Genomic DNA, 282225 nt, shown 5'->3' on the forward strand with positions numbered 1-282225 from the left:
GAAGTTGTTACTCCGCCTACCCCTTTTTGTGACGTCAATCGAGGAAGACTTTGCCTCAATCGAACATCGAACACACGTACGTGTAGGTACATTCAAGTCCTAGTCGTGAGTTTTACGTTTCGAAAAAGTTTTTTTCTTGCATTTTTCTGTCAAATATCGACCAGGTATACTGCTGCTGATGCAGCAAGACAACTAAAGATGGGGTCAGTTTGCAAAGTGGTCCAGTCCGACGTCTTTTCCAGCGCTGTGCAGCAAACATCCGGAATACACTACACATTTTGACATGAAGAGAAAAGTTCTTTTCTAAAACATGACGCCATCCCAACATTTTTCCCAGCTAGTGGGGAAGTCGAAAAAGGTACCTGAAAGACGTAACGAACCTAATAGTCTAGGAGGATTTCTGAGAAAAAAAGAGCTCTAATTAAGGTAATTGAGGCATTTTGGGGTAAAAGCAGGGAACCAGACCTGTTAATACATTTCAGGCGTGCTGATTCCCCCAAAAATGGTTCCCAAGCGAAATTTTTAGTTTTTGACCATATAATTTGCATAATCATATTTTTGACCTTTTTGAACCATTTTAAGCAAATCTCTGTAACATGACAATCCAAAATGACAAGTGATGCGTCAGTACCTAGATGTTGAAGGTCACAGAGTAGGATTAAAACATTTCTGAAGTAACTAGTACTAACTAATACTATGAATATGAAAATTAGTGGCCGCCATTACAAAAACATGATTTCTCTTCAATATCTCTGTAGCTAAGCAAGCAAACATGATAAACGAAGTGTTTTTCTATGTTCTGAGGCTGAACCAACGTGATCAATGATTGATAAGCAAGATGCTTTTTATGCAAACGAGCTAGTAAAATAGCTTAACATGCGTATTTATGCAAATCAGCTAGTATGACTATCTAATGAATTTCATAACAGTTCATGAATGAATGCTTAATGTTAAGGCCCCAAAACTTTACACCGAAATACTACTTGATGTTAATACAGGCCGAAAGAGCAATTGGTGTCACTCACCAATCCCTCATATTAAGTTGGTTATAGAATGAACAGTTGTTGCCTAGGAACATGTAGCCATACAGCGAGTTTCATCACCAAACTGTTGCTGAAATGCACACATTGCTGTGCATTGAAACCCATGCTTCTGGCATGAACACAAAGCATCTTCCAGCAAGTAACTTTTAGGGATTTGACTCATTGACATCAGTATGGGATGTGGTTCTGAGTTACCATGTTCCCATCCATTGTACATGGGCTGAGTGGGCTCAGGAAGCTCAGGTTTGGAGCAGTGAACATTTCACCAAAAGTCGATTGAAAGGAAGTACGCATCAACTTGAAACCGGGAGCATCCATCTTTCCTAGTTCACACCTTGAATCAAATCAAAGAGGTACAGACTCAACTGAAGCCACAAAAAATATATATTATATTGGTGTTATTGGTCAGACCAGATCTCTTACACACACACACACACTCGCCAATGCCATATTGAAGGGCCTTCCATTCCGAAAAGTTCCTCACTTTTATGTCGCTCAATCCATCCTGTGAGGGCACCAAGGTACTTGAACTTCTCAATGACGGAAGCGCCATTTAGTCCTTACCGTCTTTCAAGATGAATGCCATCGCCTTGGTCTTCCTTAAGTTTAACTGAAGTCATATTTAACATCTTAACTTCTCTTATATGAAGTACTCTGCTAAATTGGAGCTGCAAGTAATTCTCGTGCCAAGTCCGCCATGTAGAAGAGAATGCAATCAGTGCAGTCGAGGTCAGTGATACCCATTGCTGGCACTCTCCGACTTCAGCAATTTGTTTTGCTCACTGACATTTTCCAGGAGGACATTTTGGTAGCTTCAGTTTGTCTAAAGCCCAACATGCTTTAGGACAACCAGCAAGTGAACTGGACGACCTGTATCATCATGTCGCGGGCAGGTGGGATCTCCGGCGGCGTCTCTCAGTCTCCCTGACCATTTATGCAGGCAGCCAACTCAGTTGTGGTCTCTGCCTCAGCATCTCTCATCAGGACACCGACAAAGCTCAACCTCTTATGTGCTCAGGGGTGCATGGTCTTGGAGAATGTATGTGATCACCTGTCTTTCTAGCAATGAGTGGAAGTTCTTGTGCCTGGGCTGTGGTGTTAAAGAAGAGACTGATGTCATCAGCAAAGTCAAGGTCGGGCATGGCTACTACGGGATAGAGGCTCGATCTCCTTGGCATCAATGTGAATCCAAGACCAACCTTGTGTCTGCCGATAGCTCGTCTGAGGGCGAAGTCAATGATGAAAATGAGTTGAGGGGAGGGTATCCCCTTCATGACTCCTGCCAAGATCACTGCACAATGGTCCATCTCTCTGACCCTCGCATCCTTCCTTACTGTGTTTGTTGAAGGTAGCCATAATGAGCAGCCTCCTGCATCGCAGATCGCATTGGACTTTGGGCTGTCGTCAGATGACCTCCTCCGGGAAGGGGGGGGGGGCAATGCCATTCTGTAAGGCCAAAACCTGGCCAGCACACCTGTCCGCAGTATCGATCCTGTCCACCCTCGGGACTTTGCCATGCTTTGCCATAAGATTTACCATTAGCTTCCTTTAAAGGCTATACTAAGACTAGGGGGCACCACTCCCCTCAGGACTACCCTGGTTGCTGCCATTGTCCGCACTAGGATGTGAACGTACGTTAGTTCAGAGAGGTCCTTCTCCTAGGTATATATACTACCAATCTAGGCTTAGAAGTTCTACCTACCTGGAATGGTGATCAGAGAAGTCCTTCTCCTAGGTATACTACCAATCAACGCTTAGTTTTACCTACCCTGGATGGTGATCAGAGAGGTCCTTCTCCTAGGTATACTACCAATCAACGCTTAGGAGTTTTACCTACCCTGGATGGTGATCAGAGAGGTCCTTCTCCTAGGCAGACTACCAATCTAGACTGAGGAGTTCTACCTACCCGGGATGGTAATCAGAGAGGTCCTTCTCCTAGGTAGACTACCAATCTAGGCTTACGAGTTCTACCTACCCAGGATGGTGATCAGAGAGGTCATTCTCCTAGGTATACTACCAATCTAGGCTTACGTGTTCTACCTACCCTGGATGGTGATCAGAGAGGTCCTTCTCCTAGGTAGATTACCGATCTAGGCTTATAGGAATTCTACCTACCCGGAATGGTGGTCAGAGAGGTCCTTCTCCTAGGTATACTACCAATCTAGGCTGAGGAGTTCTACCTACCCGGAATGGTGATCAGAGTTTTTCTTCTCCTAGGTAGCCTGTCTACTTAGCTGACGAGCCTAACCTGCTCGAAATGATCTGGTTTTTCGGCAATTTAAAATTGCCTTTTACACTTCTGCCAATCAGTTTAAAACAGGGTTTGGCGCATCAAACCAAGCAGTAGGGGTCTGTTTAGAAAAGGATAGTTCTCCTGGGTTTGTCTTTACTGTCGTTGCTAAAACTGCATAAAAGATGCAAATGTTTTGCAAAAACTCTATTGTAGGGATGCATCGATTGAGCAAAAAATGATGAAGGATGAAATTTATTGGTGCTCAGACTAGCTGATTTGCATAAATAAACACGTGTAGCTATACCAACTCATTTGCGTGTAAGCAACATGCATTGCTTGACCCTCAGAACATAGGTAAAAGCATTTCTTTATTATGGTTATTTGCCTAGTTGCAGAGATATTGGAGAAAACTCATTTCTGCTATGGCTGCCACTAATTTGCGTATATTTTCTTTCTTTTTTAATTGCTTACCACCAATAATAAATTCATAAAATTTTGAATCGTTTTATGACACCTTCAAAACATGGGTATAGCACTTCAATTGTCGTCTTTGCTTTCCTAGTTACCGAGATATTGTAGAAAAATGATTTTCCTGTAATGGCGGCACTAATTTGCATATTTATGATTATTAATTACCACTTATTACTTTGGAAATGTTTTAATCCTATTCTGTGACCTTTAACATCTAGGTACAGACTCATCGCTCGTCATTTTTGCTTGCCTGGTTACAGGGGTTTGTTTAAAATGGTTCAAAAAGGTCAAAAATATGATTATGCAAAGTAGATGGTCAAAAACTCAAAAATTCGCTTGGGAACCATTTTTTTCGGATTCAGCACACCAAAAATGTGTTAGAAAGTCTGGTTCCGCACTTTTACCCCTAAATACCTCAATCAGTCACTTTTTCCAGAAATGCGCCTAGACATAAAGGAGCGTTTGCCTAACGTGAAAAGAAAGTCGGGTATTGTTTCAACTTTGAGGGCATGTTTTTAGCTTGCGCCAAGCGTCACTATCTTGTGTTGGCACTGCATGCGATTTATCGCGCCTCAATTGAAAACATGAAAACTAATTTTTGTAAACCTTAGTTAATTGTTTATTCATATTCCACTCATCAAAACACATACTAAGTGACAAAAGCTTTATTTGACAAAATACCACTTGCAGGTGACTTTAAAGACACTAATGACACAAATGGTTGGTACTCTACATAATTGTTAGTATAAAAACTTACTTGGTAACGATCGATGGAGAGCTGGGGATAGTATGAACTATGTAAGAAACGGCTTCTTCTGAAGTAACGTAGTATTTCAGAAAGAGATTATGTCTCACTAAATATTAAAATACTTCAGTCTGGAAGCAAACAATGTGTGTAACAAGGGTGTTTTTCTTGTATCATTCTCTTGCAACTTCGACCAGCAACTGGATCAAATTTTCAAAGATGTTTTTACTTGATGCATATGTTGGGAAACACCAACTGAAAATACTGTTTTGTATAATTAAAAAAGTGCCTTAAGCCTACACTTTCACAGGTTTGTTATGAGTTGCGATAAACATTGTCAGGGCATGCTTATTACAAAAGTATACGTTGCAATTTAATCCGATTTTTATTATTTGCCCTCAAATTGATATTGATAAAAGCCTAAACCAAACTCATAGTTAGGTCAGCACTTGAGCTCAATAAAAAAAATCCACTTTTTGTTTTCAAAAAATCCTTTTATTTTAAAATAAGAACTGACTGATCTTGATACTCTAAAATTAGTACTAGAAAAGAAAATCTAACCCAAACAACTTGTTAAAAATTCCTATTATACGAAAAATATTTAAACATAATTTACTAACAAATTGCAAAAATGGTTTATTTATAATCAATAGACTCTTGGCGCACGCCATCTTCACTGAATATAACAATGAAGGTAATGCACGCATTTAGACTGGTCCCCTGTCTTTAGCCACAAGGATACAGACACGTATCTGCTTTTCAGAACCAGTGATTTCATTGGATACATCTCAATCATCTCACTGGATAAACGTGCAGTGACGTAACCTAATTATCTAATATCTGCGTTTTGATTGGTCAAAGGTGACGTTTGGTAGCTGGTTGATTTGCGGTGAATCTAGGTGAAAGGTGAAAATGGACACAAACTAAAAGCCACCCCATGGCGTTATATCCAAGAACCTCGAGGTGTGATGCCAGATGTTCAGGCTGTACGCATTATTCAAACCTCTACTTGTCCAGTCCTCTCTTTAGCCCCAGTGAGGAAAACTGCTGGTTCATATATGAGAAAGAAGTTTTCGGGCCCCTTATAACATGGCTATAAAGGTAAAAAATAAATCACTTTCAAATTTTGCTTGGAATACGTGAAACTATTAGTTGTTGGGACGTCAACATTTGTACACATTCGCATTCACATGAAGTATGAACCGGGCTTTACTTTACACCACTCTCTGCTGTAATGTTCATTTAATTGACAGCTTGGATGTGCTGATATGGCTCCTTGTACTGGCTCCCCGTGGCTATCCCATTATGGCCTTCCTCCTCGTCGATGTACAAGTCTCCTGCCTCAACAATCTCTATAGATGAACCTGCAATCTTGCCGTCGTACTCACTGCAAAGATTAGACGAGTAGTACATTGGGCACTCGTCAGTGTTATGTGTTGCATTATGAAAGGTTATACCTGACGGCTCATGGCGAAAGTCAAAGCTTTCCGGGTGGCGGAAACTATGGTCTCTTCCAGTGGAAATATCTTGGATAGCATGGTCTTTCGTAAATGCACCGGTCGAGTCATTTGGCAGTTGGGGAACCAGTTGAAACTGCCCGTATCTAGTTTCTACTGGCTCAAACTGGTTGTTATAATTTCCCTGTGTGGCACGTGCATGAAGCATGGTTTCACGACCTGGGTATGTTGAGTGAGTGTCGTTGGTTAGGAGACCGTGATTCTGGAAGCCAGTGAAGGGGAATGAAGATCTTGCATAGTTAGGCTGTTGATGAAGCAAGGAGCGGGTCGAATGGGGCCGATCAAATGATGCATAGCTGTTGAAGCTAGTGACGGGTGTGAAGGCACTGTTCCTAAACACATGGAAATAAAACTATTATCAATCATATCTTGTGTAAAGGGAATACATTTAAAACTTCATTTAAAAGAAAGAAAAAAAAATTGTCACAGTGTGTACACTTTTAAAATGAAGAGGCAAAGCGCAATGGTTGTTCTTTGAAAAGGGCCAATATAAGAGCAGAACTCTTAGACTAATTTCGGTACAATGAGTTACCTTTTACCTTGCATTCATTCCACACGTACATGTATGCTACACATAGGCCGGCTACACATACATGTAGGCTACACGTACATGTAGGCTACACATACAAGTAGGCTACACGTACATTGTAGGCTACACCCAAGATCGAAAGTGTTTGATTTTTTTCAAAACCGGATAGTCTGGAAAACCCTCGTGGCACAGAAGAGAACCAACGCACAACTCAACTCACATATGGCCCCGACTGGGAATCGAACCAGGGTCACATTGGTGAGAGGCGAGCGCTTTACGCACAAGCCAACCGTACCGTGCCACCGTACATGTAGGCTACACGTACATGTAGGCTACACGTACATGAAGGCTACACGATATGTAGGCTACACGAACATGTAGGCTACACGTACATGTAGGCTACACGTACATGTAGGCTACACGTACATGTAGGCTACACGTACATAGGCTACACGTACATGTAGGCTACACGTACATAGGCTACACGTACATGTAGGCTACACGTACATGTAGGCTACACGTACATGTAGGCTACACGTACATGTAGGCTACACGTACATGTAGGCTACACGTACATAGGCTACACGTACATGTAGGCTACACGTACATAGGCTACACGTACATGTAGGCTACACGTACATGTAGGCTACACGTACATGTAGGCTACACGTACATGTAGGCTACACGTACATGTAGGCTACACGTACATGAAGGCTACACGTACATGTAGGCTACACGTACATAGGCTACACGTACATGTAGGCTAAACGTACATGTAGGCTACACGTACATAGGCTACACGTACATGTAGGCTACACGAACATGTAGGCTACACGTACATAGGCTACACGTACATGTAGGCTACACGTACATGTAGGCTACACGTACATAGGCTACACGTACATGTAGGCTACACGTACATGTAGGCTACACGTACATGTAGGCTACACGTACATGTAGGCTACACGTACATGTAGGCTACACGTACATGTAGGCTACACGTACATAGGCTACACGTACATGTAGGCTACACGTACATAGGCTACACGTACATGTAGGCTACACGTACATGTAGGCTACACGTACATGTAGGCTACACGTACATGTAGGCTACACGTACATGTAGGCTACACGTACATGAAGGCTACACGTACATGTAGGCTACACGTACATAGGCTACACGTACATGTAGGCTAAACGTACATGTAGGCTACACGTACATAGGCTACACGTACATGTAGGCTACACGAACATGTAGGCTACACGTACATAGGCTACACGTACATGTAGGCTAAACGTACATGTAGGCTACACGTACATAGGCTACACGTACATGTAGGCTAAACGTACATGTAGGCTACACGTACATAGGCTACACGTACATGTAGGCTAAACGTACATGTAGGCTACACGTACATAGGCTACACGTACATGTAGGCTACACGAACATGTAGGCTACACGTACATAGGCTACACGTACATGTAGGCTACACGAACATGTAGGCTACACGTACATAGGCTACACGTACATGTAGGCTACACGTACATGTACATGCTTGAACATGCACAGATTATAACTCTTTTTCATCTTCTTCTTTTCCTCAATGGTTATTGTTATTTTTGTTTTGTTTGATGCGGCATTCACGCACGACAATATTACAATACAGAGCAAAACAATAATCAAAATGACACAGGAACATAAAATAAAGCCATAACAAAATTTAAACTTTGGCCAATGGCCTTTAATTGTTTTCTATGCTACTGGCTTAAAGGCAGTGGATACTATTGGTAATTACTCAAAATAATTATCAGCATAAAACCTCACTTGGTAACGAGTAATGGGGAGAGGTTGATAATATAAAACATTGTGAGGAACGGCTCCCTCTGAAGTGACGTATTTTTTCGAGAAAGAAGTAATTTTCCACGAATTTGATTTCGAGACCTCAAGTTTAGAACCTGAGGTCTCGAAATCAAGCATATGAAAGCACACAACTTCGTGTGACAAGGGTGTTTTTTCTTTCATAGTTATCTCGCAACTCCGACGACCAGTCGAGCTCAAATTTTACAGGTTTGTTATTTTATGCATATGTTGAGATACGCCAAGTGAGAAGACTGGATTTCGACAATTACCAATAGTGTCCACTGTCTTTAAAGGAACACGTTGCCTTGGATGAGTTGGTCTTTGAAAAGCGTTTTGTGACCGTTTATTATAAAATGCATATGGTTAGAAAGATGATGCAAAAGTAGAACATAATGATCCACACAAGTATCTCTCAAAATTGCACGGTTTTCATTTTACGTCGCGAACTATCACGGTCGGCCATTTGTGTGAGACAAAACGCTTTTTCAAAGTCCAACTCGACCGATCCAAAGCAACGTGTTCCTTTAATAGTATTAAGATGGTGGGCTTTTCTGAATATTGAGGATCTTTGGTCCTTGTAATATATGCGTTAATGTGAGCCTACCCTGAGCTGTGAATTGATGGTGGTGACGAGCATTCTCCAAAGCCCACACAGGATGCTGGCTGACAAAACGATGACACTCCTCTCATGGCTGAAGACAGGTGGACAGGGTCGTGCGACTCCAAACAGGCCATGTAGCTTGGCGTTATCTTAGATTGGCCGGATGGTAATATCGGTTGAAGGTCAAAAGTCAAGGAGGTTGGACTTGTTGAATCTGAGGATTGATTCAATTCAATTCCTATGTATTGCCATACTGTCAAAAACATCGCACAGCAGGGGTGGATTTCACAAAGAGTTAGGACTAGTCCCTATCGGAGATGTGAAAAAAAAATTATGGGTAGTCCTAAATTAGGACGAGTAACTCGTCCTAAAGATTAGGCTAGTCTAAACTTTTTGAAATCGACCCCTGCAGAGTAGTTATTTACAGTAAAAGAAAATTAAAAGTAAAGATGGAGGCCAATTTGATAAGCCGAGGCTTGTAGTAATCAGCCTATGTACAGCCAATATGACGAACAGGATCAAAACAACTTACAGACAACAACAATGCTTTTCTAAAATGAAAATATGACCTAGACATGGAAAACTATAATTGGCCCTTCGGTAAAAACTGTATCTTTAGGTGGACTGTGAACTTTATTTTTAAAGACAAATTAAGTATTCATTAGCCTTTTCGAAGCGTTTCAAAGTTTTCTAAGTTAAAAAAACTTAGAAATAACGAGACGACTCTCCAGTCATTGTGAAATCAGCGGTTAGCTGGGGGATTCAAACCCACAACCCTGTGGTTACTGGTCCTGCAGTCTAACATCTTGACCATGATGATGGTGACAACCAGCTTCAGATTGGAGAAAAGGTGCGTCTTGATACCTTTTTAAAGGTGAGTCTTAGTGTTTTTAATGGGGACAGGAAGACCCTTCCATAGGCGGGAGGCTGCAGTGGATAATCTTGTTAATGTTTCTGTTGTTGCTGCTGCTGCTGCTGCTGCCGACGCCGCCGCCGTCGTCGTCGTTGTCGTTGTCGTTGTCTCTGTCGTCGTTGTCGTTGTCGTTGTCGTTGTCGTTGTCATTATCGTTGTCGTTGTCGTTGTCGTTGTCGTTTTCGTTTTCGTTGTCGTTGTCGTTGGAATGATTTGTACCATTGTAAATTGTATTATACCATGACTTTGAGAAGGGGAGTTGTCACTGAACTGATGCTGGAACCGCTGATGCGTTGCTGCAGTGTGGATTGAACGTCTCTCAGTACCTGATGGTAACACCTCAGTAGCTTCGTAACCTGGGGCAAAATGACAAAACATTGCACTGCATTCATCTCTCTCTCTCTTCAACAAATTGTATAAATTTAAAATGATATACCTTTGATAGTTGTATTTTTGGTTTGAGGTAACACCGTGTGTGTGTATCTACTTGCCAGGTAGAGTTTGTTCTTAGAGAACTGTCTTGCTTTATTCTACTGCCGCGGAGTAGATAATCAGAGGTTCGGGAGACTTCTCAGTTCTGAAAAGAACTGTCCCGCTTTTTAACTATTACCAGGGCGGATGGTATAGAAAATAGATTGGACTACTACTCTACCTTAAAGGATCGTAATTAACTGTACTGCCGCGGAGTCAGTTCAAAATTGGTGTCCTTTGATAGTTGTTTGACATTTTTTTCCAATTGAAAAGACACTGATTTACCATTGGATAGTTTGTTACAAAAAAACTGAATCATCATTAAGTACAACTTATAAACCATTCAGATCCACCATAACAACGTTGGCATATCTGGGACTACTTAGCATTACCATTCAAAACCCACTGTGAATTATCATTCAATGTTTACACCCCCACCTTCAACCATTATTGACATACCATCACTTTATCATTGTCACTGGTAAAACAATTATACCCCGAACTGAGCACAAACTCCTTCTGAGAAACCATTAACATTCATTACCAGTTGGTACCATTGAATCCCTTGGGATGTTATTCTCGAAAAGGTAACAGGATGGTTAGTAATTACTCTGACAACTTAATGGAAATAAAAACGTACGTGGCTCGAAGCAGAGCAGCCTTGGATAGCTTTTTGAGAAACATTTATATTCGAAGTACCAAGGTCACGGAAAAAGGACTATAGCCAATAGTGCCCAACTTATAAAGCTCCTACAGCACAAACTTTTGATTCGACGTGTTCCTAATATGGAAATGGGTTGTGGTGGCTGTAACATACTTGTTAAACATAGGATTCAAACTCTAGCTACCGGGCAGTCTCAGTGGTCTAGAATTGCAAAGGTCGTGGGTTCGAATCCCACCCGAGTAATAATATGCCCGTGATTTTGTTTTCACTGAACTCGGGTAAGTACTGAGTATGCAGTGCTAACACACTTTGGTGTATATCGGTAAAAACCAAAATTAATAGACCATGTGAACCTTGTTTACAATAGAGTGACCTTGTACAGTCTTTCAGTATTCTGGCGGGCAAAATACTACACTGGTCCTATGGGAAAGCTGACATTCTGTGTCACAATTTCCACATAAAACCAAGAGTTATGGAAGTTAAAGTTGGACAAGTTTTGAGATGTGCCACCTTTCATCATATCAAAAGTTGATAAGTATTAGACAGTGCAATCTCGATAAAATATAAGATTTTATGTTTTATTCCATTGAGCTGTGTACAAATCGTGCCTGTAGGAAGTCCAGGCTCTGTGGCTCTTTTGTAAACATGTGATGTCACAGGTCACATCGTCTATACTAGTTAAGTATTTGCGTCACTTAGCTTTCAAACAACATAATCAGTTATAAATAAAATACTTTTAGAACATTGAACCACTCTTATTATTTTTGTAGTTCTACTGATTGATTCCCAATCCACCTGCCTAGGAAAGTTGAAACTTACTTGTATCTGCTTCTCCTTTGAGTCTACAGAGCAAACAGTCGGCCCTGTCTTGAGTTAGAATGGTCTGCACTCTATAATGGATGTACTCATCTAGTGTCATGTACAGGAGATGGAACGATCCTATAGGGTTAAGCATTGATATTATGGGATTTAATATTGTTAACATTGTATTCATCTTGTGTCTGTGAAACACATTTAAATGGTGCACACATTTAAATGGCACTCTCGTTAAAAGGCAAAACTGTCACTGAGGTACTTGAGATTATAGTCATCATGTACGTTTCCTGAAGTTAAGAACAATGCTTGTTATTTCTATTAATTTATTTGTTTATTCATTATTTTGTATTAAGATTTCTGGTAACGAAACTAAACGACACTCAAAAGTGTGTTTGTTTCCTTGCTGATCAGTCTTACAAATTTAAAAAGCGAACAGTATTTCACAGCATTTTGGCCATGGCACTAATCTCTACTCAATGTGGACGAACATGTAGTGTCGCGTAAAACATCTAACATGCTTTAATAAGTTTCGCCTCCTGATAGAACATTATTTTCGTGACATTGTTTTTACACATACAGAAACTTACAGCACATCAGCAAATAATATTTTAAGGGAAGCTTTCTACCATCATTTTATCTAAATCTATGTACTTGGTGTTTTTTGTCGTACAAAAAATACCAAACCCTAAGGGAAGCCTTGTTCGGCACCCTTTCACTAAAGGAACATTACAGAATTGGTTTTTGCAAACAAAACAGTTGCTGGCAGTGTAAGCACTTTATGTTATCCACCATATACATCAACTGACAAATCTGTAGAAGTTGGGATTGATCGGCTGTCTGGGTCACGATAGAATAGTGAAAAACCGGTTACATGTTTTGCATGACGATGTTTAAAAAAAAAAAAAAAAAAAAAAAGATCACTGAGAAAACGGGAGATTATTTGTATTTATTTTACATCAAGTATGACATTTCTGCCTCAGTAAGAAATATTTTAATGGATCTTCATCATTAGACCGTGTAAGTTTTATGTGAATCTGTGATCTTAGGCAAGCAAGTTTTTTTCCTAAGTCTAAAACAGAATATTTTTCCAACTCTCACCAAAACTTGGAGAGCTGTGTAGTGTCATGTCACGTATGACTTTGGTGCTGAAGCAAGACCAGGTGAGCATGAACTGTCTTGACCTTTGACACACACTCTTTGAACTCTGACCCGATAGCGGCTGCTGGTGGATTCAAATATATTTTTAACAAGTCAAATAAGAATAGTAAGTTTCTGAAATCATTGATAACAGTCATAATTTTATTTAAAAGGGTTTGTATTCGTTTGGTAATTTGAGGCCAATGTTTTTTACCAATCCTATGAAAGTTGTAAATATATATCTTGTAACTAACCAATGCAAATTTAATTTCACAAATTTCGAGAAGTTGTATCCAAGCAAGAACAAATTGCAATACACTATCTGATAAGCGTTCTCGCGGTAATGCTTCTAAGGTTTTATTTGTTTTATTATTATTATTTATTATTATTATTGTTATTGTTATTGTTATTGTTATTGTTATTGTTATTGTTATTGTTATTGTTATTGTTATTGTTATTGTTATTGTTATTGTTATTGTTATTGTGATTGTGATTGTGATTGTGATTGTGATTGTGATTGTGATTGTGATTGTGATTGTGATTGTGATTGTGATTGTGATTGTGATTGTGATTGTGATTGTGATTGTGATTGTGATTGTGATTGTGATTGTGATTGTGATTGTGATTGTGATTGTGATTGTGATTGTGATTGTGATTGTGATTGTGATTGTGATTGTGATTGTGATTGTGATTGTGATTGTGATTGTGATTGTGATTGTGATTGTGATTGTGATTGTGATTGTGATTGTGATTGTGATTGTGATTGTGATTGTGATTGTGATTGTGATTGTGATTGTGATTGTGATTGTGATTGTGATTGTGATTGTGATTGTGATTGTGATTGTGATTGTGATTGTGATTGTGATTGTGATTGTGATTGTGATTGTGATTGTGATTGTGATTGTGATTGTGATTGTGATTGTGATTGTGATTGTGATTGTGATTGTGATTGTGATTGTGATTGTGATTGTGATTGTGATTGTGATTGTGATTGTGATTGTGATTGTGATTGTGATTGTGATTGTGATTGTGATTGTTATTGTTATTGTTATTGTTATTGTTATTGTTATTGTTATTGTTATTGTTATTGTTATTGTTATTGTTATTGTTATTGTTATTGTTATTGTTATTGTTATTGTTATTGTTACTGTTACTGTTATTGTTATTGTTATTGTTATTGTTATTGTTATTGTTATTGTTATTAAAAACTGCTCATTGCAGCCTACTGGCTGATTTACAAAACAGTGTACATTATATATAAAAGAAGTGCAACAGAAATATTTGTAAACTGAATTTAAACAAAAACAGAGAGGAATCAGATTCAATTTTGTTGGGATAAAACGTGATATCTTTTTTTCACAACTGCAAGATTCGAAGGAACGATTCTCAAAATCCATACTACATCCACAGCTTCTGTAGTTAGTTGTTATTGCAAAATGTTTTTAGATTCCTTACTAAAGGTATGCAACTATTTTAAAGGCACTGGACACCTTTGGTAATTGTCAAAGACAAGTCTTCTCACTTGGTGAATCTTAACATGCACAAAATAACAAACCTGTGAAAATGTGAACTCAATTGTTTGGTTTTTTTTAACCAAAAAGGCATTTATACCTTGCAGACATCGCCTTTTTGTTTTGATTTATAATTAGGGAATAAAAGAGTAGTGACTCGTTCTTAAACTGCCGTTTAAAACCTTGCATGTTCGTTTCCGCGCACGGAAACGACCCTGTCAGTTTTAAACGACCGTTCAAGAACTCGTCGCTATACCCTTTTATTTCCTTATTACAAATCAAAACAAAAAGGCGATGTCTGTAAGGCTTCATTTTCAAATGTTCTTTTCCACAGTGCAAAAGAGCATGGGACATTACATACACAAAGTTTGTATAAAAACCTGGGATATTGAACCTTTTGAACACTTAACTCTTGTTGACAACGGCTCCGTTTGTTTTGTACATACTTTTAAACTTGAAACCTTCATCCAATTTGTCCCGACTTTCATCTTGTTTGTGTACATCTTACCTTTTGAACGCAGCTCAGCAAGTGTTTATCCAGCCAGTTCGTGTAAGATTCCAGTGAAGATTGATTGTCCAGCAGCTCCTGAAACTGTTCACAAACTGCCCAACCAGAAAAACAATAATAATACAAAAATAAACCCAAGATAAATGAAGGTATACGTTTATTTCATCTTTTGTTTAACCCCCAGAACCATCACAAATCTTTGTTTGTCAAACAAAACTATTAGTAGTACTGCCAGCTTCACGATTAGTTTTTATCAAAATTAATGGTCATACGGTAAAACTACACTACATTTGAAATGGAGACGGTGCCCTATGATTGGGCGTTATGGGCTATACGAATCGTTTGTGTAAGGTATAATTATGGTTGGAAAATGTTTTTTAAATAATAGTACGATCCACACAAGTTTCACTCGGAATTCTGTGGTTTCTTTTTACTTCGTTCGAAATTTTGTGAATTATTATGTGAATCATTAAACTCTACGTTTAAAGGGAAGGTATAAGTTTGGTAATTACTCAAAACAAATATTAACTTAAAAACTGACTTGGTAATGAGCATTGGAGAGCTGTTGATAGTATAAAACATTGTGAGAAATGACTCCCTCTGAAGTAACGTAGTTTTTTTTTTTAGAAAGAGGTAACTTCTCACTAAATTAATAAAAGACTTCTAGCTAGAAGTCTTTTATTCTTGTCTGAAAGCACACAAATTCGTCCAACAAGGGTGTATTTTCTTTCAACATTTTCTCGCAACTTCGATGACCGATTGGGCCCAAATGTTCACAGGCTTGTTATTTTTTGCTTATAATGGAATGCACCAAGTGAGAACACTGGTCTTTGACAATTAGCAAACATCTTTCGATCTATGTTCATGACAAACGCTGTCGTAAAACAGTTGACAACAATGGCTTGGAAGCAATAGGAACATTTGTAAAACCTATAAGTAGAACTTGGTACCACTTTTTTGTGTGAGCTAGACTGATGTATAGCCGCACACACGGGGTTCTCCCAAAGAGCTCAAAATTGTCAAAGACCAGTCTCCTCACTTGGTGTATCCCATTATAACATAAAATAACAAGCCTGTGAACATTTGGGCTTAATTGGTCATCGCAATTGCGAGGAAATGATGAAAGAAAAAACACCCTTGTTTGGCGAATTTTGTGTGCTTTCAGATAAGAATAAAAGACTTCTAGCTAGAAGTCTTTTATTGTTTTAGTGAGAAATTACCTCTTTCTCAAAAACTACGTTACTTCAGAGGGAGCCGTTTCTCACAATGTTTTATACTATCAACAGCTCTCCAATGCTCGTTACCAAGTCAGTTTTTAGGTTAATATTTGTTTTGAGTAAGGGATGTTGGAAGCACTTTGAGACGTCATTCGGGTGTGAAAAGCGCTATAAAAACTGGTTTATATTAGTAAAAGCTCCCGATACAGACATTTATCTCAGTGCAGCCATCTTGAATTTCTGCCATTGGTATCAATAAATTACCAAACCGAGGCTTGAACAACAAAATAGTCTGTTCTTATTTTCAAAATGATCATTAGCATTCATTATTGTTATTTGATACGAGGAACTTGGCCAAGATGGAGGCAGCGTGATAAAGGTCAATTATGTGATATCTGAAATTTGCCATGAGTTATTTTACAATGAACTTGCATTTTGAGAGGCGTGGTGCTGGACCCATGTCTTGCACTGCATACAGGGTTTGGCTGACTATCGTCCTAACGTCTACCATTGACCAATCCTCGGCCATCTGAGACGTGACCTCACCGTTCTGAGTGATACCCTTTGCGGCTTGGCAGAGATGGTTCAGAGAGGTTTGTCTCTCTAGAAGCTGGCTGAAATATCTTGCCACTGTAGGGGCAAACAAATCCAAATGTGTTGCTTACTTGACCTTTGATCGGGTACCCTTTCCGTTTGTGGTAACCCTCAACATAAATATGATAAGAGTTTTAGTTGTTTTAAAAATTCAAAAAGATGGTGATTGAAATAAGCATTATTCGTGACAAAATCCCCTTGATCATTGGACTTATGGTTACCACCATTTGTGGAACCTGACTTTCTTTCAAAGACTAGCCTTTTGTACAAGAAGATATAGGCCCTTTTCGAAACCACGACTCCGGATTCGGCTCAGGCTAGCTTGGCCCCTTCAAATGCTTTGCATACGTGCTCAGGGCTTCAGACGAGAGAAGGAGCCTGAAGCTGAATCCTATAGTAAAGCCGAAGCCGCGGTTTCGAAAAGGGTCCTAAGTTGAAAATTATTTATGTTATACTTCTGAACTTGACGTTGCAGAGTAACTCCGGGAGATGCTCCATTGCAGTCTGAAGCCATTCTTCCAATCGCTGGGAGAAGGTACCAATAACCAGCGCCAAACTCTCTGGTAGTGTTTGTGTGACAGACGGCATTAGTACACCAGCAATTGCCTGTAACATATAAACCAAATTAAGCAGCTGTTTTTTTAGACTAGCAAATACTGGTTGTTTGGTCGTCATCACGAAACAACCTTGTTTTTATTGTGTGTTTTTTTTTGTGTTGCTAATTGTCTCTTGGTCAAATTTTTCTATGAAACTGTTAAAGGAACACAATGCCTTGGATCGGACGAGTTGGTGCTTGTAACCGTTTGATATAAAATGTACATGGTCAGAAAGATGTTTTAAAAGTAGAATACAATGATCTACACAAGTATGCCTCAAAATTGCACGGTTTTCCTTTTACCTCATCGACTAACACGGTCGACCATTTATGGGAGTCAAATTTTTGACTCCCATAAATGGCCGACCGTGTTAGTTCGCAAAGTAAAAGGAAAACCACGCAATTTCGAGGCAAATTTGTGTAGATCATTATATTCTACTTTTGAATTATCTATCTAACCATATGCATTTCATAACAAACGGTTTCACACGCTTTTCAAAGACCAACTCGTCTGATCCAAGGCACGTGTTCCTTTAAGGCTCATGTATTTCACTGGTAGTTTTTACTGATTTGCCTCCTGTGACTAGTACTTCATCTGTTTGGCGTTTTAAAGGCAGTGGACACTATTGGTAATAACTTAAAATAATTGTTAGCATAAAATCTTACTTGGTAACAAGCAAAGGAGAGCTGTTTATAGTATAAAACATTGTGAGAAACGGCTCCTTCTGCAGTTACATGGTTTTCGTGAAAGAAGTAATTTTCCACTAACTTAGTTTCGAGACCTCACAACTAGTCCCGAAATCAAGCATCGGGTAGCACACAACTTCGTGTGACAAGGGTGTTTTTGTCTTTTATTATCGTTATTATCTTGCAACTTCGACCACCAATTGAGCTCGAATTTTCACAGGTTTATTATTTTATGCACATGTTGAGTTACACCAAGTGGGAAGACTGTTCTTTGACAATTACCAATAGTGTCCAGTATATTTAAGGCCCTCCTATAATAATCTCTAGTAATTGTATTGTTGGTATCGTTATATAACCAAACTAAGGACATCTTACAAGGAGGCAATGTCGAAAATTCATTCACATTTCAGTTTCCTTTTAATTTTGCTTGGTATGGTGAGTTACAACTCACAAAGTATATGATGGGCATTGTAGTCATTGGTTGCCATGTGTGACATGACCGTTGGGTTTGGCAAACGTACATTAGTTGAAGCTGTCTGGACGATGTCATTGTTTGGAGAAGTCTGAGGACTACATACTTATTTATAATATTGTGGCTTCTTATTAAAGGCAGTGGACACTATTGGTAATTACTCAAAATAATTATCAGCATAAAACCTCAATTGGTAACGAGTAATGGGGAGAGGCTGATAGTATAAAACATTGTGAGAAACGGCTCTCTCTGAAGTGACGTAGTTTTTGAGAAGGAAGTAATTTTCCACGAATTTGAATTCGAGACCTCAAGTTTAGAATTTGAAGTCTCGAAATCAAGCATCTGAAAGCACACAACTTCGTGTGACAAGCGTGTTTTCTTCTATCATAGTTATCTCGCAACTTCGACGACCAATCGAGCTCAAATTCTCACATGCTTGTTGTTTTATGCATATGTTGAGATACACCAAGTGGGAAGACCGGTCTTTGCCAATTACCAATAGTGTCCACTGTCTTTAAATACATACACAACGACCGAAATAAGCGTCCCCAAATTGCCCCAAATTCCCCATATCTGTAACTCAGCGACGCTCAACTCGTTTTAACATGCAGTATTTCTTGCAAGGTATGTGAGACTACGTTTGAATTATGAGACCTACTGATACAGCACCAAATAAAGGTGCCGTGGCGCAATATGCTGTCAATCAAACCAGGAACGCCGGGACGAACCCCTTCTCTGTACGCTAGGTTTATTCACGTGCTTTGCACAACACATGGGACCACCGGCTTTACGTCCCATCCGAATGACGAAGCATCACAGTGTCTTCATTAGGGGACACAGGTGTCACGACTTGGACTCGCACCCACAATTTGTTGATCAAAAGTACCAGAGTACCAGAGTTTGAACTTGATATTCTAAACAGCTAGGCCATGACACGCCACGATTTTTAATTACGGGGGTTGGAGGTTTGTTTTACTTAGCAAGATTTGTACACAAGCAAGAAGGCACCAACAAAGCTTCAAAACGCATGGCATTGTACGCTGTGGCCCCATTCACGCCTCGTTCCTGTTTTGGGGGAACAAGTACAAACGCTTGAACAAAATAAATCGCTCGTTTTTACGTCGTTCCCACTTTCGCAAACACGTGACTGATTGAAAGCTGTTCTCAAAATGACCATGTCAAAATGATTGGGCTGTTTTACCTTGTAAAGAACCGAATCACAAAGACCGACTATATCGGCGATTATTTGTGAGTCCAGTATACAGAGCATGTGGGTTGGCATACCCTGCCAGAAATGAAGAAGGTAGCTCTCGACCTCGTCGAAGTTGGCTCTGATCACCGTGTCTAGGATACGCTGGCAATGGGTGCGATACATCATCAGAAAAGTTGATACCTTCAAGGGAAAACAACAAAGTTATTTACACTTAAAAAATCTACTGGTGCACGTGAGAGTGCACATGGCACTGTCTAGATCGAATTGGACGCCGTTATGCATACAGGGAAGTAACTGTGAGTAGTTAATCGTGTTGGTCAAACAACGAACAATTTTCAGTGGAGCCTATTTTCAACAGAGGGCGCTCTGTTTGCTTAACAAACTGGTGACTTCACATTTTGATAAAATAATTCCCAGTTCGTTGTTCGTACAATCACAGCCATACTTAAGCGTGCACAGCCTGTGTTGAACGCGCAGTGAGTATAGCTGAAAGATATATCTGAAAGTGATATGTACGTTGTAACTGCATTATAATTTACCTGAGAGGCTAATCATCCTTACTTGCAGCTAGAGCTGACTTGCGAAGGACGCGGCTACAACGTGTTCGAGAAGCAGGCATGCAAGGGCGCCTTTGGCAGCCAGCCACATCAACCCATTATGACCACGGAGCATAGCAAGAGGTTGAAAGGGTTTGATTTTACCCAAGGGAAGAAAGCCGGATGGTCTGCAGAAACCCTCGTGGCACAGCAGAAAACCAACGATGACTCAACTTTCAACTGGCCCTGGCCAGGTATCGAACCAGGGTGACCCTGGTGAGAGGCGAGCGCACGCTTTACGCACTAGCCATGCTCCAAATACATGTCCGTGTTGTTTTGTTGCACCGCAAAAGAAAACTTCTTCATGTGACTATTGTTACGTTACAAGGACTTTTGAAGAGTGAGAGTGGTCATTTAGATGTTGTTTTTTGGATGTGACCTATCCGAAGGGAACATTAATAGTATGATCCTCTCCCGGTGTAAGTGTCCAGGCTTTGGTCACACCCCACCCCACATCTAACTAAACATCGTCTCTATTAACTCTATCCCTGAGCAGGGTTTATTATCTCCTGTGAATATTTCCCGGGAGTTGTTTTCTGTAGTGTGAACAGATCGACCAAAAGCTATCGGTAGTTTCCAAGGAAATAAATGTACTATAGTTTGAAAAGGGCTTAAAGGCAGTGGACACTATTGGTCATTACTCAAAACAGTTATCAGCATAAAACCTCACTTGGTAACGAGTAATGGGGAGAGGTTGATAGTATAAAATATTGTGAGAAACGGCTCCATTTGAAGTGACGTAGTTTTCGAGAAACAAGTAATTTTCCACGAATTTGACTTTGAGATCTCAGATTTAGAATTTGAGGTCTCGAAATCACGCATCTGAAAGCACACAACTTCGTGTGACAAGGTTTTTTTGTCTTTTATAGTTATCTCGCAACTCCGACGACCAATTGAGCTCGGCGTTTTTTATGTATTTTTTATGTATGTTTATATGTTGAGATACACCAAGTAATAAGACTGGTCTTTGACAATATTACCAATAGTGTCAAGTGTCTTTGAGAGAGGTTTGCGGTAACACCATGTGAATATCTCTTTTGAGCAGTGTTGGTTCTCAAAATAGCTTGTGGTCAACGACTGAACGTTTCAATCAGTGTGCTCCGACTGTCTTCAGGAGGTGGGTGGGAGAAGACAATCAGAATACTGATCAGAAACGTTGAGTTGTTCATCACCGGTTTATTTCAAAACCAACACTACTCCAAAGAGATTTAATCAATAGACTTAAGAACAAATAATAAGGACTAACTGTCTTGCATCGTAGAGGGAACCGAAGTGCATATTTAATGTATTGTAACACTAAATTGTCATACTTACGATATGTACTATTATAACATGTACGATAGTATTTACCTTGTAGGAAACAAACTTGTGATAATTACGATATAGCATAATATTTTACGATATTAACGATACAGTATAATAAGATTTACGAAATAGCATAATGATTAAGCATACGATATTTACGATATAGTATATTATACTATTTCTGTGGCGTCAGAATGTTTGTGACATTGTTTAACTCATTTCTAAAAAAAAATACAGCACCGCAGTTAGTAATATCTTTAACCATTTTGCTGAAAAATTACGACAAAATGACACTTCTAGAATTATACAACAAGCATCTGTATTCACAGTGAGTATGGATTCACGTCATGACCCAAACTTGATAAGCAATTAAAATCCTTTGCGAATTTGTATTAATCCGCAGGAAGTTACCGGTACGCTGTCTCTCCATTAGTTTTGATAATGGTAAAATAAATATCATCTCGACCTTGATTTCGAGACCTCAAGTTCAGAATTTGAGGATTCAAAATCAAGCATCACAAAGCACACAACTTCGTGTGACAAGGGTGTTTTTACTTTCATTATTATCTTGCAACTTCGATGACCGATGGAGCTCAAATTTACACAGGTTTGTTATTTTATACATCTGTTGAGATACACCAAGTGAGAAGACTGGTATTTGACAATTAAATATAGTGTCCAGTGTCTTTAAATAGATACACAACGACCGAGATAAGCGTCCCCAAATTGCCCCTCACAAGTTTGCACTGCCTGTTTTTAAAACCACTTAACCAAATACTACACCACTAACAACATCAGCTCTTGTCAACACTTTTTCAAAGTACTTGACCTTATTTGCTACTCTTACAATAAGATCTGCAGCCGATTTCACGAAACGCTAGAATTATTCCTATCTCGAGTTAGAACGAGTAACCCGTCTTAACGCAGAATAGGTCTAATGAGTCCCAACGTCTTCGGATACGGAACTGAACTCGTCCTAAGTCCTGAGAGTTATGAAGAGTTTGGTGAAATCGACGGCTGTTCCTCCCAACCCAGTGGGCACACAACGTTATTTCAACGTTGGATATTGGTTGATTTGGCGTCGCAACGTTGAAGTACCATAAATCAACGTTGTTTCAACGTCACATTTGCGACGTTGATTTAAGGTTGTTCTTTGACGTTGTAACGTTATAACGATTTGCAAATCCAACTATTATTCAACGTTGTTTTAACGTCTAAACTTGACGTTGAAACAACGTGGTGATTTTAACGTTGTTTTTACGTCGGCATTCAACGTTAAAACGATTTGCAAATCCAACTATTATTCAACGTTACTTCAACGTCGGGCATGACCTTGTTTCAACGTTATTTCAACGTATTTTGCCCACTGGGAAACGTCTTCGTAGTTTTAATGACACTTCCATTCCTAGTTACATGTAACTACTCTGTAAAGTACTCTGCATGGGAGATCGCGCTTTCGAGTGTGTTGCTCCTAAACTTTGGAATACTCTCCCACATGCAATCAGGATCACCAACAAACATTGCTCAAAACCCATTTATTCCGCCAGGCTTTTTATTAGATTTTAATTTGGCCTTTTACCGACGACTGTCGTTTAAAAATCAAACAACAGAAATTAAACGACAGTCGGTAAAAGGCCACATTAAAATCTATTAAATTGTTCTCGTAATTTTCAGTACAATTTCCATTTTTTATTTTTTGTAATTATTGTTAATATCTGTACATTGTTGTAATGCGCATGTGTACATATTTTTTATAAAACTTTCGCATAAAACTTAATAAATCATAATAATTATTATTATGCATTCAACTACAATAACTACGTTCCTTTTTAAAAAGGATCCCACCCCTTTGTCACTTACATCGCAACCAAATGGACAATATGGAGCTGTCGATTAGGGGCGGGAGGAGGAAGTGGATGGTAAAGGGAGCGCTAAAATCGATCGGCGCATGCGCAAAACTGACAAGTTTCCGTCCTGCAGAGTTTGAGGACGGTCTTGGGTTGAAATCAAGTTCGGTCTGTATAGCACGACGGAGTGGTTTCATTTTGTTCGCGTTGTTACGGTTGTTATACATTGTACTGAACCGTGACCACGTGGCCGTGTCGGGAGCGTGGACACCCGGACAGCCGCGTTCGATCCGTCCTGTACGCCCTACCGTCCCAAATCGAAAGCTCCCAAAGTATTTCTGTTTCATCCAATTTGCTCCCCTTTCATTCAATCAACTACCAATGATTACCTTCAATTTTTCTCCCGAACATTTTCCTCAGTCGTAGTGTGCCTTGATTAAAGACACTGGACACTATTGGTAATTGTCAAACACTAGTCTTCTCATTTAGTGTATCTCAAAATATGCATGAAATAACAATTCTGTGAAAATTTGAACTGAATGTTGGTCGTCGAAGTGGCGAGACAACTATGAAAAAACATCCTTGTCAAATTTTGGGGTCTCGAAGTCAAATTCTCGGACAGTAACTTCTTTCTCAAAAACCACTTCACTTCAGAGGGAGCCGTTTCTAACAATGTTTTATACTTATCAACCTCTCCACATTACTCGCTACAATTGAGGTTTTATGCTAATGATTATTTTGAGCAATTACCAGCGTCCATTGCCTTTAATTCCAACACACTTATTGTTATGCTCACTGTTTCAATTGATTCTTATTCTCCTACTTTTACATGTGTACTCCAACATCCAATTTTCAAACCGGTCTCAGTGGTATCTTAGTTTACATTAAACTTTTAAACGGTTTGGAGATAATTCTGGTACAAAGCTTCCTTCAAAATACTACTTGCTGGTGTTGGTACTGGTGCTGTAGTTTTTGAGACCTGAGCAAGTCATATTCACGGGTATTATTTAGGCATGTACAACGGGTATACGCGTCTCCCCTAAAGGGTTTGGAGACTTTTTGTAACACAAAACACACTGTCTGCAGATTTACATTCAGACACACAGTTTGACGATAATGATAGCAGAAAGCCTCCCTTAAAACATCACAGACTGAGGTGCTGTCATTTTATTTGAGAAATGAGGAAAACAATGTCACAAAAATATTTTCGTCTCAATCTTAGGAAGTTGTATTGCCTTTGACTGGTTAATACGTTTCGCTTTGCTCCATCAGTCATCATTAAAACCGTCCAAATGGCCAATTTAAACATCCAAAGGTAATTAAATTAACTATCTTGTCACTCCACCCGAAATCCCCTTTACAATTTACAGCTCAAACTGCATGGTTGTAATATATAACCAGTCGAAGTAATATTATTATAGTTTGTGAATTCAGGCAAATACATTTCCTACAAATAATTAATGCATGGACCGCTTATGCATTAGTTTTATGTTATTCACGCATTTCCAACCAATACTAAAGCTAAAAAGGGTCACTTCGCTTAAAGTGCGTACTGCACTGTAATACGATCATGGGGGACAAAAAGTCACCCAAATAACGCAAACGAGTTTGTTGTGACGATGACGTCATTTGCGTCAGGTCGTGTTGGTACAGCGTTGATAAAATCCCTAAAACCTCTTATATTAACATCAACCACTACAAAGACGACATACAACATAGTGTATTGTGAATCAATTCGATATGCCTGATAGCGTATACTTCATTTACTAAGTCAGGTGAACTTATATTATTGTTTTCCTTTTGTTTCTGTGTGTTTTTTTTTTGTTTTTCAAGGTATCAAGCTATTAAAAAAGAAAATATAAAAACAAAACAAAACACATAATGTTAATTATATTTAAAAGAAAATACACAAGCTGTAAAACCAATTTAATAATATTTAAAAAGAAAATGGTGCTCAGAAGTAAAGTAATCAACAATTCTAAATTATCCAGTAAAAACTGGTAAAAACAATGTGTTGGTAAACGAAAGACTTGACGATTTCCATCGTCCAAAAGCTCACATGAAACACTGGGTTTTAGATCAGGTGAAAATGTGGCCATTACAACGTGATAAGCCTACTATCGCTACAAATTATTTAATTTCAAATTTCTAAGCGCTACAGTATTCACATAGTAAGCTATGTAGAGCTACGTTCTGATCTACGAGACCTACTCATTTAAATAACAAAGTGTAATAGTTTACAAGGTACCGTGGCGTAATATGCTGCCAATCAAATATGGGGATGGATTTGACCCTATCTCGAGTTACGATGAGTTAGGACTAGCCTTTAGTTCTGTATATATATACAGAACTAAAGTCCTAACTCGTCGTAAAATCGACACAAAAGGATAAAAAGAATGTAAAAAGTACATAACTGTCACGACTGGGATTCGAACCCGCACTACGGTGATCAGTAACGCTGGCTCTTGAGTAAGATGTCGTTTCCACTTGGTTTCGACACGTCAAATAACGCTCTTATGGTGCGTTCGTTAAGCTACCCTGGGTCTACCTCGCGGTGCTCACTCGGGTGAGCCCATGACAAGGGCTAAACTAACGACCACTCACCGCTCGCGTAGTGACGTCGTTTACCTGAGGCCAGCCCCCAAGTGACCCACTCCATAAGCAGGGCACTGGGGGCTGACCTGGGTGAGCCCCTGGAATGACGTCAAAAGCTATTTGAACACACCGGGGCAGACCGGGGATGACCCAGGGAAGCTAAACGAACGCACCCATTGATTCCCGAAATTAGGTGGTTGAGAAAAGCAACTATAAAGTGAAATGTTAAGTTTCAAACAAACGAAATTAAATGTTTACTTGGCAATGTCTGTTGTTGTCTATGACAATCTCATTAATTTGACAGTTTAGGTCACAAACAGGACATTTCACTGCTTTTGTTGTACCAGTCACCATTCTTTACAGTTTAGTTTCACCTATGTCGATAGAACAGACGCTCTGTGCAGTAGATTGACTAACTGCTTGAAGTGAGTTGGCTGAGTGCCGTCCACGCCGTCTAACGCATTCAAACGCCTCGGTAAACGCAGCTCTGTATTGTGCGTTAAACGCGCAGTAAATGATTGGATTAACAACAGTGTTAATCCGTAGGGGGATCTGAACAATCCAATCTGCGTACTTCCCAAGAAGAACACTGATAGGATTATCAGCACCCTCAAAGAATGAGCAGATCCAACCAGTAAGAATTAACAAAGTGAAAGGAGCTTGACATAAGAAGAACACCACACCGTTAACTACCAACATCTTCGCGACTTGGTTACGGATGTGCCGCGCCTTTGAATTAGATTTTGCATTCTTGCGATCTGCGTAAAAGCTTTTGCGTTTGTTCAGTATGTGGATGATGCGAGCATACATGTAGACGTTACCGATCATTGCAATACACCAAGGGATGACAAGAAGAGGCTCGCTGACGTACTGCATCCACTCAGCTCCCGGTATGGGACCGCAACGTGAAATCTTTGAGGGGAATCCTTTGTACATGTCTTCTTCGGGCCACCGTAGGCATATGACCCGATGTTTAGCGAATAGTGGAGTTATGATTAGTGAAAAACCTACTCCAATGCCCCAGCAGATTGCAACCTTTTTGTAGGTTCGTCTCCGACTGCGCATCTCAAGATACTTGATTGGATGACACAATGCGAGGTATCTTTCAAACGTCACCATGGTAACCAGTGCAATTGATGTCTCCAATGCCGTGTTTAATGCAAAGTTAAATGTGACGCAGCCAAGAGTACTGCCGAATGGCTCATGCTTTGAAACTTGCGAGAAGGCAACCCTCCCCAAATCTTTCCCAGAAAACAAGATCAAAAAGAGCACATCGGACAGTGCCAAGTTTGATAAGTACAAATCAGTTTCCGATCTTAGTCGGGGACTGCGGAAAAAGACGAACAAAAGTAACAAGTTGGTGAGAAGACCTAGGCCTAAGATTATAGGCACACCTACGGTAATGATGAAGAAATCCACGGAATCGAAGATCCACTCTGACAAATACTCTTCCGTGATGTTTCTGTGGTAGTCACATGATTCTGTTGAACCCATTGTAAAACAACACTTGAACTCTTGTAAACACCGATGCCTATTCACGAAAAAATGGTGTGACAACTTGTAGGTGTAACTGGCCCCTTAGAGTGTAATAAGTCGGTAATACCAAGATGTAAACTCACTGAACAATGGAGTGTTTGTATTGCCTTACGTCCAAGAACATTAACAAAAGGGTCAATAGGTCCTCACTAGTCGGTTCTTTGTTTTCAGGTGTCCTCACAAGTCCTTTGTGTACAAAACCAATGGTGATCGCTTCAATACAGGAACAACAGAAAGTACAATACCGGTAGGTGTCCTCTAACGTATAGGTGTGCTGTAGGGGTGATTGTGTAGATGTGTGTGGCTCCAACGAGTGTAAGTCGGCAATACCCAGTTGTCGAGTAGCAATATCAGACGAACGATATACGATGTATTAAATGGCACTCAAAAAGCGAAGCACTAAACTTGCGGATTGGTTGTCTGCGTCTGCGCAGAATGTAGTCTACATGTAGTTTGAGTCCGCACTGCTGGTAGCAAGCATCGAGTATCTAGTAACAAATTACAAAGTCCGTCTATTGTCTGTTTATCTATAAAGGGCTAGACTTGATTCAAGTCCACTTCTCGTGTGAGAGGTCCCTAGCTATTACCTCAACTTACTATGAAACAACCCCGTAGCATACAGTACAGTGCGCGCTAGCCGTCAAAATGTGGTCCCGAGAATGGGACTTGACGAAGTCGTTTCTTACTCTGCACGTTGTTATTGGAAAATCTCCCCGAATGGGGAGATGTACAAAACCAATGGGATCGTGGAAGCGCTGCCCTGCCGGTAAAATATTCATTATACTCTGTGACATCACAGTAGAAGACGTTGTAAGGCACGCGTCTATACGCGGCACGCACGTGGGGCGGGTAAACTCATTAGCAGACAAGGGGGTGTCGGTGTCATAAGTCGTTTTATTGCACTTCCAAAAATTCAAATTTTGCAAACAAAACCGACCCCAATGTATGTTACAACGTATTACTTAAATTAAAATGAACATTTAGTGCTTTTCTTTTTATAATTAATTGGTTATTCAAAAATGCATTTCAATCATCAACTAAGTACTTAACCCACAAGTGACAAATGAACTAGTCTTCTTTTTGGGTGCGTTTGATTGGTCAAAACGTATCACGTAACAATGTTACATATTCATAAGTGAATACATTTACATACCAGGCGACTGCGTCAAGTCCCTGTCCCGCATGCGGAACAGGTTTTGGAATGCAGAGCATCACAAAACAGTAGTTTTCTGGGGATGGCACGGGATTGGGACTTGAGTCAAGTCTAATATAGGGCCGGTCTTTCAACCAACCGAAGTATTATGAGCTTTCCAAGGGAGTCTAGACTTTAGTTAAAAAGATGAAGTAATTTTCGAAGAAAAGCCACGGTATGATGAAGCTTGAAGGTCAATGTCATATTAAATCAATAATTTGTTAAATTACTAACTCTTTTTGCAATCGGTCAACTTTAGTGATCGGTGGTGGCTTTTTGCAATCGGTCAACTTTAGGGATCGGTGATGGCTTTTTGCAATCGGTCAACTTGAGGGATCGGTGATGGCTTTTTGCAATCGGTCAACTTTAGTGATCGGTGGTGGCTTTTTGCAATCGGTCAACTTTAGTGTCGGTGGTGGCTTTTTGCAATCGGTCAACTTTAGTGTCGGTGATGGCTTTTTGCAATCGGTCAACTTTAGGGACCGGTGGTGGGTTTTGCAACCGGTCAACTTAAGGGATCGGTGATGGCTTTTTGCAATCGAGCAACTTTAGTGATCGGTGGTGGCTTTTTGCAATCGATCAACTTTAGTGATCGGTGGTGGCTTTTTGCAATCGGTCAACTTTAGGGACCGGTGGTGGCTTTTTGCAACCGGTCAACTTTAGGGATCGGTGGTGGCTTTTTGCATTCGGTCAACTTTAGTGATCGGTGATGGCTTTTTGCAATCGGTCAACTTTAGTGATCGGTGGTGGCTTTTTGCAATCGGTCAACTTTAGTGATCGGTGGTGGCTTTTTACAATCGGTCAACTTTAGGGACCGGTGGTGGCTTTTTGCAACCGGTCAACTTTAGGGATCGGTGGTGGCTTTTTGCATTCGGTCAACTTTAGTGATCGGTGATGGCTTTTTGCAATCGGTCAACTTTAGTGATCGGATTGGCTTTTTGCAATCGGTCAACTTTAGTGTTTGGTGATGGCTTTTTGCAATTGGTCAACTTTAGTGATCGGGATGGCTTTTTGCAATCGGTCAACTTTAGTGATCGGTGGTGGCTTTTTGCAACCGGTCAACTTTAGGGACCGGTGGTGGCTTTTTGCAATCGGTCAACTTTAGTGATCGGTGGTGGCTTTTTGCAATCGGTCAACTTTAGTGATCGGTGCTGGCTTTTTGCAATTGGTCAACTTTATTGATCGGTGGTGGCTTTTTGCTATCGGTCAACTTTTGCAACCGTTGATGGCTTTTTGCAATCGGTCAACTTTAGGGATCGGTGGTGGCTTTTTGCAATCGGTCAACTTTAGTGATCGGTGGTGGCTTTTTGCAATCGGTCAACTTTAGTGATCGGTGGTGGCTTTTTGCAACCGGTCAACTTTAGGGACCGGTGGTGGCTTTTTGCAATCGGTCAACTTTAGTGATCGGTGGTGGCTTTTTGCAATCGGTCAACTTTAGTGATCGGTGCTGGCTTTTTGCAATTGGTCAACTTTATTGATCGGTGGTGGCTTTTTGCTATCGGTCAACTTTTGCAACCGTTGATGGCTTTTTGCAATCGGTCAACTTTAGGGATCGGTGGTGGCTTTTTGCAATCGGTCAACTTTAGTGATCGGTGGTGGCTTTTTGCAATCGGTCAACTTTAGTGATCGGTGGTGGCTTTTTGCAACCGGTCAACTTTAGGGACCGGTGGTGGCTTTTTGCAATCGGTCAACTTTAGTGATCGGTGGTGGCTTTTTGCAATCGGTCAACTTTAGTGATCGGTGCTGGCTTTTTGCAATTGGTCAACTTTATTGATCGGTGGTGGCTTTTTGCTATCGGTCAACTTTTGCAACCGTTGATGGCTTTTTGCAATCGGTCAACTTTAGTGATCGGTGGTGGCTTTTTAAGGTTTTATGCTAATAATTATTTTGAGTAATTACCAATAGTGTCCACTGCCTTTAAATAATTATTTGTTTAGTTAATAGTAATAATAATAGTGTGCATGTATAATGCGCGGGTATCCATCTAAATGGGCTCATGGCGCAGTGACACAAGAAACGGGAAAAAGTTATAAAGTCCTCATTAGATGAGGCTTGAGGGAAGTTTTTAACAAAGCTATTGATGAAGAAAGTTTAACATGATCCGGCAAGTCGTTCCATAATGAAGGAGCAGCAGAAGTAATTGATCTTTCACCCCATGATGTTTTGGCCAGGGGTTTCCTTAAAAGATGTTTGTTATTAGATCGCATATAGACTGGCGGTTGGAAGTATGGGGTTGGAGTCCTTCTGAGAGATATGGTGATAAAGTGCCTTTTGAAATGAGCGATAGACATACACAAGGATCTTGAAGATGATTCTATCCTTAATGGGTAGCCAATGTAGATCTTGTAGGATAGGTGTGATGTGACTCTAGTGTTGGACCGGGTTACAATTCTGACGGCAATATTTTTAAGGCGACACAAGCGGTAAATTTATTATGCAGTCCATAGAGGACAGAGTTTCCCATGTCAAGTCGGGAGGTTAGGTGCGAACGAGTTGCTCTGTAGTATTTACTTCGTTTACTTTATTTACTTCGTTTATTTACTTCGTTTATTTATTTATTTTATATTTTTAGTTAAGGGGTAACCAACTACATTTTGTACTCTCATTGTATGTTTGCGTCGTGTGAAAGCTTGCGAAATCTCTGAATGTCATCCCATTTGTGATGAACCACTTTGGTAGTTCTGAGGACTTTTTCAACATTTGCCGAGGTGTCGGCCTTTCTCTTCAGCGTTACAACATCTGAAGATTTGTTATTAAGCACCTACCAATTCAATGCAACAAGGTCAACTAACTTCACTATCTCAGCAGTTGAGAAACTTCGCCTTCCAATGATTCCCCTTTGCCTCCTCCTCGCGTTGCGGGACAACGGTCTTCCTCCTTGCTTTAGTCTGGCTCTCCATGTCTTCTATAGTCCAGTCCAGTCACTGTATGTTCTGGACAATGAGATCACGCTCCAGTGAATTACATAACAAATCCATGACTGTTCAGCTCAAGCGTGTTCCCGCTTAAGAAGGCGTTACGAGAGGTTTAGTAAGTAACGCGGTAGTAAAGCGATACGAATGCTTCGTGAATAACACGTAAGGGCTTACTAAAGTCTTACTAACGTCTTACTTAGAGCCACGTAAGTGACCGATTTACGAGGGCTTCATGAATAAGGCCCCTGTTTACACAGAGCTACTTGTATGATTTCAGATTTCCCCTGACACACAAAACTATCGGTAGAAACTCGTGTTCAAAAACATTTCCCTTCACTGAATATAAATATTTGTATTTCCCCGGCATACACCATTTCCGGAAGACGACAACCAATTGTGGGACATAGATACCCTTCCACACCCTCTCCTACCCATTTGTTATTATTATTATTATCTTTTTAGAAAGAGCTGATTAATTTGATGTTTGTTGCGTTCCCCCTTACATAGTTATAAAATGGTATTCTTCGAAAAATGTTTCGCAAGTCAGTCAACCCGCTGCGTGTAATTTATCCTCCATGGTGGTGTGAACTAGAAAATAACAACAATTAATATCCACAATCTACACAATCATAGGTTTTGAAGTAGGCCTGCACCGACCGGACGCAAAATTCGGATATCCCAACATTCCATCACCGGTTGCAAAAGTTGACCGATTGCAAAAAGCCACCACCGATCCCTAAAGTTGACTGATTGCAAAAAGCCACATCCGATCCCTTAAGTTGACCGATTGCAAAAAGCCACCACCGATCCCTCAAGTTGACCGATTGCAAAAAGCCACCACCGATCACTAAAGTTGACCGATTGCAAAAAGGCACCACCGATCCCTAAAGTTGACCGATTGCAAAAAGCCACCACCGATCACTAAAGTTGACCACCGATTGCATAGGACCACCACCGATGACAAATTTGATCACCGGTTGCAAAAGACCACCACCGATGATTAAATGCCTCTTTGGCGTTCCAGAGTTTTCTACCATTTTGCCAATATGGTGTGCCGCCAACAAACCAGTAGACAGATGACAGAAAGTAAAACTTTCATTATCAGACGAAAATTCAACCAGCATTTTAACTCGTAAATTTTTATTAATAAAATAAAAATGCAAAAAGTATATCAAATATATTAAATTTAAATGAAATTACTTTGCAATAAAAAAGTTCATTACAATAAAGTGTAATTGTCCATGATAAACAAAAAACATGAAAAATGAAAAAACAGCAGCAATGAATAAATCAAAATAAAAATGCTATGTAAAAACCAATAAAATAATAAAGGAGGTATACATTTTAGAATTATGTTTTATTAATAGTATTCGGTTTCTCATAATGGGGTCGATTTCACAGAGAGTTAGGCCTAGTCCTAACTTAGGACATAGTCCTTGGAGATATAAGAAACGTATGGCTAGTCCTAAGTTAGGACGATTAACTCTTCCTAACTCGAGATAAGACTACTCTTTGTGAAATCCACCCAGCTTCAATAACTTGCATGGGCTAATTCCTTTTTAAATATCAAGTCGGTTTAGTAATTAGAACATATTTCTTTACCGTTTTGCTAAAGCCAGTATTGGCATGATTGGCCCCGAAAAGGTTTTCTATATGATACCATTTTTACAAAAAATGGTGTGCAGCTACAAAACCAGTATTGGCTCAATGAGAGGTTTTCTACCTGTTTTCCCAAATAGTGTGCTGCAAAACCAGTATTGGCTCAATGAGAGGTTTTCTGCCTGTTTTCCCAAATGGTGTGCCGCAAAACCAGTATTGGACCACTACAGGTTTTCTACCACTTTCCCAAAATGGTGCACCGCTACAAAACCAGCATTGGCCCATTAAAGGTTCATCATTTTGCCGAAACGGTGTGCCGCACAAAACCAATATTGGCCAAGACAGGCAAACCTCCGTCCTAACTAAATAGTTTGCCTCTATAAAACCGACATTGGCCCAGTGTAGGTACTTTACTAGCAAGGACATGACGCTTGACCGGAAGAAGGCCAGCACTGACCCAATTCTGGCTCAATATCATCATCATAATTAACGGCACCGTATCGAAACTCGACGCCGGTACATGTCACCATTGGCCCGATACTGTATTGTTTGTTAGGCTATAACTGAAAAAAGGTTTGAACATCGGTTGTGAAGTTCTTGGGATATTGTCCCACTTCCGGTTGACCTGGAAGTAGAGCTAGGTCAATATGGGGGCCAAATTTTGTTAAGAGTCTCTAAGTGAAAAAGGGTTTGAAAATTAGTGGTGTAGTTCTTGAGGTATGGTCCCACTTCCGATTGACCCTGAAGTAGAGATCAACAAGGGGACACATTTTTTAAAGTTAATATTTAACACAAAGGAATGTGCAACTGAAAACAAAGTTTGAAAATCGGTTGTATAGTTCTTGAGATATGGTCCCAATTCAGGTTAACCCGGAAGTAGAGGTAAACATGGGGTCGTGGAAACTGGAACAAGTTTGAAATAGGTTGTATAGGTCTTGAGAGCTGGTCCCAATTCAGGTTGACCCGGAAGTAGAGGTCAACATGGGGTCACGGTTTTCCAAAGTAAAAATTTAAAAGGAGTCTATAACTGAGACAAAAAATGAAGATTGATTGTGTAGTATAACTGAAACAAAAAATGGGCCAACTTCCGGTTGACCCGGAAGTATACTTATTGAGATATGGCGCTCTACTAAGATTTACTAATTAAATATGCAAATGAAGATCTCAAGGTTAATTAATTAATAATTTAAAACAAAATTACGTTTAGAGTAAAGCTTATTTTCAAGCTTCAATTTTATATAAGATTTAACTCTTTTATCTTTATACTTTAGGATAATATTAGGCTTAAAGACACTGGACACAATTGCTAATTGTCAAAGACCAGTTTCTCACTTGGCGTATCTCAACATATGCATAAAATAACAAACCCGTGAAAACGTGTTAGCTCAATCGGTTGTCCAAGTTGCGAGATAATAATGAAAAAAAAAACCTTGTCACACGAGGTTTTCAGATGCTCGATTTCGAGACCTCAAATTCTCAATCTGAGGTCTCGAAATCAAATTAGTGGAAAATTGCTTCTTTCTCTAAAACTACATTACTTCAGAGAGAGCCGTTTCTCACAATGTTTTATACTACGTGAGCAGTCATCTTGATTTTGGCAATCTACTATAGCTCGTATTTGTCTAAGTTATGTTCATAAAAGTCTCTCTTGTTTTGCGATATGACGTCTCTATAGGTTTCATACCAGTGATTGCTTCTCTTTTTCCAGTCAAACCCATTTAAGTTTTTTCTTTATATATATATACATTTTTTTACTTATTCATTCATTCATTTATTTGTTTACCTTTCTTTTTACGGGCCTATTTGTTTATTTATTAATATTTTGTTGACATCTATTTATTTGTCATATATTTTTCTATTTGTATGTAACTCTTTTTAAACGGAGGGTGAAGGTCTGTTGCGTGGTATCGGATCATTCAAGTTGACAGGTTTATGGGTAAAATGGAAGCGAAAAACAATGGTAATGATGTAGTGGGAAATGGGTGTAGGTAGGTATACGGGTGTTAAGTTGTAGAGTAGGGAGGGAAGTGGGGAATAAAAAGGAGAAATGAAAAGAACAGAAATAGAGTGGAAGATGTAGGTAGAAAAAACAATGGTGTGCACACGAGGGATACAAACACTTGGTCGACCTTTCCCATGTGCAGCAGTATAGCAATTTTTCCCTCGTAAATGTAAGGAATAATTTCCCACCACTGTCTCTATATACCTCAACAGGCGGCCTATATGCAGATCCTATAGCCCTTTTCACACGAGAGCCGAAGACCAACGTCCCTTGTTGTGGGCGCCAGTTGTCTGCCACAAAGGTTGTTTGCGATTTTATGACCAACATTCACACGACCACGCACATTGCGTTCCCGACGTCCCTTGTTTATGCGAGATCGCACTGTGGGTTATATATCAGTTCGCTGGTGCTCTGTCAGTGTCCCGTGCAATGTCATGTGTTTGCTTTAGGTTACCATCGATCATTTTTTGGCGCACCAATGTGTTTTCCAGGCATAAGAATCTTCCAGATTTTTTACCTTAAAATAATGTGTTCTCCGAGTTCATTCAGTGTAAATTTAAATTAAAAAACGAGAGATAAGCGAGAGGGTTTGCGTCCACACCACTATTTTTTGCGTGCATTAAAAGACGCTCAGAGTGTTTCTCGATCGGATTCAACCCTTGCTAGATGTTGACGTCGGCAGAGTATGCATGTGTGGAGAATTTGCGGCGAAATACATGTACTTCAATTGTACAGCGATTGATCACAACCAAATTCTTACTACCTCCTGTAATAGAGTAAGGAAAAGTCCTACTTGTGTTTTGTATGTGCAGTGCGCGCGATGTGTATGCTTTCGTTGAACATCAAAAGGACTGACTGTCAAGTCTATCTGCACACGTGTGTTTACAGATTTTCTTTCCCGTTTTTGATGCAATCAAAATGACACTGGGTAGTCGTTACATTTTGCAACGTCAAGCCGTTTGGATATCAAAGAAATTGACAAAATGATAACAAATAAACGATTTCTGAGCGTCCCGACTCCAAACATGAATGTATTCGAAAGCATTTTATTTGAAATTGCAAGCGGAAAAGGCCAGATTCAAGGCTTTCTTGATCGGAAGCTTCTTGGTCATAGAAACCATAGAAACAAACTTTGACTTTGAGGAAAGCATAAAATAAACTAATTTTCAATTTGTGCTGCCGACACCATTTTGTTGGATGTGGAATATACGAACTTTCTCCATCAGGTAATGACGTGTACTGCTTAAAAGTTTGTGCGTAAAGAAACCCCATGGTTTGTGCATGCATGGTCGTTGTGCGATCACCGAGGACCTTTGTAATCTACTGTGTTTCGTTTCACACGAGTGATCCGGCGATTCTTAGCCTTGATCAAGGCGCTACAGCCAGCCGCGATCTGCAAAATCCCAGTCCCCATCACTGAATTCCGCCATCGCTCCCCCATACATAACACAGTGCATATAATACGTGTACAGCGTACACTGTATGTACACATACGTAGGTACACTTACGGTACATGGGTACTTCCCAAGTAGCGCCTTGATGGTTTTGTATCTGCCAAAATTTAGGGCGGAGCTCATTATGCTAATGTTTACTAACAACCCGTTCTCATTGGTTGTTGGTTGACCTATAAACTCTCGCTGCGATGTCAATCACAACGTTGTTCTGCAAGCGCTCACACACATGTGCTTGTCGACGTATTGTAAACAAGCAGTGGCTGTAGTAGAGTTGCAATAATGGCGGCGGGCGAGGGAGAAATCCCTACTAGTAAAACAAAACTGTAAGTCGCTGGAAATCAGTGGTGTATAATTTGCAATACAACTACAGAAACTTTCAACAAAATATAACAGCCGCGTTTAATGCATCAATCATGGGTTTAGAAATAGAAGGAAGAAAATTAGACCATGTGAAATGTGTTTGAGAAAGGTTAAAAAAGTATCCAGGTGTCGTGGGTTTCCGGCAAGATGGCTACTTGGTAAGAATTCTTCGGTGTTGGGCATATGACAGTACAACACATTCCATCCCCTTGAAGCACAAACACAGACCAGATGAGATAAAAAAAACAGCTTTTTATTTTGTATTAATGTAGACATATATTATTCATTACGTTTCTCGCGGTAAATCAAAGTTGGGGATCGAAAATATGTGTTGTCGACAGACGGTAGAAGATGGCGTGTGGCTGAACATTAACTACAAATAAAGTTCAATTTCATAAACTAACTCTTGACATACTAGTACTACACTACAACGTTACACTTATAGTACAGCAGCTTCCAATTCTGGGACAAATCTACCAGCTACGTTGTAATTATGATGCTAGTCCTCGTGTTATAATGAAACGCAAGACAACGCAAGTTGTTCGAAGTTGTTCAACACCATTACCGACCGGGCGAGTCATGTCCGGCTCACCCGTCCAGCAGCGTATTCAGACCCCTTACAATCTTAGCTAATAAACACCACGCTCCCGACACTGCTATAAAAAGCACGTAGTACAGTACATATGTACATATAGCTAGCGTACAGCGTACACACACACACATACACACATGGACGTGGCATGATTGCTAGAAGTAATACGTCATTCTCAATCGCGCCTGTGATTGGCCAATGTTTAGAATGACACGCCCACATCATGAATACCCTTTTATCGGAATTCCGATAAAGCTTTACAAACCCATCAAGGCTGTTGTTTGAGCCACGTGTATGAGGTTGAAAATACAAAGACACGACCGTTCTCACGACTACGCTATACTGTTCTCGCTGTACAACGTATGGTAATGTCATTTGTGTATGCACTGCATGCGTGTACCGCGAACCGGGCCGGGGAACAGTACGGCAACAGCCTTGATCAAGGCTAGGTGATTCTAAACAGGGTTGCGATTTTTTGGAGGAGGTCTTGATCCCGGTTGTTTATTACGCGGGTCCCTGGCGATTTCATCACTCGGATTCATTTCACACGACGCAAATTTGTGATTATATAACGGGAATGCGATTTCGTTCCCAACGACCATGGTTTAGAAAGCTCGTGTGAAACGGGCTTATGTCGTTCCATTTATTGTAAAACCATGGAGCAATGGAGGAGAGCCTGGGCGCTAATTGGATTAAGATAAGAGAGGTCTTGTTCTAACTACTTCTAATGATCCTATTGGTAAAACACACACATTCCTAGATAACACAGGCCCAACATGTAGCTCCATACACTGACCATGCTCCCGTGATGTTGACCATCACACATGATTACATCATCCAACACAGGTCCAATTGATGTCACAATCATAATGTTATTTCTGTGTGCCATCATTTCTAGATCAAGATTTCACCCACCAACAAAACCATAAGCCCCACATAACACTTCCCCAACAAGTTCACCAGGTATTTCAGCGCCGACAAACTATGTCCACTATGGTGTTCCATAGAGGACAGCCTCCGTCGTTGTTGTGAGTTGAGCCGTCGGAGTTGTGAGTTGGGCCGTCGGAGTTGTGAGTTGTCCGTCGGAGTTGTGAGTTGGGCCGTCGGAGTTGTGGGTTGTCCGTCGGAGTTGTGGGTTGTCCGTCGGAGTTGTGAGTTGTCCGTCGGAGTTGTGGGTTGTCCGTCGGAGTTGTGGGTTGTCCGTCGTAGTTGTGAGTTGGCCGTCGGAGTTGTTGTCCGTCGGAGTTGTGAGTTGTGCATTCTGGTTGTGTTGTTAGTTGGGCACCGTGGTTGTGAATTGGGTATTTTGTGATTGTGAATTGGGCGTCGTGTTATTGAGTTTGGCGTCGTGTAATTGTGAATTGGGCGTCGTGTTTGTGAATTGGGCGTCGCTGGTTGTGGATTCAATGTCGTGGTTGTGAGTTGGGCGTTGTGAGTTGGGTGTAGTGCCATGAAGTTGGGCGTCTTGCTTCTGAGTTGGGCTTCGTGATTCTGAGATGGGCATCGTGCTGGTTAATTGGGCGTCGTGTTGTTAATGTCCGTCGGAGTTGTGAGTTGGCCGTCGTAGTTGTGAGTTGGCCGTCGGGGTTGTGAGTTGAGCCGTCGGAGTTGTGAGTTGGCCGTCGGAGTTGTGAGTTGGGCCGTCGTAGTTGTGAGTTGGCCGTCGGAGTTGTGAGTTGGCCGTCGGAGTTGTGGGTTCGCCGTCGGAGTTGTGAGTTAAGCCGTCGTAGTTGTGAGTTGTCCGTCGGAGTTGTGAGTTGGGCCGTCGTAGTTGTGAGTTGGCCGTCGGAGTTGTGAGTTGGCCGTCGGAGTTGTGGGTTCGCCGTCGGAGTTGTGAGTTAAGCCGTCGTAGTTGTGAGTTGTCCGTCGTAGTTGTGAGTTAAGCCGTCGTAGTTGTGAGTTGTCCGTCGTAGTTGTGAGTTGAGCCGTCGTAGTTGTGAGTTGTCCGTCGTAGTTGTGAGTTGATCCGTCGTAGTTGTGAGTTGTCCGTCGGAGTTGTGGGTTGAGCCGTCGTAGTTGTGAGTTGTCCGTCGTAGTTGTGAGTTGATCCGTCGTAGTTGTGAGTTGGCCGTCGGAGTTGTGGGTTGTCCGTCGGAGTTGTGAGTTAAGCCGTCGTAGTTGTGAGTTGGGCCGTCGGAGTTGTGGGTTGGGCCGTCGGAGTTGTGAGTTATCCGTCTGAGTTGTGGGTTGTCCGTCGTAGTTGTGAGTTGGCCGTCGGAGTTGTGGGTTGTCCGTCGGAGTTGTGAGTTAAGCCGTCGTAGTTGTGAGTTGGCCGTCGGAGTTGTGGGTTGTCCGTCGGAGTTGTGAGTTGGCCGTCGGAGTTGTGTGTTGGCCGTCGTAGTTGTGAGTTGTCCGTCGTAGTTGTGAGTTGGCCGTCGGAGTTGTGATTTGGCCGTCGTAGTTGTGAGTTGGCCGTCTGAGTTGTGATTTGTCCGTCGGAGTTGTGGTATAGGTTAAGTGTAAGGGGTCCCGAAAAACCTATGCACACGTGTGCCTTCGTCTCGATTGTCATGACAACACACATAGCCTGGATGATGGTTTTCCCGTATTCCTCAACAAAATGAATATTTTTACATATTTTTAACACCAGGAACTTTAGGTATAGAACGATTTTTATTCAGACCCCTTAATTCTGATTGGTTGAACTGCGGTCAATCAGGAGAATGTGTAACTTAATGAATATTCATGACTGTTCGTTTCGTGCACACACTACGAAACAAAGTGTCAGCTATAATGTGTCACTTTGTGTACAGAAGTACATAATATTCAAGCACCAGACTGCCGGACATGCAAATTATTGAAACATTGACGTCATAATACATGCAAATGAAAAGGCTGATACAGCCATTCACTATATTTTTTAAATTTTTAATCGTTGAAATAATTTTTTATAAAGGAAAAGCCAGCAACTCTCTATATCCTGGGATGATGCAATTTAACATATTTTGGCCTTCAGATCGTATTAAAATCTGGCGAAGCATCTGTAAATTGCTATTAGATTCCCGGGGGATTCACAAGGAGTAGTTTTTGTTTTTGTTTGTACAATAAACAAACCCACCAAGGATTATGTCAACAAAACAAACTGAATGTATCGTCAGATTGATGACTATATTTGTTAGTTGGAAGCACAGCTTGCATACGCACAGGTCACAGCTCGGGTATCAGGAAAACTTGCACAGTTCCGTTTGCTTATTTTATTCATGCGTTCGTATTTCCGTTTACCACAAACATAATATAGGTTTTCTCGGTAAATTTCGGAAAATGAGCAGCCAATTTAATTTCCATGCGTTCGAATTAAAGCTATTTTGCCTCTCCGGTTTTTACTGCGTTTCAAATTCAGAATTCGGTCATTCAATTTCGTTTGGAGGCATTCATGTTCTTTTTTCACTCATTCTTTTTCATGACACACAATCATCATTCAATTTAGCAAAGCTGGTTCGACTAGAGATTTTGCTGATTTAATCATTTTCAATTTTGTAAAGAGGCAAACAATTTCGCTAAACGAGGATAAGTACGACTTACGAAAAACGAATAAACAGATAAACTGTACAAGGCAACTGTTTCGTATTCTTTTTCACTTTTAAATCAACGAACCCTATTTTCTTTATTTTATGTTTCTTAGTAGACTTTACCTGGGACCCCACAAGGTTTTTTCTTATTTATTTTGTTCGGGAGACCTTTAAAGTCACCTGGAAGTGGTATTTTGTCAAAATAAAGCTTTTGTCACTAATATATGTGTTTTGATGAGTGGAATGTGAATAAACAGTTAACTAAGGTTTTAAAAAACCAGTTCTTATGTTATTTACAAATTAAAGAGTAGACCCCGACCCGAGAGGGCGCTGTTCGTGACGTCAATCGAGGTAGACTTTGCCTTTAAAGGAACACGTTGCCTTCGGATCGGTCGAGTTGGTCTTTGAAAAGCGTTTGAAACCGTTTGTTATAAAATGCATATGGTTAGAAAGATGTTGTAAAAGTAGAATACAATGATCTACACAAATATGCCTCGAAATTGCGTGGTTTTCTTGTTACCTCGTCCAATAACACGGTCGGCCATTTATGGGAGTCAAAATTTTGACTCCCATATAAATGGCCGACCGTGATAGTTCGCGACGTAAAAAGAAAACCGTGCAATTTTGAGTGATACTTGTGTGAATCATTATATTCTACTTTTAAATCATCTTTCTAACCATATACATTTCATAACAAACGGTTTCAAACGCTTTTTATAGACCAACTCGACCGATCCAAGGCAACGTGTTCCTTTAATGCGTAGAGTAAACACAAATGCAAAGTACATGTATGGACCAAGTCGTGAGTTTGTACGTTTCCAAAAATTTGTTTTTTTCCGGCAATGCCGACAGGTGTATTGCTGCTGAATGCAGAAAAACACTTTTTGAAATGTACCAATTCATGACTTGGACGTACATGTACTTTGCACGTGTGTTTACTATACGCATTGCAGGCAAAGTCTGCCTTGAATGACGTCACAAAAGGGGTAGGCGGAGTCAGCCCCCACAACAACTTTATATATTTTTTAAACATATAAATCGTGACAAACAATTACTAAACAAATTGTTTTATTGTTCGTAAGCTTATACTCTTATGTTTGAAAGAAGAAAAAATATATTTCCAGGTGACTTTAATGGTTAACTGACCAAGACCTGATATTTGATTGTGTTTGAATGTTGTTGTTTTTTGTTATTTTGTTATGTTTTTCTCTTTTTTCCGCCAACCATCAATCTGTTTGCGTGCCAGCCATCTTGGCATATTATTATGTTCAAGAGTGCCAGACAAATGAACCGCATGCCTTTAATGTTCGTAAGGAGACAAAAAGTAAACAAAGCGTTTTTAAGATTGCACAAATTCCATAATTGACTGCTCCAAAATGAAATTGAATGGATAAACACACGCATCAAACAAACTCCTGCGAATTTGAATGCAGCTTCGAGGAATTATTAAATTTAATTATTATTTTGTTAAATCGAATGAAGTAAAAGTACATTTGACTAGCTTTAAAAAGAAACCGAATGACCCTTTTTAGTAGCATTCGATTTCGTGCGAAATAGAATAGGCTGATGGTTAAATTGGCGGCTCATTTTCCGAAATTATTTCAAGTTTATTAATTAAAAAATACTATTCATCCATACCGGGTCAATCCAACTTTAATAACACTTTCAAATAGTAAAGGATGATTTGACCATCTTTGGACTAATTTAATGATAGGCCTACACTTTTAATTTTATTTAATTTTTATTTAATGTTAAATTACTATCGGGGTGTAAAAACATATAACTCTTTCATGGTATGATGCCTTGAACGAAAAAGAAGTCAGTGAAGGATTAATGCTAGTTCGTTAAAATAATAATAATAATAATAATAATATTAATAATAATAATAATAATAATAATAACAATAACAATAACAATAACAATAACAATAACAATAACAATAACAATAACAATAACAATAACAATAACAATAACAATAACAATAACAATAACAATAACAATAACAATAACAATAACAATAACAATAACAATAACAATAACAATAACAATAACAATAACAATAACAATAACAATAACAATAACAATAACAATAACAATAACAATAACAATAACAATAACAATAACAATAACAATAACAATAACAATAACAATAACAATAACAATAACAATAACAATAACAATAACAATAACAATAACAATAACAATAACAATAACAATAACAATAACAATAACAATAACAATAACAATAACAATAACAATAACAATAACAATAACAATAACAATAACAATAACAATAACAATAACAATAACAATAACAATAACAATAACAATAACAATAACAATAACAATAACAATAACAATAACAATAACAATAACAATAACAATAATAAAAATAATAATAATAATAATAATAATAATAATAATAATAATAATAATAATAATAATAATAATAATAATAATAATAATAATAATAATAATAATAATAATAATAATAATAATAATAATAATAATAATAATAATAATAATAATAATAATAATAATAATAATAATAATAATAATAATAATAATAATAATAATAATAATAATAATAATAATAATAATAATAATAATAATAATAATAATAATAATAATAATAATAATAATAATAATAATAATAATAATAATAATAATAATTAAAGGTTGTGCCTACCCTTATACAAAGGTACAACAGAGACAGTAACTGAGCAGGTGAAGGATATTTTTGATATCCTTCCATTTTCTTCAGCTATGTCATTATTGAGCACATCACAACTTCTGGAAGGTGGTAGCAGCAATCATAATTATTTCCTCATTGTTCGAGAGGTCTTCACACACGCGTGACGATGGCGTGCTGTCTGGCCCTGTACATGTATATACGTTCAAATTCTACACTTTTATGCTGTTCGTGATTAGTTTTAATATTCTAATAAGGCCCGCATCCTACCTGCAGTTATTAAAGAATATTGTTACAATTCATGAACAACATTTAGAATAGGGGCGTAGATAAATATAAAATATCAGATCTGCCATCTGACAACATAGTGCGAACAAAACATAGGCCTAATTTCCCAATAAAAGCATCAAACACATGGGTCCATCCATTTTATGTAGGCCTAAGGCAAGCAAAAACGACATATCACTGCCTTCTCGGTGAGGAATCGAGTCAGCAAGGTACAATTCATCACAATCGGAACTCAATTACCATGTGTATTATTGCCAAACAAGAACCCGGAAGTAGGCCTACGCCACCTATTGGCCATTGCAGTTTAGTAAAAAAAAAAAAAAAAAGTCCGACGGCAAACCCACAACTCCGACGGCCAACCCACAACTCCGACGGCCAACCCACAACTCCGACGGACAACCCACAACTCCGACGGACAACCCACAACTCCGACGGCCCAACTCACAACTCCGACGGCCCAACTCACAACTCCGACGGCCAACTCACAACTCCGACGGCCAACTCACAACTCCGACGGCTCAACTCACAACAACCACGGAGGCTGTCCTCTATGGAACACCATAGTCCACAGATCAAACACTCAAATCTCAAACGTGCACTGTTCAAACATTGGCACCTTATAATGACAGTGATTTCCTTCACAGCCCTTTTCCTGCACCTCCTCTGTTAGCCTACAAAAGACAAAATGTCATAAAGGACCAACTAATTCGAGCTAGATTGCAAGTTTCAACCGAAAAAAAACACAATCGAAAAAATGGACGCACAGAACTTGCAAATCCTGTTTGACCTACAACAGAAACTAGAGTTGGGTACACAAAACTGAAACTAAACCAGTGCTTTGATCTAGACGATACTACGTATACCAATAACAAACGAAAAATACCCGTCTTGCTGGATCCTCTTGTCTAAATAAACCAGATCTGATCTCTCCTTGTTGCAAAACATTCTTAAAAAGGATAACAGCAAAAAGTGGTGACTGATGAAGAGCTTATATAAAGCACTGAAAATATGTTCTTGAGCAATCCATTAAAGGTATATAATGGCTCGACATTAATATCACCGGATAAACAATCTTTTTAGTGAGATTTTTTTCACCCAGCCTCCCATTCTCCCCCACTCTTTTTTTCAGTGTATATGCATTTAAATTCAAGGTCTGTTCTAATTTTCTAACCATTGCTTTGCCCCTTACTCTATGCTTTGCCTATTTGGAAAACCACAAATCAACATACAGTAGACCACACCGATACCATGTGTTTTCCTTTTCCAAACCCCTCTACCCCCTGACACCGGATTTGGTGTAGAATTTCTCGCTCCTGTATTACTTCCGCTTTAGTACTTGCGCCCTATCACGGTTCGTGGGTGATAGCGGTTGGTAGAGTGATAGCGCCCTCTATGGGCGGCGGAAATTTGTGGAAATACAAAACAGGGACGTCTTGCACCAAGACTACCCTAAACTCCGACAACTCACTACATATTCCAGCTTCAAAACCCATTTGAAAACTTATTTTTGTGCTCAACTATATTCTTTGCATTCTGGCTTCGGCATCTCTCCTGCGCCAGGATGTATTTTAGACAGACATGGCGCATTATAAATTGCCACTATTATAAGCTGTTCCGATCCAGTCGGAACAGCTATTGTTTTCGTCGAGATTTTTATTATTAGCTGTTCCGAACTTTAGTCGGAACAGCTATTGTAATCGTCGAGATTTTTATTTTTTTTAATTATTATTATTATTATTATTATTCTTTCTTTCCTCAAAATCGTATTGACTTAACACTTGACTTTTCAAATTGTTATATGTCAAATTATAATTATCAGAAAGTGACAAATCATATATCATATGAAAGTTTATGGCCTAACTTAATTTTTAAATTTAATTAGACTAACATTCTTAATTAATTATTCAAGTTACAGCCGTGTGAATATTTAATTAGGCAATATTGTTCCCATCATATCTCAAGAATTAAACATCCAATCCAATTTATTTTTTCGGTTATGGACTTGTCTTGAAGTGTAGATAAGACTTCCAGCCTAACGCTTTCAGTCACGTCATCATGACGTCATACGATTGCACGTTTTATTTTCTGTGTACAAACATATGGAGCTAAAAGTGGAAACGTTTTACAAGTCAAAAACACAATAATTGACAATAACTTCAAAATAATTTATCTGTTCGTTTTCAAAATTTTATATTCTGTGTAGAAAAATTTACTGATTCTTATAAGAGATGTTTCAGTTTATTAAAATCAGTCAAAGTACGTCAATAATTAATGATTAATTAAAAATCTTGGCATCATGGGTACGACGTGATATGGATTGATCATTGCATTCATACATCTTGTCCATGGTGGTGCAATACATAACTGGGTTTTTGTAAAAGTCATTGGATTGGGGTAAGTTACATACCATCTTGTACCTTATGAAATTTATTAGTACGAAAAACACAATTTAAAGACTGTGACGTCATCACGTGTTAATTTATGCTAATTAGAAGCTTTAATGAGTGTTTCTTTGCAGCACTATATCTCAAGAAGTGTACAGCCGATTTCAAAGTTTTTTTCAGTATTAGACTCCTTAGGCATAGGAGATTTGCCTCGGGTAACCGTGACCCCGATTTGACCTCTACTTCCGGGTCAACCGGAAGTGGGACCATATCTTAGGAGTTACAAAACCGATTTAATTATTTTCTTTAGTTATATACTCCTTAGGCATTAAATTTTCTTGGGGAAAATCCGTGACCCCATTTTGACCTGTTCTTCCGGGTCAACCGGAAGTGGGACCATTTCTCAACAACTACACAACCGATTTTCAAACTTTTTTTCAGTTATGGACTCCTTTGGCATTGGACAATTGCATCGGGTAGGTGTGACCCTATGTTGACCTTTATTTCCGGGTCAACCGGAAGTGGAACCTTAATTCAAGAACTACTCAACAGATTTTCAATTTTTTCTCAGTTATGAACTCTTTGTGCATTGGAAATCAAGCATGGCTTTCCGTGACCCAGTATTGACCTTTACTTCCGGGTTAACCGGAAGTGGGATCCTATCTCAAGAACTACATAATCGATTTTTGAACTTGGGTTAAATTTATTCAACATAATGACCATGGCGCCATGTTGACCTTTTTTTGTGTTAAAGCTTCTTTTGATTTAGTATCAGATACAATACCAGGTAATCACATGTCAAAGAGTTGTAATGTGTGTGTTTTATTGTAGCAAAGAAAACTATTATTTAAAAATTCAGGAACAGCTGTGTGATTGTTTACAATCACTATCTCTAGTTTTTATTATTATTATTATTATTCTTTGTTTCTCCCCTTAATCCCATAGCGTTTGTACACGTTTTTGCGGCAGCCTAATCTCCTAAACCATAATACGAAAGAGTGAGTTTATTAAACCAAATTGAAGCTTAGAACATAAGCTTTATTCTTATCGTAAATGATATTAAAATTGTTAAATATTTAGGGAATAACAGCGCCAGCCACCAACCAAGGTCATTACCACGCAGTGAAGACCGGGTACGAACACTGTTATTCCCATTAATAAATACCTTTTTTAGCGAATTAAACGACTAAAATTGTCCAAATTTTGTGACTTTTCTCTCGGCGGTACTTCCAGACATGTTCAGGGGCCATATTTGAGCTTTTGATGGTTCCCATCTCTTTCGTACGTTATTCACATAACTGATCTTTGAGACCAGTGACTCTTTGAAATAATGATCTGTTCAGCGCCTTCACTGGGGTCAAAGGAGGCAAATGATTGGACGATAGCTGTTCCTTGTACATTAAAACACGTTCATACGCGCGCACATGTAACACGCGCGCACTTAAAATTGATTAATTTTCAGCGCGCGTACGCGTAAGTGTGCGAAGTTGCAATGAAACTAACAGGGATATAAATAAGCGTGCGATACAGTGCAACGCGCAAGGTTTACACAATGTATGCTGATTTAGTGGCCACTTACTCGCTATTTTCCAAAACCGGTCTTTATACCACCGTTAACACTCCCACACGTGACTGGGTTTTGACCAATCAGAGACTTGAAACCGTCCAAGGGATTTATTAATAAGCCTTAATTAAGCTTATGAATATTTAATAAGCAAACCGAGTTAACACCATATCTCAAAAAGTAGACCGCCAATCCTGAAACTTTTTTCAGCTATACACTAGTCAGGTCCTGTTAATGTGATTTCCGACATAAAATTCTGGACGACGTCACCATGACGTCATGTATTGCACGTTTTGTGTCTGTGCTCAAACACAATATCTCTTGAAGTGTAAACAAACCCAGCTTTCGGAAACATAATTTATTCGATTAAAATTAAATTACATGTTGTACACTTCCCAAAACTGCTTTAGATTAAGATATATTTTATTGATGGTAATTTTAAAAGCATCAGAACTTATAGAAACAGTGTAATTATTTTTAAAAACCTGTATTTCCGGGGAAGTTTTTTCAAAGATCATGGGTACGGCGTAAAACTTGATTTGATTAGTCAACATTTTTAAATTGTTAACTTGACCAAGTCCTTATCCCATTTTCGACCGGTGTTATTGCGTTTTTTTGTTCAATATACATAGATTTCTTACGGTCACCGACTAGCACAAGTCTAAACTTGTTCCCAAAATTTGACAAGCCTGAGCATGGTGCGTCGTGGACCGGGTTCAGTTCAGGCGACGAGCGTGGACGACGAAAATAGACCGCCCGGGATTTGGAATTATTTACGGGTAAAGTCACCTTGTTCGCGCCGGGGACCATTTTCCTAAACTATTTCCAGTATTTCGCGTTACGCTCGGAAATTAGACCATGACAAACAAAAACTCTTTGACAGGAATACAAAAGCAGAGATTTTATTTTGCTGACGTTTCTCTGGTGGTAAAGTGGCTCAGTTTTATAGAGCTGCTTATAATAAACAGGCAAAACATTTTGCTTTACAAAATTGCAGAAATTGAGCAGAACACCTGGATTCACAACTTGAACATGAGGCATGGTTAAGCTGCTTTTAGTGTTTAAAAATCTATTATGTGGTTTGGTCCTGGGCCAATGGCTTTTAAAGGAAAGAATCGCAGCGCTTACGTAATCAGGGAACTGTGCTTACGCTAAGCGTATTTTACAGCTTAGCAGGGAATGTGTTCTTCACGTCACAATTTGCATCAACAAATTTGCTACAGTTGACTAATTGTGCTCAACTCCTGCGAAACTTTCACTGCGAAAACAGTGACTTAAAAATTTGATTTGCATTCGCAGGAAAAAACGTGCTTTACTTGTGACAAAAGTAGGAAGGGGCGACTAGTGTCCTTTAGTGTTAAAGTCGCGACTACAAATTATTACTTGAGTCGCGACTACTGTTTTTCTCTACTCCGTTATAATCGTGTCCACACATCGACTACAAAATTTGTCCCGACTACCTGTTTGGTGAACCAGTTGTGTTGCTTACTACTATTCGCAACATAATTTTTATTGCCCTTGCGGCATAGCGGCACAAATCTTGAGAATACGTACTCTATCTCGACAAGTGTCGTAGTTAGGTTTGAAGTGCGACTAGTCGAGCAGTAAATTTCACTAGTCACACCCATTCGCAACATAATTAATATTGCCCTTGCGGTACATAGCGGTACAAATCTTGAGAATCCGTATTTTATCTCGACAAGTGTCGTAGTCAGGTTGTAGGTGCGACTAGTCGAGTAGTAAAATTCATTAGTCACCCATTCGCAACATAATTAATATTGCCTTTGCGGCACATAGCGGCACAAATCTTGAGAATCTGTATTTTATCTCGACAAGTGTCGTAGTAAGGTTTGAGGTGCGACTAAGTCGAGTCATGATGGGAACTTGCTTTTAATGAAAAAGATTCAGTGCTCTGCAGAAGCAGTGAATTCTGCGCTTACGTCAAGCGAAATAGACTGCTTATAGCAGGGATTTCTTTTGTTTGTGTGCTTCCAAGCTCCCAAATTATTTTCCAAGCTTGCACTGTAAGCGGAAAATGGTGATCGTAAGAGTAGACTTTGGTGGTAATGAGTACCACGTAATTTTGCCCTGTAAGTAGGTTTGTTAAGGCCTACACTTCAAACATGTAAAGTCAAAAAAGATTGTTAGTACATGAGGGGAAATCTTGTGAAATTGGTCCAATTTGACTCTGCTTCACTGCGTAAACAAAGAATTGCCAGATCAGAAGCGCAGATATTATCGCTTACATAAAGCATATTTCACAGCAAAGCAGGGATATTTTTGCTTGTGGGCAGGGAAACTCACATATGTAATCTTTGCTTTGAACTAGCACAGATATTTCAGCGCTTGCACAGTAAGCAGAGAATGGTTGTCGGTACAATATATGGGCAGAGTTTGGTTGAAGCAGACAGAGCCATAAAACTGGGCCGTGTTCTATAGGGGAAGTTATAGCTTGACATTTTATGACAGTTTTGGTCTCTGCGACGTACACATACAAATACAGAGTCAGATACAGACATTACGGTGCAGAAATCGTGCAATTGAAATGTCTCATAAGAGCGCCCCCTATCGGCAGGAGTAGGAAAATAAAGGAGTATCCTACAGATTAATTATGTGTTTTTAAACACGTAAAATAATATCAAATTGAAGCTTTAGGATGTTTAGCTTAATTCCTATCATAAAACATATTAAAATTATTTATTAATTAACCACCAGTGACCCTCATTTGCATATTAATTAGGAAATCTATGCAGCATCATATCTCAAGAACTTCACGGCCGACTTTTCAACTGTTTGTTCTTAAAGACTCCTTGGGGGTTGGAGATTAATTTGAAAAAAACTGTGACCTCAAGTTGACCTCTACTTCCGCGTCAACCGGAAGTGGGACCATATCTCAAGAACTATACAGCAGATTTTCAATTTTTTTCAGTTATAAGCTCCTTAGGCATTCAAGGAAGTAAAGGAAGTAAAGGTCAACCGGAAGTGAGCCCATATCTAGAAAATTACAAAGCTAATGTTCAAACTTCAGTTGTAGACTTAGGCAATAAATATTAGCTTTGGACCTGTGACCCTAAGTTGACAACTACTTTTGGGTCAGCCGGAAGTGGGACTATATATCAAGATCTACACAACCAATTTTTTATAGACTCCTTGGCATTGCAGATTAATCTTTGGTAGCTGTGGGCCCATGTTGACCTTTACTTACGGGTCAATCGGGAAGTAAAACCTTATAACAAGAGCTACACAACTTTTTTGAAACCTTTTTTTCAGTTATATATTCCTTGGGCAATGAAGCACATAATCCAAGCAAAACAACACGGAACAGCTTCGTGTTTGTTCACAAACACTTAATGTCTAGTTATGGGAACAGGTATTGTTTTCGTCGAGATTTTTATTATTAGCTGTTCCGACCTACCTTCCGACCTTATTATTATTATTATTATTATTATTATTATTATTATTATTATTATTATTATTATTATTATTATTATTATTATTATTATTATTATTATTATTATTATTATTATTATTATTATTATTATTATTATTATTATTATTATTATTATTATTATTATTATTATTATTATTATTATTATTATTATTATTATTATTATTATTATTATTATTATTATTATTATTATTATTATTATTATTGTTATTATTATTATTATTATTACCAGGGTCTCGAGGTAAACCTGTGGCAAGGAAATATGAAGGCAATATGTTGAGTCAATTTCTGTCTTTCTGTTAAAACAAGGCATTTATTAGTAAAAGTACATCAATACAAACGCTTAACTATTAGAGAAAACTAGCATTATTTACATAAGTTGAACATTCTGCTTTCCTTAACCTATGGAGCTATCGCATCTATCCACAGTCAAATATCATTTTGATAATCATATTTATGAATGAAACTACGTATAAAGTTTAGGAATACTTCAAATTACTATGCAGACAGTAATATTTCACTAGTGTTCAACCTTGACTAAACATTAACAATCAAACTCGGAAAATATGTATTTAACTACTAACAGCACATGAGAAACATAACTTTAAACTTGTGTGGCCTTTCTACTACAGTATGAAATACACAAATCTTTCTTTATAAATTGTTTACTGCATGAACAACAAGGGTTTTAATTGAGTGTCTTGAACATCCAAATCTCTAACTGCAACCATCTAAAATGCATTCTAACTTTTCTATTTCTAGCACTTGACAGAAGTTTGAATCAGGTATTGTTTTCACGTACTTCTCTATTTTCACGTTACATGTCTGATCAACTCTCTTTGATATTCAAGGATCCAATCTATGAAATTAAACCTTCCATTGTTTTAAAGGAATACAATTGTAATTACTCCTGAACTATGACTTTATAAGACTCATGCACTTGTCTGCAAATCTCATGTTATACTAAAACAACCAATTATTATTATTATTATTATTATTATTATTATTATTATTATTATTATTATTATTATTATTATTATTATTGTTATTGTTATTGTTATTGTTATTGTTATTGTTATTGTTATTGTTATTGTTATTGTTATTGTTATTGTTATTGTTATTGTTATTGTTATTGTTATTGTTATTGTTATTGTTATTGTTATTGTTATTGTTATTGTTATTGTTATTGTTATTGTTATTGTTATTGTTATTGTTATTGTTATTGTTATTGTTATTGTTATTGTTATTGTTATTGTTATTGTTATTGTTATTGTTATTGTTATTGTTATTGTTATTGTTATTGTTATTGTTATTGTTATTGTTATTGTTATTGTTATTGTTATTGTTATTGTTATTGTTATTGTTATTGTTATTGTTATTGTTATTGTTATTGTTATTGTTATTGTTATTGTTATTGTTATTGTTATTGTTATTGTTATTGTTATTGTTATTGTTATTGTTATTGTTATTGTTATTGTTATTGTTATTGTTATTGTTATTGTTATTGTTATTGTTATTGTTATTGTTATTGTTATTGTTATTGTTATTGTTATTGTTATTGTTATTGTTATTGTTATTGTTATTGTTATTGTTATTGTTATTGTTATTGTTATTGTTATTGTTATTGTTATTGTTATTGTTATTGTTATTGTTATTGTTATTGTTATTGTTATTGTTATTGTTATTGTTATTGTTATTGTTATTGTTATTGTTATTGTTATTGTTATTGTTATTGTTATTGTTATTGTTATTGTTATTGTTATTGTTATTGTTATTGTTATTGTTATTGTTATTGTTATTGTTATTGTTATTGTTATTGTTATTGTTATTGTTATTGTTATTGTTATTGTTATTGTTATTGTTATTGTTATTGTTATTGTTATTGTTATTGTTATTGTTATTGTTATTGTTATTGTTATTGTTATTGTTATTGTTATTGTTATTGTTATTGTTATTGTTATTGTTATTGTTATTGTTATTGTTATTGTTATTGTTATTGTTATTGTTATTGTTATTGTTATTGTTATTGTTATTGTTATTGTTATTGTTATTGTTATTGTTATTGTTATTGTTATTGTTATTGTTATTGTTATTGTTATTGTTATTGTTATTGTTATTGTTATTGTTATTGTTATTGTTATTGTTATTGTTATTGTTATTGTTATTGTTATTGTTATTGTTATTGTTATTGTTATTGTTATTGTTATTGTTATTGTTATTGTTATTGTTATTGTTATTGTTATTGTTATTGTTATTGTTATTGTTATTGTTATTGTTATTGTTATTGTTATTGTTATTGTTATTGTTATTGTTATTGTTATTGTTATTGTTATTGTTATTGTTATTGTTATTGTTATTGTTATTGTTATTGTTATTGTTATTGTTATTGTTATTGTTATTGTTATTGTTATTGTTATTGTTATTGTTATTGTTATTGTTATTGTTATTGTTATTATTATTATTATTGTTATTGTTATTATTATTATTATTGTTATTATTATTCTTTGTTTCTCGCCAAATCCCCATTGCATTTGTACACGTGTTTTCTTTAAACCTAATCTCCTAAACCATAATACGAAAGAGTGAGTTTATTATACCAAATTGTAGCTTAGAACATAAGCTTTACTCAAAATGTTAAAAAAAATATTTTTTTTAATTAATTAACCACGTAATCTTCATTTGAATATAACTGGATGCAGTCGCCCCATGTTATTGTTAAATATTCTCTTTGGTAAATGCCATACAGTATGTACCTATCATGAGTTGTGACTTCTTGAGAGGAGTCTACGCATTTGAATATAACTGGATGCAGTCGCTTCCATGTTATTGTTAAACATTCTCTATGGTAAATGCTATTCAGTATGTACCTATCATGAGTTGTGACTTCTTGAGAGGAGTCTACTTAAGTCTCCTTTTCTTGTTTTTCTACTTACGTTCTGGACCACAGCAAAGTCTCTTTTTATTCTTTTCCTAACCGAGTTCTGGACCAATATACTTCGCACACGAATGTGTAGGGTTTTCGTTTGACGAACGTGCGTATATAAATAGGGGTTTTTGACGACGACGACATACCATGGTGTCCACAGAATTACACTAAACTTAAACAGTTTGAAGATAATGACAGTTGAAAGCTTCTCTTAAAATATTACTTGCTGTGGTGTTGTAGTTTTTGAGAAATGAGTGAAAAAATGTCACATTTTTGGACTCTGAGGTGGCGTCGTCCGAGACAAACGTGCGTAATTTAGATATGGGTTTTTGACGACGACAACGTCGTCGTCAAAAACCCATAAAGGCATCTAATACTACATTTCAACCCTACTTAATAGTTATAGGCGTTAGCAGTTCATATTTACTGACAATGTTCGCAAAATCATGAAACGAGAATTATTTCGCCGGATCATAATCCCCTGTGTTGATATATACACACATGTAAACCCTCTTTTATGCATTGGCCCTTGTAGCCTAGTGGTCATCAATCGCGAATATACAACTGAAACCTGCGAGTTCGAATCTCCGTACAACATCAATATTTTTCTTATCCCCAAAACTAAAAAAGTTAGATTATTATCTTTATACCGATAGTGCTGTCTTTTCTTTTTCTCAATTGTTAGCCCAACATAACCTGTGCGGGTGCATGACACGATGATGTTCGAAAAACACAGGAAGCAGAAAATGGTGATCATAAGCGAAGAGTTTGGTGGTTAAAAGTTCTGTGAAATCAAATCATAATCGATCAAACATCAAACCACCGACCCCAAAATCTTTCAAAAATCGTAATTATTTAACCACGTGACCCATATTTGCATATTTAATTGGGAAATCTTTGTAGCACCATATCTCAAGAAGTACACGGCCGTTTAACAGACTGTTTGTAGTTATTGACTCCTTGGGGATTGGAGATTAGATTAATTTTGAAAAACCGTGACCTCGAGGTGACCTCTACTTCCGGGTCAACCGGAAATGGGACCATATCTCAAGTACTGTACAACCGATTTTCAATCTTTTTTCAGTTTTACACCCCTAAGGCGTGAAAAAATATACTTTGAAAAACCGTGACCTCAAGTTGACCACTAATTCGGGGACAACCGGAAGTGGGACCATATCTCAAGAAATACACGGCCGATTTTTAGACTGATGGTAGTTATAGACTCCTTGGGATTGAAGATAAATTGCAAAAACCCGTGACCTCAACTTGACCTCTACTTCTGGGTCAACCCAAAATGGGACAATATCGATTTTCAAACTTTTTTCAGTTAGAGACTCCTTAAGCATTGGAGATTAGCCTTAGGTTATTGTTACCCCATGTCGACCTCTACATCCGGGTCAACCGGAAGTGGCACCATAACTCAAGACACTATTCAACATGTTCAAACTTGTTTCAGTTATAGACTCCTTGGTCATTTTAGCACATAATCCAAGCAAAAGAACACGGAACAGCTTTGTGTTTGTTCACAAACACCTAATGTCTAGTTATTATTAAAACGGTTTTTGTGTGGTCATAATGTTCTCACCTCCGGGTCTGTTTACACAGGGCTACTTGTATGATTTCAGATTTCCCCTTACACACAAAACTATCGGTAGAGACTCTTGCTCAAAAACATTTCCCTTCACTGAATATAAATATTTGTATTTCCCCGGCATACACCATTTCCGGAAGACGACAACCAATTGTGGGACATAGATACCCTTCCACACCCTCTCCTACCCATTTGTTATTATTAGCTGTTCCCAACTTCAGTCGGAACAGCTATTGTAATCGTCGAGATTTTAATTTTTTTTAGCTGTTCCGACCTACCGTCGGAACAGGTATTGCTTTCGTCGAGATTTTTTAAACGTTTTAGAAACGTTTTTTTTTCCAAAACGCCATAGGTTTAACGCACGATTTTTTTATGGCAAGATAATCTTAGAAACGGTAAAAATGACAGACTTTAGTCTATATTAAATCGAGGCTTAGTACGTAACTTAGCTTTTCTACGTATCTAAAAATCATCCAAGGTGAAATGACAGTAATTGTACAACCAAAAAAGTCATTGTTTTGCAAACAAAAGAATAACCGACTTTAAAGTGTTTGTTTTAAGTTATTACATGCTAGTGTAAAATCCCTTGATCAATAGTGAAATGAAAGAAACTCTGAAAAAAAAATATTGTGTTCGTAAACAAAAGACTTGCCGATTTCCATCGTCCAAAAGCTCACAGATCAAACAGTAGGTTTTGGATCAGGTGAAAATGTGGCCATTGCAAGGTGTAAGCATCAAATAATATAATCTTTGGTAAGCATACTATATAGCTATGCAGAGTGAGAACAACGTTCTGATGTATGAGACCTACTACACTCATTTAAATAACAACGTGTAACGGTTTACACGGTACCATGGCGCAATATGCTGCCAATCAAATATGGGGATGAATTTGAACCTATCTAGAGTTACGACGAGATAGGACTAGCCTTTAGCTCCGTATATCTCCTAAGACTAGTCTTAAATTAGGACTAGTCCCAACTCTTTGTAAAATCGACCCCAGGAAAAATTGCACTGGGTTATTATTCGTGCATTACACAGAAGGACATAAAAAGAATGTTTAAGTACATAACTGTCACGACTGGGATTAGAACCCGCACTACGGTGATCAGTAACGCCGGCTCTTGAGTAAGATGTCGTTTCCACTTGGTTACGACACGTCAAAATAACGCTCAAAGACTCCCGAAACTAGGTGGTTGTGAAAAGCAACTAGAAATGTTAAGTTTCAAACGAGCTGAAATTAAATGTTGTTAGTGTTGATTGCTGTCTATTACAGCAATCTCATTGTTACAACGAAGATAATTTTGACAGTTTAGGTCACAAACAGGACATTTCACTGTTTTTGTTGTACAGGTCAACATTATTTACAGTTTAGATTCACCTGTGTCGGTAGAACAGACGCTCCGTGCAGTTGATTGATTATTACTCCTTGGTTTACTAACTGCATTAAGTGAGTTGGCTGAGTGCCGTCCACGCCGTCTAACGCATTCAAAAGCCTCGGTAAACGCAGCTCTGTATTGTGCGTTAAACGCGCAGTAAATGATTGGATTAACAACAGTGTTAATCCGTAAGGGACTTTGAACAATCCAATCTGCGTACTTCCCAAGAAGAACACTGATAGGATTATCAACACCCTCAAAGAATGAGCAGATCCAACCAGTAAGAATTAAGTAGGATTTGAAACTTTGCAGCACATCACCACTTCTTTACATCGGAATGGATACAACGCCAAGCAAGTCAAGACTAGCAAGCCCGTCCCCCCCGACCAAAGGGTCTCCTATACCCAAGGTCAAACACACACACCCACAGTTAGTTTACCATACCTAGGTCCCCCCTCTCATCGCCTCCAACGCATCTTCAAGGAAGCAGGTATCAAGGTGTATCACTCCGCCCCGAAGAAACTCCATGGCTCTCTCCAATCGCACAAGGACAAGAAGGACCCCTCCGCCCGTGCCGGAGTCTATCGCATTCCATGCGAATGTGGTAAGGTTTATGTCGGGGAAACCGGGCGTAACCTTCCCACTAGACTTAAGGAACACCGAGCACACGGAAGGAGGGGGGACTTCGATAAATCCGCCATCGTCAAGCATTCCCACATCGCTGACCACCGAGTGAACTGGGATGCTGCTGAGATCATCGCTCCCATCCAGGCGTGGCACCCCAGACGCATTAGAGAGGCCATCGAGATCCACAAGCATGACACCGTACCCCAAGACATCGGCTTCCACATCAGTGACATCTGGCTCCCCCTTCTCCCGACCAATGGATCTTCTATATCCACGGTCACCCCCTAGGCCCCAACTATTAGACTGCTTTGGGTCATCTATACCCTCAGTCACCTAGGCCCCACACCCTCACTGTCCCCTGTGCGTGTTCCTACTGACACGGTTCAGTGAGCAAACACCCCCCACACAACCCCAAAGGCTCCACAACAGGTTTCACCACGCATCATCGAGTTCACTTCCCGCCTACATTTCCCGCCTTCGTGCATCACCGCTGATCCACCGCCTAGTACTTAAGCAGCATGCAGCATCAGAGTCCAGCATTCTCCAGAAGACGATCAGAGCATACTGATCGAAACGTCGAGTTAACCCAACGGTTCTTTTCAGAACCACCCCAACTCATTTAGAGATTCTTATTACATGGTGTTACCGCAAACTCTTCTATATACAGTAAGAATTAACAAAGTGAAAGGAGCTTGACATAAGAAGAACACCACACCGTTAACTACCAACATCTTTGCGACTTGGTTACGGACGTGCCGCGCCTTTGAATTAGTTTTTGCATTCTTGCAATCTGCGTTAAAATCCTTTCGTTTGTTCAACACGTGGATGATGCGAGCATACATGTAGACGTTTCCGATCATTGCAATACACCAAGGGATGACAAGAAGAGGTTCGCTGATGTACTGCATCCACTCAGCTCCCGGTATGGAACCGCAACGTGAAATCTTTGAGGGGAATTTTTGTACATGTCTTCTTCGGGCCACCGTAGGCATATGACTCGGTGATTAGCGAAATATGGAGTTATGATTAGTGAAAAACTTACTCCAATGCCCCAGCAGATTGCAACCATGTTATAGGTTCGTCTCCGACTGCGCATCTTAAGATGTTGGATTGGATGACACAGTGCGAGGTATCTTTCAAATGTCACCATGGTAACCAGTGCAATGGATGTCTCCAATGTCGTGTTTAATGTAAAGTTAAATGTGACGCAGCCAAGAGTACTGCCGAATGGCTGGTGCTTTGACACTTGTGAGAAGGCAAACCTCCAAATATCGTACCCAGAAAACAACATCAAAAAGAGCACATCGGACAGTGCCAAGTTTGCTAAGTACACATCAGTTTCTGATCTAAGTCGGGGACTGCGGAGAAAGACAAACAAAAGTAACAAGTTGGTGAGAAGACCGAAACCTAAGATTATCGGCACACCTACGGTAATGATGAAGGAATCCACGGGATCGAAGATCCACTCTGAAATATACTCTTCCGTGATGTTTCTTACTTCGTGTTCGTCGCATGACGTTGTGAACCCATTTTGCTGGAACCGTTTGAACTCCCTTTCAAACACGGAAACCTACTCACTGACCAATGGTGTGTGAGTTTTATTTATAAACTGGCTGCAAAGACTGTAGATCGCTACGATGTAAAGTGCAACATTAGACTAATGAATGATATTCCATGTATTGACGAAAAACACTAAACTCGCGGGTTGGTAGTTGGGTGAACGAGTTAACAGAGTGGTTTGAGTCCGCACATTACAACAATCGAATAATTTATGAGTGCCTTCCGAGAACCATTTACGAAGTCAGTCTATTGTCTATAATCTCTAAAGGACTGGTCTTTTGATCATGCAGAAGCTTTTATGTTTTTAAACCACAAAGGTCACTCGTGTTTACACACAAATACTGACGTTAATTTAGTGTTAATTGACGTTAATGTCATAACTTGCACTCAACCATTGCTTGATGATGTTGAACCAGTTTTGAAGTGCAACCGCTTGAATTCCTTTTTGATGGAGACCTACCCACTGAGAAATAGCATGCTCGTTTTAGTTGTAGACTGGCTGCAAAGAGTTTTACCCACCAGTCGAACTCGACCCTCAAATCACTTGCTTGTCAAACTTGAAGAGAATTACGGTTACAACTTGACTCGAAAAAGACCAAACCGGGTCAAACTGGGATCTGTACCATGTGTGTCATTCGAGGTAGTGGTCAATTAGAAGGTCATCTACATAATGTCTGTATCCTCGTTGAAATTACTGGACAGTGTTATCACTGTGTTTGGGTATTTTTGTCCGATGTAAAATACATAACTCTCATTTATCTATAACATATAAAATGTAAAGATAAAAAGAGTACATACAGTACCACAGTCCACCTATACACAAATATATTACGAAGACGTTTCCACCCCTAAAGTACTTCACGATGAAAACCCACCGTTGTTTCCGCACGTTTCGCCGTATCATGACATGTGTTTTAAATAAATCCGTTGTCGAAAATTGATTATTGTTTTATATTTTCTCTCAAAAAGTAAAGCATTTCATGGATTTACATTTCAGGGAAGTCTTTAACCATTACCTCCTGTAAACCCTGTAAGTTATTTGTAAATTTGTGAACTATTAATTTTTGTTCTTTTCAGAAAGTGTCCAGTGGCTAACCTTATTACTGCCACCATGTTGCCAATACAATTCTTTCATATCTGATTAATTTTGGGTTCAGTCTACCTCTGAACCACCTGTTATATGATCCCTAGCCATAAACCCGGTTCATACTTCCTGCGAATGCGAATGCGAACCGAACTTGGTGTGAATTTGACGTCACAACCCTCCTTTCGCAGCGATATTCGCAAGTGAGTTGAGCAAAGTTGAACTGCTGCGAAGTTTTCGTTGAGAATTTGTGACGTCAACATTCGTATCGCATTCGCAGGAAGTATGAACCGGGCTATAGTCTGCAAGGTAGTGTATTAAGTACATCAACAACGACCAAAATAAGCGTCCCCAAATTGCCCCTCACAAGTTTGCACTGCCTGTTTGTAAAACCAATTAACGAAATACTACACCACTAACAACATCAGCTCTTGTCAACATGCTTCAAATTACATGATCTTATTTGCTACTTTTACAATAAGATCTGCAGCCGATTTCACGAAACGCTAGAATTAGTCCTATCTCACTGAGTCCCAACGTCTTCGGATACGAACTGAACTCGTCCTTAGTCATGCGAGTAATCTTAAGTTAGGAAGAGTTTGGTGAAGTCGATGACTGTTCCCCAATGCTTTCAACTACAATAACTGCGTCTTTTTAAAAAAAAAGCTGTTAAAGAATCACGTGCCATATGCAACCACCCCTTTGTAACTTAAATATACTTAAATATCTACACATTACACCGCCACCAAATTGACAATATGGAGCTTTCGATTCGGGGCGGAAGGAGGAAGGGGACGGTAACGGGAAATTGATCAGCGCATGCGCGAAAATGAACATGTCTCGAGATTGGGAACGGATTGGGGTTGAAATAACGTCCCGTCTAAGCACTACCGAATGGTTCCGTTAATTTGTACACGTTGTTATGGTTGTTATACTTTTCGTCTTGAACGCCCTACCGTCTCAAATCAAAAGCTCTCTAAAAAAAAAAATCTTATTCAATTTGCTCCCCTTTCATTAAATCAACATACCAATGATTACAGAGATAAGATAAGATAAGATAAGATAAGATATGATAAGATAAGATAAGATAAGATAAGATAAGATAAGATAAGATAAGAACTTTATTATCCCACACTGGGGAAATTAAAATTGGCCATGATTCAAACAGTACAGACAAAAACGCTTAAAATTATTTAACAACAAACAGATAGATAAAAATATTAATGAGTTAAGAATATCAGGTAGAAAAATATGTATCTAGCATGGATTAAAAATTATGCTCAGCAATATTTATATACAAGGTAAAATGTACACCAGAGAAGTCCTTAAAACCGACAACACATAAAACACAGGAGACTTAAGGGCCATTGTAAAAACGGATTGCAGTAGGGACAAAGGAGTTGTTGTAGCGTTCTGTCCTAATTCTACGTTGTAAAAGGCGATTCTCCCGCCGGCGACTTGATAAAAACTTAGGGTACATGGGATTGGATGGGTCAGACAGGATCATGTTAACTTTAGTGCATACTTGGTCATGGTAGAGTGCCTCTGGGCTTTGTAGTTCGACTCTGGTTATTTTTCTAGCTTGCTTAACTACTCTTAAAAAAGATTTTTTGTCCCGAAATAGCATGTTTCCATAAACACAAATAAGGCTGAAAGTTAAAAAACTTTGTAAAATAGTGCGGTAAAACAGTTCTAAAATGGTGTTATCTACGCCAAAGGAGTTAAGCTTTCTGAGAAAATACAAATGTTGACGTAGTTGTACAACTTGTGTTTTTATCAAACTTCAATTACCGTCTATAACAGTTCCAATGTACTTATACTACGATACTCTTTCAATTGGCCGTCCATTTATGGTAAGCGCTGGTATGGGCGTGCCCCTCTTTCTGAAGTAAATTACCAATTCCTTAGTTTTATTTACATTAATTTCAAGGTAATTTTCTGTACACCAGTTAACAAAATGATTAATTTCGCTGTTGTAGCGTTGCAATGAGTCCTCCGTGGAAGAGGACTTCAATATTTCTCCCGAAACATTGTTTGCCTTGAATAAAGACACTGGACACTTATGGTAATTGTCAAACACCAGTCTTTTCATTTAGTGTATCTCAAAATATTCATGAAATAACAATTCTGTGAAAATTTGAACTTAATTGGTCGTCGAAGTTGCGAGATAACTATGAAAAAACACCCTTGCCACACGAAGTTGTGTGCTTTCAGATGCTTCATTTCGAGACCTCAAATTATAATTTTGGGGTCTCGAAGTCAAATTCTCGGACAGTTACTTCTTTCTTGAATACTACTTCACTTCAGAGGGAGCCGTTTCTAACGATGTTTTATAGTATCGACTCCCCACATGACTCGTTATCAAGTGAGGTTTTATGCTAATAATTAGTTTGAGCAATTACCAGTGTTCATTGCCTTTAATTCCAACACACTAATTGTTATGCTCACTGTTTCATTTGAATCTTACTCTCCTACTTTTACATGTGTACTCCAACATCCAGTTTTCGAACCGGACTCAGTGGTATGTTAGTTTACATTTAACTTTTAAACGGTTTGAAGATATAAGCTTCCTTTTAAAAACTATTTGCTGGTGTTGGTACTGGTGCTGTAGTTTTTTAGACCTGAGCAAGTCATATTCACGGGAATAATTTAGGCATGTACAACGGATATACGCGTCTCCCCTTAAAGGGTTTGGAGACTTTTTGTAACACAAAACACACTGTCTGCAAATTAACATTCAGACACACAGTTTGACGCTAATGATAGCAGAAAGCCCCCCCCCCCCTTAAAATATCACAGACAGAGGTGCTGTCATTTTTTTTTTGAGAAATGAGTAAAACAATGTCACAAAAATATTTTCGTCTCAATTTTAGAAAGTTGTATTGCCATTTACTGGTTAATACGTTTTTTACAATCAACCTCTCCCCATTACTCGTCACCAAGAAATGTGTTATGCTAATAATTATTTTGAGTAATTACCAAAAGTGCCTTGAAGTAGTATTGGTTTTGCAAATTAATAGTTTGTGGTCAACGATTGAACGTTTCAATCAGTGTGCTCTGACCGTCTTCAGGAGGCGGGTGGGAGAAGACAATCAGAATACTGATCAGAAACGTTGAGTTGTTCATCACCGGTTTATTTCAAACCAACACTACTCAAAAGAGATTTAATCAATAGACTTAAGAACAAATAATAAGGACTAACTGTCTTGCATCGTAGAGGGAACCGAAGTGCATATTTAATGTTTTTAACAATAAATTGTCATACATATTTACGATATTTACAATTATAACATATGTATACGATAGTATTTACCTTGTAGCAAACTAACTTGTGACTGTAACGATAGAAAATATTACTTTACGAAATTAAAGGGAAGGTACACGTTTAGTGAAAAATATTAGGTTAAAAACTGACTTGGTAACGACTATTGGAAAGCTGCTGATAGTATAACATAATATGGTGAGAAACGACTCCCTCTGAAGTAACATAGTTTTTAAGAAAGAGGTAATTTCTCACTAAACTAATAAAAGACTTCTAGATAGAAGTCTTTTATTTCTATCTGAAAGCAAACAAATTCGTCCAACAAGGGTGTTGTTTCTCTCATAATTTTCTCGCAACTTCGAAGACTAATTGAGCCCAAATTTTAACACGCTTGTTGTTTTATGCATAAATTGAGATACACCAAGTGAGAAGACTGGTCTTTGACAATTACCGAACGTGTACCTTCCCTTTAACGATACAGTATATAATAAGATTTACGATATAGCCTTATGATTTAGCATACGATATTTACGGTATATGAGACTTTTTCTGTGGCGTCAGAGTTATTATATAATTTTCGTGACATTGTTCTACTAAAAATGACACTTCTAGAATTATACAACAAGCATCTGTATTCACAGTGAGTATGGATTCACGTCATGACGCAAACTTGATAAGCAATTAAAATCCTTTGCCAATTTGTATTAATCCGCAGGAAGTTACCGGTACGCTGTCTCTCCATTAGTTTTGATAATGGTAAAATAAATATCATCTCGCTCTTGCGTGCCAGTCACCATTAAAACCGACCAAATTGCCAATTTAAACGTCCAGAGGTAATTAACCATCTTGTCACTCCACCCGAACCCCCTTTTGTGATGACCGATTTACAGCTCAAACTGCATGGTTGTAATACACAACAAGTCGAAGTATTATAGTATCTGGTGAATCCAGGCAAACCGACTGCTCAAAATAGGGATAACTTCCTATGAATAATTAATGCGTGGAGCGCTTATGCATTGGTTTTATGTTATTCACGCATTTCCCACAAATACTAAAGCTAAAAAGGATCACTTCGCTTAAAGTGCGTACTTGACTGTAATACGATCATGGGGGACAATGTGCCACCCAAATCACAAACGAGATTGTTGTGACGATGACGTCATTTGCGTCAGGTCGTGTCTTGGTCCAGTGAGGATCAAATTCCTAAAATCTCTTCGATACCGTTCAGTACAACATTTTCTTCAAGTTCCTCAATCAATATAAATACAATGTTTACAAAGTGATACACAAAAAGGCAGGAAATTGGGGGCCACAACCAATTGGTAAGCACAGCTTGTGGGTTACAGAGATGGCCTTGTGGGTTACATATGGGTCATATTAAAATCTCTGGTGCAGTATCCAATGGGCGTTTATCACATGGGCCATACCATTTGGGACTCATTTTACTTTTGATGGCTCTTGTTGAAATCGCTTCATGACCCATGTGGGAACCATTTCATGGCCCATGTGGGAATCATTTAATGGCCCATGTGGGAACCACGTCATGGCCGAATTGGGAACCAATTCATAGCCCAGGTGGGAATCATTTCATATCAATAATGCGACCTAACCAACTTGGATTTGAAACACGGACTGTGGTTACAATAAAATAAAATAAAACGTTTTCCAGAAAAAACAAACTCTTGTTTTGCCAGCTTGTTATTTAAACCGTTACGCACGTACAGTGTGTGATATCAACCACTACGAACACGGCATACAACAAAGTGTATTAGAACAATTTAATTTTGCCGGATAACGTCTACTGCCTTTAAAATAAATAGGTAATTTTTGCCCTTTTTTTCTTCTTGACGGAATATTATTACAAACCTTTGTTTTATCGAAGGTGCCCAGTAAATAATAAATAATAATAACTATTATTTTAATAATAATTACAATTTAAATAATCACCCGTGTTTAAACTTTCAAAAATCATCCAAAGTGAAATGACTGTAATTGAACAACCAAAAAGTCGTTGTTTTGCAAACAAAAGAATAACCGACTTTAAAGTGTTTGTTTTAAGTAGTTACATACTAGTGTAAAATCCCTTGATCAATAGTGAAATGAAAGAAACTCTGAAAAAATATTGTGTTCGTAAAAACAAGACTTGCCGATTTCCATCGTCCAAAAGCTCACAGATCAAACAGTAGGTTTCCCAGGTGAAAATGTGGCCATTGTAACGTGTAAGCATCAAATGATATAATCTTTGGTAAGCATACTATATAGCTATGCAGAGTGAGAACAACGTTCTGATGTAAGAGTCCTACTCCTTTAAATAATAACGTGTAACGGTTTACAAGGTAACAAGGCGCAATATGCTGCCAATCAAATATGGGGATGGATTTGAATCTCGAGTTACGACGAGTTAAGACTAGCCTTTAGTCTTGTATACCTCCTAAGACTAGTCTTAAATTAGGACTAGTCCAAACTCTCTGTAAAAATCGACACCCGGAAAAATTGCACTGGGTTATTATTCGTGCATTACACAGAAGGACATAAAAAAGAATGTTTAAGTACACAACTGTCACGACTGGGATTCGAACCCGCACTACGGTGATCAGTAACGCCGGCTCTTGAGTAAGGTTGTCTTATCCACTTGGTTACGACACGTCAAAATAACGCTCAAAGATTCCCGAAACTAGGTGGTTGTGAAAAGCAACTAGAAATGTTAAGTTTCAAACGAACTGAAATTAAATGTTGTCAGTGTTGATTGCTGTCTATTGTTACAATGAAGATAATTTTGACAGTTTAGGTCACAAACAGGACATTTCACTGTTTTTGTTGTACCGGTCACCATTATTTACAGTCTAGATTCACCTGTGTCGATAGAACAGACGCTCTGTGCAGTAGATTGATTATTACTCCTTGGTTTACTAACTGCATTAAGTGAGTTGGCTGAGTGCCGTCCACGCCGTCTAACGCATTCAAACGCCTCGCTAAACGCAGATCTGTATTGTGCGTTAAACGCGCAGTAAATGATTGGATTAACAACAGTGTTAATCCGTAAGGGACTTTGAACAATCCAATCTGCGTACTTCCCAAGAAGAACACTGATAGGATTATCAACACCCTCAAAGAATGAGCAGATCCAACCAGTAAGAATTAACAAAGTGAAAGGAGCTTGACATAAGAAGAACACCACACCATTGACTACCAACATCTTCGCGACTTGGTTACGGACGTGCCGCGCCTTTGAATTAGTTTTTGCATTCTTGTAATCTGCGTTAAAGTCTTTGCGTTTGTTCAACATGTGGATAATGCGAGCATACATGTACACGTTACCGATCATTGCAATACACCAAGGGATGACAAGAAGAGGTTCGCTGATGTACTCCATCCACTCAGCTCCCGGTATGGGACCGCAACGTGAAATCTTTGAGGGGAATCCTTTGTACATGTCTTCTTCGGGCCACCGTAGGCATATGACTCGGTGATTAGCGAAATATGGAGTTATGATTGTTGAAAAACCTACTCCAATGCCCCAGCAGATTGCAACCATTTTATAGGTTCGTCTCCGACTGCGCATCTTAAGATGCTGGATTGGATGACACAATGCGAGGTATCTTTCAAACGTCACCATGGTAACCAGTGCAATTGATGTCTCCAATGCCGTGTTTAATGCAAAGTTAAATGTGACGCAGCCAAGAGTACTGCCGAATGGCTGGTGCTTTGACACTTGTGAGAAGGCAACCCTCCCCAAATCTTTCCCAGAAAACAAGATCAAAAAGAGCACATCGGACAGTGCCAAGCTTGCTAAGTACAAATCAGTTTCCGATCTTAGTCGGGGACTGCGGAAAAAGACGAACAAAAGTAACAAGTTGGTGAGAAGACCTAGGCCTAAGATTATCGGCACACCTACGGTAATGATGAAGAAATCCACGGAATCGAAGGTCAACTCTGACAAATACTCTTCCGTGATGTTTCTGTGGTCGTCACATGATTCTGTTGAACCCATTGTGAAACAACACTTGAACTCTTGTAAACACCGATGCCTATTCACGAAACAATGGTGTGTGAACTTGTAGGTGTAACTGGCTCTTAAGAGTGTAAGTCGGTAATACCCAGATGTAAACTCACTGAACAATGGTGTGTTTGTATTGCCTTACGTCCAAGAACATTAACAAAAGAGACAATATGTCCTCACTAGTCGGTTCTTTGTTTTCAGGTGTCCTAACAAGTCCTTTGTGTACAAAACCAATGGTGATTGCTTCAATACAGGAACAACAGAAAGTACAATAGGTGTCCTCTAACGTATAGGTGTGCTGTAGGGGTGATTGTGTAGGTGTGTGTGGCTCCAACGAGTGTAAGTCGGCAATACCAGCTTAAGTAGCAAGACGAACGATATACGATGTATTAAATGGCTCTCAAAAAGCGAAGCACTAAACTTGCGGATTGGTTGTCTGCGTCTGCGCAGAATGTAGTCTACATGTAGTTTGAGTCCGCACTGCTGGTAGCAAGCATCGAGTATCTAATAACAAATTACAAGGTCAGTCTATTGTCTGTTTATCTATAAAGGACTGGTCTTTCAATCAACCGAAGTATTGTGAGCTTTCCAAGGGAATCCAGACTTTAGTTGAATAGATGACATAATTTTCAAAGAAAAGCCACGGCATGATGAAGCTTGAAGGTCAATGTCATATAATCAACTTGTTAAATTACTTACGCTAATACCGCTGGTGCTCACTAATGACTTTTGGGTTTATTGGAAATTGATTGATTACTGTAAGCTGGAAGACCGTAAAATTCCTGTTTGGCCATAAGAGTCAAGATTCTAAAGAGCAATTGCATTCCAATGCGAAATAAGTAAATTAAATCTTTTGAAACTCGACCATTGATTTCAATGTCACGGCTTTCTTTATGGTTTGTTTCCTCTTAGGTTTGAATCCCAAGGTGCACACACCCTCCATTAGGGGAAGACTGCACAAATAAAACCATTCATAGGGGAAGACATTTGTTTATTAACGACCACAGACCGGTGGAACAAACAAACAATGGACTGACCCAGCGACTGGTAAGTAAAGACTTGTATAGGCGATGTGACCTGTGACATCACTTGTTTACAAAAGAGCCGCAGAGCCTGGACTTCCTGCAGGCACGATTTGTACACAGCATAATGAACAAAAAACAATAAGTTGTATTTTTTATGGAGATCTGCACCGTTTAATTCCTAACAACTTTTGATATGATCAAAGGGGGCACATTTTAAAACTTGTCCAGCTTTTACTTTCACCATAACCCTTGGATTTGTGTGGAAATTATGACACAAAATGTCAACTTTCCCATAAGACGGACCTTACTAGTGCTTTGCCGGCCAGAGTACTCGAAGAGTGTACAAGGCCTTATCTGATTGTAAACAAAGTTCACGTGGTCTACGTGGAATACCAGAAAATACACAGGGGCGGTAGAGGTAGCGCTACTTGTACGCCACCGACTTTGAAAATATTCACATTCGACCCTCGTGCCCGGCTACTGCACTGGTCATAAACTGGGCTCCTGTCTTACTTGATATATAGGTATAATTTGACCCATATCACCCCTGGTAATACCCGATATCTAGGTCTAACTTGACCCATATCACCCCTGGTAGTACCCGATATCTAGGTCAAACTTGATCCATATCACCCCTGGTAGTTCTTGATATCTAGGTCTAACTTGACCCATATCACTACTGGTAGTACCCGATATCTAGGTCAAACTTGATCCATATCACCCCTGGTAGTTCTTGATATCTAGGTCTAACTTGACCCATATCACCCCTGGTAGTACTTGATATCAAAGTCTAACATGACCCATAGCACCCCTGGTAGTACTTGATATATAGGTCTTACTTGACCCATATCACTCCCTGGTAGTACTTGATATCTAGTTCTAACTTGACCCATTTCACCCCTGGCAGTTCATGGTAGGACTTGATATCTGGGGCAATAACCCTCTGGAAGTACTTGATACCTAGGTCTAACTTGACCCATATCACCCCTGGTCGTACTTGATATCTAGGTCAAACTTGACCCATATCACCTCTGATAGTACTTAATGTCTGAGTCTAACTTGACTCATATCACCCCCTGGTGGTATTTTTTACCAAAGGTCAAACTTGACCAAATCACCCATGGTCGTACTTAATTTATGGGTCAAATTTGACCCATATTACCTCTGATAGAACTTGATGTCCGAATCCAACTTGACCCATATCACCCCCTGGTAGTATTTGATATCAAGGTCTAACAAGGTCTTACTTGACCCATATCACCCCTGGTCGTACTTGATTTCTGTGTCAAACTTGACAAATATCACCTCAGATAGAACTTGATGTCTAAGTCTAACTTGACCCATATCACCCCCTGGTAGTGTCCGTTGTCTATGTCAAACTTGATCCATACCACCCCGGGTAGTTCTTGATATATGGGTCAATCGACCCGTGGTAGTACTTTATATTTGGGTCAAACTTGACCCATATCACCTCTGATAGTACTTGAGGTCTTAGTCTAACGTGACCCATATCACCCCTGGTAGTGTTTGATATGTAGGTCTAACTTGACCCATATCACCCCTGGTCATACTTGATACCTGGTCTAACCTGACCCAGCTTGTGATTACAGGTGTAGGTTTATGGGTACTATGTTATAAGTGAAAGTTACACGAAAATCCATATCACCCCTGGTAGTACTTTGATATCTAAGTAAAACTTGATCCATATCAACCCTGGTAGTACTTGATATGTGCGTCAATCACCCCCTGGTAGTTGATATCTAGGTCAAACTTGATCCATATCACCCCTGGTAGTACTTTGATATCTAAGTAAAACTTGATCCATATCAACCCTGGTAGTACTTGATATCTGCGTCAATCACCCCCTGGTAGTTGATATCTAGATCAAACTTGACCCATATTACCCTCCTGTATTACTTGGTATGTGGGTCTGACTTGACATATATATTAAACCCGGTAGAACTTGATATCTGGGTCAATCACCCCCTGGTGGTACTTGGTATGTACGTCTAACTTGACAAATATCACCCCATGGTAGATGTTGATATCTGGGTCAAACTTGACCATAACACCCCTTGGTAGTACTTGATATCTAGGTCAAACTTGACCCATATCCCACTGTCTGGGTCAATCCCCTGGTAGTTCTTGTTATATGAGTATTACTTGACCCATATCACCCCTAGTGCAAGTACTCGATATATGTGTCAAACTTTACCCATATTACTCCCTGGTAGTACTCGATATCTTGGTCAAACTTGACCATCACCCCTGGTAGTACTTGATATAGCTGGGTCTTTCTTGACCCATATCACCAACTGGTAATTTGATTTCTGGGTCAAACATGCGTTTGTTCAACATGTGGATAATGCGAGCATACATGTACACGTTACCGATCATTGCAATACACCAAGGGATGACAAGAAGAGGTTCGCTGATGTACTCCATCCACTCAGCTCCCGGTATGGGACCGCAACGTGAAATCTTTGAGGGGAATCCTTTGTACATGTCTTCTTCGGGCCACCGTAGGCATATGACTCGGTGATTAGCGAAATATGGAGTTATGATTGTTGAAAAACCTACTCCAATGCCCCAGCAGATTGCAACCATTTTATAGGTTCGTCTCCGACTGCGCATCTTAAGATGCTGGATTGGATGACACAATGCGAGGTATCTTTCAAACGTCACCATGGTAACCAGTGCAATTGATGTCTCCAATGCCGTGTTTAATGCAAAGTTAAATGTGACGCAGCCAAGAGTACTGCCGAATGGCTGGTGCTTTGACACTTGTGAGAAGGCAACCCTCCCCAAATCTTTCCCAGAAAACAAGATCAAAAAGAGCACATCGGACAGTGCCAAGCTTGCTAAGTACAAATCAGTTTCCGATCTTAGTCGGGGACTGCGGAAAAAGACGAACAAAAGTAACAAGTTGGTGAGAAGACCTAGGCCTAAGATTATCGGCACACCTACGGTAATGATGAAGAAATCCACGGAATCGAAGGTCAACTCTGACAAATACTCTTCCGTGATGTTTCTGTGGTCGTCACATGATTCTGTTGAACCCATTGTGAAACAACACTTGAACTCTTGTAAACACCGATGCCTATTCACGAAACAATGGTGTGTGAACTTGTAGGTGTAACTGGCTCTTAAGAGTGTAAGTCGGTAATACCCAGATGTAAACTCACTGAACAATGGTGTGTTTGTATTGCCTTACGTCCAAGAACATTAACAAAAGAGACAATATGTCCTCACTAGTCGGTTCTTTGTTTTCAGGTGTCCTAACAAGTCCTTTGTGTACAAAACCAATGGTGATTGCTTCAATACAGGAACAACAGAAAGTACAATAGGTGTCCTCTAACGTATAGGTGTGCTGTAGGGGTGATTGTGTAGGTGTGTGTGGCTCCAACGAGTGTAAGTCGGCAATACCAGCTTAAGTAGCAAGACGAACGATATACGATGTATTAAATGGCTCTCAAAAAGCGAAGCACTAAACTTGCGGATTGGTTGTCTGCGTCTGCGCAGAATGTAGTCTACATGTAGTTTGAGTCCGCACTGCTGGTAGCAAGCATCGAGTATCTAATAACAAATTACAAGGTCAGTCTATTGTCTGTTTATCTATAAAGGACTGGTCTTTCAATCAACCGAAGTATTGTGAGCTTTCCAAGGGAATCCAGACTTTAGTTGAATAGATGACATAATTTTCAAAGAAAAGCCACGGCATGATGAAGCTTGAAGGTCAATGTCATATAATCAACTTGTTAAATTACTTACGCTAATACCGCTGGTGCTCACTAATGACTTTTGGGTTTATTGGAAATTGATTGATTACTGTAAGCTGGAAGACCGTAAAATTCCTGTTTGGCCATAAGAGTCAAGATTCTAAAGAGCAATTGCATTCCAATGCGAAATAAGTAAATTAAATCTTTTGAAACTCGACCATTGATTTCAATGTCACGGCTTTCTTTATGGTTTGTTTCCTCTTAGGTTTGAATCCCAAGGTGCACACACCCTCCATTAGGGGAAGACTGCACAAATAAAACCATTCATAGGGGAAGACATTTGTTTATTAACGACCACAGACCGGTGGAACAAACAAACAATGGACTGACCCAGCGACTGGTAAGTAAAGACTTGTATAGGCGATGTGACCTGTGACATCACTTGTTTACAAAAGAGCCGCAGAGCCTGGACTTCCTGCAGGCACGATTTGTACACAGCATAATGAACAAAAAACAATAAGTTGTATTTTTTATGGAGATCTGCACCGTTTAATTCCTAACAACTTTTGATATGATCAAAGGGGGCACATTTTAAAACTTGTCCAGCTTTTACTTTCACCATAACCCTTGGATTTGTGTGGAAATTATGACACAAAATGTCAACTTTCCCATAAGACGGACCTTACTAGTGCTTTGCCGGCCAGAGTACTCGAAGAGTGTACAAGGCCTTATCTGATTGTAAACAAAGTTCACGTGGTCTACGTGGAATACCAGAAAATACACAGGGGCGGTAGAGGTAGCGCTACTTGTACGCCACCGACTTTGAAAATATTCACATTCGACCCTCGTGCCCGGCTACTGCACTGGTCATAAACTGGGCTCCTGTCTTACTTGATATATAGGTATAATTTGACCCATATCACCCCTGGTAATACCCGATATCTAGGTCTAACTTGACCCATATCACCCCTGGTAGTACCCGATATCTAGGTCAAACTTGATCCATATCACCCCTGGTAGTTCTTGATATCTAGGTCTAACTTGACCCATATCACTACTGGTAGTACCCGATATCTAGGTCAAACTTGATCCATATCACCCCTGGTAGTTCTTGATATCTAGGTCTAACTTGACCCATATCACCCCTGGTAGTACTTGATATCAAAGTCTAACATGACCCATAGCACCCCTGGTAGTACTTGATATATAGGTCTTACTTGACCCATATCACTCCCTGGTAGTACTTGATATCTAGTTCTAACTTGACCCATTTCACCCCTGGCAGTTCATGGTAGGACTTGATATCTGGGGCAATAACCCTCTGGAAGTACTTGATACCTAGGTCTAACTTGACCCATATCACCCCTGGTCGTACTTGATATCTAGGTCAAACTTGACCCATATCACCTCTGATAGTACTTAATGTCTGAGTCTAACTTGACTCATATCACCCCCTGGTGGTATTTTTTACCAAAGGTCAAACTTGACCAAATCACCCATGGTCGTACTTAATTTATGGGTCAAATTTGACCCATATTACCTCTGATAGAACTTGATGTCCGAATCCAACTTGACCCATATCACCCCCTGGTAGTATTTGATATCAAGGTCTAACAAGGTCTTACTTGACCCATATCACCCCTGGTCGTACTTGATTTCTGTGTCAAACTTGACAAATATCACCTCAGATAGAACTTGATGTCTAAGTCTAACTTGACCCATATCACCCCCTGGTAGTGTCCGTTGTCTATGTCAAACTTGATCCATACCACCCCGGGTAGTTCTTGATATATGGGTCAATCGACCCGTGGTAGTACTTTATATTTGGGTCAAACTTGACCCATATCACCTCTGATAGTACTTGAGGTCTTAGTCTAACGTGACCCATATCACCCCTGGTAGTGTTTGATATGTAGGTCTAACTTGACCCATATCACCCCTGGTCATACTTGATACCTGGTCTAACCTGACCCAGCTTGTGATTACAGGTGTAGGTTTATGGGTACTATGTTATAAGTGAAAGTTACACGAAAATCCATATCACCCCTGGTAGTACTTTGATATCTAAGTAAAACTTGATCCATATCAACCCTGGTAGTACTTGATATGTGCGTCAATCACCCCCTGGTAGTTGATATCTAGGTCAAACTTGATCCATATCACCCCTGGTAGTACTTTGATATCTAAGTAAAACTTGATCCATATCAACCCTGGTAGTACTTGATATCTGCGTCAATCACCCCCTGGTAGTTGATATCTAGATCAAACTTGACCCATATTACCCTCCTGTATTACTTGGTATGTGGGTCTGACTTGACATATATATTAAACCCGGTAGAACTTGATATCTGGGTCAATCACCCCCTGGTGGTACTTGGTATGTACGTCTAACTTGACAAATATCACCCCATGGTAGATGTTGATATCTGGGTCAAACTTGACCATAACACCCCTTGGTAGTACTTGATATCTAGGTCAAACTTGACCCATATCCCACTGTCTGGGTCAATCCCCTGGTAGTTCTTGTTATATGAGTATTACTTGACCCATATCACCCCTAGTGCAAGTACTCGATATATGTGTCAAACTTTACCCATATTACTCCCTGGTAGTACTCGATATCTTGGTCAAACTTGACCATCACCCCTGGTAGTACTTGATATAGCTGGGTCTTTCTTGACCCATATCACCAACTGGTAATTTGATTTCTGGGTCAAACATGACCGATATCAACCCCTGGTATTACTTGATTTCTTGGTCAAAGTTGACCAATATCACCCCCTGGAAATACTCAATATCTGGATCAAATTTGACCAATATCACCTGGTAGTACTTGATATCTGGGTTAAACTTTACCCATATCACCCCTGGTAGTACTTGATATATTCACCCCCTGGTAGACCTTGATATCTGTGTCTAACTTGACCCCTAGACCCCAGGGTAATACTTGATATCTAGGTCAAACTTCATTCATATCACCCCATGGTTGTACTTGATATCTAGGTCAAACTTTACCAATATTACCCCTAGTAGGAAGTGATAATTTGGTCAATCCCCCCTGGTAGTACTTGTTATCTGAGTCTTACTTGACCCTTACCACTCATTGGTGCAAGTACTCGATATCTTGGTCAAACTTTACCCAAATCACCACTGATAGTGCTTGATATAGCTGGGTCTAACTTGACCCATATCAATTCCTGGTAGTAGGTGATATTCGGGCAAAACTTGAGCCATATCACTACCTGGTAACTTGATATCTGGGTCAAACATGACCGCCGCAACCCATGGCATTACTTGATTTCTGGGTCAAACTTGAGCCATATTACCCCTAGTAGTTCTTGATATTTTGGTCAAACTTGACCCATTTCACCCCCTGGTAGTACTGGGTTTTTAAAGTAATGTGACGGGAACTCGCATTCTGGGTCAGTTTGACCTATCTATGTTTCATTTTGAAATGTATTACGGGTCAAAATTACCCAGAACTTGACTAGGCCACATTTGGGGGCTCGGACTTCTTCAGAGTCTACACCATTGACGATCAGGTTACTGTGTGAGAACTTTGTGAAAGTTACTCAAAAATCAATAAACGAGCAAGCCCGCTGATGTGCTATTTGTTCTCCTTTTCTAGTAGAAGCAATCAATCATGTTAATGCAATAAGTTAATGGGATACAGTGGTAACGGTATTCTACTCTGTTTAATGTACCCTTGACAATTATCTGCAAGCAAACAACCTCCCATGCATGTATTTTAAATTAATTTTCCAATTTGGGTTCCTTTACAGCAAGATCCGTAATGGAAAGCACTTAGATTATGTTTTGTTAAAGCCGGTACTACCATAAACAGACAATGGACTTGCCCTGTAATTGGTTCATAAAGGAGCATTTCAATGCAAGAGGGTACGTCAGCAGCCACGATCAGTGAAATTGTCATTCCTTAATGTTCAACGATTCGTTGATTGGATCGGCCTAGTTTGGGAAAATTCTTAAATAGAAAACGCAATGTGTACCACCAGCAGTGCGGAGACAGTGCAAGTACGATACCAGCAAACGTATGGGCGGCCAAAAGGGCCAAAAGCTAAATAAAATAAAAACTAACTATATTTTCTTAAACTAACATAAAAAACGAAAATTAAAGAACAATTACAATTAATTAAAGATAAACAATAGTACCAATAATACCAATAATAAACAAACGAAATTTATGTGTTGATCGTAAATACAGAGCACCAAAAGTTTAAAATGAATAAAATAAAAATAAAATAAAAAACAGCATTATATTGTTAACTTAGATTAAAGGGAACAGATGAGCAATTAGTCAAAACTTGAAATAAAATAAAAAAATATTAATCCACTAGTAAAAATTATAACACTAAATATAAAAAAAGGTTATAATAAAAACATGTTTGTCCCTTAAAAAATAAATACACGAAACGTTTTTAAATTAACAATAAAAGAAAACAATCAAAAAAATAATCCATTAGAAAAAATGACACTAAATTAAAAAAATCATTAATAAAAAGAAATGTTTGTCCCTTAAAAATAATTACACGAAATGATTTTACAAGGAAAAAAAAAACATCCACAAAAATAATCCATAAGAAAAAAAATTCACTCAATTAAAAAGAAAGTTAATTATAAAAATTGTTTGCCCTGAAAAATAATTACACGAAATGTTTTAAATAAAAAATACAAAAATTATCCTTAAAAAAAATTACACTTTATATATTTTTTTAATTCTTACCTAAAAACCACCAACGTAAAAAAAACGAAACAAACATTGAGGGCGTCAAACTAAAGACAAACTGTGTAAAGGACAAATTTTGTAAAGGACAAATTTTGTAAAGGACAAATTTTGTAAAGGACAAATTTTGTAAAGGACAAATTTCAGAATCAACGAACACAAATTTTTACGAACTGACCATAAATGAACATAGAGGGCGCACATAATGGCAAGTCGCGAATTTCTTTTCCCAATGGTTTTTAAGGCCAAGACTTTGTCCAAGATTTTCCCATTGGCTGCAAGACAGCATCATTCATCGTACTCGCCGGGCCAGTGTTCCCCTATTATTAAAGCTTTTATCATGTTATTAGAATAGCTCTATGGGTTGAAACATGTGATTTCATGGAGCCATAATTTAAATAAAATAAAAACTTTTAATTTACATGGGTAGGTGTACATGTTCATATACAGTCCATGTATGGTGGTGCAATAAAAACCAAAGATCGTACGATCATTGATAAAAACCTGTGCTTTCATGGCGGATCATGTGTGTGCTTCCTGCAAGAAAGAAAAGCTCTTGTAAATTCGGGAATTCCCCAGGAATGTTTTTTTTTTTTAAAGTACACACAGCCCAGCCTGCACTGGAGCCCCCAATTTCATGGCTCTGTTTACTGTGCGTATCGACGCTTGTGGAAGCAGGGAATGGACCCTTCCCATGAAATATGCTAATTACATTCACGCATGCGTACAGACCCTGTTGGTTGGCAAACGCTGTAGAGTTGTGCACTATAAGCAGACGCGCAATCGCGTCTCCGTCACGCACCCATTAGCCGTGTACAAAACAGCAAGATGTTCCCCTCATTTTGCCAATCAAAACGTTAGTGCGCACGCGCTACGTGCAATGTATATATTTCATGGGAAGGGTCTGTTCTGTGCTTATGTCATTCAAGCATAGACCTTTTCGCAAATACTGGGGCGCGCGCGTAAAGCTTGGAATTATGTGCATTGTGGTCCAGCTGGTATCCAAATTTGATCCATATCTATCCCACAATGCACCTCATTCAACAGTCTGCGCTTGCGCATTGGTATTTGCGATAAGGTCTATGTTAACAAGATAGTGGGGAAATTCGGCACGTGCGCATTCGTACTCTACGCGTTAGCAGCTGCTCACCGTAAGCAAAGAATCAACCCTTTGGAAAATACAAAATTATTTGCTTTTGTCAAGCATTTTCATAGGTTAGCGGGGCTTTTGGTTTGTGCCCATGTGCACTTCACGTTAAGCATTTAGGGTCTATGGAAGGTTCAATTAAGTAAAACTCGTGCTGAAAGGATTGAAAGATTGTGTCACTTATGTCTTATGTTTTGTAGTCTTGTAATCATGAGCGACAGAAGTGGTTATAACCATGAGTTAACCAAGGGGAATTTGATCGCGACTACTTTCATAGTACGTAGCTTTAGTCGCACTATAAACCAAGTGGGTTGAAAAGCAGAAGGCGCGACTCGACTAACCAATCAAAATCCGCAATTTCCCATGAGTTGTTCCAAAAGATATGGTTACGACTACGTTCCTATGGTGTTGTGATAATACTTACGAAGGACCTGTACAAGTCTACACTCATGCTTTTAATATTATGCTTGAGTAAGCCCATTGTATGTCACACAACCAGGACCCAATTTCATGGCTCTGCTTTCTGTAAGCACAGAATCGGCGCTTGCGGAAGCAGGGAATTCTGTGCTTACGGCAAGCCTATTTCACGGGTTACCGGCGATTTTTGGCTTCAACGCATGCGTACTCCACGTTACTAGGCATTCTATGCTTACAAGGCTAGCGCAGAAATTCGGAGCTTGCAAGTAAGCGGGGAATCGAGATCGTAAGTGCAGAATTCGGCGGTAAGAAGAGCCATGAAATTGGGCCCAGATCTACAGTTGCTCATGTGTTTCAACTTAACAAAAAGTCTCCAACCTTATAACAATGGTTGTTCCAAGCTACGCAGCTACTCAGATACGCTTAGGTTTCAAGATACACTTACTTTCCTTCAAGTTACGCTATAATATCAAAACGGTGTACATAGCCCGAGTCAAGCTACGCTTACGTTCCATATGCAGCTACGTTTACTTTCCAAGACAGCTACGCTTACGTTCCAAGATATGCTTACGTTCCAAAAGATATGGTTACGTTCCAAGCACGCAGCTACGCTTTACATTCCAAGACACATTTAGGTTCCAAGTTACGCTACAATATCAAAAGGTACGCTTTCAATCCGAGTCGATAGGCTCACGTTTCAAGATTTGCAGCATCACTTATGTTTCAAAAAACGATCTTAAAAAGGTCTATGGACACTTTCGAATCCCTCAAGATTCCCTTCCCCCAAGATTAGGCTAGAATAGGCTCACGTTTCAAGATTTGCAGCATCACTTATGTTTCAAAAAACGATCTCAAAAAGGTCTATGGACACTTTCGAATCCCTCAAGATTCCCCTCCCCCGAGATTAGGCTAGAATAGGCTCACGTTTCAAGATTTGCAGCATCACTTATGTTTCAAAAAACGATCTCAAAAAGGTCTATGGACACTTTCGAATCCCTCTCAGATTCCCTTCCCCCAAGATTAGGCTAGAATAGGCTCACGTTTCAAGATTTGCAGCATCACTTATGTTTCAAAAAAACGATCTCAAAAAGGTCTATGGACACTTTCGAATCCCTCAAGATTCCCCTCCCGGTCCCAAGATTAAAAAATCTTTTACTGTGAATAGGGCCCACCTTCATTTGTTAGCAAAATACTGCTAACAAAATTTCTTCACTATCAACAAATTTAGTCGGGCACCAGCCACAAGTCATAAGTCCACAATTTCTCTTCATTTGGTTTTCAGAGCAAATTGTATCACCGACTTTATTTTATTTTCATGTTATCCCTGATCGTAAGCCACCAGTCGGAGTAGGCCAGCTTTCAGCTGCTTATGGCAATGCTCAATATGGTCTTATACACGTACACCAATAGTTTTTAACTTTTTAGTTTTAAGTCATCTTGCAATTGCATGGCCAGCATCTGAGACCATAGAGCAAATAATAGCTTTAATAATAGGGGAACACTCGCCCGACGAGAAGTGATGTACGATGAAAAATTCGCTTTTTGCAGCCAATGGGAAAATCTTGGCCATTAAAAAAAAACCACTAAGAGGGAAAAAATCGCGACTCGCCATCATCCGCGCCCTCTATGTTCATTTATGGGTCAGTTCGTAAAAACTTTTGTTCGTTGATTCTGAAATTTGTCCTTTACAAAATTTGTCCTTTACAAAATTTGTCCTTTACACAATTTGTCTTTAGTTTGACGCCCTCAATGTTTGTTTCGGTTTTTGTTAACGTAGCTTGTGCAATTTTAGTTTACGTTGGTGGTTTTTAGGTAAGAATTAAAAATATATATGAAGTGTAATTTTTTTTAAGAATATTTTTTTAATTTTTTATTTAAAAACATTTCGTGTAATTATTTTTCAGGGCAAACAATTTTTATAATTAACTTTTTATTTTATTTAGTGAATTTTTTTTCTTATGGATTATTTTTTTTGATAGTTTTTTTTCTTGTTAATTTAAAAACATTTCGTGTAATTATTTTTAAGGGACAAACATTTCTTTTATTATTAATGATTTTTTTTAATTTAGTGTCATTTTTTTCTAATGGATTATTTTTTTTGATAGTTTTCTTTTACTGTTAATTTAAAAACATTTCGTGTATTTATTTTTAAAGGGACAAACATGTTTTTATTATAACCTTTTTTATATTTAGTGTAATATTTTTTTCTAGTGGATTAATATTTTTTCATATTATTTCAAGTTTTGACTAATTGTTCATCTTTTCCCTTTATATTCTAAATTAACAACATGCTGTTTTTTATTTTATTACTATTTTGTTCATTTTAAACTTTTGGTGCTCTGTATTTACGATTTACACATAAATTTCGTTTGTTTATTATTGAAATTATTGTTTATCTTTAATTAATTGTAATTGTTCTTTAATTTTCGTTTTTTATGTTAGTTTTCAAAGATATAGTTAGTTTTTATTTTATTTCGCTTTTGGCCCTTTTGGCCCTTTTGGCCGCCCATACAAACGAGCAGTCACATCGTATCTATCCGGTATATCATTCGTTTGATAGCTGAACCTTATACCATTGTTAGGGTCGTTGCCGTGTGATAAAGGCCCGAGCCGATGATGTAGCTTGAAGATCATCACTGATATCAATTTGACGTGTTTAAGGAATTTATACAATCCTTGCTAATGCCCTGCTAATGGAAAACACCTGTAAGAGTTTATCACAATCACGTACGATGGGATCCGATATAACTGTAGACGATTGCAAGGTACAAGGAGCTATAAATATCACTGAGGGGACAGTTGAGCAGATCTTAAGTCAAGTTGATACCTTCATAATAACAATTGTGGTACCAATAATCTTAGGTCTAGGTCTTCTGATCAACTTGTTACTTTTGTTCGTCTTTCTCCGCGTTCCCAGACTTAGATCAGAAACTGATGTGTACTTAGCACACTTGGCATTGTCTGATGTGATCTATTTGATTGTAAGTTCTGCTCGCGATATATGGAGGTTTGTTGCTTCACCGCTGTTATGGGATGAGCCATTCAGCAGTTCTGCTGGATGTGTTCTTTATAACTATGCATTCCAAACACCATTTGCCGCATCCATGGCGTTTGTCACTGTGGTATCATTTGAAAGATACCTCGCCCTGTGCCATCCAATCCAACATCTTAAGATACGCAGTCGGAGACGAACCTATAAAATGGTTGCAATCTGCTGGGGCATTGGAGTTGTGTTTGCCGTTCTAATAACTCTGAATAACGCCAAATACGGAGTACAGTGTCTACGGTGGCCTGAAGAGGACATGTATATAGGACTCCCGTCTCATCGTGCATACTGTACTTATCTATTTGGTTGGACGGAGTACATAAGCGAGCCTCTGATAAACATTCCGTGGTGTATTGCAATGATCGGAAACGTCTACATGTATGCTCGCATCATCCACATGCTGAACAAACGCAAGGGTGTAAAAGCAGAAGGAAAAACTGTGAAAGCCAACTCAAAAGCGCGGGAGATCCGTAACCAAGTCGCAAAAATGTTGGTAGTAAACGGTATAGTATTCTTCTTATGCCAGGCTCCTTTCGCTACGTTTAACCTTTCTGGGTGGATCTGCCAAATATTGGGTATTGATGATAACCCTTTAGATGAGGCATTCGGCGTACATGTTGACTGGGTGGTGGATATCCCTTTACGGATCAACACTATTGTTAATCCACTCATATACTGCGCGTGTAATTCACAACACAGAGCGGCGTTTATCCAAGCGTTTGGATGCAACAGACGCCGTCAGGGGCAGCACACGACCAATCATCCTACTCATGTTAACAGGTATGCAGCACGAATCGTCTGTTCTACGGGAACCGATAACACTAGACTTTGAAAGAGTGGGGAGTGGTTGTTGCGTTGAAGCGTCTGTTCTACGGAAACCGATAACACTAGACTTTGAAAGAGTGGGGAGTGGTTGTTGCGTTGAAGCGTCTGTTCTACGGAAACCGATAACACTAGACTTTAACAAGAGTGGGGAGTGGTTGTTACGTTGAAGCGTCTGTTCTACGGAAACCGATAACACTACTTTGAAAGAGTGGGGAGTGGTTGTTGGGTTGAAAATCTTCTTCTTCTAACTCGAGTTATGCCGCTCTAATTATTCAGGATATCATCTAAGAGTGCAATAAACGCGCCTTATTCTGCAGGGATACACGCATGCCAGTGCGAGCGGCCCGGATTATTCCGACGTACAATATGTCTATATGGCTATATTTAAACTACGGGATCATTAAAGGTACGTTAAGAGAAAACTATCTCATGACAACGGCTTTATAAGCAACAGTCATGACATTTTTTTTTTCAATGACTTCATACTCTTAAGTATGAATTTATTTGCATATTATGTCAAACTTATGACTTCTAATGATCATCATAATATACAAACTCATAAATATGAATCCCAAATTTTACAAATAATATAACCTTTTTGGCACAAGTTATAACATAAACTGATTCACAACTATGTGGAATTGTGTTCTTTGCTTGGCTTAATTGCAGTTAAAATTGTACGCATTATACATAAAAAATACTGTGTAAGTGTTTTTAAACCTAATTATAGTTACACGATGATATATAAATTAAACACGGATTAACTATTCGCCCTGGCGCTTTGCTATTTCGCTTGGGCGCTTTGCTATTTTGCTTGGGCGCTCTACTATTTCAGGAGATTCAGTTTTGTAGTAGCATTGGTAACTAAACTAGTAGGAGAAAACAGCTGTAATACAACTAAACAGCCCCGTCAAACTATACTTAATTGCCCAAGCAAAATAGCAAGAGGCCCCGAGAGTAATAAGGGTTTCTTACTTTATTACGCCATTTAACAAAAAAGGCATATAATTGTGAATGGGAATAAAAGAGTAGTGGCTCGTTCTTAAACGGTCAATTAAAACCTTAAGCGCTCGGGCCTTTATTAAACGGCAACGACCCTGCCGGTTTTAAACAGCCGTTTAAGAACTTGCCGCTACCCTTTTATTCCCTTAATTATGCTCATGGGTGTTATTGTTATTGGGTATATACCCACTCCCTCATACTGCTTTAAATCATACTACTGACGTCATTGTATCTGTTAAGTATAAAAGACACGATGCATAAAACATGGCCTTTTTAAGCTTTAAAACTCGCATTGTCACACAAGTTTTTGAACTGACACTGTCACACAAGCTTTTAAACTCACATTGTCACAAAGGCTTTTAAACTCGCAAAGGCACTGCCATAGCAAGCCTTTTACAACTTGCATTACTGTTGTACCACCAGTAACTAAATAAAAAATAACTACATCAAAATGACGGAGCTCAAACTGGGCCCAAGCCCAGCCCAGGTTTAGAAAGGGCACTTATAGATAATGTTGCGTTGTATTTACGGTCATAGCCTTTTTTTTAGTTTTCCATTTCAATTTAATGTAGTCAAACTGAAGCTGGTTTCCTTTTTACCTTTACAATAAAATATTACAGGATTTTTAAATAGGAATCAAAGAATTGACGAAAAGTCATGTAACAAAGAATTTCACCTGTAGATTTGACCCTTATTCTGGGGTAAAAACCATTTGAAAAACCGATTAAAAGGTAGCCACACATTGTCAACAGTTCATCTGAACGTGTGATTAGGCCACGCCATTGTCATCATGTCGCGTAACGAGGCAATTTGGTATATGGAAACCCTCATTCGTCAAACTCTGGCAGAAACCCGCCGATGGTTTGAAAATTCACACGATTGTTGAGCAAACCTATTAGCGTAAACTACCTGCAGCACTATAAGTGAAACATCAGGTTTAAGACTTTAAGTATTCGTGTAAAGCGCCTCTCTTGACAAGTAGCAATTTAAGGATGTCGAGACGGTGGTGAAAACACGTTTTTTTCAACTTCTCTCTTAGATTGATACATCATACACAGTTTCGCAAGATAAATCATAAACTTTGTTGTTTTAAAGTAGCAAAAGGTGAATGTAACACTCAGACAAAGCATCATTTTAAAGCGAATAAAAAGGGTCTTGAATCACCATAAAATAAAAACTGTGACATTATAATGTTTATTACTTCTGCTGAACGATGGATACTCTTTTTTCGGACCCATAGTAGTCTAGTCACACATAGACGGCGACAGAGGGGGCTGTTCAAAATGGCAACGTAACAAACTTGTAAACATGTCATTCGACAGAAACAAGTAGAACTTGAGACTTTGCATGACTGAGAAAGTTGAGTTAAACCTAAATTTCTGCCTCGATTACCATTTGGTGCTGCCGCAAAACTTACGTTAGGTTTTAGATTTTTGATAAAAATGGAACTTACCCTGGTCTCGGAGAGGTGTTCAGGCAGACGGATGTCTTTCATTTCGGGGAAGGCTGGGAGCAGTGTCCCTAGCTTGGAGCGGGGTGAATAAGCAACAGACTGTCTCGGCTGCTCCTTACGGGTCATCTCAGTTGGTGTGCTGTGGGTTTTAAAAATGAGAAGCAATCTAGAAGAGTGATGACCACGATCTCTATTTATAATGAATGGATAGCGGGCTGGCCTATGTGTGTGCACATGCCAATGAAGTCACTGTGTGCCATTTTGAAACACCCCAAAACCTGTTGAATGCACATAACGGGTATACAAAATACCCCAATGTTTTTTCTATGCACACTTTGCAGGTATATTAAAAACAACAAGTTTTCGGCAGAAAATCCCCTAAAATAAACAATCGCGAACAATAAAATATCGATTTTTTCCAACAAACATGGTAGTATCTGTTTTTGCAGTTTATTGCTGCATAAGAAAGCATTTTTCAAAATAATGTTGACCAAAAAAAAACAACAACACAAGAATGTTTGCACATAATGTGCAGTTTTGGGTGTTTCAAAATGGCGACAGTGGTGACTTCAATGAACGTACTCAACCCGCTATCCAGTCAGTATAATAGAGATCAGTGGTGATCACCCAGTCAGCCGGTATTAGCATAATATCAATGTGAGACTGTTTTGGGGCACTAGGTGGCAGCAGATTTACAGAGTAGCACCCTGTGTTGCAGCCTGAACATCTGACGTCACATTGCGAGTGTGATCGTTCGATTAGCTCTTGCCAGAGGCTCACCCGAGTTAGCACTGCGGGGTCGACCCAGGGAAGCTAAACGAACGCACCCAAAGATACGCAGTCAAATTCTATTGCGGATGTGACAGCAGTGTGCATTGTACCCAATGGAATCACTGGAATAAGGACCTGTCTTCATCCTCGTGGATAAAGACAGGGGCCCAGTCTCATACAGGGTGTGTTCATTTAGCTTTCTTGAATCGACCCCGCGGTGCTCATTCGGGTGAGCCTCTGACAAGAGCTAATCGAACAATCACTCACCCTCTCGTTGTGACGTCAAGCACCTGGCGGCAGCCCCAAGTGACCTACTCCACAATCAATGCACTTGGGGCTGACCCGGGTGAGCACCTGGAATTATGTCAAGCTATTTGGACGTACAGGGGGCAGACGGGGTCGACCCAGGGAAGCTAATCGAACACACCCACAGTAAGATCGTTCGGCCCCAGCGCCTTGCCTTAACCAAAACACGCTCATTATTTAATGCCCAGTCCCATCATGCATCACACTCAAACTGCACGCATGACGTACTTCCTGAACAAGAATCTGCACTAGCAGATAAGCCCATCCCAGCGGTCCTGGATAAATAAATGGCGCTTTAATTTAGCTTTAATTATGCGGAAAAATACAACAGTCCGAGTATTTTATAGAAATCTTTTATGTTCGTTGTTATCGTAAACTTGTTATATGATCAGTTGTATGTTAATAAAATTATATATGTAGATTAATAAACGATGAAAAAACAAGTGATTAAGTTTTAGGGGAGTTCGTTGTTTTCTTAAGAAGATATGTTATTATTTGACTTTATTAAATATTTGTATATTTAAAGTTCAAAGATGTTGCCCGTCATGCAGTAAAGTGCATAAAAACTCCTCCTGATGTACAACAATATTATTATTGTGATGGGTAAAAATAGTTTCGTGTCCGTTATGCTGAAGATAGCACTTTATTTTTGCTGTTAACACTAACACCCCCAAAAGTCAGGAACAGAGTGAAACAACAGTTGTTATAACCTCCCGGCTATACTTATACAGACTGAACAATACTCCTCTCCCGGTCCCCATTCTGCCTCAGCCCCTCCCACCCACCATCAACCCATCCTGACCAACCCACGGTCCAACCTACTGATGGGAATGCTTTTCACAATACATAATCAATAAGTAAACTACACACACGGCATAACAAGTCGCGGGGTAGTTTGCACTAAATCCACAAACCATGGCAACCCGTTTCCAAGTCCAAAGAATGCCCGATGAAAAGAGCAATATGTCAACATACTCCAGAAGGAGAGTGACTTCTGTCCTTAGGGTGAGGGTATGCCACAGTCAAACATTCCTAACTAGAGGTGAAATCTAACCGTAGCAACCATTCAGCGACGAATCGTAATTAAAGACATTAGACACTACTGGTAATAGACCCTTCCCGTGAAATAATAAAAATGTAAATTGCACATAGCGCATTGGCACTAACGTTTTGGTTGGCAAAATGAGGGAACATCGCGCTGTTTTGTACACGGCTAATGGGTGCATGACGCAGACGCGATTGCGCGTCTGCTTAGTGCACAACTCTATGGCGTTTGCCAACCAACAGGGTCTGTACGCATGCGTGAATGTAATTAGCATATTTCATGGGAAGGGTCCATTGTCAACGACTGGTCTTCACATTTGGTGAATCTCAACATATTCATAAAATAACAAACCTGTGAACATTTGAGCTCAATCGGTCGTCGAAGTTGCGAGATATTAAAAAAAGGAAAAACATTCTTGTCACACCATGGTCACACGAAGTTGGGTGCTTTCAGATGCTTGATTTCGAGACCTCAAATTCTAAATCTGAGGTATCGAAATCAAATTCGTGGAAAATTACCCCTTTCTCGAACACTAGTCACTTCAGAGGGAGCTGTTTCTCACAATGTTTTATATTGTCAACCGTTCCCCATTACTTGTAATGGAGTAAGATTTTTATGATAATAACTAATTTTAGTAATTACCAATGGTGTCCACTGCCTTGAACGCCAAGTTACCAGGACTTGGCATCCGCTGTGTACGGAGTCACGGGAATACCATCTCATATCCAACGAGTGTTCATGTTCCGAGAACTAAATTACTTTGGTTCATAACTACTAATAGTTTGCAGTCTTCGGTTGGTTAACCACGTCAGTCACAACGCTACGTCGTAAACTGGCTTACATTTTAATTTTCCCGACAGACAAGCCCCAAAAAACAAAAACAAAAACAAACAATGGCACTATTCATGCAGGTGTTTAAAGGCAGTTGACACTATTGGTAATTACTCAAAATAATTATCATCGTAAAACCTTACTTGATTACGAGTAACGGGGAGAGGTTGGTGGTATAAAACATTGTGAGAAACAGCTCCCTTTGAAGTGATGTAGTTTTCGAGAAAGAAGTAATTTTCCACGATTTTGATTTCGAGACCTCAAGTTTAGAATTTGATAATTATTTCATTCCACTGCATAATAAGCCTACCATAGTACAATGACTGTTCCCCGCAAGACTCGGGAAGCCTGCTCGAAAAACAAATCGGGTCAGATTTGAACAAGAATCCGTGTCACAAGGGTCCTGACTCATTTCAGGCCAGGCTGACTTGGAAAGTGATTCAAATCAGGGTTTAAAGCTGCATTATGCTGCTTGACCCGTTTCACAGAAGTGGGTCAGACAATTCGGGACATGGATTCAGGTCAATTCTGACCAAGCTGTATTTACAGTTAACCGAGTATGTATAGTGTTTGTCACGCATTAGGTGCAATGTAAAACTAAATGGGGGTATGCTTTTAACTGATAACTATTCTTCAAAACCTTTGTCCATGTGTATATTTATTCGATTTTAGTTCAAAGTATTAAAACTCCATGGGGAATTTTTGAAAGTTGTGACAATTCTATTTCATTTATCGTTTTTTTTTTTCAGTTTTTGATAAAAACAACATTTACATGTAAGTATTTCGTTATATTAAGAAGTCACCGTCATCATTGTTGATTTGTCATTCATAAATACCTCAGACAGTTTTGCAATTCCTATAATCTTTAATCGACCGTTTCAAATCTTGCAGGGTCGTGGCCGTGCGATAAAAGCCCCCCGCCTTCGGCTCGGGACTTTATAGCACGGCACGGTCCTGTCGGTTTTAAACGTCCGTTAGACCTCGTTACTACCCTTATATTTCTTCCTTTTATAATAAACAATCTTATTTCGATCGCAAGAGTGGGCTGGCGGATCGGTATATGATAAGTGGTCTTTCAGATATAATTACTTAAAGCCTACTAGCCCTGTATGTTACCCTTAATTTTATTTTGACCATAAACTTGAAATATAAAAAAAAATTACTTTTATTTTAAGATTATGAGGAATTGATAGTTTAACATTTTGGCATTGTCTGCCAGAATGTACAGTTAGAGCTCAAACCTCCAGCTGTCAAACACATTGCCCGATCAACTTGAGTGACACATTTGAATTTTAACACCTGTTTGTTAAACAAAAGAAAACCCACTACACCAATGTATTACATTATAAACAATGGTCTACATAAGCCATCTGGAAATCACATCATGAAAACCATTAATTTGGAGTCTAAATAGTTGTAGTGTAATAGTTTCTCAGTTCGACAGCTGTCGGTCTAGGATGTCACCTTTTATCAAAGCAAAGCCTAGTAGCTTGTTCACACACCATCCCAGACGAGTGCACTAAAGCAATGTCAACGTGGCTAAGTGGCGTAGCTAGGCGCGTACACGAGTCACCTGCGCCTAGGTACGTGGTATGGTTGTCGACTCAATTGCCAAGCAAACATTAGACCGTGTGCTAAAACTAGCCAGGATTGCCTGTGTGCTTTTTGCTGTGTCTACATTCAAATTTCTATACACTTGGCCAGCCTAAAGGAAGTTTGTGCAAACTGACGGGGCTTTTAATGAATAATAGAAGGCTAAAAACCCTTAACTTGTAGGCATTGAGTCTGACTTTATTATTTACTGTTGGTAAACTTTGAGATAATCATTTAACCACAATATATTACACATTGCGTACTCAATTTGAGTGGCTCACTTCACTTTGGGTGCGAACATGGCGTTTGGACACAAAACATTATTTTGGAATAATGTTTCGTTCATAGTCCATGTACCGCTTTTGTTTGTTTTAGCGATTACAAGCCACTCGATCTCCAAACATCATTGAACACGTGATCTGTTTAGGGGTGGGGTTGGGGGAGGTGGGGTGCTCAAAGTTTTTATACAGCATTGAAGATAGCCGCGCTATGAACTTTGGGAGAAAAGAAAAGCAAATTCGATCAAAACTATAAACCGAAGCACAATGCAAATTGAATACAATAATAGTATTGTTTTTATTTATTACAGGATATGGTTAGACAATAACTTACCTTTCTGCGACTTTACTTGAAAAGTTCTCCTCATAATATTCCGAAGATTCCTTTACTGCAATTCCATAATAATGATACCTGTCAGAAAATACCAGTATTGCTGTTTAGTATTTGTTATAAATAACTATTCCATTACACCACAACTGTGAGTGTTAAAGACAGTGTACACTATTGGTAATTGTCAAAGACCAGTCTTCTCACTTGGTGTATCTCAACATACGCATAAAATAACAAACCTGTGAAAAATTGAGGCTCGATCGGTCGTCGGAGTTGCGAGATAACTATGAAAGAAAAAAACACCCTTGTCACACGAAACTTTGTGCATTTAGATGCTTGATTTCGAGACCTCAAGTTCTAAACTTGAGGTCTCGAAATCAAATTCGTGGAAAATTACTTCTTTCTCGAAAAGCTACGTCACTTCAGAGGGTTTTATGACAATAATTATTTTGAGTAATTACCAATAGTGTCCACTGCCTTTAAAGCCTATATACACTTTCGGAACAGAAAAAAAGAGTTTGCAGATTTACAAATAACTTACAGGGTTTACAGGAGGTAATGGTGAAAGACTTTTATTGAAAAATTATTCCATGAAATTATTTACTTTTTGATACAAAAATTATAAATTCTCGATATCGAGAATTACGGCTTTATTGTAAACACATGTCATGACACGGCGAAACGTGCGGAAACAAGGGTGGGTTTTCCTGTTATTTTCTCCCGACTCCGATGACCGATTGAGCCTAAATTTTCACAGGTTTTGTTATTTAATATATAAGTTGTGATAAAGTTACAATCATAAAATTAGCAACAACAAAATAAGGATTGACAGTTCCGAACAAAGACACTGACAAATTAACAGAGAAACCGCGAATAAAAAGCCTTTTTGAGGTATGGCGGACGTGATAGGAGCCTACTGTTTGGTTTTGGGTGCATGCACACAAACTTACCTAAACTTTTTTCTGATGTAGCATTGTGTCTACCATAGCTCAACAAGGTATAATAATGGGGCTGGATTGCTCAGTTGGTATAGATCACTACCACGTTGAATCATGAGGTCGCATGTTCAGATCTATTTGTACTTTATTTGTCTTTATTTACCCCAATCCAGTCTGTTTCCCTTCTGGGCCCAATTTAATAGAGCTATCCACTCAACTCAATTGCTACGCTAAGTAAACAACGGCTAAATACCACTCACAAGCAATGCATGGCATGACATTTTAGCCAGTAACTTGTGTAAAATAAGCAATCTCTTTTCGTGCTTAAGCATTTTTTTTTGCTAAGCAGCTCTATGACATTGGCCCTTGGTTTTACTTGTATTCAGATAAGAAAAATATAAAAGTATTTCTTACTTGGACTGGCCTCGAGTCCCAAGACGCCGCGTTGTGAGTTGAGGAAACTGATGTCTTATAATCTGAAAGATCAATTTGAAATTAATCACTGAAGTAGTTTGATGGATGGAATCATTACTTAAAGAAATCAACACTACTTATCACTCACTCACTCACGCCCCCCCGCTCCCTCCCCTCTCACTCACTCGCTCGCTCACTCACTCACTCACTCACTCACTCACTCACTCACTCACTCACTCACTCACTCACTCACTCACTCACTCACTCACTCACTCACTCACTCACTCACTCACTCACTCACTCACTCACTCACTCACTCACTCACTCACTCGCTCGCTCACTCACTCACTCACTCACTCACTCACTCGCTCGCTCACTCACTCACTCACTCACTCGCTCACTCACTCAGTCGACCAAAGTTGTCGCGTTGCCCAAGCTTGAGTTGGGCTACACATCTTGTATTTTAATGTATGTGATCGAAAACCTATTTTCAAACTGCTATAAGATTCCATTCCAATATTACGAGTTACTTTTTGACTTATAAGTTGGTAAAGCGTACCGGTAAATTTGTGTATTATCTTAAATAATTAAAAAAAAAAAAACATTTTTTTTTAGTTGTTGGTTTATTTATTTATTTATTTTGACACCGGCTTCCGGAACGCTGAGTTTCAGTATGGGAATTAAAGAGATGAAACTTATAAAAAGGCTTAATACTAAACGGATGATTTCTGTTATGGTATTCCTTGTATATATATCTACGTCCCACGTGTCCCTTTGTCGACCCAATTCCCCTTAATCAAAACAACACGTCCTTCAACCCTAATAACTCTTGAGATTGTTCTCTAAAAGTTTCTTTTTTGTTCATCTACCGGGATCTTATTCTACATCAGTGACCCTCCAACTCCTCTAGAGGACCCTTTCCCATTGTACCATCTAGCGCCCTTCTGTTGAGTGGGGTTGACACACTCGAGCATCCCTTTCAATTGGATTCTCACGCGGTGCAATTTTATCTCATTCAAGGCCGGTATGTTTAGTGTTAAAGGAACACATTGCCTTGGATCGGTCGAGTTGGTCTTTGAAAAGCGTTCTGTAACCGTTTGTTGTAAAATGTATATGGTTAGAAAGATATTGTAAAAGTAGAATACAATGATCTACACAAATATGCCTCAAAATTGCGTGGTTTTCTTTTTACCCTGTCGACTAACACGGTCGGCCTTTTATGGGAGTCAAAATTTTGACTCCCATAAATGGCCGACCGTGATAGTTCGCGACGTAAAAGGAAAACCGTGCAAATTCGAGTGATACTTGTGTGGATCATTATATTCTACTTCTAAAACATCTTTCTAATCATATGCATTTCATAACAAATTGTTTTAAACGCTTTTAATAGACCAACTCGTCCGATCCAAGGCAACGTGTTCCTTTAACACTAAATAGCAATAACCTCATTGATACCTCGTGAATTTGCTTTTCATCTAATTTTTCACAATAAGCCGTACAAGTCAGTAAACATAATTGGTACGTCCCAACCACATACAGAAATAAAAGACAATGGATGTATTTATGAAAAGTTGGGAGGACTGTTCACATTATCGATTTCAAAGAGAAGCAATGGACACTATTGGTTGTAACTCAAAATAATGATTAGCATAAAACCTTACCTCATTACGAGTAATGGGGAGCTGTAGATAGTATAATACATTGTGAGAAACGGCTCTCTCTGAAGTAACGTCGTTAATCGACAAAGAAGTAATTTTCAACGAACTTGATTTCGAAACCACAAAATTAGATTTTGAGGCCTCGAAATCAAGCATCTGAACGCACACAACTTTGTGTGACAACGTGTTTTTTTTTTTCTTTCTATATTATCTCCCACTTCGACGACCACTCGAGCTCAAATTTTCACCGGTCTGTAATTTTATGCATATGTTGAGATACACCCAGTGACAAGACTGGTCTTTGACAATATCATGTCTCTTATTCAATTCCAGTATTGTGATGAGAAATGTCCTCTTTCTCAAAAATTCGTTAGATCAGAGGGAGCCGTTTACTCACAATGTTTTATACTATAAACAGCTCTCATTTGCTCATTTGCAAGTTACTTTTTATGCTAATAATTGTTTTGAGTAATTACCGATAGTGTCCAGTGCCATAAAAGCATGAAAACACTGGCTGTCAAAGCTCCCATAATCTAACACACAATGCAAGACCTACAACCTATTCAAATGACTATCATAAAATAAGGAATTATTCACCTTTCCAAAGCTTGCCGCATTCATGGGACTCGCTTGCGTCTTCTCACAGAAGTCTAAGTAGTGTACATAGAGTGTGCTTCGTGGGATACAGACCCCATCCGCTAACTCGTAATTCAACTGCAACCTATATGGACGTCAATCACAGGTAGTGACATAACATTATTAAACGGAAGGTAATACAAGGCTAGTAAAGGTTTGGTAATTAATCTTAAAGACACCGGACACGTTTGGTAATTGTCAAAGACCAGTATTCTCACTTGGTGTGTCCCAACATAATATGCATAAACAAAAACTGTGAACATTTGGGTTCAATTTGTCATCGAATTTGCAAGAGAAAAATAAACGAAAACACCCTTGTTGCATTACTCTGTGTGCTTTCAGATGCATAATAAAATGCTTCAGCTGAAGTATTTTATTAAAATTATTGAGAGCTGTTGATTGATAATTTCAACAGCTCTCCATTGCTCGTTACCAAGTAAACTTGTATGCTAACAAATACTTTGAATATTTACCAATAGTGTCCAGTGCCTTTAAAGGGAGGGTATTAGCTTGGTAATCAATCTTAAAATTATTGGCAATACAAACTATTGGTTAGAACCCTAAGACATTTTGAGAAACATGTCACGTCGAAGTAATGTTGTAAAATATCAGTTTTGATCCCCCAAAAACTTAGTCTGAGAAACGTTACGGCTGTCACCCTTTGAGGATTGTGTAATCCTATATGGGTCTTTTTTTCAGCAAGAACAAACTCGCTCCGGGTTTTCAAGGCGATATCTCAAAAACTCGACCATCCAGCAGTTCCATTAACCGCTGGACATGGTGTCAATAGTCGAGGGGGTCCGGGAAAGCGCCCATACATTGCGTGTATGTGATGGCCAGCGTGCGGTACCAACAACAAAAAAGACACCCCCCCCCCCCCCCCCAGAATTGAGGCATGCACGGTTATCAGAGCCTATTGGGCCCAGCTCCAATCCGCCGAGAAATGTGCCCGTCTGAACTAATTGAGTGTCGATAATATAACAGTCTAAATGAAGAAAGACATACAAACAGTGGAGAAAAGACCCATGGGTTCGTACAAAAATACACGACAGCAATTTGAGAAATATTGTTGTTATAAAATGAAAACTGACCATTTCATTATAGTTGGTGCAGGCACAGGGTCTGGTAGAATTGCCTTACATTTGGATCTCATTTCTGTCAAAAACAAAACAATGAACATTATCTTTTCAAACGTGTGGTGTATAAAAGATACAAATAATCAGACTCTGTGATATTTTTTTACACTTTGATGAAACTGTACTTAATATAAAAACAACGGAAACGTATTGCCGCTACATGAATATAAAAACACCAATACCTTATCGTCTACGTACACAATAGAGTATCATGTACGTATTATAGTCTTATCGTATACAATCAATTCAATCGTATTGTGTTATTCACGATAAACCCCAAGCTATTGGGAACGTAGAACTTGACAACTATAATTATGCGTACACGACCAATCCAAACGTATCGTGTACATACTCAATAACTTATTGTGTACGTACACGGTAATATACCATGTACGTAGACGATAAGTTGCGACTTATTGCACTATACACTATTGTTCTTATTCATTTGACGGCAATACTCTTCCGTGAAATACTCAATGTTTACAGATAAAATTAAGCATTTATGAAACAGCGACGATTCAGAAAAATATACAAGGGAGTGTAATCCGGAGCACTTTTCCCTAGCGGGCACTTCTGGCCTATTAAAATTGTAGTTCCAGACTGTATTTTGTTCAAGCAAGCAAGCCCATATTCAGCGCCCTTTTTATGCCATTCCTTTTCTTCTTTAATAATAATACCAAAACTTATATAGCGTCCTAATCATGTCGACATGCTGTAGGCGCTGAACATGGCATTATGGACAAATTTTTAAAAAAGAACGGAATTACAACATGTATGTAATCACAATCTGACATGGAGGTTAACACAAATGTATTTTTCGCGTATAAATATACAACCATTACTTTAAAATAACATTGAAATTAACGGCTTATAAATGTAGCATTTTATTCCAGGAATAATTAAATTTGTATCTAAAAAGTGAAAGGTTCAAACTTGGGGCACCCGAGGGCAAGTGCTTTTGTTCACCCCCACCCCCTCCCCCCCCCCCCCAATGCCAAGTGCTTTTGTTTTTACGACATTTACAAAAATGTTTATTATTTTATTTCATTTAATTTAAGGGGTCAATCGCTGCTGCAGAATTATCAGAAAACATGAACAAACGACTTTAAAAAAAAAAGAGTAAAGAATGCTGCAAAGAATGAAGTCCGTAGACTTTATACTTACCGGTTTTGATCTTTGTGTTGTCCATATCTATTTTACTGAATGTATGTTACCTCTTCCTTATCATGGCAGTTTCACTTGCAGCAATATAACTGTGTTAATTCATTTCCAGTGTACGCTATTCACTCAAAAGGGATAACAATTCGGTAGGTATAGCAAAACACGACCAGCTCCGGTAGGTCGCTGCCAGGCGGGTGAAAATGATGGATGAACGGCTCGGAGAGGCAGACGACGCGCGGTAGATCCGTGGGACACCGTCTTCGAAAAGTCCCGTCTGACGCGTTGGGTGATTTCTGCACGGTCTTGGCTGTGTTGTTTATTTCGAAACGGCAGTTTATACTTTAAATCCAAGTTGGTTTTCACTTAAATCCTCAGTTATATTTGGCAGAAGCACTGGTGTTGACTTAAATTGGGTTTTATATAAATATATAAATTGTTTCCATATGCTATTCAGATTCGGGGGACGGCAGACATCAGTTACACCAACATGGATTTCATCTTAAATTCCACTGAAACCACGAACTTCACTTACTAAGTTTAGAAATAAATAAACAGAAGACAATAATAGTAGAGCTCACAGCAAATGTCTTGAAATTGCAATATTCTTTATCTCCAAAGCAGACCGCAACGAAATGTAATCTAAACTTAGCATGCTCTTTTTTCACAGCAAACAGTCGTATGTTTATTGTTCACCAATCCGTAAAATGGTCGGTTCACATGAAATAAAATAATTATTGTTTCCAATAAAAAAAATCAGTTTGTAATGAAGTCAGTGTAGTGTACCTTTCCTCCACTAGAGGCCGTGCATGATGCTTAAACGTCTAAGCCCCACCAGGGAATAGTACATTAAGAACAAATCGTCAACGGCTTTATTGCCCATTCATGGAATACTCTATTTAAATACTATTTTTTGTTTGTTTCCTTCTGTGCTATCATTGGACACATTGGTGAATCGAGAGGTACAATCTGACTACACTGGGCACTCGGCTTTAAAGGGGCGGGCCCAGACAAGTATGCACTATTGTTCGCTAAACAGGTGCTGACAGGTTGTATGTGTATGGCCTATCTCATTAGTCGTCTAGTGTTATACTGGCACGTGTAACCCTGAGCTGCAATGGGACGCGGCCTAATTACTGTACGATAAGGACCAACTTTCACAGCACACAGGCCGAAACAGAAATAATTTACCATAAAAATATTTATTATGATAAGTCCGTGATTTCATTTAATTGTTCATTTCATTTTTTTTAAAGCATCACATTGCGTGGCCATCTGGCCAAATTGGATGTAATTTACAATAGCAATAATTAAATTTAAAGACGAGAGTACAGCACGTGAGTAACCACAAAATGACCAGAGTTAATTAATTCGTTTAATAGAAACATAAAATGCGTGTGTTGGAAGTGCATGAGCCCATAGTTGCTTCACTGAGATGAATACTTTACCCTTATGTAACGGTATCGTCATGAATTCCCCAGTGGTCAGAGGAGCTAGTGAGGAACCCCCGCTCAGAATAGTCCCCCCCCCCCCAACCCCATGTGTTCGGGAAAAAAAACATAGAATAGATGGTTCGATACATTAATTTGCCCACATACTTAGGCATTGCTCCCCCGCTTGCTCGCCCCCCCCCCAACGCTAAGAATCATCGACCCCCCCCCCCCCCTAAGATCGAGGGGGAAATAATGCAGAATGAATTGAAAGGTTCGAAACATCCCATAAAATGTTCCCATCATTCTTTTGTACTTACTCAGTCATTGTGATCATACTAATGACCTGTAGCAAGTATTTATAATGAGATATAGGCCTTGGTCGTCATTATGACATGTTCATAATAACGAGAGATTAAGTCCTAATTCTGGCCTGTAGTCATAGTTATGAGATATAAGTCAAAATGACGACCTTATTGTCTAAAGCGTTCTTCGGGCATCCTGCTGCTTTTCTTGGACTCTCGGAAGACATTCCGGAGAAAGATGGTCTGGCGTGAAAAAAAAGGACGATCACTTGCAAGAGATGTTGAGGATTATAGAATTTGAACATTAGAGGTCTTGACGAACTAATCAGATGTGGACCAATGACTAGAAGTCATTGCAGTTGGGCCCTAGTTTTCGTCCCTGTTGGCACTTACTTTTGACAAGTCTAATAAGAATTTTTTAGGCTATCTGATAATCTCCGCCCTCTCAAGTTTTTCACTGGCCAGTATACCGCTGACCAGTATGCGACCGGTCAGTTCACCACTGCCCAATATGTCACTGGCTTGTATACGTTACTGCCCAATATTGTCACTGGTCACGGTATACCACTTGCCAGCATGCAACTGACCAACATTTAATTTGGTAATATGCCATCCGCACCAGTACACCACTGGCCAGTAAACCGTGTTGTTGTTTGTTTTTTGGTGTTTTTTTTTTCCAATTATTATATAATAAATGAGTATATGACAAAATCAGTCTATGTATTCAGATCGTAGATACAAATTGTAAATAATGGTTAAAAAAATCGAACGTAAGATTCGATTTCAGAGATCGAGAGTGGAGCAATCGGAACGTAAGCCTTGGGGGCATAATGTCTCGAGAGGCCGGAGATAGAAACCCCGGGCACGATGAACTCTTCAGTCTAGCCGTTAGCTTGGGAGGGGTTAGGAGCCAGACATCAAAGTATATGTTTGTCATTGTGGGTTTGTCTGTCGGTCCACCTCGCTTATCTAATCCATTGTTTCTTACGATCGCAACGTAACAATGCTCTGCTTGTATTTCGTTTCCTTCCCCTGATTTGTACGGAGTTTTTGGTAATTAAATTAGATTTATGTTGTCAAAACACTAGTCGCGACACTAATGTTTAATTCCCAAGTTGGATCGCGGCATACTGTTTGAATCAGGCTCAGTATTAGTATAAAAATTCGTGCTGAAAGGATTGAATGATTGAATATTTTTTTTAAATATAAATCCATTGAATGAATGAATGAATACGAAAGCCCATTAGTGCCATCTTTATTTATATTTTCACTGCATGCATTAATTTATATTTCAATACATGTACTTATATTTTCAATACATGTATTTATATTTTCAATAGATGTATTTATATTTTCAATACAGCTAATTATATTTGCAAGAGCAGTTAATTATATTTTTATGGACTTTACGAAACCATAGTTGGGTCACAGGCCTTAGTATTGCATCGAATACAGACCTGGTAGTTCAGTGACCCTTCAGTGACCCCGTTTCACAAAGGCCGCACGACGCGCAGTCTATTTATAGTAACATTTGCGATTTTACATTTATTTATTTATTTTGGCGAGTGCATGCATTTATATTTTCAGTGCAGCTGTTTATATTTTCAATACATGTATTTTTATTTTCAATACATGCATTTATGTTTTCAATACTTGTATTTATATTTTCATTAAATGTATTTATAGGATGGTTTTAAAAATAGGTATGAGGGACCTGTGGAAAAAATGTGGGGGGGGGGGGGTTACTTACATGAGACAGCTAAAGTAACAAATTTATAAGAACAACTTAATTTATACTTTATTTACAGAATATATACAACATAAGTTCTCAGGCAGGAGTGAAGTGCACGGTAATGGAAGTTATTTGACACCAGTGTTTATGTTTAGTCCAAAGGGTTTGACTGTCTTGATACATGTAATTCTTTTTTCATTACATGTATTTATTTTCACACGGAGCTCTGCCATATTGCGCGGTCGGCCAACCCGGGTTGTGGGGCACCAACTACATGTACATGTACGTTGGTACACCTGTTGACCTACAATCCCGGCCATATCTCGTAGGGCCCCCTGCCCCTTTAAATGTTGGTTCCAATTGACGGTCTCCTTCTTCTCCGTTGTTACAGTCAACATTGAGCGCCGGGGGACGATGAACGGGGAGAAATTGTTTATTGTCAATGCCAAGTGGACAGGGAATAATTTTATAAAACGTTAGGAATGGGTGGCCCAAACGTTTTGGCCGGGATTGTAGATTGCATCCTCCTTTCTCTCCACATGACCAAACCACCTCAGGGTGTGCCTCCTCAATACGGTGAGAATCCCCTCCACTCCGACTCTCCTCTCCAGCTCCTCACTTGACATTCTACTAGCCAGAGACATGGGCGTCAGTCAGAAGAGGGGGTCCCCCCCCCCCAACTTTTGAAGTGCGGGGGCACAATATCAAAGTCCCCAATGTTTTTAACAGCCGTTATTATGAAGATTTTAACCGACTTAAAGACACTGGACACTATTGGTAATTGTCAAAGACAAGTCTCCTTACTTGGTGTATCTAAACATATGCATAAAATAACAAACCTGTGAAAATTGTGTGCTTTCAAATGCTTGATTTCGAAACCTCACATTCTAAACTTGAGGTCTCGAAATCAAATTCGTGGAAAATCACTTCTTTCTTGAAAACTTCGTCTCTTCAGAGGGAGCCGTTTCTCACAATGTTTAAATACTATCAACCTCTCCACATTGCTCGATTACCAAGTGAGGTTTTATGCTGATAATTATTTTGAGTAATTACCAATAGTGTCCACTCCCTTTAAGCTTTTAAGCTACACAGACAAGTATTGCACTGTGTAAGACCATGTGGGTAGGACCAACATTGGCCTAAGATTGCACCATCATCTAAAATGCAAAGTTCTCCCGGGCCCGTAAGCGGGCCCGTACCCACGCCGTGGCTTCGCGTTCCACACGTACATGCTCCATCTTTAACAGATATCTGCAAAATCCCTCATGAGACCAAAACTATTTTAGCATGTAAAATCCCCTTAACCAGTTATGATATTATACCAAAACAATAGCATAACTGGTTTATACGTTTTTACATGCTAAAACTGAGACGAAAATTACTACTTTTACTCATTTCTCAAAAAACTACAGCACCTCAGTAAGTAAAATTTCAAGTGAAGCTTTCTACTATCATAATCTTCAAACTGTGTAAATTTAATGTAAATCTGTGGACATTGTGTTTTTTTGTTAGGAAAAGGTACATATACCCTTTAAGCCTCTTTTGAGACTGTTTCTAATGGAGTCCATGCAAGTCATTATCATGACTTGCACGCTTTCTGACTACATAATTAGCTAGCTACCTCTCACGAATTTAGCAACGAGTTTTGGGCAGAAAAATAAAGAGAGTAATTTAATAGGCTTAACCTTGGTCGGGTCTTAAGCAATGATGAACGCCAGAGTCACTAATACATATCAGTCTCGTATAAGATTACGTCATGTTGCTTATAATACGAGTATTTTGTTTGTTGAGTCGTTACTATGACAACCTCCACGTAGCTCGTGTCTTTTGTTGACTGTTTTAATCACCGCATCAATCGTGGGGGCTTCGTCTGTTAAAGTCACATCTACAGAAAGCAAAACACAAGTCGGGACTGAACTGTGATCTGATGAATATAAATCTCTCTGAAACAGAATTATCTTCATGTACAATGTTGAGAGACGACCGACAAGCACTTCTTGGTTCTGTAATTGGACGTCTGCTCAACATTTGAGTTGAACATTTCACGGCTGAACTGCTACTGAGAGTTACTGATTGATATTTGTAGTACTGTTTGACGGTCAGCATCATTTTAACACGAACATACAACAGGCATATCCTAGAACGACATAACATGTTAATATGTATCCAGCTGTAGCCATTCTTACTGCTGCCTTTTATAGCTGTTTGTATCTAGTTTCTGCACAGAACCAGCAGTGCTTTATATTTGTCAAACCAACCTGTCCTAAGTTGTGGCACCAATGGGGTGACGCTTGCTACCTCATCACAGATACTTTCATCAAATGGTCCGCGGCGAGAGACGAGTGCCGAATCTTGGGGGGATATCTCGCAGTTCCGAGCTCACTCGAGGAAAACAACGCCATTGGTTCTTTGATTACAGAGGAACACAAAAGAGCTTGGATAGATTGCACTGATCAGGAATCGGATGGGAAGTGGGTGTGCATGGAGAATGGTAGAGAAGTGACCTACATACACTGGAAAGAAAATAGCCAGCCCAGTGGAAACCAGGGTGAGGACTGTGCTGCAATTAATCGCAATGTAGATTCACCCAAACCATATCATTGGTTTGATTGGAGATGTGATGAGATCTTTCCGGCAGTTTGCAAGAGGAGTCTGGCTACCAGACCAGTCCTTCAAAGGGACATCTAAAATAACTAACAGTAAAGTGAGTTTTATGTTCACCACTGGAAGACACAAGGCAACATCACGAAAGCGAGACAGAAATCTAATGATCGAATACTCTGATGTCAATCTCTTAACTTTTGCACTATATTCATGACCCCTTCCCCCCCCCCCCAGGAGAACCTGCCCCCATCCCCCCCGTGCGCCGAACTGTGTATGAACTTGTTATCATAGCGCCCTCTGTTGAATCAGACTCCTTTAGTCCACGTTATAGCGTGCTTTCGAAAGACCACGGTAGGGACACAGGACGGTAAACAAATTCTAAGCGTGTTTTTTTTTTTCCCCAGGGAAGATGAGGTACAATAACAACGTGTGCCTTATGTAGGAAAACTCCATGGCCTTACCACCCCAATCGAAAGACGGAGGACGCTACATGTTGGCGCATGGAGTTTGCATGGAGATGCAATACAAGTACACGTGTATAGAGGGTATTCTAGACACGCTTAGTTGGTTGCGCCCATGTGAGAAAGACGGTAGTAACATGTACTACACGTACATTAATGCTTAGTGGCCTCATCTTTCCTGGGGGACAAAACCGCTATAAGGGATTACTGATTGTATAAAATGATAGAGATCAGTGTAAGGGAGCAGGAAAATCGATCGACGCATGCGCCAAACTGAAGTAGACTCCGTCGTGTAGAGATTGGGAACGCTATTTTGGTGAAACAACGTCCGGTCTGTACGACAACGGAGTGATGTCGTTTGTACACGTTGTATGGTGGGGGAGGCTTGTGATAGACTCGATTCAAGCCCCGTTCTCGTGCGAGAGATCCTAAAAAATCATATCCGACTTCAAAATGTAGCTATTGTGGTCCCGAGAATGGCCAGGCACAGGGGGGCTAGGTTGGGGGATGCCAACATCGCAAAAGTTGTCTGATGTTTAGGCGATGGGACTGTATTAAATAAAAAGGACCCTCATGGGGACTGGGACTTGAATCAATTCTATATCACCATGCGGTCCACAACATCCAGGACGGGAGCACTCAAGCGTGAGATTACAGATTACTGTGCTATGCTCTCTCCCGTCCTGTGTGCTCCGTGCCAAAAATCGAAACCTCGCTAGTCTTTCCATTTTCCGGGGACACAAGGCCTTTTCGAATCCATGGTTTCGGCTTCAGGCTCCGTCCTCTCTTCTGAAGCCTGTACACCTGAAGCACGCGTAATATTGTCAAAACAACCGCCGACCAAGCTAGCCTGAGCCGAATCTAAAACCGAAGCCGTGGTTTCAAAAAGGTACATGAACTCCGGGACAGATTTCACCATTATACTGTACTAGGACTCTCGCACGATTCAAAACGGGATGGTGTTGGCTAAGATGTAAAAGTACAACTGAACTCACTTGTTTTCAAATCTCATGGAAAAACTGGTTGAAAGAAGATTATGGACGCTCTCCTCTGGGACTAGATTCTGCATATTAAACGAAATGGTTATTTTCCAATTCCATGCACATTAGGACAGTTTGTATTTTTTTTTTACACATATTGAATGGCAATGAGGTTACTAGCAGGGGTAACTATTTGGGGTTTCAGTACATAAAATTCTGAAACTGGCGTTGCCTCCCATTAGGTGGTTTACGTAATGGTATATCTTTATGTGTGTATACTGCATATATATGTAGTCACTGATGGTTCAGTCAGGGTGTGACGCTGTATGGGCATGCATATTTAGTTTGTATGAGTTGTGTTTTGTTTATGCTTCAAGTCACTGTACTTCTATTATGTGTTACCTACTTTCTTAACACATTGTTGTAAGCAATAGGATGGTTTTGAAAATGTACCAGTGATCCAGGGAGGAGCTTAAGAAAGCATAAATAGGAAACTTTTTGCCCGAAATAGAATGGCCGGACTGGGAAGGGACCCGCAAGGAAAAAGAAACATGACCGAACAAGATTTCACCAGGAGGAACAGTGGACGACTCAAGGAGTGAGGACTGGATTGGGTCATCGGATCCTTAAAGACACTGGACACTATTGGTAATTGTCAAAGACCAGTCTTGTCACTTGGTGTATCTCAACATATGCATAAAATAACAAACCTGTGAAAATTTGAGCTTGATTGGTCGTCGGAGTTGCGAGATAACTATGAAAGGAAAACACCCTTCACACGAAGTTGTGTGGTTAGATGCTTGATTTCGAGACCACAAATTCTAAATCTGAGGTATCAAAATCAAATTCGTTGAAAATTACTTCTTTCTCGATAAATAACAATGTTTTATACTATTAATCTCTCCCCATTACTTGTTACTCAATCGGATAATAATGAAAAAAAATCAACCTTGTCAAACGAAGTTGTATGTTTTCGAATGCTTGATTTCGAGACCTCAAATTCTAAATCTAAGGTCTCGAAATCAAATTCGTTGAAAATTACTTCTTTCTTGATAACTAGCAACGTTTTATACTATTAATCTCTCCCCATTACTTGTTACTCAGTCGGATAATAATGAAAGAAAAATCACCCTTGTCAAACGAAGTTGTATGTTTTCCAATGCTTGATTTCGAGACCTCAAATTCTAAATCTAAGGTCTCGAAATCAAATTCGTGGAAAACTACTTCTTTTTCTAATACTACATTACCTCAGAGGGAGCCGTTTCTCACAATGCTTTATACTATCAACCTCTCCCCATTACTCGTTACCAAGTAAGGTTTTATGCAAACAATTATTTTGAGTACTAATTACCAATAGTGTCCACTGCCGTCAAGGACTGTTTAGGGAAAGTGTTGTCACTGTTAAAAAAAACGTTGTTAATTTACAGTAGTTTGTTTTGTCAATTGGCATTACGGAGGCTACTTTTGTCTACAGAAGATTCAACTGTGATTTTCCACTGTGCATCAACATCAGAATCTCCTGTGATGTGTACTGTACCTTCACAGCACAATCCACTGTAATTGATGTTGGCTAAAATGTAGAAGCTCTGTGGCACAACAGTAGATTTATTTGAAGGATTTTGTTCATCAACATAGTGTTTTGTACACGAACAACTCTCTGTGACAGAACATACACTGCTTTCTGCGCGTTTACGTTGAATCTCTGTTATGTCACATAGGATGACCAATCTTCTGTGTATACACAATGCTTTGTTTTGCTACCTTGACCACCCTCTCATTAATATAATTCAAACAAGAAAATAAAAGACATATCACACACGTTTTATCTCAGTTTCACAAAACATTAACAGTTTTTTCAACTTTAATTGAAATTCACTCAAAATAATGCAACTGTCGTCATAATGTACACAAGGAATAATACTTTTAAATACTTTTTTTTTACATTATAATTTATTGTTTAAAATGACTTAAAGGAAGGGAAATGACCAATTCAATTTTGGTAGAGTCCCCGTGTGATTGGGGGAAAGTTACAAGTCTCTACTCTTGTAAAATGGTGTAAATTGCCATTGTATTCGATAACCATTGCCCCGGAAAGTTATCGAATACAAGGGCCATTTACATCATTTTAAAGTGAGGTTAGAGATATTTTTCCCCACTGATCACATAAGGACTCTATCTATTGGAAAAGAAGGAGTACATCACAAAAATGAATTGCTCATTTCCCTTCCTCTTTAAATAAGTGAACAACTCTGCATGTTTTAACTATTACACATTACCGACTTCAACCAGTCTCTATTGTCCATAAATATTGCATCAATAACAAAAACACGATTCGTACTACGTTTGTGTTCAATTCATAATGGAAATTGTTTCAAGAGAAACTATTAATTAGGGGTAGGTTCATAGACTGGTGATGACCTTGATAACAAATGGTGTAACATTTTCAACCTAAAGACTACTGTTACAAAGATGATCATGGTTGTAAGCATCCTGCGAAATTTTTTGGTCTGAAGTGCCCCTTTATCGAAAATCAATCAAAGTTTGCCAAAAATTTGAACCCCCAAAGGTCGGCTTGAGGCAACTTACATACAGTTTCAAATGATCGGACAATGGAAACACTGGCTCAGTATTTCCAACTTCATAAGTATAGGCCTTTTGTCTAAATTTCTGCCAGTGTGCAAATGTGTACTGAAGGTGATGTTTTTGAATAAAATTGTGTTTTTCACATTGTTTAAAATTACTTAAAAGGGAAGATTTTTTCAGTCTTTAATGATTATACAATTTCAATCTGTCTATTATAAGCATTGCAGCAATAATACTTATAAAAACATTAAATACAGTACATACTTGAACTGGTTCCAAGAGAAAATGTTCATGTTAATTTTGCATCGGTGATAAAGAATTATAATTGTGTGTTTTTATCCATACACTGATGTAGATTATAAGCACTGTATACCCAGTACTGAGTATGCAGTGCTGAACACATCAGTGCATGGAGAAAAACACAGATATTAAGCCCAACAGGGTAACAGCGAACATCTGTAAAAAAAAAATTCCCCCAGTTAGTGTTTTTTTTTTACATGTTTGTCACACCAAGTAAATTTTATGAAATTTCAAAGCTTATTTTTATTTTATTTATTTATTATTTTTTTTTTTTTTTTTTTGGGGGGGGGGTCATGAACTGAGACAAACCTATCCTACTTTATTGCTTGTTAATTCAAGAGTGAAACAGTTAAAAACAGTTAAAGCGTTCACTTTAACAAGAAAACTAGCTAAAACACTCAGGAATTTTGTTACATACACCATGTAGTGCTGTTTAAAAAAAAAACATTCAACTTTAGTGCTATCTGAACTGTTTTACTTCTACACCAACCACATTTCTTCAAAGTCTTTCAGCTTGGTACAAAGTTGTACAACTTTGTTATTGGGCCCTCCTTTGGTGTTGGAGGACCTCTTGCTGCCTCTTTCCGGTCTAATCTTGAACAGCAGTCTGCACATAAAAAAGATACAAAACTGTACATTATACACATCAATCTAATTCTGTATGCCAGTATCCACTTTAAAGTTGATTTGTATGATTATGCTTATTTGTCATACTCGTTGATGGGCATTGTTCTAAACAGATTGTAGTCTTAAAGGAAGTTAACAGTAGTAAATACTCTTGAGGGAAAATGTTTGTTAAAAAATGTTTGTTTTCTTTTTTGACTATTGCTCTTAACCCTGCGCTGCACCATGCCAGTCAAAAGCGTCTATACCCCCCCCCCCATCGTACAGTCAGCTGCAGTACGGTGTGAAATTGCGTGTAAAACTAATTTGGCTGCTCACAAACTCTTCTAACATGGTACCATTAGACTCAAAAACGTTCACTGAATCCACAGAACAGAAAAAAAAAATGCAAACAAAATGTTCATGGGGGGTAAGCACACTCAGAAAAAAAACAACAACTAATTTTTGCAAAAATCCAACTTTTATGCTCCATTACACTATTGCACTGTTTGCTGCAGTACCCTGTAAAATAAGTATTCATTTCGGTTTACACTTGCATGTCTTAAGTCACACAAGTTTGGCAGGTAAACTAACTGGAACAAAAGCGGTTGTATCTTTGTTGGCATTTATGAACAAAATAATTGTGGTTGATTTATTCCAACAATTTTACTGAATTTATTGGATTGTGCACTGTAGACTTAATCACACAGTTAAAGAGGGTCTTTAATGTCAAATTCAATTTTGTGATATACTTATTTTCCAAAAAATGCCTCCTTGGATGGAAAAGACTCATTAGTTGTTGATAATCCAATGACGTCATGTTTCAAATTGAAGTCACGAATGAACCAAAACAACCGGTACAAAAATGAACCCATTTTTCTCTTGAATGATGTCATGTAGGATGTTTTGAACGTTGACAAATTTTGCACTGGAGGGTATCGAATAGAATGGCAATTACACCACTTTAACATGAGGTAAGAGACTTGTAATTTTTTCACCACTCACATGAGGACTATATCTATTGGAAAATGAGTACGTCACATTAAAGCCGCTCTTTAAGTGCAGTTGAACTGCAGTTGTTTCCACTTGGCCAAAATGAAGAATAATACAAGTGCTTCAAAATAATTACCTTTGCATGAACTCAGGAGTAGCTGCAATATTAGGTGGGTATTGTAGATTGAAAACATAGAACACCACGAACCACATCTGAAGACCCTTGAGAAGATCACTGCAATGGAGTAGTGGATTCCTTTCGATGCAGACTGCACATTTTGCGCTCAGGAAGGGGTTGTCACCTGCAGCAGAAACAAGCATTTAAACAAACATCAATTTATTTGCAAATGCAAATAACAAAAGGACCAGTTTAGGTTATAAAATGAGGTATTTTTTTTTACCAAATCTTTATTTACATCTACCCACAGTTAATATTTTTAAGACACACGGGGTAAGTCTAATGAGCATAGGAAATCTGTGGGCTTAAAATGTTGAATCGGTGACATTTTTTGTTGACCACAAAATATTGCAGTATTTTTCAGATGATCCAGGGTGTGGGAGATTAAGTTTTTAAGAAAAATGTTGGCAAGTTCACTTTACAATTTCAAATATGAGCACAAAGCTGTAGACAAAATGTCTTATTGGAAACAATAAACCATCTGATTTAAGATTGATTTTATTAAGTATGGGAAACACCATAGTTCCATCAGTAATACTATACTTATCCTTGTAAGCATATGCACAAAAATTTAAGTATGATTGATTTTCAACTCAAATGTACTTCAGGTGAGAAAATTATCATTCAATGTTCAAGTTATTATTAATGGTTAAATTAAATTGGGAAACTAAAATGTCAGTTATTTTCGAAGGTATTTTTTACCTGCATAGGCCAGTACAGGGCTATCCGTGTCACAGTCAAAGTCAGAGCTTCTTGCAGTTTCCTTTATACAGAAAGAAAAAGAAAACAAATCACAAACATGTATATTATTCAAAATATATAAATACCAGAGGCCATTTAAAACATTGGTAATTACCATGACACTGCTATACTTTGTGTCCCTTTAAGCTGTTGTCAGCATTTCTCATAACAAGAGCATACAAAACGCGATGAATTTTTCACTGGTTATTTCATGATATTGAAAAGTAAGGGTTTAATATTGATGTTGTACTTGTACCTTTTGTCTATAAACAAATGCCGAATATATCTGGTTAAGTCAGAACTGGAAGATGTTCCCACTTGAAAAGTATTTAAAGAAAACTTTCAACTGATCCATTAGTTATTAAATAATTGGCGCACTACTTGAGATCGCGGCACAGTTTTCATTAACGGAAATTGGTCCAGCGCGCGCAGCGCCCTCTAGCGGTTGTGACCAAACCTACTACTACAGAACAGTACTACACAGTACTACTACTAGCAGTAGCACTCAATCGACAAAAAGATACAAACAAAATGGATCGTCACTTACTATACCATTACCAGACCAGAGGCCGATTTCACAAAGATCTCAAATTGATCGTAACTTCAAATCAATCGTAGTTGCTAAGTAAAGTGTGATGTCACAATACAAATCTCTATGGTGATACTGAAAATTTGTCATGCGATGAATTTTATTGCTTTGTGAAATCGGCCCCTGGCATGCCAGGCTAAAAAATGTGTTTTAATGCATCCTCATCTGCTCATATGTTCACCACAGTGAGTTTAGTATAAATCAGCTTGCCAACCAAGTAAAAAAACAGTAGTAAGGTTAATAGGTAGGCCTAGGCCTAGTGTAGGAATTTTTAGTATAAAAAATTGTGACTGAAATAATCACATTCATTTTCATTTTACTGAATTAATTTGCTGATTTTTAGTTGTAATGTAATGTTACTAAGAGTAAGACATCTGTGTATTGTCAGTCAGATGATCGACTAGACATGTTGTAAAATACTACTAGTAAACTAGAGCCAGAGGGTAGGCTAATTTTAATTAACTGAAATTGGAAAGCTAGTAAAGCAAAAGACAAGACATTTCCAGAACCAGAAAAACAACTTTATAATTCATGTCCATGGACCATGGCAAACAACAAATCATCCCAAATCCACATGCAGCCTGTCTGTGTGTGTTGTGTTGACGTTATGCATGCACACACACAAACACACACAATCTGTCATCTATCACGTCTATCATCGATCTGACGATCGTCTGTCGCTAAACATGATAAATTTTCCAATTGTCATATTTTATGTTCAAGCCTAACGAGCGTTAGGCTTATGTTAACCATGTGACTTACAATAATAGTAATAATATTCATATTAATAACACAGAATAGTGTTCTTAATCTTACCTGTAATTTTTTTGTCGTGGAAACTGATCAGCAAAGGTCAAGTACAAACTCTTCCAAAAGTTAAGTGAGCGCACAATGTGACGTGATGGTGGAGAGAGCGCACGCGCACAAACGACGGCGGAAGATCCAGCCGGTCTGAACCAGTTCCTGCTGATCACTTTTTCCCCTTTTTGCCGCGCACACACACAGAAGACGACAAGAACTTCGTAATGGTACCCGTCTTCTCTTTGTTTAATGCAAAAATTTGAGGGCCACCAGGGAAAAATCACTGTAGTGTGATACGCTAGGGGGGACGATCTCTGTTAAATGATTTTTTTATCAATGAACCAAGGAAAGTTCAGAGCTTTCTAGTCCGACACCACAATGTTCCTATGATAGTAAATGCAATGCTTTTTTACATGAGTAGGGGCATATCCTGTAATCTTCGGACGAAAATTAGCTCTAGGCTACTAGGGCCTACGAGTCTTCATTCCAATTTTTACTTTACTGAGTAGCCTACACCACACATGCCCGCCCGCGCCACACCGATGATGAGGGCCGTAGTTTTCCCTTTCCAGCACTGATATTAAAGCCTAAATCCGCAGTTTATTATAGTGGCTAAGAATGGAAGGCAATTAGCTGCTATATCAGAGTGCAGTTAGTTCTGTTAGAGGACAACCCGGCTGTTCAGAAACAGCAGAATGTGTCAAATCCTCAAGGGTTCACTGTACCGTCACAAAATGTTCCTACAACAGCAGACTTACTTTAAATTTACAGAGAATAGGAGCACACTGTTTAGAGACTGCATATGTTTTGTATATTCACAGAGAAATAGGAAAACGGCAACTTCTGCTGTTCATTTTTGATTCTTTCCAACAAAAAAGCTACTGTGAATTCACACAAATTTTTTACAGTGTAATGCCGACACTTGGTACCTCTGTTTGGGTTAAGAACCAACCCACTACACAGATACCGATATCCCAAGGGTTTGTTCCACTAGGAATCCCCTAAACACTGCGCCATCCATTGTCCTCACCTCAACAGCCGTTTATTGTGAATCCTGGTGGGTCATCACCCCACTTTAGCCCTTTTCACACTACATGCATTTACCGGGAAAATTCCCGGGAATCGTTTTTTTCGATCTGTTCACACTACAAAAACATTCCCGGGAAATAGCTTATTCCCGGGAAATAGCTTATTCCCGGGAAATAATAAACCCTGCTCAGTGGTAGGGTAAAAGGAGTTAACCCTGGGGAAAAACGTTTTTTTTACCGGGAAAAGCAGCTAGTGAAAACGAAAGCGGGTTTAACTTACCCAACCTTTTGCTTCCACTGTGTTGAGACGTCATTAATCTCGAAAGGTCACAGACGTCAAAAATAGCGCGCCAAATAATTCGCGCGGTAACAATAGCCCTTTTTTGTTTCCTCCTTCTGAAAGTGTTAACATTTACGTACGAAAATAAAAGTGAATTACATATGTAGTATACAAATAAATATAATTTATGAATTCAAAAAATATACCACGTGAATGGAATAGGAACAGAATAAAAAGTTGGCGTGAACAAGCTTCCTTCTCGTACACACGACAGGTGTGTATGGTATTTCTTATTTACATGTACTTGGCCGTTGGTGGACTTGTGTTGCCCATGAGTCAGATTTTAGTTCTTCTATCGACATTGCTGTGTACCACCTGACAGTTAATATTTTAGTTCAATTGTTTTGCTCAATTTCTTACGATGGGTAGAAGTGACCGATGGAGTCATGATGAAATTTTGAAACTAGTTGCATTTTGGGCCGACGATGCAGTCCAAAACAGCTAGATGGGCATAGCCCTTCAAGAAACGGGAACTTTTTGTCAACATTGGCTGACTGCCTTCGTGGTGCTGGATATAAACGGACCCCTGCCCATTGCAGAAAAAACTGAAAACCTTGGGAAAAAGACTATATGTCGGTAGGATGTAAGTTTTGTTTTTCAATCCCTAAATATTGTCTATTGCATAAGTGTTCTCCTGCAAAAAAAAATGCTAGCCAATATGGGGTTAAAGCCTATTAAGTGTTCATTCTTTGAACAATGGAAAAACAGCACTATTGAAGATGGAAAGGAAGATTGCTTCTTTTTCTTTTACTTCTATTGTCAGATTGTGCAAAATCGACCATGCGATATTTTTTCTATAAAACCTTTATTTACCTTGGCCCTAACATCATGGACATTATTATGCAATCTTTCGAAAATGCCATTCAGAAAGTTAGACCAGATTGACCTTTGACCAATACTTCCAGTGAGTGCCATGAAACCCGTCATTCGCACGACAAATTCCATCCGATTGTTTTACCGCATGTCTTTAAAACACTGTCACAGCAGTCGTCTTTTCCTGCAAGCCGTCAGCGACGTCTTCCCCGAATTGCAAGACTTCTTCTCCGCCGTAATCAAACAAATATTGGTATAACAACCCGCAAATACACAATGTGCAGCCATTTGGATCGCATTATGGCAATGCTTTTGCAGCCGGCCGCGTGGCATTGTGGGAACGGACTTCCGTCCACTAACATTGGTAACTTCCACATGGGCTGACCTGTTTACCACATTTCCTGGGGTTTGATCGTAAGTGTGAAACGACCGTGCATATTCCTGGGGGAAAAAATGTTACAAACTCCAGGGATTTTCCCGGAAGTATATTTCCCGGGAAATAGCTCTGTAGTGTGAAAGGGCTTTAGTCACACCTAGTACAATTTTACTCATTAAAACAAAATAGTATAATAAACATTGATAATGTATACCCTGTTGTTGGAAGTTGAATAAATATAATATCTTTGTTTCATGTGAATAGAAGCTGTCCGAACTTATTCCTTTACCTTCTGTTTCGCATGTCTTTAAGGAATTGCCCCTTTATTTAAAGTATTATTTATTCTAAATTAATCAATACCTCAGACAGTTTCTCTATCCCTATTGGTGGAGAGCGCGTCACGTGGGGTGTTTAAACGGTTGTTAAAGGCGGTGGACACTATTGGTAATTACTCGAAAATAATTATTAGCACGAAACCTTACTTGGTAACGAGTAATGGGGAGAGGTTGATGGTATAAAACATTGTGAGAAACGGCTCCCTCTGAAGTGCAATAGTTTTCGAGAAAGAAGTAATTTTCCACGAATTTGATTTCGAGACCTCAGATTTAGAACTTGAGGTCTCGAAATCAAACCATCTAAACACACACAACTTCGTGTGACAAGGGTGTTTTTTGCTTTCATTATTATCTCGCAAGTTCGATGACCGATTGAGCTCAAATTTTCACAGGTTTGTTATTTTATGCATATGTTGAGATACATCAACTGTGAAGGCTAGTCTTTCACAATTACCAATAGTGTCCAGTGCCTTTAAAGACCAGCTGGAACTGTTTATAACCGGGTTGTTTTCAGATATGTTTAGATGCATAAATAACTACGCGCTAGTTACGGGCGATGCGGACACTATCGGTGAGTCGCCTTTTAACCAAAACGGCATTGAATTGGAATAAAAGAGTATAGTGACTCGTTCCGTTTTAAATCTCGGCTCGGGCCTTTATCGCACGGTCACGACCCTGTCGGTTTTAAACGGCAGTTTAAGAATTCGTCGCTACCCTTTTATTCCCTTTTTAGTGATAAATCCTGTGTCTTTCCGTCCAACGGATCCGCGTACCTATCTGCTAGCAGCCGGTCGCTGACAAGGGTTTTAGGGTGTCAGAAGTTCTAGTAAAATCACCCACTTGTATGGTATCCCTCCTTTCTGCTCGCCGTCATATACACACACATGGATTCCCATTTTTATTAATAACAACATATTTTTCTTCAACTACGATATTCAGTAACAAATGCATCATTTAAACCATACCATGAAATATTGGGAAGTTCTTCAACAGAAGTACGTAACATACCGTTATGTTTAAAGCTATGAGTTAACTGGTGTAAACGTTGACTTGTTTTTTAAACAAACCAGAAGTGTTTTTGCCCATGACAAGGGTGTTTTTTCTTTCATTGTTATCGCGCAACTTTGACGACCAGTTGAGCTCAAACTTTCATACTCCTTGTTTGAATCTGTTTTAACCAAGTGCAACTAATTAGTTGCGTGTAAAAGACGAGAAGTAGTCAATAAATTCAAAAAGGGAAATTTAATAAGCTCAGTAATAAGCAAAAAAAATAAATTTAACTTAAAGACTTCACAAAGCAAGCCGAACAATCTCATAACATTATATAATATCGTGATTAATAATTTTTCATTTGTTACTCGATTTCACGAGCTGTATACAACCCTAATTTTACATGTTGATTGTCGTTAAAAAAAAGATGGTAAATGTTTGACATAAAGAGATCTGGGCCCAATTTCATAGAGCTGCTTAAGCAAAAATATTTGCTTAAGCAGAAGCATCCTTGCTTAGTAAAATCAGATTACCTGCCAAGACTCCACTCAATTGTTATGCTAAGTAAACAACAGCTAAATACCAGTCACAAGCAAGATATATGGCATGACATTTTGGCCAGTAACATGTGTAAAATAAGCGAGCTATTTTCGTGCTTAAGCAAATTTTTTGCTTAAGCAGCTCTATGAAATTGGCCCCAGGGCTAATTAAGTTTTAAAAATTTACTTAAACTTTTCAACGGGGAGATTTCCCCAGAATGCCGTTACCTGTTATGGGTTACTCACCACACTAGGGCTAGCTTAAATTCGGCTTCTTATTTTCATCTCGGAAAACTTGAGTGAGCGGTAATTGTTAAAGCTATTCCACATGAATCCACCCAGACGGCTGTATTCGGCATAGTGGAAATAAAGCCCGTTCAGATTGGACGAAAGACAGAACCTGAACCACCAGCCCCCTGGATACTCATGTGCGCAGTTGCCTACGGCATTGACGTCGTTGTCTTTGTCTTTGGTCGTGAAACCCATTCTCTGGTGGGATTTTAACCCGTCAGCTGAAATATAAAAACACGAGGTCATAGTCATAAAACTACAGGTATGAGATATAGGATACAGAGGGGTAAGTATGAATTGGGCTCTTATGTTGCCTAGGTTATAACCACAATGCACAAACTGAGAGGATTCTTTTGTGAGAGATGTGAGATAATTCTAACAATCCGACACAGCTTCAGTTGCAGGGCCTATTTGACAGAAGAGTATGCCGCCACATGAGTACACCAATCACTCTTACCATGTACGTACATGATGAGTCCAACATTAATAGTGTACGTACATAATAACTTCATGTACGTACACGATAGGTTCCAAAACTGATCGTGTACCCTCCGTGATAAGTCTAAACAAATATCGTGGATAATAAATACATGATAACTTACTGTGTAAAGTTTACATAAATGATAGATCCAAACGTATCATGTACTTATGCGATAAGTCCCAAACGAACATGATGCACGATATGTTATTGTGTACGTACACGATAAGTTAATAGGGTTTAATGCGTAACGCAGTAAACCGATTTAACACCAGGAAATATGCATAATTATAGTCAGGTTGCACAGTCGGGGCTATAAGCGGTTGGGATTGTCAGGGCGCATTCAGACGTGGTTCCATTGTTCTTTTCAACCAACCAAAGCAATGCATTTGGGGAAAGGGTGCTTGTCTTTCTGGGAACCGTCATTGAATATTCTGCCACCGAGGAGTTAAGATAGATTGTATAGTTTCGCAAAATTCGGTACCTTCTTGGCAACTCGCTGGATGTGGGAACCGCATTGAAGAAATCCAAGTGATACCTGATGAGGAGGGCGAAGATGGGCGGCTACAGAGAGTGGTGAAGCCGATGGCTTACTAGCCGGGCCAATCGGGTGAGTCGCTACATTTTCAGACCTAATGCTGGGGCAAGTACAGCCCCAACAGTAACGCTAGTAGGTAACACGAGTACCGTGAATACGGAAAGGTTTCAAACATCTAGTATGTATAAAGGGCCAATAATTGCGAACATCCCACAGATTAATAGTCAGGATATTTCACGGCCTTTACACGTAACTCGGGGTATAACGGGCCAACATTCTCAAAGCATGAGTACAGGTACACAAGGACAAGAAAGGGCGGACAATCATAATTTTTCTGGCAGCTTGCCGTTTAATATGAAAGTTAGTCAGAGCTTGTGTCAGTCAGGCCAATCAGGAATAAGTAAGCCTAGTAGTTTAGTGTACAACTTGGCAAACTCTAGTCAATATTCAGGGTATTCCATACATAACAGGGATGGGGCATGTAGTAGGTTAGGAGGGACATCATCTTCAATAGAACTGGGTGGTGCCCAACTTTCAAATGCAGGGTGCAAAATAAGTACAGTAGGGAGCAGTAGCATGTTTGGGTCCATTGATTGCACAGCGGGCTCTTGAAGCGTACCGATGGCGGATAACATGCAGCTTATGAATTAACCATCAACTCCCTTTAATCCATTGATATCGGTTTGTAGCGAATTGGGCGAGGGCCTACCGCTAACCTTAAAATTTTTAAGATTATTCATAGCGAGTTTGTGGATTTTGCTGTGATCTTATAAAGAAGAGTGACCCTATAGTAGTACAAATAGCCTACCGCTAACCTTAACATTTTTAAGATTATTCATAGCGAGTTTGTGGATTTCGCTGTGATCTTATAAAGCAGAGTGACCTTATATTAGTACAAATAGCGGTCAAGACAATAATTCTTGCTGGCTGTAAACGAGGGGGGTTTTATAATATGGAAAGATAATAAACACAGGCGTCCAATTACTTCTACACATTACATGGACCTCTGCATTTTTTTACTTATGTAGCAGTGTATTTGCGAGCTCATCTCCATAGAACACAGAATTATTGAAATATTGTCAGATCGTACGCACAGAGAGCAGCAGCTCGTCCAATAAGGGGGATGGCGCACTTTTAGAATGAGGCAGCAATTAACACCAGTTAGATCATGGGCATAATTGACGATGAATTATGGGCATTGCACGTCACAGCACCATGTGTTAATCAAGCTCTAGAACAAAGTGTACATAAAGAATAGAAGGGCAATACCAAGTTTCATTATGACCTTTCGGAATGATTGATCATTATTAGGCACTAAATGGCCAGCTTCCATAAATCAAGGGGTAGCCTACTGCATAATATTAAAATTAAAGACCTTTGCATTTTCTTCCATTTGTACATACGTATCTGGTATTTCATATGTTTAATGAATAGGGTATAGATGGCCTTAGCTTTCGATCCAAACCGGACCTAGTTCAGAGGCATAAAACAAGTACAAACAAATACATATCCATTCCTAGAAAAAGAGAGGGGAAATGGATTAAATGAAGAATGAAGCGGGAAAGAAAGAAGCGGGAAAATAACAGCCAATCAAAGTTTCTATTTCAGAAACAATTGGTGGCTATGAACCAATACGAGTAGAGTGGCGAGGACAAAGGAGGTTTCATATGAAAGGATGGATTACTGGACCATAAAAGTGGTAAAGGCATTGTTCGTTAACAATGCAGGGAAACATGAAAGGGTAGAATTAGAGAACAAGTTGCATCATGACGCAATTAACAATGGTCAATTAATAGAGAAAAGCAAGATAAAAGGTACGATGGTATTAAAAATAGGTATGAGGGACCTGTGGAAAAAAGAAGGGGGGGTTCCTTACATGAGATAGTTATTGTAACAAATATATAGGACAACTTTAAAAAATTAATTTATACTTGAGTTACAGAATATAAACAACATTATAGTTCTCAAGCAGAAGTGAAGTGGGGGTAACGGGAAGTTATTTAACACCAGTGTTTATGTTTAGTCCAAAGGGCTTGACTGTCTTGAGTTGGTGAATCCAGTGTGATTCTCTATGCTTGCAGTTATATTTCATATGTTCATAAATTGCACAATTGGGAGGATCCCACGGGTAGTTTCATTGTTTCTAAGATGAAAGAGGATTGTAGACGCTTGGACCCTCGGCAAGATTCAAGATGTTCCATTACATTTCCAGTGCTGAGCAGTCTGGTTTGTATTTTACCGCCAGTCTGCAAAATATTGAATTATTCGGTTGGGTCCTGGGGCGAATTAGAATAAATCTGCTTTATACTTGTTATGTATAAAGAGTTACACGGTTCAATGGTTTGGCGGGAACATTGAATAGGACTGGGTGCGGTACCCAGGGTAAGGCTTATCTGGCTATGCTATCAATATACACGTTAAAGCTTTGTTAATTAATTTTTTTTTCTTAGTCGTTATATAGTTTAAGTATCATCGGTAACAGTAGCAGCTACCATAGCTTAGCAGGGAGGTCAGTACTAGCTTGAACCTGAAAGCGTTGATTTGCATAGATCAGGTGTACGTTTCCAATATCGGTTGGTTTTTAGTATCTGGCGGTCAACACAGCACTGATGTTCCATGGCAATGACACGTTGTGTCGTAAAAATGTCGGTACAAAATGTAACGAACAATGGAGGCGGGCTAAACCGTAAAGCTTACGTATATGAACAACAAAGGCGCATGATTAAAAATTATCAGTTGATCCGGTTATTCAAGTTACAGGGTGTAATTATTGTCAGTGAAGACGAAAATTCGGTCGTTACAAAAAGTAACAAACATTATAATGTGGGACTAAACGTACAGAGTATGTACATGAGATGAGAAGACGCATGATTAAAAATGATTGAGTGATCCGGTTATTCAAGTTACAGGGTGTAATTATTGGCAGTGAAGATAACAATTCGTAAAGTGGTTACAAAAAGTAACAAACATTATATTGTTGGATTAAAATGTAACAGAGCATACACATGAAATGACAACATGCATAATTAAAAATAGGTTCAATTACAGGGTGTAATTTTTACAGTGAAGACAAAAATGTTCGATGCAAACGTAGAAGAGTGTGAAGATGAAAAGAGAAGATGAATGATTAAAAAGTAATCAGACATCTTCATCCGGTTGCAGCATAGCTTGCAGACATACCATATTTGACTTATATGACCTTTATTAAAGTAGCATAGTAAATGTTTAAAGTATAATCAGCATATGAAGTTCTGCTGTTAAAAGCAGCATTCTTGGTTGCCCTTTTCGGTTATTCTGAGGGTGAGTGAGTTTACAACTCACGATGGCAAATTCCCGGGCGTTGCGTATTGGTGATATTTCCTTTAATCAGGAAGGGAATTTGCAAGTAGTTCTAAGATATTCAAAAACGGATCAAGTGGGTAAAGTTCAATCATTTCTATTGACAGGAATGCCAATACTTCACTGTTTGTACATTGAGGGGGGACCCTATCGTCAGCCAGACAAGTTAATCACATCTTAAAGTAGGGATTAAGGCCATCAGGTAAACCCCACACCCTTTTCAGTTCATAGTTGCAGGATATGTTTGGGGTTCGGGAGGAACAAATCAAAAGTATGGGGAGATGGAAGTCTGGAGCACTTGAATCCTACATTAGGCCAGACTTAATGTTTTCAATTGTCTAAAAGGGTGTAGCTTGTAGCAAGGTCATAAATAAGCAGTGTAGACAACCGCTTCTTTAGTTGGCATATTGCTGTTTAAAGCCATTGGAACCTTTCGGTACAGAAAAAAAAAAAAAAAAAGTTCACAGATTTACAAATAATTTACAGGGTTTACAGAAGGTAATGGTGAAAGACTTCTCTTGAAATATTAGTCCATGAAATGCTTTACTTTTTGAGAAAACGGTAAAACAATATAAATTCTCGTTAACGAGAATTACGGATTTGTTATAAACACATGTCATGACACGGCGAAACGCGCGAAAACAGGAGTGGGTTTTCCCGTTATTTTCTCCCGACTCCGATGTCCGATTGAGCCTAAATTTCCACAGGATTGTTATTTTATATATAAGTTGTGATACACGAAGTGTGGGACTTGGACAATACTTTTTACCGAAAGTGTATAATGGCTTTAAGATAAATAATCATTTACAAGATTGGTGAATGTTGAGTTGGTTGTTAACAAATTGTGTACAACATTTTCAACTACATACAAGACTTTGACAAGATAAAATATTGGTCAGAACAGATTACCCAGGCTGTTTTTCTTTGAATTTGTTTTTATACAGATGTGTATCGGGGACAGTATCATTCGCCACAGCAGCGGCACAGTGGTGGTACAGTGACATGGAAAGGCGTGTCTGGGGCACGCCTGGACGGCTGGGACTAGGCTCAGGAGATACGGCAAAAGGCGAGGTCCGACGACAATAGTGTTACATCTAAGGACCAAAGATATCTTGAAGGAAAATTCGGGACAGAGTAGACATAGGGTAAAGAGAGCCTAAAGGTAATTAGGAACATCCTACCCAACACACGGTTAATTTGGTCAGACATTTTGTTAAGGGTGAAGTATCAAGGTAAAGTTAAAGGAGGGCAGAAAAACGCTGCACTTGGGATTTAAATATGTATGCAAAGAAGATACTTCGGGAGATGCAAAACGCACCTGTTATAAAACACCCCCATCTCATTAACCCTTCCCGGAAGGTGCGTACTGGAAAGACATGATTCATTTGGTTCCATCAAAATTGATCAGACGGGTTGAGGTTCTCCACTTCACACTCGGAGAAAGTTTTATAAAAAATAAAAAAAAATAAAAAAAAAGGGGGGGTGTTTGGGCAAATTTTTATATCAAAATTTGCTTTGGCGGTAAGTTTAGGTTGTTCCTATACACAGCCTGTGAGGAAGTGGTAAATTAATTTATGTGAATTGATATGGATAAATATGGTGGTAATAAAATGATGTGATTGTATATAAAGAAGTAGATTAATTTGGTACCTTCTTGGCAACTCGCTGGAAGTGGGAACCTCATTGACCCGGAGTTTTCTCCAGTCAATGAGTGCATTTATAATTATTATAATTGTAATTAGTCTGGTACCTTCTTTGGCAAATCGCCGAGAAGTGGGAACCTTTGCGGATTGGAAATTTACCGTTCGCAAAGTGAGGAATTGGGACCCTTTGCGAATTGGTCGCAAAGTGTATTATAATGGGAACTGGTATACTTCTTTATGAGTGTGGATATCACTGGATGGAATTAAATAAAGGGAAATCCCTTATATTATTATGAATTGGCGTTTTACCACGGAATTCAGAGTACGGAATAAATTAACTCTTGGCAGAGTTCACTACAACAACAAATCCTTGTGTCTGTGTATATTTATCAGGTGGTAATGTGTACGTACACGATACGAGAGATATTTTGTGTATCTTTCGGGCGACCATACGCTTCAGAATCTTTACTATTCCTATTCAGTATAAATTGCTTAAGGCAAGGCATTCTGTAAGTTACCCCTCCTTGGTTGGCATCAGAGAGTTTCCGTTTGACAACGGATGGTTCTGGTGACGGTCAGTAGTTTTCAGCCAAACGTTGTCGTTTTCAGCAAAACGCAGATTCATCCGAAGTACTTTCGTAGAAATTTAGGGACGACCGTCCTCAAAGCCGACGCATGCGCAGATTATGCCAAATGTCACCATATCCTCCGTAGAACCATTCGTCGTCAAAAACGAAAACTCTCTACAAAGGCGCTTCTGATTAAATGTATCACTGCCTTAAAAAGTGAGTTCGTCTTACTTGCATTTCCCGTGTAACCCTCCACTCGCAGCATGTAGTTCTCACTCGCATCAGCGACGGTGAAGGAGTCATACTTGGCATACCCGGTAACCTGATCGAAATCTTGAACATCCACGCGTAGTTGGTACTCGCCCTGAGCGGTCAGAAGGTGCAAGTTGTCATTACCGAGCCAAAACTCTCCATCTACATTCCCAAAGCCACGGCTGTAGCTGGCATAGTCCAAAGAGAAATCTACACTGCCGTCCTGGCGCCGCTGGAACACCTAAAAGTTCACACAATATATTTAGAAGTTGTAAGTTTGTATTGAATTTGCGACGTCATTCATTCACTACAGCGTGTTATCTTACCGTCCATCCACCACCGTCTGTTTCCATATCACAATACACCTGGAAAGCCTGACTGGAGCGTAGAGGTCGTACCATGTACACACCGCTCACCGACGCACCGATCGCAAGAATATCAGAACAATCCCGTGGGAACACATCTGTTGAGGTAGGGAAAAAACAAAACATAAACCCTCAGATACATAACTGCTAAAATTTTAACTGGACTTTAGGTGTTTTGGAAGAAACTAAGGGATTTTCAGTCCTGTATTGCTTTGATTGGACGCTCCGGAGCTTTAAATTGAGCCTGCCATTGAGATAGAATAGCCCTCATCTGTAACAGGCCCTTTTCGCGGGCCTAGAAACCTGTACCCAAACTTCATTATAATACTGACTTCAAAACTCATTTTAAACCTGACACTGGAAACGGGTTAATAACTGAAAAGAAAAAGAAAATTTGCTGTTAAGTTCTTGAGATCTGGTCCAACTTTTTGTCGACCCATAAATAAAGTTCAAACAGGGGACATGGTAAACCCAATTTTAATATTCAATGATCATCGGGTCTATAACTAAAAACTACTTCCGGTTGACCCTCAACTAAAGGTCAACATGGGGTGACGGTAACCAGAGTTCAACCGTCATTGCTCAAAGGTTCTGGAACTAAAAAGAAACTGATAATGGCGTATGTGCTTCATGAGATAATTAGGTCCCACTTTCGTTTGACCAGAAATAAGATCAACACGGAGCCATGGTAACACCCGAGTTCAATCTTCAATACTTATGGGTTTTAAAACTGAAAGGAAATTTAACTATTTTGGTGTATAGTGCTTGAAATTTGTGTTCGACTTCCGGTTAACCCGGAAGTAAAGGTCAATTTAGGGTCATAGTATCCCAAGGCTAATCTTCAATGATCAAGGGGCTCAAAACTGAAAAAGAAAATTGTACATTTAGTTTATGAGATAACTAATGTTTCTCTCCTGGTTGACCCGGAAGTAAAGGTCAAAGTGGAGTTACGGTAACCAAGTCAACTTTCAACGCTCAAAGGGTCAAGAACTGAAAATAAATTGAAGATCGGTTGTGTAGTTTCTCCAGATAATTGTCCCACTTCCGGTTGACCCGTAAGTAAAGGTCAACATGGGGTTAGGCGAACCAAAGTTCGATATTCAATGCTCAAAGAATCTATTACTGTAAAGAAATTGAAAATCGGTTGTGCAGCTCTTGAGATATGATCCCATTTCCGGTTGACTCTGAAGTCACATGGGGTCACGGTTACAAACAAGTTTTAAAATCGGCTGGGTATTTTTTGAAGATATGATGCTACAAAGATTGAGTATTTTACACATTTAAATGAAGATCTGGTGGTTATTATAATAATAAGCTTTGAATTACAATAATATGAGACCCAATGACGTCACAGTAACGCCAATGTGTTTGTCATACCATCTTCATACAAACCAATCCGTTAATGCTGTAACTTAACCCAATCCTATACGCTTACCTCCTTCAGTCGTGGTCGCAAATTCATCAGTTGCATCAGAATCGTCAGTTTCGGAGGTATCTACAAAAAAAAGTAAAAGCAAGAGGACTTTAAAGTCACCTGTAAGTGGTACTTCGTCAAAATAAACCTTTTGTCACCAAGATTATAGGTTTTTAAGAGTGAAATGTGAATAAACAATTAGCTAAGGTTCTAAAAAAAATAGCTCTAATTTTATTCACTAATTTAAGATTAGGCCCAGACTCGTTAGGGCGCCGACCGATGACGATCGAGGGGTGGGACCGAGATGAAATACATCACTATCCAACCGCCATTTTGGACGAATCCAACGCGAAATTCAAATATTCATCTTCGCAAAAACATTCGTCACTCTGTAAGAGCAGGAATACGAAGTGCTTCCTAATGCTACTCTCACACTAGGGAGAATGGAAATTTGCTTACGAACGGAAATATTTAACAATCGTTCAAACTTCGCAACATTCGCCGTGTCCTCGTAAGCGTTGGTAACAAATTCGGTACGTTCACACGTCATTCTCCACCTACTTATGAAATCGGTCACTTTATGCTGCTCTCACCACACAGCAAATATGCTAGCGAATATGCTAACGAACTCCTTATTTGACAATCGCTCAAACTTTGCAACATTCGCCGTATTTTCGTAGGCGTTGGTAACAAATTCTACCTTCACAATTTATTCCCCACCTCCTTACGAAGATCGGTCAATTTAGAAACCGGTTTCTTAGTGTCAGCTAAGTTTCTGCTATCAGAAAAGCAGAAAAGCAAGTTGGACGTTGTTTCCTGAAGCATTTTACCACTTTTCTGCTTTTCTGCCTGCCTCCCTAACAGTGGATTGAACGTTTTAATTACATCCATTTTCTGCTTTTCTGCTTTTCTGATTTCAGAAAAGCAAATTTTACCTATTCACCTACACTGGTGGTCTTAAAGTGGACATCTTTTTTTTTTGGTTTCCTGGACGCAGAAAAGTGGATTGAACGTTTTAGTTCAATGCCCCTTTTTACTCTTCTGCTAGCCGAAAATCAGATTGGACGTGTTGTTTCACAGTGGCTCAAAAAGGGCAGCCTCTTTATCTGGATTTCCGCAACCCTTTACCGCTCGACAACCCCCTGTAATAAATGGACGCTTCCCAGTCGCGCGGCTTAATTGCCTTTGATGTTCCTTGTCCCGATTATTTGACCCGTCTAAAAGAAAGAACCAACATCCCTCAACAAATACCCCCCCCCCCAACAATAGAGGTATTTGTGTGGAAATTTGAATTTCCCCAATAAACATATAGTTCAGGGGGTGGGGACGCGTGGTCCAGTAGTAGTTGGCATAATGTAGTCACAACCTAGAAAGTTAAAGGGGATTGGGATAACGGGCATTGGGCCCAATATACCAATAAACGAACCAATATACGAACAATATTATTGTTTGGTAGAATCAAATAAACGGCCAAGACTCCACTCGATTGTTGTTATGTTTCAACTCCAATGCCTAAAACTTGTTCACATGTTGACAATTGTTTTTGCTTACTGCCTCCTCTGCTTATACTAAACGCTTAAGTACGGTCTCTGTTTCCTATATACATTTATTTTTTAGATAAATCTTTTTGAGATAAATACTTCATAATATGAATTATTTATCTAAAAATAAATACATATTATAATTATTTTATTATAATTATTTTCCTTGGTTTCTTTTATGTCCTTTCCTTTTGTTACATATTTTTAATTGTTTTATAGTATCAATCTTAGTTTTAATTTTATGTTTTATGTGTATAGTAAAAAAACTGACATTTTATCCTTTTGTTTGATCACCAATTCTAATTGATTTGTGACTGAATGGGCTTACCGCTTTTAAATGTCAATAGTCCTGTTTTTCGTTTACTGACTTAATGTTTTATTTTGTTTAAGATTATAATTGGTGTGACTTTATGACTTAAAGTCACCTGGAAGTGGTATTTTTTCAAAGTAAAGCTTTTGTCACTAATATATGTGTTTTGATGAGTGGAATGTGAATAAACAGTTAACTAAGGTTTTATAAAATCAGTTATTATGTTATTTACAAATTTAAGAGTAGACCCCGGGCGCTGTTCGTGACGTCAATCGAGGCAGACTTTGCCTGTAATGCGTAGAGTAAACACAATTGCAAAGTACATGTACTGACCAAGTCGTGAGTTTTTACGTTTCAAAAAAAAAAAAAAAAAAAGTTTTTTTTTCGGCAATGCCGACCAGGTGTATTGCTGCTGAATGCAGAAAAACACTTTTTGAAATGTACCAACTCACGACTTGGACGTACATGTACTTTGCCTCGATTGACGTCACAAAAGGGGTAGGCGGAGTCAAGCCCCCAAACAACTTTATATATTTTTTAAACATATAAATCGTGACAAACAATTACTCAAAAAGTTGTTTTATTGTTCGTGAGCATATACTCTTATGTTTGAAAGAAAAAACAATCTATTTCCAGGTGACTTTAAATGTATTGTGTAATTTTGTAATTTTACATGATGTTTTATTATATTTATTGAATGAGTGGCCGTGTATAAACAAGTTTAAAAACAGTTACATGAGTTTATAGGCATTAATTTTTCATGCTTTAGCAAATTCTGTGCTTTTAAGCAGCTCTATGAATTGAAATTTGGCTCGAGGCCCGTTATATCCCCGTCCCCTCTCCGTGACTGTCTAGGTTGTAAGAACATTTTCAACTACTACTGGACCCACGCTTGTTTTTCCCCGGTACTTTGTTTATTGGGGAAATTCGAATTTCCATACAAATACCTCCCTCTCTTGTTTGAAGGGCGGGGGGGGGGGCATTTGTTGAGGGATGTTGGTTCTTAATTCTTAAACAGCGTCCATCTGTTACAGGGGGTGTGGAGCGGTAAAGGGTTCCGGGAAACCCAGAAAAGCAGATGTCCACTTTTAGGCCACTGTGTGACAAAATGTCTAATCTGCTTTTCGGCTAGAAAGTAGATTAATTGATTTGCCCCAACGTTCAATCTGCTTTTCTTGTGGTATGAAACCAGAAACGCAGATGTCCACTTTTCGACCGCCAGTGAATGACAAGATGTCAAACTTACTTTTCAGCTATATAGCAGAAAGGAGAAAAGTAGAAAATACACTTAACACAAGACTTTCCATCTGCTTTTCTGCTGTGTTGAGAGCGGAAAAGCAGATGTCCACTTTTCGACCTCCATATAGTCAGCGAATCTTGCGAAGACGTTTATTCGCCGTCGATTTTCGTAAGCATCGGTGACATGGTAAAGCGTGCGTGAAAGTTGGCATCGTTCGTAAAGCCATTGTCAAGCGTTGGTGTAAGCATTCGAAATAAAATAAAACAATCGTAAGATATTGGTAAGGGGAGGGCCGACCGAGGACGATCGAGGGGTGAGACCGAGATAAAAATATTCACTATCACACCGCCATTTTGGAGGTATTCAACGCGAAGTTCAAATGTTCATCTTCGCAAGAACATTCGCCACTCTGTGAGAAGGGCAATACGAAGCGCTTCCTAAATTTCCTAAAGACGGTAATTCGCCATCGATTTTCGTAAGCATTTGGTAAGCCATTGGTACTGTTGGTAAAGAGTGCGTATTATGCGTAAGATATTGGTAAGGAGAGGTTTAAGGACGACAGAGAACATATTCACTAACAAATCGCAACTTTGGGGCGATTTCATCGCGAATTTTAAATATTCATGTTCGCAAGAATATTCGTCCAAGTGTGAGAGTAGCATCAAGCTACGCTCACACTGGGGAGAATATGCTTAGCGAATGTGATTACGAACGGAAATATTAAACATCACTCAAGCTTCGCAACTATTATGTCGTGTCTTCGTAAGCGTTGGTAACAAGTTCGGAACGTTCACAAATTATTCCCCACCTCATTACGAAGATCGGTCAATTTAGAAACCGGTTTAATTTGTGAACGCGGTTATGAAGATACGGCGAATGTTGCTAAGTTTAAGCGATTTTCGAGAATTTCGTTCCGTTTGCATTAAATTATTTGACTTGTGAACGTAACATTCGCTAGCATATTCTCCCCAGTGTGAGAGTAGCATAAACTCAGCACATATTATGAAGACGGTTTTTCGCCATCGATTTGCGTAAGCATTGGTAAGAAATGGTATTGTTGGTAAATATGCAGTATTAATGCGTAAGATATTGATAGGTTGAGGGACGACCGAGAACACTATGAACTATCCAATTACAACTATTTCAAATATTCATATTCGCAAGATATTCACCACAGCGTGAGAGTAGCATTATAGAGTCTATTCTCTGACTTAAACTATTTCCCTCATAGTTTATGTAACAGTTTCAATGAAAAAGAATTCTAACAACTATAGGTAGTCTTATTTCGTATGCGTATGTCAAACGACGGTTTGTCACATTTTAGAACTATTTTACAAAGTATATGGGCATACTTTCTTGCAACATTATCGAGTACAACCTTAATATATTCCTAGAGTAATCTTTCTCATCTGAAAAATGTTTAAGTAAATTGAAAGATAAAATTTGTCCAGCTATGTTTTGTTGCCCATGATATCTTTCAGTTTTGAAAGATAGGAATTTGTAAATTGAATTGTTAAAACTTAAAGTTTTGAATGAATCTACACTCAACTGTAGATTGTGTTCGAATCTACACTTTAGTGTAGATTCGGAGCGAAGTGTAGATTCGTAAAAATAATCTACACTTTCAACATTAGAGTGACGTCACAGAAATAGTCTACAATTAGGGAGTTGCAACAGAACTTACCATTAGTAATGAGTTTCACCAAGGCAGACACTGAGACCTCTAACTCTTCCACTTTGCTTCTTGTTTCTTCCAGCTCAGATGTTATCTTTTCTCGATTATCAGAAGTGGCCACCTGTAACTCGTCTACTTTACCTCTAGTGGCTTCCAGTTCAGTTGAAACAGCTTCTCGAGTTTCAGTCATTGAATCTTTCAACTCTCCCACTTGTTGTATTATGTTCCTTACTTCACCGTTAACCAGATCTAGGTAATCTATAATTACGGCCTTCAGTTTTTCTACAATTACGTCTTGGTCACAAGAACCCGTTGCTTGATTGCTGGAAGATGCACTTTGTCGTGCAGCTATAGACTTCACGATCATAACGATCAAGAGTGAACGGATCAACAACCCCATTGTGCTTAGCTAACACTTCAACAACAAACCTACACGAGTTCTTGACGTTGATCCTCCGCGTACAATGTTCGCAGTGAAATGAGCAAGAACTTGCCAAATCATTATTATGTTTGAGGTAATGGTTCAAACGATTCAATCTTTGTTATCCTCCCTATATATCTACAAGGCTAAACCGAAAACGGAAAAGAAACAGGAAACCGGAACCAGAAAGAGCCTCGTCCTCACAGCTCCGGATGCAACTACTAGGACTCAATAAATAGCTTAGCAGAAGAAACCTTGAAGATATGTAAAATCTAGTTCAGTCAGTTCACTCCACCACAAACAAGCTAAAGCCGTGTCCAATTTGGCATCCACGGCTACAGCTACGGCTACGGCTGTTGTTAAGGGTGTTGCTAAGGACATCCTATATCTCAACGCACAATGATGCGGAAATCTAGCTGTAGCCGTAGCTGAAGCCAATTCTCACACGGCCTAACTGTCTGCATGGATATAAAGATCTTGCAGTAACTTGTAGTCCATGTCTCCCATCAGCTATCAATGTTGTAAACTACACTTATGTAAATGCTAATAATGCTTATGTTAATAACAAAATAAAACGTGTTTGCTTTTTCATTAAGTAATTCAAGAGCTGGCAAAAAAAATATCGCCACCCCCTCGATAACCCCCTTATTTTGTGTCATTACAAAGTGTCCACTGCCTTTAAATCTTACAATAATACTTCTTAGCAAATACTGGTGACCACAGAGGCCAAGCATATAAAAACTCAGCCCTTTTAATAGACAGTAACCCCATTGCCCGTGGAGCATCACAAAGAATTACTAAATCAGCCCTTTTAATAGACAGTAACCCCATTGCCCGTGTACAAAAACATTTCCTAGGTGTGGTGCAATAGATGGTGACATTTCCCACTGAAATACTCAACCAATCAGAGAAGGTCTGAACGTACCAGGAGGTTCAGTGACACAGTCCCTTCCCCGGATATAATTATTAGCATATAATTGGAACTGCAAAGATTTAAATAATACCAAGGGTTGCAAAGATATAAACTAAACCAAGGTTTGTAAGAAACCGCCTCAGTACAGTCAACATTAACAATACCCAGGGGGAAACAAAGGGCAGATAATTGAGTGAAGTAAACTGCAATATAAGTGTTTACACGAGTCATACTGCCTTAAGGGTCAAAGGTCATGCCAATTAGGCATGTCTTGAACAACTGAAATGAACGAGGGATTAACTCCTGCTCTGGCAACCGTATTATGAAGTTTCATATCAAATACAATAAATAGCCGGGAAATTGAGTACCATTTTAAAACATAAGCTCTTTTTAAGGACTTGTTTTATACTGTACATCTTCTAGTGCAACTCAACCACATCGGTTGTCATACTGTTCATTCCTTTTTTATGTTTTTATGAAATAAACCAATAAATATAATATATATAGGACGTGGGTGCATCTTCCTGGGCGTCAAACTGTCGAGCCATCGTCCTCTCAGTGTTTCGTCGTTTGAGTTTCAAGCAATACACTAATGGTTTGTATAAAGGCAGTGGACACTATTGGTAATTTTCAAAGACTCGCCTTCACAGTTGGTGTATCTCAACAACAGCATAAAATAACAAACCTGTGAAAATTTGAGCTCAATCGGTCATCGAACATGCGAGATAATAATGCAAGAAAAAAACACCCTTGTCACACGAAGTTGTGTGCGTTTAGAAGGTTGATTTTGAGACCTCAAGTTCTAAATCTGAGGTCTCGAAATCAAGTTCGTGGAAAATTACTTCTTACTCGAAAACTATGCCACTTCAGTGGGCGCCGTTTCTCACAATGTTTTATACCATCAAACCTCTCCCCCATAACTCGTCACCAAGAAAGGTTTTTTGCTGATAATTATTTTGAGTAATTACCAATAGTGTCCACTGCCTTTAAAGTTAAGTTTGGTCCATTTTATGAAGATCAGTGCTGTATTTTGCCAAAGTCAAACAAAACAAAATCCATGTTTTTTTAACAATTTAGTGTGGAAACTCAAAATCATTTGAACAATGCAAACTACATCGACCAAATCTTTCACGGTCACAGATGTCATTGTAACACCGAGTTTACTCAATGATGGCGAATATTTCAGCTATGCTTATTCAACCACATTTTAATTCTGCACAAGGGTTAGTAAAACAGTGACGCCCTCAAGCGTTTTCAATGTATAATCTGATTTCAAATAATCTGTTGCATAGACATCAAAAGCTCTCTGTTTTTGCTGATCGAGCAAATGAACCTTTGATGACTCCACATGGCATTAGTATGATATGACGTGGAGTAACGGTATTAGCTTGTATTCATTAATACGTTCGCTGGCAGTGAAAGCATTTAATGTATCCACCATATGCATAAACTGACAAACCTGTAGAAGCTCGAGATCGATCGGCCATCTGGGTCATGAACAAATAGTGCAGAACATACTTTCCATGACATCGCTGCAAAAGAAAAGAATAAAACGTTCACTGAGCGATAAACTCCAACGTGAAATTAGAATGTTTATTTCTCATCAAATATGAAATTTCAGACAGAAATTTGTCAAGGGTGTTCTCCACAATCATTATCATTGGACCGAATGTTTGATGAAAATCTGTGATATCGCGATTTAGTTTCTTACCAATATTTTAATGTTCCTTTAACTGTAGATTTGTTACCAACCAAAGTAATAGTTCAACTGGAATGTCTTTCAAAATTGAAAGATATCATGATGTGCCAAACTCAGCTGACAACATTTGATTTCAATTTCCGAAAACATTTTAAGTTTATAAAATAATGTTTCAAAATAGTGTTAGGGCAGTGGACACTATTGGTAATTAGTCAAAATAGTTCTAAGCATAAAACCTTCCTTGGTAGCAAGTAATGGGGAGAGGTTGATAGTATAAATTGGCGTGAGAATCGGCTCCTTCTGAAATGACGTAATTTTCGAGAAAAAAAGAATTTTCCACGAACTTGATTTCGAAACCTCAGACTTAGAAATTGGGATCTCGATACCAAGCATCTGAAAGCACACAACTTCGTGTGACGAGTGTGTTTTTCTTATTGTTATCGCAACTTGGACGACCGATTGAGCTCAAATGTTGTTATTTTATGCATATGTTGAGATACACCAAGTGAGAAGACTAAGTTGACAATTTCCATTCGGGGTCTGGGAGGGCACATCGCTTTGATGGCAGTTTTTAACACTTTCGCCTGACCCTGGACGGCCCCAGCAAACAAAGCATGACGTCCGAAGATTTAAAATAAAAATACACATAAAATATTGTCCCGTGTCTTTAAGTCGGTAAAAATTAGACTCTAAAGTGTAGATTCGTTGCAACAATGTACTATTCCTTCGGCTCTCATATTCCACGAATCTACATTTTTTTGGCCATATTAATAGCTTGGAATGCTGGTTATCCTTAGTTGAAGCTGAAAAGCTAAATATTAAAACGAAGGACCCGGCTACAACGTGTTCGAGCTACACGTTAAGGGCGCCCCTGGCAGCCTTAACACTCGACCAGACGGCAGAGCACAGCCAGAGATCGGAAGTGTTTTATTGATCCGGAGAAAGGAAAACCAGAAGGTCACAAGATTATACTTCTGTATAATCTGTACCACTTTGTACCATTTGTTACACAAAATCAACATTGTACCACTCTATGTAAAATGTGTACCCCATGTGATTGCTATTTTCTGTTGCTCTGTGATGTACCTATTAGGCCTGCCATACTATGTTTTACCCTATATGTACCATTTTACCTCATAGATAGATAAACTGTTTGGTTTATTGGTTTTTATTGGTTTTTACACCTACTGCCAAATTACAGTAAAGCTTACAAATATTATAGGTTTTACTCGTGACTGAAGAGCAGTTGTCAGCTGTAAAGCTTTTAAAACACCTAAAGGTAGCGCAAGTGCTTCCAAATATGCATCGGCGTCGCGTCCTGCGGTTAGACACTGGACACTATTGGTAGTTGTCAATTACTAGTCTCCACAGTTGGTGCATTTCTACATATTATAACAAACCTATGAAAATGTAAGCTCAATCGGTCGTCGAAGTTGCGAGATATTAATTAAAGAAACAACATCCTGGTCGCACCATGGTAACACGAAGTTGTGTGCTTTCAGATGCTTGATGTCGAGACCTCACATTATAAATCTGATATTTTGAGGTCTCGAAATCAAAATCGTGGAACATGATTTATTTCTCAAAAACTGCGCCACTTCGGAGGGAGCTGTTTCTCACAATGTTTTATGATATCAACCTCTCCCCCATTACTCGTATTTCAGAAAGGTTCTATGTCACAAATTATTTTGTGTCATTACAAAGTGTCCACTGCCTTTAAATCTTACAATAACATTTCTTAGCAAATACGGTGGTGACCACAGAGGCCAAGCATAAGTCTGTCTAGGTTTTCATTGAGAATCACACATATTATTGGTGACCAGTGGAGCATCACAAAGAATTACTAAATCAGCCCTTTTAATAGACAGTAACCCCATTGCCCGTGGAGCATCATAAAGAATTACTAAATCAGCCCTTTTAATAGACAGTAACCCCATTGCCCGTGGAGCATCACAAAGAATTACTAAATCAGCCCTTTTAATAGACAGTAACCCCATTGCCCGTGGAGCATCACAAAGAATTACTAAATCAGCCCTTTTAATAGACAGTAACCCCATTGCCCGTGTACAAAAACATTTCCTAGGTGTGGTGCAATAGATGGTGACATTTCCCACTGAAATACTCAACCAATCAGAGAAGGTCTGAACGCACCAGGCGGTACAGTGACACAATCCCTTCCCTGGGGGAAACAAAGGGCAGATAATTGAGTGAAGTTAACTGCAATATAAGTGTTTGGGCCATGAAAATACCAAGTGTGTAATAAAGTTGTCGCGAGCTGGTATTGTAGTTTTATGAATGACCATGTAAATAAGAAACGAGTTTCTCTGGCCGCCGCCTCTTTTTGTTTTTACCCCCCCCCCCCCCGAAATAAAAACGGAGTAATTCAGGAGTGGGGAATAAGTTCCTTATTGTTTGCCTTAAGAATGTTCTCCCAATAATTACTGTCGATGTCTCCTTAGGATGCTCATAGTATCCGTAGAAAGTTAGAAAATACATAATGAAAGTAATGTTTCCACATTCTGAACTCAATTACGATATGCAAGACCCATAATGACTGCAATCACCAAGCACCGAGTCTATGTGCGCAAAATATAGGTACGCGGGTACTTCCACCACTGTGTTTACTACGGAAGCCCATTAGTGCCACGTTGCGTTCCTCTTAAACGTTGTAGTGTTTCTCTTTCACGTGGTAGTGTTTATCTTTCACCTGCATGGTTACCGCCACTTATTAACTGGCGGCCGCCACTAAATTAAAAGGCGGCTGCCACTTAATAACCGGCGGCCGCCACTTAATAACCGGCGGCCGCCAGTTAATTAAGTGGCAGCCGCCGGTTATTAAGTACTTGTGAATGGGAAACACTACCACGTGAAAGAGAAACACTACAACAATAAAGAGAAACGCAACGTGGCACTTATGGGCTTCCGTGGGTTACAGCTCCTCAGCAAGTAATTATTGGAGCTTTCTATTATGATTAGTTTTGTGCAAATCTGTGAGGACATTGACTTCATTTTATAAAGGAATAAACAATTGAACAAACCCGAATTACTCGGTATATTTTGAATTTTGTTTGTAGATACCTCCGAACCTGACGATTCTGATGCAACTGATGAATTTGCGACCACGACGGAAGGAGGTAAGCGTATAGGATTGGGTTAAGTTACATCATTAACGGATTGGTTAGTATGACCATGGTATGACAAGATTATTGTGACGTCATTGGGTCTCGAGTTATTGTAATTCAAAGCTTATTATTATAATAACCACCAGATCTTCATTTAAATGTGTAAAACACTCAATCTGTATAGTATCATATCTTAAAAAAATACCCAACCGATTTCAAAACTTGTTTGTAACCGAGACCCCATGTTGACCTTTACTTCAGAGTCAACCGGAAATGGGATCATATCTCAAGAACTGCACAATCGATTTTCAATTTCTTTGAGCATTGAATATCGAACTTAGGTTCGCCTAACCCCAGGTTGACCTTTACTTACGGGTAAACCGGAAGTGGGACCATTATTTCGAGAAACGACACAATCGAATTTCAATTTATTTTGAGTTCTTGACCCTTTGGGCGTTGAAAGTTGACTTGGTTACCGTAACTCCACATTGACATTTACTTCCGGGTCAACCAGGAGAGAAACATTAGTTATCTCATAAACTACATGTACAATTTTTTTCAGTTTTGAGCCCCTTGATCATTGATGATTAGCCTTTGGAAACTATGACCCTAAATTGACCTTTACTTCCGGGTTAACCGGAAGTCAAACCAAAATTGCAAGCACTATACACCCAAATAGTTCAATTTCCTTTCAGTTTTAAAACCCATAAGTATTGAAGCTTGAACTCGGGTGTTACCATGGCTCCGTGTTGATCTTATTTTTGGTCAAACGAAAGTTTGACCTAAATATCTCATGAAGCACATACGCCATTATCAGTTTCTTTTTAGTTCCAGAACCTTTGAGCAATGATGGTTGAACTCTGGTTACCGTCACCCCATGTTGACCTTTGATGAGGATCAACCGGAAGTAGTTTTTTTTTAGACCCGATGATCATTGAATATTGAAATTGGGTTTACCATGTCCCCTGTTTGAACTTTATTTATGGGTCGACAAAAAGTTGGACCAGATCTCAAGAACTTCACAGCAAATTTTCTTTTTCTTTTCAGTTATTAACCCGTTTCCAGTGTCAGGTTTAAAATGAGTTTTGAAGTCAGTATTATAATGGAGTTTGGGTTCAGGTTTCTAAGCCCGCGAAAAGGGCCTGTTACAGATGAGGGCTATTCTATCTCAATGGCAGGCTCAATTTAAAGCTCTGGAGCGTCCAATCAAAGCAATACAGCAGTAATTTTAGCAGTTATGTAATGTAGGGTTTATGTTTTGTTTTCTCCCTACCTCAACAGATGTGTTCCCACGGGATTGTTCTGATATTCTTGCGATTGGTGCGTCGGTGAGCGGTGTGTACATGGTACGACCTCTACGCTCCAGTCAGGCTTTCCAGGTGTATTGTGATATGGAAACAGACGGTGGTGGATGGACGGTAAGATAACACGCTGTAGTGAATGAATGACGTCACAAATTCAATGCAAATTTACAACTTCTAAATATATTGTGTGAACTTTTAGGTGTTCCAGCGGCGCCAGGACGGCAGTGTAGATTTCTCTTTGGACTATGCCAGCTACAGCCGTGGCTTTGGGAATGTAGATGGAGAGTTTTGGCTCGGTAATGACAACTTGCACCTTCTGACCGCTCAGGGCGAGTACCAACTACGCGTGGATCTTCAAGGTTTCGATCAGGTTACCGGGTATGCCAAGTTTGACTCCTTCACCGTCGCTGATGCGAGTGAGAACTACATGCTGCGAGTGGAGGGTTACACAGGAAATGCATGTAAGACGAATTCACTTTGTTTAGGCAGGATATAGATTCAATTATCAGCAACCCCTTTATATTGAGTTTTCGGTCTTTACGGCGGATGGTTCTGCCAAGGAAAATTGGTACATTTGGCGTTATCTGCGCATGCGTCGGCTTTGGGGACTAGTGCCCCTCAATTTCTACGAAAGAACAGCGGATGAATCTGCGTTTTGCTGAAAACGACAACGTTAGGCTGAAAACTAATCACCGTCACCAGAACCATCCGTCGTCGGAAACGAAAACTCTCAAATGCCAACAAAGGAGGGGCAACTTACAAAATGCTTTAAATAAAGCATTTCATAATGCCGCCACATAGGTACACAAAATCTCGTTCTTATCGTAAATGTACACAATAACTTATCGTTCATCATGTTCATTTGGGACTTATCGCGTAAGCACATGACAAGTTTGGATTTATCTTTTCTGAACACATTAAGTTATCATGTATTTATTATCCACGCTATTTGTTTAGACTTATCACGGAGGGTACACGATCAGTTTGAAACTTATCGTGTACGTTCATGAAGTTATTATGTACGTTCACTATTAATGTTGGACTCATCGTGTACGTACACGGTGAAGAGTGATTGGTGTACTCATGTGGCGGCAGACTCTTCTTTCAAATAGGCCCTGCAACTGAAGCTGTGTCGGATTGTGAGAATTATCTCACGTCTCTCACATACAATACCTTCTCAGTTAGTGCATTGTGGTTACCTTGGCAACATAAGAGCCAAATTCAATATTACTCCTTCCCATCCTATATCACGTACTTGTACTCATACAACTATGACCTCATGTTTTTATCCTTCAGCCAACGGGTTAAAATCCCATAACTACATGGGCTTCACGACCAAAGACAAAGACAACGACGTCAATGCCTTAGGCAACTGCGCACATGAGTATCCAGGGGGCTGGTGGTTCAGGTTCTGTCTCGCATCTAACTTGAACGGGCTTTATTTCCATCATGCCGATCTCAGTAGTCGGGGAGTTACATGGAATGCCTTTGCAAATTATCGCTCACTCAAATTTTCTGAGATGAAAATTAGAAGCCGAGTTTAGGCTAGCTCCTAGTGTGGTGAATAACTCATAACAGGTTACGGCATTCTGGGAAAATCTCCAAATTGAAAAGTTAAAGCCCCTTTTTAAGGTATGCTTATGTAAAAAAAATCCTCCTTTTTATACGACAATCAACATGGTAAAATTAGGATTGTATACAGCTCGTAAAATCAAGTAATGAAAAGTGAATGATCACAATTAATGCACAATGTTACGATATCAGTGTTTGGCCTGCTTTGTCCTCAAGTTAAATTAATTTTGTTATGCTAATTATATCTGAGCTAATTGAAGTTCACTTTTTTATTTTTCAAAAGGTTTGTTGACTACTTATAGTCTTTTACACAAATTATCTAGCTATAAACTGTAAAACATTTTCCAATAAACCAATTGAATCTGAACAAGACTTCAGGTCTAACGCTATTCACGGGTATCTGAAGGCACACAAGTTTGTGGAACAACGGTATCTTTTTCTTTCATTTTTTTTCTTTTTCTCGCAACTTTGATGACCAAATTGAGCGCAAAGTTTCACAGGTTTGTTATGTTTATGTACAGGGATACACCAAGTGTGGTTTTTGATCATTATACCAAACGTGTCCAGTGACTTGAAGTCAGCTAGTTATTTAAATCTCACTATTAAATCTTGAGAAAGTACTGTTAGCTCTGCCTTTTCGGGCATTTGAAAGATTGGTTGTGTTCTTGAAACTATAGAGGAAAACAGAAATAAAGCTGAAATGAACGGACCGCACGAGAATGAGTTAAGCTTTGACTTATTTCCGTTATCTCTGATAACAAAAATCATTGCCCAAAATCCTATCACCTTGACCTTTTTTAAGGTGAGAAAATAGTTTCTTCACACCTACTGAAATATTTCTCAAACAAGTAAATTTTGTCCCTTTTCTTGTTCTGGTTCTGAGTGTTTGAAACAAGTCAAAGTTTGCATCAGTTAGGTCAATGCTATAAACATTATAGTATGTTATACGTACTTCTCTAGGAGAACCTCTCAATATTTCATATTATGGTTTTAATGATGCATTTGTTACTAAGTATCATAGTTCAAATAAATATGTTGTTATTGATGAAAATGGGAGTCCCTGAGCAGCTTTTGATGGGTGCGTTCGATTAGCTTCCCTGGGTCTACCCCGCGGTGCTCACTCGGGTGACCCCTGCCCCTGACAAGAGCTAAACGAACGATCTACCACCGTTCTCATAGTGACGTCATGCACCTGCCCCAAGTGACCCACGCCACAAGCAGTGCACTGGGGGCTGACCAGAGTGAGCCCATGGTATGACGTCAAAGCTAATCCAACCCACCGAGGCAGACCGGGTCGGCCCAGGGAAGCTAAACGAACGCACCCAACGTGTATTACGCTTATGTACAAGATTTAGACACGCTTCCACAGCACAGAGCAAGTTCGAGTGGGCACATTTTAGTCGACCCGTGGTTGACTACTGTTCCCCTCTGCGCTCTACACACGTTCGAGTGGAACATGCTGTTGGGAGCAGTGAAGAAACTATGGGCTCGAGGCCGGTTCCAAATGGTCAACTAACCTGGGCTCGAGTGCAAATGGTCAACCTTTAGTTTATATTGTGCACGCTCGAACTTGCTCCTATAGATGTCTTTGAGCCAAGAACTTGACCGTTATTCCCCCTCCCCAGTGCGCAACCGACAAGTGAGCAGCACAACCCAATGGGCAGTCTAGTCTGGCACCCCGTGTTCGCCCATGCGTTTTTAGGAACAAAAGGGCTCCTAATCGCAAATTGTCGTAACTCTCCCAATATAGTAATTTCTTTTCCAAGCGCGAAATTTGGGCCGAGATTTGCATACATTGCTCCCATTGGCTTGCGGCGTCTGTATTATAATATCTCCACAGCACCATATCACACAATTTCTCGCAAGGCAAGTGTTCCCCTATTAAAACTATTTGTTTCAGTCTGCATTCCTTGCTCTTTGGTCTCAGCTATAATGCTGACCCTGCAAAATGACTTACAGACTGCTGGTACACGTATCATATGCAGGTGAAAGCTGGTCTTGCTCTGGTTAGGTTTCTATATATCAGGGATATAATCAAAATAAATTAAAATCAGTGATTCAGTTTGCTGAAAACCAGATGAGAAAAAATTGTTCCTCGACAGTGTTGTGGGCCCAATTTCATCATGGCTCTTCTGGATCTGCTCACCGCCAAATTATGCGCTTAGGAGCATCATTCTCCACTTACGTGCTAGCGCTGAATTTTTGCGCTGGCTTTATAAGCGTAGAATGCCTAGTAACGTAGAGTAGGCATGCGCATCAGCTAACATTCCCCCGTTAAAGACCCTGGACATTATTGGTAATTGTCAAAGACCAATCTTCTCACTTGGGTATCTCAACATATGCATGAAATAATAATAATAAATAATAATAATTACAACATTTATAGAGCGCTAAATAATAAACCTGTGGAAACTTGAGCTCAATGGACCCTTCCCATGAAATATGCTAATTACATTCACGCATGCGTACACACCCTGTTGGTTGGCAAACGCCACAGAGTTGTGCACTAAGCAGACGCACAATCGCGTCTGCGTCACGCAACCATTAGCCGTGTACAAAACAGCGCGATGTTCCCTCATTTTGCCAACCAAAACGTTAGTGCGCACGCGCTATGTGCAATTTACATATTTCATGGGAAGGGTCAGTATAATGGAGATCAATGGGAAGGGTCTATTGGTCGTCGAAGTTGCGAGACAATAATGAAAGAAAAGAAAACTACTTGTCACACGAAGTTGCGTGCTTTAAGAGTCTTGATTTCGAGACCTCAAATTCTAAATCTGAGGTCTCGAAATCAAATTCGCAGAAAACTACTTTTTTTCTCGAAAGCTACGTCACTTCAGAGGGAGCCGTTTCTCACAATGTTTTATACTATCAACCTCTCCCCATTACTCGTTACCAAGTAAGGTTTTATGCTAATAATTAATTTGGGTAATTACTGTCCACTGCCTTTAAAGTCATTATACACTTTCGGTACAGAAACAAAATAAAAGTTCACAGATTTACAAATAATTTACAGGGTTTACAGAAGGTAATGGTGAAAGACTTATCTTGAAATATTATTCCATGAAATGCTTTACTTTTTGAGAAAACATTAAAACAATATCAATTCTCGCTAGCGAGAAATACGGATTTATTTTAAACACATGTCATGACACGGCGAAACGTGCGGAAACAAGGATGGGTTTTCCCGTTATTTTCTCCCTGCTCCGATGACCGATTGAGGCTAAATTTGCACAGGTTTGTTAATTATATATAAGTTGTGGTACACAAAGTGTGGGCCTTGGACAATATTGTTAACCGAAAGTGTCCAATGGCTTTAACTCGAGAAATAGCCTTAACGTAAGCAAAAAATTCCCTTTCGCAAGCGTCAATTCTTTGCTGACGCCATACAATTGCAGAGCCATACAATTGGGCCCTACTTGCACGACAGGTGTCTTATTTCGGCACTAGCCGTGTAAAGAGCGCAGAATGCTAAGTACCCCCCAAAACCGGGCTAGAGATAATAATTTTGTAAAGTTTGGAACCTCCCTAATATCTCCCGTCTTAATCGTGAACGGTCTAGGGCGCCAAACATCATTTACAGGAGCAGTCAGTATTGCATTTCTTGTTAGTGCATAATGCGCACGTAACTTTAATTAAACAAATTTAATTAAAATTGACTGGCTCCTTTGGTACTTTGAAAATGTGTATACTTTATTTAAGAGGGTTACCTGGTTACAAAAATTTGTTGTGACAATGATATAAATTCTACTATCAGGGCCTGTTCACACATACACTAGTGAAAATAGGGCAAAAACGGTAATTTCTAATTTATGCAAATTATTCATATTTCCCGTACTTTTTTTTTATACGTTTTTTATACTTTGTTTTGGAGGGCTTCAAGAGACTTTTGCAACAAAATTTTTGGTAAAATCGTAAACAGTTTGACTATTATCAGGTCGTATGCCAGTGGGGGAAAAAAGAGGCAAAAACGGCAATTTTTTTCAATTAATGCAAATTAAGCATATTTCCCCTGCTTACTTTTTACGTTTTTGACATGTTGTTTTGGAGGGTTTGAAAAGACTGTTGCAAACAAAACCACATCTATTGCTATTTTGTCAAACAATAGATTGTATACAAATATTGACTGCTTCGAGTGCTATGGTTAAAGATGGACTATAACGGTACTCCTACATTAAAATCACTATCAGAACTTGTTTATGTTGTGTTCAGCTATCAATTCATTGTTGTGGTCATGTTTTTCTCCAAATAATTTTGCTACAATTTGACCGAAAAAATTTGACCTCGATTCTTCGATTTTGAAATTTCCCGCCCTGGACTGGTTCCCGGCTATTAAACCAACACTGAAATCCAAGCGGATTTGTAAACCAGCGGACGTCATGAACGCGGTCAAAAAATGGTGATGTCATACCCATGAAGCAACGAGAGTAAACAAAGATTACGCCATGTTACTCCGTGTGTTGTGTATGCGTTTTCATCCACACTATAGGCGTGCGTGTGTGCTACGAAGCTTTTTGTTTCTAATGTATCAGCTATAAATACTGCCGACTATTTGGTTGTTTGTGGATGCACTAGAAGTTTCAAAGTTTGTGTAAGAAGCCTGGATCGATTCCGAAATTTAAACCTCTAAGCATCGAGAGAATTCAGGGGGATCTTCTACCACCAGGCCCCAGCCAGTGCTGCTTGTGCATGTTACGACGTCGGCGGGGTCCCTCTGCCGTGGCCCTGGTCGCAAGTGGCCGTGGAACAGCAAAAGAATCAAGTGGCATTACAGAAAAGAGAGAGAGAAAAGCCTGGTTAGTACTTGTTAATAATTTTTAAAAATCTACTACTGAGAAACTATCTCCATTATTAATTCAGGCCCAATACATGTACATGTAATTGTAATCAGAAAAATAGTAAACAATCTCTACCCTTTTCATGCAAGGAACAATCATCTTGTTGTCAAATGACACGATGTGCATGCTCTGAATCTGACCCGACTACCATAAAATAGCTACATAGTGTATTGACTCTGTTGAGTGATGAATCCATGTAGCCACCCAAGTGCTTTAGGCATGTTTATGCCCTGGTTTACACTTTCTGGCATGTTCATGCTCAACCATGTGTGAACACTATATGAATCCATTTAAAAAGTTGATTGTTACAGTTAACAGTTTATTGGCCTCGCTGACATGTATTTATATTGGTCTATACTGGATTGCTGGACATTGTTTTTGCCAAAGCTGCCTAAGAATTGCTTGCTTTTTTTTTTTAAGGCACAGCTCAAAAATATGTTCAAACTCTCATCCATATAATTGCCCATCCATGGTCATTCAGAATTTTTCTCTCCTAATTCAGGAATTACCAATTCCAGAGAAGTTTAGTCTGAAGTTTTCCTATAGCTGTGTTTATTGGCTTGGCACGGTTAATTATGGAGTGTTTACTATATTTGCATTTGTAAAATAAGGCCAGCACTAGTTTTTTCAGCACTAGTTTTTTTGTTTATTTATTTATTTTTTGTTTTTATATTTTTTTGTACAGAAATAACTCGCAGCTCTACACTACAATGAGAATGCAGGACAAAGACAATGCAGTACGAAGACATGCTAGCCAGAACTAGAAATGGAGACCTAAGATTCTCAATAGCACTTTAGGTAAGTAGTAGGCCTATGCATGCAAATTTTCAGAGGATCAGATGATTTCTTCATTTTTAGTTTTTCAGCTGCCCCTTTGAAAACTGTTCACGGTGGAGGGGGGGGAGGGGATGGGGTGTTGAATCGCAAACCCCCCCCCCACCCCGATCTGTACCTGAACAGTTTTGTACTAGGTGTAGATCTGGGGGAGGGGGGTGGTTGGAGGTCATGTTTTCTATCAGACATAAAGAAAACCTGCCCCCTTGGTTTTGTTGCATGTGGACTCCTTTTGTACTGGTTTTGCGTTAACTCCTGTAAGGTTCTTTTCAAAACTACGCAAACTCAAAGAGAGATTGTCAGTACATGGTGTTACGTCAAACCTACCGAGATTGTATTTCTGCCTTGTAAATTTTCAAGAAATCCCACATAACGATTATTTGGTTTTGTTTTTTATTTTTCATTAAACAGATACGCATAGAATGCATGCACAATGCACTTGTTCATTGTCAGCAGGGTGACAAGACACGAAAACAACTCCATCCGCAGCTGATGTGTAACCCCCGTGTCATTGACATCAACCTTCACCAGCCGGAAAAGGATGCAACAGCTTTCTTTCTTTTTTTTGGGGGGGGGGGGGGGGGGGTGGGGGTTCAAAGGTAGTGGGTTCAACTTTGTTTGAAGAAAGAATGACCTGTGTCCAGTTTCGTGGATCTGTTCATCACCAAATTCTGCGCTTATGATCACCGTTCTCTGCTTACGTCCAAACGCTAAATTTCTGAGCTTACTTTGTAAGCGTAGAATGCCTGGTATAAACCAACTATGCACCCATGACCGGCAAAAGCCAAAATTCGCTGGTAACCTGTGAAACGCGCTTGATGTAAGCACAGAATTTCCTGCTTCCGCAAGTGTCGATTCTTTGTTTACAGTAAGCAGATCCATGAAATTGGGCCCTAGCTTGTACACATTGATGTGGGTTTTTATTTTATTTTATATATATATATATTTTTTTTTTTGGGGGGGGGGTAACCAGGGTAGTACAATCAACTTTGTTTAAAAACAGAATGACATGGTCTGTACACAATGATTTTATTATATTCTTTTAATGTACAACTTAATTTACAATTTACACAGAGAACCACAGCTAACTAGGTACATAACATGGCTTAGGTTTTCTTTTTTGGGGGGTAGGGGCGTTGACAGGGTTGTATAGTTAACTTTTTTTGATGACGGAATGTTCAGATGATTTCGCTATCACTAGGCAACCTTTTTTCAATTTTGATATTTTAAACTCAAAAATAAACTATTGTCGTTTGCAAATACATACAGTTTTAGTGTTGTCGTTATTATGGAGGTGTACATGGCTTCTATTTTTTGTTTTGTTTTTATATTTCTGCTAACCAAGTTGAATGTTGTTACCATGTTAATCATAGTGTATTGTTGACAACAGGGGACAAGTTTATTGCACATAAGTGCTAAATTAATCAATTTGAACCATACACCTAATTTTATAAGCCATAGTAATTTACATTTTGTGTCTTTCAGAGGGGTGGGTGGTTCAAATTAAATTAATCAATTTGAACCACCCACCCATCTGAAAGAAACAAAATGAAATAATATACATGTACATTTAAACGTAAATTATTATGGCTTATCAAATTATTTCTCACTCCCTCCGGATCATTATAACTTCGAAAATTGTTACGACTGAAGACAAATAAACCAAAGCAAAGCTGCCTAATCCGTTGGTGGATACGAAAATCCTTCCACTGTACTGTACACGAGGGTTTGGAAACGTCCTTCGTGTTGCTGCCATCAAACATGATGTCAGTGGCAGCGGTTGAACGGACAAGATAGTCCTAAGCTCACCACTTGCTGATAATCATCATTGCAGTGTTTTCTGTAAAACAAAACAAAAGAATTCATACAAAATTATTAACAAAAGAATTCATACAAAATTATTAACAACAGATTTGTGGTTTGCATGGTGAAGTGTTAATATTGCATGTGTGTACCTGAATTGCTTTAAAACTATACCCATGCCAGAAGGCAATCATAATCCAAAGTAGCAGTTACATACATGTACATGAGATATTTGTGTAGATGCACATGTGTCAACCACCATGCAGTTACTTGGTGGAGAAAAACAACAACATAGGTTATCTACAATATCAGTTTAAATTGATAATGTATGAATTTTGTCAACAAAGTATAAAACGCAAGACAAAAATTACCCCTCCCCTCACATTTCTATACTGCCCAAGTCAGTGCATGTGTTGTTCACATACATGTATTATAACGTGAATGGAGGTAAACAATAAACCTTGTCCATCATGTTCGTTCATGTTTTAATTTAGTCAAGGATAGCCTTCAACTATTTTTGGGAGCAGAAATAAACTGATCAAACGAAGCATCATTCAGTATAATTCATGAAACGTTTTGTGGCCTTACCAGTCTGTCTTTAGCCGTCGATCATCAGGGTTTGGCTCATCGTCTTCGGCCTGACGATCATCGTCCCCGGGCTGGTTAACTACATGTACTCATAACACGTCTTCGGCTTCTCTCTCGTCCGGTGAGCTCCCCTTATCGCTAGAGCCCTCACTTTCCTCTGAAGTGCCTCCCTAAAATGCCTTTTCCTCATCTATACTGTGGTTTTCCCGAGACCCGCTGCCATCGGACAGTTTCACTGTTTTTTTGTGTCAAAAAAAATGCAGCCTATAGTGTCCGATGTTATTCCACATTCAATGTACATGTAAAATGCACGCACACGATCGACCTGACACACTGTGTACAGAGCTTCGGTACGTGGTGTGACGTCACACACTGTGTATGAATGGTTCGTGGGTCACCGGCTTTTGCCGAAACTGAGTTTTCTGGGTCGGAGTACGCCGCGCGAATTCGTGTTTTTTTTGCATGAAGGTAAAGGTTTTATTGAATACTACTAAAATATCAGTCCTTATTTTACATTTCTTGTACAAAAATAGTAATATTGGCTATATCAATAATCTGTTATAGTCCACCTTTAAAACTATGACTCCCGAGGTGATCCACGGAGCGTTCTATTTTCCCGAGGCGAAGCCGAGGGAAAATAGAACGCTCCGGGGATCACCGAGGGAGTCATAGTTTTTAACCATTGCACGAGTAAAAGCAGTCAATATTTGTTTTATAACACCCCAAACATTTCTAAAACCTGTATTATTATTATTAAGTTACAGACCTGAATGCTACAATCCACGGACGACGCGAACACAGATTGCAAACACTTTTACCTACTGTGTTGCATGTAGTGTCGGACAATCTGAAATGGTTACAGACTATTAATTTATCATCCTCGTACACGCAACGGACGTCTGGGTAATGCACGCCGTGTGCTAGTCTGTCGGACTAGCGCACGGCGCCATGTGCTAGTCTTCGGACTAGCGCATGGCAAACCGACGCTCTATCACACGGCCGTCGTCTAGCAAAACTAAGACATGTCATGTGACGCGCTCTAAACCAATGAGCAGGCACAATACTTGCAAGGGGTGTTATAAACTAGACTATTGCTCATGCCCACAACTAAGGTTTTGTTTTAATGATAGGACCCGCTAAGATAAATTATGTACGTGACGGAGTAGAGATTCCAAACAATGTTTGAATACACGCCAATCGTTGCATACATCCCCATACTTCGGTGCAATTGGTTGACCATGTATTGTGTCTGGAAAACGCAATTTCACTTGCTGTGATGTTTAATTCAACTTTGAGTGTTTGTTTTTTCAACGGTATAGTATTACTTAGTTATAAGCGTACATATGCGTCTCAGTGGCGCTCGAGGCGGCTTAAATGGAAGGTACACGTTTGGTATAAAACATTATGAGAAACGGCTCCCTCTGAAGTAGCAAAGATTTTAAGAAAGTGGTAATTTATCACTGAAATAATACAAGACTTCTAGCCAGAAGTATTTTTCTTTCAACAAGGGTGTTTTTTCTGTCAACATTTTCTCGCAACTTCGATGACCAATTAAGCTCATATTTCACAGGTTTGTTATTTTATGCTTATGTTGGGATACACCAAGTGAGAAGACTGGTGTTTTACAATAACCAAACGTGTACCTTCTCTTTAACAAACGTTTTTTTTTTTTTTTCCTGCTAGGTATATATGTTGGACTATGTTTGATGCGAGACCTATACTTCTTTTACACAGCACAATGTAATAGTTAACAAGGTGCTGCTTCGCAATATGCTGCCAATGAGACATACTCCTCTTACATATCACCTGTAATAGTTAACAAGGTGCTGCTTCGCAATATGTTGCCAATCAAGCATGACAGCGTGTTTTCAAATAATGAGGCTTGCCTGAAAGGACGACATTGTCTTGGATCGGAAGGGTTGGTCTATAAAAAAAGCGTTTCAAACCGTTGTGAAATGTATATGGTTGGAAAGATGTTTTAAAAGAAGAATATAATGATCCACACAAATATCACTCAAAACTCCACGGTTTTTATTTTACGTTGCGAATTAACACGGTCGGCCATTTATGGGAGTCAACTTTTTGACTCCCATAAATGGCCGACCGTGTTAGTCGACGAGGTAAAACGAAAACCACGCAGTTTTGAGGCATATTTGTGTAGGTCATTGTATTCTACTTTTACATCTTTCTAACCAATCATTTTTATAACAAACGGTTACAAACGCTTTTCAAAGACCAACTCGACCGATCAAATGCAACGTGTTCATTGAACTTGTGACATTACGTTTTACCATTAGCGTGGAGCATAAGCGTTCATTAAGCGCTCCTTGTTAGACATGTTGTCTTAACAAAACAACATCTTGAAACAAGAGTAACACAAACGAGGTATATTCATGGTACTAACATCAGCGCTCCCACCATACAAATTGCCGTAACCTTGGCATTTTAAATATCGCACCGGTTTTGGGTGTGTATGTTAGTGATGTTAATTGCAAATGAACGCAAAATGCCCTTAGTAAGCATTTCAAGCGTCTGGCTCTCGTCTCTTCTGATTGGATGTGTTGTAGCTTATGTGTATGTTTATTCATGACTCAATGCTAGTGTTGGCCAATCGAAGTGTGCGCATGTTTAGCAGGTGAAACCACAGTTACGCTTGCTTGTGAAACAGAAACAGGAGATGTCATAACTGCTCTTTGCTACAACCATTTGGCTCGACTTTATCATTTAAAGAAGATCGTCATTCGTACTAGGAGAGATATCATAACTCCTCGGGTCTACTTTGTCTCTATTTGAAGAAGATAAATTGTACTTATTTATATCATGTCGTGTTAACTGCGACTGTGTGTTCATCAGCGCCAAACTGTTTCGTTTTAAAGGTATTTGAAAACTGTTCTTCGAACTGTTCGTGTGATAAACTTAAAAGTGTTCCGAAATTATCTGCGGCAGTGAGAGGATAATACAATAATTGAAGGAAAACAAAAGGTTTTAGCGACTTCAATCTAATAAACTCTGTTTAGAAGAACCTGTTTAAATGTTTTAAAATATATTATGTACACTGAATTTTGGGTCGGTTTGAAATGACCAAAACATTGATAAATTCGTTAACAACCTAATTTGTGTAAAGAGCCAACGCAATTGCATACATTAGCATCAATATGCTGAGTTGTGTATTCTTGATATTAGCCACTGCATTGTTGGATAGCTGTTATTTCAAAGTGGTTGCATCTCAAGAAACGCAGTGCTATACATTTATAAGTCACCACTCCTCCTGTCCGGAGTCTTGGCATCACTGGGGAGACTCTTGCCACAGGATCACCGAGTCCAACGTTCCCTGGTCCGATGCTAGAGACGAGTGTGGTAAGCTGGATGGTGTTCTGGCCGCACCCAGCTCAAGTCAAGAAAACAATGTTATATTGGACTTGATTGAAAATAATGAAGAAGTATGGATCGACTGTAATGATCTAGAGGTGGAGGGAACATGGGAATGCAGAGAGGGTAACGTGGAGGTCTCCTACAGAAATTGGGGTGAAGGTGAACCCAATAATTACCTAGAGAAGGAACACTGTGCCCTTATTTCTAAGATGTATGGAAATAGGCGCCAGTGGCTGGATGGGACATGCAATGTAAAGTACTCAGCTGTTTGCAAACTGCCACGCAAACCGATCCTTCACGTGTGATATGGGCAAAATCAAACTACGCTGGATTAAACTCTAATAATACAATGTTGTGAGTGAACATCTCATTCATAAAAATGCCACCTAAGTCGAGTACTTCTACCAGTTCAACAGTCGGACGACATTCTACTACCGTATTAATATTCTTTCTGGCCGAAGCGAACGAGCAGCAGGGACGCCTCAGTCAAATGATAATAAATGAATTAAATTCATAGAATGACTACTAAAAGCAAACTTGGTATCGCCTCATTATGTTTGAGGAATCGAGATGAATAAGCTTGAAGTTATCATCATTATGAGAGTCTATTACGGTTTTTGATACCTTTTGTCTCTGGCCATGATATGCAACACACCCACGTGAATGAGATGTATTCAAATCAGTTTACCTGTAGACGTTTCAGCTTCAATAGTCGTCAAGTTGTTAAGAAGAAGTAAAATGTTTTCAGGAAAGTCGCGTTAATCTGTTACATGCCAATATAATTTTCTCCCGATTGCGAAGGAAATTGTTTCAGTGATTTTATTTTACTAATTTCTCAAGAACTACAGCACCTCAGCAAGCATTTTCAAGGTAAGCACTATAACAGCACTATCTTTCAACATTAAGTTGATTGTAAATCTGTGGACGTTTTGCGTCTTACAAAGAATTTCTAAACCTCTCAAACCAATCATTAATTGTTTCCCCATGTGTTTCCCCATAATGTGTATCGAAGGACACAAAATATTTAAAAGCTCAATATTTTTCTTCGTGGATCAAAAGAACAACGAGGTGTTGCTTGTGGCTGAAGTTAAAGACAATGGACACTATTTGCACCACTGTAAACAAAGAGGGCGCATGATTCAAATCATTCGCGTTTCTGGCGTGCCCGCAGCTGGACGTGAACTGGTTCGTCTCCGGTTGGAGGATCAGAAACACACAGAGGCTTCATTGAGCGCAATATTCTGAAGGGATTTCGGGTGAAGTATGCATAATAGTAAAGTGACTAAGGGTATAACCCCGAAAAGGTACATGTTTTATTCGGGGTATTTCCGCCGTGTTACAGCCTTAAGTTTGCTGGCACAAGCGAGGGGTTAGTTTACGAAGAAGGATCTTCGGTACCGCTTTGGTGTGTCTCTTGCTCTATTGTAAAACATGCCCTTGGCACAGCAGTGCGGTTTTAGAGCAGAATGGTTCATACTGGTACACATCAGGGAGTATTAACATAGGGGGCACACGGAAAAGTTTTTCTTCAGAGCTGGTAGTATACAAATATTGACTGCTTCGAGTGCTATGGTTAAAACTATGACTCCCGAGGTGATCCCCGGAGCGTTCGCCTCGGGAAAATAGAACGCTCCGGGGATCACCGAGGGAGTCATAGTTTTTAACCATTGCACAAGTAAAAGCAGTCAATATTTGTTTTATAACACCCCAAACATTTCTAAATACTGTACTATTATTATTAAGTTACAGACCTGAATGCTACAATCCACGGACGACGCGAATACAGATTGCAAACACTTTTACTTACTGTGTTGCATGTAGTGTCGTGCAATCCGAAATGGTTACAGACTATTAATTTATCATCCTCGTACACGCAAGGGACGTCTGGGTACTGCACGCCGTGTGCTAGTCTGTCGGACTAGCGCACGGCGCCGTGTGCTAGTCTTCGGACTAGCGCATGGCAAACCGACGCACTATCACACGGCCGTCGTCTAGCAAAACTAAGACATGTCATGTGACGCGCTCTAAACCAATGAGCAGGCAGAATACTTGCAAGGGGTGTTATAATAGATACCATCATTTCTTCGTATTTCATTGCCTTTTCATCCATTTAAAAATTATTCCATGTCAGCCGGGTCAAATAAATTGCGGCCTTTTGTATACATCGGGTCCTCCCTTCAGGAGTCTGCCGAGTATCCATCGTATACGAAAACGTATTAAAGGGAGCTATAGTCAAATGCAGAAAAGAACCCCCTAAAGTAATAGTAAATTCAACGTGCCAGTTTCATCGGCTCATCGTATAAAATAATGCACACAATTTGCGAATTGTATTTTCTGTACCATGTTTACTTTGGGGCAATTTGAATTTGAATGGGTTTAGATGGCGTACAAGGAGACCTTTTGTGTACACTGGTTGTGACTTCTTGAACCTCAGGCCATGAATAGATCACCGGTATTTAAAGTCACCTGGAAGTGGTATTTTTCTTAAATAAAGCTGTTGTCACTAAAATATGTGTTTTTACGAGAGGAATGTGAATAAAAAATTAACTAAGGTTTAAAAATCTTAGCTTTGATTGTATATACAAATTTACGAGTAGGCCCCGACCCGAGAGGGCGCTGTTCGTGACGTATTTCAAGGCGCGATATTTGGAGAGAAAATTTGTAGTCGGGCCCCCGTACATTACGTCTGGGAACATGGCACATCAAAACAAATTTAGACACGATTTTACACACATACGTACATTGAAACTTGAACATGTTGAACGCCTAGTGGTTTTTACAAAAGCTATTGCTGCTATTTTTATTTAACTATGCGACTTTTTAGTGACCAAATGGGTTGTAAGATGTGGGTCTGCCTACGTATTATTATAGAAAATGGCCACGGAGCAGACTGCACGCACGCACTATGGCTGCTGTATAATGGGCGGACGGTCACATAGGACCTGCACGCACGGTGAATCGCATGCGGTACCAACAAAAAATCGTGTCACTTGGCAAAAGCTAAAAACATACCCTCAAAGTTCAAACTTACCCGATTTTTTTCACGTTTAGCAAATGCTCCTCTGAGTTCGTCACGTCTTTCAGATACCTTCTTCGACTTCCCACTAGCTAGAAAAACTGTTGGGACGGCGTCGTGTTTAAGAATGGCTCTTCTCGTCATGTCAAATGAGTTGTGTATCCAGGATTCGAAGCACGACGGCTCAAAGTGTTCGCTGCAGAGCTGAAAAAGACGTCGGACCGGACCACTTTGCTCTAGTTAATCTGACTTTCGCAGCCCACAACCGCCTATACTTGGGATCTGCAGGAAACAGATGAAGACTGACCCCATCTTTAGTTGTTTTGCTGCATCCAGCAGCAACACACCTGGTCGGCATTGCCGGAAAAATGACAGAAAAAAACCTTTTTCGCAGCGTACAAACTCACGTCTTAGAATTACATGTACTTTTGCACGTGTGTTTATCTACACATCGAGGGGGGGTCTATGTTTGATCGAGGCAAAGTCTTCCTTTTCCTACGTCACAAAAGGGGTAGGCGGAGTCAACCCCCCAGTCATTTAATTAATTTTTTTAACATATAAATCGTGACAAACAATTACTCAAAAAATTGTTTTATTGTTAATAAACATATACTCTTATGTTTAAAAGAAAAAAAATCCTATTTCCAGGCGCCTTTAAATCCTGAATGCGCTGAACCGTTTTCATTATGATTGGCGAACGCGGCTTTTCAGCTCGCCTACACCGGTCATCAGTGCCTGTCAAATCTGTGGTCACTTAGCCATGGACCTAACTCGCAAGAAACGTGTCGGAGATTGTCCAGGTGAGCAGTATTTCAAAGTCACTAGCTTCTTTGTTCGAGTCCCACACATTCGCTGTGGGGTTAAACAATGGTAGGACTAAGTAGGATTTGAAACTTTGCATGATGCAAATACAATATGGAAAAGTTTGCGGTAACACCATGTAGTGACTAACTCTAATTAGTTGGGGTTTCTGAATAGAACTGTTGGTTAAATGGTAAGACTAGTTTGGAAAGCAGTACAGTCAGTGCCGGTCCTTTTGTTTCTTTTTTATTGTAAGCCTGCTTATCCAACCGGCTTATTTCATTAATAACATGTATGTTTACTGTTGTAAAATTACTGACATTTTTACTGTCGATATTTCTCATGGAAGAATGGAAATACAGGTGTATTTGATTCGAATTGAATTGATTTCTTCCAGGAATTTCGAAAATGCGGAGGCATAAATGGGGCCGCATGTGAGCCATGCAGCATAAGCTTCCGAGGAGTGCTGAAACCTTGGCACAAAGGTTGTGTCATTTGCCGCTCAAAGAAACACTTCATGGTTATGTAAATGTTACGTCCTTAAATGTAGCCAGCACTGGGCTCGATGGTGACCATTATGGGGCGGCCAAATAAGGGGGCTGTCTTCACATGTACATATGTAATATCATTTACAAAGCAAAGTTGGATGGACAAAGCAGAACGGGCCCAGTCAGCTAGGAATCACTTGTGGATGTACTGATAAAAAAAAAAAAATAAAAAATCATAAGTCTCTCAGGGCATAAAGATATAAATAATTTATGCAATGAGAGAAAAGTGAAATTACAATTAAGCAGATTACAAATCAGCAGTTTCAAACAATGAGTTTAACCGTGATTTAAAACAGTGAAAAGAATTAGCCTGGCGAATATGCTCAGGAAGACCATTTGAAAGAAACTGTGCAGCATACCAAAGATTTGTGGCCATTTAAAATGATAAAAGCTTTTATTGATAGATTTGACTGCATTAGTACTGGCATAATATTAATTTAGTAACAGTCATGAGTGTGAAAAAATCGCTGTAGTGTCATGAGACAAACCTGAGTAAGCAATACGTATTAATTATCCATTACCTGAAGAGTCACGGGATATTAACATCAGTTTGAGTGGTAGAGAGCAGGCTGAGATGACAACAATGGGTATGCAACAGGCCTACATAAGTATTACTATACGCCATGTAGATTAACACACCAAATACATACATTTTGTTAAAAGGATCAAGGCCAATCCTTATGATAAAAACGCGGGAGATGTGGGCTTTGTATTTTGTGGAATTGTACATGTCAAACAGCTATTCTTATCAATCCAAAAGATTCACTATCAATCCAAAATATTCAGCAAATAGTGCGTTTCCGCCGTTTAGCGGCGTGCATCAAAGGGCATTATTTTGTCATCATAGTTGAAGCCTGCTTCGTTTTACTTTTACCATAATGCAACAAAGCGGCTATACAAAACGGGGCACCACAATGTGGTTATAAACTTGAAACGGGCTTTGTGGCCTTTTCTAACTTCGCAAGTTTAGTACCAAAAAAAATAGTAGGATGGTATTTGACCTCACGTATAAATAATAAGAATGGGCCCCGAAAAATGTGAGTAGATCTGGCCTCACAGAAGGTTTGAATTATGATAATAATGATGATATTTATAATATAAATAACAGTCAGTTCGTATATACATATAATTTGGTCTCACACAGAAAGTTTTATGGGGATAGGTCCCGAGATAGTGAGATGTTTTAGCCTCACAGAAAGTATTATTTATGATAATAATAATGTTTTATAATAATAGTTATAGTCAGTTTGTAAATAACTTGGTCTCACAGACGAAGTATTATGGGAATGGGCCCCAAGATTGTGATATGAACTGGCCCCACAGAAAGTATTAATTATGATAATAACAATGATACACTTATATTACAAATAACAGTCAGTTTGTATAATTTGGTCTCAAAGGGGAAATTTTATGGGGTGGGCCCCGAGATTGCCAGATGATTCGGCCTCACAGAGAACATTAATTATGAGAACAATGATGATATTTATAATAATATTTATAGTCAGTTTGTATATATATATTTTTCTCATTGGCGAAGTTTTATGGGGTTGGGCCCCGAGATGTGAGATGATCTGGCCTCTCAAAAAGTATTAATTATGATGTTTATAATGATATTTATAATAACAATAACACTTAATTTGAATAATTAGGTCTCAAGCCGAAGTTTTATGAGGATGGGCCCCGACATTGTGAAATGATTTGTCCTAACAGAAACGTATTATGGGGGTTGGACCCAGAGATGGTGAGATGAAACTTTGCCTCATAGATGCAGTATTATGAGGATGGGCCCGAGATTGTGAGATGATCTAGCCTCACGGAAAGTATTATTACGATAACAATTGTAGTATTTGAAACACTAATCACAATAGTCAGTTTTGTAGGCCTATATATATAGGTCGGCCTCACATACAAAGTTTTACGGGGATGGCATGGGCCCCAAAAGATTGTGAGATAATCTGACCTCACAGATGTAGTACTATGTGGTTAGGTCCCAAGATGGCGAGGTGATTTGGCAGAAAAAGTTTTTTTTTTTTTTTTTTTTTTATCATAGTATATTTTCATGCTACTTCGCTGCGCTCATTCGCACGAAAAACAGTTGCAATCTATTCAACAACGAATAATACAACACTCTTTTAAGACAACAGGCGTTTTAAGGCGGGGTTTTTCCAGGTTAACCAAGCATGTTTATGTGCCGGCGCTAGATCTTATTCTTTAAGTCCTTAAACCCGTTGTCCTCGCCCTGTTTGTTGCTATTGGCTATACTGTCGAACTTCTGATTGAAATAACCTATGAACCTGTTGGATAGCATTTCAGGGTTGTACCGCGGCTGCTCATTTTTGGATGTCATCTTAAAATCTTAGCCAAACAAGCATAAAAGCTATAGTAAAACGTAGTAACACCCACACGCATCAGCAAAGTGTACTATTTATAGGATCACGCTTCAGTGAGCTGTTTTGAATATGCCGCACCCTATCACGTGATAAACTTTGCGGGGCGCGGAGTGCCTTGAATATAAGTTATCCCATTGAATAAAACCACATTAACTATGGTTAGTTGTATGGGGATGGGCCCCGAGATGGTGAGATGATCTGGCCTCACAGATAAAGTACTATGGGGCTGGGCCCCGAGGTGGTGAGATGATTTGGCCTCACAGATAGAGTACTATGGGGCTGGGCCCCGAGGTGGTGAGATGATTTGGCCTCACAGATAAAGTACTATGGGGCTGGGCCCCGAGGTGGTGAGATGATTTGGCCTCACATATAAAGTACTATGGGGATGGGCCCCGAGGCGGTGAGATGATTTGGCCTCACAGATGAAGTACTATGGGGATGGGCCCCGAGGCGGTGAGATGATTTGGCCTCACAGATAAAGTACTATGGGGCTGGGCCCCGAGGTGGTGAGATGATTTGGCCTCACAGATAAAGTACTATGGGGATGGGCCCCGAGGTGGTGAGATGATTTGGCCTCACAGATGAATTACTATTGGGATAGGCCCCGAGGTGGTGAGATAATTTGGCCTCACAAATGAAGTACTATGGGGATGGGCCCCGAGGCGGTGAGATGATTGGCCTCACAGATGAATTACTATGGGGATGGGCCCCAAGGTGGTGAGATGATTTGGCCTCACATAAGTATCAATTTGATATTAAAAATAGTATTTATAGTAATGTACTAATTATGGTTAGTTGTAAGTATATATCTAGTTTTACAGACGAAGTTTTGTGGGGACGGGCCCCGAGTTTGTGAGATAATTTGGCCTCACAGATTAAGTACTATGGGGATGGCCCGAGATCGTGAGATGATTTGGCCTCACAGAAGTAAATATGGTGTTAATAATGATTTTTGTAATAATAATAATAGTCAGATGTATCTTTCATAAAAAGTTTTACGGGGATTGGCCCCGAGTTTGTGATATTTCTGTGCCTCACAGATAAAGTATTACGGGGTGAGACCCCAGATGATGAGACGAAATTTACCTCAGAGAAGTATCTTTATGGGGATGGGCCCCGAAGTGGTGAGGGGATTTGGCCTCAAAGAAAGTTCAAATGATACTTATAAAGGAATTTATATTAGTACCAATAGTCATTTGCTATATAATATTATGGGGAAGGGCACGAGATGATGAGATGGTTCTGCCTCGCAGATAAAGTATAATGGTGATGTGCCCCGAGTTTGTGAGATGAACTTGCCCCGACAAGATGGAGTATGTATAATGTCAGATTGTAAATTTGAATATCAGAGTATGCCTTGTCCACTAAAGCAAGTTTTTGGTCTCTGTTCCACCTGTTTTATTTAGAGGGGTCAAGAAATATGTAAGAAACCTATGGGGGGTGGGCCCCGAGACTGTGAGATGAACTTGCCGCACAGGGTGGATTATTTACTAAATGTGAACAAAACAAAGAACAAATAAAAATAAAATAAAACATGCATTTAAACATGATTCTAGGGCCTGTAAGCCATGTGTTTTAAAACGAGTTTCGGTCCTAGGGACACCAGTGTCTTATTGTAGTGTGTTGAAGTAAATATACCAGAAATATATGGGGATGGGCCCCGAGACGGTGAGATGCGGCAAACCTGCCGCACAGATAGACTGTGTAGTGGGTGCAACCCCAAGACCCCAAAATGTTTTGCTCCACAGAGGGAATACAAATACAGTATATTACGATGCCTACAGATTACGAGGTGATTCTGCCTCGCAGAAGGTTATGAAATGATATTGCCTTAAATTTAAAGCATCTCCCGAGATGGCCAGAGATGAATTATATATTGTATTTAATTGAGTCCGAAAATAAAGATTTCCTAGTCAAAAAAAAAATAAAAATAATAAAAAAAAAAAAATTAAAAAAAATAAAACAAACAAACAAATAATTTGCTTTGGGTTCATAGGTGTGGGGACGGCACCAAATATGCTTTACCGTAAAAAGAGTGCTGGCGGCAATGAGCCGAGGTGGCGAGATAAATTTGCCTCGCTATAAATATTAAGATGCAGGTATTTGTTCTGCGATCGTGTGAGAAATTTGGACTCGTAACAAAATGTGTTATTATTTATAGTTGGTTCCGAAATCGTGAGATCACTTGGCAAAGAGCAATCATCGGTTGCGGCGTTAAACCTTGCTTGGCGCAAGTACGGGCGCAGTCCCTCCGTAGTCTAGTACACGAGTACGAAAGGGCAGTAAGTGTCGAATAGTATCATGGAATTTTGTAATTTCAATAAATTTGTGTATCTTATGTGAATTTTAATCCGTGCCACGTCAGCAACATGATGCTATGGATGGCTTGAATCCTCAAAGCCGTTCCATAGAAGCAGGGTAACGGGGCGTACGTTAGTGTATGTTAGCTTAGCCAAACAAACAGAGCAAGATGTTAAGTATAATGTTTGCTTGCAGTTATATCAATTCAATTCAATTTATTTATTTCATCACAGATTACAAGTAAAAAGAGGCTTATATTTACAGGCAAAGGGAAATACTGAGTGAAAGCGCCGGATATAAAAAAATACGTCTTTTTGCATTGCTTCCCTCTTCTCCCTTGAAGTGGGTATAAGCCTAAGAAGGCCGGTGTTTGCAACAATAGTGGCTTAGGCACAAACAAAACGCAAATATTTTCACTACAGCGTCCATTGTGTGGCACATTTTACCCGTTCCCAGTACCTCCACGGTCAACGGGACATGTTTTGTTTTGTTTTTAGGAGTATGGAAAGTACCTTCAAAATACTCAAGGCGCACCTGGGGGAGAATATTTCACCGCTTCAAAATCATTCCAGAGGAAACGAGAGAGACGGCGAGCGAAGGGTTGTACACTTCGGTAGGAATGTCATGGACGCCGGCTTAAAAGAAGAAAGAAATAAATGGCACGCGTGTAGATAGATTAAAGAATTTGCATTTGACAAGGTCTAGGGTGAAGGCAACAAAGGTTTACAACGCGGGTCACCTACACAGATTGTGGTCTTCTAGAATGGAGGCAGACTTCTTGTACTGTTGAAGTTTTAGAGTACAATCGGGCGAAACCCAGCCAATGGAGTCGTCGAGGAAAGCCACTTTATTCTAAGGGAAATTGGACAGACCAGTTTGGCTTTGCATGTTTCTTTCTAAAGATACTTAGGCAGCCTCCAGATCCATATATGAGTAGTGACCAAATCTATTAACGTGGTTCAGTCGACGGAGGCTGCGGTCGGCGATAGAAGCTGAATGGTTTTATTTTATATTATACTCTCCAGTATATACTTTTCACTCCGTCTAGACAAGGCTTTCCTTCGGTTTCGGGCATTTGATTGTTTCTTTACGAGTATCACAGATGGGCAGAACTTCATGCAATGCGTGTGCAAGTGTCAGATTCTTTGCTAAACATTAACAAGCTTGGTTGGCTAGCCTCACAGAATGTTCAATGGAGCGTGGAAGGAAGGCAAAGAGTGATGTGTTGGACTGATCGATGCCATCTTGTTGTCAAGTAGCCTAACGCGGAGGTTTTGCATGGTGGATATATAACTTAGTCGGTCTATTTGGTTTCGTGGTATGCAGTCTATCATACACGGTGCCGTTGAAACACCGTTGCGTTGGTCATCCCCAAATTGAGGAAGTTTTGTCAGGACAGAATCTAACTATGGTGACCTTGAAGCGTTATGGCAATTATGTTTTCCTTCCCGCAGCTCTCACGAAACAGTCAGGCCGAGCTTAACGGCAGACTCGACGTTTTTCGTACAACCCACGGCCTTAAAGAGCATAGATTTCTGTTTAGAGCCTAAATATCTGTTTAAATGTCGGTTGCTAGACCATCATACGGTTGGGGATGACCATCTAGACGACAACTCTACCCAGATGGTGTAGTCATGTTTGACTGATAGGACACACGTGTAGCCTCATACGGAGGGAAATGACCTTACACGGCAACCTCACAAGGACACGGAGGAACCTTTTAGAGCTCCATACTATGGATGATTTTAGTTTTAATCGGCTGGGTCCTCAGGTAAAGCTTTTTATTTCTTCCTAATGGCTTGGGTCCAACACGAGAAAAGGGATATCACTGAAGTAGTATATTATTTTTATAGGCCGATACTTGCAACGGGTACAGAAGTACATTAAACCTTTGGAGCAGTCAGAGGCCCACGTCACGAGGAAGGAGCTGTCCATACGTTATAGGCGAGACCAGCTCGTTGGTGGTAGGCGAGGTTATGAGCCAGCTCCCATCAGGTCAAAAGCAAAAAGAATAAAAAAAAAGAAAAAGGAAAAAAAAAAAAAAAAAAAAAGGTGACGAGGTCTGATGGCAGTGATCACTCCTTGGCAAACTTCGCGGGGATGTGTCCTCCCTTGTTTATTGCCCCTAAGCTGGCACAGTTTGCTTTTTATCAACAAATGAGTTGGTGGATGGGGGTTTTGTTGTTTTGTCATTTTGCTTGCTTCATCCGACGATCTTCTATCACAGGAGGCAGTAGATTCTAACTGCTTCTCGCAGCATCAGCGGGTCGAGATGACTGCGCATTGTGTGCCCACGTGGTCGATTTTGGGGGTTTCCGAGTTTGGGCAACTCAAAGATGCGAGAATTCAGCAGACAGTCAGTGGCCATAGAGAAAGTATGAGAAGCATGCATGGGTCTTCTTCATCAGATGAAGATGTTACCGAGCATAGAGCTCAAACCTCAGCACCAAAAGGCCTATACAAGTTGGCTATCTAGCTGTGTTGACGTTTGGCGTAGCAGTTTGACCGAATGGCGGGCGTTCCAACCTTTGGGCCGTCATTTAGGTTTGGGTGAGAAATGGGGAGTTTTGGTAAGAACCGGATGCTTGAGGCGGTCTGGGGTTTGGTGAGAGATGGGAGGTTTAGGGTTTCCTTTGCTTTGTCGGCGTGAGGAAGCACGCCACAGGGTTAGAAGCGAAAAATCATTTACACCCATATCTAAACCTAAATGTAGAGTCTTGAGCCCGCGAGTGTGCAGTGGTGCAAATAGTTTACTATTTGCACCACTGTTAACAAAGAGGGCGCATGATTCAAATCATTCACGTTTCTGGCAGGCTCAAGGTTGAGAGGGGATACGGGGGTCAGTGATACAGCAAGTGGTTTGTAGGTTAGCAAAGGGGGGAAATGTACCCACCCAGTCCCCCCCCCCATCTTCCCGGATCAGTATAAGAACTGTCAACCCTCCTATTTGGTGTACCCCTCCCTAAAAGTCCGTCTGGCTTTAAGTGAGGGGCACAACTTTCACAAATGGTCCAAAACTTTTGGATGGTCCGTGGTCCCCCTAGGCAAAAGTAAATAGCAAAATCAGTACAATGTTTCATTTCAAATTTAGACGTAACCAGAGAAATTTGTAATGGCCAAATATGCGTACAGTGAGGTTTGGCCACTAGGCCGGTTTTACAGTACGTCTGAGTAGGGTACAACACTTTTTTTTTTTTTTTTTTTTTGCATCCCACTTACCCATTCCACAGGGACAGTTGTAACAGAGGGAAAATTTAGGACTCGGGATTCTACACCCCCAATCGTTTACACCCATATCTAAACCTAAATGTAGAGTCTTGAGCCCGCGAGTGTGCAGTGGTGCAAATAGTTTACTATCTCAATGAGTCCCAACGTCTTCGGATACGAACTGAACTCGCTTTAAGTCCTGCGAGTAATCTTAAGTTAGGAAGAGTTTGGTGAAACCGATGACTGTTCCCCAATGCCTTCAACTACAATAACTGCGTCCATTTAAAAAAAATTGTTAAAGATTCACGTGCCATATGCAACCACCCCTTTGTAACTTACTTAAATATCTACACATTACCCCGCCACCAAATTGACAATATGGAGCTTTCGATTCGGGGCGGGAGGAGGAAGGGGACGGTAACGGGAGCGCACAAATCGATCAGCGCATGCGCGAAAAATGAACAAGTCTCCGCCGTGCAGAGTTTGGAAACGGATTGGGGTTGAAATAACGTCCCGTCTAAGCACTACCGAATGGTTCCGTTAATTTGTACACGTTGTTATGGTTGCTATACATTGAACTAAACCGTGATCAGTGTGGCCGTGTCACAGTCCGGTTCATAGCTAGAAATAGAAACAGCTTATAAATCAGGGCCCAATTTCATAGCGCTGCTTAACGGTAAGCAAGTTTGCGTGCTTACTGTAGCAGAAAAATTGGTTAAGCCTTACCGTGTTTCACAGGTTAGCAGAAAACTTTGGCGGCCATATTGCGTGTTTACCGTGGATTTGGATTGTGTTGCATTTATTTTCGTGGGGTAAGCACCGGCATGTTAGCATGCCTTTTCGTTTGCTTACGGTTAGCAGCGTTATAAAATAGAAGTTGCATAGTAAGCACAAAATCGGCCGCTAAGCAGCGCTATGAAATTTGGCCCAGTACGGGACCGTGAACGCCGGGACCGCCGCGTTCGGTTACTTTTCGTCTTGAACGCCCTACCGTCCCAAATCGAAAGCTCTCTAAAATCTTTTTTTCTCATTCAATTTGCTCCCTTTTCATTAAATCAACATACCAATGATTACCTTCAATATTTCTCCCGAAACATTGTTCTCAGTCGTAGTTTGCCTTGATTAAAGACACTGGACACTATTGGTAATTGTCAAACACCAGTCTTCTCATTTAGTGTATCTCAAAATGTGCATGAAATAACAATTCTGTGAAAATTTGAACTCAATTGGTAGTCAAAGTTGCGAGATAACTATGAAAAAACACACTTGTCACACGACGTTGTGTGCTTTCAGATGTTTGATTTCAAGACCTCAAATTCTAATTTTGAGGTCTCGAAGTCAAATTCTCGGACAGTTACTTCTTTCTTGAATACCACTTCACTTCACTTCAGAGGGAGCCGTTTCTAACAATGTTTTATATTATAACACCCCTTGCAAGTATTCTGCCTGCTCATTGGTTTAGAGCGCGTCACATGACGGGTCTTAGTTTTGCTAGACGGCGGCCGTGTGATAGTGCGTCGGTTTGCCATGCGCTAGTCCGAAGACTAGCACACGGCGTGCAGTACCCAGACGTCCGTTGCGTGTACGAGGATGATAAATTAATAGTCTGTAACCATTTCGGATTGCACGACACTCCATGCAGCACAGTAAAAGTGTTTGCAATCTGTATTTGCGTCGTCCGTGGATTGTAGCATTCAGGTCTGTAACTTAATAATAATAGTACAGTATTTGTTTGGGGTGTTATAAAACAAATATTGACTGCTTTTACTCGTGCAATGGTTAAAAACTATGACTCCTCGGTGATCCCCGTAGCGTTCTATTTTCCCTCGGCTTCGCCTCGGGAAAATAGAACGCTCCGGGGATCACCTCGAGAGTCATAGTTTTAACCATGGCACTCGAAGCAGTCAATATTTGTATACTATCAACCTCTCCACTACTCGTTATCAGCGAGGTTTTATGCTAATAATTATTTTGAGCAATTACCAGTGTTCATTGCCTATAATTCCAACACACTAATTGTTATGCCCACTGTTTCATTTGATTTTTATTCTCCCACTTTTACATGTGTACTCCAACATCCAATTTTCAAACCGGTCTCATTGGTATGTTAGTTTACACTAAACTTTTAAACTTTATAATTCCTGGTACAAAGCTTCCTTTAAAACACTACTTGCTGGTGTTGGTACTGGTGCTGTAGTTTTTGAGACCTGAGCAAGTCATATTCACGGGCGTTATTTAGGCATGTACAACGGGTATACGCGTCTCCCCTTAAAGGGTTTGGGTACTTTTTGTAACACAAAACACACTGTCTGCAGATTAACATTCAGACACACAGTTTGACGCTAATGATAGCAGAAAGCCCCCCTTAAAATATCACAGACTGAGGTGCTGTCATTTTTTTTTTTTTTTTTGAGAAATGAGTAAAACATTGTCACAACAATATTTTCGTCTCAATTTAAGAAGTGGTATTGCCATTAACTGGGTAATACGTTTCGCTTTGCTTCATTGGTCATCGTTAAAACCGCCCAAATTGCTAATTCAAACATCCCAAGGTAATTTACTAGACCTTGTCACTCCACCCGAAACCCTTATTATGATGACCGATTGCTCAAACTGCATGGTTGTAATAAACAACCAGTCCAAGTAATATTTTTATAATTTGTAAATTCAGGCAAACATATTTCCTATGAATAATTAATGCGTGGAGCGCTTATGCATTGGTTTTATGTTATTCACGCATTTCCCACAAATACTAAAGCTAAAAAGGGTCACTTCGCTTAAAGTGAGTACTTCACTGTAGTACGATCATGGGGAACAAAAAGTCAACCAAATAACGCAAACGAGTTTGTTGTGACGATGACGTCATTTGCGTCAGGTCGTGTCTTGGTCCAGCGAGGATCAAATTCCTAAAATCTCTTCGATACAGTTCAGGACAACACTTATTTCAAGTTCCTCAATCAATATAAATACAATGTTTACAAAGTGACACACAAAAATGTAGGACATTGGGGGCCACAACCAATTGGTAAGCACAGCTTGTGGGTTACAGAGATGGCCTTGTGGGTTACATATGGGTCATATTAAAATCTCTGGTGCAGTATCCAATTGGCCTTTATCACATCGGCCATACCATTTGGGACTCATTTCACTTTTCATGGCTCTTGTGGGAACCATTTCATGGCCCTTTTGGGAACCATTTCATGGTCCATGTGAGGCCCATGTTATGGCCCATGTGGGAACCACGTCATGGCCGAATTGGGAACCAATTCATGGCCCAGGTGGGAATCATTTCATATCAATAATGCGACCTAACCAACTTGGATTTGACACACGGACTGTGGTTACAATAAAAAATAAAAAATAAAACGTTTTCCAGGTAAAACAATCTTTTTTTGCCAGCGTGTTAACCGTTTCGCACGTACAGTGTGCGGTATCAACCACTACGAACACAGCATACAGCAAAGTGTATTAGAAAAATTTGATTTTGCCGGATAACGTCTACTGCCTTTAAAATAAATAGGTGATTTTTGCCTTTTTTTCTTCCAGAGAAAATATTAAAACAAAACTTTGTTTCGTCAAAGGTGCCCAGTAAATAATAAATAGTAATAACTATATTTTATTAATAATTGAAATTTAAAAAATCACCCGTGTTTAAACTTTCAAAAGTCATCCAAGGTGAAATGACTGTAATAGTACAAAGTCATCCAAGGTGAAATGACTAATTGTACAACCAAAAAGTCGTTGTTTTGCAAACAAAAGAATAACCGACTTTAAAGTGTTTGTTTTAAGTAGTTACATGCTAGTGTAAAATCCCTTGATCAATAGTGAAATGAAAGAAACTCTGTAAAAATATTGTGTTCGTAAAGAAAAGACTTGTCGATTTCCATTCTCGAAAAGCTCACAGATCAAACAGTAGGTTTTGGATCATGTGAAAATGAGACCATTGCAACGTGTAAGCATCAAATAATATAATCTTTGGTAAGTGCAGAGTGAGAGCAACGTTCTGATGTAAGAGACCTACTGCACTCATTTAAATAACAACGTGTAACGGTTTACAAGGTACCGTGGCGCAATATGCTGCCAATCAAATATGGGGATGGATTTGAATCTCGAGTTACGACGAGTTAATAAAGTTTTATTTCGAGCATCGAAGAAAAACTCATTTATCCACGGCAAATAGTGATCCGGTCCGCTAGGCCTCATTGTCTCCTTGTTTTTGGAGACGCACGGTCTGGACCAATCGTGATGCGTGTTTTAAAGGTTCTATCAATTTGAAGAACCAATCACAACCGGCGTAGTTCGATAACGCTTCGGTAAGCCTTGTTACAGTTCACTCTCTGTCTCGGCAACGGATAGAGAAGGTCAAAATATTTTTTCTCCCGATTTTCTCTTACCAGAATTTTTCGAATTGTACGATCGCTGTTCAAAACTACATAAATATTCGCCAGTAAGCCTACGTTACTGTGGTAGCAAGCTAAAGTATGGGCAGAAAACGGGCTCAGAAGCGGAATGAGGGACCGAAAGCAACAAACTCACGAACACTCACTGGGCAAGTCCATGGACGGCAAACAAGGGCACAATCCCGTGCAACTCAACGTTTGGCTGCTGACCAAGTTACTGAGCGCAACCTTAGACGCACCCACGAACACCAAGTCACGGCTGATATCCACCCAGAACCACGGGCACAACCAGGGCAAGACCATCCGGTGGTGGAAACCGACCAAGCCACAGCACCAGCACCGGGTCAGCGACGGCAACCAGGACCGCAACCAAGGACACAGCAGCCCATTCAACAGCGACGGGCCACGCCCAGAATAGAAGCAAACAGACTTCTAGAAGGTAATTTTAGTGTGAATGAGACTCGCAGTACTAATATGAGTGATTATGAGGATAATAATATTCATGACAGTATTAATAGTAATCGTAGTACAGGTAATAATACAGGGACAAACTATCAACCTCAAACAGAGATAATTCCGTTAGGGATATCAGGAACCAATGGTCCGTCAGTCAATAACAATAGTGTGTATGTTAACAATGCAACCCAAAATCACAATAGTATAGGGGGTAACATTGCAACCCAAGTGGACGTTAATGGTAACAATAACTTGCCGGTTGTCAATGAACCAGTAGTGATCAATAACACAGACACTTTTGGGATCCCTAGTCAGGAACTATTCCAGCAACAACAGTTAGGTTTTACACCCTTGGTATCAACATTTAGCCCACTGGGAACAGGTGTGCAGCAGAGCGTAAAAAGCAAGATTATCAAAGGGGAATACGTAGATGTGGGGACATTGTTGGAAAAGGGGGACCCCTACTTGCAACATCAAGAAAACCAAGGCATAGCTTTATCAGTAAACCAGGAGGGTCAAATTGTGTGGAAAAGTAGTAAACCAAAGCAATTGGTAACATCCATCAATGAATGGACATCAGCCTTTTTAGTCACTTTGTAGATAAAGCACTCCCCATGGGAGCCTCATGCTCCCCAGCCCTATTCGAAACCTTCTCTACATTTATAGAATGGGCGGCTAAAAAGGACGCATGTACAGATAGGATTACACATTACTGTGATGATTTCTTTATGGCTGGTGTTGCTGACAAAAATAAACTGCGCCAATAAAGTATCTAAACACTTACAAATAGTCAGATTTATCGGAACCTGAATTAGTATGCCAAAGAATAATTATTCATTTCTATTCACCGTTAATTTCTGCACATTTTGACACATCTTATGTTGCGCTACGATGTTGTTGGGTGGATTTATGGGCACTTGAGTGGCTTAAGGTCGAATTTCAAAAGTTGCAAAAGCCCCTATTCTCCCCAATTCCAGAAGGGAACTCACACCAGCCTCACACACAGACAAAATCAAGATAAAAGACACAAACTCGTTTCGTTTACTTGACCATGAAATTTATGGCCGTATCTTTAACTCTAAAACTGCTGATATCCTGTCCTCAATACTTGGTGTGTCCTCCACCACTGTTAACGGCAAGGAGTGGTCTTCTCATACTCCAAACGAGACATCTGATCTGTCCCTGGTCAATCCCCTGCCATTTCCTGATCAGGATGCGTCGCAATCCCTCGAGAGTGGTGTCAGGCTTGATGGACTTGTTCACTTTCTTCTGCTGCAGAAGTCACACTCGGGCGGCCACTCCTTGGCAGGTTGTCCACATTTCCCTGAGCTTGGTAGCCATTCCACCATTTTACTGACCGTCGCTGGTGACGTTCCAACTTGATGAGCTGCAGCTCGAATCGACATACCGGCTTCAATCAAACCAACGATCCGTCCTCTTTCCTGTTTGGTCAGTTGAGCCATCTTTCCTGTTATCTTGAAACACCTTTCCCTGTCTTACCATAATCAGGGATTCTGGCTCTTAACCCATTTTGTTGTATGCCTCCCATCTTTGACCCCTTTGCTTGGTTACTGACAATTATTGCTGATGTTCATCGCAACCGATTTACCCAAAACGCGACAAACAAATCATTTATTAAGGGCGGGCAAAAGAAACGCTGATCTTACTCATCACAATACAACGATTTAGCTTGAATAGGGGCTTTTGCAACTTTTGAAATTCGACCTTAAGCCACTCAAGTGTCCATAAATCCACTAAACAACATCGTAGCGCAACACAAGATGTGTCAAAATGTGCAGAAATTAACGGTGAATAGAAATTAATAATTATTTTTTGGCATACTATTTCAGGTTCCGATATATCTGACCATTTGTAAGTGTTTAGATACTTTATTGGCGCAGTTTAGTATTCTGTCATGTGTGTTTGTTAAACGTAGCTTCCAGAAAACATGCAAACAGTTGGGGGTCCCCTTATCGCCAGAAAAGGAGGTTGGCCCAACTACCAAAATAACATACCTGGGGCTGGAAACAATCATCTAAGTGTCCACACATAATGAAACTGTTGAGATTTTTTATACTGCAATGCCTGAAATCAAATGTTGCGTTTTGTGCTAAACACATTCCTGGGAAATTGAATAATAAAGCTGATGCTTTGTCCCGGTTCCAGATGGAGCGTTTCCGTCAAATTGCACCAGACGCAGCAGGAATAGGCACCCCTGTACCACAATTCCTGTGGACAATCTGAACAAGGAAGCCCATCGCTTATTTAAATCTACATTAACATCAACAACATGGAAATCATATCAGTCTAGACTCTCTCATAACGTTTAGGCATTGTTATAATTAAGTTCCATTAGGACAATGTACAGTCGTATATCAATTAATTTAACTTAATCTGTCCTTCCACAAATATACACCAAATGGAATGATGAAAGTATAACACTTTCACCAAACTAGCTAATTTTGTGCAAAACAAACAAACAAACAAACATGTGCTAAATACATCATCAAGAATATGTGCTCGTTGCTGTTGTGTTTCTTTTTCTTAATTTTTCAGACTCAATGACAACATGGATAATGGGCGACTCAATCGTAGCCCATGCGGGAAACAATGGAGAACAGCTACCCGGGGGAGGACGTACCATCTGGTCCGGTGTGTCAGGTGCAAGGTGTGCGGGCCTGAACGGTCGGCTACAGAGGCTCATGCACAAAAACCCCGCACCGACGACACTAATCCTCCACTTAGGAACCAATGATATCCTTAAGAGTTCAACCTGGGAGATAGGTAAACGGGTAAAAGATAATATTAGGGTATCCGCCAGCTGTTGCCTCACACAAGAATAATCTGGTCAGACATTATGATCAGATTAGCATACCCAGATGAAATTAAGAAAGGGGCAGGGCTGGCAGCCACAAGGAATATAAATAAGATAGCTCACAAGTTTTGTAGAGAGGCAATAGCATCAAATGCTCATGTGATCACCCATTCAAGTGTCTTTAATGGAACAAACTTAAGGGTAGAAGACAAGCCTATATACAAATGGGACGGCACTCACCCATCAGAATTTGGCTACACTGTATTCAGACAAACGCTATCACAAGCATTAATTTTCTTCAACACAAACCCAGATAACTTCTCTTAACCACCAGGATCAGCAGAAGTGAGCAAAAAATGAATAAAAATTCAGAAAAGGATATTGTAATAAGGATATAAGGATAGTTACAACAATAATAATAATAATTTAAACCCCAATTACTTGTAACAAAAAGGGGAGGGGGGATTTAGCAAGTTGCTAGCATTGCATGACGAGCAACTTGTTTGGTGGTTTGTAAAATATGTACTAAAATTATGATAAAATATAAATAATTAGATGGAATTCATAGTCTCTTTCAGGTAGACTCCTGTGAGAAATGCTTCGGCAGACGCTCGGAGCAGGTGACGTATTATGTATACATGTATACTTATAACAAGAAACAAAAATTAAGAAGTCAGCCATTAAATCTCATGTGCATGCTTGTTTTTATTGCCAGGTCCCTTTGGCTTCACCGGTAATAGACACTGTGAGGTGGAGTCAGTGCTTTGGAGTAGACACTTCCAAAGCCGTTTATATTGGGATGCAATGTTTTGCAAGTCCGCGGCGAACTTATTTGAATTGAATGTTCTTGGATTCCCGGTAGACATCAGGAAGGTCCTCAAGTATTATCACTGGAGGAAAAGAACTGTGTGTAGTGGCATTTTGTCCACTTTGTTGTAAACCTTTTGAGTTGGCTGACTCCTTTCATTGTTTAAATGTTTTCTGTTGAACAAAAGAGTAAAAATTGAGAGAAATAAATTTTGACCCTGTCCGTGCTAGACAGCGAACAACAAATACTTTGTGTCATGAGTCTTTCATTATTTGTCCGGGATAAGACTAGCCTTTAGTTTTGTATACCTCCTAAGACTAGTCTTAAATTAGGACTAGTCCAAACTCTTTTTAAAATCGACCCCAGGAAAAACTTTCACTGGGTTATCATTCGTGCATTACACAGAAGGACATAAAAAGAATGTTTAAGTACACAACTGTCACGACTGGGATTCAAACCCGCAATACGGTGATCAGTAACGCCGGCTCTTGAGTAAGGTTGTCTTATCCACTTGGTTACGACACGTCAAAATAACGCTCAAAGATTCCCGAAACTAGGTGGTTGTGAATCGCAACTAGAAATGTTAAGTTTCAAACGAACTGAAATTAAATGTCAGGGTTGATTGCTGTCTATTACGAAGATAATTTTGACAGTTTAGGTCACAAACAAGGACATTTCACTGCTTTTGTTGTACCAGTCACCGTTATTTACAGTCTAGATTCACCTGTATCGATAGAACAGACGCTCCGTGCAGTTGATTGATTATTACTCCTTGGTTTACTAACTGCATTAAGTGAGTTGTCTGAGTACCGTCCACGCCGTCTAACGCATTCAAACGCCTCGGTAAACGCAGCTCTGTATTGTGCGTTAAACGCGCAGTAAATGATTGGATTAACAACAGTGTTAATCCGTAAGGGACTTTGAACAATCCAATCTGCGTACTTCCCAAAAAGAACACTGATAGGATTATCAGCACCCTCAAAGAATGAGCAGATTCAACCAGTAAGAATTAACAAAGTGAAAGGAGCTTGACATAAGAAGAACACCACACCGTTAACTACCAACATCTTCGCCACTTGGTTACGGACGTGCCGCGCCTTTGAGTTAGATTTTGCATTCTTGCAATCTGCGTTGAAATCCTTGCGTTTGTTCAACATGTGGATGATGCGAGCATACATGTAGACGTTTCCGATCATTGCAATACACCAAGGGATGACAAGAAGAGGCTCGCTGATGTACTCTATCCAGTCAGCTCCCGGTATGGGACCGCAACGTGAAATCTTTGAGGGGAATCCTTTGTACATGTCTTCTTCGGGCCACCGTAGGCATATGACCCGATGTTTAGCGAATAGTGGAGTTATGATTAGTGAAAAACCTACTCCAATGCCCCAGCAGATTGCAACCTTTTTATAGGTTCGTCTCCGACTGCGCATCTTAAGATGTTGGATTGGATGACACAATGCGAGGTATCTTTCAAACGTCACTATGGTTACCAGTGCAATGGATGTCTCCAATGCCGTGATTAATGCAAAGTTAAATGTGACGCAGCCAAGAGTAGTGCCGAATGGCTCATGTTTTAACACTTGTGAGAAGGCAACTCTCCCCAAATCTTTCCCAGAAAACAAGATCAAAAAGAGCACATCGGACAGTGCCAAGTTTGCTAAGTACAAATCAGTTTCCGATCTTAGTTGGGGACTGCGGAAAAAGACGAACAAAAGTAACAAGTTGGTGAGAAGACCTAGGCCTAAGATTATAGGCACACCTACGGTAATGATGAAGAAATCCACGGAATCGAAGATCCACTCTGACAAATACTCTTCCGTGATGATTCTGTGGTCGTCACATGATTCTGTTGAACCCATTGTGAAACAACACTTGAACTCTTGTAAACACCGATGCCTATTCACGACAAAAATGGTGTGTGAACTTGTAGGTGTAACTGGCTCCTTAGAGTGTAAGTCGGTAATACCCAGATGTAAACTCACTGAACAATGGTGTGTTTGTATTGCCTTACGTCCAAGAACATTAACAAAAGGGACAATAGGTCCTCACTAGTCGGTTCTTTGTTTTCAGGTGTCCTCACAAGTCCTTTGTGTACAAAACCATTGGTGATTGCTTCAATACAGGAACAACAGAAAGTACAATAGGTGTCCTCTAACGTATAGGTGTGCTGTAGGGGTGATTGTGTAGGTGTGTGTGGCTCCAACGAGTGAAGTCGGCAATACCCAGTTGTTGAGTATCAGACGAACGATATACGAACGATATACGATGTATTAAATGGCACTCAAAAAGCGAAGCAATAAACTTGCGGATTGGTTGTCTGCGTCTGCGCAGAACGTAGTCTACATGTAGTTTGAGTCCGCACTGCTGGTAGCAAGCATCGAGTATCTAATAACAAATTACAAGGTCAGTCTATTGTCTGTTTATCTATAAAGGACTGGTCTTTCAATCAACCGAAGTATTGTGAGCTTTCCAAGGGAATCCAGACTTTAGTTGAATAGATGACATAATTTTCAAAGAAAAGCCACGGCATGATGAAGCTTGAAGGTCAATGTCATATAATCAACTTGTTAAATTACTTACGCTAATACCGCTGGTGCTCACTAATGACTTTCTGGTTTATTGGGTATTTATTGATTACTGTAAGCTGGAAGGCCGTAAAATTCCTGTTTGGCCATTCACAGAGTCAAGATTCTAAAGAGCAATTGCATTCCAATGCGAAATAAGTAAATTAAATCTTTTGAAACTCGACCATTGATTTCAATGTCACGGCTTTCTTTATGGTTTGTTTCCACTAAGGTTTGAATCCCAAGGTGCACACACCCTCCATTAGGGGAAGACTGCACAAATAAAACCCTCCATAGGGGAAGACATGGGTTGATTAACGACCACAGACCGGTGGAACAAACAAACAATGGACTGACCCAGCGACTGGTAAGTAAAGACTTGTATAGACGATGCTGTGACATCACTTGTTTACAAAAGAGTCACAGAGCCTGGACATCCTGCAGGCACGATTTGTACATAGTCTAATGGAACAAAAACATAAAGTTGTATATTTTATGGAGATTGCACCGTCTAATTCCTAACAACTTTTGATATGATCAAAGAGGGCACAATTTAAAACTTGTCCAGCTTTTACTTTCATCATAACCCTTGGATTTGTGTGGAAATTATGACACAAAATGTCAACTTTCCCATAAGACGGACCTTAGTAGTGCTTTGCCTGCCAGAATACTCAAAGATTGTACAAGGCCACACTGATTGTAAACAAAGTTCACGTGGTCTACATGGAATACCAGGGAAAATGCACAGGGGCGGTAGAGGTAGCGCTACTTGTGCGCCACCGACTTTGAAAGTATTCACATTCGACCCTCGTGCCCGGCTACTGCACTGGTCGTAAACTGGGCTCCTGTCTTACTTGATATCTAGGTATAATTTGACCCATATCACCCCTGGTAATACCCGATATCTAGGTCTAACTTGACCCATATCACCTCTGGTATAGTTCTTTATATCTAGATCTACTTTGACCCATATCACCCCTGGTAGTACTTGATATCTAGGTCTAACTTGACCCATATCACCCCTGGTAGTACCCGATATCTAGGTCAAACTTGATCCATATCACCCCTGGTAGTTCTTGATATCTAGGTCTAACTTGACCCATATCACTCCTGGTAGTACCCGATATCTAGGTCAAACTTGATCCATATCACCCCTGGTAGTTCTTGATATCTAGGTCTAACTTGACCCATATCACCCCTGGTAGTACTTGATATCAAAGTCTAACTTGACCCATATCACCCCTGGTAGTACTTGATATATAGGTCTTACTTGACCCATATCACCCCCTGGTAGTACTTGATATCTAGTTCTAACTTGACCCATTTCACCCCTGGCAGTTCATGGTAGGACTTGATATCTGGGTCAATAACCCATGGTAGTACTCAAGTACTATATCTGGGTCAATCACCCTCTGGAAGTACTTGATACCTAGGTCTAACTTGACCCATATCACCCCTGGTCGTACTTGATATCTAGGTCAAACTTGACCCATATCACCTCTGATAATACTTAATGTCTGAGTCTAACTTGACTCATATCACCCCCTGGTGGTATTTTTTATCACGGTCAAACTTGACCAAATCACCCCTGGTCGTACTTAATTTATGGGTCAAATTTGACCCATATTACCTCTGATAGAACTTGATGTCCGAATCTAACTTGACCCATATCACCCCCTGGTAGTATTTCATATCAAGGTCTAACAAGGTCTTACTTGACCCATATCACCCCTGGTCGTACTTGATTTCTGTGTCAAACTTGAAAAATATCACCTCAGATAGAACTTGATGTCTAAGTCTAACTTGACCCATATCACCCCCTGGTAGTGTCCGATATCTATGTCAAACTTGATCCATACCACCCCGGGTAGTTCTTGATATATGGGTCAATCGACCCGTGGTAGTACTTTATATTTGTGTCAAACTTGACCCATATCACCTCTGATAGTACTTGAGGTCTTAGTCTAACGTGACCCATATCACCCCTGGTAGTGTTTGATATGTAGGTCTTACTTGACCCATATCACCCCTGGTCATACTTGATACCTGGTCTAACCTGACCCAGCTTGTGATTACAGGTGTAGGTTTATGGGTACTATGTTATAAGTGAAAGTTACACGTGATTCAATAAATGAGTCACCCATGTGACGTGCAATGTGTCCTCCTTTTCTAGAAGCAATCAATCATGTTAATTAAATAAGTTAATAGGATACAGCGGTAACGGTATTCTACTCTGTTTAATGTACCATTATCTGCAAGCAAACAACCTCCCATGCATGTCTTTTAAATTAATTTTCCAATTTAGGTTCCTTTACAGCAAGATCCGTAATGGAAAGTCATTAGATTATGTTTTGTGAAAGCCGGGTACTACCATAAACAGACAATGGACTTGCCTTGTAATTGGTTCATAAAGGAGCATTTCAATGCAAGGGGGTACGTCAGCAGCCACGATCAGTGAAATTGTCATTCCTTAATGTTCAACGATTCGTTAATTATATCGGCCTAGTTTGGGAGAATTAAATAGAAAACGCGATGTTTTCCCCCAGCAGTGCGGAGACAGCGCAAGTACGATATCAGCAAACGATCAGCCACATCGTATCTATCCGGTATATCATTCGTTTGATAGCTAAACCTTATACCATTGTTAGGGTCGTTGCCGTGTGATAAAGGCCCGAGCCGATGATATAGCTTGAAGATCATCACTGATATCAATTTGACGTGTTTAAGGAGTTTATACAATCCTTGCTAATGCCCTGCTAACGGAAAACACCTGTAAGAGTTTATCACAATCACGTACGATGGGATCCGATATAACTGTAGACGATTGCAAGGTACAAGGAGCTATAAATATCACTGAGGAGACTCTTGAGCAGATCTTTAGTCAAGTTGATACCTTCATAATAACAATTGTGGTACCAATAATCTTAGGTCTAGGTCTTCTGATCAACTTGTTACTTTTGTTCGTCTTTCTCCGCGTTCCCAGACTTAGATCAGAAACTGATGTGTACTTAGCACACTTGGCATTGTCTGATGTGATCTATTTGATTGTATGTTCTGCTCGCGATATAAGGAGGTTTGTTGCTTCACCGTTGTTATGGGATGAGCCATTCAGCAGTTCTGCTGGATGTGTTCTTTATAACTTTGCATTCCAAACACCATTTGCCGCATCCATGGCGTTTGTCACTGTGGTATCATTTGAAAGATACCTCGCCCTGTGTCATCCAATCCAACATCTTAAGATCCGCAATCGGGGACGAACCTATAAAATGGTTGCAATCTGCTGGGGCATTGGGGTTGTGTTTGCCGTTCTAATAACTCCGAATTTCGCCAAATACGGAGTACAGTGTCTACGGTGGCCTGAAGAGGACATGTATATAGGACTCCCGTCTCATCGTGCATACTGTACTTATATATTTGGTTGGACGGAATACATAAGCGAGCCTCTGACAAACATTCCGTGGTGTATTGCAATGATCGGAAACGTCTACATGTATGCTCGCATCATCCACATGCTGAACAAACGCAAGGGTGTAAAAGCAGAAGGAAAAACTGTGAAAGCCAACTCAAAAGCGCGGGAGATCCGTAACCAAGTCGCAAAAATGTTGGTAGTAAACGGTATAGTATTCTTCTTATGCCAGGCTCCTTTCGCTACGTTAAACCTTTCTACGTGGATCTGCCAAATATTGGGTATTGGGAGTCCTTTAGATGAGGCATTCGGTGTACATGTTGACTGGATGGTGCTTATCCCTTTAAGGATCAACACTATTGTTAATCCACTCATATACTGCGCGTTTAATTCACAATACAGAGCGGCGTTTATCCAAGCGTTTTGAAAAAGAAACAAAGTAACCTATTGAGTACGTAATTTCACCAACGTGAGGTAAAAGTAAACAAACAATGTTATTAACCACGTGTCGGAATTAATATATACGTGTAATATCTGGTTAGTACACACCTAAAAGTATTCCTTGTCGAGAAAACATGTGAAGAGTTTTGTTGTTATCAAACACATTGATGAGCGTTTGTACACAAACATATGGGAAAAGTGATTTTTTTTTGCAATAAAAAAAATGCTCAATCCTGCCAGCTGGGCATGCATCGGAGTTGTATACTAGACACATTGAAGAACAAATTTCTGCAAACAAATCTTAGTTGTACTCAATGTCACGCTTTGCCTAAATTTTGGGGTTTGGCTCCTGGACCACTATGGCTATATTTAAACTACGGTATCATTAAAGGTACGTTAAAGTCACCTGGAAATATAATTTTTTTTTCTTTCAAACATAAGAGTATATGCTTACGAACAATAAAACAATTTTTTTAGTAATTGTCTGTCACGATTTATATGTTTAAAAAATATATATAGTTGTTTGGGGGGCTGACTCCGCCTACCCCTTTTGTGACGTCAATCGAGGCAGACTTTGCTTGCAATGCGTATAGTAAACACACGTGCAAAGTACAAGTACGTCCAAGTCGTGAGTTGGTACATTTCAAAAAGTGTTTTTCTGCATTCAGCAGCAATACACCTGGTCGGCAATGCCGGAAAAAAAAACCTCACGACTTGGTCCGTACATGTACTTTGCAATTGTGTTTACTCTACGCATTACAGGCAAAGTCTGCCTCGATTGACGTCACGAACAGCGCCCTCTCGGGTCGGGGTCTACTCTTAAATTTGTAAATAAGATAAGAACTGATTTTTTAAAACATTAGTTAACTGTTTATTCACATTCCACTCATCAAAACACATATATTAGTGACAAAAGCTTTATTTTGAAAAAATACCACTTCCAGGTGACTTTAAGAGAAAACAATATATCTCATGACAACGACTTTATAAGCAACAGTCATGACTTGTATATTTTTTTCAAAGGACTTCATACTCTTAAGTATGAATTTATTGTCATATTATGTCAAAGTCATGACTTCTAATGATCATCGTAATATACAAAATCATAAATATGAATCCCACAATTTACAGATAATATGACCTTTTTGGCACAATTTATAACATAAATTGATTCACAACTATGTGGGATTGTGTTCTTTGCTTGGCTTGCAGTTAAAACTGAACGCATTGTACAAAAAAAAATACCGCGTAAGTGTTTTTTAAGCCTAATTATAGTTACTAGCGGGATGCCGCGCTTCGCACGGCACCCCGCTAGATGACGGAAATCCTTTACACAAATATTTCGAAATGTAATGTGGGTGAGGGTGTTATACGCCTCTCTTAATATTTATGCATGACGTCATAATTCTAACCCAAAATGAGGCTATGGCGCACATCCGCCACTACTTGCAGTGGCTGCGCCCACAGCCTCGTTTTGGGTTAGATTGACGACGTACCTTAGCACACTGATTAAGAGAGAAGTATTAATAATAAATAATAATAATAAATCTTATAAAGCGCTGGTATCTAGAAAACTATTCACTGCGCTAAAAAATGACCAAGGGAAAAATTAATGGTAGGCTTGACTGAAGAGGTAAGTTTTGAGATTGGATTTGAATGAAGAAATGTCAGGTTGTGATCTAAGGTTGAGAGGCAAGTCGTTCCACAGGCGGGGGGCTGCAACCGAGAAACTTCTATCCCCATATGTTTTCAACCTGGAAGGTGGAACGGCAAGCAAGTTGGCATCACTGGACCTTAGCTGGCGAACGGGCTTATACGGCAGGAGAAGCCTCTGCAAGTACAACGGGGATGAAGTTTCTGTCATACAACGGTATGTTGTGCAAAGGAGTTTGAAGATGATGCGTTGCTCAACAGGGAGCCAGTGTAATGCTTTAAGAACCGGGGTGATATGCTCAAACTTTTTTGAGCGTGTTAGGATACGAGCTGCAATGTTCTGGATTCTCTGAAGGTGATGCAAGGTGGAAGCTGGAAGTCCATATAAGAGTGAGTTGCAGTAGTCGAGCCGAGACGTTACAAGTGCGTGAATGAGTTGCTCTGCTGTTTTGTCAGAGAGCAATGAGCGGATGTGGTTTATGTTCTTCAAGTGGTACATGGCGATGCGGGAGGTTTTTTTGACGTTGGTTGTGAAGTTCATGTGCCTGTCAAAGATGACACCAAGGTTTCTAGCTGTGTTGCTACAAGGAATGACATGGCCATCAATCAGGATGCTGTGAATGGTGTTGTGACGATGTTGACTTTGGGAGTTCAGCAAGAGGATGACTGTCTTGTCGCTATTGAGTTGAAGTTTGTTTGCGACCATCCATTCCTTAACTTCGGCAACACACGCTTCTGTACGGGCAACTGCAGTGTTTGCGTCCGTGGAGACAAATGGCAGATATAGTTGTGCGTCATCCGCGTAAAGCTGAACGGACAGACCGTGGTTACGAGCAATGTTCGCAACAGGTGAAAAGTACAAGGAAAATAACACTGGACTGAGCACCGACCCCTGAGGGACGCCAAAACGTGGTGTAGTGTTGGATGAGAAGGACCCGTCAATTTTTACATTTTGGGTGCGATTTTCCAGATATGAAGTAAACCACTTCAAAGCAGTTCCAGTGATACCGAAATTGTAGTGAAGACGTTGAAGGAGGATTTGGTGGTCGATAGTGTCAAAAGCAGCAGAAAGGTCAAGTAACACTAAAATTACAGAGAGGGACAGAGGTTATAATAACTTTGTATATTTGGATTGGGAATTGTATTTAAAATGATTGAGGGTGTTAAGCTCTAAAGATTCATATAACATTCATAAGATTTCTATACTTTTATTATTTGGGTTGGTTTTCTTTGATTCTTTTTTTTTCTTTCTTTTTTTTGTGTCTCAAGAAAAAATCGTATCAGTGTTTTGCCATTTGTTTCTCTTTATCCATGCCCATGTATACTTATTTCGACTTGTTTGTTGATGTTTTGGTGTATAGTTTTGGTAACTCCTGGTCCATGAGGGAGCGACATATTGATATAATGAATGTTTCTTGAAATCGATGTTAAAGGTTAGTTGTGGATGTAATGTTGTATAGGCCCATATTGTTTTTTTTTTTTTTTTTCTAAAAAAGGGGGTTGTGTTTGTCTCTTCATTTCGTTCTTTTAGAGATGTAAATTGTTGATTAGTGTAACAAAAATGGTAGTGTTACAGGGGTGTGGGTGTCACAAGATAGTTGTTCAATTGTGTGTTACCTTGTTGGTCTAATTATTATGCTGAAGATTGAAATAAGATTGAAGATTGAAATATGAGGTACATTATAACAAAGGATATATATGAGGTCATGTCAATCTATCCTGGATGAAGACAAAGTAAACGCATAATCCGTATAAATTGATTATTTTGTCCCCGACTTTTGAGGATAGTTTTCATTCAATGGGCTATGTCATTGTATTAATTTTATTATCTCAACTGAACTGAGTGTTTCCCCGCTAAGCCAAATAATAAGGGTAATTACCTAGTGGATTATAAAATATAACACACTGTTATAATTACACAGTATTTTCTTGTACGGAGCGCATTGGGTATAATTCACGTGCACGCAAGTGTCTTCGCATTGGCGACCAATCAGGAGGTCTTTGTGGAAGAGCCAATCAGACCATAGGGCAACTATGATCAGACCAAAACATTTTTCTAACCTGATGAATTTGGCATCAGTGGTATTTTGGTTCCCTTCTCAACAAATCATAAGTACCTCCATAGTCACCGTAAATAAACGCGCCGAGTTACTCGACAAATCATTTTTGACAAAAAACAAACAAAGTGACGACATTGACAAAAGTCAAAAAAGAGCCTGTAGAACCATCTTAGGTCATTCTTATCTGTCTTATACTGACTACTGATGCCTTAGAATTGTGTAATCTTGACTCTTTATCTAACCGAAGGGTGGACCACTGCCGTGGGTTTGCGGAGGGTTTGCCTTAATCAGACCGAACCAGTGGTCTCCTCCCTCCATCCAGGTTGACAAGTCATGGCAGATGCCTCCGAAGTGCCACCAACATATCTCAGCTCCGTGTCAAAACCAATAGTTTTCAAAATAGCCCAATTGCTTATTTCATTAATTTGCTTCACACCCAATGATTATGTTGTTTTCTCTTTCTCTGGTTGCACTTTGCATTCCATGTTTTTAATAAAATCATTGTTTTTTTGCTAGTCTTATTGATTGTATTCCTCATCCAGTCCTTTTTCCGTGTGTTTTTGATGACGTGTTTTAATCCTACCTACTATTTGCTTCATGTTTTTAATTGTGCTATTTTGTATTGTTGCAATTCATCATTGTTTGTATTCCACCAGTCCTTTACATGTGTGTTTTTTAATATCTTTTAATAATAATGATAATTATAATAATAATAATGTTTTTGTACTATTTAATTATTGTAAATCGTGTGCATTTTGGCCTGTGGGCCACGAAATGTGATTCCAATAAAATGAAATGAAATGAAAAGTAAGAGACTGGTTTAATATCCTCCTCAACAATAGGAGAAATCCGACTAAAAAGGCTTGAATAGTCACAGCCAATATCCGCAGAGTTGATCCGACTGAAAGGGAAGAAAGTAAACACCTTATAAAAAAAACGCACTGGTTGGCGGTCCGCCGGTTCAATCGTGTTGAACAGATGGTAGCGAAAAAGTTCAACGTTATATCTGCAAAATTGTATTGAAAATAAACACATTGAACGATTGGTTGCTTTCGTTGAATTATTGTTTGCTTTATTTCCAATAACGCTACTATTTTTAGAATCTTGGGCCCTTACTTGTGCATCGCGATTTATGGAGCGCCACGTCCCACGATACATCGTTAAGTTGTTACAGCACTAAATAAAGCGAGTTTTCGGAAGATGCTGGGTGTGCCACAAATCTATCTACTGTTTGTTTACCACCGCTTTTTGTTGATGGGGGGGGGGGGGGGTAAAGAGCGTCGGAGATTATTGGAAGTCCGAGGTCGCCACCCTAAAGTGATCCCACGGCGACCTCCTACACCAAGCAACAGGTGGCCTGTCTCAAAACCAGACAACACACCACTCACAATACACTGACCAGAATGTAAGGAGAGGTTGGGCTCGAATTACATACTTACTTTATTTGTGTAAGGCCCCCCCCCCCCCCAACCCCAAAATGTTATTAATTCCCACAGGCTCATTCCAGCCTATAGCCCTATAGTTACCTAATGTTTCCAAAATTATAAAGCTCCCGTTTGATCCCATCCTTGTCCATTTGTCATGCCGTTTGGAAGTCAATGCTTTTTTTATAAATTATTCTCCATTTAATCTTTTCAACAAATGAGTCACCTGTCAGAAAGATTTCTAGGAAGTCTGGTAACAACATCGACCACTGGTTGACATATGGTCGCCTGCGAAACATCAATTTGAGTTACTTCATTCATCCAATGCAAATTCGTGAGATTTGTTTCGGTTTTGCCCTGGCACCCAGCCTCTTTGGCACCCAGCCTCTTCGACCCCCTGCGCGGCAATGAATGAACCACTCTGGAAAACCATGCTTAGCACAACCCAAAATTCACCCGACCAAAAAGGGCGGATCGAATGCCGGGTGGGCGGGCAAGGGGCAATGGGTGAACCAATCCGGAGAACCATCTGCGACACTGTCCAATGAGTCGCCTGTCAAAAAGATTTCTAGGAAGTCTGGTAACAACATCGACCAGTGGTTGACACACGGTCCCCGCCCAAACTTCCTCCAATCAGACGACTCGTAAGTGGGAGTTCGGGTCAGGGTTTTGTAGACTTGTGTCAATCGTGTTGTTGAATTCGGCAAGGATGCCATGCCACTGTACCTTCTAATTTCCATCCAAGATGGCGCGGGTTACGCTTTTAATAGTATAGATACGATGATATATAAATTAAACACGGAATAACTATTCGCCCTGGCGCTTTGCTATTTTGCTTGGGCGCTTTACTATCTAGCCGGGGCGATCTACTATTTCTCACAGAAATTGTTCACCTTAGTTGAATAGATGAAGTAATTTCAAAAGAAAAGCCACGGCATGATGAAGTTTGAAGGTCAATGTCATATTAAATCAAATTTATAAATTACTTACTCTAATACGTTGGTGCTCACTAATGACTTTCTGGCTTATAGGGTATTAATTGGTTACTCCATAGAGCAAGGACCATGCTCTATGATTAATCTTAGTTGGAAGGCCGACAAATTCATGTTGGGCCATCAACAGAGTCAAGATCCTAAAAGAGCAAATTCATTTAAATGCGATATAAGTAAATTAAATCTTTTGAAACTCGACCATTGATTTCAATGTCACGGCTTTCTTTATGGTTTGTTTCCACTAAGGTGTGAATCCCAAGGTGCACACACCCTCCATTAGGGGAAGACATTTGTTGATTAACGACGACAGACCAGTGGAACAAACAATGGACGGAATACCGGGGCGGAAGAGGTAGCGCTACTAGTGCGCCACCTACGTTGTAAATAACCTAATTCGACCCTCGTACCCGGTAATAACTGACGTTACACTTCGAGGCTCTTGAATAACGCAAGAGACCTGCCACAAAACCGGCGTGTATTTTTACCTTTGACCTCCATTCATTTCACATAGAGATACGCAGTCAAATTCTGTTGCGGACGTGACAGCAGTGTACTGTTTCTAACTATATCCATATCACCCCTGGTAGTACTTTAATATCTAGGTCAAACTTGATCCATATCAACCCTGGTAGTACTTGATATCTGCGTCAATCACCCCCTGGTAGTTGATATCTAGGTCTAACTTGACCCATATTACCCTCCTGTATTACTTGGTATATGGGTCTGACTTGACATATATATTAAACCCGGTAGAACTTGATATCTGGGTCAATCACCCCCTGGTGGTACTTGGTATGTACGTCTAACTTGACAAATATCACCCCATGGTAGAAGTTGATATCTGGGTCAAACTTGACCATAACACCCCTTGGTAGTACTTGATATCTAGGTCAAACTTTACCCAAATCACCCCTGGTAGTGCTTGATGTAGCTGGGTTTAACTTGACCCATATCACTTCCTGGTAGTAGGTGATATTCGGGCAAAACTTGAGCCATATCACTACCTGGTAACTTGATATCTGGGTCAAACATGACCGCCGCAACCCATGGCATTACTTGATTTCTGGGTCAAACTTGAGCCATATTACCCCTAGTAGTTCTTGATATCTTGGTCAAACTTGACCCATTTCACCCCCTGGTAGTACTGGGTTTTTAAAGTAATGTGACCGGAACTCGCATTCTGGGTCAGTTTGACCTATCTAGAGCCCTTTTCACACTACAGGTATTTCCCGGGAAATTCCCGGGAAATGTTAGTCGTTCTGTTCACACTACAAAACATTTCCCGGGAAATAACATTTTCCCGGGAAATAATTTACCCAGTTAAGGGGTAGGGTTAAAGGAGTTAACCCCGGGAAAAAACGTTTTTCCCGGGAAAAGCAGCTAGTGAAAACGAAAGCGGGTTTAACTTACCCAACCTATTTACATGTACTTGGCCGTTGGTGGACTTTTGTTGTCCAGAGTCAGATTGGAGTTCTTCGATCGACATTGCTGTCTACCACCTGACAGTAAATATTTTAGTTCAACTTGTTGCTCAATTTCTTACGATGGGTAGAAGTGACCAATTGAGTGATGATGAAGTTTTTTAAACTAGTTGCATTTTTGGCCGACGATGCAGTAAAAAAAAAGCTAGATGGGCATATAGGCATACAAGAAACGGGAAAGTTTTCTCAAAATTGACTGACTGCCTGCGTGAAGCTGGATATGAACGGACCCCTGCCCATTGCAGATAAAAACTGAAAACCTTGGGAAAAAAGACTATAGGTCGGTAGGATAATAGTTTTGTTTTTCAATGCCTAAATATTTTCTTTTGCATAAGTGTTCTCCTCTTCTTCTTTTTATAGAAGAAACATACATTTAAAAGTCTTTATGAAGCCATGAAAAAAATGCTAGCCAATATAGGGTTAAAGCCTATTCCGTGTTCTTTCTTTGCACAATACGGAAAACAGCACTGCTGATGTTGGAAGGGAAGATTGCTTCTTTTTATTTCTACTGCAATATTGTCGGATTGTGCAAAATCGACCATGCGGTATTTTTTTTCTATAAAACCTTTAATTATCTTGGCCCTAACATCATGGACATTATTATGCAATCCTTCGAAAATGCCATTCAGAAAATTTCTAGGCCTTACCCCAGGGTTGATTCCCTTAACCCTGCCCATGAGCAGGGTTAATTATTTCCTGGGAAGACGTCATTTCCCGGGAAATTCCCGGGAGTATTTTTGTAGTGTGAACAGATCAACCAAATGTCCCCGGGAATTTCCCGGGAAATAACTATAGTGTGAACAGGCAAAAATTGAGATGAACGCCAACACAAAACCTCTGGGTAAAACACGGACACAAAAGTCCATTCAATTACAGTTCTCAAAAGAAAAAAAAGCTTTTGCAGATGGAAAGCTCCCTTTCGCTTTTTCTAGTTGCAACTTGCTCCCACCAGTGGCCGCTCTTCATAGTAGACCAGATTGACCTTTGACCAATACTTCCAGCAAGTGCCATGAAACCCGTCAATCGCACGACAAATTCCATCCGATTGTTATACCGCATGTCTTTAAAACACTGTCACAGCAATCGTCTTCTCCTGACAAGACGTCAGCGACGTCTTCCCCGAACTGCAAGACTTCTTCTCCACCGTAATCACACAATATATTGGTATAACAACACGCAAATACACAATTAATGTGCAGCCATTTTGGGTCGCATGTGGCAAGGATTTTGCAGCCGGCCGCGTGGCATTGTGGGAACGGACTTCCGTCCACAAACATTGTAACTTCCGCATGGGCTGACCTGTTTACCACATTTCCTGGGGTTTGATCGTAAGTGTGAAACGACCGTGCATATTCCTAGGAAATAGTTCTCCCGGGAGTTACCAAATTGGGATAGTGAGAACGGTTGCTGGGGTGGCGGTGGGGTTAAAAACTTCCGGGATTTTCCCGGGAGTCGATTTCCCGGGAAATGGCTCTGTAGTGTGAAAAGGGCTTAGGTGTCATTTTGAAATGTATTTCGGGTCAAAATTACCCAGAACTTGACTAGGCCACATTTGGGGGCTCGGACTTCTTCAGAGTCTACACCATTGACGATCAGGTTACTGTGTGAGAACTTTGTGAAAATTACTCAAAAATCAATAAACGAGCAAGCCCGCTGATATGCTATTTGTTCTCCTTTTCTAGTAGAAGCAATCAATCGTGTTAATTCGGTAACGGTATTCTACTCTGTTTAATGTACCCTTGACAATTATCTGCAAGCAAACAACCTCCCATGCATGTCTTTTAAATTAATTTTCCAATTTGGGTTCCTTTACAGCAAGATCCGTAATGGAAAGTCATAGATTATGTTTTGTGAAAGCCGGGTACTACCATAAACAGACAATGGACTTGCCTTGTAATTGGTTCATAAAGGAGCATTTCAATGCAAGAGGGTACGTCAGCAGCCACGATCAGTGAAATTGTCATTCCTTAATGTTCAACAATTCGTTGATTGGATCGGCCTAGTTTGGGAAAACCTTAAATAGAAAACGCAATGTGTACCACCAGCAGTGCGGAGACAGTGCAAGTACGATACCAGCAAACGAGCAGCCACATCGTATCTATCCGGTATATCATTCGTTTGATAGCTAAACCTTATACCATTGTTAGGGTCTTGCCGTGTGATAAAGGCCCGAGCCGATGATATAGCTTGAAGATCATCACTGATATCAATTTGACGTGTTTAAGGAGTTTATACAATCCTTGCTAATGCCCTGCTAATGGAAAACACCTGTAAGAGTTTATCACAATCACGTACGATGGGATCCGATATAACTGTAGACGATTGCAAGGTACAAGGAGCTATAAATATCACTGAGGAGACTCTTGAGCAGATCTTTAGTCAAGTTGATACCTTCATAATAACAATTGTGGTACCAATAATCTTAGGTCTAGGTCTTCTGATCAACTTGTTACTTTTGTTCGTCTTTCTCCGCGTTCCCAGACTTAGATCAGAAACTGATGTGTACTTGGCACACTTGGCATTGTCTGATGTGATCTATTTGATTGTACGTTCTGCTCACGATATATGGAGGTTTGTTGCTTCACCGTTGTTATGGGATGAACCATTCAGCAGTTCTGCTGGATGTGTTCTTTATAACTTTGCATTCCAAACACCATTTGCCGCATCCATGGCGTTTGTCACTGTGGTATCATTTGAAAGATACCTCGCCCTGTGTCATCCAATCCAACATCTTAAGATACGCAGTCGGAGACGAACCTATAAAATGGTTGCAATCTGCTGGGGCATTGGAGTTGTGTTTGCCGTTCTAATAACTCCGAATTTCGCCAAATACGGAGTAAAGTGTCTACGGTGGCCTGAAGAGGACATGTATATAGGACTCCCGTCTCATCGTGCATACTGTACTTATATATTTGGTTGGACGGAATACATAAGCGAGCCTCTGACAAACATTCCGTGGTGTATTGCAATGATCGGAAACGTCTACATGTATGCTCGCATCATCCACATGCTGAACAAACGCAAGGGTGTAAAAGCAGAAGGAAAAACTGTGAAAGCCAACTCAAAAGCGCGGGAGATCCGTAACCAAGTCGCAAAAATGTTGGTAGTAAACGGTATAGTATTCTTCTTATGCCAGGCTCCTTTCGCTACGTTAAACCTTTCTGCGTGGATCTGCCAAATATTGGGTATTGATAGTCCTTTAGATGAGGCATTCGGCGTACATGTTGACTGGATGGTGCTTATCCCTTTACGGATCAACACTTTTGTTAATCCACTCATATACTGCGCGTTTAATTCACAATACAGAGCGGCGTTTATCCAAGCGTTTGGATGCAACAGACGCCGTCAGGGGCAGCACTCGACCAATCATCCTACTCATGTTAACAGGTATGCATCACGAAGCGTCTGTCCTACGGAAACCGATAACACTAGACTTTGAAAGAGTGGGGAGTGGTTGTTACGTTGAAGCGTCTGTTCTACGGAAACCGATAACACTAGACTTTGAAAGAGTGGGGAGTGGTTGTTGGGTTGAAGATCTTCTTCTTCATCTAACACGAGTTATGCCGCTCTAATTATTCAGGATATCATTTAAGAGTGCAATAGACGCGCCTTGTTCTGTAGGGATACACGCATGCCAGTGCGAGCGGCCCAGATTACTCCAACGTACAATATGTCTATATGGCTATATTTAAACTACGGGATCATTAAAGGTACGTTAAGAGAAAACTATCTCATGACAACGGCTTTATAAGCAACAGTCATGACTTGTATTTTTTTTTTATTACTTCATACTCTTAAGTATAAATTTATTGGCATATTTTGTCAAACTAATGACTTCTAATGATCATCATAATATACAAACTCATAAATATAAATCCCAAATTTTACAAATAATATGACCTTTTGGCACAATTTATAACATAAACTGATTCACAACTATGTGGAATTGTGTTCTCTGCTTGGCTTAATTGCAGTTAAAATTGTACGCATTGTACATAAAAATACTGTGTAAGTGTTTTTAAGCCTAATTATAGTTACACGATGATTATAAATTAAACACGGATTAACTATTCGCCCTGGCGCTTTGCTATTTCGCTTGGGCGCTTTGCTATTTTGCTTGGGCGCTCTACTATTTCAGGAGATTCAGTTTTGTAGTAGCATTGGTAACTAAAACTAGTAGGAGAAAACAGCTGTAATACAACTAAACAGCCCCGTCAAACTATACTTAATTGCCCAAGCAAAATAGCAAGAGGCCCCGAGAGTAATAAGGGTTTCTTACTTTATTACGCCATTTAAAAAAAAGGCATATAATTGTGAATGGGAATAAAAGAGTAGTGGCTCGTTCTTAAACGGTCAATTAAAACCTTAAGCGCTCGGGCCTTTATTACACGGCAACGACCCTGCCGGTTTTAAACGGCCGTTTAAGAACTCGCCGCTACCCTTTTATTCCCTTAATTATGCTCATGGGTGTTATTGTTATTGGGTATATACCCACTCCCTCATACTGCTTTAAATCATACTACTGACGTCATTGTATCTGTTAAGTATAAAAGACACGATGCATAAAACATGGCCTTTTTTAAGCTTCAAAACTCGCATTGTCACACAAGTTTTTAAACTGACACTGTCACACAAGCTTTTAAACTCACATTGTCACAAAGGCTTTTAAACTCGCATAGGCACTGCCATAGCAAGCCTTTTACAACTTGCATTACTGTTGTACCACCAGTAACTAAATAAAAAATAACTACATAAAAATGACGGAGCTCAAACTGGGCCCAAGCCCAGCCCAGGTTTAGAAAGGGCACTTATAGATAATGTTGCGTTGTATTTACGGTCATAGCCTTTTTTTTAGTTTTCCATTTCAATTTAATGTAGTCAAACTGAAGCTGGTTTCCTTTTTACCTTTACATTAAAATATTACAGGATTTTTAAATAGGAATCAAAGAATTGACGAAAAGTCTTGTAACAAAGAATTTCACCTGTAGATTTGACCCTTATTCTGGGGTAAAATCCATTTGAAAAACAGATTAAAAGGTAGCCACACATTGTCAACAGTTCATCTGAACGTGTGATTAGGCCACGCCATTATGTCATCATGGCGCGTGATGAGGCAATTTGGTATATGGAAACCCTCATTCGTCAAACTCTGGCAGGGAACCCGCCGATGGTTTGAAAATTCACACGATTGTTGAGCAAACCTATTAGCGTAAACTACCTGCAGCACTATAAGTGAAACATCAGGTTTAAGACTTTAAGTATTCGTGTAAAGCGCCTCTCTTGACAAGTAGCAGTTAGTATTTGTTATAAATAACTATTCCGTTACACCACAACTGTGAGTGTTAAAGACAGTGTACACTATTGGTAATTGTCAAAGAACAGTCTTCTCACTTGGTGTATCTCAACATATGCATAAAATAACAAACCTGTGAAAAATTGAGGCTCGATCGGTCGTCGGAGTTGCGAGAAAGAAAAAAACACCCTTGTCACACGAAACTGTGTGCATTTAGATGCTTGATTTCGAGACCTCAAGTTCTAAACTTGAGGTCTCGAAATCAAATTCGTGGAAAATTACTTCTTTCTCGAAAAGCTACGTCACTTCAGAGGGTTTTATGACAATAATTATTTTGAGTAATTACCAATAATGTCCACTGCCTTTAAAGCCTATATACACTTTCGGAACAGAAAAAAAAAGTTTGCAGATTTACAAATAACTTACAGGGTTTACAGGAGGTAATGGTGAAAGACTTTTATTGAAAAATTATTCCATGAAATTATTTACTTTTTGATAAAAAAATTATAAATTCTCGATATCGAGAATTACGGCTTTATTGTAAACACATGTCATGACACGGCGAAACGTGCGGAAACAAGGGTGGGTTTTCCTGTTATTTTCTCCCGACTCCGATGACCGATTGAGCCTAAATTTTCACAGGTTTTGTTATTTAATATATAAGTTGTGATAAAGTTACAATCATAAAATTAGCAACAACAAAATAAGGATTGACAGTTCCGAACAAAGACACTGACAAATTAACAGAGAAACCGCGAATAAAAAGCCTTTTTGAGGTATGGCGGACGTGATAGGAGCCTACTGTTTGGTTTTGGGTGCATGCACACAAACTTACCTAAACTTTTTTCTGATGTAGCATTGTGTCCACCATAGCTCAACAAGGTATAATAATGGGGCTGGATTGCTCAGTTGGTATAGATCACTACCACGTTGAACCATGAGGTCGCATGTTCAGATCTATTTGTACTTTATTTGTCTTTATTTACCCCAATCCAGTCTGTTTCCCTTCTGGGCCCAATTTAATAGAGCTACTTAAGCAAGAAAAACATTGCGTAAGCAGCAACATTCTTGCTTAGTAAAATCAGAGTACCGGCCAACACTCAACTCAATTGCTACGCTAAGTAAACAACGGCTAAATACCACTCACAAGCAATGCATGGCATGACATTTTAGCCAGTAACTTGTGTAAAATAAGCAATCTCTTTTCGTGCTTAAGCATTTTTTTTTGCTAAGCAGCTCTATGACATTGGCCCTTGGTTTTACTTGTATTCAGATAAGAAAAATATAAAAGTATTTCTTACTTGGACTGGCCTCGAGTCCCAAGACGCCGCGTTGTGAGTTGAGGAAACTGATGTCTTATAATCTGAAAGATCAATTTGAAATTCATCACTGAAGTAGTTTGGTGGATGGAATCATTACTTAAAGAAATCAACACTACTTATCACTCACTCACTCACTCACTCACTCACTCACTCACTCACTCACTCACTCACTCACTCACTCACTCACTCACTCACTCACTCACTCACTCACTCACTCACTCACTCACTCACTCACTCACTCACTCACTCACTCACTCACTCACTCACTCACTCACTCACTCACTCACTCACTCACTCACTCACTCACTCACTCACTCACTCACTCACTCACTCACTCACTCACTCACTCATACACTCACTCATACACTCACTCACTCACTCACTCACTCACTCACTCACTCACTCACTCACTCACTCACTCACTCACTCACTCACTCACTCACTCACTCACTCACTCACTCACTCACTCACTCACTCACTCACTCACTCACTCACTCACTCACTCACTCACTCACTCACTCACTCACTCACTCACTCACTCACTCACTCACTCACTCACTCACTCACTCACTCACTCACTCACTCACTCACTCACTCACTCACTCACTCACTCACTCACTCACTCACTCACTCACTCACTCACTCACTCACTCACTCACTCACTCACTCACTCACTCACTCACTCACTCACTCACTCACTCACTCACTCACTCACTCACTCACTCACTCACTCACTCACTCACTCACTCACTCACTCACTCACTCACTCACTCACTCACTCACTCACTCACTCACTCACTCACTCACTCACTCACTCACTCACTCACTCGCTCGCTCGCTCACTCAGTCGACCAAAGTTGTCGCGTTGCCCAAGCTTGAGTTGGGCTATACATCTTTTATTTTAATGTATGTGATCGAAAACCTATTTTCAAACTGCTATAAGATTCCATTCCAATATTACGAGTTACTTTTTGACTTATAAGTTGGTAAAGCGTACCGGTAAATTTGTGTATTATATTAAATAATTAAAAAAAAAAAAACATTTTTTTTCAGTTGTTGGTTAATTTATTTATTTATTTTGACACAGCCTCCGTCTTCCGGCTTCCGGAACGCTGAGTTTCAGTATGGGAATTAAAGAGATGAAACTTATAAAAAGGCTTAATACTAAACGGATGATTTCTGTTATGGTATTCCTTGTATATATATCTACGTCCCACGTGTCCCTTTGTCGACCCAATTCCCCTTAATCAAAACAACACGTCCTTCAACCCTAATAACTCTTGAGATTGTTCTCTAAAAGTTTCTTTTTTGTTCATCTTCCGGGATCTTATTCTACATCAGTGACCCTCCAACTCCTCTAGAGGACCCTTTCCCATTGGACCATCTAGCGCCCTTCTGTTGAGTGGGGTTGACACACTCGTGCATCCCTTTCAATTTGATTCTCACGCGGTGCAATTTTATCTCATTCAAGGCCGGTATGTTTAGTGTTAAAGGAACACATTGCCTTGGATCGGTCGAGTTGGTCTTTGAAAAGCGTTCTGTAACCGTTTGTTGTAAAATGTATATGGTTAGAAAGATATTGTAAAAGTAGAATACAATCAAATATGCCTCAAAATTGCGTGGTTTTCTTTTTACCCTGTCGACTAACACGGTCGGCCTTTTATGGGAGTCAAAATTTTGACTCCCATAAATGGCCGACCGTGATAGTTCGCGACGTAAAAGGAAAACCGTGCAAATTCGAGTGATACTTGTGTGGATCATTATATTCTACTTCTAAAACATCTTTCTAATCATATGCATTTCATAACAAATTGTTTTAAACGCTTTTAATAGACCAACTCGTCCGATCCAAGGCAACGTGTTCCTTTAACACTAAATAGCAATAACCTCATTGATACCTCGTGAATTTGCTTTTCATCTAATTTTTCACAATAAGCCGTACAAGTCAGTAAACATAATTGGTACGTCCCAACCACATACAGAAATGAAAGACAATGGATGTATTTATGAAAAGTTGGGAGGACTGTTCACATTATCGATTTCAAAGAGAAGCAATGGACACTATTGGTTGTAACTCAAAATAATGATTAGCATAAAACCTTACCTCATTACGAGTAATGGGGAGCTGTAGATAGTATAATACATTGTGAGAAACGGCTCTCTCTGAAGTAACGTCGTTAATCGACAAAGAAGTAATTTTCAACGAACTTGATTTCGAAACCACAAAATTAGATTTTGAGGCCTCGAAATCAAGCATCTGAACGCACACAACTTTGTGTGACAACGTGTGTTTTTTTCTTTCTATATTATCTCCCACTTCGACGACCACTCGAGCTCAAATTTTCACCGGTCTGTAATTTTATGCATATGTTGAGATACACCCAGTGACAAGACTGGTCTTTGACAATATCATGTCTCTTATTCAATTCCAGTATTGTGATGAGAAATGTCCTCTTTCTCAAAAATTCGTTAGATCAGAGGGAGCCGTTTACTCACAATGTTTTATGCTATAAACAGCTCTCATTTGCTCATTTGCAAGTTACTTTTTATGCTAATAATTGTTTTGAGTAATTACCGATAGTGTCCAGTGCCATAAAAGCATGAAAACACTGGCTGTCAAAGCTCCCATAATCTAACACACAATGCAAGACCTACAACCTATTCAAATGACTATCATAAAATAAGGAATTATTCACCTTTCCAAAGCTTGCCGCATTCATGGGACTCGCTTGCGTCTTCTCACAGAAGTCTAAGTAGTGTACATAGAGTGTGCTTCGTGGGATACAGACCCCATCCGCTAACTCGTAATTCAACTGCAACCTATATGGACGTCAATCACAGGTAGTGACATAACATTATTAAACGGAAGGTAATAAAAGACTAATAAAGGTTTGGTAATTAATCTTAAAGACACCGGACACGTTTGGTAATTGTCAAAGACCAGTATTCTCACTTGGTGTGTCCCAACATAATATGCATAAACAAAAACTGTGAACATTTGGGTTCAATTTGTCATCGAATTTGCAAGAGAAAAATAAACGAAAACACCCTTGTTGCATTACTCTGTGTGCTTTCAGATGCATAATAAAATGCTTCAGCTGAAGTATTTTATTAAAATTATTGGGAGCTGTTGATTGATAATTTCAACAGCTCTCCATTGCTCGTTACCAAGTAAACTTGTATGCTAACAAATACTTTGAATATTTACCAATAGTGTCCAGTGCCTTTAAAGGGAGGGTATTAGCTTGGTAATCAATCTTAAAACTATTGGCAATACAAACTATTGGTTAGAACCCTAAGACATTTTGAGAAACATGTCACGTCGAAGTAATGTTGTAAAATATCAGTTTTGATCCCCCAAAAACTTAGTCTGAGAAACGTTACGGCTGTTTCCCTGTGAGGATTGTGTAATCCTATATGGGTCTTTTCTTTCAGCAAGAACAAACTCGCTCCGGGTTTTCAAGGCGATATCTCAAAAACTCGACCATCCAGCAGTTCCATTAACCGCTGGACATGGTGTCAATAGTCGAGGGGGTCCGGGAAAGCGCCCATACATTGCGTGTATGTGATGGCCAGCGTGCGATACCAACAAAAAAATTGACCCCCCCCCCCCAGAATTGAGGCATGCACGGTTATCAGAGCCTATTGGGCCCAGCTCCAATCCGCCGAGAAATGTGCCCGTCTGAACTAGTTGAGTGTCGATAATATAACAGTCTAAATGAAGAAAGACATACAAACAGTGGAGAAAAGACCCATGGGTTCGTACAAAAATACACGACAGCAATTTGAGAAATATTGTTGTTATAAAATGAAAACTGACCATTTCATTATAGTTGGTGCAGGCACAGGGTCTGGTAGAATTGCCTTACATTTGGATCTCATTTCTGTCAAAAACAAAACAATGAACATTATCTTTTCAAACGTGTGGTGTATAAAAGATACAAATAATCAGACTCTGTGATATTTTTTTTACACTTTGATGAAACTGTACTTAATATAAAAAGAAAGGAAACGTATTGCCGCTACATGAATATAAAAACACCAATACCTTATCGTCTACGTACACAATTAAGTATCATGTACGTATTATAGTCTTATCGTGTACTATATACAATCAATTCAATCGTATTGTGTTATTCACGATAAACCCCAAGCTATTGGGAACGTAGAACTTGACAACTATAATTGTGCGTACACGACCAATCCAAACGTATCGTGTACGTATACTCAATAACTTATTGTGTACGTACACGGTAATATACCATGTACGTAGACGATAAGTTGCGACTTATTGCACTATACACTATTGTTCTTATTCATTTGACGGCAATACTCTTCCGTGAAATACTCAATGTTTACAGATAAAATTAAGCATTTATGAAACAGCGACGATTCAGAAAAATATACAAGGGAGTGTAATCCGGAGCACTTTTCCCTAGCGGGCACTTCTGGCCAATTAAAATTGTAGTTCCAGACTGTATTTTGTTCAAGCAAGCAAGCCCATATTCAGCGCCCTTTTTATGCCATTCCTTTTCTTCTTTAATAATAATACCAAAACTTATATAGCGTCCTAATCGTGTCGACATGCTGTCAGCGCTGAACATGGCATTATGGACAAATTAAACAAAAAGAACGGAATTACAACATGTATGTAATCACAATCTGACATGGAGGTTAACACAAATGTATTTTTTGCGTATAAATATACAACCATTACTTTAAAATAACATTGAAATTAACAGCTTATAAATGTAGCATTTTATTCCAGGAATAATTAAATTTGTATCTAAAAAGTGAAAGGTTCAAACTTGGGGCACCCGAGGGCAAGTGCTTTTGTTCAACCACCCCCCCCCCCCCCAAGGCCAAGTGCTTTTGTTTTACGACATTGAGCAGAACAATTTACACAAATGTTTATTATTTTATTTCATTTAATTTAAGGGGTCAATCGCTGCTGCAGAATTATCAGAAAACATGAACAAACGACTTTTAAAAAAAAAGAGTAAAGAATGCTGCAAAGAATGAAGTCCGTAGACTTTATACTTACCGGTTTTGATCTTTGTGTTGTCCATATCTATTTTACTGAATGTATGTTACCTCTTCCTTATCATGGCAGTTTCACTTGCAGCAATATAACTGTGTTAATTCATTTCCAGTGTACGCTATTCACTCAAAAGGGATAACAGTTCGGTGGGTATAGCAAAACACGACCAGCTCCGGTAGGTCGCTGCCAGGCGGGTGAAAATGATGGATGAACGGCTCGGAGAGGCAGACGACGCGCGGTAGATCCGTGGGACACCGTCTTCGAAAAGTCCCGTCTGACGCGTTGGGTGATTTCTGCACGGTCTTGGCTGTGTTGTTTATTTCGAAACGGCAGTTTATACTTTAAATCCAAGTTGGTTTTCACTTAAATCCTCAGTTATATTTGGCAGAAGCACTGGTGTTGACTTAAATTGGGTTATATATATATATATAAATTGTTTCCATATGATATTCAGATTCGGGGGACGGCAGACATCAGTTACACAAACATGGATGTCATCTTAAATTCCACTGAAACCACGAACTTCACTTATTAAGTTTAGAAATAAATAAACAGAAGGCAATAACAGTAGAGCTCACAGCAAATGTCTTGAAATTGCAATATTCTTTATCTCCAAAGCAGACCGCAACGAAATGTAATCTAAACTTAGCATGCTCTTTTTTCACAGCAAACAGTCGTATGTTTATTGTTCACCAATCCGTAAAATGGTCGGTTCACATGAAATAAAATAATTATTGTTTCCAATAAAAAGGAAGTACAAAATCAGTTTGTAATGAAGTCAGTGTAGTGTACCTTTCCTCCACTAGAGGCCGTGCATGATGCTTAAACGTCTAAGCCCCACCAGGGAATAGTACATTAAGAACAAATCGTCAACGGCTTTATTGCCCATTCATGGAATACTCTATTTAAATACTATTTTTTGTTTGTTTCCTTCTGCGCTACCATTGGACACATTGGTGAATCGAGAGGTACAATCTGACTACACTGGGCACTCGGCTTTAAAGGGGCGGGCCCAGACAAGTATGCACTATTGTTCGCTAAACAGGTGCTGACAGGTTGTATGTGTATGGCCTATCTCATTAGTCGTCTAGTGTTATACTGTCACGTGTAACCCTGAGCTGCAATGGGACGCGGCCTAATTACTGTACGATAAGGACCAACTTTCACAGCACACGGGCCGAAACAGAAATAATTTACCATAAAAATATTTATTATGATAAGTCCGTGATTTCATTTCATTGTTCATTTCATTTTTTTTTTTTAAAGCATCACATTGCGTGGCCAACTGGCCAAATTGGATGTAATTTACAATAGCAACAATTAAACTTAAAGACGAGAGTACAGCACGTGAGTAACCACAAAATGACCAGAGTTAATTAATTAATTCGTTTAATAGAAACATAAAATGCGTGTGTTGGAAGTGCATGAGCCCATAGTTGCTTCACTGAGATGAATACTTTACCCTTATGTAACGGTATCGTCATGAATTCCCCAGTGGTCAGAGGAGCTAGTGAGGAACCCCCGCTCAGAATATTCCCCCCCCCCCCCAACCCCATGTGTTCGGGAAAAAAAACACATAGAATAGATGGTTCGATACATTAATTTGCCCACATACTTTGGCATTGCTCCCCCGCTTGCTCGCCCCCCCCCCCCCCAACGCTAAGAATCATCGACCCCCCTCCCCCCTCCTAAGATCGAGGGGGAAATAATGCAGAATGAATTGAAAGGTTCGAAACATCCCATTAAATGTTCCCATCATTCATTATGACATGTTCACAATAACGAGAGATTAAGTCCTAATTCTGGCCTGTAGTCATAGTTATGAGATATAAGTCAAAATGACGACCTTATTGTCTAAAGCGTTCTTCGGGCATCCTGCTGCTTTTCTTGGACTCTCGGAAGACATTCCGGAGAAACATGGTCTGGCGTGAGAAAAAAGGACGATCACTTGCAAGAGATGTTGAGGATTATTGAATTTGAACATTAGAGGTCTTGACGAACTAATCAGATGTGGACCAATGACTAGAAGTCATTGCAGTTGGGCCCTAGTTTTCGTCCCTGTTGGCACTTACTTTTGACAAGTCTAATAAGAATTTTTTAGGCTATCTGATAATCTCCGCCCTCTCATGTTTTTCACTGGCCAGTATACCGCTGACCAGTATGCGACCGGTCAGTTCACCACTGCCCAATATGTCACTGGCTTGTATACGTTACTGCCCAATATTGTCACTGGTCACGGTATACCACTTGCCAGCATGCAACTGACCAACATTTAATTTGGTAATATGCCATCCGCGCCAGTACACCACTGGCCAGTAAACCGTTTTGTTGTTTGTTTTTTGGTGTTTTTTTTCCAATTATTATATAATAAATGAGTATATGACAAAATCAGTCTATGTATTCAGATCGTAGATACAAATTGTAAATAATGGTTAAAAAAATCGAACGTAAGATTCGATTTCAGAGATCGAGAGTGGAGCAATCGGAACGTAAGCCTTGGGGGCATAATGTCTCGAGAGGCCGGAGATAGAAACCCCGGGCACGATGAACTCTTCAGTCTAGCCGTTAGCTTGGGAGGGGTTAGGAGCCAGACATCAAAGTATATGTTTGTCATTGTGGGTTTGTCTGTCGGTCCACCTCGCTTATCTAATCCATTGTTTCTTACGATCGCAACGTAACAATGCTCTGCTTGTATTTCGTTTCCTTCCCCTGATTTGTACGGAGTTTTTGGTAATTAAATTAGATTTATGTTGTCAAAACACTAGTCGCGACACTAATGTTTAATTCCCAAGTTGGATCGCGGCATACTGTTTGAATCAGGCTCAGTATTAGTATAAACATTCGTGCTGAAAGGATTGAATGATTGAATATTTTTTTAAATATAAATCCATTGAATGAATGAATGAATACGAAAGCCCATTAGTGCCATCTTTATTTATATTTTCACTGCATGCATTAATTTATATTTCAATACATGTACTTATATTTTCAATACATGTATTTATATTTTCAATAGATGTATTTATATTTTCAATACAGCTAATTATATTTGCAAGAGCAGTTAATTATATTTTTATGGACTTTACGAAACCAAAGTTGGGTCACAGGCCTTAGTATTGCATCGAATACAGACCTGGTAGTTCAGTGACCCTTCAGTGACCCCGTTTCACAAAGGCCGCACGACGCGCAGTCTATTTATAGTAACATTTGCGATTTTACATTTATTTATTTATTTTGGCGAGTGCATGCATTTATATTTTCAGTGCAGCTGTTTATATTTTCAATACATGCATTTATGTTTTCAATACTTGTATTTATATTTTCATTAAATGTATTTATAGGATGGTTTTAAAAATAGGTATGAAGGACCTAATGAAAAAATGTGGGGGGGAGGTTACTTACATGAGATAGTTAAAGTAACAAATTTATAAGAACAACATAATTTATACTTTATTTACAGAATATATACAACATAAGTTCTCAGGCAGGAGTGAAGTGGAGGGTAATGGGAAGTTATTTAACACCAGTGTTTATGTTTAGTCCAAAGGGTTTGACTGTCTTGATACATGTAATTCTATTTTCATTACATGTATTTATTTTCACACGGAGCTCTGCCATATTGCGCGGTCGGCCAACCCGGGTTGTGGGATACCAACTACATGTACGTGTACGTTGGTACACCTGTTGACCTACAATCCCGGCCATATCTCGTAGGGCCCCCTGCCCCTTTAAATGTTGGTTCCAATTGACGGTCTCCTTCTTCTCCGTTGTTACAGTCAACATTGAGCGCCGGGGGACGGTGGGCGGGGAGAAATTGTTTATTGTCAATGCCAAGTGGACAGGGAATAGTTTTATATAACGTTAGGAATGGGTGGCCCAAACGTTTTGGCCGGGATTGTAGATTGCATCCTCCTTTCTCTCCACATGACCAAACCACCTCAGCCTGTGCCTCCTCATTACGGTGAGAATCCCCTCCACTCCGACTCTCCTCTCCAGCTCCTCACTTGACATTCTAGTAGCCAGAGACATAGGCGTCAGTCAGAAGAGGGACAGGGGGACATGTGTCCCCCCCCCCCAACTTTTGAAGTGCGGGGGCACAATATCAAAGTCCCCAATGTTTTTCACCACCTTTATTATGAAGATTTTAACCGACTTAAAGACACTGGACACTATTGGTAATTGTCAAAGACAAGTCTCCTTACTTGGTGTATCTAAACATATGCATAAAATAACAAACCTGTGAAAATTTGAGCTAAATTGGTCGTCAGAGTTGCCAGATATGGATGAAATAAAAAACAACACCCTTGTCACACGAAGTTGTGTGCTTTCAAATGCTTGATTTCGAAACCTCACATTCTAAACTTTAGGTCTCGAAATCAAATTCGTGGAAAATCACTTCTTTCTCGAAAACTTCGTCTCTACAGAGGAAGCCGTTTCTCACAATGTTTAAATATTATCAACCTCTCCACATTGCTCGATACCAAGTGAGGTTTTATGCTGTTAATTACCAATAGTGTCCACTCCCTTTAAGCATTTAAGCTACACAGACAAGTATTGCACTGTGTAAGACCATGTGGGTAGGACCAACATTTTCCTAAGATTGCACCGTCATCTAAAATGCAAAGTTCTCCCGGGCCCTTAAGCGGGCCCCTACTCATGCCGTGGCTTCACGTTCGACACGTTCATGCTCCGTCTTTAACAGATATCTGTAAAATCCCCCTACAAAATCTCGTCTGGATCCACCCTTCACGTGCTTGTGATGTTTGTGATGAAACGCCGTCTGCTGAGCAGTGGGATACGCATAAACTATGGAAACGAAGTTTTAATTAAGCTGGGTTTTTCCTTGATACAATAACCAATGGCAAAGAAATGGCGCACCGTTGCTTGGAATAGACCTTAAATTACAACATCTGAGATTGATGCCAATGGCCAGAGACACCCATTACATCCATCTCGTTCCATCTGCTGGATGTGCCCCATCCACCTTGTGGGGGCCATGTCTCGCAGCCGGCCTTTTACACCATGCAGCTTCGGACACATGCGGTGAATGCCTTTCACCTTCAGGGGCGGCGTCTTGGGTGTCAAATAATGGGGCCAGCTCCCTGGACTTCTTCCATCCACTCCTCCGTCTGGCCGTAGCTAGGGACGCAAGCGCCATCACACACTACATGCACAGACCATTGAGGTAGAACTAATTCTACCTCCATGCACAGACTGTATCGATGCACACCACGCCACGCACTCGGAAACACCTACACAGGCAATACAATTAACTGCTCCGAAAATATAAATAAGTCCATTGAAAATATAAGCCATTGAAAATAATAAATAAATGTAATGACTATAAATACATGTACTGAAAAAAAAAATACATGTACTGAAAGTAAATATGCATGCATTGAAAATAAAAATAAAGATGGCACTATTGGGCTTTCGTAAATGAATGAATGAATGAATGAATGAATGAATGAATGAATGAATGAAATGAATATTTATGTAACATTATCTGCCCAGTAGATTGGCTATAAACAGAACCTATAATCCTTTTGATCAACTTTACTGGAAGCCAACTTTCTCTATAATGATATATTTATGTGTCTACCCAGATCCATATTAATATCAATTTGGGCGAAACAAACTTCGTTTTAATGTAACAATTAATTTGCATCGGGCATTATCGTGTTTACCAACGTTATATCAACGGTTGCGTAAATGGCTAGGACAATTTTGTCAATCACCATTTAATTTATAAACTTTTTTTATTTGCATGTTTTTTCTCCTTAAAGGATTTGGGTACTTTTTCAAAATGTCCACAGATTTAAGCTTACAGGGTTTGAAGTTAATGATAGTGGAAAGCTTCCCTTCAAATATTACTAACTAAGATGTTGTAATTTTTGAGAAATGAGTAAAACAAGTCACAAAATAATTTTGGTCTCATGAGACCAAAACTATTTTAGCATGTAAAATCCCCTTAACCAGTTATGATATTATACCAAAACAATAGCATAACTGGTTAATACGTTTTTACATGCTAAAACTGAGACGAAAATTAACTCAGTAAGTAAAATTTCAAGTGAAGCTTTCCACTATCATAATCTTCAAACTGTGTAAATTTAATGTAAATCTGTGGACATTGTGTTTTTTGTTTAGGAAAATGTACATATACCCTTTAAGCCTCTTTTGAGACTGTTTCTAATGGAGTCCATGCAAGTCATTATCATGACTACATAATTAGCTATAGCTACCTCTCACGAATTTAGCTACGAGTTTTGGGCAGAAAAATAAAGAGTAATTTAATAGGCTTAACCTTGGTCGGGTCTTAAGCAATGATGACCGCCAGAGTCACTAATACGTATCAGTCTCGTATAAGATTACGTCATGTTGCTTATAACAGGAGTATTTTGTTTGTTGAGTCGTTACTATGACAACCTCCACGTAGCTCGTGTCTTTTAATGACGGTTTTAATCACCGCATCAATCGTGGGGGCTTCGTCTGTTAAAGTCACATCTACAGGAAGCAAAACACAAGTCGGGACTGAACTGTGTTCTGATGAATATAAATCTCTCTGAAACAGAACTATCTTCAAGTACAATGTTGAGAGACGACCGACAAGCACTTCTTGGTTCTGTAATTGGACGTCTGCTCAACATTTGAGTTGAACATTTCACGGCTGAACTGCTACTGAGATTTACTGATTGCTATTTGTAGTACTGTTTGACGGTCAGCATAATTTTAACACGAACATACAACAGGCATATCCCAGAACGACATAACATGTGAACATGTATCCAGCTGTAACCAGTCTCACTGCTGCCTTTTATAGCTGTTGCTTGTATCTAGTTTCTGCACAGAACCAGCAGTGCTTTATATTTGTCAAACCAACCTGTCCTAAGTTGTGGCACCAATGGGGTGACGCTTGCTACTTCATCACAGATACTTTCATCAAATGGTCCGCGGCGAGAGACGAGTGCCGAATCTTGGGGGGATATCTCGCAGTTCCGAGCTCACTCGAGGAAAACAACGCCATTGGTTCTTTGATTACAGAGGAACACAAAAGAGCTTGGATAGATTGCACTGATCAGGAATCGGATGGGAAGTGGGTGTGCATGGAGAATGGTAGAGAAGTGACCTACATACACTGGAAAGAAAATAGCCAGCCCAGTGGAAACCAGGGTGAGGACTGTGCTGCAATTAATCGCAATGTAGATTCACCCAAACCATATCATTGGTTTGATTGGAGATGTGATGAGATCTTTCCGGCAGTTTGCAAGAGGAGTCTGGCTACCAGACCAGTTCTTCAAAGGGACATCTAAAATAACTAACAGTAAAGTGAGTTTTATGTTCACCACTGGAAGACACAAGGCAACATCACGAAAGCGAGACAGAAATCTAATGATCGATTACTCTGATGTCAATCTCTTAACTTTTGCACTATATTCATGACCCCTTCCCCCCCCCCCCCCAGGAGAACCTGCCCCCATCCCCCCCGTGCGCCGAACTGTGTATGAACTTCTTATCATAGCGCCCTCTGTTGAATCAGACTCCTTTAGTCCACGTTATAGCGTGCTTTCGAAAGACCACGGTAGGGACACAGGACGGTAAACAAATTCTAAGCGTGTTTTTTTTTTCCCAGGGAAGATGAGGTACAATAACAACGTGTGCCTTATGTAGGAAAACTCCATGGCTTTACCGCCTCAATCGAAAGACGGAGGACGCTACATGTTGGCGCATGGAGTTTGCATGGAGATGCAATACAAGTACACGTGTATAGAGGGTATTCTAGACACGCTTAGTTGGTTGCGCCCATGTGAGAAAGACGGTAGTAACATGTACTACACGTACATTAATGCTTAGTGGCCTCATCTTTCCTGGGGGACAAAACCGCTATAAGGGATTACTGATTGTATAAAATGATAGAGATCAGTGTAAAGGAGCAGGAAAATCGATCGACGCATGCGCCAAACTGAAGTAGACTCCGTCGTGTAGAGATTGGGAACGCTATTTTGGTGAAACAACGTCCGGTCTGTACGACAACGGAGTGATGTCGTTTGTACACGTTGTATGGTGGGGGAGCCTTGTGATAGACTCGATTCAAGTCCCGTTCTCGTGCGAGAGATCCTAAAAAATCATATCCGACTTCAAAATGTAGCTATTGTGGTCCCAAGAATGGCCAGGCACAGGGGGGCTAGGTTGGGGGATGCCAACATCGCAAAAGTTGTCTGATGTTTAGGCGATGGGACTGTAAATAAAAAGGACCCTCATGGGGACTGGGACTTGAATCAATTCTATATCACCATGCGGTCCCCAACATCCAGGACGGGAGCACTCAAGCGTGAGATTACAGATTACTGTGCTATGCTCTCTCCCGTCCTGTGTGCTCTGTTCCAAAAATCGAAACCTCGCTAGTCTTTCCATTTTCCGGGGACATAAGGCCTTTTCGAATCCATGGTTTCGGCTTCAGGCTCTGTCCTCTCTTCTGAAGCCTGTACACCTGAAGCACGCGTAATATTGTCAAAACAACCGCCGACCAAGCTAGCCTGAGCCGAATCTAAAACCGAAGCCGTGGTTTCAAAAAGGTACATGAACTCCGGGACAGATTTCACCATTATACTGTACTAGGACTCTCGCACGATTCAAAACGGGATGGTGTTGGCTAAGATGTAAAAGTACAACTGAACTCACTTGTTTTCAAATCTCATGGAAAAACTGGTTGAAAGAAGATTATGGACGCTCTCCTCTGGGACTAGATTCTGCATATTAAACGAAATGGTTATTTTCCAATTCCATGCACATTAGGACAGTTTGTAATTTTTTTTTGCACATATTGACTGGAAATGAGGTTACTAGCAGGGGTAACTATTTGGGGTTTCAGTACATAAAATTCTGAAACTGGCGTTGCCTTCCTTTAGGTGGTTTACGTAATGGTATATCTTTATGTGTGTATACTGCATATACATGTAGTCACTGATGGTTCAGTCAGGTGACCGCTGTATGGGCATGCATATTTAGTTTGTATGAGTTGTGTTTTGTTTATGCTTCAAGTCACTGTACTTCTATTATGTGTTAACCACTTTCTTAACACGTTGTTGTAAGCAATAGGATAGTTTTGAAAATGTACCAGTGATCCAGGGAGGAGCTTAAGAAAGCATAAATAGGAAACTTTTTGCCCGAAATAGAATGGCCGGACTGGGAAGGGACCCGCAAGGAAAAAGAAACATGACCGAACAGGATTTCACCAGGAGGAACAGTGGACGACTCAAGGAGTGAGGACTGGATTGGGTCATCGGATCCTTAAAGACAGTGGACACTATTGGTAATTGTCAAAGACCAGTCTTGTCACTTAGTGTATCTCAACATATGCATAAAATAACAAACCTGTGAAAATTTGAGCTTGATTGGTCGTCGGAGTTGCGAGATAACTATGAAAGAAAAACACCCTTCACACGAAGTTGTGTGGTTAGATGCTTGATTTCGAGACCTCAAATTCTAAATCTGAGGTATCAAAATCAAATTCGTTGAAAACTACTTCTTTCTCGATAACTAACCATGTTTTATACTATTAATCTCTCCCCATTACTTTTTACTCAATCAGATAATAATGAAAGAAAAATCGCCCTTGTCAAACGAAGTTGTATGTTTTCCAATGCTTGATTTCGAGACCTCAAATTCTAAATCTAAGGTCTCGAAATCAAATTCGTTGGATATACTTCTTTCTCGATAACTAACAATGTTTTATACTATTAATCTCTCCCCATTACTTGTTACCCAATCGGATAATAATGAAAGAAAAATCACCCTTGTCAAACGAAGTTGTATGTTTTCCAATGCTTGATTTCGAGACCTCAAATTCTAAATCTAAGGTCTCGAAATCAAATTCGTGGAAAATTACTTCTTTTTCTAATACTACATTACTTCAGAGGGAGCCGTTTCTCACAATGTTTTATACTATCAACCTCTCCCCATTACTCGTTACCAAGTAAGGTTTTATGGTAACAATTATTTTGAGTACTAATTACCAATAGTGTCCACTGCCGTCAAGGACTGTTTAGGGAAAGTGTTGTAATGCCGACACTTGGTACCTCTGTTTGGGTTAAGAACCAACCCACTACACAGATACCGATATCCAAAGGGTTTGTTCCACTAGGAATCCCCTAAACACTGCGCCACCCATTGTCCTCACCTCAACAGCCGTTTACTGTGAATCCTGGTGGGTCATCACCACACTTTAGCCCTTTTCACACTACGTGCATTTCCCAGGAAAATTCCCGGGAATTGTTTTTTTTCGATCTGTTCACACTACAAAAACATTCCCGGGAAATAGCTTATTCCCGGAAAATAGTTAGCCCTGCTCAGTGGTAGGGTTAAAGGAGTTAACCCCTGGGAAAAACGTTTTTTTACCGGGAAAAGCAGCTAGTGAAAACGAAAGCGGGTTTAACTTACCCAACCTTTTGCTTCCACTGTGTTGAGACGTCATTAATCTCGAAAGGTCACAGACGTCAAAAATAGCGCGCCAAATAATTCGCGCGGTAACAATAGCCCTTTTTTGTTTCCTCCTTCTGAAAGTGTTAACATTTTACGTGCGAAAATAAAAGTGAATTACATATGTAATATACGAATAAATATAATTTATGAATTTAAAAAATATACCACGTGAATGGAATAGGAATAGAATAAATAGTTGGCGTGAACAAGCTTCCTTCTCGTACACACGACAGGTGTGTATGGTATTTCTTATTTACATGTACTTGGCCGTTGGTGGACTTGTGTTGACCATGAGTCGGATTTGACTTCTTCTATCGACATTGCTGTCTACCACCTGACAGTTAATATTTTAGTTCAATTGTTTTGCTCAATTTCTTACGATGGGTAGAAGTGACCGATGGAGTCATGATGAAATTTTGAAACTAGTTGCATTTTGGGCCGACGATGCAGTCCAAAACAGCTAGATGGGCATAGGCCTTCAAGAAACGGGAAAATTTTGTCAACATTGGCTGACTGCCTTCGTGGTGCTGGATATGAACGGACCCCTGCCCATTGCAGAAAAAAACTGAAAACCTTGGGAAAAAGACTTTAGGTCGGTAGGATGTAAGTTTTGTTTTTCAATCCCTAAATATTGTCTATTGCATAAGTGTTCTCCTGCAAAGAAATTGCTAGCCAATATGGGGTTAAAGCCTATTAAGTGTTCATTCTTTGAACAATGGAAAAACAGCACTATTGAAGTTGGAAAGGAAGATTGCTTCTTTTTCTTTTACTTCTATTGTCAGATTGTGCAAAATCGACCATGCGGTATTTTTTCTATAAAACCTTTATTTACCTTGGCCCTAACATCATGGACATTATTATGCAATCCTTCGAAAATGCCATTCAGAAAATTACAACCCTGCTCCTGATCAGGGTTAATTATTTCCTGGGAAAACGTCATTTCCCACCAGTGACCGCTCTTCCCTTCTTGGTAGGGTAGACCAGATTGACGTTTGACCAATACTTCCAGTGAGTGCCATGAAACCCGTCATTCGCACGACAAATTCCATCCGATTGTTTTACCGCATGTCTTTAAAACACTGTCACAGCAGTCGTCTTTTCCTGCAAGCCGTCAGCGACGTTTTCCCCGAACTGCAAGACTTCTTCTCCGCCGTAATCAAACAAATATTGGTATAACAACACGCAAATACACAATTAATGTGCAGCCATTTTGGGTCGCAAATGGCAAGGATCGCAGCCGGCTGCATGGCATTGTGGGAATGGACTTCTGTGGTTTAATCGTAATTGTAAAACGACCGTGCATATTCCTGGTGGGAAAAAAAACTCCCGAGAGTTACCAAATTGGGATAGTGAGATGGGTTGCTGGGGTGGCGGTGGGGTTAAAAACTCCCGGCATTTTCCCGGCAGTATATTTCCCGGGAAATGGCTCTGTAGTGTGAAAAGGGCTATAGTCACACCTAGTACAATTTTACTAATTAAAACAAAATAGTATTGATAATTTGCCCCTTTAATGTATACCCTGTTGATGGAAGTTGAATAAATATAATATCTTTGTTTCATGTGAAGAGAAGCTGTCCGAACTTATTCCTTTGCCTTCTGTTTCGCATGTCTATAAGGAATTACCCCTTTATTTAAAGTATTATTTATTCTAAATTAATCAATACCTCAGACAGTTTCTCTATCCCTATTGGTGGAGAGCGCGTCACGTGGGGTGTTTAAACGGTTGTTAAAGGCAGTGGACACTATTGGTAATTACTAAAAGTAATTATTAGCACGAAACCTTACTTGGTAACGAGTAATGGGGAGAGGTTGATGGTATAAAACATTGTGAGAAACGGCTCCCTCTGAAGTGCAATAGTTTTCGAGAAAGAAGTAATTTTCCACGAATTTGATTTCGAGACCTCAGATTTAGAACTTGAGGTCTCGAAATCAAACCATCTAAACACACACAACTTCGTGTGACAAGGGCGTTTTTTTCTTTCATTATTATCTCGCAAGTTCGATGACCGATTGAGCTCAAATTTTCACAGGTTTGTTATTGTATGCATATTTTAAGATACACCAACTGTGAAGGCTAGTTTTTGACAATTACCAATAGTGTCCACTGTCTTTAAAGACCAGTTGGAGCTGTTTATAACCGGGTTGTTTTCAGGTATGTTTAGATGCAAAAATAACTACGCGCTAGTTACGGGCGATGTGGACACTATCGGTGAGTCGCCTTTAACCAAAACGGCATTGAATGGGAATAAAAGAGTATAGTGACTCGTTCCGTTTTAAATCTCGGGTCGGGCCTTTATCACACGGTAACGACCCTGTCGGTTTTAAACGGCAGTTTAAGAATGCGTCGCTACCCTTTTATTCCCTTTTTAGTGATAAATCCTGTGTCTTTCCGTCCAACGGATCCGCGTACCCATCTGCTGGCAGCCGCTCGTTGACAAGGGTTTTAGGGTGTCAGAAGTTCTAGTAAAATCACCCACTTGTATAGTCTTGGCCCAAGACGATGGTGCTTGATTCTGGATAGTGTACTGCGTGCGGTTGAATCGCCAAAGCGCGCCCGCCACGGTATGATTTAGTTACGTGGACGGCTTGAAATCTAGACTACACTCTGGTAGCTTGCAGAGTGTAGTCTAGATTTCAAACCGTCCACGTAACTAAATCATACCGTGGCGGGCGCGCTTTGGCGATTCAACCGCGCGTAGTACACTATCCAGAATCACGCACCATCGTCTTAGGCCAAGACTACCACTTGTATGGTATCCCTCCTTTCTGCTCGCCGGCGGGAAGAGGGGTAAACAAAACTGTCATATACACACACAGCTGCACATGGATTCCCATTTTTATTAATAACAACATATTTTTCTTCAACTACGATATTCAGTAACAAATGCATCATTTAAACCGTAGCATGAAATATTGGGAAATTCTTCACCAGAAGTACGTAACATACCGTTATGTTTAAAGCTATGAGTTAACTGGTGTAAACGTTGACCTGTTTTTTAAACAAACCAGAAGTAAACAAACCAGAAGTGTTTTTGTCCATTACAAGGGTGTTTTTTCTTTCATTGTTATCGCGCAACTTTGACGACCAGTTGAGCTCAAACTTTCATACTCCTTGTTTGAATCTGTTTTAACCAAGTGCAACTAATTAGTTGCGTGTAAAAGACGAGAAGTAGTCAATAAATTAAAAAAGGGAAATTTAATAAGCTCAGTAATAAGCAAAACAAAATAAATTTAACTTAAAGACTTGACAAAGCAAGCCGAACAATCTCATAACATTATATAATATCGTGATTAATCATTTTTCATTTGTTACTCGATTTCACGAGCTGTATACAACCCTAATTTTACCATGTTGATTGTCGTATAAAAAGGAGGATTTTTTTACATGAGCATATTACCTTAAAAAAGGGGCTTTAACTTTTCAATTGGGAGATTTTCCCAGAATGCCGTAACCTGTTATGAGTTATTCACCACACTAGGAGCTAGCCTAAACTCGGCTTCTAATTTTCATCTCAGAAAATTTGAGTGAGCGATAATTTGCAAAGGCATTCCACGTAACTCCCCGACTACTGAGATCGGCATGATGGAAATAAAGCCCGTTCAGATTGGACGAAAGACAGAACCTGAACCACCAGCCCCCTGGATACTCATGTGCGCAATTGCCTAAGGCATTGACGTCGTTGTCTTTGTCTTTGGTCGTGAAGCCCATTCTCTGGTGGGATTTTAACCCGTCAGCTGAAATATAAAAACACGAGGTCATAGTCATAAAACTACAGGTATGAGATATAGGATACAGAGGGGTAAGTATGAATTGGGCTCTTATGTTGCCTAGGTTATAGCCACAATGCACAAACTGAGAGGATTCTTTTGTGAGAGATGTGAGATAATTCTCACAATCCGACACAGCTTCAGTTGCAGGGCCTATTTGACAGAAGAGTATGCCGCCATATGAGTACACCAATCACTCTTACCATACGTACACGATGAGTCCAACATTACTAGGGTAAGTACATGATAACTTCATGTACGTACACGATAAGTTCCAAAACTGATCGTGTACCCACCGTGATAAGTCTAAACAAATATCGTAGATAATAAATACATGATAACTTACTGTGTACATAAATGATAGATCCAAACGTATCATGTACTTATGCGATAAGTCCCAAACGAACATGATGCACAATATGTTATTGTGTACGTACACGATAAGTTAATGTGTACGTACACGATACGAGAGATATTTTGTGTATCTTTCGGGCGACCATACGCTTCAGAATCTTTACTGTTCCCATTCAGTATAAACTGCTTAAGGCAAGGCATTCTGTAAGTTACCCCTCCTTGTTTGACAACGGATGGTTCTGGTGACGGCCAGTAGTTTTCAGCCAAACGTTGTCGTTTTCAGCAAAACGCAGATTCATCCGAAGTACTTTCGTAGAAATTTAGGGACGACCGTCCTCAAAGCCGACGCATGCGCAGATTATGCCAAATGTCATCATATTTTCCGTAGAACCATTCGTCGTCAAAAACGAAAACTCTCTATAAAATAAAGGCGATTCTGCTTAAATGTATCACTGCCTTAAAAAGTGAATTCGTCTTACATGCATTTCCTGTGTAACCCTCCACTCGCAGCATGTAGTTCTCACTCGCATTAGCGACGGTGAAGGAATCATACTTGGCATACCCGGTAACCTGATCGAAACCTTGAAGATCCACGCGTAGTTGGTACTCGCCCTGAGCGGTCAGAAGGTGCAAGTTGTCATTACCGAGCCAAAACTCTCCATCTACATTCCCAAAGCCACGGCTGTAGCTGGCATAGTTCAAAGAGAAAGCTACACTGCCGTCCTGGCGCCGCTGGAACACCTAAAAGTTCACACAATATATTTAGAAGTTGTAAGTTTGTATTGAATTGGTGACGTCATTCATTCACTACAGCGTGTTATCTTACCGTCCATCCACCACCGTCTGTTTCCATATCACAATACACCTGGAAAGCCCGACTGGAGCGTAGAGGTCGTACCATGTACACACCGCTCACCGACGCACCGATCGCAAGAATATCAGAACAATCCCGTGGGAACACATCTGTTGAGGTCGGGAGAAAACAAAACATAAACACTCAATTACATAACTGCTAAAATTTTAACTGGACTTTAGGTCTTTTGGAACAAACTAAGGGATGTTTGGTCCTGTATTGCTTTGATTGGACGCTCCAGAGCTTTAAATTGAGCCTGCCATTGGCTGGGATAGAATAGCCATCATCTGTAATAGGCCCTTTCGCTAAAAGCGGGCCTATATATAAACCTGAACCCAAACTTCATTATAATACTGACTTCAAAACTCATTTTAAACCTGACACTGGAAACGGGTTAATAACTGAAAAGAAAAAGAAAATTTGCTGTTAAGTTCTTGAGATCTGGTCCAACTTTTTGTCGACCCATAAATAAAGTTCAACAGGGGACATGGTAAACCCAATTTCAATATTCAATGATCATCGGGTCTATAACTAAAAACTACTTCCGTTGACCTTTAACTAAAGGTCAACATGGGGTGAAGGTAACCAGAGTTCAACCGTCATTGCTCAAAGGTTCTGGAACTAAACAGAAACTAATAATGGCGTATGTGCTTCATGAGATAATTAGGTCCCACTTTCGTTTGACCAGAAATAAGATCAACACGGAGCCATGGTAACACCCGAGTTCAATCTTCAATACTTATGGGTTTTGTAACTGAAAGTAAATTTAACTATTTGGGTGTATAGTGCTTGCAATTTTGGTTCGACTTCCGGTTAACCCGGAAGTAAAGGTCAATTTAGGGTCATAGTATCCCAAGGCTAATGTTCAATGAGCAAGGGGTTCAAAACTGAAAAAAAAATTGTACATGTAGTTTATGAGATAACTAATGTTTCTCTCCTGGTTTACCCGGAAGTAAATGTCAACGTGGAGTTACGGTAACCAGGTCAACTTTCAACGCTCAAAGGGTCAAGAACTGAAAATAAATTGAAAATCGGTTGTGTAGTTTCTCGAGATAATTGTCCCACATCCGGTTGACCCGTAAGTAAAGGTCAACATGGGGTTTAGGCAAACCAAAGTTCCATATTCAATGCTCAAAGGATCTATAACTGTAAAGAAATTGAAAGTCAGTTGTGCAGTTCTTGAGATATGATCCCATTTCCGGTTGACTCTGAAGTAAAGGTCAACATGGGGTCACGGTTACAAACAAGTTTTAAAATCGGCTGGGTATTTTTTAAGATATGATGCTATAAAGATTGAGTATTTTACACATTTAAATGAAGATCGGGTGGCTATTATAATAATAAGCTTTGAATTACAATAACTCGAGACCCAATGACGTCACAATGTGCTTGTCATACCATGGTCATACTAACCAATCTGTTAATGATGTAACTTAACCCAATCCTATACGCTTACCTCCTTCCGTCGTGGTCGCAAATTCATCAGTTGCATCAGAATCGTCAGTATCGGAGGTATCTACCAACAAAAGTAAAAGCAAGAGGACTTTAAAGTCACCTGGAAGTGGTATTTCGTCAAAATAAAGCTTTTGTCACCAAGATTGTATGTTTTGATGAGTGAAATGTAAATAAACAATTAGCTAAGGTTCTAAAAACTAGCTCTAATTTTTTTCACTTATTTAAGATTAGGCCCAGACTCGAGAGGGCGCCGACCGATGACGATCGAGGGGCGGGACCGAGATGAAATACATCACTATCCAACCGCCATTTTGGACGAATCCAACACGAAATTCAAATATTCATCTTCGCAAAAACATTCGTCACTCTGTAAGAGCAGGAATACGTAGCGCTTCCTGATGCTACTCTTACACTAGGGAGAATGGAAATTTGCTTAAGAACGGAAATATTTAACAATCGTTCAAACTTCGCAACATTCGCCGTGTCCTCGTAAGCGTTGGTAACAAATTCGGTACGTTCACACGTCATTCTCCACCTACTTATGAAATCGGTCACTTTATGCTGCTCTCACCACACGGCAAATATGCTAGCGAATATGCTAACGAACTCCTTATTTGACAATCGCTCAAACTTTGCAACATTCGCCGTATTTTCGTAGGCGTTGGTAACAAATTCTACCTTCACAAATTATTCACCACCTCCTTATAGACCGTGGGATGATCATCAAAAAGGGCTCTAGTTTTCGAGTTTTGTGGTCTACCCTCTGCAACTACCTGAATTTTTCCCCAGATGTTCGTATGGTAGTCCTGAATAACATGTGAAAGTCGTCAAGGGCAAAACTTGCACAGTAATGAGTTATTTTAATTAGAAAATAATTAGAGAAAAATAGCGCCCTCTATTGGTCAAAACTGGAGAACTATGCACAAACTCTATGGGCAAATCACCAAGTGCACAAACGAATGGGGAAAATATACTGGCTTGTTTATTTTGCTTTCATTTACAGGTTTTAAGCTCTTTTCTCCCAGATCTCAATTAATTAACTATTTAACATCCCTGGACATCAATCATTTCCCCAATTGAGTTATTTCAATTGTTTCAAATTAATGTCACTAACAAACTTTCTGGGCCTCATTTTGGTCATTTACTATGTCTTCAGAGCTTAGATAGGCCTTAATTAAGTTGTAATCGAATGAATGAATGAATGAACTTTACAAAAAAAGGATATTGTTGACAAGAGACACACATTAAGATTTTTTTTAATTTCTTCTCTTCATATCATAATGACACATTTCTAGTACAATACTCATTGTTATTATGATGAATTATGTTACTTTCTTGAAAAGGCCCTTTTAATTCCCCCAAACAATTCAATTTAAAACAGTAATAAAATGTGCCGTGTAACCTATGCCTGGTGTATCCCCAAAAAGTCTTGATGTATTCTGACGTATCCACCTGTAACATACATAACTTCATTTTAAGTTAGTGATACGCTATCAATTCATTAGTCATACGCTTTGTATACGTTCAGTACGCTATGGATGCGATTCTGGGAAGTTGGGCACTCTTGGACTTTTAAAATGCTCGAACTAGTTTATGTAGGCCTATACGCCGGCATAGGTTAAGGCTATACGCCATGGTGTGACAGGGGTCGATTTCACAAAGAGTTAGGACTAGTCCTAACGTGGGACTAGTCCTAGGAGATATACAAATTGCATGGATAGTCCTAAGTTAGGACGAGTAACTGGTCCTAACTCGAGATAAGACTAGTCCTAACTCTCTGTGAAATCCACCCAAGGACCTTTAATAATTTCAAAGATATAAAGATTTTACAAAATTGAATGAAAATAATATAAACCTAGTTCCCAAACTGTCTTTCTTGTACCACAGTAACTGATGGGTTAATTCAATTCTCATGGCGTCCAAGCATACAAATTATCACATGTCACGATGATCATGATGTTTTTCCTAACCACTGCTGGGCCAACGAACTCCTGCCAGCGATAACTATTTTCCCTAACTAGCTCGGATTTACTTTATGTTGTGTTCATGTAACATAAAACAAACCGATCTTCGCAACTTTCTTCCATTCACACAGGATGAAGTTTCCTGAGAAGCGTAGACGACATCTTTCTGAAACCCTTCTCGAAACCACGGCTTCGGCTCCGGATGCTAGCTTGGCCCGCGGTTGTTTTGGCAATTGTGCGTGCTTTGCGTACGCGCTTAGTCAGGGCTTCAGACGAGATATGGTAGCCTGAAGCTGAAACCAACGCACACGCCGTCGTTTTGAAAAGGGCCACAAAACCACACGACTTCGAAACAAGCTCTTTCATTGGTCCACACATCCGCATGCATGTCATATGCGCTATGATTGGCCGAGCTTATAAGTCATCTATTTTTTTGTTGCACGTTCAGCCATTTATTCTCGCTGTATTATTGTGCTTCATTTCGCGAATAAATCTATACTCTGTGAGTTTTGTGCTTGACGACTTTTTTTGGGTGGTCAGTTGAATTTTCTTCAAATTTTGAGACCAAATGTAAGTAGTTGTGTAGGGTAGAGCACTGAAAAGCAGAATTTGGAGCATCATCCCACGGTCTATTACGAAGATCGGTCAATTTAGAAACCGGTTTCTTAGTGTCAGCTATGGAGGTTCACAAGTGGACATCTGCTTTTCTGCTATCAGAAAAGCAGAAAAGCAAGTTGGACGTTGTTTCCTAAAGCATTTTACCACTTTTCTGCTTTTCTGCCTGCCTCCCTAACAGTGGATTGAACGTTTTAATTACATCCATTTTCTGCTTTTCTGCTTTTCTGATTTCAGAAAAGCAAATTTTACCTATTCACCTACACTGGTGGTCTTAAAGTGGACATCTTTTTTTTGGGTTTCCTGGACGCAGAAAAGTGGATTGAACGTTTTAGTTCAATGCCCTTTTTTACTCTTCCGCTAGCCGAAAATCAGATTGGACGTGTTGTTTCACAGTGGCTCAAAAAGGGACATCCTCTTTATCTGGATTTCCGCAACCCTTTACCGCTCGACAACCCCCTGTAATAAATGGACGCTTCCCAGTCGCGCGGCTTAATTGCCTTTGATGTTCCTTGTCCCGATTATTTGACCCGTCTAAAAGAAAGAACCAACATCCCTCAACAAATACCCCCCCCCCCAACAATAGAGGTATTTGTGTGGAAATTTGAATTTCCCCAATAAACATATAGTTCAGGGGGGTGGGGACGCGTGGTCCAGTAGTAGTTGGCATAATGTAGTCACAACCTAGAAAGTTAAAGGGGATTGGGATAACGGGCATTGGGCCCAATATACCAATAAACGAACCAATATACGAACAATATTATTGTTTGGTAGAATCAAATAAACGGCCAAGACTCCACTCGATTGTTATTATGTTTCAACTCCAATGCCTAAAACTTGTTCACATGTTGACAATTGTTTTTGCTTACTGCCTCCTCTGCTTATACTAAACGCTTAAGTACGGTCTCTGTTTCCTATATACATTTATTTTTTAGATAAATCTTTTTGAGATAAATAATTCATAATATGAATTATTTATCTAAAAATAAATACATATTATAATTATTTTATTATAATTATTTTCCTTGGTTTCTTTTATGTCCTTTCCTTTTTTTACATATTTTTAATTGTTTTATAGTATCAATCTTAGTTTTAATTTTATGTTTTATGTGTATAGTAAAAAAACTTACATTTTATCCTTTTGTTTGATCACCAATTCTAATTGATTTGTGACTGAATGGGCTTACCGCTTTTAAATGTCAATAGTCCTGTTTTTCGTTTACTGACTTAAGAGTCAGTTCAGGTAAATAGTTGACATAGTTGCTCACGGTCAAAAAATGAATTTTTTTTATACTTTGTGGGTGGAAGGGCCTTGGGGTGCAAGTAAACAAAATTGCATTTTCAATTCTATATATAGCCCGTTGCCATGGTTACGGCTCATTTTATTTTTTTGCCATTTTAGGTCGATTTTGGGGTCTGAAAAACTGGTTTTTAGCTCATATTTACAACTCCACCCCACCAAAATGCAATATTAATTCAAAAAACCTTTTATATCACTACAAAGTATCATCCTTGGCCTTCCTTGAGAAAAAAAATTATTGCTTTAAATATCACCCTTGTGCTATTTTTGCACCATGCATTACAGTATGTTTTTAGAACTTGCAAAATCGACATTTTTACCCTATTTTTGGACCCCAAAATGTCAACTTGCCAGGGGTCTCAGAAAGTTTCCCTTTCGTCTGTGATTAGGGCCAACATTGGTCTTTCCATATCTGGTGTCAAAAACTTGGGCAATTGTATCCTGTTGGGCCAGTACTGCCTCAAAACTAGACTTTTTTCCCCAAAACATGAAAAATGCCTTTTTAAGGGTCTTTCCACATAATATCGACATACGTGTCCATGGTAAAAGAAAAGGAATATTTTTTTTTTATACTTTGTGGATGGTAGGGACTTGGGGTGCAAATAAACAACATTAACATTTCAAATCATAATATAACACGTTGCCATGGTAACAGTTCATTTGTGTTTAGGCCACTTTGGGCCGATATTGGGGAATGAAAAACTGGTTTTTTTAAGTTAATATTTACAACTCCACCCCACCAAAAAACAAAAATATTTCATAAAACCTTTTACATCACTACAAAGTATCATCCTTGGCTTTACTTGAGACAAAAAATATTGCTATAAATTTCACCCTTGTGCTATTTTAAGAACGTGCATTACAGTATGTTTTTAGAGCTTGCAAAATCAACATTTTTACCATATTTTTTGCCCTCAAAATTCCATTTTTTCAGGGGTCTCAGAATATTTTCCTTTCGGTTTTGATCAGGGCCATAATTTGTCTTTTTATTTCTGGTAAGAAAGACTCGGGCAATTGTATCCTGATGTAACAGAACTGTCTCAAAAATAGACCCTTTTCCCCGAAAACATAGAGAAATGCATTTTGAAATATTTGCTTCATTTTGAATTTATAACATGAAAAAGTTAGCTATAATTCCATCAATCTGGCAGCTTTTTATAAGCACTTTGTAGGTTTAGTGCATTACCAAACATTGATCAGGACTTGTTGATGACCTAAATCTTATAATTTGCCCCACCCCGGCCCTGGCCCAATCATATTTCTTGACATTGCATAAAATAAAATAAAAGTTTTGCGAACAGCGCCTTTTTTTTTGAAAGTCACATTTTTTAATTCCCCTTGCACATCAAGAAAGTTTGTACTGTCTTTAATGTTTTGTTGGTTCTCGGAATATTTCTCTTTTTGTTTTGATTGGGCTATCATTATGGTTTGCATGTCTACTGGGGAGAAACACTTTGGTTTATTGTATCCTGTTGTGACACTTCTGCCTCAAAAATGGTAATTTTTCCAAAAACAATAAAAATGCATTTTGAAGTTATCCCTTAGTTTGAATTGATAAAAAACAAAAACGAGCATGCTTGTTAAAAGAATATGGCACTGTTTCCATGCTCTTTAAGCCACTGAGTTCTTGTTTTGTCATAACTACTTTACCTAGTTGTACAGGTATGATTCACATTGCAAGAAGAGAAGTAGTGCGGTGAGCAATCTTTACTGTCCTTGTCTTTACATGGCCTTATAACAGTCTTCTTGGTCCCCTGCCCGCTACCGAACTAAACATTTTCATCCCAATCAGAACAAAGAGGCTCTAAAAGTGAGCAAGTACTGTATCCAAAGTATCTAACCATTTAGCCGCTGTACCGCCCAGCCGCATTATAGCGATACACTGTATGCGGTATGAGGAAACCTCGCTAGCTTGTGTTTGTAGAAAAAAAGGAACATCAAAAGAAAACTCGATAGTCATTAGTAGGTCTACGCATTTGTTAATATATCTAGTTGTTATAGATCGTTATTAATTCTCCCATCACAGTTGACTTGTCAAAGCTAATGATGATGAAATAATTTAGCTCTTACGAAAAATAAAACGCTCATCAGTAAACAGGAAACTGTTCATCATTTATGATGATATTGTCGAAAATAACGCCTTCGCATTTAATCAGTATGAGCATTGAGCCAGACAAAAGCCTTGAAAAGCTATTGTGTTCATTTTATCCGTGCACAAAAGTATTCGCCATAAAAATTACCGTAGCCGTTTAACGAGAGGCATTTATTGTTCCCATGAGAACTTTTATACAAATATTACCGAAAGGGTAAAAAATTGTGCATACACATTAAGCCTTGGCTATCTTTTAAAATTTGAACTATGATTCCAGTAATTTACTGCAAGACGCTTGAGAAATTGGATTTCAGCAAACTCGGGCGGTGCAGGGACTAAAGGGCTAAATGGCCATTCACCTGCTTTGGCCTTCTGTAAGCAGTTCCCCCATCTATGGTGGGGTTCCTTTCAATTGTACTGTTGCAAACAATAAAAGAGTTGGTTTATTTAACGTGATAAACAACTCAATGTGATCAACAACTCAACGTTCTCAGAGACATATATAATAATTATGAATTAGTAAGATAGTGAATGGAAAAAATATCAAACTAGCCTGAATAGACTTTTGTCCCTGCAAATGCATCTTACTTATTTATGTTCAGCAGGTGCAAGTTTTTACAACTTCTTTCAATGTTGTTTCATTAAAGGAACACGTTGCCTTGGATCGGTCGAGTTGGTATTTCAAAAGCGTTTGTAAACGTTTATTAAAAAATGCATATGATTAGAAAGATATTTTAAAAGTAGAATACAGGATACAATAAACACAGTGTTTCTACCCAGAAGACATGAAAACACCAATAACAACCGAAAGGGAACACTTTCACAAAAAGAGGAGCTATTCACAAAACATTGTTTTATGCAATGTCAAGAAATATGATTGGGGCTGGGCCGGGCAAATTGTAAAATTACGGTCATCAACAGTTCCTGATCAATGTTGGGTAATCCACTAGTGCTAAGGAAAAGCTGCAAGATTGATAGAATTATAACTTTTTAATGTTAGAAATTCAATATGAAGAAAAAACAATTCAAAATGCATTTTTCTGTTTGAGGAAAAAAGTCTATTTTTGAGACAGTACTGTTAACATCAGGATACACTTGCCAAGTTTTTCTTACCAAAAATAAAAAAGACAAATTTTGGCCCTAATCAAAACCGAAAGGAAAATATTCTGAGACCCCTGAAAAAAATGAAATTTTGAGGGCAAAAAATATGGTAAAAATGTTGATTTTGCAAGTTCTAAAAACATACTCTAATGCACGTTCTAAAAATAGCACAAGGGTGAAATTTATAGCAATATTTTTTGTCTCAAGTAAAGCCAAGGATGATACTTTGTAGTGATGTAAAAGGTTTTATGAAATAATTTTGTTTTTTGGTGGGGTGGAGTTATTAACTCAAAAAAACAGTTTTTCATTCCCCAATATCGGCCCAAAGTGGCCTAAACACACATGAACTTTTACCATGGCAACGTGTTGTATTATGATTTGAAATGTAAATGTTGTTTATTTGGACCCCAAGTCCCTACCATCCTACCATCCACAAAAAAATGAAAAATATTCTTCTTTTTTTTACCGTGGACACGTATTTCGATATTATGTGAAAAGACCCTTTAGAAGGCATTTTTCATGTTTTGGGGAAAAAAAGTCTAGTTTTGAGGCAGTACTGTCACAACAGGATACAATTGCCCAAGTTTTTGACACCAGATATTGAAAGACCACTGTTGGCCCTAATCACAGCCGAAAGGGAAACTTTCTGAGACCCCTGGCAAGTTGACATTTTGGGGTCCAAAAATAGGGTAAAAATTTTGATTTTGCAAGTTCTAAAAACATACTGTAATGCATAATGCAAAAATAGCACAAGGGTGTTATTTAAAGCAATAAAAAAATTTCTCAAGGAAGGCCAAGGATGATACTTTGTAGTGATATAAAAGGTTTTTTGAAATAATGTTGCATTTTGGTTGGGTGGAGTTGTAAATATGAGCTAAAAACCAGTTTTTCAGACCCCAAAATCGGCCTAAAATGGCCAAAAAACAAAATGAGCCGTAACCATGGCAACGGGCTATATATAGAATTGAAAATGCAATTTTGTTTACTTGCACCCCAAGGCCCTTCAACCCACAAAGTATAAAAAAAATTCATTTTTTGACCGTGAGCAAGTATGTCAACTATTTACCTGAACTGACTCTTAATGTTTTATTTTGTTTAAGATTATAATTGGTGTGACTTTATGACTTAAAGTCACCTGGAAGTGGTATTTTTTCAAAGTAAAGCTTTTGTCACTAATATATGTGTTTTGATGAATGGAATGTGAATAAACAGTTAACTAAGGTTTTATAAAATCAGTTATTATGTTATTTACAAATTTAAGAGTAGACCCCGACCCTAGAGGGCGCTGTTCGTGACGTCAATCGAGGCAGACTTTGCCTGTAATGCGTAGAGTAAACACAATTGCAAAGTACATGTACTGACCAAGTCGTGAGTTTTTACGTTTCAAAAAAAAAAAAAAAAAGTTTTTTTTTCGGCAATGCCGACCAGGTGTATTGCTGCTGAATGCAGAAAAACACTTTTTGAAATGTACCAACTCACGACTTGGACGTACATGTACTTTGCCTCGATTGACGTCAAAAAAAGGGGTAGGCGGAGTCAAGCCCCCAAACAACTTTATATATTTTTTAAACATATAAATCGTGACAAACAATTACTCAAAAAGTTGTTTTATTGTTCGTGAGCATATACTCTTATGTTTGAAAGAAAAAACAATCTATTTCCAGGTGACTTTAAATGTATTGTGTAATTTTGTAATTTTACATGATGTTTTATTATATTTATTGAATGAGTGGCCGTGTATAAACAAGTTTAAAAACAGTTACATGAGTTTATAGGCATTAATTTTTCATGCTTTAGCAAATTCTGTGCTTTTAAGCAGCTCTATGAATTGAAATTTGGCCCGAGGCCCGTTATATCCCCGTCCCCTCTCCGTGACTGTCTAGGTTGTAAGAACATTTTCAACTACTACTGGACCCACGCTTGTTTTTCCCCGGTACTTTGTTTATTGGGGAAATTCGAATTTCAATACAAATACCTCCCTCTCTTGTTTGAAGGGCGGGGGGGGGGGGGGGGGGCATTTGTTGAGGGATGTTGGTTCTTAATTCTTAAACAGCGTCCATCTGTTACAGGGGGTGTGGAGCGGTAAAGGGTTCCGGGAAACCCAGAAAAGCAGATGTCCACTTTTAGGCCACTGTGTGACAAAATGTCTAATCTGCTTTTCGGCTAGTAGAAAAGTAGATTAATTGATTTGCCCCAACGTTCAATCTGCTTTTCTTGTGGTATGAAACCAGAAACGCAGATGTCCACTTTTCGACCGCCAGTGAATGACAAGATGTCAAACTTACTTTTCAGCTATATAGCAGAAAGGAGAAAAGTAGAAAACTGCTTTTGCCTTACACGTTCAATCTGCTTTTTGCAAAGCAGAAAAGTAGAAAAGTAGAAAATACACTTAACACAAGACTTTCCATCTGTTTTTCTGCTGTTTTGAGAGCGGAAAAGCAGATGTCCACTTTTCGACCTCCATATAGTCAGCGAATGTAGCGAAGACGTTTATTCGCCGTCGATTTTCGTAAGCATCGGTAACATGGTAAAGCGTGCGTGAAAGTTGGCATCGTTCGTAAAGCCATTGTCAAGCGTTGGTGTAAGCATTCGAAATAAAATAAAACAATCGTAAGATATTGGTAAGGGGAGGGCCGACCGAGGACGATCGAGGGGTGAGACTGAGATAAAAATATTCACTATCACACCGCCACTTTGGAGGTATTCAACGCGAAGTTCAAATGTTCATCTTCGCAAGAACTCTCGCCACTCTGTTAGAGGGGCAATACGAAGCGCTTCCTAAATTTCAGCGAATGTTGTGAAGACAGTAATTCGCCATCGATTTTCGTAAGCATTGCCCAGCCATGGGTACTGTTGGTAAAGCGTGCGTATTATGCGTTAGATATTGGTTAGGAGAAGCTTAAGGACGACCGAGAACATTATTCACTATCAAATCGCAACTTTGGGGCGATTTCATCGCGAATTTCAAATATTCATGTTCGCAAGAATATAGTGTGAGAGTAGCATCAAGCTACGCTCACACTGGGGAGAATATGCTTAGCGAATGTGATTACGAACGGAAATATTAAACATCACTCAAGCTTCGCAACTATTATGTCGTGTCTTCGTAGGCGTTGGTAACAAGTTCGGAACGTTCACAAATTATTCCCCACCTCATTACGAAGATCGGTCAATTTAGAAACCGGTTTAATTTGTGAACACGGTTATGAAGATACGGCGAATGTTGCTAAGTTTAAGCGATTTTCGAGAATTTCGTTCCGTTTGCATAAAATTATTTGACTTGTGAACGTAACATTCGCTAGCATATTCTCCCCAGTGTGAGAGTAGCATAAACTCAGCACATTATTATGAAGACGGTTTTTCGCCATCGATTTACGTAAGCATTGGTAAGAAATGGTATTGTTGGTAAACATGCAGTATTAATGCGTAAGATATTGATAGGTTGAGGGACGACCGAGAACACTATGAACTATCCAATTACAACAATTTCAAATATTCATATTCGCAAGATATTCACCACAGCGTGAGAGTAGCATTATAGAGTCTATTCTCTGACTTAAACTATTTCCCTCATAGTTTATGTAACAGTTTCAATGAAAAAGAATTCTAACAACTATAGGTAGTCTTATTTCGTATGCGTATGTCAAACGACGGTTTGTCACATTTTAGAACTATTTTACAAAGTATATGGGCATTCTTTCTTGCAACATTATCGAGTACAACCTTAATATATTCCTAGAGTAATCTTTCTCATCTGAAAAATGTTTAAGTAAATTGAAAGATAAAATTTGTCCAGCTATGTTTTGTTGCCCATGATATCTTTCAGTTTTGAAAGATAGGAATTTGTAAATTGAATTGTTAAAACTTAAAGTTTTGAATGAATCTACACTCAACTGTAGATTGTGTTCGAATCTACACTTTAGTGTAGATTCGGAGCGAAGTGTAGATTCGTAAAAATAATCTACACTTTCAACATTAGAGTGACGTCACAGAAATAGTCTACAATTAGGGAGTTGCAACAGAACTTACCATTAGTAATGAGTTTCACCAAGGCAGACACTGAGACCTCTAACTCTTCCACTTTGCTTCTTGTTTCTTCCAGCTCAGATGTTATCTTTTCTCGATTATCAGAAGTGGCCACCTGTAACTCGTCTACTTTACCTCTAGTGGCTTCCAGTTCAGTTGAAACAGCTTCTTGAGTTTCAGTCATTGAATCTTTCAACTCTCCCACTTGTTGTATTATGTTCCTTACTTCACCGTTAACCAGATCTAGGTAATCTATAATTACGGCCTTCAGTTTTTCTACAATTACGTCTTGGTCACAAGAACCCGTTGCTTGATTGCTGGAAGATGCACTTTGTCGTGCAGCTATAGACTTCACGATCATAACGATCAAGAGTGAACGGATCAACAACCCCATTGTGCTTAGCTAACACTTCAACAACAAACCTACACGAGTTCTTGACGTTGATCCTCCGCGTACAATGTTCGCAGTGAAATGAGCAAGAACTTGCCAAACCGTTATTTTATATGTTTTAGGTAATGGTTCAAACGATTCAAACTTTGTTATCCTCCCTATATATCTACAAGGCTAAACCGAAAACGGAAAAGAAACAGGAAACCGGAACCAGAAGGAGCCTCGTCCTCACAGCTCCGGATGCAACTACTAGGACTCAATAAATAGCTTAGCAGAAGAAACCTTGAAGATATGTAAAATCTAGTTCAGTCAGTTCACTCCACCACAAACAAGCTAAAGCCGTGTCCAATTTGGCATCCACGGCTACAGCTACGGCTACGGCTGTTGCTAAGGGTGTTGCTAAGGACATCCTACATCTCAACGCACGATGATACGGAAATCTAGCTGTAGCCGTAGCTGATGCCGCCCATTCTCACACGGCCTAACTGTCTGCATGGATATAAAGATCTTGCAGTAACTTGTAGTCCATGTCTCCCATCAGCTATCAATGTTGTAAACTACCCTTATTTAAATGCTAATAATGCTTATGTTAATAACAAATAAAAACGTGTTTGCTTTTTCATTAAGTAATTCAAGAGCTGGCAAAAAAAATATCGCAACCCCCTCGATAACCCCCTTATTTTGTGTCATTACAAAGTGTCCACTGCCTTTAAATCTTACAATAATACTTCTTAGCAAATACTGGTGACCACAGAGGCCAAGCATAACTCTGTCTAGGTTTTCATTGAGAATCACACATATTATTGGTGACCAGTGGAGCATCACAAAGAATGACTAAATCAGCCCTTTTAATAGACAGTAACCCCATTGCCCGTGGAGCATCACAAAGAATGACTAAATCAGCCCTTTTAATAGACAGTAACCCCATTGCCCGTGGAGCATCACAAAGAATTACTAAATCAGCCCTTTTAATAGACAGTAACCCCATTGCCCGTGGAGCATCACAAAGAATTACTAAATCAGCCCTTTTAATAGACAGTAACCCCATTGCCCGTGTACAAAAACATTTCCTAGGTATGGTGCAATAGATGGTGACATTTCCCATTCAAATACTCGACCAATCAGAGAAGGTCTGAACGTACCAGGCGGTACAGTGACACAATCCCTTCCCTGGATATAATTATTAGCATATAATTGGAACTGCAAAGATTTAAATAATACCAAGGGTTGCAAAGATATAAACTAAACCAAGGTTTGTAAGAAACCGCCTCAGTACAGTCAACATTAACAATACCCTGGGGGAAACAAAGAGCAGATAACTGAGTGAAGTAAACTGCAATTTAAGTGTTTACACGAGTCATAAGGCCAATTAGGCATGTCTTGAACAACCGAAATGAACGAGGGATTAACTCCTGCTCTGGCAACCGTATTATGAAGTTTCATATCAAATACAATAAATAGCCGGGAAATTGAGTACCATTTTAAAACATAAGCTCTTTTTAAGGACTTGTTTTATACTGTACATCTTCTAGTGCAACTCAACCACATCGGTTGTCATACTGTTCATTCCTTTTTTATGTTTTTATGAAATAAACCAATAAATATAATATATATAGGACGTGGGTGCATCTTCCTGGGCGTCAAACTGTCGAGCCATCGTCCTCTCAGTGTTTCGTCGTTTGAGTTTCAAGCAATACACTAATGGTTTTTATAAAGGCAGTGGACACTATTGGTAATTTTCAAAGACTCGCCTTCACAGTTGGTGTATCTCAACATAAGCATAAAATAACACACCTGTGAAAATTTGAGCTCAATCGGTCATCGAACATGCGAGATAATAATGAAAGAAAAAACGCCCTTGTCACACGAAGTTGTGTGCGTTTAGAAGGTTGATTTTGAGACCTCAAGTTCTAAATCTGAGGTCTCGAAATCAAATTCGTGGAAAATTACTTCTTACTCGAAAACTATGCCACTTCAGTGGGCGCCGTTTCTCACAATGTTTTATACCATCAAACCTCTCCCCCATAACTCGTCACCAAGAAAGGTTTTTTGCTGATAATTATTTTGAGTAATTACCAATAGTGTCCACTGCCTTTAAAGTTAAGTTTGGTCCATTTTATGAAGATCAGTGCTGTATTTTGCCAAAGTCAAACAAAACACAATCCATGTTTTTTTAACAATTTAGTGTGGAAATTCAAAATCATTTGAACAATGCAAACTACATCGACCAAATCTTTCACGGTCACAGATGTCATTGTAACACCAAGTTTACTCAATGATGGCGAATATTTCAGCTATGCTTATTCAACCACATTTTAATTATGCACAAGGGTTAGTAAAACAGTGACGCCCTCAAGCGTTTTCAATGTATAATCTGATTTCAAATAATCTGTTGCATAGACATCAAAAGCTCTCTGTTTTTGCTGATCCAGCAAATGAACCTTTGATGACTCCACATGGCATTAGTATGATATGACGTGGAGTAACGGTATTATCTTGTATTCATTAATACGTTCGCTGGCAGTGAAAGCATTTAATGTATCCACCATATGCAAAAACTGACAAACCTGTCGAAGCTCGAGATCGATCGGCCATCTGGGTCATGAACAAATAGTGCAGAACATACTTTCCATGACATCGATGCAAAAGAAAAGAATAAAACGTTCACTGAGCGATAAACTCCAACGTGAAATTAGAGTGTTTATTTCTCATCAAATATGAAACTTCAGACAGAAATTTGTCAAGGGTGTTCTCCACAATCATTATCATTGGACCGAATGTTTGATGAAAATCTGTGATATCGCGATTTAGTTTCTTACCAATATTTTAATGTTCCTTTAACTGTAGATTTGTTACCAACCAAAGTAATAGTTCAACTGGAATGTCTTTCAAAATTGAAAGATATCATGATGTGCCAAACTCAGCTGACAACATTTGATTTCAATTTCCGAAAACATTTTAAGTTTATAAAATAATGTTTCAAAATAGTGTAAGGGCAGTGGACACTATTGGTAATTAGTCAAAATAGTTCTAAGCATAAAACCTTCCTTGGTAGCAAGTAATGGGGAGAGGTTGATAGTATAAATTGGCGTGAGAATCGGCTCCTTCTGAAATGACGTAATTTTCGAGAAAAAAAGAATTTTCCACGAACTTGATTTCGAAACCTCAGACTTAGAAATTGGGATCTCGATATCAAGCATCTGAAAGCACACAACTTCGTGTGACGAGTGTGTTTTTCTTATTGTTATCGCAACTTGGACGACCGATTGAGCTCAAATGTTGTTATTTTATGCATATGTTGAGATACACCAAGTGAGAAGACTAAGTTGACAATTACCATTCGGGGTCTGGGAGGGCACATCGCTTTGACGGCAGTTTTTAACACTTTCGCCTGACCCTGGACGGCCCCAGCAAACAAAGCATGACTTCCGAAGATTTAAAATAAAAATACACATAAAATATTGTCCCGTGTCTTTAAGTCGGTAAAAATTAGACTCTAAAGTGTAGATTCGTTGCAACAATGTACTATTCCTTCGGCTCTCATATTCCACGAATCTACATTTTTTTGGCCATATTAATAGCTTGGAATGCTGGTTATCCTTAGTTGAAGCTGAAAAGCTAAATATTAAAACGAAGGACCCGGCTACAACGTGTTCGAGCTACACGTTAAGGGCGCCCCTGGCAGCCTTAACACTCGACCAGACGGCAGAGCACAGCCAGAGATCGGAAGTGTTTTATTGATCCGGAGAAAGGAAAACCAGAAGGTCACAAGATTATACTCCTGTATAATATGTACCACTTTGTACCATTTGTTACACAAAATCAACATTGTACCACTCTAAGTAAAATGTGTACCCCATGTGATTGCTATTTTCTGTTGCTCTGTGATGTACCTATTAGGCCTGCCATACTATGTTTTACCCTATATGTACCATTTTACCTCATAGATAGATAAACTGTTTGGTTTATTGGTTTTTACACTCGGCCTACTGCCAAATTACAGTAAAGCTTACAAATATTATAGGTTTTACTCGTGACTGAAGAGCAGTTGTCAGCTGTAAAGCTTTTAAAACACCTAAAGGTAGCGCAAGTGCTTCCAAATATGCATCGGCGTCGCGTCCTGCGGTTAGACACTGGACACTATTGGTAGTTGTCAATTACTAGTCTCCACAGTTGGTGCATTTCTACATATTATAACAAACCTATGAAAATTTAAGCTCAATCGGTCGTCGAAGTTGCGAGATATTAATTAAAGAAACAACATCCTGGTCGCACCATGGTAACACGAAGTTGTGTGCTTTCAGATGCTTGATGTCGAGACCTCACATTATAAATCTGATATTTTGAGGTCTCGAAATCAAAATCGTGGAACATGATTTATTTCTCAAAAACTGCGCCACTTCGGAGGGAGCTGTTTCTCACAACGTTTTATGATATCAACCTCTCCCCCATTACTCGTATTTCAGAAAGGTTCTATGACACAAATTATTTTGTGTCATTACAAAGTGTCCACTGCCTTTAAATCTTACAATAACATTTCTTAGCAAATACGGTGGTAACCAAAGAGGCCAAGCATAAGTCTGTCTAGGTTTTCATTGAGAATCACACATATTATTGGTGACCAGTGGAGCATCACAAAGAATTACTAAATCAGCCCTTTTAATAGACAGTAACCCCATTGCCCGTGGAGCATCACAAAGAATTACTAAATCAGCCCTTTTAATAGACAGTAACCCCATTGCCCGTGGAGCATCACAAAGAATTACTAAATCAGCCCTTTTAATAGACAGTAACCCCATTGCCCGTGGAGCATCACAAAGAATTACTAAATCAGCCCTTTTAATAGACAGTAACCCCATTGCCCGTGGAGCATCACAAAGAATTACTAAATCAGCTCTTTTAATAGACAGTAACCCCATTGCCCGTGGAGCATCACAAAGAATTACTAAATCAGCCCTTTTAATAGACAGTAACCCCATTGCCCGTGGAGCATCACAAAGAATTACTAAATCAGCCCTTTTAATAGACAGTAACCCCATTGCCCGTGGAGCATCACAAAGAATTACTAAATCAGCCCTTTTAATAGACAGTAACCCCATTGCCCGTGGAGCATCACAAAGAATTACTAAATCAGCCCTTTTAATAGACAGTAACCCCATTGCCCGTGGAGCATCACAAAGAATTACTAAATCAGCCCTTTTAATAGACAGTAACCCCATTGCCCGTGGAGCATCACAAAGAATTACTAAATCAGCCCTTTTAATAGACAGTAACCCCATTGCCCGTGGAGCATCACAAAGAATTACTAAATCAGCCCTTTTAATAGACAGTAACCCCATTGCCCGTGGAGCATCACAAAGAATTACTAAATCAGCCCTTTTAATAGACAGTAACCCCATTGCCCGTGGAGCATCACAAAGAATTACTAAATCAGCTCTTTTAATAGACAGTAACCCCATTGCCCGTGTACAAAAACATTTTCCTAGGTATGGTGCAATAGATGGTGACATTTCCATGTCCGCCACTGAAATACTCAACCAATCAGAGAAGGTCTGAACGTACCAGGCGGTACAGTGACACAATCCCTTCCCTGGACGTAAATATTAGCATATAATTGGAACTGCAAATATTTAAATAATACCAAGGGATGCAAAGATATAAACTAAACCAAGGTTTGTAAGAAACCGCCTCAGTACAGTCAACATTAACAATACCCTGGGGGAAACAAAGGGCAGATAATTGAGTGAAGTAAACTGCAATATAAGTGTTTGGGCCATGAAAATACCAAGTGTGTAATAAAGTTGTCGCGAGCTGGTATTGTAGTTTTATGAATGACCATGTAAATAAGAAACGAGTTTCTCTGGCCGCCGCCTCTTTTTGTTTTTACCCCCCCCCCCCCCGAAAAACGGGGTAATTCATGAGTGGGGAATAAGTTCCTTATTGTTTGCCTTAAGAACGTGTTCCCTACGACTCTTTTCACCACACTGCAATACAACAGCCGTTCGTAGTAGTATTCTAAAATTCTACAAAAAGCATGCATCGCATGTGATGAGCCAAGCAGAATATGAAGTGAGTGAGCCTGGCGTCTATACTATTTTTTCTACCTCCTTAAATCGTGATACAAAATTATGCTCGTGTTACATTTAATATTGCACTTTTTTTTCTCGAATTATTTCACAATCCAGTCGCTTGCAAATTTGTTGACTTCAGCTTCGTATTGTGTAACACGCTAGCTGAATTTAAAAAAATATATATATAACGCCTGGAAAGTGCGCCTAGCTTTCTGTGCATTTTGGTTTCCCATTGTTTATTTTTTTCGCACCAAATTACGTGGGTCAGCGATGTTTAGGATATCGGTCATCTTTGAAAAAAATACCTAAAATTTGGAAAATACTAAAAATACAAGCGCCATCTCTAGTGTATGGCTTGAACACAGTTACATCGTGTATGCTATAGAAAGTAACGGATAAGTAAGTATGAGTTGTTATCATCGAAGCCTGTTCACACGTAATTTGGTGCGAAAAAAAAGTAATGGAAAAAACAAACCCAACTGGTCATGTGTGGAGTTTTTTTTGTGTTGTTTATTCATGCATAACTTTACCTGCGGTTTCACAATACAGATCTGGTTAATAGGTAAGTGATAACGCTGTTGTTTCCAGATTCACAAGCTCTATTGGCGTGGAGGATTATTGTTTCCCTAAGCATATATATTAACTATTGGAAAGCTCTTGATCTGCAGAATTCAGAAATACCAATAGCTACAATAATAATTCCCACTTTTGGCTCATTTTATGGTGACAGGTCACATACTCCTGTCAGAACAGAGTTCTTTTCAAATTTTGACCAGATCCAGCACTAAAAATTCATCAATGTACTGCTTGAAATTCAATGACGTAACGACATAATATTGGGTGCATTCGTTTAGCTGCCCTGTGTCTACCCCGCGGTGCTCACTCGGGTGAGCCCCTGACAAGAGCTAAACGAACGACCACTCACCGCTGTCGTATTGACATCGTGCACCTGGGGCCAGCCCCCAAGTGACCCACTCCACAAGCAGGGCACTGGGGGCTGACCCAGGTGAGCCCCCCCTGGAATGACGTCAAAGCTATTCGAACGCACCGGGGGCAGACCGGGATCGACCCAGGGAAGCTAAACGAACGCACCCATTATTGAGGTGACCTCCAAAGGTTGTTCAACAAGGCCCGATAAGCTTCCGTACACTGAAGGTCGACGGCTCCACAATTTGCTGCCCAGGACGATGCACCCATATCCTTAAATAGTACTCAGTAAATTCCTCTTCCCTGGCTTTTATATTGGCTACGAAACTTCATAATGCGATTGCAAAAACGGGGGGTTAATCGCTCGTTTATTTTACTTGTTCAAGACATGCCCACCTGAAATGACCTATGACATTTTAAAGTGGGGCTAAAGAATGCTCTGAAGTATACAGTCTGTGCGCACCGTGCTCGATAATGAAGCATAGCGCTCGATTTCATTTGCAGCGAGAGCTGGCCTCGGACCCCTTCGAGATTTCGCGTGAAAATGCGAGCGTTCCGACACTGCTCCTTCAAACCGATGGGAAGTACATTTCCGTCGGAGTTAGACCAACATGGTGGGGTAAGTAGCCTTCTCGACAATCTAACGAAGATTTAGAACCCAATTTTTACCGAATTTAACCCCTCTAAGACATTTATATTTTCAACTGAAGTGTACTTAAGTTTTCACACTTTTCGAAGAATAGCCTCACATTTTTGGTGAACTTGACTGTTTCGAGCATAATGGAGACAAATGAGGTCGATATTATGGTAGACGAAGGGTTTCCGGTCCTGTTGATGGTACATTCACTTCTGCACGTTCAACCGTTGTCGTGTTTTCGGCCTCGTAATTTCACGAGAAATCACAAATTTCTCCGTTGTTGCGGCACTTATTGTTGCGTGACGTCACAGTAAACACGATTTTCTGGGGCTGCTGTTTAGTTGTTTTGTCTTTCGTCGTCGTCGTCGTGGCATGTATTTATAAAACATTTTTTAAATATCAGAAAGTAGTACTAGTAGGGACCTGGTTTAACTTTAAACATTGTTATAATTATACCATGGAGGAAGAAATAGACCCTCCATGCTCGTACTACACAGTGAGTCAGTGACAGTTCTAGGCTATTTTGGACATGATATTTACAATACACAAGTTTTTGTCTTCAACTTGCACTTTGTTTTATTGCATTTATATATTTGTTTCTTTAGTCATGTTAGTTGTCATCTTATTATACAAAGTTAAATTTTGAATAACCGGATGTGTTTATACCGCAAACCTTATATTAGCGTGCTACGGAGTACAGTGCCCCCAGTTTAGGTCCATATACAATGAGAATTAGCCTGGTTATTTCTGTCAACCTTTTTTTAAATAACTATATGATGGGATCTAAACAATGTAAAATTAAAATCTTATGATACTTTTTTTCCCTCCAAACCTCAGGCCTACCCTTGATGACCTACCGTTGTTTCTAGCTTTTGGATAATTCCGTCACAAAGTACTTGTCGGAGAACGTGAAGTTGAACATTGACTGGTTTCTTCCTGATGTTGTAACCCAGCCAGATTTCTACGGGGTGTTGTAATTATGACTGTTCGGGAATGCCGTGCTCAGAGATGTAGTTGGTATCGCTAGGCTTGGATGGGTCAAATAACAGTCTTCCGAGATGAAAGGTGTCAGGACACTTCGTACCTTTGCCTCTTCGCACCCTAGATGCTTCGTACCTTTGCAAGGTACGAAGTGACTATGGGACTCTTCGTACCTTGGACACTTCGTACCTTTGACACTTCGTACCTTCTTACAAGATACTTTAGTACCTCGTACTAAATGAAATGTTTTGCTGTGGTTTTTTTTCTCAAGCTAACAGACCCCGAATTGAGTTGAAACTTTTGCATGCTTTTGAATTTATATTTCTGAATATTTTTTTAACTTAAAGTTTAAAGTCTTAAGCCTGGTTCATACTTACTGCGAATGTGAATTCGATATGGATTTTACTTGAATTTTACATCACAACTCTGTTTTCGTTGCGATATTTGCACAGTGCAATATTCGCACAATTCAACCTCTGCAAGTTATTTGTGAACTTTTGATATCAACATTGGTATCGCATTCACATTCGCAGGAAGTGTGAACCTTCATTTCAGATCAGAGACAGAAAATATAGTTCAAATGTGAACTTAACGATCAGTAAGCTTTTCAACGAAAAGATCTTTGCCAATAGTATTGTACAATAACTTTAAGATAAAGAGTAAGCATTGTTCAATCATTGCTTTACAGGGTTCCCATCAAGATAAATTACATTATTTTAATCAATATCATTGGCAGACAAAAATAGTACTTAATGTTGTATTGCAAGTTGCTTGTGATATTTATAGATAATAGGGAAAATAAGAAACTAGTTGAATTAGAAAGTATAATTTCCACTTTATATGTTTACAGATCTCCTAATACCTGGGTGTTCCTGTAACAACTTTTTTGTAATTTTTCTCTGAGCTGACCTAGCATTAAACAATTATTTAAATAATTAAGACTCTGTAAAGGAAAATGTGGATAATTGCATGAGACATTCCTGCAGCTGAAAGAATCAAATAAATAAATTAATAAATGAAATAAGAAAAGAATGTTGCAGTGTTTAATAAAAAATATGTTGTTAACAATTGACCAATCCTCACAGAATAAAAGCATGAAAATGGGCAAGTAATGGTGGACCCTTGAAATGCAATAGTGTTTCTTTCATCAAGGTATAAACCACGGCGAATATCTACTACTATTTTCGGTGGAATGGCATATTAAAAAGCTTCAAAAAATAATTTTAATGGATTTAGCCATTGTACGGCAGACCTTCTTTAAACGAATCCCTTTTAGACAAATGCACAATCCTTTGAAAAGCCTGGTACCTCAATGTTTACCCAACACCGCATTAATCAGTGCAACGTTTGAAGTAGGGAACCAGACATGACTGAAGTGTACGGAAACGCTAGGCAAATGACTAGCGTTTCCTTACACAGCAGCTGATTGGTTACACTAGTTACATAGGTCATTGAGCATGGTCCATGTTTTGACCAATCACGTGTGGGCTCTCATTTTACAAGCGAGACATGGCGGATTTCTCGATTCTGAACGGTCACGCTGACGAAGACGGATTCTTTTGGTGAAATTGACTGTTTCGAGCTACCTTGGAAATAACGAATACAGCGAAAGACTACATCAATAGTTTACCTAACAGTCCATCTATAAAAATTTTCTGCACAATTTGGTTAAATATTAAAAAGATGACGTTTTTGAAGACCATTATTTCTGCACAAAGAGGGTAATGTTTTTTGTCTCATATTTCTTATTTTTTGATACATAAAATTATGAAATAATTTTTGTAGGTACAATAAAACATTATTACTCCGTTTTATGAAAGTTTTTGTCTGTTAGAGTTTTTAATACTCCCGAATTGGATTTTTTAAAATGCGTCCTCCGAGCTCATTATATATTCATAGCCGCGACGGTCATGAATATCTAACAAATGAAATGAAGGGGTTTTCTGACCCTTGCGCACTGACTGTATAAAGTTATTACATTTTTCTAGTAGATGGAGTCCATAGGACACAAGAACAAAATATAACGAGTCTCTTCTTAACGTTCAAACATGGTAAACATGTTTTTTCTCCGAAACACTCCAAGCCAAAATTCTGAAGAACGCAAGGTCATACAAACCAACGCGGCAAATGAATCATGACGTCATCGGCGCTATTTGATATGGAATAGTGCGCCCTCAATTGGTCACAGCTGGAGAACTGTGCACAAACCATATGGGAAGTATAGCCATTGACGTCAAGGGGTCAATGCATATCATTATCATACGTAACCCATATCCGCCGACCTACGTCAAAATCCGTATCCGGAAACAAATCGCTATACAAACGCCGGGACAAACGGATTTTCCCGTAGAAGATTTGTTTGGTTTTTTTTTCTTCATAGTTTAACCCCTTTGGCCGTCTAAAGACCAGAAATGTATCCCACAATCTTTTGCTGCAATACATACTTTAGTCACACAGGTTTCGCTGAGTTTCATGACGATTTTGATCAACGTTTTGGCTGAAAAATTACGGCGGCATCAGCTACGGCTAAAGCTAGATTTCCACGTCATTACGCGTTGAGGTATAGGACGTCCTTAGCAACACCCTCAGCTACAGCCGTAGCCGTAGGTGTAGCAAATTGGTCACGGCTTTAGCTTGTTGGTGGTGGAGTGAACTGACTGAAATAGATTTTACATATCTTCAAGGTTTCTTCTGCTTATCTTTTTATTGAATCCCGAGCTGAGAGGACGAGGCTCCTTCTGTTTCCTGTTTCAGTATGTTTTCCGCTTCCGATTCACCAGCAGGTTATCTTTGTAGATCAACGGGGAGATTAACAAAGTTTGAATCGTTTGAACCATTACCTCAAACATATAAAATAACGGTTTGGCAAGTTCTTGCTCATTTCACTTCGAACATCTGTACGCAGAGGATCAACGTCAAGAACTCGTGTAGGTTTGTTGTTGAATTGTTAGCTAAGCACAATGGGGTTGTTGATCCGTTCACTCTTGATCGTTATGATCATGAAGTCTATAGCTGCACGACAAAGTGCATCTTCCAGCAGTCAGGCAACGGGTTCTTGTGACCAAGAAGTAGAAAAACTGAAGACTATGCTAATAGATTACCTAGAACTGGTTAACGCTGAAGTAAGGTACACACAACAACAAATAGAAAAGCTGAAAGATTCAATGACTGAAACTCAAGAAGCTGTTTCAACTGAACTGGAAGCCACTAGAGGTAAAGTAGACGAGTTACAGGTGGCCACTTCTGATAATCGAGAAAAGATAACATCTGAGCTGGAAGAAACAAGAAGCAAGATGGAAGAGTTAGAGGTCTCAGTGTCTGCCTTGGTGAAGCTCATTACTAATGGTAAGTTCTGTCGCAACTTCCTAATTGTAGAATATTTCTGTGACGTCACTCTAATGTTGAAAGTGTAGATTACTTTTACGAATCTACACTTCGCTCCGAATCTACACTAAAGTGTAGACTCGAACACAATCTACAGTTGAGTGTATCTGTCAACGCCTCAAAGTTGAATTGCAGACACTGGCACCCAGTTAAGCCTGTGGGTTTGAGAAATACAGCTGGTTTGTCCATCAGTGCCTGAATTGGAGATTGCTGCACCTATACATTTGTTTGATGATACAAAAGTGTTTAAAATAATGTTCTCCCAATAATTACTGTCGATGTCTCCTTAGGATGCTTATAGTATCCGTAGAAAGTTAGAAAATACATAATGAAAGTAATGTTTCCACATTCTGAACTCAATTACGATATGCAAGACCCATAATGACTGCAATCACCAAGCACCGAGTCTATGCGCGCAAAATATAGGTACGCGGGTACTTCCACCACTGTGTTTACTACGGAAGCCCATTAGTGCCACGTTGCGTTCCTCTTAAACGTTGTAGTGTTTCTCTTTCACGTGGTAGTGTTTATCTTTCACCTGCATGGTTACCGCCACTTATTAACTGGCGGCCGCCACTAAATTAAAAGGCGGCTGCCACTTAATAACCGGCGGCCGCCACTTAATAACCGGCGGCCGCCAGTTAATTAAGTGGCAGCCGCCGGTTATTAAGTACTTGTGAATGGGAAACACTACCACGTGAAAGAGAAACACTACAACAATAAAGAGAAACGCAACGTGGCACTTATGGGCTTCCGTGGGTTACAGCTCCTCAGCAAGTAATTATTGGAGCTTTCTATTATGATTAGTTTTGTGCAAATCTGTGAGGACATTGACTTCATTTTATAAAGGAATAAACAATTGAACAAACCCGAATTACTCGGTATATTTTGAATTTTGTTTGTAGATACCTCCGAACCTGACGATTCTGATGCAACTGATGAATTTGCGACCACGACGGAAGGAGGTAAGCGTATAGGATTGGGTTAAGTTACATCATTAACGGATTGGTTAGTATGACCATGGTATGACAAGATTATTGTGACGTCATTGGGTCTCGAGTTATTGTAATTCAAAGCTTATTATTATAATAACCACCAGATCTTCATTTAAATGTGTAAAACACTCAATCTGTATAGTATCATATCTTAAAAAAATACCCAACCGATTTCAAAACTTGTTTGTAACCGAGACCCCATGTTGACCTTTACTTCAGAGTCAACCGGAAATGGGATCATATCTCAAGAACTGCACAATCGATTTTCAATTTCTTTGAGCATTGAATATCGAACTTAGGTTCGCCTAACCCCAGGTTGACCTTTACTTACGGGTAAACCGGAAGTGGGACCATTATTTCGAGAAACGACACAATCGAATTTCAATTTATTTTGAGTTCTTGACCCTTTGGGCGTTGAAAGTTGACTTGGTTACCGTAACTCCTCATTGACATTTACTTCCGGGTCAACCAGGAGAGAAACATTAGTTATCTCATAAACTACATGTACAATTTTTTTCAGTTTTGAGCCCCTTGATCATTGATGATTAGCCTTTGGAAACTATGACCCTAAATTGACCTTTACTTCCGGGTTAACCGGAAGTCAAACCAACATTGCAAGCACTATACACCCAAATAGTTCAATTTCCTTTCAGTTTTAAAACCCATAAGTATTGAAGCTTGAACTCGGGTGTTACCATGGCTCCGTGTTGATCTTATTTCTGGTCAAACGAAAGTTTGACCTAAATATCTCATGAAGCACATACGCCATTATCAGTTTCTTTTTAGTTCCAGAACCTTTGAGCAATGATGGTTGAACTCTGGTTACCGTCACCCCATGTTGACCTTTGATGAGGATCAACCGGAAGTAGTTTTTTTTAGACCCGATGATCATTGAATATTGAAATTGGGTTTACCATGTCCCCTGTTTGAACTTTATTTATGGGTCGACAAAAAGTTGGACCAGATCTCAAGAACTTCACAGCAAATTTTCTTTTTCTTTTCAGTTATTAACCCGTTTCCAGTGTCAGGTTTAAAATGAGTTTTGAAGTCAGTATTATAATGGAGTTTGGGTTCAGGTTTCTAAGCCCGCGAAAAGGGCCTGTTACAGATGAGGGCTATTCTATCTCAATGGCAGGCTCAATTTAAAGCTCTGGAGCGTCCAATCAAAGCAATACAGCAGTAATTTTAGCAGTTATGTAATGTAGGGTTTATGTTTTGTTTTCTCCCTACCTCAACAGATGTGTTCCCACGGGATTGTTCTGATATTCTTGCGATTGGTGCGTCGGTGAGCGGTGTGTACATGGTACGACCTCTACGCTCCAGTCAGGCTTTCCAGGTGTATTGTGATATGGAAACAGACGGCGGTGGATGGACGGTAAGATAACACGCTGTAGTAAATGAATGACGTCACAAATTCAATACAAATTTACAACTTCTAAATATATTGTGTGAACTTTTAGGTGTTCCAGCGGCGCCAGGACGGCAGTGTAGATTTCTCTTTGGACTATGCCAGCTACAGCCGTGGCTTTGGGAATGTAGATGGAGAGTTTTGGCTCGGTAATGACAACTTGCACCTTCTGACCGCTCAGGGCGAGTACCAACTACGCGTGGATCTTCAAGGTTTCGATCAGGTTACCGGGTATGCCAAGTATGACTCCTTCACCGTCGCTGATGCGAGTGAGAACTACATGCTGCGAGTGGAGGGTTACACAGGAAATGCATGTAAGACGAATTCACTTTGTTTAGGCAGGATATAGATTCAATTATCAGCAACCCCTTTATATTGAGTTTTCGGTCTTTACGGCGGATGGTTCTGCCAAGGAAAATTGGTACATTTGGCGTTATCTGCGCATGCATCGGCTTTGGGGACTAGTGCCCCTCAATTTGTACGAAAGAACTGCGGATGAATCTGCGTTTTGCTGAAAACGACAACGTTAGGCTGAAAACTAATCACCGTCACCAGAACCATCCGTCGTCGGAAACGAAAACTCTCAAATGCCAACAAAGGAGGGGCAACTTACAAAATGCTTTAAATAAAGCATTTCATAATGCCGCCACATAGGTACACAAAATCTCGTTCTTATCGTAAATGTACACAATAACTTATCGTTCATCATGTTCGTTTGGGACTTATCGCGTAAGCACATGACAAGTTTGGATTTATCTTTTCTGAACACATTAAGTTATCATGTATTTATTATCCACGCTATTTGTTTAGACTTATCACGGAGGGTACACGATCAGTTTGAAACTTATCGTGTACGTTCATGAAGTTATTATGTACGTTCACTATTAATGTTGGACTCATCGTGTACGTACACGGTGAAGAGTGATTGGTGTACTCATGTGGCGGCAGACTCTTCTTTCAAATAGGCCCTGCAACTGAAGCTGTGTCGGATTGTGAGAATTATCTCACGTCTCTCACATACAATACCCTCTCAGTTAGTGCATTGTGGTTACCTTGGCAACATAAGAGCCAAATTCAATATTACTCCTTCCCATCCTATATCACGTACTTGTACTCATACAACTATGACCTCATGTTTTTATCCTTCAGCCAACGGGTTAAAATCCCACAACTACATGGGCTTCACGACCAAAGACAAAGACAACGACGTCAATGCCTTAGGCAACTGCGCACATGAGTATCCAGGGGGCTGGTGGTTCAGGTTCTGTCTCGCATCTAACTTGAACGGGCTTTATTTCCATCATGCCGATCTCAGTAGTCGGGGAGTTACATGGAATGCCTTTGCAAATTATCGCTCACTCAAATTTTCTGAGATGAAAATTAGAAGCCGAGTTTAGGCTAGCTCCTAGTGTGGTGAATAACTCATAACAGGTTACGGCATTCTGGGAAAATCTCCAAATTGAAAAGTTAAAGCCCCTTTTTTAAGGTAATATGCTTATGTAAAAGAAATCCTCCTTTTTATACGACAATCAACATGGTAAAATTAGGATTGTATACAGCTCGTAAAATCAAGTAATGAAAAGTGAATGATCACAATTAATGCACAATGTTACGATATCAGTGTTTGGCCTGCTTTGTCCTCAAGTTAAATTAATTTTGTTATGCTAATTATATCTGAGCTAATTGAAGTTCACTTTTTTATTTTTCAAAAGGTTTGTTGACTACTTATAGTCTTTTACACAAATTATCTAGCTATAAACTGTAAAACATTTTCCAATAAACCAATTGAATCTGAACAAGACTTCAGGTCTAACGCTATTCACGGGTATCTGAAGGCACACAAGTTTGTGGAACAACGGTATCTTTTTCTTTCATTTTTTTTCTTTTTCTCGCAACTTTGATGACCAAATTGAGCGCAAAGTTTCACAGGTTTGTTATGTTTATGTACAGGGATACACCAAGTGTGGTTTTTGATCGTTATACCAAACGTGTCCAGTGACTTGAAGTCAGCTAGTTATTTAAATCTCACTATTAAATCTTGAGAAAGTACTGTTAGCTCTGCCTTTTCGGGCATTTGAAAGATTGGTTGTGTTCTTGAAACTATAGAGGAAAACAGAAATAAAGCTGAAATGAACGGACCGCACGAGAATGAGTTAAGCTTTGACTTATTTCCGTTATCTCTGATAACAAAAATCATTGCCCAAAATCCTATCACCTTGACCTTTTTTAAGGTGAGAAAATAGTTTCTTCACACCTACTGAAATATTTCTCAAACAAGTAAATTTTGTCCCTTTTCTTGTTCTGGTTCTGAGTGTTTGAAACAAGTCAAAGTTTGCATCAGTTAAGTCAATGCTATAAACATTATAGTATGTTATACGTACTTCTCTAGGAGAACCTCTCAATATTTCATATTATGGTTTTAATGATGCATTTGTTACTAAGTATCATAGTTCAAATAAATATGTTGTTATTGATGAAAATGGGAGTCCCTGAGCAGCTTTTGATGGGTGCGTTCGATTAGCTTCCCTGGGTCTACCCCGCGGTGCTCACTCGGGTGACCCCTGCCCCTGACAAGAGCTAAACGAACGATCTACCACCGTTCTCATAGTGACGTCATGCACCTGCCCCAAGTGACCCACGCCACAAGCAGTGCACTGGGGGCTGACCAGAGTGAGCCCATGGTATGACGTCAAAGCTAATCCAACCCACCGAGGCAGACCGGGTCGGCCCAGGGAAGCTAAACGAACGCACCCAACGTGTATTACGCCTATGTACAAGATTTAGACACGCTTCCACAGCACAGAGCAAGTTCGAGTGGGCACATTTTAGTCGACCCGTGGTTGACTACTGTTCCCCTCTGCGCTCTACACACGTTCGAGTGGAACATGCTGTTGGGAGCAGTGAAGAAACTATGGGCTCGAGGCCGGTTCCAAATGGTCAACCAACCTGGGCTCGAGTGCAAATGGTCAACCTTTAGTTTATATTGTGCACGCTCGAACTTGCTCCTATGTCTTTGAGCCAAGAACTTGACCGTTATTCCCCCTCCCCAGTGCGCAACCGACAAGTGAGCAGCACAACCCAATGGGCAGTCTAGTCTGGCACCCCGTGTTCGCCCATGCGTTTTTAGGAACAAAAGGGCTCCTAATCGCAAATTGTCGTAACTCTCCCAATATAGTAATTTCTTTTCCAAGCGCGAAATTTGGGCCGAGATTTGCATACATTGCTCCCATTGGCTTGCGGCGTCTGTATTATAATATCTCCACAGCACCATATCACACAATTTCTCGCAAGGCAAGTGTTCCCCTATTAAAACTATTTGTTTCAGTCTGCATTCCTTGCTCTTTGGTCTCAGCTATAATGCTGACCCTGCAAAATGACTTACAGACTGCTGGTACACGTATCATATGCAGGTGAAAGCTGGTCTTGCTCTGGTTAGGTTTCTATATATCAGGGATATAATCAAAATAAATTAAAATCAGTGATTCAGTTTGCTGAAAACCAGATGAGAAAAAATTGTTCCTCGACAGTGTTGTGGGCCCAATTTCATCATGGCTCTTCTGGATCTGCTCACCGCCAAATTATGCGCTTAGGAGCATCATTCTCCACTTACGTGCTAGCGCTGAATTTTTGCGCTGGCTTTATAAGCGTAGAATGCCTAGTAACGTAGAGTAGGCATGCGCATCAGCTAACATTCCCCCGTTAAAGACCCTGGACATTATTGGTAATTGTCAAAGACCAATCTTCTCACTTGGGTATCTCAACATATGCATGAAATAATAATAATAAATAATAATAATTACAACATTTATAGAGCGCTAAATAATAAACCTGTGGAAACTTGAGCTCAATGGACCCTTCCCATGAAATATGCTAATTACATTCACGCATGCGTACACACCCTGTTGGTTGGCAAACGCCACAGAGTTGTGCACTAAGCAGACGCACAATCGCGTCTGCGTCACGCAACCATTAGCCGTGTACAAAACAGCGCGATGTTCCCTCATTTTGCCAACCAAAACGTTAGTGCGCACGCGCTATGTGCAATTTACATATTTCATGGGAAGGGTCAGTATAATGGAGATCAATGGGAAGGGTCTATTGGTCGTCGAAGTTGCGAGACAATAATGAAAGAAAAGAAAACTACTTGTCACACGAAGTTGCGTGCTTTAAGAGTCTTGATTTCGAGACCTCAAATTCTAAATCTGAGGTCTCGAAATCAAATTCGCAGAAAACTACTTCTTTTCTCGAAAGCTACGTCACTTCAGAGGGAGCCGTTTCTCACAATGTTTTATACTATCAACCTCTCCCCATTACTCGTTACCAAGTAAGGTTTTATGCTAATAATTAATTTGGGTAATTACTGTCCACTGCCTTTAAAGTCATTATACACTTTCGGTACAGAAACAAAATAAAAGTTCACAGATTTACAAATAATTTACAGGGTTTACAGAAGGTAATGGTGAAAGACTTATCTTGAAATATTATTCCATGAAATGCTTTACTTTTTGAGAAAACATTAAAACAATATCAATTCTCGATAGCGAGAAATACGGATTTATTTTAAACACATGTCATGACACGGCGAAACGTGCGGAAACAAGGATGGGTTTTCCCGTTATTTTCTCCCTGCTCCGATGACCGATTGAGGCTAAATTTGCACAGGTTTGTTAATTATATATAAGTTGTGGTACACAAAGTGTGGGCCTTGGACAATATTGTAAAGTTTGGAACCTCCCTAATATCTCCCGTCTTAATCGTGAACGGTCTAGGGCGCCAAACATCATTTACAGGAGCAGTCAGTATTGCATTTCTTGTTAGTGCATAATGCGCACGTAACTTTAATTAAACAAATTTAATTAAAATTGACTGGCTCCTTTGGTACTTTGAAAATGTGTATACTTTATTTAAGAGGGTTACCTGTTTACAAAAATTTGTTGTGACAATGATATAAATTCTACTATCAGGGCCTGTTCACACATACACTAGTGAAAATAGGGCAAAAACGGTAATTTCTAATTTATGCAAATTATTCATATTTCCCGTACTTTTTTTTTTATACGTTTTTTATACTTTGTTTTGGAGGGCTTCAAGAGACTTTTGCAACAAAATTTTTTGGTAAAATCGTAAACAGTTTATCTATTATCAGGTCGTATGCATGTGGGGGAAAAAAGAGGCAAAAACGGCAATTTTTTTCAATTAATGCAAATTAAGCATATTTCCCCTGCTTACTTTTTACGTTTTTGACATGTTGTTTTGGAGGGTTTGAAAAGACTGTTGCAAAAAAAACCACATCTATTGCTATTTTGTCAAACAATAGATTGTATACAAATATTGACTGCTTCGAGTGCTATGGTTAAAGATGGACTATAACGGTACTCCTACATTAAAATCACTATCAGAACTTGTTTATGTTGTGTTCAGCTATCAATTCATTGTTGTGGTCATGTTTTTCTCCAAATAATTTTGCTACAATTTGACCGAAAAAATTTGACCTCGATTCTTCGATTTTGAAATTTCCCGCCCTGGACTGGTTCCCGGCTATTAAACCAACACTGAAATCCAAGCGGATTTGTAAACCAGCGGACGTCATGAACGCGGTCAAAAAATGGTGATGTCATACCCATGAAGCAACGAGAGTAAACAAAGATTACGCCATGTTACTCCGTGTGTTGTGTATGCGTTTTCATCCACACTATAGGCGTGCGTGTGTGCTACGAAGCTTTTTGTTTCTAATGTATCAGCTATAAATACTGCCGACTATTTGGTTGTTTGTGGATGCACTAGAAGTTTCAAAGTTTGTGTAAGAAGCCTGGATCGATTCCGAAATTTAAACCTCTAAGCATCGAGAGAATTCAGGGGGATCTTCTACCACCAGGCCCCAGCCAGTGCTGCTTGTGCATGTTACGACGTCGGCGGGGTCCCTCTGCCGTGGCCCTGGTCGCAAGTGGCCGTGGAACAGCAAAAGAATCAAGTGGCATTACAGAAAAGAGAGAGAGAAAAGCCTGGTAAGTACTTGTTAATAATTTTTAAAAATCTACTACTGAGAAACTATCTCCATTATTAATTCAGGCCCAATACATGTACATGTAATTGTAATCAGAAAAATAGTAAACAATCTCTACCCTTTTCATGCAAGGAACAATCATCTTGTCAAATGACACGATGTGCATGCTCTGAATCTGACCCGACTACCATAAAATAGCTACATAGTGTATTGACTCTGTTGAGTGATGAATCCATGTAGCCACCCAAGTGCTTTAGGCATGTTTATGCCCTGGTTTACACTTTCTGGCATGTTCATGCTCAACCATGTGTGAACACTATATGAATCCATTTAAAAAGTTGATTGTTACAGTTAACAGTTTATTGGCCTCGCTGACATGTATTTATATTGGTCTATACTGGATTGCTGGACATTGTTTTTGCCAAAGCTGCCTAAGAATTGTTTGCTTTTTTTTTTTAAGGCACAGCTCAAAAATATGTTCAAACTCTCATCCATATAATTGCCCATCCATGGTCATTCAGAATTTTTCTCTCCTAATTCAGGAATTACCAATTCCAGAGAAGTTTAGTCTGAAGTTTTCCTATAGCTGTGTTTATTGGCTTGGCACGGTTAATTATGGAGTGTTTACTATATTTGCATTTGTAAAATAAGGCCAGTTCTTTTTCAGCACTAGTTTTTTTGTTTATTTATTTATTTTTTGTTTTTATATTTTTTTGTACAGAAATAACTCGCAGCTCTACACTACAATGAGAATGCAGGACAAAGACAATGCAGTACGAAGACATGCTAGCCAGAACTAGAAATGGAGACCTAAGATTCTCAATAGCACTTTAGGTAAGTAGTAGGCCTATGCATGCAAATTTTCAGAGGATCAGATGATTTCTTCATTTTTAGTTTTTCAGCTGCCCCTTTGAAAACTGTTCACGGTGGAGGGGGGGGGAGGGGATGGGGTGTTGAATCGCAACCCCCCCCCCCCCACCCCGATCTGTACCTGAACAGTTTTGTACTAGGTGTAGATCTGGGGGAGGGGGGTGGTTGGAGGTCATGTTTTCTATCAGACATAAAGAAAACCTGCCCCCTTGGTTTTGTTGCATGTGGACTCCTTTTGTACTGGTTTTGCGTTAACTCATGTAAGGTTCTTTTCAAAACTATGCAAACTCAAAGAGAGATGGTCAGTACATGGTGTTACGTCAAACCTACCGAGATTGTATTTCTGCCTTGTAAATTTTCAAGAAATCCCACATAACGATTATTTGGTTTTGTTTTTTATTTTTCATTAAACAGATACGCATAGAATGCATGCACAATGCACTTGTTCATTGTCAGCAGGGTGACAAGACACGAAAACAACTCCATCCGCAGCTGATGTGTAACCCCCGTGTCATTGACATCAACCTTCACCAGCCGGAAAAGGATGCAACAGCTTTTTTTTTGGGGGGGGGGGGGGTGGGGGTTCAAAGGTAGTGGGTTCAACTTTGTTTGAAGAAAGAATGACCTGTGTCCAGTTTCGTGGATCTGTTCATCACCAAATTCTGCGCTTATGATCACCGTTCTCTGCTTACGTCCAAACGCTAAATTTCTGAGCTTACTTTGTAAGCGTAGAATGCCTGGTATAAACCAACTATGCACCCATGACCGGCAAAAGCCAAAATTCGCTGGTAACCTGTGAAACGCGCTTGATGTAAGCACAGAATTTCCTGCTTCCGCAAGTGTCGATTCTTTGTTTACAGTAAGCAGATCCATGAAATTGGGCCCTAGCTTGTACACATTGATGTGGGTTTTTATTTTATTTTTTATATATATATATTTTTTTTTTGGGGGGGGGGGTAACCAGGGTAGTACAATCAACTTTGTTTAAAAACAGAATGACATGGTCTGTACACAATGATTTTATTATATTCTTTTAATGTACAACTTAATTTACAATTTACACAGAGAACCACAGCTAACTAGGTACATAACATGGCTTAGGTTTTCTTTTTTTGGGGGTAGGGGCGTTGACAGGGTTGTATAGTTAACTTTTTTTGATGACGGAATGTTCAGATGATTTCGCTATCACTAGGCAACCTTTTTTCAATTTTGATATTTTAAACTCAAAAACAAACTATTGTCGTTTGCAAATACATACAGTTTTAGTGTTGTCGTTATTATGGAGGTGTACATGGCTTCTATTTTTTGTTTTGTTTTTATATTTCTGCTAACCAAGTTGAATGTTGTTACCATGTTAATCATAGTGTATTGTTGACAACAGGGGACAAGTTTATTGCACATAAGTGCTAAATTAATCAATTTGAACCACACACCTAATTTTATAAGCCATAGTAATTTACATTTTGTGTCTTTCAGAGGGGTGGGTGGTTCAAATTAAATTAATCAATTTGAACCACCCACCCATCTGAAAGAAACAAAATGAAATAATATACATGTACATTTATACGTAAATTATTATGGCTTATCAAATTATTTCTCACTCCCTCCGGATCATTATAACTTCGAAAATTGTTACGACTGAAGACAAATAAACCAAAGCAAAGCTGCCTAATCCGTTGGTGGATACGAAAATAATTCCACTGTACTGTACACGAGGGTTTGGAAACGTCCTTCGTGTTGCTGCCATCAAACATGATGTCAGTGGCAGCGGTTGAACGGACAAGATAGTCCTAAGCTCACCACTTGCTGATAATCATCATTGCAGTGTTTTCTGTAAAACAAAACAAAAGAATTCATACAAAATTATTAACAAAAGAATTCATACAAAATTATTAACAACAGATTTGTGGTTTGCATGGTGAAGTGTTAATATTGCATGTGTGTACCTGAATTGCTTTAAAACTATACCCATGCCAGAAGGCAATCATAATCCAAAGTAGCAGTTACATACATGTACATGAGATATTTGTGTAGATGCACATGTGTCAACCACCATGCAGTTACTTGGTGGAGAAAAACAACAACATAGGTTATCTACAATATCAGTTTAAATTGATAATGTATGAATTTTGCCAACAAAGTATAAAACGCAAGACAAAAATGACCCCTCCCCTCACATTTCTATACTGCCCAAGTCAGTGCATGTGTTGTTCACATACATGTATTATAACGTGAATGGAGGTAAACAATAAACCTTGTCCATCATGTTCGTTCATGTTTTAATTTAGTCAAGGATAGCCTTCAACTATTTTTGGGAGCAGAAATAAACTGATCAAACGAAGCATCATTCAGTATAATTCATGAAACGTTTTGTGGCCTTACCAGTCTGTCTTTAGCCGTCGATCATCAGGGTTTGGCTCATCGTCTTCGGCCTGACGATCATCGTCCCCGGGCTGGTTAACTACATGTACTCATAACACGTCTTCGGCTTCTCTCTCGTCCGGTGAGCTCCCCTTATCGCTAGAGCCCTCACTTTCCTCTGAAGTGCCTCCCTAAAATGCCTTTTCCTCATCTATACTGTGGTTTTCCCGAGACCCGCTGCCATCGGACAGTTTCACTGTTTTTTTTGTGTCAAAAAAAATGCAGCCTATAGTGTCCGATGTTATTCCACATTCAATGTACATGTAAAATGCACGCACACGATCGACCTGACACACTGTGTACAGAGCTTCGGTACGTGGTGTGACGTCACACACTGTGTATGAATGGTTCGTGGGTCACCGGCTTTTGCCGAAACTGAGTTTTCTGGGTCGGAGTACGCCGCGCGAATTCGTGTTTTTTTGCATGAAGGTAAAGGTTTTATTGAATACTACTAAAATATCAGTCCTTATTTTACATTTCTTGTACAAAAATAGTAATATTGGCTATATCAATAATCTGTTATAGTCCACCTTTAAAACTATGACTCCCGAGGTGATCCACGGAGCGTTCTATTTTCCCGAGGCGAAGCCGAGGGAAAATAGAACGCTCCGGGGATCACCGAGGGAGTCATAGTTTTTAACCATTGCACGAGTAAAAGCAGTCAATATTTGTTTTATAACACCCCAAACATTTCTAAAACCTGTATTATTATTATTAAGTTACAGACCTGAATGCTACAATCCACGGACGACGCGAACACAGATTGCAAACACTTTTACCTACTGTGTTGCATGTAGTGTCGGACAATCTGAAATGGTTACAGACTATTAATTTATCATCCTCGTACACGCAACGGACGTCTGGGTAATGCACGCCGTGTGCTAGTCTGTCGGACTAGCGCACGGCGCCATGTGCTAGTCTTCGGACTAGCGCATGGCAAACCGACGCTCTATCACACGGCCGTCGTCTAGCAAAACTAAGACATGTCATGTGACGCGCTCTAAACCAATGAGCAGGCACAATACTTGCAAGGGGTGTTATAAACTAGACTATTGCTCATGCCCACAACTAAGGTTTTGTTTTAATGATAGGACCCGCTAAGATAAATTATGTACGTGACGGAGTAGAGATTCCAAACAATGTTTGAATACACGCCAATCGTTGCATACATCCCCATACTTCGGTGCAATTGGTTGACCATGTATTGTGTCTGGAAAACGCAATTTCACTTGCTGTGATGTTTAATTCAACTTTGAGTGTTTGTTTTTTCAACGGTATAGTATTACTTAGTTATAAGCGTACATATGCGTCTCAGTGGCGCTCGAGGCGGCTTAAATGGAAGGTACACGTTTGGTATAAAACATTGTGAGAAACGGCTCCCTCTGAAGTAGCAAAGATTTTAAGAAAGTGGTAATTTATCACTGAAATAATACAAGACTTCTAGCCAGAAGTATTTTTCTTTCAACAAGGGTGTTTTTTCTGTCAACATTTTCTCGCAACTTCGATGACCAATTAAGCTCATATTTCACAGGTTTGTTATTTTATGCTTATGTTGGGATACACCAAGTGAGAAGACTGGTGTTTTACAATAACCAAACGTGTACCTTCTCTTTAACAAACGTTTTTTTTTTCCTGCTAGGTATATATGTTGGACTATGTTTGATGCGAGACCTATACTTCTTTTACACAGCACAATGTAATAGTTAACAAGGTGCTGCTTCGCAATATGTTGCCAATGAGACATACTCCTTTTACATATCACCATGTAATAGTTAACAAGGTGCTGCTTCGCAATATGCTGCCAATGAGACATACTCCTCTTACATATCACCTGTAATAGTTAACAAGGTGCTGCTTCGCAATATGTTGCCAATCAAGCATGACAGCGTGTTTTCAAATAATGAGGCTTGCCTGAAAGGATCACATTGTCTTGGATCGGAAGGGTTGGTCTATAAAAAAGCGTTTCAAACCGTTGTAAAATGTATATGGTTGGAAAGATGTTTTAAAAGAAGAATATAATGATCCACACAAATATCACTCAAAACTCCACGGTTTTCATTTTACGTCGCGAATTAACACGGTCGGCCATTTATTGGAGTCAACTTTTTTACTCCCATAAATGGCCGACCGTGTTAGTCGACGAGGTAAAACGAAAACCACGCAGTTTTGCGGCATATTTGTGTAGGTCATTGTATTCTACTTTTACATCTTTCTAACCAATCATTTTTATAACAAACGGTTACAAACGCTTTTCAAAGACCAACTCGACCGATCAAATGCAACGTGTTCATTGAACTTGTGACATTACGTTTTACCATTAGCGTGGAGCATAAGCGTTCATTAAGCGCTCCTTGTTAGACATGTTGTCTTAACAAAACAACATCTTGAAACAAGAGTAACACAAACGAGGTATATTCATGGTACTAACATCAGCGCTCCCACCATACAAATTGCCGTAACCTTGGCATTTTAAATATCGCACCGGTTTTGGGTGTGTATGTTAGTGATGTTAATTGCAAATGAACGCAAAATGCCCTTAGTAAGCATTTCAAGCGTCTGGCTCTCGTCTCTTCTGATTGGATGTGTTGTAGCTTATGTGTATGTTTATTCATGACTCAATGCTAGTGTTGGCCAATCGAAGTGTGCGCATGTTTAGCAGGTGAAACCACAGTTACGCTTGCTTGTGAAACAGAAACAGGAGATGTCATAACTGCTCTTTGCTACAACCGTTTGGCTCGACTTTATCGTTTAAAGAAGATCGTCATTCGTACTAGGAGAGATATCATAACTCCTCGGGTCTACTTTGTCTCTATTTGAAGAAGATAAATTGTACTTATTTATATCATGTCGTGTTAACTGCGACTGTGTGTTCATCAGCGCCAAACTGTTTCGTTTTAAAGGTATTTGAAAACTGTTCTTCGAACTGTTCGTGTGATAAACTTAAAAGTGTTCCGAAATTATCTGCGGCAGTGAGAGGATAATACAATAATTGAAGGAAAACAAAAGGTTTTAGCGACTTCAATCTAATAAACTCTGTTTAGAAGAACCTGTTTAAATGTTTTAAAATATATTATGTACACTGAATTTTGGGTCGGTTTGAAATGACCAAAACATTGATAAATTCGTTAACAACCTAATTTGTGTAAAGAGCCAACGCAATTGCATACATTAGCATCAATATGCTGAGTTGTGTATTCTTGATATTAGCCACTGCATTGTTGGATAGCTGTTATTTCAAAGTGGTTGCATCTCAAGAAACGCAGTGCTATACATTTATAAGTCACCACTCCTCCTGTCCGGAGTCTTGGCATCACTGGGGAGACTCTTGCTACAGGATCACCGAGTCCAACGTTCCCTGGTCCGATGCTAGAGACGAGTGTGGTAAGCTGGATGGTGTTCTGGCCGCACCCAGCTCAAGTCAAGAAAACAATGTTATATTGGACTTGATTGAAAATAATGAAGAAGTATGGATCGACTGTAATGATCTAGAGGTGGAGGGAACATGGGAATGCAGAGAGGGTAACGTGGAGGTCTCCTACAGAAATTGGGGTGAAGGTGAACCCAATAATTACCTAGAGAAGGAACACTGTGCCCTTATTTCTAAGATGTATGGAAATAGGCGCCAGTGGCTGGATGGGACATGCAATGTAAAGTACTCAGCTGTTTGCAAACTGCCACGCAAACCGATCCTTCACGTGTGATATGTGCAAAATCAAACTACGCTGGATTAAACTCTAATAATACAATGTTGTGAGTGAACATCTCATTCATAAAAATGCCACCTAAGTCGAGTACTTCTACCAGTTCAACAGTCGGACGACATTCTACTACCGTATTAATATTCTTTCTGGCCGAAGCGAACGAGCAGCAGGGACGCCTCAGTCAAATGATAATAAATGAATTAAATTCATAGAATGACTACTAAAAGCAAACTTGGTATCGCCTCATTATGTTTGAGGAATCGAGATGAATAAGCTTGAAGTTATCATCATTATGAGAGTCTATTACGGTTTTTGATACCTTTTGTCTCTGGCCATGATATGAAACACACCCACGTGAATGAGATGTATTCAAATCAGTTTACCTGTAGACGTTTCAGCTTCAATAGTCGTCAAGTTGTTAAGAAGAAGTAAAATGTTTTCAGGAAAGTCGCGTTAATCTGTTACATGCCAATATAATTTTCTCCCGATTGCGAAGGAAATTGTTTCAGTGATTTTATTTTACTAATTTCTCAAGAACTACAGCACCTCAGCAAGCATTTTCAAGGTAAGCACTATAACAGCACTATCTTTCAACATTAAGTTGATTGTAAATCTGTGGACGTTTTGCGTCTTACAAAGAATTTCTAAACCTCTCAAACCAATCATTAAGAGTCAGTTCAGGTAAATAGTTGACATAGTTGCTCACGGTCAAAAAATGATTTTTTTTTATACTTTGTGGGTGGAAGGGCCTTGGGGTGCAAGTAAACAAAATTGCATTTTCAATTCTATATGTAGCCCGTTGCCATGGTTACGGCTCATTTTAATTTTTTGCCATTTTAGGCCGATTTTGGGGTCTGAAAAACTGGTTTTTAGCTCATATTTACAACTCCAACCCACCAAAATGCAATATTAATTCAAAAAACCTTTTATATCACTACAAAGTATCATCCTTGGCCTTCCTTGAGAAAAACAATTATTGCTTTAAATATCACCCTTGTGCTATTTTTGCATCATGCATTACAGTATGTTTTTAGAACTTGCAAAATCGACATTTTTACCCTATTTTTGGACCCCAAAATGTCAACTAGCCAGGGGTCTCAGAAAATTTTCCTTTCGTCTGTGATTAGGGCCAACATTGGTCTTTCCATATCTGGTGTCAAAAACTTGGGCAATTGTATCCTGTTGGGCCAGTACTGCCTCAAAACTAGACTTTTTTCCCCAAAACATGAAAAATGCCTTTTTAAGGGTCTTTCCACATAATATCGACATACGTGTCCATATTTTTTTTATACTTTGTGGATGGTAGGGACTTGGGGTGCAAATAAACAACATTAACATTTCAAATCATAATATAACACGTTGCCATGGTAACAGTTCATTTGTGTTTAAGCCACTTTTGGCCAATATTGGGGAATGAAAAACTGTTTTTTTTAAGTTAATATTTACAACTCCACCCCACCAAAAAACAAAAATATTTCATAAAACCTTTTACATCACTACAAAGTATCATCCTTGGCTTTACTTGAGACAAAAAATATTGCTATAAATTTCACCCTTGTGCTATTTTAAGAACGTGCATTACAGTATGTTTTTAGAGCTTGCAAAATCAACATTTTTACCATATTTTTTGACCTCAAAATTCCATTTTTTCAGGGGTCTCAGAATATTTTCCTTTCGGTTTTGATCAGGGCCATAATTTGTCTTTTTATTTCTGGTAAGAAAGACTCGGGCAATTGTATCCTGATGTAACAGAACTGTCTCAAAAAAAGACCCTTTTTCTCCGAAAACATAGAGAAATGCATTTTGAAATATTTGCTTCATTTTGAATTTATAACATGAAGAAGTTAGCTATAATTCCATCAATCTGGCAGCTTTTTATAAGCACTTTGTAGGTTTAGTGCATTACCAAACATGGATCAGGACTTGTTGATGACCTAAATCTTATAATTTGCCCCACCCCGGCCCTGGCCCAATCATATTTCTTGACATTGCATAAAATAAAATAACAGTTTTGCGAACAGCGCCTTTTTTTTTTGAAAGTCACATTTTTTAATTCCCCTTGCACATCAAGAATGTTTGTACTGTCTTTAATGTTTTGTTGGTTCTCGGAATATTTCCCTTTTTGTTTTGATTGGGCTATCATTATGGTTTGCATGTCTACTGGGGAGAAACACTTTGGTTTATTGTATCCTGTTGTGACACTTCTGCCTCAAAAATGGTAATTTTTCCATAAACAATAAAAATGCATTTTGAAGTTATCCCTTAGTTTGAATTGATAAAAAACAAAAACGAGCATGCTTGTTAAAAGAATATGGCACTGTTTCCATGCTCTTTAAGCCACTGAGTTCTTGTTTTGTCATAACTACTTTACCTAGTTGTACAGGTATGATTCACATTGCAAGAAGAGAAGTAGTGCGATGAGCAATCTTTACTGTCCTTGTCTTTACATGGCCTTATAACAGTCTTCTTGGTCCCCTGCCCGCTACCGAACGAAACATTTTCATCCCAATCAGAACAAAGAGGCTCTAAAAGTGAGCAAGTACTGTATCCAAAGTATCTAACCATTTAGCCGCTGTACCGCCCAGCCGCATTATAGCGATACACTGTATGCGGTACGAGGAAACCTCGCTAGCTTGTGTTTGTAGAAAAAAAGGAACATCAAAAGAAAACTCGATAGTCATTAGTAGGTCTACGCATTTGTTAATATATCTAGTTGTTATAGATCGTTATTAATTCTCCCTTCACAGTTGACTTGTCAAAGCTAATGATGATGAAATAATTTAGCTCTTACGAAAAATAAAACGCTCATTAGTAAACAGGAAACTGTTCATCATTTATGATGATATTGTCGAAAATAACGCCTTCGCATTTAATCAGTATGAGCATTGAGCCAGATAAAAGCCTTGAAAAGCTATTGTGTTCATTTTATCCGTGCACAAAAGTATTCGCCATAAAAATTACCGTAGCCGTTTAGCGAGAGGCATTTATTGTTCCCATGAGAACTTTTATACAAATATTACCGAAAGTGTAAAAAATTGTGCATACACATTAAGCCTTGGCTATCTTTTAAAATTTGAACTAAGATTCCAGTAATTTACTGCAAGACTCTTGAGAAATTGGATTTCAGCAAACTCGGGCGGTGCAGGGACTAAAGGGCTAAATGGCCATTCACCTGCTTTGGCCTTCTGTAAGCAGTTCCCCCATCTATGGTGGGGTTCCTTTCAATTGTACTGTTGCAAACAATAAAAGAGTTGGTTTATTTAACGTGATAAACAACTCAATGTTTTTTGTTGATCGTTCTCAGAGACATATATAATAATTATGAATTAGTAAGATAGTGAATGGAAAAAATATCAAACTAGCCTGAATAGACTTTTGTCACTGCAAATGCATCTTACTTATTTATGTTCAGCAGGTGCAAGTTTTTACAACTTCTTTCAATGTTGTTTCATTAAAGGAACACGTTGCCTTGGATCGGTCGAGTTGGTATTTGAAAAGCGTTTGTAAACGTTTATTAAAAAATGCATATGATTAGAAAGATATTTTAAAAGTAGAATATAATGATCCATACAAGTATCACTCAAAAACATCTTTCTAACCATGCATTTTAAAACAAACCGTTACAAACGCATTTCAAAGACCAACTCAACCGATCCCAGGCAACGTGTTTCTTTTAAATAATCTCTTACGCTCATCTTGCAAATCGTTAGTATCATTGTTTTTAATAAGATCTTGGCAAACTTTTCCAACACTTTTAAGCGGGCTTTTTAATTTCCCACGTTTGTGTTGGACATGATTGGATGCTCCAAACCATCTGCCGCAAACACAGAAACTACATTGTTTATGATCTCTATCTCTAAGAAAAGTTTTACGTTTGGTAGCAGGCAGGGACCAAGGAGAGTAGGCCCTGTATTAAAGACAACTTGTAAAGAATGCTCATCGCACTCTACTTGCAATGGGAATCAAACCTGTACAATAGGTAAAGTAGCCAAATCAAGAACTCTCAGTGGCAAAGCATTGGTTATGGTGTGGTTGGATACCATTATGTTTAAATAAAAACTTTGTATTCATTACTCAAAGGGCATGGAAACAGTGCCAGATTTTTAACAAGCATGCATTGTTTTTGGAAAAATTACTATACTTAAGGCATGATCAGTCACAACAGGATACAATAAACATAGTGTTTCTACCCAGAAGACATGAAAACACCAATAACAACCGAAAGGGAACACTTTCACAAAAAGAGGCGCTATTCACAAAACATTGTTTTATGCAATGTCAAGAAATATGATTGGGGCTGGGCCAGGCAAATTGTAAGATTTAGGTCATCAACAGTTCCTGATCAATGTTGGGTAATCCACTAGTGCTAAGGAAAAGCTGCAAGATTGATAGAATTATAACTTTTTAATGTTAGAAATTCAATATGAAGAAAAAAACATTCAAAATGCATTTTTCTGTTTGAGGAAAAAAGTCTATTTTTGAGACAGTACTGTTAACATCAGGATACACTTGCCAAGTTTTTCTTACCAGAAATAAAAAAGACAAATTTTGGCCCTGATCAAAACCGAAAGGAAAATATTCTCAGACCCCTGAAAAAATGAAATTTTGAGGGCAAAAAATATGGTAAAAATGTTGATTTTGCAAGCTCTAAAAACATACTCTAATGCACGTTCTAAAAATAGCACAAGGGTGAAATTTATAGCAATATTTTTTGTCTCAAGTAAAGCCAAGGATGATACTTTGTAGTGATGTAAAAGGTTTTATGAAATAATTTTTTGGTGGGGTGGAGTTGTAAATATTAACTAAAAAAAACAGTTTTTCATTCCCCAATATCGGCCCAAAGTGGCCTAAACACACATGAACTGTTACCATGGCAACGTGTTATATTATGATTTGAAATGTAAATGTTGTTTATTTGGACCCCAAGTCCCTACCATCCTACCATCCACAAAAAAATGAGAAATATTCTTCTTTTTTTTACCGTGGACACGTATTTCGATATTATGTGAAAAGACCCTTTAGAAGGCATTTTTCATGTTTTTGGGAAAAAAGTCTAGTTTTAGGCAGTACTGTCACAACAGGATACGATTGCCCAAGTTTTTGACACCAGATATGGAAAGACCACTGTTGGCCCTAATCACAGCCGAAAGGAAAACTTTCTGAGACCCCTGGCAAGTTGACACTTTGGGGTCCAAAAATAGGGTAAAAATGTTGATTTTGCAAGTTCTAAAAACATACTGTAATGCATAATGCAAAAATAGCACAAGAGTGTTATTTAAAGCAATAAAAAGTTTTCTCAAGGAAGGCCAAGGATGATACTTTGTAGTGATATAAAAGGTTTTTTGAAATAATGTTGCATTTTGGTTGGGTGGAGTTGTAAATATGAGCTAAAAACCAGTTTTTCAGACCCCAAAATCGGCCTAAAATGGCCAAAAAACAAAATGAGCCGTAACCATGGCAACGGGCTATATATAGAATTGAAAATGCAATTTTGTTTACTTGCACCCCAAGGCCCTTCAACCCACAAAGTATAAAAAAAATTCATTTTTTGACCGTGAGCAACTATGTCAATTATTTACCTGAACTGACTCTTAATTGTTTCCCCATGTGTTTCCCCATAATGTGTATCGAAGGACACAAAATATTTAAAAGCTCAATATTTTTCTTCGTGGATCAAAAGAACAACGAGGTGTTGCTTGTGGCTGAAGTTAAAGACAATGGACACTATTTGCACCACTGTAAACAAAGAGGGCGCATGATTCAAATCATTCGCGTTTCTGGCGTGCCCGCAGCTGGACGTGAACTGGTTCGTCTCCGGTTGGAGGATCAGAAACACACAGAGGCTTCATTGAGCGCAATATTCTGAAGGGATTTCGGGTGAAGTATGCATAATAGTAAAGTGACTAAGGGTATAACCCCGAAAAGGTACATGTTTTATTCGGGGTATTTCCGCCGTGTTACAGCCTTAAGTTTGCTGGCACAAGCGAGGGGTTAGTTTACGAAGAAGGATCTTCGGTACCGCTTTGGTGTGTCTCTTGCTCTATTGTAAAACATGCCCTTGGCACAGCAGTGCGGTTTTAGAGCAGAATGGTTCATACTGGTACACATCAGGGAGTATTAACATAGGGGGCACACGGAAAAGTTTTTCTTCAGAGCTGGTAGTATACAAATATTGACTGCTTCGAGTGCTATGGTTAAAACTATGACTCCCGAGGTGATCCCCGGAGCGTTCTATTTTCCCGAGGCGAAGCCGAGGGAAAATAGAACGCTCCGGGGATCACCGAGGGAGTCATAGTTTTTAACCATTGCACAAGTAAAAGCAGTCAATATTTGTTTTATAACACCCCAAACATTTCTAAATACTGTACTATTATTATTAAGTTACAGACCTGAATGCTACAATCCACGGACGACGCGAATACAGATTGCAAACACTTTTACTTACTGTGTTGCATGTAGTGTCGTGCAATCCGAAATGGTTACATACTATTAATTTATCATCCTCGTACACGCAACGGACGTCTGGGTACTGCACGCCGTGTGCTAGTCTGTCGGACTAGCGCACGGCGCCGTGTGCTAGTCTTCGGACTAGCGCATGGCAAACCGACGCACTATCACACGGCCGTCGTCTAGCAAAACTAAGACATGTCATGTGACGCGCTCTAAACCAATGAGCAGGCAGAATACTTGCAAGGGGTGTTATAATAGATACCATCATTTCTTCGTATTTCATTGCCTTTTCATCCATTTAAAAATTATTCCATGTCAGCCGGGTCAAATAAATTGCGGCCTTTTGTATACATCGGGTCCTCCCTTCAGGAGTCTGCCGAGTATCCATCGTATACGAAAACGTATTAAAGGGAGCTATAGTCAAATGCAGAAAGGAACCCCCTAAAGTAATAGTAAATTCAACGTGCCAGTTTCATCGGCTCATCGTATAAAATAATGCACACAATTTGCGAATTGTATTTTCTGTACCATGTTTACTTTGGGGCAATTTGAATTTGAATGGGTTTAGATGGCGTACAAGGGGACCTTTTGTGTACACTGGTTGTGACTTCTTGAACCTCAGGCCATGAATAGATCACAGGTATTTAAAGTCACCTGGAAATGGTATTTTTCTTAAATAAAGCTGTTGTCACTAAAATATGTGTTTTTACGAGAGGAATGTGAATAAAAAATTAACTAAGGTTTAAAAATCTTAGCTTTGATTGTATATACAAATTTACGAGTAGGCCCCGACCCGAGAGGGCGCTGTTCGTGACGTATTTCAAGGCGCGATATTTGGAGAGAAAATTTGTAGTCGGGCCCCCGTACATTACGTCTGGGAACATGGCACATCAAAACAAATTTAGACACGATTTTACACACATACGTACATTGAAACTTGAACATGTTGAACGCCTAGTGGTTTTTACAAAAGCTATTGCTGCTATTTTTATTTAACTATGCGACTTTTTAGTGACCAAATGGGTTGTAAGATGTGGGTCTGCCTACGTATTATTATAGAAAATGGCCACGGAGCAGACTGCACGCACGCACTATGGCTGCTGTATAATGGGCGGACGGTCACATAGGACCTGCACGCACGGTGAATCGCATGCGGTACCAACAAAAAATCGTGTCACTTGGCAAAAGCTAAAAACATACCCTAAAAGTTCAAACTTACCCGATTTTATTCACGTTTAGCAAATGCTCCTCTGAGTTCGTCACGTCTTTCAGATACCTTCTTCGACTTCCCACTAGCTAGAAAAACTGTTGGGACGGCGTCGTGTTTAAGAATGGCTCTTCTCGTCATGTCAAATGAGTTGTGTATCCAGGATTCGAAGCACGACGGCTCAAAGTGTTCGCTGCAGCGCTGAAAAAGACGTCGGACCGGACCACTTTGCTCTAGTTAATCTGACTTTCGCAGCCCACAACCGCCTATACTTGGGATCTGCAGGAAACAGATGAAGACTGACCCCATCTTTAGTTGTTTTGCTGCATCCAGCAGCAACACACCTGGTCGGCATTGCCGGAAAAATGACAGAAAAAACCTTTTTCGCAGCGTACAAACTCACGTCTTAGAATTACATGTACTTTTGCACGTGTGTTTATCTACGCATCGAGGGGGGTCTATGTTTGATCGAGGCAAAGTCTTCCTTTTCCTACGTCACAAAAGGGGTAGGCGGAGTCAACCCCCCAGTCATTTAATTAATTTTTTTAACATATAAATCGTGACAAACAATTACTCAAAAAATTGTTTTATTGTTAATAAACATATACTCTTATGTTTAAAAGAAAAAAAATCCTATTTCCAGGCGCCTTTAAATCCTGAATGCACTGAACCGTTTTCATTATGATTGGCGAACGCGGCTTTTCAGCTCGCCTACACCGGTCATCAGTGCCTGTCAAATCTGTGGTCACTTAGCCATGGACCTAACTCGCAAGAAACGTGTCGGAGATTGTCCAGGTGAGCAGTATTTCAAAGTCACTAGCTTCTTTGTTCGAGTCCCACACATTCGCTGTGGGGTTAAACAATGGTAGGACTAAATAGGATTTGAAACTTTGCATGGTGCAAATACGATATGGAAAAGTTTGCGGTAACACCATGTAGTGACTAACTCTAATTAGTTGGGGTTTCTGAATAGAACTGTTGGTTAAATGGTAAGACTAGTTTGGAAAGCAGTACAGTCAGTGCCGGTCCTTTTGTTTCTTTTTTATTGTAAGCCTGCTTATCCAACCGGCTTATTTCATTAATAACATGTATGTTTACTGTTGTAAAATTACTGACATTTTTACTGTCGATATTTCTCATGGAAGAATGGAAATACAGGTGTATTTGATTCGAATTGAATTGATTTCTTCCAGGAATTTCGAAAATGCGGAGGCATAAATGGGGCCGCATGTGAGCCATGCAGCATAAGCTTCCGAGGAGTGCTGAAACCTTGGCACAAAGGTTGTGTCATTTGCCGCTCAAAGAAACACCTCATGGTTATGTAAATGTTACGTCCTTAAATGTAGCCAGCACTGGGCTCGATGGTGACCATTATGGGGCGGCCAAATAAGGGGGCCGTCTTCACATGTACATATGTAATATCATTTACAAAGCAAAGTTGGATGGACAAAGCAGAACGGGCCCAGTCAGCTAGGAATCACTTGTGGATGTACTGATAAAAAAAATTAAAAAAAATAAAAAATAAAAAATCATAAGTCTCTCAGGGCATAAAGATATAAATAATTTATGCAATGAGAGAAAAGTGAAATTACAATTAAGCAGATTACAAATCAGCAGTTTCAAACAATGAGTTTAACCGTGATTTAAAACAGTGAAAAGAATTAGCCTGGCGAATATGCTCAGGAAGACCATTTGAAAGAAACTGTGCAGCATACCAAAGATTTGTGGCCATTTAAAATGATAAAAGCTTTTATTGATAGATTTGACTGCATTAGTACTGGCATAATATTAATTTAGTAACAGTCATGAGTGTGAAAAAATCGCTGTAGTGTCATGAGACAAACCTGAGTAAGCAATACGTATTAATTATCCATTACCTGAAGAGTCACGGGATATTAACATCAGTTTGAGTTGTAGAGAGCAGGCTGAGATGACAACAATGGGTATGCAACAGGCCTACATAAGTATTACTATACGCCATGTAGATTAACACACCAAATACATACATTTTGTTAAAAGGATCAAGGCCAATCCTTATGATAAAAACGCGGGAGATGTGGGCTTTGTATTTTGTGGAATTGTACATGTCAAACAGTTATTCTTATCAATCCAAAAGATTCACTATCAATCCAAAATATTCAGCAAATAGTGCGTTTCCGCCGTTTAGCGGCGTGCATCAAAGGGCATTATTTTGTCATCATAGTTGAAGCCTGCTTCGTTTTACTTTTACCATAATGCAACAAAGCGGCTATACAAAACGGGGCACCACAATGTGGTTATAAACTTGAAACGGGCTTTGTGGCCTTTTCTAACTTCGCAAGTTTAGTACCCCAAAAAATAGTAGGATGGTATTTGACCTCACGTATAAATAATAAGAATGGGCCCGAAAAATGTGAGTAGATCTGGCCTCACAGAAGGTTTGAATTATGATAATAATGATGATATTTATAATATAAATAACAGTCAGTTCGTATATACATATAATTTGGTCTCACACAGAAAGTTTTATGGGGATAGGTCCCGAGATAGTGAGATGTTTTAGCCTCACAGAAAGTATTATTTATGATAATAATAATGTTTTATAATAATAGTTATAGTCAGTTTGTAAATAACTTGGTCTCACAGACGAAGTATTATGGGAATGGGCCCCAAGATTGTGATATGAACTGGCCCCACAGAAAGTATTAATTATGATAATAACAATGATACACTTATATTACAAATAACAGTCAGTTTGTATAATTTGGTCTCAAAGGGGAAATTTTATGGGGTGGGCCCCGAGATTGCCAGATGATTCGGCCTCACAGAGAACATTAATTATGAGAACAATGATGATATTTATAATAATATTTATAGTCAGTTTGTATATATATATATTTTTCTCATTGGCGAAGTTTTATGGGGTTGGGCCCCGAGATGTGAGATGATCTGGCCTCTCAAAAAGTATTAATTATGATGTTTATAATGATATTTATAATAACAATAACACTTAATTTGAATAATTAGGTCTCAAGCCGAAGTTTTATGAGGATGGGCCCCGACATTGTGAAATGATTTGTCCTAACAGAAACGTATTATGGGGGTTGGACCCAGAGATGGTGAGATGAAACTTTGCCTCATAGATGCAGTATTATGAGGATGGGCCCGAGATTGTGAGATGATCTAGCCTCACGGAAAGTATTATTACGATAACAATTGTAGTATTTGAAACACTAATCACAATAGTCAGTTTTGTAGGCCTATATATATAGGTCGGCCTCACATACAAAGTTTTACGGGGATGGCATGGGCCCCAAGATTGTGAGATAATCTGACCTCACAGATGTAGTACTATGTGGTTAGGTCCCAAGATGGCGAGATGATTTAGCAGAAAAAGTATCAATACGGTATAAGAATATTTTTTTTTTTTTTTTATAATAGTATATTTTCATGCTACTTCGCTGCGCTCATTCGCACGAAAAACAGTTGCAGTCTATTCAACAACGAATAATACAACACTCTTTTAAGACAACAGGCATTTTAAGGCGGGGTTTTTCCAGGTTAACCAAGCATGTTTATGTGCCGGCGCTAGATCTTATTCTTTAAGTCCTTAAACCCGTTGTCCTCGCCCTGTTTGTTGCTATTGGCTATACTGTCGAACTTCTGATTGAAATAACCTATGAACCTGTTGGATAGCATTTCAGGGTTGTACCGCGGCTGCTCATTTTTGGATGTCATCTTAAAATCTTAGCCAAACAAGCATAAAAGCTATAGTAAAACGTAGTAACACCCAAACGCATCAGCAAAGTGTACTATTTATAGGATCACGCTTCAGTGAGCTGTTTTGAATATGCCGCACCCTATCACGTGATAAACTTTGCGGGGCGCGGAGTGCCTTGAATATAAGTTATCCCATTGAATAAAACCACATTAACTATGGTTAGTTGTATGGGGATGGGCCCCGAGATGGTGAGATGATCTGGCCTCACAGATAAAGTACTATGGGGCTGGGCCCCGAGGTGGTGAGATGATTTGGCCTCACAGATAAAGTACTATTGGGATGGGCCCCGAGGCGGTGAGATGATTTGGTCTCACAGATGAAGTACTATGGGGATGGGCCCCGAGGCGGTGAGATGATTTGGCCTCACAGATAAAATACTATGGGGCTGGGCCCCGAGGTGGTGAGATGATTTGGCCTCACAGATAAAGTACTATGGGGATGGGCCCCGAGGCGGTGAGATGATTTGGCCTCACAGATGAAGTACTATGGGGCTGGGCCCCGAGGTGGTGAGATGATTTGGCCTCACAGATGAAGTACTATTGGGATGGGCCCCGAGGTGGTGAGATAATTTGGCCTCACAAATGAAGTACTATGGGGATGGGCCCCGAGGTGGTGAGATTATTTGGCCTCACAGATGAAGTACTATGGGGATAGGCCCCGAGGTGGTGAGATAATTTGGCCTCACAAATGAAGTACTATGGGGATGGGCCCCGAGGCGGTGAGATGATTAGCCTCACAGATGAATTACTATGGGGATGGGCCCCAAGGTGGTGAGATGATTTGGCCTCACATAAGTATCAATTTGATATTAAAAATAGTATTTATAGTAATGTACTAACTATGGTTAGTTGTAAGTATATATCTAGTTTTACAGACGAAGTTTTGTGGGGACGGGCCCCGAGTTTGTGAGATAATTTGGCCTCACAGATTAAGTACTATGGGGATGGTCCCGAGATCGTGAGATGATTTGGCCTCACAGTTTAAGTACTATGGGGATGGGTCCCGAGATCGTGAGATGATTTGGCCTCACAGAAGTAAATATGGTGTTAATAATGATTTTTGTAATAATAATAATAGTCAGATGTATCTTTCATAAAGATTTTACGGGGATTGGCCCCGAGTTTGTGATATTTCTGTGCCTCACAGATAAAGTATTACGGGGTGAGACCCCAGATGATGAGACGAAATTTACCTCAGAGAAGTACATTTATGGGGATGGGCCCCGAAGTGGTGAGGGGATTTGGCCTCAAAGAAAGTTCAAATGATACTTATAAAGGAATTTATATTAATACCAATAGTCATTTGCTATATAATATTATGGGGAAGGGCACGAGATGATGAGATGGTTCTGCCTCGCAGATAAAGTATAATGGTGATGTGCCCCGAGTTTGTGAGATGAACTTGCCCCGACAAGATGGAGTATGTATAATGTCAGATTGTAAATTTGAATATCAGAGTATGCCTTGTCCACTAAAGCAAGTTTTTGGTCTCTGTTCCACCTGTTTTATTTAGAGGGGTCAAGAAATATGTAAGAAACCTATGGGGGGTTTGGCCCCGAGACTGTGAGATGAACTTGCCGCACAGGGTGGATTATTTACTAAATGTGAACAAAACAAAGAACAAATAAAAATAAAATAAAACATGCATTTAAACATGATTCTAGGGCCTGTAAGCCATGTGTTTTAAAACGAGTTTCGGTCCTAGGGACACCAGTGTCTTATTGTAGTGTGTTGAAATAAATATACCAGAAATATATGGGGATGGGCCCCAAGACGGTGAGATGCGGCAAACCTGCCGCACAGATAGACTGTGTATTGGGTGCAACCCCAAGACCCCAAAATGTTTTGCTCCACAGAGGGAATACAAATACAGTATATTACGATGCCTACAGATTACGAGGTGATTCTGCCTCGCAGAAGGTTATGAAATGATATTGCCTTAAATTTAAAGCATCTCCCGAGATGGCCAGAGATGAATTATATATTGTATTTAATTGAGTCCGAAAATAAAGATTTCCTAGTCAAAAAAAAAATGAAAATAATAAAAAAAAAAAAAAAAAAAAATAATAATAATAAAATAATTTGCTTTGGGTTCATAGGTGTGGGGACGGCACCAAATATGCTTTACCGTAAAAAGAGTGCTGGCGGCAATGAGCCGAGGTGGCGAGATAAATTTGCCTCGCTATAAATATTAAGAGGCAGGTATTTGTTCTGCGATCATGTGAGAAATTTGGACTCGTAACAAAATGTGTTATTATTTATAGTTGGTTCCGAAATCGTGCGATCACTTGGCAAAGAGCAATCATCGGTTGCGGCGTTAAACCTTGCTTGGCGCAAGTACGGGCGCAGTCCCTCCGTAATCTAGTACACGAGTACGAAAGGGCAGTAAGTGTCGAATAGTATCATGGAATTTTGTAATTTCAATAAATTTGTGTATCTTATGTGAATTTTAATCCGTGCCACGTCAGCAACATGATGCTATGGATGGCTTGAATCCTCAAAGCCGTTCCATAGAAGCAGGGTAACGGGGCGTACGTTAGTGTATGTTAGCTTAGCCAAACAAACAGAGCAAGATGTTAAGTATAATGTTTGCTTGCAGTTATATCAATTCAATTCAATTTATTTATTTCATCACAGATTACAAGTAAAAAGAGGCTTATATTTACAGGCAAAGGGAAATACTGAGTGAAAGCGCCGGATATAAAAAAATACGTCTTTTTGCACTGCTTCCCTCTTCTCCCTTGAAGTGGGTAAGCCTAAGAAGGCCGGTGTTTGCAACAGTAGTGGCTTAGGCACAAACAAAACGCAAATATTTTCACTACAGCGTCCATTGTGTGGCACATTTTACCCATTCCCAGTACCTCCACGGTCAACGGGACATGTTTTGTTTTGTTTTTAGGAGTATGGAAAGTACCTTCAAAATACTCAAGGCGCACCTGGGGAGAATATTTCACCGCTTCAAAATCATTCCAGAGGAAACGAGAGAGACGGCGAGCGAAGGGTTGTACACTTCGGTAGGAATGTCATGGACGCCGGCTTAAAAGAAGAAAGAAATAAATGGCACGCGTGTAGATATATTAAAGAATTTGCATTTGACAAGGTCTAGGGTGAAGGCAACAAAGGTTTACAACGCGGGTCACCTACACAGATTGTGGTCTTCTAGAATGGAGGCAGACTTCTTGTACTGTTGAAGTTTTAGAGTACAATCGGGCGAAACCCAGCCAATGGAGTCGTCGAGGAAAGCCACTTTATTCTAAGGGAAATTGGACAGACCAGTTTGGCTTTGCATGTTTCTTTCTAAAGATACTTAGGCAGCCTCCAGATCCATATATGAGTAGTGACCAAATCTATTAACGTGGTTCAGTCGACGGAGGCTGCGGTCGGCGATAGAAGCTGAATGGTTTTATTTTTATATTATACTTTCCAGTATATACTTTTCACTCCGTCTAGACAAGGCTTTCCTTCGGTTTCGGGCATTTGAATGTTTCTTTACGGGGATCACAGATGGGCAGAACTTCATGCAATGCGTGTGCAAGTGTCAGATTCTTTGCTAAACATTAACAAGCTTGGTTGGCTAGCCTCACAGAATGTTCAATGGAGCGTGGAAGGAAGGCAAAGAGTGATGTGTTGGACTGATCGATGCCATCTTGTTGTCAAGTAGCCTAACGCGGAGGTTTTGCATGGTGGATATATAACTTAGTCGGTCTATTTGGTTTCGTGGTATGCAGTCTATCATACACGGTGCCGTTGAAACACCGTTGCGTTGGTCATCCCCAAATTGAGGAAGTTTTGTCAGGACAGAATCTAACTATGGTGACCTTGAAGCGTTATGGCAATTATGTTTTCCTTCCCGCAGCTCTCACGAAACAGTCAGGCCGAGCTTAACGGCAGACTCGACGTTTTTCGCACAACCCACGGCCTTAAAGAGCATAGATTTCTGTTTAGAGCCTAAATATCTGTTTAAATGTCGGTTGCTAGACCATCATACGGTTGGGGATGACCATCTAGACGACAACTCTACCCAGATGGTGTAGTCATGTTTGACTGATAGGACACACGTGTAGCCTCATACGGAGGGAAATGACCTTACACGGCAACCTCACAAGGACACGGAGGAACCTTTTAGAGCTCCATACTATGGATGATTTTAGTTTTAATCGGCTGGGTCCTCAGGTAAAGCTTTTTATTTCTTCCTAATGGCTTGGGTCCAACACGAGAAAAGCGATATCACTGAAGTAGTATATTATTTTTATAGGCCGATACTTGCAACGGGTACAGAAGTACATTAAACCTTTGGAGCAGTCAGAGGCCCACGTCACGAGGAAGGAGCTGTCCATACGTTATAGGCGAGACCAGCTCGTTGGTGGTAGGCGAGGTTATGAGCCAGCTCCCATCAGGTCAAAAGCAAAAAGAATAAAAAAAAGAAAAAGGAAAAAAAAAAAGGTGACGAGGTCTGATGGCAGTGATCACTCCTTGGCAAACTCCGCGGGGATGTGTCCTCCCTTGTTTATTGCCCCTAAGCTGGCACAGTTTGCTTTTTATCAACAAATGAGTTGGTGGATGGGGGTTTTGTTGTTTTGTCATTTTGCTTGCTTCATCCGACGATCTTCTATCACAGGAGGCAGTAGATTCTAACTGCTTCTCGCAGCATCAGCGGGTCGAGATGACTGCGCATTGTGTGCCCACGTGGTCGATTTTGGGGGTTTCCGAGTTTGGGCAACTCAAAGATGCGAGAATTCAGCAGACAGTCAGTGGCCATAGAGAAAGTATGAGAAGCATGGATGGGTCTTCTTCATCAGATGAAGATGTTACCGAGCATAGAGCTCAAACCTCAGCACCAAAAGGCCTATACAAGTTGGCTATCTAGCTGTGTTGACGTTTGGCGTAGCAGTTTGACCGAATGGCGGGCGTTCCAACCTTTGGGCCGTCATTTAGGTTTGGGTGAGAAATGGGGAGTTTTGGTAAGAACCGGATGCTTGAGGCGGTCTGGGGTTTGGTGAGAGTTGGTAGGTTTAGGGTTTCCTTTGCTTTGTCGGCGTGAGGAAGCACGCCACAGGGTTAGAAGCGAACAATCGTTTACACCCATATCTAAACCTAAATGTAGAGTCTTGAGCCCACGAGTGTGCAGTGGTGCAAGCACCACTGTGAACAAAGAGGGCGCATGATTCAAATCATTCGCGTTTCTGGCAGGCTCAAGGTGGAGAGGGGATACGGGAGTCAGTGATACAGCAAGTGGTTTGTAGGTTAGCAAGGGGGAAATGTACCCACCCAGTCCCCCCCCCCCCATCTTCCCGGATCAGTATAAGAACTGTCAACCATCCTATTTGGTGTACCCCTCCCTAAAAGTCAGTCTGGCTTTAAGTGAGGGGCACAACCTTGTACAAATGGTCCAACACTTTTGGATGGTCCGTGGTCCCCCTAGGCAAAAGTAAATAGCAAATCAGTACAATGTTTCATTTTAAATTTAGACGTAACCAGAGAAATTTGTAATGGCCAAATATGCGTACAGTGAGGTTTGGCCACTGGGCCGGTTTTACAGTACGTCTGAGTAGGAAACAACACTTTTTTTCTTTTTTCCTTTTGTTTTTGCATCCCACTTACCCATTCCACAGGGACAGTTGTAACAGAGGGAAAACTCCGGACTCGGGATTCTACACCCCCAATCGTTTACACCCATATCTAAACCTAAATGTCGAGTGTTGAGCCCGCGAGTGTGCAGTGGTGCAAATAGTTTACTATCTCAATGAGTCCCAACGTCTTCGGATACAAACTGAACTCGCTTTAAGTACTGCGAGTAATCTTAAGTTAGGAAGAGTTTGGTGAAAACGAAAACGATGACTGTTCCCCAATGCTTTCAACTACAAAAACTGCGTCCATTTAAAACATTTTGTTTAAAGATTCACGTGCCATATGCAACCACTCCTTTGTAACTTGCTTAAATATCTACACATTACACCGCCACCAAATTGACAATATGGAGCTTTCGATTTAGGGCGGGAGGAGGAAGGGGACGGTAACGAGAGCGCACAAATTGATCAGCGCATGCGAGAAAATGAACAGGAAAATGAGCAGAGTTTGGGAACGGTTTATGGTTGAAATAACGTCCCGTCTAAGCACTACCGAATGGTTCCGTTAATTTGTACACGTTGTTATGGTTGTTATACAATGCACTTAACCGTGATCAGTGTGGCCGTGTCACCGTCCGGTTCATAGCTAGAAATACAAACAGCTTACAAATCAGGGCCCAATTTCATAGCGCTGCTTAACGCTACGCAAGTTTGCGTGCTTACTGTAGCAGAAAAAATGGTTTAGCCTTAGCGTGTTTCACAGGTTAGCAGAAAATTTGGGCGGCCATATTGCGTGTTTACCGTGGATTTGGATTGTGTTGCATTTATTTTCGTGCGGTAAGCACCGGAAGGTTAGCATGCCTCTTCGTTTGCTTACGGTTAGCAGCGTTATGAAATAAAAGTTGCACAGTAAGCACAAAATCGGCCGCTAAGCAGCGCTATGAAATTTGGCCCAATACGGGAGCGTGAACGCCGGGGCCGCCGCGTTCGGTTACTTTTCGTCTTGAACGCCCCACCGTCCCAAATCGAAAGCTCTCTAAAATCTTTTTTTCTCAATCAATTCGCTCCCCTTTTCATTAAATCAACATACCAATGATTACCTTCAATATTTCTCCCGAAACATTGTTCTCAGTCGTAGTTTGCCTTGAATAAAGACGCTGGACCCTATTGGTCATTGTCAAACACCAGTCTTCTCATATTTAGTGTATCTCAAAATAAGCATGATATTACAATTACTTCTTTCTTGAATACCACTTCACTTCACTTCAGAGGGAGCCGTTTCTAACGATGTTTTATACTATCAACCTCCCCACATTACTCGCTACCAATTGATGTTTTATGCTAATAATTAGTTTGAGCAATTACCAGTGTTCATTGCCTTTAATTCCAACACACTAATTGTTATGCTCACTGTTTCATTTGAATCTTACTCTCCTACTTTTACATGTGTACTCCATCATCCAATTTTCAAACCGGACTCAGTCGTGGTATGTTAGTTTACATTTACATTTTAAACGGTTTGAAGATATAAGCTTCCTTTTAAATACTACTTGCTGGTGTTGGTACTGGTGCTGTAGTTTTTGAGACCTGAGCAAGTCATATTCACGGGCGTTATTTAGGCATGTACAACGGATATACGCGTCTCCCCTAAAGGGTTTGGAGACTTTTTATAACACAAAACACACTGTCTGCAGATTAACATTCAGACACACAGTTTGACGCTAATGATAGCAGAAAGCCCCCCCTTAAAATATCACAGACTGAGGTGCTGTCATTTTATTTATTTTTTTTGAGAAATGAGTAAAACATTGTCACAACAATATTTTCGTCTCAATTTAAGAAGTGGTATTGCCATTAACTGGGTAATACGTTTCGCTTTGCTTCATTGGTCATCGTTAAAACCGTCCAAATTGCTAATTCAAACATCCCAAGGTAATTTACTAGACCTTGTCACTCCACCCGAAACCCTTATTATGATGACCGATTGCTCAAACTGCATGGTTGTAATAAACAACCAGTCCAAGTAATATTTTTATAATTTGTAAATTCAGGCAAACATATTTCTTATGAATAATTAATGCGTGGAGCGCTTATGCATTGGTTTTATGTTATTCACGCATTTCCCACAAATACTAAAGCTAAAAAGGGTCACTTCGCTTAAAGTGAGTACTGCACTGTAATACGATCATGGGGGACAATGTGCCACCCAAATCACAAACGAGATTGTTGTGACGATGACGTCATTTGCGTCAGGTCGTGTCTTGGTCCAGTGAGGATCAAATTCCTAAAATCTCTTCGATACAGTTCAGGACAACACTTATTTCAAGTTCCTCAATCAATATAAATACAATGTTTACAAAGTGATACACAAAAATGTAGGACATTGGGGGCCACAACCAATTGGTAAGCACAGCTTGTGGGTTACAGAGATGGCCTTGTGGGTTACATATGGGTCATATTAAAATCTCTGGTGCAGTATCCAATTGGCCTTTATCACATGGGCCATACCATTTGGGACTCATTTCACTTTTCATGGCTCTTGTGGGAACCATTTCATGGCCCTTTTGGGAACCATTTCATGGTCCATGTGGGGCCCATGTTATGGCCCATGTGGGAACCACGTCATGGCCGAATTGGGAACCAATTCATGGCCCAGGTGGGAATCATTTTATATCAATAATGCGACCTAACCAACTTGGATTTGACACACGGACTGTGGTTACAATAAAAAATAAAAAAATAAAACGTTTTCCAGGTAAAACAATCTTTTTTTGCCAGCGTGTTAACCGTTTCGCACGTACAGTGTGCGGTATCAACCACTACGAACACAGCATACAGCAAAGTGTATTAGAACAATTTGATTTTGCCGGATAACGTCTACTGCCTTTAAAATAAATAGGTGATTTTTGCCTTTTTTTGTTCCAGAGAAAATATTAAAACAAAACTTTGTTTCGTCAAAGGTGCCCAGTAAATAATAAATAGTAATAACTATATTTTATTAATAATTGAAATTTAAAAAATCACCCGTGTTTAAACTTTCAAAAGTCATCCAAGGTGAAATGACTGTAATAGTACAAAGTCATCCAAGGTGAAATGACTAATTGTACAACCAAAAAGTCGTTGTTTTGCAAACAAAAGAATAACCGACTTTAAAGTGTTTGTTTTAAGTAGTTACATGCTAGTGTAAAATCCCTTGATCAATAGTGAAATGAAAGAAACTCTGTAAAAATATTGTGTTCGTAAAGAAAAGACTTGTCGATTTCCATTCTCGAAAAGCTCACAGATCAAACAGTAGGTTTTGGATCATGTGAAAATGAGGCCATTGCAACGTGTAAGCATCAAATAATATAATCTTTGGTAAGTGCAGAGTGAGAGCAACGTTCTGATGTAAGAGACCTACTGCACTCATTTAAATAACAACGTGTAACGGTTTACAAGGTACCGTGGCGCAATATGCTGCCAATCAAATATGGGGATGGTTTTGACCCTATCTCGAGTTACGACGAGTTAAGACTAGCCTTTAGTTTTGTATATCTCCTAGGACTAGTCTTAAATTAGGACTAGTCCAAACTCTTTTTAAAATCGACCCCAGGAAAAAATTTCACTGGGTTACCATTCGTGCATTACACAGGACATAAAAAGAATGGTGATCAGTAAAGCCGGCTCTTCAGTAGGTTGTCTTATTCACTTGGTTACGACACGTCAAAATAACGCTCAAAGATTCCCGAAACTAGGTGGTTGTGAAAAGCAACTAGAAATGTTAAGTTTCAAACGAACTGAAATTAAATGTCAGGGTTGATTGCTGTCTATTACGAAGATAATTTTGACAGTTTAGGTCACAAACAAGGACATTTCACTGCTTGTGTTGTACCAGTCACCGTTATTTACAGTCTAGATTCACCTGTATCGATAGAACAGACGCTCCGTGCAGTTGATTGATTATTACTCCTTGGTTTACTAACTGCATTAAGTGAGTTGTCTGAGTACCGTCCACGCCGTCTAACGCATTCAAACGCCTCGGTAAACGCAGCTCTGTATTGTGCGTTAAACGCGCAGTAAATGATTGGATTAACAACAGTGTTAATCCGTAAGGGACTTTGAACAATCCAATCTGCGTACTTCCCAAAAAGAACACTGATAGGATTATCAGCACCCTCAAAGAATGAGCAGATCCAACCAGTAAGAATTAACAAAGTGAAAGGAGCTTGACATAAGAAGAACACCACACCGTTAACTACCAACATCTTCGCCACTTGGTTACGGACGTGCCGCGCCTTTGAATTAGATTTTGCATTCTTGCGATCTGCGTAAAAGCTTTTGCGTTTGTTCAGTATGTGGATGATGCGAGCATACATGTAGACGTTTCCGATCATTGCAATACACCAAGGGATGACAAGAAGAGGCTCGCTGATGTACTCTATCCAGTCAGCCCCCGGTATGGGACCGCAACGTGAAATCTTTGAGGGGAACCTTTTGTACATGTCTTCTTCGGGCCACCGTAGGCATATGCCCCAATGTTTTGCGAATAGTGGAGTTATGATTAGTGAAAAACCTACTCCAATGCCCCAGCAGATTGCAACCATTTTATAGGTTCGTCTCCGACTGCGTATCTCAAGATACTTGATTGGATGACACAATGCGAGGTATCTTTCAAACGTCACCATGGTAACCAGTGCAATTGATGCCTCCAATGCCGTGATTAATGCAAAGTTAAATGTGACGCAGCCAAGAGTAGTGCCGAATGGCTCATGCTTTAACACTTGTGAGAAGGCAACTCTCCCCAAATCTTTCCCAGAAAACAAGATCAAAAAGAGCACATCGGACAGTGCCAAGTTTCCTAAGTACAAATCAGTTTCCGATCTTAGTCGGGGACTGCGGAAAAAGACGAACAAAAGTAACAAGTTGGTGAGAAGACCTAGGCCTAAGATTATAGGCACACCTACGGTAATGATGAAGAAATCCACGGAATCGAAGATCCACTCTGACAAATACTCTTCCGTGATGATTCTGTGGTCGTCACATGATTCTGTTGAACCCATTGTGAAACAACACTTGAACTCTTGTAAACACCGATGCCTATTCACGACAAAAATGGTGTGTGAACTTGTAGGTGTAACTGGCTCCTTAGAGTGTAAGTCGGTAATACCCAGATGTAAACTCACTGAACAATGGTGTGTTTGTATTGCCTTACGTCCAAGAACATTAACAAAAGGGACAATAGGTCCTCACTAGTCGGTTCTTTGTTTTCAGGTGTCCTCACAGGTCCTTTGTGTACAAAACCAATGGTGATTGCTTCAATACAGGAACAACAGAAAGTACAATACCGGTAGGTGTCCTCTAACGTATAGGTGTGCTGTAGGGGTGATTGTGTAGGTGTGTGTGGCTCCAACGAGTGAAGTCGGCAATACCAGCTTGAGTAGCAAAACGAACGATATACGATGTATTAAATGACACTCAAAAAGCGAAGCACTAAACTTGCGGATTGGTTGTCTGCGTCTGCGCAGAATGTAGTCTACATGTAGTTTGAGTCCGCACTGCTGGTAGCAAGCATCGAGTATCTAATAACAAATTACAAAGTCAGTCTATTGTCTGTTTATCTATGAAGGACTGGTCTTTCAATCAACCGAAGTATTGTTAGCTTTCCAAGGGAATCCAGACTTTAGTTGAATAGATGACATAATTTTCAAAGAAAAGCCACGGTATGATGAAGCTTGAAGGTCAATGTCATATAATCAACTTGTTTTAACAAGTAATTTAAAAATTACTTACGCTAATACGCTGGTGCTCACTAATGACTTTCTGGTTTATTGGAAATCGATTGATTACTGTAAGCTGGAAGGCCGTAAAATTCCTGTTTGGCCTTAAGAGTCAAGATTCTAAAGAGCAATTGCATTCCAATGCGAAATAAGTAAATTAAATCTTTTGAAACTCGACCATTGATTTCAATGTCACGGCTTTCTTTATTGTTTCCACTAAGGTTTGAATCCCAAGGTGCACACACCCTCCATTAGGGGAAGACTGCACAAATAAAACCATTCATAGGGGAAGACATTTGTTGATTAACGACCACAGACCGGTGGAACAAACAAACAATGGACTGACCCAGCGACTGGTAAGTAAAGACTTGTATAGACGATGTGACCTGTGACATCACTTGTTTACAAAAGAGCCACAGAGCCTGGACTTCCTGCAGGCACGATTTGTACACAGCATAATGAACAAAAACATTAAGTTGTATTTTTTATGGAGATCTGCACCGTTTAATTCCTAACAACTTTTGATATGATCATAGGGGGCACATTTTAAAACTTGTCCAGCTTTTACGTTCATCATAACCCTTGGATTTGTGTGGAAATTATGACACAAAATGTCAACTTTCCCATAAGACGGACCTTACTAGTGCTTTGCCGGCCAGAATACTCGAAGAGTGTACAAGGCCACATCTGATTGTAAACAAAGTTCACGTGGTCTACGTGGAATACCAGAAAATACACAGGGGCGGTAGAGGTAGCGCTACTTGTGCGCCACCGACTTTAAAAATATTCCCATTCGACCCTCGTGCCCGGCTACTGCACTGGTCGTAAACTGGGCTCCTGTCTTACTTGATATATAGGTATAATTTGACCCATATCACCCCTGGTAATACCCGATATCTAGGTCTAACTTGACCCATATCACCTCTGGTAGTTCTTTATATCTAGATCTACTTTGACCCATATCACCCCTGGTAGTACTTGATATCTAGGTCTAACTTGACCCATATCACCCCTGGTAGTACCCGATATCTAGGTCAAACTTGATCCATATCACCCCTGGTAGTTCTTGATATCTAGGTCTAACTTGACCCATATCACTACTGGTAGTACCCGATATCTAGGTCAAACTTGATCCATATCGCCCCTGGTAGTTCTTGATATCTAGGTCTAACTTGATCCATATCACCCCTGGTAGTACTTGATATCAAAGTCTAACATGACCCATAGCACCCATGGTAGTACTTGATATATAGGTCTTACTTGACCCATGTCACCCCCTGGTAGTACTTGATATCTAGTTCTAACTTGACCCATTTCACCCCTGGCAGTTCATGGTAGGACTTGATATCTGGGTCAATAACCCTCTGGAAGTACTTGATACCTAGGTCTAACTTGACCCATATCACCCCTGGTCGTACTTGATATCTAGGTCAAACTTGACCCATATCACCTCTGATAATACTTAATGTCTGAGTCTAACTTGACTCATATCACCCCCTGGTGGTATTTTTTACCAAAGGTCAAACTTGACCAAATCACCCCTGGTCGTACTTAATTTATGGGTCAAATTTGACCCATATTACCTCTGATAGAACTTGATGTCTGAATCCAACTTGACCCATATCACCCCCTGGTAGTATTTGATATCAAGGTCTAACAAGGTCTTACTTGACCCATATCACCCCTGGTCGTACTTGATTTCTGTGTCAAACTTGACAAATATCACCTCAGATAGAACTTGATGTCTAAGTCTAACTTGACCCATATCACCCCCTGGTAGTGTCCGATGTCTATGTCAAACTTGATCCATACCACCCCGGGTAGTTCTTGATATATGGGTCAATCGACCCGTGGTAGTACTTTATATTTGTGTCAAACTTGACCCATATCACCTCTGATAATACTTGAGGTCTTAGTCTAACGTGACCCATATCACCCCTGGTAGTGTTTGATATGTAGGTCTAACTTGACCCATATCACCCCTGGTCATACTTGATACCTGGTCTAACCTGACCCAGCTTGTGATTACAGGTGTAGGTTTATGGGTACTATGTTATAAGTGAAAGTTACACGAAAATCCATATCACCCCTGGTAGTACTTTGATATCTAAGTAAAACTTGATCCATATCAACCCTGGTAGTACTTGATATCTGCGTCAATCACCCCCTGGTAGTTGATATCTAGGTCAAACTTGACCCATATTACCCTCCTGTATTACTTGGTATGTGGGTCTGACTTGACATATATATTAAACCCGGTAGAACTTGATATCTGGGTCAATCACCCCCTGGTGGTACTTGGTATGTACGTCTAACTTGACAAATATCACCCCATGGTAGAAGTTGATATCTGGGTCAAACTTGACCATAACACCCCTTGGTAGTACTTGATATCTAGGTCAAACTTTACCCAAATCACCACTGGTAGTGCTTGATGTAGCTGGGTCTAACTTGACCCATATCACTTCCTGGTAGTAGGTGATATTCGGGCAAAACTTGAGCCAAATCACTACCTGGTAACTTGATATCTGGGTCAAACATGACCGCCGCAACCCATGGCATTACTTGATTTCTGGGTCAACTTGAGCCATATCACCCCTAGTAGTTCTTGATATCTTGGTCAAACTTGACCCATTTCACCCCCTGGTAGTACTGGGTTTTTAAAGTAATGTGACCGGAACTCGCATTCTGGGTCAGTTTGACCTATCTATGTGTCATTTTGAAATGTATTCCGGGTCAAAATTACCCAGAACTTGACTAGGCCACATTTGGGGGCTCGGACTTCTTCAGAGTCTACACCATTGACGATCAGGTTACTGTGTGAGAACTTTGTGAAAGTTACTCAAAAATCAATAAACGAGCAAGCCCGCTGATGCGATATTTGTTCTCCTTTTCTAGTAGAAGCAATCAATCGTGTTAATTCGGTAACGGTATTCTACTCTGTTTAATGTACCCTTGACAATTATCTGCAAGCAAACAACCTCCCATGCATGTCTTTTAAATTAATTTTCCAACTTGGGTTCCTTTACAGCAAGATCCGTAATGGAAAGCATTGATTATGTTTTGTGAAAGCCGGGTACTACCATAAACAGACAATGGACTTACCTTTGGTTCATAAAGGAGCATTTCAATGCAAGAGGGTACGTCAGCAGCCACGATCAGTGAAATTGTCATTCCTTAATGTTCAACGATTCGTTGATTGGATCGGCCTAGTTTGGGAAAATTCTTAAATAGAAAACACAATGTGTACCACCAGCAGTGCGGAGACAGCGCAAGTACGATACCAGCAAACGAGCAGCCACATCGTATCTATCCGGTATATCATTCGTTTGATAGCTAAACCTTATACCATTGTTAGGGTCGTTGCCGTGTGATAAAGGCCCGAGCCGATGATGTAGCTTGAAGATCATCACTGATATCAATTTGACGTGTTTAAGGAATTTATACAATCCTTGCTAATGCCCTGCTAATGGAAAACACCTGTAAGAGTTTATCACAATCACGTACGATGGGATCCGATATAACTGTAGACGATTGCAAGGTACAAGGAGCTATAAATATCACTGAGGAGACTCTTGAGCAGATCTTTAGTCAAGTTGATACCTTCATAATAACAATTGTGGTACCAATAATCTTAGGTCTAGGTCTTCTCATCAACTTGTTACTTTTGTTCGTCTTTCTCCGCGTTCCCAGACTTAGATCAGAAACTGATGTGTACTTAGCACACTTGGCATTGTCTGATGTGATCTATTTGATTGTATGTTCTGCTCGCGATATATGGAGGTTTGTTGCTTCACCGTTGTTATGGGATGAGCCATTCAGCAGTTCTGCTGGATGTGTTCTTTATAACTTTGCATTCCAAACACCATTTGCCGCATCCATGGCGTTTGTCACTGTGGTATCATTTGAAAGATACCTCGCCCTGTGTCATCCAATCCAACATCTTAAGATACGCAGTCGGAGACGAACCTATAAAATGGTTGCAATCTGCTGGGGCATTGGAGTTGTGTTTGCCGTTCTAATAACTCCGAATTTCGCCAAATACGGAGTACAGTGTCTACGGTGGCCTGAAGAGGACATGTATATAGGACTCCCGTCTCATCGTGCATACTGTACTTATCTATTTGGTTGGACGGAGTACATAAGCGAGCCTCTGATAAACATTCCGTGGTGTATTGCAATGATCGGAAACGTCTACATGTATGCTCGCATCATCCACATGCTGAACAAACGCAAGGGTGTAAAAGCAGAAGGAAAAACTGTGAAAGCCAACTCAAAAGCGCGGGAGATCCGTAACCAAGTCGCAAAAATGTTGGTAGTAAACGGTATAGTATTCTTCTTATGCCAGGCTCCTTTCGCTACGTTAAACCTTTCTGCGTGGATCTGCCAAATATTGGGTATTGATAGTCCTTTAGATGAGGCATTCGGAGTACATGTTGACTGGATGGTGCTTATCCCTTTACGGATCAACACTTTTGTTAATCCACTCATATACTGCGCGTTTAATTCACAATACAGAGCGGCGTTTATCCAAGCGTTTGGATGCAACAGACGCCGTCAGGGGCAGCACTCGACCAATCATCCTACTCATGTTAACAGGTATGCAGCACGAATCGTCTGTTCTACGGGAACCGATAACACTAGACTTTGAAAGAGTGGGGAGTGGTTGTTGCGTTGAAGCGTCTGTTCTACGGAAACCGATAACACTAGACTTTGAAAGAGTGGGGAGTGGTTGTTGGGTTGAAGATCTTCTTCTTCATCTAACACGAGTTATGCCGCTCTAATTATTCAGGATATCATCTAAGAGTGCAATAAACGCGCCTTGTTCTGTAGGGATACACGCATGCCAGTGCGAGCGGCCCGGATTATTCCGACGTACAATATGTCTATATGGCTATATTTAAACTACGGGATCATTAAAGGTACGTTAAGAGAAAACTATCTCATGACAACGGCTTTATAAGCAACAGTCATGACTTGTATTTTTTTTTTATTACTTCATACTCTTAAGTATAAATTTATTGGCATATTATGTCAAACTTATGACTTCTAATGATCATCATAATATACAAACTCATAAATATGAATCCCAAATTTTACAAATAATATGACCTTTTTGGCACAATTTATAACATAAACTGATTCACAACTATGTGGAATTGTGTTCTCTGCTTGGCTTAATTGCAGTTAAAATTGTACGCATTGTACATAACAATACTGTGTAAGTGTTTTTAAGCCTAATTATAGTTACACGATGATTATAAATTAAACACGGATTAACTATTTGCCCTGGCGCTTTGCTATTTCGCTTGGGCGCTTTGCTATTTTGCTTGGGCGCTCTACTATTTCAGGAGATTCAGTTTTGTAGTAGCATTGGTAACTAAAACTAGTAGGAGAAAACAGCTGTAATACAACTAAACAGCCCCGTCAAACTATACTTAATTGCCCAAGCAAAATAGCAAGAGGCCCCGAGAGTAATAAGGGTTTCTTACTTTATTACGCCATTTAACAAAAAAGGCATATAATTGTGAATGGGAATAAAAGAGTAGTGGCTCGTTCTTAAACGGTCAATTAAAACCTTAAGCGCTCGGGCCTTTATTACACGGCAACGACCCTGCCGGTTTTAAACGGCCGTTTAAGAACTCGCCGCTACCCTTTTATTCCCTTAATTATGCTCATGGGTGTTATTGTTTTTGGGTATATACCCACTCCCTCATACTGCTTTAAATCATACTACTGACGTCATTGTATCTGTTAAGTATAAAAGACACGATGCATAAAACATGGCCTTTTTAAGCTTTAAAACTCGCATTGACACTGTCACACAAGCTTTTAAACTCACATTGTCAGAAAGGCTTTTAAACTCGTATAGGCACTGCCATAGCAAGCCTTTTACAACTTGCATTACTGTTGTACTACCAGTAACTAAATAAAAAATAACTACATAAAAATGACGGAGCTCAAACTGGGCCCAAGCCAAGCTCAGGTTTAGAAAAGGCACTTTATATATATAATGTTGCGTTGTATTTACGGTCATAGCCTTTTTTTTAGTTTTTCATTTCAATTTAATGTAGTCAAACTGAAGCTGGTTTCCTTTTTACCTTTACAATAAAATATTACAGGATTTTTAAATAGGAATCAAAGAATTGACGAAAAGTCTTGAATCACCATAAAATAAAAACTGTGACATTATAATGTCTATTACTTCTGCTGAACGATGGATACTCTTTTTTCGGACCCATAGTAGTCTAGTCACACATAGACGGCGACAGAGGGGGCTGTTCAAAATGGCAACGTAACAAACTTGTAAACATGTCATTCGACAGAAACAAGTAGAACTTGAGACTTTGCATGACTGAGAAAGTTGAGTTAAGACCTAAATTTCTGCCTCGATTACCATTCGGTGCTGCCGCAAAACTTACTATAGGTTTAAGATTGTTGATAAAAATGGAACTTACCTTGGTCTCGGAGAGGTGTTCAGGCAGACGGATGTCTTTCATTTCGGGGAAGGCTGGGAGCAGTGTCCCTAGCTTGGAGCGGGGTGAATAAGCAACAGACTGTCTCGGCTGCTCCTTACGGGTCATCTCAGTTGGTGTGCTGTGGGTTTTAAAAATGAGAAGAAAATTAGAAGAGTGATGACCACGATCTCTATTTATAATGAATGGATAGCGGGCTGGCCTATGTGTGTGCACATGCCCATGAAGTCACTGTGTGCCATTTTGAAACACCCCAAAAGCTGTTGAATGCACATAACGGGTATACAAAATACCCCAATGTTTTTTCTATGCACACTTTGCAGGTATATTAAAAACAACAAGTTTTCGGCAGAAAATCCCCTAAAATAAACAGTCGCGAACAATAAAATATCGACTTTTTCCAACAAACAAGGTAGTATCTGTTTTTGCAGTTTATTGCTGCATAAGAAAGCATTTTTCAAAATAATGTTGGAAAAAAAAAACACAACAACACAAGATTGTTTGCACATATATGCAGTTTTGGGTGTTTTAAAATGGCGACAGTGGTGACTTCAATGAACGTACTCAACCCGCTATCCAGTCAGTATAATAGAGATCAGTGGTGATCACCCAGTCAGCCGGTATTAGCATAATATCAATGTGAGACTGTTTTGGGGCACTAGGTGGCAGCAGATTTACAGAGTAGCACCCTGTGTTGCAGCCTGAACATCTGACGTCACATTGCGAGTGTGATCGTTCGATTAGCTCTTGCCAGAGGCTCACCCGAGTTAGCACTGCGGGGTCGACCCAGGGAAGCTAAACGATCGCACCCAAAGATACGCAGTCAAATTCTATTGCGGATGTGACAGCAGTGTGCATTGTACCCAATGGAATCACTGGAATCAGGGACCTGTCTTCATCCTCGTGGATAAAGACAGGGGCCCAGTCTCATACAGGGTGTGTTCATTTAGCTTTCTTGAATCGACCCCGCGGTGCTCATTCGGGTGAGCCCGTGCCAAAAATCGAAACCTCGCTAGTCTTTCCATTTTCCGGGGACATAAGGCCTTTTCGAATCCATGGTTTCGGCTTCAGGCTTCGTCCTCTCTTCTGAAGCCTGTACACCTGAAGCACGCGTAATATTGTCAAAACAACCGCCGACCAAGCTAGCCTGAGCCGAATCTAAAACCGAAGCCGTGGTTTCGAAAAGGTACATGAACTCCGGGACAGATTTCACCATTATACTGTACTAGGACTCTCGCACGATTCAAAACGGGATGGTGTTGGCTAAGATGTAAAAGTACAACTGAACTCACTTGTTTTCAAATCTCATGGAAAAACTGGTTGAAAGAAGATAATATGGACGCTCTCCTCTGGGACTAGATTCTGCATATT

General features: G+C 39.5%; 16 protein-coding genes and 3 long non-coding RNA genes across 20 annotated transcripts in view; 10 read left to right on the forward strand and 9 right to left on the reverse strand.

The window, feature by feature from the left end:
* Positions 1-371, forward strand: part of LOC139943457 (carbohydrate sulfotransferase 15-like) — a 23339-nt gene extending 22968 nt beyond the window's left edge. The window contains exon 7 of the mRNA XM_071940268.1: positions 1-371. This exon is cut by the window's left edge and continues 1218 nt beyond it. The gene's annotated coding sequence lies outside the window, so the exon portion shown is untranslated.
* Positions 372-4137: 3766 nt separating this feature from the next.
* Positions 4138-97391, reverse strand: LOC139943176 (regulatory factor X 4-like). 2 transcript variants are annotated; one of them, XM_071939990.1, is made up of 15 exons: positions 96582-97391; positions 95373-95436; positions 94243-94366; positions 91988-92049; positions 90639-90716; positions 85481-85619; positions 19787-19978; positions 17287-17437; positions 16670-16867; positions 15021-15115; positions 12963-13083; positions 11868-11987; positions 10153-10269; positions 9004-9214; positions 4138-6341 (listed from the first exon to the last, which is right to left on the reverse strand). In XM_071939990.1, exons 1-15 carry the CDS (start codon positions 96604-96606, stop codon positions 5735-5737), a joined length of 2304 nt encoding a protein of 767 aa, XP_071796091.1. In that variant the 5' UTR covers positions 96607-97391; the 3' UTR covers positions 4138-5734. The 2 variants fall into 2 exon arrangements, with proteins under 2 accessions (XP_071796091.1, XP_071796090.1); XM_071939989.1 differs by having other exon boundaries at positions 12963-13086.
* Positions 25930-28351, reverse strand: LOC139943177 (neuromedin-U receptor 2-like). Its single transcript, XM_071939991.1, has one exon. The coding sequence runs from the start codon at positions 27633-27635 to the stop codon at positions 26499-26501; it is 1137 nt and encodes a 378-aa protein (XP_071796092.1). The 5' UTR covers positions 27636-28351; the 3' UTR covers positions 25930-26498.
* Positions 57558-60954, reverse strand: LOC139943368 (neuromedin-U receptor 2-like). Its single transcript, XM_071940191.1, has 5 exons — positions 60922-60954; positions 60427-60518; positions 59242-59752; positions 58865-59143; positions 57558-57827 (listed from the first exon to the last, which is right to left on the reverse strand). Exons 1-5 carry the CDS (start codon positions 60952-60954, stop codon positions 57558-57560), a joined length of 1185 nt encoding a protein of 394 aa, XP_071796292.1.
* A 4811-nt stretch (positions 97392-102202) lies between the features above and the next one.
* LOC139943459 (perlucin-like) lies at positions 102203-102730 on the forward strand. The gene has a single exon (XM_071940270.1). It carries the CDS (start codon positions 102203-102205, stop codon positions 102728-102730), a length of 528 nt encoding a protein of 175 aa, XP_071796371.1.
* A 2885-nt stretch (positions 102731-105615) lies between these two features.
* On the reverse strand, positions 105616-110990 carry LOC139943342 (uncharacterized). Its single transcript, XR_011786807.1, has 4 exons — positions 110891-110990; positions 109447-109507; positions 108703-108868; positions 105616-107577 (listed from the first exon to the last, which is right to left on the reverse strand). It is a non-coding gene; the product is annotated as an uncharacterized lncRNA (long non-coding RNA).
* Positions 110991-112015: 1025 nt separating this feature from the next.
* Positions 112016-129474, reverse strand: LOC139942595 (ficolin-1-A-like). The gene is made up of 5 exons (XM_071939452.1): positions 128961-129474; positions 124207-124266; positions 122733-122869; positions 122386-122647; positions 112016-115808 (listed from the first exon to the last, which is right to left on the reverse strand). Exons 1-5 carry the CDS (start codon positions 129349-129351, stop codon positions 115558-115560), a joined length of 1101 nt encoding a protein of 366 aa, XP_071795553.1. The 5' UTR covers positions 129352-129474; the 3' UTR covers positions 112016-115557.
* Positions 129475-135063: 5589 nt separating this feature from the next.
* Positions 135064-138028, forward strand: LOC139942597 (ficolin-1-A-like). The gene is made up of 4 exons (XM_071939454.1): positions 135064-135118; positions 136388-136524; positions 136610-136871; positions 137707-138028. The coding sequence occupies exons 2-4, from the start codon at positions 136450-136452 to the stop codon at positions 137952-137954; spliced, it is 585 nt and encodes a 194-aa protein (XP_071795555.1). The 5' UTR covers positions 135064-135118; positions 136388-136449; the 3' UTR covers positions 137955-138028.
* Positions 138029-142144: 4116 nt separating this feature from the next.
* Positions 142145-144200, forward strand: LOC139942598 (uncharacterized). The gene is made up of 3 exons (XR_011786703.1): positions 142145-142778; positions 143506-143618; positions 144066-144200. It is a non-coding gene; the product is annotated as an uncharacterized lncRNA (long non-coding RNA).
* Positions 144201-149200: 5000 nt separating this feature from the next.
* Positions 149201-149722, forward strand: LOC139943461 (C-type lectin-like). The gene has a single exon (XM_071940271.1). It carries the CDS (start codon positions 149201-149203, stop codon positions 149720-149722), a length of 522 nt encoding a protein of 173 aa, XP_071796372.1.
* A 21432-nt stretch (positions 149723-171154) lies between these two features.
* Positions 171155-172021, reverse strand: LOC139943462 (lysophosphatidic acid receptor 4-like). Its single transcript, XM_071940272.1, has one exon. It carries the CDS (start codon positions 172019-172021, stop codon positions 171155-171157), a length of 867 nt encoding a protein of 288 aa, XP_071796373.1.
* A 3503-nt stretch (positions 172022-175524) lies between these two features.
* Positions 175525-176559, forward strand: LOC139943463 (neuromedin-U receptor 2-like). The gene has a single exon (XM_071940273.1). It carries the CDS (start codon positions 175525-175527, stop codon positions 176557-176559), a length of 1035 nt encoding a protein of 344 aa, XP_071796374.1.
* A 9920-nt stretch (positions 176560-186479) lies between these two features.
* LOC139943464 (neuromedin-U receptor 2-like) lies at positions 186480-187622 on the forward strand. Its single transcript, XM_071940275.1, has one exon. The coding sequence runs from the start codon at positions 186480-186482 to the stop codon at positions 187620-187622; it is 1143 nt and encodes a 380-aa protein (XP_071796376.1).
* A 3151-nt stretch (positions 187623-190773) lies between these two features.
* LOC139943465 (transcription factor RFX4-like) lies at positions 190774-196184 on the reverse strand. Its single transcript, XM_071940276.1, has 4 exons — positions 195843-196184; positions 194619-194682; positions 193495-193618; positions 190774-190839 (listed from the first exon to the last, which is right to left on the reverse strand). The coding sequence occupies exons 1-4, from the start codon at positions 195865-195867 to the stop codon at positions 190774-190776; spliced, it is 279 nt and encodes a 92-aa protein (XP_071796377.1). The 5' UTR covers positions 195868-196184.
* Positions 196185-202621: 6437 nt separating this feature from the next.
* On the forward strand, positions 202622-203152 carry LOC139943466 (perlucin-like). The gene has a single exon (XM_071940277.1). It carries the CDS (start codon positions 202622-202624, stop codon positions 203150-203152), a length of 531 nt encoding a protein of 176 aa, XP_071796378.1.
* A 5987-nt stretch (positions 203153-209139) lies between these two features.
* Positions 209140-224885, reverse strand: LOC139942596 (ficolin-1-A-like). The gene is made up of 5 exons (XM_071939453.1): positions 223853-224885; positions 212753-212812; positions 211270-211406; positions 210923-211184; positions 209140-210056 (listed from the first exon to the last, which is right to left on the reverse strand). The coding sequence occupies exons 1-5, from the start codon at positions 224241-224243 to the stop codon at positions 209809-209811; spliced, it is 1098 nt and encodes a 365-aa protein (XP_071795554.1). The 5' UTR covers positions 224244-224885; the 3' UTR covers positions 209140-209808.
* Positions 224886-235734: 10849 nt separating this feature from the next.
* On the forward strand, positions 235735-241123 carry LOC139942995 (fibrinogen-like protein A). The gene is made up of 5 exons (XM_071939810.1): positions 235735-236201; positions 237146-237205; positions 238474-238610; positions 238696-238957; positions 239793-241123. Exons 1-5 carry the CDS (start codon positions 235817-235819, stop codon positions 240038-240040), a joined length of 1092 nt encoding a protein of 363 aa, XP_071795911.1. The 5' UTR covers positions 235735-235816; the 3' UTR covers positions 240041-241123.
* A 2892-nt stretch (positions 241124-244015) lies between these two features.
* Positions 244016-246083, forward strand: LOC139943326 (uncharacterized). The gene is made up of 3 exons (XR_011786801.1): positions 244016-244648; positions 245369-245481; positions 245932-246083. It is a non-coding gene; the product is annotated as an uncharacterized lncRNA (long non-coding RNA).
* Positions 246084-272506: 26423 nt separating this feature from the next.
* Positions 272507-273661, reverse strand: LOC139943467 (allatostatin-A receptor-like). The gene has a single exon (XM_071940278.1). It carries the CDS (start codon positions 273659-273661, stop codon positions 272507-272509), a length of 1155 nt encoding a protein of 384 aa, XP_071796379.1.
* Positions 273662-282225: the final 8564 nt, after the last annotated feature.

Source organism: Asterias amurensis, chromosome 10 (genome assembly GCF_032118995.1).
Source record: "Asterias amurensis chromosome 10, ASM3211899v1".
NCBI lineage: Eukaryota > Metazoa > Echinodermata > Asteroidea > Forcipulatida > Asteriidae > Asterias > Asterias amurensis.

Excerpts from the sequence above, each read along its gene's own strand:
- LOC139942596 (XM_071939453.1), bottom strand. The coding sequence starts at position 224,243 with ATGGGGTTGTTGATCCGTTCACTCTTGATCGTTATGATCGTGAAGTCT. Across the intron at positions 211,407-212,752 it reads TGCGACCACGACGGAAGGAG|ATGTGTTCCCACGGGATTGT; the intron begins GTAAGCGTATAG and ends CGACCTCAACAG. Across the intron at positions 211,185-211,269 it reads CAGACGGTGGTGGATGGACG|GTGTTCCAGCGGCGCCAGGA; the intron begins GTAAGATAACAC and ends GTGAACTTTTAG.
- LOC139942995 (XM_071939810.1), top strand. The coding sequence starts at position 235,817 with ATGGGGTTGTTGATCCGTTCACTCTTGATCGTTATGATCATGAAGTCT. Across the intron at positions 238,611-238,695 it reads CAGACGGCGGTGGATGGACG|GTGTTCCAGCGGCGCCAGGA; the intron begins GTAAGATAACAC and ends GTGAACTTTTAG. Across the intron at positions 238,958-239,792 it reads GGGTTACACAGGAAATGCAT|CCAACGGGTTAAAATCCCAC; the intron begins GTAAGACGAATT and ends TTTATCCTTCAG.
- LOC139942595 (XM_071939452.1), bottom strand. The coding sequence starts at position 129,351 with ATGGGGTTGTTGATCCGTTCACTCTTGATCGTTATGATCGTGAAGTCT. Across the intron at positions 122,870-124,206 it reads TGCGACCACGACTGAAGGAG|ATGTGTTCCCACGGGATTGT; the intron begins GTAAGCGTATAG and ends CTACCTCAACAG. Across the intron at positions 115,809-122,385 it reads GGGTTACACGGGAAATGCAA|CTGACGGGTTAAAATCCCAC; the intron begins GTAAGACGAACT and ends TTTATATTTCAG.
- LOC139943176 (XM_071939989.1), bottom strand. The coding sequence starts at position 96,606 with ATGGACAACACAAAGATCAAAACCG. Across the intron at positions 92,050-94,242 it reads ATGCGGCAAGCTTTGGAAAG|ATTATAAGACATCAGTTTCC; the intron begins GTGAATAATTCC and ends TTGATCTTTCAG. Across the intron at positions 6,342-9,003 it reads CCATCAATTCACAGCTCAGG|GAACAGTGCCTTCACACCCG; the intron begins GTAGGCTCACAT and ends CCATGTGTTTAG.
- LOC139943177 (XM_071939991.1), bottom strand. The coding sequence starts at position 27,635 with ATGGGTTCAACAGAATCATGTGACTACCACAGAAACATCACGGAAGAG.
- LOC139942597 (XM_071939454.1), top strand. The coding sequence starts at position 136,450 with ATGGTACGACCTCTACGCTCCAGTCAGGCTTTCCAGGTGTATTGTGAT. Across the intron at positions 136,525-136,609 it reads CAGACGGTGGTGGATGGACG|GTGTTCCAGCGGCGCCAGGA; the intron begins GTAAGATAACAC and ends GTGAACTTTTAG. Across the intron at positions 136,872-137,706 it reads GGGTTACACAGGAAATGCAT|CCAACGGGTTAAAATCCCAT; the intron begins GTAAGACGAATT and ends TTTATCCTTCAG.
- LOC139943467 (XM_071940278.1), bottom strand. The coding sequence starts at position 273,661 with ATGGGTTCAACAGAATCATGTGACGACCACAGAATCATCACGGAAGAG.
- LOC139943464 (XM_071940275.1), top strand. The coding sequence starts at position 186,480 with ATGGGATCCGATATAACTGTAGACGATTGCAAGGTACAAGGAGCTATA.
- LOC139943466 (XM_071940277.1), top strand. The coding sequence starts at position 202,622 with ATGTATCCAGCTGTAACCAGTCTCACTGCTGCCTTTTATAGCTGTTGC.
- LOC139943463 (XM_071940273.1), top strand. The coding sequence starts at position 175,525 with ATGGGATCCGATATAACTGTAGACGATTGCAAGGTACAAGGAGCTATA.
- LOC139943462 (XM_071940272.1), bottom strand. The coding sequence starts at position 172,021 with ATGGGTTCAACAGAATCATGTGACGACCACAGAATCATCACGGAAGAG.
- LOC139943461 (XM_071940271.1), top strand. The coding sequence starts at position 149,201 with ATGCTGAGTTGTGTATTCTTGATATTAGCCACTGCATTGTTGGATAGC.
- LOC139943465 (XM_071940276.1), bottom strand. The coding sequence starts at position 195,867 with ATGGACAACACAAAGATCAAAACCG. Across the intron at positions 193,619-194,618 it reads GCACCAACTATAATGAAATG|GTTGCAGTTGAATTACGAGT; the intron begins GTCAGTTTTCAT and ends ACGTCCATATAG. Across the intron at positions 190,840-193,494 it reads ATGCGGCAAGCTTTGGAAAG|ATTATAAGACATCAGTTTCC; the intron begins GTGAATAATTCC and ends TTGATCTTTCAG.
- LOC139943459 (XM_071940270.1), top strand. The coding sequence starts at position 102,203 with ATGTATCCAGCTGTAGCCATTCTTACTGCTGCCTTTTATAGCTGTTTG.
- LOC139943368 (XM_071940191.1), bottom strand. The coding sequence starts at position 60,954 with ATGGCTAGGGATCATATAACAGGTGGTTCAGAG. Across the intron at positions 59,753-60,426 it reads AACGAGGATACAGACATTAT|GGAGTTCAAACGGTTCCAGC; the intron begins GTAGATGACCTT and ends CGTGTTTGAAAG. Across the intron at positions 59,144-59,241 it reads CAATCTGCTGGGGCATTGGA|ATTTCACGTTGCGGTTCCAT; the intron begins GTAAGTTTTTCA and ends TTCCCCTCAAAG.